General features: G+C 43.1%; 5 protein-coding genes and 2 non-coding genes across 16 annotated transcripts; 4 read left to right on the forward strand and 3 right to left on the reverse strand.

Moving 5' to 3' along the window:
- Positions 1 to 18,080: 18,080 nt before the first annotated feature.
- On the reverse strand, positions 18,081 to 72,507 carry HTR3B (5-hydroxytryptamine receptor 3B). Of its 6 annotated transcripts, XM_041773095.1 has the most exons (12): positions 72,233 to 72,507; positions 71,825 to 71,944; positions 67,253 to 67,355; positions 66,702 to 66,822; positions 49,873 to 50,033; positions 31,546 to 31,590; positions 31,116 to 31,225; positions 30,516 to 30,685; positions 29,840 to 29,997; positions 21,089 to 21,299; positions 20,772 to 20,954; positions 18,081 to 19,667 (listed from the first exon to the last, which is right to left on the reverse strand). In XM_041773095.1, the coding sequence occupies exons 4-12, from the start codon at positions 66,733 to 66,735 to the stop codon at positions 19,417 to 19,419; spliced, it is 1,323 nt and encodes a 440-aa protein (XP_041629029.1). In that variant the 5' UTR covers positions 66,736 to 66,822; positions 67,253 to 67,355; positions 71,825 to 71,944; positions 72,233 to 72,507; the 3' UTR covers positions 18,081 to 19,416. The 6 variants fall into 6 exon arrangements, with proteins under 6 accessions (XP_041629029.1, XP_041629028.1, XP_041629027.1 ...); XM_041773094.1 differs by lacking the exon at positions 71,825 to 71,944; XM_041773093.1 differs by having other exon boundaries at positions 71,825 to 72,507.
- LOC121501036 lies at positions 20,303 to 20,406 on the reverse strand. The gene has a single exon (XR_005990485.1). It is a non-coding gene; the product is annotated as a U6 spliceosomal RNA (small nuclear RNA).
- Positions 72,508 to 73,777: 1,270 nt separating the features above from the next.
- On the forward strand, positions 73,778 to 137,521 carry USP28 (ubiquitin specific peptidase 28). Of its 5 annotated transcripts, none has more exons than XM_041771932.1 (26): positions 73,778 to 73,934; positions 92,950 to 93,027; positions 94,279 to 94,411; positions 102,546 to 102,651; positions 103,600 to 103,759; positions 108,604 to 108,690; positions 109,401 to 109,538; positions 110,399 to 110,472; positions 111,361 to 111,440; positions 112,866 to 113,014; positions 114,821 to 114,948; positions 117,796 to 117,891; positions 121,272 to 121,451; positions 122,991 to 123,211; positions 124,362 to 124,432; positions 125,787 to 126,015; positions 128,229 to 128,423; positions 129,038 to 129,177; positions 129,337 to 129,522; positions 130,576 to 130,671; positions 131,377 to 131,555; positions 131,675 to 131,753; positions 132,742 to 132,821; positions 133,376 to 133,499; positions 134,989 to 135,184; positions 136,275 to 137,521. In XM_041771932.1, exons 1-26 carry the CDS (start codon positions 73,878 to 73,880, stop codon positions 136,448 to 136,450), a joined length of 3,438 nt encoding a protein of 1,145 aa, XP_041627866.1. In that variant the 5' UTR covers positions 73,778 to 73,877; the 3' UTR covers positions 136,451 to 137,521. The 5 variants fall into 5 exon arrangements, with proteins under 5 accessions (XP_041627866.1, XP_041627867.1, XP_041627870.1 ...); XM_041771933.1 differs by having other exon boundaries at positions 111,364 to 111,440; XM_041771936.1 differs by lacking the exon at positions 134,989 to 135,184 and having other exon boundaries at positions 136,275 to 136,439.
- Positions 137,522 to 140,081: 2,560 nt separating this feature from the next.
- LOC121501042 lies at positions 140,082 to 140,184 on the forward strand. The gene has a single exon (XR_005990491.1). It is a non-coding gene; the product is annotated as a U6 spliceosomal RNA (small nuclear RNA).
- An 8,650-nt stretch (positions 140,185 to 148,834) lies between these two features.
- Positions 148,835 to 149,521, reverse strand: CLDN25 (claudin 25). Its single transcript, XM_041770209.1, has one exon. It carries the CDS (start codon positions 149,519 to 149,521, stop codon positions 148,835 to 148,837), a length of 687 nt encoding a protein of 228 aa, XP_041626143.1.
- A 3,895-nt stretch (positions 149,522 to 153,416) lies between these two features.
- Positions 153,417 to 188,703, forward strand: ZW10 (zw10 kinetochore protein). Its single transcript, XM_041772814.1, has 16 exons — positions 153,417 to 153,599; positions 156,904 to 157,038; positions 162,343 to 162,444; positions 162,640 to 162,717; positions 162,876 to 163,035; positions 164,505 to 164,657; positions 165,109 to 165,300; positions 174,868 to 175,031; positions 175,604 to 175,786; positions 179,417 to 179,655; positions 181,890 to 181,961; positions 182,577 to 182,746; positions 183,591 to 183,721; positions 184,628 to 184,759; positions 185,565 to 185,767; positions 188,094 to 188,703. Exons 1-16 carry the CDS (start codon positions 153,495 to 153,497, stop codon positions 188,212 to 188,214), a joined length of 2,340 nt encoding a protein of 779 aa, XP_041628748.1. The 5' UTR covers positions 153,417 to 153,494; the 3' UTR covers positions 188,215 to 188,703.
- Positions 188,704 to 208,066: 19,363 nt separating this feature from the next.
- On the forward strand, positions 208,067 to 222,608 carry TMPRSS5 (transmembrane serine protease 5). Its single transcript, XM_041769947.1, is given in 14 exon segments — positions 208,067 to 208,122; positions 211,846 to 211,969; positions 212,287 to 212,385; positions 212,902 to 213,024; positions 214,113 to 214,245; positions 214,612 to 214,725; positions 215,486 to 215,529; positions 216,223 to 216,245; positions 216,248 to 216,393; positions 217,361 to 217,539; positions 219,554 to 219,652; positions 220,121 to 220,263; positions 220,513 to 220,665; positions 221,592 to 222,608. Coding segments are annotated over 13 exon segments (1,383 nt in total). The 5' UTR covers positions 208,067 to 208,122; positions 211,846 to 211,851; the 3' UTR covers positions 221,601 to 222,608.
- Positions 222,609 to 288,358: the final 65,750 nt, after the last annotated feature.

The following is a 288,358-nucleotide window of genomic DNA, read 5'->3' on the forward strand; positions in this document are numbered from 1 at the left end:
CCTTAGGAGGAATGGAGTTTTCTTATCATCTGTCACCTAGAGAAGAGGCCTTTTCCAGTCCTCACAGCAGACAGGATGGGACTCCTGAAGGAAAGGGTGCAGTGAGGCCCTTTGTCTCAATATTGACCCCAAAGGTCAAGATGGCTGGATTTGTTCTAAGGAGCTCATATTACTACCCTCCACCCCACCCCCCCTGCCGTCCCCCATGCAGACAGGCAAGGAGGAGAAATGAAGAAACCCAAGCAAGGGGCCTGTGAAGTTGTGCTGCTCCTCTGGGATCCTCTAAAATATTGTGGGGACACGAGGAGGAATTTGACTGGTCTAGGACACCTGAGCACCCTGAGCCATACAAGACCTAGTATTTCAGTTTGCAAGTACTCCTTTGCTTCCTTCCTCTGTCTCTTCGCTTAATATGTGTTTGTGCAGGGATTCCCAGCCTTCATCCACCACACTAAGGGGTGGAGAAGGAAGGGGGCTTGGTTCCTGAATAGGCCAGTATGGCAGCAGCAGCAATGGTCTGGGAGAGACACGCACCCAAGCAAAGTGAAACCTAAGGGACCGTGCTGGGCTGCTTGGCTCCCCGGCCCACCTGCCTAGAGAACCTCCTACTGTGAAACTCTGCAGATTCAGGGACCTATCTTCACAAGGGAGGTGGCAATCCTTCACACAGGCTATGTGGAATCATAGGTGTGAGACACAGCAGAGAGGCAGGCCTGTCTTGCCCCTCTCCTGCCCTCCCCTCCTCCCTGGCACAGGAGGCTGGAGGTCTCGTTCCACATCCGTTCAAGTATCCAAGACCTGGATGCTCCAGCTTCTGGAGAATATCTCCTTCTTATATGATGAAGCTTTCCCCTACCTCATTCCCCAAATCTCCATCAAATTCTGTTTGTTGGTCACAAACAACAGAGCCAACTCCAGGGTGGTCTCCAGGGTAGGAAGCCACCCTGGAAGGTGCATCTAGAATTAGCAAGCTGGTAGCAGAAGCCAGGCCTTAGTGTGGCTGGCGATGGGTCATTAGCCCAGTGATCACCCCACAGCTAGACCTGGAGGCAGAAGGTTCTTTGGCTTAAATTTCTCTTTTCTTTGAGCTCTAATTTCTAGAGATGAAGGGATGGGAGAGGTCTTTTTTCCATTCCCTTGCTTCTGGGAAGATTAGTGTCTTAATATATCGTTATTAGTATTTTCTGAAAAATTTTCAAAGAAAGAACCCTCACAACCCCCTTGGGATTCCAAAGCAAAGTCTCCTCTAATATTAAACTTTAATTGCACTTGGTACAATTTGAATCATTTCCTTTCATCCTGTAGAAATGAGTTCCATCTCCTCTCCATTCTCGTCTCTGAGAGGTGGTGAGAACATCGTGATCATTTCTGGGCTCATCCTAAGGCAGAGAATAAAAACATTTCACCAACCTTCATATGGCTCTGCATGTCTTACAGTGCATTTTCCTGCATGTTCTCTCTTTCATTTTGATGCTCCCAAGAGCTCCCCGAGGTAGGTGACAGTGTCCCCATCTTATAGCTGAAGAGCCCCCACTCTGAGACACGTAGTGGCCTGCCCAAGGTCACTAAGTCACTCAGTGTGGCTAAGCCTGGTTTAAAACCCTAAACCACAGACGTCTGGTGGCTCAGTGGTTGAGTGTCTGCCTTCGGCTCTTGCCATGATCCTGGGGTCCTGGGATCGAGTCCTGTATCGGGCTCCCTGCAAGGAGCCTGCTTCTCCCTCTGCCAATGTCTCTCCCCCTCTCTCTGTGTCTCTTATAAAGTAAAAATAAAAATCTTTAAAAAATAAAATCTTAAAAAAATAAGAAATTAATAATAAAACCCTAAGCCAAGCAAGGGTGCAGCACACGTGAAGATGTGATTCTCTCTTCTACCTTTTCCAACCGGGGGAAAGAGAGAAGAGAGAAGCACAGCAGCCTGCAGTGTTTATTGCTTCAGGGACTATGAGATGTGGGTCTGGGGACACGGTGGGGAGAGAGACATTTCTCTGTCTACCCTGTTACGCACTTAAATTTTGTATCTTGTAAATATATCATCTTAAAAAAAAAAACAACTAGTTGGGTTTTTAAAAGGAAGCAAGGGGAAGAATGGACTACAAGCTGGCTCTAGTCCTGCTTCCCTTGTAAACACCCTGTGTGGCTGCGGGCGAACCGAGCTGCCTGGGCCTCAGTTTTATCAGCTACAAAATGGGAATAAAGGAATAATTGCTCTGCCTACTAAATTCACCTGTCTACCAAATTCATGGACTCTTTCTGAGAGTAATCCAGGTCAGTAATTATGAATCTGGAATGGAATCAGCATCCCCTGGTTCAATCGTGCACGCCCCCTCCCAGATATTCCAAGAGCCGCTCCCTCTTCCCCATGACACAGTTATAAAAATCATTCATTCATGTGTCATGAAAAAAACACAGACACTGGAGTCAGACTTGACCTGAAAGCTCGGTGGCTCAGTTTACCAGTCATACGAGGACCCTGGTCAAGACACCTAATGCGGCCAACCTGAGTTTTCTGGAGCTGAGAGTGGGGATAACACACATACCCCCCCCGGGGGTTCGGGGGGCCTTAAGGAGCGAGGGAGCCAGGGCACGAGCACAGCACCCCGGCACATAGCAGAGACTCAGAGGCTATTAGTTTTCCTTCCCATTATAAACAAAAGGGATCAATAGAATGCATAAATAAATGAAGTAATGGCTTGCGAACTTTCTAGAAGAGTTAAATACAGCAACGGAACCTGGACTGGACGGGGTGGCTTCGGAGCAGCTGGCCTACAGCCCCAGCAGGGAGCTGGGAGATGGGGAGGGAACTGGGAGGCAATGGTGCGTCTGTGAGCCTGGCTGCCATCACCTGCCCCCAACGTCGATGCCCTGTGCCCCTTCTGCACGGGGTTGTCACCGTCTCACGCCCAACGCCGTCGGTGTGTAGATCTTGTTTATCATCTGTTTCCCCCACTAGAATGTGAGCTCCGTGGAGCTGTACTCAGGTGTAACTGAGAAATAAAATTGTGTACATTTGAAGTGTGCAAAGTGGTGATTGGATACACATATGCATTGTGAAATGATGACTACCATCCAGTTGAGGAGCATATCCCCCTTCACAACATTATCTTTTTGTGTGTGTGAGAAGGCTTAAGGTGTACTCTCTTAGCAAATGTCAGGTATACAATACAGTGTTGTTGCCTGTAACCACCAGGCTCTACACTAGATCCTCAGGACTTGTTCATCCTGTAAGTAAACGTTTGGACCCCTGAACAATGTCTCCCCCGCCCCCCAACCCCAGCCCCCGGCAGCCACCATCCAGTCTATTCTCTGCTTCATGAATTTAACTTTTTTTTTTTTTGATCCCACACAGAGTGATACCATACAGTATTTGTCTGTACTGTCTGGCTTATTTCACTTGACATAATCCCCTCCAGGTGCATCACATTGCAAATGGCAGGATTTCCTCTTTTAACGACAGAATAATAAATACTGCATTGTATGTATAGACCATATTTTCTTTGTCCATTCATCCATTGATGGACACTTAGGTTGTTTCCAATCTTAGTTACTGTGAATAGTCCTGCAAGGAACATGGGAGTGCAGATATCTCTTCAAGTAGTTATTATACCCAGAAGTGGGATTTCTGGATCATAGGGTAGCTCTATTTTAAATTTTTCTTTAAAGATTTTATTTATTTATTCATGAAACACACAGAGAGAGAGAGAGAGAGAGAGAGAGAGAGGCAGAGACACAGGCAGAGGGAGAAGCAGGCTCCATGCAGGGAGCCCGACGTGGGACTTGATCCCGGGTCTCCAGGATCATGGCCTGGGCCAAAGGCAGGTGCTAAACCGCTGAGCCACCCAGGGATCCCCATTTTAAATTTTTTGAGGAACCTCCAAACTGTTTTCCACAGTGACACAACTGATTTACATTCCCACCCGCAATGCACGAGGGCTCCCCTTTGCATTCTCACAAATATTAATTTTTTTCTTTTTTGATAACAGTCATTCTAGCAGGTCTGGAGTGATATGTCATTGTGGTTTAGATCTGCATTGCTCTGGTGATTAGTGAGGTTGAAAACTTTTTCATGTACCTGTTGGCCATTTGAATATCTTTTTTAGGAAAATGTCTATTCAGGTCCTTTGCCCATTTTAAAGTCAGATTATTATTATTATTATTATTATTATTACTATTATTTTGCTAGTGAGTTGTATGAGTCCTTTATGTATTTTGTACCTGGAAATTTCATCAGATAGATGGTTTATGGGTATTTTTTTCCCATTTTGTTGGTTGCCTTTCAATTTGTTGAGGGTTACCTTTTCCGTGCAGAAGACTTTTAGTTTGATGTACCCCTATTTGTTTAGTTTTGCCTTTGCTGATTGTGCTTTTGGTATTATATCCAGAAAATCATTGCCAAGGCCAATGCCAAGGAGCTTTTGCCCTATGTTTATTTCTAGGATTTTTATGGCTTCAAGTCTTACATTGAAGTCCTTAATGCATCTCAAGTTAATTTTTGTGAGTGATGTAGGGAAGGGGCCCAGTTTGGCATGTGGATAGCTAGTTTCCCTAACACCATTTATTGAAGAGATGGTCCTTTAGGAGCAGAGGTTTTTATTTGTTTTGTAGATTGTTGAATTTCTGGAACCTAGAGGAGTGCCCACCACATAGTAGATGCTCAATTAATATTTGTGTGTAAACAAATGAGTGGCATTAGTAGAAGGGAAGAAAAATGGGGCCAGTTAGCAAAAGTCATCTCTGCTCTGGAGCTCTCCTGACCTTCCTGGAGCGGGGGTTGGGGGGACAGGTAGCTGTCAACTGAGGTTATGAGGATGCTGCCAGCCTGGTGCTGGGATCCTTGGTCACCTCCTCTGGTTCTGGGGATATATTGAGCACACTGCCATGGTCCTACCGTGGGCACAGCTCTGGTCTGTTACTCTCTTGGGCAGTGACACAGGGCGGCTTGGCTGGCTACCAAGTGGCTTGGAAAGTAATGCATTTCTTGGAATGGGGACCACCTGGGTCCCTGAGGTGCCACTAACTGGAGAGAGGAAATGCTCTGTGACATAGAGCCTATGGTCCTGTGTGAATAGATGGAGAGATGGACAATGGGGAGAGGGCAGGCATGGGAGAAACTCCAGCATTGTTCCTAACAAGAGTGAGGCAGTGAGACCCCACAGGACTCAGGCTAAGGAGTGATCTTCCCACACCACCCAGTAGAGAGGCAGGACCCAACCAGGAGGTCACATGGCCCTCCTACTTCAGGGGCCACTGTCTCATTCCTCTCGACATTTATGAGAAAACAATCTGCCTAAAGCGAGGTCTTCAACACATCTCAGCAGACACAACCTGTCCTTGTGTCAACGTCCTCCAGAGTTAGAGACACCAGGCTCCCTTTGGCCTTAGAAACTATCTAGTCCAGCCTCCGTCTGGCACCCAAATCTCTATGACATCTCCCACCAATGGTCTCTCAGCTTTTGCTTGCACACCTCCAGTGATGAGGAGATCTTTCATGACAATCCATTTCATTTTTGCAGAGTTCTTTCTCATCCTGTTCCCCAAATGTTTTTCTCTAAAACTTCTGCCCACCCAGTGCTATCCTTTGGGATATTCAAAAGTCTAATTCTTCATCGATACCAGGCCTTCCACCATCATGCCTTCTCTTGTACAGGCCAAACCCTTCACGTCTGTCAGCAGAGTGGATCAGGAAGGATGTGGACAGGTAGAGAAGAGGCTGTGGATGACTCACCTTGGAATCTGCAGGTGTGTGCCATCTGCCGGGGGACTGAGCATGCTTGGTGGAGTCCCCTGAATGGATGGATGAGTGAGTGAATCAGTGCAAGCTTCTCAATCTGTAAGTGAGGAATGTGAATCTCAGAGAGGCTAAGTGACCTCAGCAAAAGCCCTGCAATCCCCAACCCTGGAACTAGCTCCTAGTTCAGAGGACTTTCCAGAGTTCTATACTGGAGTGTTCAGAGACGTTGTTTTACTGTATCTTCTCTCTTTTCAGGTTTGACCTGGTTAGCGCCACAGAAGTAGCCCACTTGGATCCTGTTCCCTCTCTGTGCTCACTTGCTGTGGCCCTCCCACCATTCTGTCCACTCCATCTAGAACCTTTGCTCTCGATCTTTCCTCTCCCCAGAGCTCCATTTTCCCAGGTGTCCACTTGGCTAATTCCTCCTCACCTCCTTCAGGGCGGACACAACCTGTCCTGTTCAATGAGACCTCACCTGTTCAATGAGACCAATGCTGACTAATCCACTTAGTACTCTCACCAGCCTGCTCCCACCTGGGCACACCTGACCCCTCTTACCTGGCCTTATTTTTCCTTTTGTTCTATAGTTCTATCACCTCCTAACATTCTATGTGATTGACTTATGATGATTCCTTATTGTCTGTCTCCATTGATAGAATGTCAGTGCCATGAAAGCAGGGAGCTTTGGGGGTTTTGTCCACTGTTATATTCCAAGTACCCAGAATAGTGCCTGACACCTAGTAGGGGATCAATAAATATTTATTGAATGAATCTCCTACTTGGGAGAACCTGGTAGGGCCCCAGGTTTGAATCAGCTCCCACAGGACACAGTAGGTGCTGAACGCGTATTTGTTTTTTTTTTTAAGATTTTATTTATTTATTCATGAGACACACACACACACACACAGAGAGAGAGAGAGAGAGAGAGAGAGAGGCAGAGACACAGGCAGAAGGAGAAGCAGGCTCCATGTGGGGAGCCTGACGTGGGACTGGATCCCGGGTCTCCAGGATCACGCCCTGGCCTGAAGGTGGTGCTAAACTGTTGAGCCACCCGGCTGCCCACATATTTGTTAATACATGGATTAATTGATTATATGACAAGTCTTTGCTGCTCTGTAGCACTGTGTATCATGTGCTGCCTACATGGTTGATGGGACAGATGTGTCACAGGCCCTTCTGGCGTTGCCCTACAGGTCCCACCATGGCCAGGGCTTAGAGGATGCCCCATGAGAGATCTGTGGAGTGCAGCTGGTTCATGGTTGCTCTTTGGCTTTCCAACCCAACAGATGCCACATGTGGTAGGCTGGGTCATGGCCCCAAAGAGCCTCAGGTCCTAACCCCTGGAACCTGTGAATGTTACCTTACACGGCAAAAGGGAGTTTGCAGAGGTGACTGTGTTAAGGATCTTGAAATGGAGGGATTATTCTGAATTATCCTGATTGCCCTACATGGAATCACAAGAGTCCTTTTAAGAGAGAGGCAGAGGAGGTTTAATGATAGAAGAGGAGAAAGCCATGTGGAGTCAGGAGGCAGAAACCAGAGATGAGCTTGGAAGGTGAAGGAAGGAGCCCTGACCCAACACACTCTGGTAGCCCCTAGAAGCTGAAAGAGGCAAGGAAACAATTCTCCCTTTAGAAACTCCCAGAAGAACCAGTCCTTCCAACATCTTGATTTTCACCCAGTGACCCTGATTTTGGACTTCTGACCTCCAGGACAAATTTGTCCTCCAGGACAAATCTCTGACCTCCAGAGAACAAATTTGTGTTGTTTTAAGCCAATAAGTTTGTGGTGATTTGTTATGGCAGCCCCAGAAATCTAATACACATCATTCTATAGGCAGCTCCCTGCTTCACTGCCACCAGCATAAACCTCAGGTATGCTTTTCACATCACCCACACCGCAGACCCTGGGAGACCAAGGTTGGGGTAGGGGGAATGCCACAACGTCCGGGTGATTTCACCCCGGTAGCCTTGTGTGGTTCCCAGTAGAGCCACCCATTTCCTCCTCTAGAGCTCTCCAAATGCTGTAAATAGGCCCTGAAGCGTCTTGCTGGCCTAGAGTAGCTTTTCAGAGCGGACCTTTCAATCTCCTGCTTCCAAGTATTTAATTAGTCCTAAATGAAGAGTCCTCCAAAAGCGTACAGCACTTTTGCACATTTGCTGACATAATCGCATTTGCTGTTGCCTCTGATCATCATCCTGGAAATGTTCCTTTCCTTCTGGCTCCCCCGGAGGTGGTTTTATGGGCACTGAGAGCCACAGTGTTTTTCAAAGCATGAACCCTTGTCTCCTGGGAACTTCTGAATTCTATAGCGAGATTTGTCATTCCACAGAGTAATGGCTGAGTTGATCAGTCCAGAGTATTTCTGAACCCCACACATGATCACCATGTTTCTATGTTTCCAGGCTTGGGATTCTTGTGGACTATGTCCTGTAGTCAGCATGACCATCCTGAAAGGTAGAATTGTTATTCCTTCCTTACAGATGAGGACACTGGGGTTCACTCTACTGTGGGAACCCATCAAGCATAAGGATTAGAAACTGGATATGGTTGTCATTAGTGTTATGCTACAAATATTCTGGCTATCTCCTTCTCTGGGTAGTTGGAAAGATTGCCATTACTGGCGACATGGTGGTTGAGTGGGTTGCATGATGAGGACAATGGAACAATGAGTTAGTTTGTGAGTAGAAGAGAGAGGTATGTCTTCCAGGCCTATTGTGACCCTTTGAGGTCCTTTCCCTCTGCCAAGGTGACTGACAGTGTCCCAGATAGAAACTGTTCCATCAAAAAAAAAAAAAAAAAAAAAAGAAGCTGTTCCATCGGTCTGGGTTTCAGAGAGAGGACATGGCCCAGAACTGGAGCTGACCTATGGTGGGCACCCAACATGCTGTAAGCCACTAAGATTTGGGGGTCCTGGGTCACCATAGCATACCTAGCCTCTCCCAACTAACCCAGTTCCAATGTCAGCTCTGTGACTTTCTAGCTCCATGGCCTTGTATGAGTCCATTAGCTTCTCCAGGGCTTGGCTGGATGGAATCTAGCACAGAGTTCTGGGGATGAATGAGATAAGATGAGTAAGATGCTTAGTATTAGGGCAGCTCCAGTGGTGCAGCGGTTTAGCGTTGCCTGCAGCCCGGGGTGTGATCCTGGAGACCTGGGATCGAGTCCCACGTCAGGCTCCCTGCATGGAGCCTGCTTCTCCCTCTGCCTGTGTCTCTGCCTCTCTTTCTTTCTCTCTCTCTCTCTCTCTCCCCTCTCTGTCTCTATGAATAAATAAATAAATAAATAAATAAATAAATAATCTTACAAAAAAGATGCTTAGTATTATGTCTGTCATGTAGTAAGTGCTCAGTAAATGAAAGTTGTAGTCACTATTGTTACTTCTGTTATTATTATAAATGAAATTAATTATCCTGAGTCCCTGAGTCAGGAATGGTTGGTAGGGTGTGAGAAGAGGAAGGCACCATACTTTTTTGAGCAACTATTATGTCTTTTATGCCTTCAGAGTCTTCATTCTGAATGTTGGACATCAAAATCCCTGTATTTCAGATGAGTAAACTGAGGTTCAGAGGATTATTTAAGTTGTCCAGCATCATTAAGTGGTGGAACCAGAATTTGAATTTATGTTTGGGTGACTTTCTCCCTATTATCTTCTTTATCTTCCTTGAAAGAGAACTCACCCGCCCTCTGGCTCTTTTGGTGGGAATGCAAACTGGTACAACCACTCCGGAAAATAGTATGGAGGTCCTCAAAAAGTTAAAAATAGAGCTACCTTACGACCCAGCAATTGTGCTACTAGGCATTTACCCACAGAATTCAAAAATACTAATTCAAACTGATACATGTATGCCAACGTTTATTGGAGCATTATCTCTAATAGCCCAATTATGGAAGCAGCCCAAGTGTCCATCGATTGATGAACGGATAAAGAAGATGTGAGATATATATATATATATATATATATATGTATATGAGAGTGAGTATAATACTAATCAGCCATAAAAAGAATGAAATCTTGCTATTTGCAGCAACATGGATGGAGCTAGAGAATATTATGCTAAGTGAAATAAGTAAGTCACCAGTCAGAGAAAGATAAATACCATGTGATTTCACTCATATGTGGAATTTAAGAAACAAAACAAACAAGCAAAGGAAAAAGAGAGAGAGAGAGCAAGACAAATCAAGAAACAGATTCTTAACTCTAGAGAGCAAACTGATGGTCACCAGAGGGGAGGTGGGGCATGGGGATGAGGGAAACAGGTGATGGGGATGAAGGAGCGTACTTGTCTTGATGAGTACCAGGTGATATATGCAAGTATTGAGTCACTATATTGTACACTAATATAACACTGTATGGTTACTCACTGGAATTAAAATAAAAACTTAAAGGAAGAATTCCCCCAGTGCCAGGCACATGTTACCCCCTTAAGCCCCACCTCCCCCACTCCACCCTCCAGCCAGCCCCGTCACTTTCCCACATCAGCTCGGCTTGTCAAGGGCTCCAAGATGCCAGCCTTCTGCAGCCTCCTCCTCGAATCTGGACTGTGCGCATCATGATTTGACCTGCAGAAGCCCAGTCTCATTTGGGATCCCTCCCCTGTCTTCACCTGCTTCTCTTTGCCTGGCCAGGGGAGCACATGGGGTTCTCAGGATTCTAGCCTAAGACAGCTTGCGTACCTTCTAACCCCAGGGCACTGGGGCTGGGGCCTCCTGCCCAGCAGGATAAGATCTCAAGGGAAGCACACTGCACTGGGAAATAGAAGAGCCTACATCTCCTCTGGGCTCTACATTGAGAATAATAGTCTCTTACCTTTGTAGCTTCAACCCCCAGGAGCTCATTTAGCTCTGCTATGCTCCTGTGACAGGGAGGCCAGCTGCTACTACCACCATCTCTCCAAACACAGAGATACTAAATCCACCTAGATACCGAATTTCTGGATGCTCTGTGAGGTAATCCTGAGTTCAAATCCTACTCTTTCATCTACTCATTGTGTGATATCAGGCAAGCCACTTAACCTGTGTGGCCTCAGTTCCTGTATTTATTTATCCTACTGTAAAAACTAAATTGGATACAATATGAGAAGTCCTCATTTGTAGAGTGACACACAGTAAGTGCCCCACAGCTAGTGGCTATCCGTAATCAGCATCATTACCATCATCTTTATCATTATCTAGGGTTTATTGTTATCCTGTCCCAGCCTCATCTGCAAAACAAGAGTTTGAAACAAGCTGGTCTAGTTCCCCTCCAACTTTGAGTGACCACCTCAAACACACACGCACATGTGCATGTACATAAAGGCACACACACATGCAAGCACATATGCTGCCCAACGAGGTAAAACAAGGGGCCCCAAGCCCACAAAGCCAAAATGACAGCCTGGGCTTCCTCCGTGTCAAGTTCAGGTGGCAGGGACAGTGCCATGGTGGCTGAAAGGCAAGAGGGTAGGGAGCAAGGGGAGGTGGCCAGAAGGAACAGCAGGCTGGAGAGACCTGGGGCCTTGAGGGGAGCCCCAGAGCCTTCCCCCACTCCCCGCAGGCCTGGAAGCAGTGCCCCATAAAACCTAATGGATATGTGAAGTATCAGCATAAGGGAAGGTCTGGGAGGCAGAGAGAGCTCTCATCCCTCCCAGGAACCAGGGCTGAGACACAGTGGCGGAGTGACAGGCCACTTGCAGCCTTGGGGACCTGGCTGAGCAGACAGTGTAGGCTCCACCGAGTGGAGGGGGGCAGGAGCTGTGACAGCAGCATGGCTTACCCTGTCACCTGGGTTCCTCCCCTCCCCACCCCCATACCTAGGGCTTTGCTGGGAGAAAGCGACAAAGCCTTCCCCCACTGTAGCCTGGCTTTCCGGGAAACGGGCGTGCCTGGCCCTTCACCTGTATTCTGTGTCCCCAGTGCTCTGTGCCGGGCTTATCTGGACCCAGGAAGGATGACCGTGCTGGGGTCCCTCCAGCCTCAGGGCCATCTCACTGGATGCAACAAGCTCTGGGGAGAGGCAAAGCTTTGGATCAAAGAGCTACATCTCTCTGGGAGGCTACTTTGTTAGAGGAGGCTCCTCCCTGAGAAGAGGGAGTCACACGACTGAAGTCCCTTGAGATACCATGGCCTGGACCCAGCAGGCAGGAGGGCTCGGCGGTTTGCCCTGTGCCCCGGGTGGGTTCCAGGGGAAAGGGGTCGCCAGAGCATTGCTGCCGGCAGCCTGGCCCTCCAGAAAAGAGGGTGTCTGCTGTCAGGGGAAGGAGGGCCCTTCACTCCCTTCTCCCCTTGGATGGCACACACACAGCCATCTCCGCCATCTGCCCACAGCCTATAATTCAGCCGCCCAGCTGCACCGAGTGCTTGACTGCTCTGATTGCGGGGAGGCCAGATTACTGAGTGAGCGGGTGATTGGCAGGTGCCCTGCGGGCCCAGCTGCCCAGGGAGCAGAGGCGGGCTCCACGTGACGCCGAGCTGCCCACGAACCCCAGCTCCCAGGCCTGCCGTGAGGCCCCCTCCAGGAACTCCCATGTGTCCCTGACCATCATTCTTAAGTCCGGGCTTCTGCAACTGCAGTGTGCAGACAGGTCCCCTGGGATCAGGTGAGAATTCAGGTTCCTGATTCAGTAGGTCTGAGAGGAACCAAGATTCTGCATTTCTAACAGCTCCCATGCTGCTGAGAATGCTGATGCAGAGACTATACACCGAGTAGGAGATCTTTAGAGTTTATGTAGCTTGTGTGTGTGTGTGTGTGTGTGTGTGTGTGTGTGTATAATCTCAATCTGTCTGGGCTCTGGTAACAGCCCTGCGGAAAGGTGGTGAATAATAATGATGACGATGATGTTGATAATTGCTATCACTCTTCATGCCTCCAGTGCAAGGTGCTGTGCTTAGCACTTTATAAATCTTACCTCATTCACTCCTTACAACACCTCGGTGATAGCGTTCTTTTTTCAGAATTTACAGATGAGAAGAAAAACCTGACATTCTGAGCTAACTCAGTTACTTGCCCCAGGTCGTGAACCTCATGAGTGGTAGCATTAGAATTCAAGCTCATCTCTTCTATGGCAGCCCCCTCCTCTAGCCACATACAAGGTTAGCAAAGATGAGCCTCTTTTAAGAAGCCAGGGTCAAGGGTGCAAGCTCTGGAGTTAGCGGGTGCCTGACTCTAGCGGGATCCCCAAAAGCATGGAGTCTGGAGCCAGGCTGCTTATACTTGAATCCTAGCATTGCCACTTGCTAGCTTAGAGATCTCAGACAACGTACTTAACCTCCCTGTGCTTTTAGCTTCTTCAGCTGTGAAGCAGCAATGATAATACTAGGGTTATTATGAGGATTATATACACCATGAGGTCTCATTACACATACATATCTTGTAATATATATAATCTTCACAATAACCCTGGTATCTATCTATCTATCTATCTATCTATCTATCATCTATCTATCATCTATCTAATGAGATTACCTAGAGAGAGCAGTTAGAGAGTGTCTGGTGCAGATATGAGTGATGTTGAGCACTAGGGAAATGGGAATATTGATACAATAGAAACTATTACTTTTTTTTTTTAATTTTTATTTATCTATGATAGTCACAGAGAGAGAGAGAGAGAGAGAGAGAGAGAGAGGCAGAGACACAGGCGGAGGGAGAAGCAGGCTCCATGCACCGGGAGCCTGATGTGGGATTCGATCCCGGGTCTCCAGGATCGTGCCCCGGGCCAAAGGCAGGCGCCAAACCGCTGCGCCACCCAGGGATCCCTAGAAACTATTACTTAACCAAGTTTTTTTTAGCATGTGCTGGACACTTTTCTAAGCATTTGACATATGGTCACTCATAATTCTCCTAGGAATGCTATAAACTAGGTGTAATATTAATCATATTTTATGGACAAGGAAACTGAAGGCACAGAGTTCAAATGACTTGCCCAAATCACACTGCTAAGTAGTGGTAGAGAGGAATTTGAACCTTGTGTGGTTCACCCAACATATGCTGCCACACTAACTGTTTACTATGTGTCAGGCCCTGTGGTAGGTACTGGAGCACAGCAGTGAGCACGATAGACTCCCTGCTCTCCTGGGGCTGACACTCTCCGGTCCTAGAATACTATCACCTCAGCACTCTGCACAGTGCTTGACACATGACAAAGCCTCAATAAACATTAGCTCTGCTTCTCCTCTTACCCTCCTCTCTCTCCTGGGGCAGCCATCACCAATGGATCACTGCCTTCTTTCCCACAGAACCCACTTAGGGCCCCCAAAGCTGTCTCAAGACAGCACTCCAGGCAGCCTCTACCAAACCTTTGGGTTTGCACGGAGGACAAAACCATGTCAGCTCTGAGCAACCATCCTCTAACAGAACAAATGAATGCTTCGGACTCCAAAGCCCATGCTGTCCGCCCCCTTGGGAGGAAGCCACAAGGTTCGGAGACAGGGGTGCCGAAGGCTTGTACAGGAAAGAGCTGAGAAGCTGAGATTAGTCAGGGAGGTGGGGAGAAAAAAAATGCCCACAGCACCTCAACTCTCTTGCTCTTGGCCTGGAGGTCTCCAGAGAGGAGGTCCTGAGCAGGGTGACCAGGAGCAGGGTCTGATCAGGGTCTGGCCAACCATGTGCAGACCTGGTCCCTAGGGACACTGAGTATCACTGATAATCCCATGAGGCCCAGGTCTTTGGAGGCTGGCACTAGGCTGGGGGAATGATAGAGGGGCCAAGGCAAAGGGGAAACAAGGGGCTCCCCCCCAATCTGGAATCTGTTGCCTGCCACAGAGCCCGCCCACTGCCCAGCAGTGCATTCCCACCCCTGCAGAAAGCCTCACTGCAATGCCTGCTTTATGGCCTCTGCCAAATGAAGCACAAACTTAACTACATCACCCCCCCGACAGGACAGGGGAGGGGGCTGGAGGTGGCACACTGGGCTGCCTCAGCCCCCTAATCTAATCACTGGCGTGGGTCATTTCAATTACGGACACCAGAGTGTGGTGGGGGACCTGGCTGCTCATAAAAGCCTCCATGCTGTTGCTCAGCTAATTATGAAGCTCTTACTGTCTCAGCAGGTAAATAACTCAGGACTGAAAGGTTCGGGCTGCTGAGATGGAGCATGAGCCAGGGAACAGGACAGGGAGATGCCTGGGATGGGAGCCCGGGCACAGATGGGGTCGCAGGGAGGGAGGCACAGCCGTCCTGGAGGGAACAGGAGAACTGGGGTCTCTGCCCTGGGACGATCACCCAACATCCAGGAATTGGGGGAGGAATTCCCTACCTTAAACACAAGATTGAAGTTTTCTAGAAACCTCAGCGCCACACCGTTGGATAAAAATTTCAGCTCCACCTCCTTTTGCTAACCTTGTCTTTTTTATTTTTTTTAAAAGATTTTATTTATTTATTCATAAGAGACACAGAAGTAGAGGCAGAGACAGAGGCAGAGGGAGAAGCAGGCTCCTCACAGGGAGCCTGATGTGGGACTCGATCCCAGGACCCCGGGATCATGCCCTGAGCCCAAGGCAGATGCTCAGCTCAACTGCTGAGCCGCCCATGCGTCCCTAACCCTGCCTTTATGTGTATATTTAGATCCTTGGGAAGGGAGAGGGCCCCGGGGAGCCAGGGGCAGTTCCGTGCTGGCTGTCCCTGGGGTTGGAGCTGTGATCTCTTTGGTTTGCCTCCTGGTCTGACCTGTCCAGGCTCAAAGCTGGAGCACAGAAGCTGGCCGGGTCATGGAGGTGTAAGGCGAGGGGCTCAGCTTCCTCCACCACAACAGCTCCTCCCCTGGAGGACACGCAGGGAGCCAGAGCCCCCGGCTATGGGCTGTGCACGGGGCGGCAGGCAGGCTGTGGGGGAGCACGGCAGCAGCTCTGGAAGCTATTCTGAGATCCAATGACATATAAAATAGAGGGCTGCCTGTCTAGCCTGGGTGCTTAGCTCAGCCTTTACTCTCGACGTCAGCGAAGTCCCCAAAATTGGAGCTGCGATTTCTTGGTGAGTTCTGAAACTACCTTAAATTCTGGGAAACGGCAGATGGTCGGAGCATTCACAGCTGGGAGAATCCCATTTTTGCTCTGTTCCTCAGTTTCCTTCCTCTGTGAAACAGGAATCGTGAAACTTCTAAGCATTTGGAGGAGCCGAGCTGAAGCTGCTCTGTAAATAACGGCTGCGGGCGCCTTGTCTTCCTCCCTCTGCACAGGGCCTCTGGGCCCTGGCTGCCAGGTCGAGGTCACGGCCACTCGGTGCTTGGACGGAGGTCCAAGGCTTCCCTCCTCAAGGGCTGACCCTTCCAAGCAGACATAAAGAACCTGAAGACGTTCTCCGGGGAGGAAGCGAAGGGGGGCTGCATGGAGAGTGGAAGCCCCACCACCCACGGCCCCTGCTAGAAGGCCTGCGATGGCTTCAGTCCTTGGCCTGTGGATCCTGGAATGAGGGCGCCTGCAGGGAGAACCAGAGCCCGTAACTGGACTCTGACTGAAGTACTGGAACAAGGACCTCACACCACAGACTTAGGACGAGAATCCATCTGTTGACAGCAGGCAGGTCTTGTTGTTATTTTGGGATGTATCATCTATTTTTCAAAGTACCACTAAATACATGGCTTCACTCTGATCCTCAGAGTTCTGTGATTTGGGTAGAGTGAGTCGGAGCAACCCCAATGCCAAATAGGGTAATTGAAGCTCTGAGAAGTTAGCTCCAGGTCCCCTGGCTAGATAGTGATAGAGCCAGGACCCAAACCAGGTGCCTTCTCCAGGGACAGCTGGAAAGGAAGGAGACTTGGTAGTGAGGAGCTCACGGCAGGCCTTTGCCCCTCTAATAACCGAGGAAGTGAAGAGCAATCTAGCAGGTGGTGGCAGCAGGTAGAGGCAGAGGAGGCCAGGAACAGAAAGGAGGAAGTGAGGAGGGAAACAGGTGGAGGTTTGCATGGACACTTCCTGTTCACAAACTTCTTATGTTCCTCATTTCATTAACAGCAGCAGTGGAATTTCATGGACAATTGGCGTTGAGCACTAACTGGGAGGTAATGAGAGAGGGAGGATGCAGGTAAAGGCTGTTTGAATTTAAATTCTTTTTCTTTAGGGGGAAGGGGGGGGGTAGGTTTTTTTTAAAGGCAATTTTAGCGCCGCAAAAAGTTCCTAGCAAACAGCTTTGGACTTTTGAGTCCTCCACTGACAGCATTAGGAGTGCTGATTCTCGCTCAGCCTACTGTGGTCTACCCAGCAAGCTCCCCATGGCTGCCCTGACAGCGGGCAGAGGGACACAGGAGGACAGGGAGTCTGATCTTGGGGCGACTCTCCCCTCAGACCTGGGAAGACACGCGAGAAATGTGTCCAACATCAGCAGTGAGCTAGGATGAATTGCTCTGCGATGGTTATTGCACAGCTGCCATGAGCAAAACTCTGTGTGGACTCCGGCAGAGATGGGACAGAAACTAGAATTAGAAAACAGGGTGACTCTTCCAGGAGTATGTGGTCTGTGTGACAGGTGATGCACATACACATGTACACACACCCCACAAATGTACACATACCCAACAACACACACCCCAACACACACATATCCACACATACACAGCACACATGTACACACATACCCCACATCACACACCTCTGTACACACACGCATATAAATGCACATGCACAGCACACATGTACACACAACACACTCATGTACACACAACCACAACACACACCTACATACACATGTGTATACACCACATGCAGACATGCATCCCACATCACACACACACCTGCGTACACACATGCATACACACGTACATACCCCACAACACATACACCTATGTACACACACTCCACACACGTAGGTACACATAAACATAGGAGGCCATAAAATATTCAAAGGAGGAAGGATATAGAAGAGGATAATACCAAAGATAGAGAGAAGGGGACAGAGTCATGAGATGATCAGAGGAAGAAGGTGGGGGAAGGCTGTTCTGAGCAGGGTCCTTAGACGGAGTGGCACACAGATTGGTGAAACAAAAGAATATGTCAACTAGCAGCAGAGGTTTGGGTGGAATGGCAAGCTGGTTAGGCTAGATGGAAGCCTCCATAAAAAGAAGCAATGCGAAATGAAGAAAGTCGAAATAAGAGGAAGGAAAATTTGTGGAAGACTTGAGCTCTAACCTTAGAATTCAAGCTGTGGGGCCACGGGAACTGTCATAAGATAAGCTAGTTGGTGCAGATTTGGCTACTAGAGAGTAAGAGCCAGAAGTTGATGAGTCACCCAAGTGCCCTGTCATTAGGGCTCTTCTGTCTTAACAAATAAATGCGGGCATAGAGGGAAGGTACAGGACCATTGGGACTGTCATGGTTAGTTTTGTGTGTGAATTTGGCTAGGCCACAGGACCTAGATATTTGGTTAAACATCATTCTAGGTGTTTCTGTGAAGGTATTTTTTTATATGAGATTAACATTTAAATCAGTAAACTTGGGTAAAACAGATTCCCTTCCAGAATGAGCCTCATCCGATTAGTTGAAAGCCTCAGTAGTAAAACACGGGCTACCTGGAATAAGCGGGAATCCTGCCAGCAGATCCTCCTGCCTCTGCTTTGGACTCAAACTGTAACTACTCCATGGGTCCCGGCCTGCCAGCCTACCTGCAGATTTTGGACTTGTCAAGCGTCCACAGCCATGAGAGTATTATGGACTGAATCGTGTTACCCACCCTCAAATTCATGTTGAGGTCTTAACCCCCAGTACCTCAGAATGCATATCTGGAGTAGGGCCTTTAGAGAGGTGATTCAGGTTAGGTGAGGTTATTAATGTGGGCCCTAATCCAATAGTTGGTATCTTCGTAAAAGGAGGAAATTCGGATACAGATATGAACATGCACAGAGGTAAGGCCGTGTGAGAACACAGGGACAAGGCAGCCATCTGTGGGTCAAGGACAGAGGCCTCAGAAGAAGCCAACCCTGCTGACACCTTGATCTCAGACTTCCAGCCTCCAGAGCTGTGAGAAAAGGCATTTCTGTTAAAGCCACAAAGTCTATGGTGTTTTGTTATGGCAGCCCTTGTAGACTAATAAAACGATAGTGGATTATAATCTCCTTGAACCCAAGGACCATGCATGAAGCCTATCACCCAGCTCAGGGCCTTACACATAGTGTGTGTTGGCTAAATGTTGTGCTAGATTGGGTCTGATGGGCTTGTTACCGGCTTCTCTCCAACAGTGATGTGGTGCAGGGGAAGAGATGCTCATCTGAGACACCGGGAACAAGAGCTTCAGGAAACAGATGTGCCTTGAATCTTGCACCCTGCTTTGTACAAGATTGTCCTTAGGAATCAAGTCAAGTGAAGAATGACATATTTTGTATTCTCTGGTCTGCCTAACATAACACCAGGACTTAACTGATACTCAGTAAACTGAGTCATTCAGTTTACTGAATGACCAAGATAGAACTGGGAGATGAAGTGATCTTACACTTAAAAAACAAAAAACAAAAAAACCTAAACTGTCAAAACATGTATGTATGTAATGTACCTAGACATTTTCTGAAAGAAATTGCTAATGGTGGTCAGTTTTGGGGAGTGGAATAGAATAAGAAGGCAAGCTTCCTTTTCACTGTATACCATGAGATTTCTGGACATTTTTGTCATGAATACATTCATCCTAGGTCATTCAGTACCTCAGCAGGTGTGAACACCTGCACTGCAACAAGAGGTGAGGAGCTTTTTAACCCATTATGCTCCATTCCCTCCTCTCCACAAAACCCATTAGCCTGCCCTGAGTCTCCACGAGCTGCCCCACAGGGCCCAGAGGGAGCACAGGGTGATGGCATAGAGCCCCAGCATGATGGTGTAGGCTTGAAAGAGCAGTCGGTCAAAACGTTCCAGGAGGGCCAGCCATTTAACCTCCTGTTGGTCTGACTGGTCCCAGGTTTGGAAGTAGGCGCTGATGGATTTAAGCTGGAACCAGACTTCTTCCAGGGTTCCTGTTGGGGCCAGATGCTCTCGACAGATGGGCTCTGTGTGAGAGAGGAAAACATCCTAGGTGAGCCAAGGGCTCCCAAAACCCCCTGGGCTTCCCACTGGAGCCAATGGAAGCCAGTGGAAGCCTTGGTAAGCTGCTTACCAAGGAAGGTTTGTGGGCAAAACAGGGTGGCAGATTGGGTTGGGGTTGGGGCCTCCCCCCTACCTGCTGACGGGAGGATAGGCTTTGCAGAAGGAAGCAGAGCTGTGTTGTGCAGAAAAGACATCTAGGCTAGATCCATCCAGGAGATTTTCCGAGCTGGGGGCCAGCCCCACTGACTCAGTTGGAGCTTTAGGGACTGGGATGATTATTTTTGTTTAATTGTGATATAATTTACATATGACATTATATTTCAGGTGTACAGCATAATAATTATATATATACCAAAATTATGTCTTGAACATAACCCTGGCACAGCAGGTGGGTGGTAGGTAGAAGGTCCCCAGGTCCATAAGCATTAGGAAAATGCTGGGAACCAGCAGACTCACGACATAGATGAATGTACATATATACCAATACATCAGAATAAGTCTGGTTAACCTCCACTACCACACAGTTACACACTTTTTTTTTTTCTCATGATGAGAACGTTTAGGATATACTCTCTTTAGCAACTTTCAAGTATACAGTAAAAATACAGAACGCTTCACAAGTTTGCCTATCATCCTTGCACAGGGGTCATGCTAACCTCTGTATTGTTTCGATTTTAGTATGTGTGCTGCCAAAGCGAGCAGTGGGGTAATTCCTACATTGGTTCCCATTAAGCAACAGGGATCCAAATGCATACAAGCATGTGTGCACACACACCAGTACTCTATGATTCTGGGGCCAGTCGCTCGGTCACTTTAGCTAACCGGTTAAAACTGGAAAATACAAACAAAAACAAGCAAAGTCAACTGAAGGTCTGACCTCTGAGCTAAAGTGTGGCTTTCTGGAAAGCCAGCAGGTCTCCAGAGAAGTAAGATAAATGCATCACAGAAGCAAGTGTTTCAAACTTTTTGCACAGCAGGACACATGGCCTGGTGCTCCACTAATGGGACCCGGTGCAGAGAGTGTGATAGAGCAAGCCTGGGTAGGGACCTTGAGGTTTCTCACTAACCTGGGACCCCAGCAAGCTGGGCTCTGGGATCTACTCTAGGCCCATCGACATCAGTGTCCCCTTGAAGGCAGAAGAGGGGCCGCTCCTGCCCGCTGTTCCGCTCATCATGGAGCAATTTGACCAACAGGATGGACTTAAATAAGCTGATCACCAGGAAAGCCATACTGACTGTGAAGAAGACCCCTGAGGGAAGGAACCAGAGGAGGTGGAATTAGCCAGAATGTCTGGGGCTCTCCTGCCCCTGATCTGAAATGCAACATCAGGTCTGTGACAGGAATGATGGAAGTTGGGTGTCTGGTGTCCCCGTGGGTGCTTACCAATCAGAGGGGTGCTCACTGCACTCCTTGGCATCTCATCAGACATGTTGACCCTGAAGACGGTGTAGCCTACCAGTACGCTGGTCTTGAACATAATCCTGGCCCGGCAGGTGGGTGGTAGGTAGAAGCTCCCCAGGTCCACAAGCATTAGGAAGATGCTGGGAATCAGCAGGCTCACGATGTAGACCAGCGGGCGCCTGCGTATCACCACCTGGCCAGGGACAAGGCATCTACTGAAGAGAAGGTCTGCACTGAGGGGCTAAAATCCAAAGCCAGGGACATCTGGGTGGCTTAGTGGTTGAGTGTCTGCCTTCAGGTCAGGGTGTGACCCTAGGGTCCTAAGATCGAGTCCTGCATCAGGCTCCCTGCAGAGAGTCTGTGTCTTCCTCTGCCTGTGTCTCTGCCTCTCTCTCTGTCACTCTCATGAATAAGTAAATAAAATCTTTTTAAAAACTAAATAAAAGTTAAAAAAATAGAATCCATAGACATCCCAACATTTTTGCATAATGTGAAAAGACTGTAGGTAGAAAAAGATTTTGTGGTTTAGAAAATAGAAAAAAAAAACCCTTTAAGCTTTTATGTGGAACTAACATTACTAATTATAAGAAGAAGCATCAGCATCTATTTGTTTGCCACCGGCCATGTGCCAGGCACTAGCCTAAGTGTCTCCTGTGTCCTGTCCTGTTCAATCCTCACACCCACTTGAAGGGCTGGGCATTAGTATCTCCATTCTACAGACAAGGAAACTGAGGTTCACAGAGATTAAACTGCTTGTTTAAACTCACACAGCCAGCGAGTAAACAGCCTGTTTTAAATCCAGGTCTTACACTAAGATCTTTCTCCTTATGCCACTTATGCAACATCTGGCACTGTTCTCGGCTTACCCTGACTTCCTCTGTGGAATGTGAGCACCTCAGCACTTGTGTGTCTGTCAGAGTTTGGGCAGGAACAAATGGCACCCCTGGGAGATCTGAGGAGAGCTTAGCAAAGAGACCGCTTACAAGGTGTGGGCAGGCAGAGGGCAACCACAAGAAGGAGGGTGGTGCCCTGGATGTTTGAGAGGACTGACTGAGTTATCCTTACCCTTAGCCCTGATGGGGCCCAGGGCTGGGAATGTGACTAGAACCTGAGGAGAGAGAGCCCACACAGGATCTGGGGCTCCCTCTTGGGGGCACAGCCAGCCTGGTGGTGATTCCACAGGGAGAAAGATGGAGAGATAACCATCTTACTCTCCCTCCCCCTCCTCCTGCCAATCCATTCCCTCTTCCTACTGGTCAATGAGGCTGCAGCTCATCTCCAGAAGCACAGGGCAGCAGAGGGGCCAAAGTGGATCTAAGCAGGGGGAACAATGAAGATGCCCAGCAGCATGGCCAGGTATACAGAGCTGCTGAGTGGGGTTTTCAGCTGGGGATATGAGACTCAAAGTTGCTCTGCTACTGCCATTTTTTGTATGCCTCACTTCTCTGGGATGGTGGTAGGAAATGTCTTTAATAAACACAAACTATTTTCATCAGGGAATGACAGGACTGCTTCCCGTAACACTTTGAGGGCAAGAGCAGCAATGATGAAAAAAATCCCTCATGGGGCCAAAAATAATCCCTATTTTATAGTGGGTATTCAGGACATGTCTACTGAACAAATGAAGGTTCTGAGCCCTTTTCTGTGGGATCTGGGAACAAAATAGTGTCTGCAGTCTCCCATTTCTCTGATTCACTACACAACTGAATGCTTTCTAGGTGTCCAATTAACATGTGAGATGCTTTGACACATGTGACGTGGTTTATTTAATTCTCACTGTGAGCTTCTTGGCAGGTCATGGAACACGGCCATTCTAGAGTCGAAAAAATAAAGCTCGGTTCCTGAAGTAAGTTGAGTAAATGGCAGAGCTGGGCTGTGCCCGGTTCTCTTCCACCACAGAGTCGCTACAACTCTTGATCTGACCAGACATCAGAGCTGAGTTCTTCTCCCTCATCTTTGCCTCCTGCTGTGTGAGGCAAGCAGATAGGGAGAAGCCCAGGCAGAGGCCAGGGCCAGAGGAGATGGTGGTGGGAAGAGCTTGGTTGAGACCAGATATCTAGCGCCTTGCAGAAGAGAACGGGGTGGGGGCTCCCCAGCCACTAAGTCTGGGAGCATATCCCGACTCTGTGGAGCTCGGCAGGTCAGAGCTGTTTGGAGGATTATAGTCTATTAGGCATAACTGGGCGCAAATATCTGAACAAAAGCAACACTCAGGCTTTGTAATAATTCAGTTAAAACACATTTCTACCAAAGCATGGTCAACAAGGAAAACAACAACAAAATGACCTGTCGTCCACTTCACCCTCTCAAGCTGTCTTCATCATGCCATGACAGAGATGGCAGTGGTTAGCTGGGGATGGTAGGACGGGAGTCAAGTGGTCAGAGTCCACCAGGGTCTTTGTGGTGTGCCCGGCGGGGTGGTGGGGGGTGACCAGGACTCCCCTAGACTTCCTGGCAGATATGACATGAAGAGGTTGGAAAGGGTAAGAACACCACCCTAAAGAATGTCCAAGTAGCCACGATGGTTAAGCAGAAACAGCCCAGACTTAGTCAAGAGAATCAAGCTCCAGAGGCCTTCAATTCCAAGTGCCCCGATATGTGCCAGTTTAAGTGATCCTGGGTATATGCCTTGATTTTTCACTTTTTAAAAGCACTTTATTGGGAAGGCCATAGGGTGTAGGTGGTTGAGCATCCAGCTCTTGGTTTTGACTTGGGTCTTGATTTCAGTGTCATGAGATTGGGCCCTGCACTGGGCTCCGCACTGGGCATGGGGTCTGCTTGGGATTCCTTCTCTCCCTGTGCCCTTCCTCTCTCCCTCTAAAATAAATAAATAAATCTTTTAAAAAGAACATTTAAAAAATTAAAAAGCACCTTGCTTTTGCTTGCTGAACATCTTGGCTACCATTGAGATGGGCTGTTGTACTGTGTCAATAACGCTCCTGTGTAATGAGCACATGGTTAGGTGGTTCCTCTCTACCCAGAGGCTCATGTAGAGAATGAACATTAACCTGGGCCAGAACCAAAGATGGCTCCCAGTTTTACCAGACCATGTGCCCCCCATGGTGCCAGGGAAGAAGTGTGGCAAGCGCCAAGGGACTGGGAGAGGCAGGCTGGCTCTGGGAGCATGCGGCTTGGGAAGGTACACAGGGCCCAGCACTTAGAAGGGCCTGGCGCTTGGTTGCATGCTCTGCTGGTGCCATTTTGAAACTCATAATTTTTTAACAGGGAGCCCCACATTTTCATTTTGTACTGGGCCCCACCAGCCAGGCAGCCAGTGCTATCAGGAGAATATGTGTCCCTGGAGATCAGCAGTGGCCAAAAGTGGAAGGGAGACATGTAGCTACAAGGATACACAGCTCCTCGACATAAAGTAGCAATCTCCCCCGCCTGTGTTTGGCTCATAAAATTATACAGCTAAATAGACCCCTCTTTGGTTTTTTTTTTTTTTTTCAAGAACAAAGGACCTTCCTTTTTACTTAGTTTGACTTAGGGGAAATATTACTTATGGACTAGACTAATTTTCTCTACAAGCCCAGTACAGCCTAAAGAAATTCTTATTTTATCATATAGCTTTCAGAAATGGCTTGTTTTCGCATCTCGTTTGATCCTCAAATCCCTTTATTGTCTTGTTCAAGAGACATTAATTGAGCATGAACAGAGGGTCAAGTACTTTTTTTAAGTATTGGAATTAGAATAGTTAATAGGATAGGTTTCTGCCCCTCCCCATCCCATGGAATCTGCAACCAGACTCTGGTGGTTGGATGTTTTAGTCTGCAGATGGAAGACTGTCCCAGAATGGACTATACCCAGAACCTGTACCTGATTTAGATGAAGGGATTTGGGACCTTCTGAGTTTATATTTAGATTATATTTTGGTCTCAGAGTGGTGCATGAAATAGGTTAAGACATTTAGGGATGCTAGGATAGGGTGAATGCATTTTGCACATGTGATGAACAAGAATTTTGGGGAGCCAGAGGGCAGTGGACTGTAATGGGTTGAATAATGGCCCCAAGAACTAATGTCCTTCCTGGAAGCTAAGAATGTGACCTTATTTGGAAATGGGATCACTGTAGATATAATTAATTGGTTCAGATGAGGTCTTATTACTCCAGGAGGTGGACCCTTATTCCAAAATAACTGGTGTCCTCATGAGAAGAAGAGAAGAGATACACAAAGGAGAATGCCACACGAGGATGGGGACAGAGACTGGAGTGATACATCTACAAGCCAAGGATTGCTGGCAGCCACCAAAAGCTAGGAGAGAGGCATGGAACAGGGTCTCCCTCAGGGTTCCCAGAAGAAACTAATGCTGACACCCCGATTTCTAGGCTCCAAAACTGTGAGAGAATGAATTAGTTTTAAGGTACCAGTTTGTGGTACTTTGTTATGGAAGCCCTAGGAAACTATTATAGGCAACTCGCTCAGTAACACACAGTGGACAAATGCCAAAGAATGGACTGGAATATGCTACATTATGTTGATTTGTGAGCTACATATAGGATTAGCATGTAGTTTCTGGAGTCAGACTGCCTGGGTTCAAGCCCAAGCTCCATAGTTACCCTATACACCTTGAGCAAGTGACCTAGACTTGGGCAAGTTAACTTCTCTGTACTCTAGTTCATCCATTTGTACGATTTGTACTCAGAGCATCAATCTCATAGGCACGTGAGGTTGACACGTACAAACTCTTAAAATGGTGCCTGGTGTCAAGTAAATGCTCAGTTTTGTGGTTATTGTTACAATGTCTCCCTAGGCAGCATTTTGAGGAGCCCTGTTTTACTTATGCTTGTGTCCTCGGTGGGTCCACTGAGACTAGTACATGATAAGAGCTCAAAAGATATTTGCTGAGTTATACTGGAGTCCATGAGTACTGCTACTTTTAGTTTCAGTAGGGTGAGAGTGTGGAGTTAGCACAAATGGGGGTTCCCCTCATGAGGTCAGTCCTCCAAGGGCTACCTCTTTGCAGGTCATGCCAGAGACAGTAACTGCCTGCGGATGCTGGGGAGGAAAGTACGTCACCAGATTGGTGAGACGCTGCTCTCTGCGGAACTGCCCCTACCTGGAGCCCATCACTTCTAATGGACTAAGGGAGCTGGTGCCTTTAAATTCCACAGAAAGGGAAGAAAAAGCACTTTAGTTTCAGTCCGTGTTCTCCATTAGACACCCTTCAGGTGTTAGCAATATTATGCCACAATTTCATTATCCATTAAAGCCAGGTAATAATAAGTACACAAAGGTATTTGGAGCCTATTGATGTTAATGAAAGAGATCAATCTAATTCAGAATGTGTGTGTGGAGAGCTCCTTGGAGATGGAATAGGCCCCAAGGTTAGCCTCTAATTGCCTCCTTGATGGTAGACCCCACCAGTACTCAATTTTGCATGACCGTCTTTATGACATAGCTGGAACTTTTGACGCCCAGACTCACGCTTCATACAGACGCCTATCTTCCTTCTCTCCCAAGCCCCTCCCAACATTCCCAACTCAGAAAGAATGGGAAAGTTACTGCCATCTAAGTAAGATCCTTGCACAGGAGGGAGAGTTTCTTGGGTCTGGACCATGGGTCAGGCTCAATTAGCAGAAAGTCCATGATTCCAGGGATACTTGAGTGACCCTAGAGAGATATCTAGAACCCTAAATTCTCTTTCTTTTCTGTCTCTCTCCCTCTCTCAATCTGGTGGAGCTCAGAAAGATCTTCTATCAAGTTTATGAGCTGCATTCAATAGATTGCTCAACAAAACCACTCTAGAAAGGACAACTATGTTAGAGAAAGAGGATAGACAAGGCACCTCTCTTTCTCCAGTGCCCTTCTGCATTTTTCTAGGACTCCCCTGCATGGCCCCCACCTCCCGCCTACATGAACACTTCACTCAGTGTGAGGATAGCTTAGTGTTGGGCTCACTTTACTTCCCACAGTTGTCCACCCTCTTACATCCAAAATGAATTCTCACATTTTTATTCCTACGTCCTCCCACTTCTACCCTCATTCTTAAAAAAAAAAAAAAAAATCAAACCTAAAACCCAAAACCCAAAAAACAAAAAGCTGCCATACAGAAATCAAATCCTCACCCTGCTGTTTCTGGGAACCAGCACCTCCGATAATGTATTGGAGGTAACCTCCCCTCCTATGGCTATTGGATTGGGAGCTGGGCTGCACACAGCCATGTCTGTAGGCAGAAGTGCCTGTGCTCTGGGCCCCCTGTGGAATGCAGCCGGACTCCAAAGTGTTAGCTGTGCCCTCTGATAAATAATATGTGTCCTGGAGCCAGCAGATATGATTGCACATTTGCTGGAACCAACAAGGCATTCTGAGCATTTGATTTCATATCAGGGGCAGCAGTATACATCAGGCCCAGAGTGACAAACATATTTGGAACAGATCATTCTTCCTCCTGCCTGCCCCCACTTGTCTTCAACCCCCCGCTGGGCAGCCTGGACTAGGAAACAGCACATGATTAGTTTAAGAGGGAGATGGCCCTTTGCTGTCAGGACCCTAGTAGACCAAATGTTGGCATGGAACCAGGCTCTGAATTTCACATCATTGTCCAAGGGCTACTGAAGGACACCAGGATACTTGAGTTGTTGACTTCAGAGTATGATGATTGGTATGGAGTAAAAGAACATAAGCCTAGCCATGGTACACATAGCAGGCATGGGGAGGCATGGAGGCTGAGAGAAGTCAAAGGAGACAGAGGACTGAGATAGTCACTGAATCTACTTTAAGTCTTTTCAAAGTTGTAGAGCTGCTGCTGAGCCTAGCTCCCTGCCCTGGGAAACATGATCTGTGACTATTCAGGCTTCTTTCCCTACCCTGTTCCAGAGGGCCAGGGTGGAAGCCAGCCCTGCTAGAGAATCCACATTAGCCCCAGGGCAAAGGGACCCAGGGGAAAGCTCCAAAAGCATGAAATCCTATCAATGCCCACCTCTAGCATGCCTCAGTATGACCCCGTACATGGAGATGAAGTATGACAGTGAATGGAACAGAAGAATGGGATCACCGTTCCTGACATGCAGAGAAGCTTCTCCTTTCCTTAAATAATCTGTTATGTCTCTGTTCATCATATTTAAAATGGAGCTACTACAGAGAAAACCTTTTGCCACTACTGAGAGGACAAATTAATATTCAGGGTAAGGGGTGACATGTAGCCACAAATAGTGGCTGCTTTATGGAGAGTGTGTGTGCATGCATGTGTGTGTGTGTGCGTGTGCGTGCGCATACTCCTTTATCTGTCCCATCTCTTGCCTGTGTTTGTCTCTGTCGTGCAGTGTAGGTAATGGTGTGTGCAGCGCTCTCTGGAGTGCTTGGTAGGTGACTATGTTCCACCTTGCACGTGCTACTCCCTCACATTTCCCTTTAATGCTCTCCATTATTCGGGCTGCATTAATAATGTTTGTGGGCTGATATCTTTAAAATTAATGAGGTGTTTACTCTTAGCCAAGAAACTCATTGAAATTAAAAAAGCTTTCTTTTCTTCCCCTCCTTTTCTCTTGCTTAAAAAAAAAAAAGAAGGTGGACAAACAAGCCACAATGCCAGCTTTGTTAAAATCCAAGCAGAACAGGGAAACACCCAAACCCCACCACCAAGAAGGTGTGAGTTGTGATTAGTTAGTTATCCATTGAGTCAGGTTCAAACCACAGCTATTTCTGGGAGGCCCTGATTTAACAAGAGCTTCACTAGAAAACTGCATGGGACACCTATTAACAATGGAGGGGCAATCTGTGGCCTCAATAATAGCTTATTTCAATACCACCCTCTCTTAGCATAGAATTATCCAGCATAACCATAGCACCTAGTCTAGTCTGAATTTTCCTTCTTATTCAAAGGGTTTGTTTCCAGAATTCATCCTGTGTATGACCCTGACTTGTCTATAGTCTCTGTTTTTCAATCAAACATCATCGGGCATGAAGGACTTTTCCCCACCCAACTACCACCACCACTAGCTGACTTGGTGCAGAAAAGCAGAAATTAATACTAATCATGGGTCTACCAGTTGCATGAACTTGCTGCAAACCACTTATCAGAACAGTTTGCCAGAAAGGCCAGGGAAGGAAGGGTGGCTGCCTCTGGAGTGTAAAACATTAGGCTTCACTGTCCTGCACCCCACCTCCTAAGCTCCTGCTGGAACAAATTTCTCCATGACAATGCAGCCAAGAATATCCCTGGTGGTGCAACTGAGAAGTCTGGCTTCTCAATGAGTCCTTTTTGAGCAGTTGTTCTCTCTGATTCAGAAACCACCACAGTCTCTGAGGACCCTGTAGGTTATCTGTTAACTAATTGCTCAAGATAGTCCAGTTAATAACAATAATCTTATAAATTTGTATCTGGGATTAATAATTTACTTAGTTAAAAACAGAACAATAATGTTGAAGAGACACTCTTCTCCCAATTTTTTGTTGTTGTTGTATGTGGGTTTTCTTTTTTCCCTCTCTGTAGCAATTAGGAATGAGGATGTTAGTATGTACTGAAGGCTTGAGGATGTCTGCTATGGTGGGTGGCTCAGGTGCCTGAAAATCATTCTTTCTATACCCACATACAGAAGTCCTGCATCTGTGACTAAATCTCTGGGCTGTGAAATGCCTTAACACAAGGGGATGTCCAGAGCCTCCAGAATCATCTGTTCTCCGAGGTAATGAGTGAGAATATGCAACAGAGCAGTGACTCCTCAGCCCAGCATGGCAAGCCTAAGCCTGCAGGGAAGTGGCCAGCGGGATCAGGGAGGAAAAGGACCTACATTAAACTGAATCTGCGCAAAATCTCCAGCGCTGCTCTGCAGGATGTTGTATGTTGAGGACACGGAAAGAAGTTCCCACTCACTGTCATTCAAAAATTCTTTCTTGTCTTGCTTAATGTCTTCTCTGCTCCTCAGGAAGGCCAGGTTGACATCTTCCACTGAAAACAACATAAACAAGTGACTTCCCCACAGAGAGAGGCACCGGTAATAGCCCCCTTTCCCAACTTCCAGTTTAAATTCTTCCCTTTGCTCCTGCCGCCACGTGCACAATCTCCCTGAGATGGGATTCCATACAACCATTATGAATGAGGGATAGATATGTGGAATAAAACCTTTCTAGCAGCGAAACAAACAAACAACCTAACCGTGAATTTACAGTTTGTACTCCATTATCCGTAGAATGATAGTGCTGGTCCTGACTTCTATAACCTTCTTGATGGCAGCAGAGGGTGAATATGGTATTCCCAAACCAACAGCAGCAATGAGCTATGTATCTGGGCACAGCACTGTACTTTGTCTGAATTACAACAGAAACCAAGTAACTATAAGAAGAGATTTAGGTTCTTGTCACTTCTGTGCAAGAATAAAATAAGCCTCATAGACAGAATCTCACCTATGTGTGCCAACCCAGCACGAGTGTGTCTCCCACCAGCAGACTAGGCCTGTCGTGGTTTACCTGTGTGCAGGATGCTACTGAAGGTCAGGCTGCAGTTCTGGATGTCAAACGGAAAAGCGTATGTCTCTAAACTGCATGTAGTAACGACCTGCATAGGCTTAGAGTTCTTAATGGTCCCAGAAGAGTTCACATAGACATATGGAAGGTCAGGTGACCCCTCAACGTCCACCCTATGAGAAACACAGGAGAGCTTGCTGTTACAGAGAGGGCCTTCGTCATTTCAATCCACAAACGGAACTGATTATGAGATGGTAGTGACCATGATATCAAGAACTAGCCTAGAAGTGCAAAGACAGATTCACATTTCCCATGATAGAATTCACCCTGGCAAAGATGGATTCAGGAATGCCTCAAAAGTTAATTTACTTGCTACTCTTGCAACACAGGCATAACCCATGGGTAACCTCAAGCATTTGTTGTAATCAAATCTCTATCTATCTTAAATGATGTCAACCCATGGTCCTTCTAACTTGAATATTCCCAACACTGTGATTCTCTTCAAGTTGAGAAACAAAAAATAGCAACAATGACCAAAACAGCAATGGGCCTGAATAGTCCAAGCAGCTTAAACCCCATGGAAATACACCCCGGAACACTTACAATTCATTAATGATGATGTCAGGGGCCCAGATGTCACTTAGAGGTAGAGAAATCTCTCTAATCTCATCAAACATGCTGGGGTTCCAGGATAAAAACTCATCATCCCAAACCTGTTAGCAGTAGCCAGAACAGAAATTTATTAAAAGGGGGAAATGTCAAGCTCACCAAAGAACCGAAGAGGGATTTGGATGAATAACCCAACTGATCTGCTTGTTGGCACTATTAGGGGAGAGGACTTTCCTTCCAGCTCCTAAAGATGGTGCCCCAACCAGAAAACATGGCTATGTATCTTACACAGATTCTAATAAATTAGGTCTGCTGCAGAAGCTAACTTGCAAACACAAAGAAAATATCTATTCCTTAGAATAATTATATTTTGCAACAGATTAAGATCAAGAGTCCAGCATGTATGGAAGGAAACATCATTTACCTCTTGGTACCATATACTTGTCTTTAATTTTTGGTTCTGTGCATCCTGCAAAGCAAAAAGAAAATGGGTACCAAATATTAGAATGTCAATAAATCAAAGTCCAATTCAACAGTATGATAACTCAGAGAAAGAAAATCAAATATAACTAAAAATGTTGATGTTAAAAGCACCTCCTTAACTGTTTAAATCTGAGTATTCTTGGCTCCTATTTATTACACACGTCTGTCATTACAAACTTTGCTATAGCATCTCTGACAAAATGGTGCTATGACTACACCTGACATCTTGAATGATTTGCTAATCCCTTTCCACCCCAATTAGTTATTCTGCCATTAATCAAATTAAAAAATGACATGTAGCCTTAGCCAACTCTGGGCTAAAAAGATGAGACCAAGCTTTTATTTGTAATCAAGATATTATTCATAATATTTTAATGAGTGTTATCTCAACTGCTCTTGGCAGCCATTCCTGTGAAGTTACCTTATGTTTAGATTTCTCTGCTTATCAAACAGACTGAATGAGCTTAATGTAAATGAAGTGCATTTTTGGTGATATAAATAGATGTGATTTCTCTATGTCTGCAATGAGTCAGTAAATTTTTTTAAAAGGCCCCAAAGAATAACAACCAAAAAAAGAACCCATTCCTTACTAACTTTTTTTCATATCTACTTTAGTAAAGCGCATTCTAAAACTACTATGTTCTTAGGAATTAAGAGGAATATCTCACACCATGTACAAACATTAACTCATTAACTCAAAATGGACTGTTTTGAACCTAAATGTAGGAGCTAAAACTATAAAACTCTTAGAAGAAAACATAGGAGGGGTGCCTGGGTGGCTCAGTTGGTTGGGCAGCTGACTCTTGGTTTCGGCTCAGGTCATGATCTTGGAGTCTGAGGATTGAGCCCCTCACTGGGAAGTCTGCTTGAAGGTTCTCTCTCCTTCTTCCTCTGCCCTTCCCCCCACTCAAGTGTGCCGGCTCTTTCTGTCTCAAATAAACAAATCTTTTTTTTTTTCTTTTTTTCTTTTTAAAAAAAGAAAACATAGAAGTAAATCTTTGTGACTTGAATTGGGCAGTCAACTCTTAGTTTGGACACCATAACCACATGAAACCAAAGAACACATAAATGGGATTTCATCAAAATGAAAAACTTTTGTGCTTTAAAGGACACATCAAGAAGTAAAAAGACAACCCACAGAATGGAGATAATATCTGCAGATCATATATCTGATACGGAGTTAGTATCCAGAATATACAAAGAATTTCTACAAATTAAAACAAAACAATGACCCTACTTCAAAATGGATCTTCCTTCAAAGTGGATATACAAATGGCGAATAAGCATATGAAAAGATGTTCAACATCACTGCTGTGGATCAAATTAGGTTATTATGTCCTTCCAAAATTCATATATGACTAAATTTGGAGATGGGACTTTGTTTTTTTTAAGATTTTATTTATTTATTCATGATAGACATAAAGACAGAGAGAGAGAGAGACAGACACAGGCAGAGGCAGAAGCAGGCTCTATGCCAGGAGCCCAATGCAGGACTTGGTCTGGGGACTCCCAGATCACTCCCTGGGCCAAAGGCAGGTGCCAAACCGCTGAGCCACCCAGGGATCCCTGGAGATGGGACTTTGAAGAGGTAGCTAAAATTAAATGAAAGCACCATCTATTAGGATTGATGGCCTTAGAAGAAGAGGAAGACAGAATGATCCCTTTCTCTCCCCCGTGTGGGTATACAGGAAGAAGGCAGCTATCTGTAAGCCAGGAAGAGAGCTCTCACCAGGAATATAATTGGCTAGAACTTTGATCTTGGACTTCCCAGCCTCTAGAACTGTGAAAAATAGAGTCTGTGGTATTTGTGACGGCAGTCCAAGCTGACTTATACAATCACTAATCATTAGGGAAATGCAAATTAAAGCCACAGTGAAATACCACTTTACTCTCATTAAGATGGCTGCTAAAACAAAACCAAAAAAAAAAAAAAATCAAACAAAAACAGAAAATAAGTGTTAGTGAAGATGTAAAGAAATTGAAATCCTTGTGCACTACTGGTGGGAATATAAAATGGTACAGCTGCTATGGAAAACAGTGGCAGTTCCTAAAAAATTAAAAATAGAATTACCATATGGTCTAGCAATTCCATTCTTTGGTATAAATCCAAAAGAACTGAAAGCAAAGGCTCAGTTATTTGTACACCCATGTTCACAGCACCATTATTCACAATAGCCAAGGGGTGGAAGCAACCCAAGTGTCCATCAAAGATGAATACATAAGCAAAATGTGGCATATACATACAACGTAATATTATTCAGCCTTAAAAGAGATGGAAATTCTGACCCATGCTACAGCATGAATGAACCTTGAGGCGACACCACTTCCTTCCAAGTTTTACCAGCTGAGAGATTCTGAAATAGATCATGTTTTTTACAATCAGCATTATTTAGTTAGATTTGATTTTCTTCCTCTAAGCTCTCATACTGTTGAACTAGGCTTTGATTTACTAACATTGTAAGATGTGATATCTCCCCCCACTAAAGCACAAAGGGCTCAGTTCTAGGCTTAGTGGCCATCAATGAGGGGTCCCCCCAAATAGGGGGGTAAATCAACTTCAAAATACAGTTTGTATTACTGGGAAATATAAGTTTTAACTATTCTTTCACAACAAATATATTTTTTAGAACTGTGAAACATCCTGACCATTTTTTAAAAATCTCTGTCATGCCAAGTCCTGAATGTATCACTGACTCAGTCATGTGGCTGGGGATACTATTATTTTATCCAGTTGATTGTTATTAACTGCCATGTTGATGCCTTAGCTCATTTTCCTCTTCCTGCCCATTGCTTTGTCATATTACATGTAACAAGTGTTAAGAATTTATCCCCAATATATTGCGGGGGGGGGGTGTCTGGGAGCATTTGTCATTCAGCCCTAAAGAACACAATGTCAAAAAGGAGTTTGAAACTAAAACTGAAATCTTTTTTTTTTTTTTTTTTGTCAAAGGAAACAAGTTTCTCAATGCCAGCTGGTGAACATAATTGGTTCTCTGGTGGCATTATTCACAGCTTTTCCCTCTGTGTATCTCTCTCTCTCTCTTTTTTTTCTTTAGATACCTTCCATCTTGCTTGTTAAAAGCAAAGGATATTTCAGAGAATTGGAATTCATTAGTCTTCCTAACAGAGGGAGTCTATTTAGATCTAAATTGGTGGTTAGCAAATATACAGATAATTCCCGCACATTCTTATTTATCTTTCCCAGTTCCAAAGACTATAGAAACAGATGCCTCAACGTCTGGCTGGGAGGCTCTAGTCAATGGACTGGAATACAAAGGTATCTGGGATTCGGAATTGACAAAACTCAATAGAAACAAATTGAAACTCTTCACTGTTGAGTAGACTATCTCTATAATCAGATTTCCCTAAGGTACTCATAATACTCAGAAATTCTAAGACGAGACTGTAGTCTTTCATATAAACAAAACAGGAGGCAAAACATTATAATGGGAGCGAGGTGCCATGGTGAAAGCAGGGCTGAAAGCTCTTCACTCCAAACAAAAGTTGCCAGAAGCTCAGCTGCTGGCAGATGTACCCAACAAGTTATCTATTCTTGTCCGATCCTGTGCAGGATTTCATCAAGTCTTTCAGAACTGGCCCCACCTCCACAATGAACTTTAGACTCAGCCCTGCTGAATGTAATGGAGACATTTGCGAAGCATATTAGACTATTTTAATCAATTAATTGCTTGATGGGTATCTATCCAGTATGTTTGAAGTAAGATATGCTGCACTGCATATTATGGGGAATATGAATATTAGTAAGCCCGTCCTTCCCGCAGGCAGCTTATTAGTAAATTAGTGCATGTGACATCTTAACAAATAGCTCTGTGTGTTACGAGATATGTAGACTTCAGTGGATTTAAAGGAAGGAGACATTGCTGTCAGCTTGCAGATATGAGGGAAATCTCTTTTGGGAGCTGAGATTTCAAGTACTGTTATATTTTGCAGATGGAGAATGAAGACAAAGACTTCCTGTGGAGGAAAGAGCATACAGGCAAGAGACAACAAGGGGTTGGTTTCTTTGCAGTATTGAGGAGATGAGGCTAAGGTAGTAGACAGGGATAAAACTACAGGGATGGGCTATGAGATTTTTCCAGATTTCTGAAGGAAAGTCAGCCATATCCAATAAGACACATTTACTGTCATAACGTATTCTAGTAAGAAATCAGGCTAGGGGCACCTGGGTGGCTCAGTGGTTGAGCATCTGCCTTTGGCTCAGGTCATGATCCTGGGGTCCTGAGATCGAGTTCTGCATCTTGCTTCTCCCTCTGCCTATGTCTCTGTCTCTCTGTGTGTCTCTCATAAATATATAAATAAATCCTTTTAAAAATTAGTATATTCCATGATAGTGGAGAAAAACATATCTTTGAAAAAATAATGGTGTTCTCCTTAATGACCAGAAAGAATCTGGTTTTATTTTCATTTATCAGGATAGAAAGAAACAGATTTTTAAAAATTCAATTTGACACAGTTGTCCTAAGGGAAAATATTAATATAGAAACTTTACTTCTTTTCTATATTTATCTCCAAATAATCCTCTGGAGGAAAGTGAAGTATGGGGTAGAAAGAGGGAGAATGAGGATTGACCTAGGGTGGCCTTATTCCTTTATCCAAAGTTGATCATCAGCATGTCCTGGGGCTTTGCATGACATGGCTCACATCATGTGTCTTTATTCAGACCATGCTATTCCCATTGTACTATGTCTGTAAGCACTGCAGGCATGAAAAACCACTGACAAGTAGCAAGGACTAATATCTCTTAAGTACATGAAGATACAGCTCCAGGAAATTTACTCTCAAAAATTTTAGTTCAATATCCAATTACAGAGGAAATTTAAGGAAGTTTTCTGTTGAAGCTTTATGTAATACCAGGCCTTTGGAGTCGGGTGGATATTTCCTGGCATTTAATTAAACAGTTTCCAGAATCTTAAATCTAGAACTTTTGCTAAAACTGAGATTTGTGTGTGTGTGTGTGTGTCTCTGTGTGTGTGTGTGTGTGTGTGTGCATATCATTTAAAGTTCCTGTTTACAAAGAAATAATGATTAGGGATTTATTTATCTAAGCTGGAGGAAAGTGATGTTAAAATAATTTGTGGGGCGCCTGGGTGGCTCAGTGGGTTAAGCCGTCAGCTCTTGATTTCAGCTCAGGTCATATCTCAGGGTTGCGGCCAATGTCGGGCTCTGTGCCCAGCAGGGAGTCTGCTTGAAGATTCTCTCTCCCTCCCTCTCCTTCTGCCTCTCCCCCTGCTCATGCACATGCTCACTTGCTCCCCCAAGTGAATAAATCTTAAAAAAACAAAACAAAAAAACTTGTTGTGTCAATTATACTTTTAGTTTCAACTTTTTTTATCAATTACAATGCCTAATTCTCAGTAAAAAAATCAGAGTCTATGATTCACAGCACAGCATTAGACAGTGACATAAGAAAATATCTCCATTTCAATAAAAATAAATTATTAACTTATTTTAACTAAATACATTAAAATAGTAACATACTATGTATGTAAATGTAAAATTGAAGACAAAAAATAATACAAAGGACAGAGGAGCAGGTAAATGGAATTTTACTGTTGTAAGATTTGTACAGTTTATGCGAAGGGTAATAACAATAATTCTAAGTACACTGTATGAAGTGAGTGATGGTTATAGAAATCCCTAAAATAACATCTAAAATATAATACAGAGGGATACTGAAAAGCCAACAGAAGAACTAAAGTCAAAAATTTTTTAAATGTTTAATTTACTTAAAATAAGGCAAGAGAAAAGGAAAAGAACAGCAACAACAAAAACAGATGGGACAATTAGAAAAGAAATAGCAAGATGGTATTGGTAAATGGACAAGATGGTTCAATTAAAATGTATAGATTGACAGGTTACAATTTTTTTTTAAAGTGCAATGCCCTGGAATCCTACTCAGCAATAAAACCAATGAACTCAAGAACTGCACAACATGGGGGAATCTGAAGGGAATTACACTGAATGAAAAAACCTATCCCAGAGGTTACTGTATTGCATGTTTGCATTTATAGAATCTTCTCAAAATAACACAATTACAAAGATGAAGGAAAGATTTGTTGGTTGCCAGTGGTTAGAGACAGGGGACAGGGACAGGGGTGAGGCTATAAAAGAGCAGAACCAGGCAGCTCTATGGTAATGACTGTGTAGCTCCATTTGTGGTAGTGGTGGTCACACAAAGCTACATATATGATAAAGTTAACACATACACACACACATGAATATATGTAAAATTGGAGAAATCTGAATAAGTTCTATGGATTGAACCAATGTTAATTTTCTAGTACAGGTACTATACGACACTTGCCTAAGATGTTAACATTGGGGGATATTGGGTGAAGGGTTCAGAACCTCCCTGTAAATTTATTTGCAACTTCCTGTACATTTATAATTATTGAAAAATTAAAGTTAAAAAAGGAAAGCAAGACCCGACTATATGCTGTCTCCAAGGAATGACTTTGAATATGTCACACAGAGACTGAAAAGTCTCTTCTTCTTCCATGTAAAAAGGAAGCATGAGAAAAACTTTAAGGAAAAGATTTTAGCAGACATGAAGAGGGGTATTTCATAATGATAGAAGGATCTGTTCATCCAGAGGACATGTAACTCTAAATGTATACTCACCTAATAACAGAGCAGAGAAATAGACAAAGCACAGTTATAATTGGGGATTTTAATACTCCTAACTATGAAATTAGTAGAATGACAAAAATTTAAAGAGTTAGGGAAGATTTTGATAATACTATTGAACACATTTGTCAAATTGACATTTATGGGATAGTACACCCTTCTATTCAACTGGAAGTCTGAGCCAGTGCAACAATGAAAGGAAATACAGGTATGAAGAATGGAGATAAAGAAGCAAAACTGTCATTATTCACAGACAACATGACCTTCTACATAGAAAATCTGCAAGAATCTACAGAAAGGCCTCTAAAACTGGATAAGAGATGGTAAGGTCCCAGGATCCAAGGCCAATACATGCAAATCAACTGTATTTTTGTATGCTAGCCATAAACAGCTTCATTTAAAAATACCATTTATAATAGTACCAAAAATGTGAAATGCTTAGGGATACATTTAACCAAATATGTGTAAAACACTGACAACTACAAAATATTAGTAGGAGGAATTAAAGAACTAAATAAACAGAGAGATAAAATGTGCTCATGGATGGCAAGACTAAGATTAAGATCACCTTAATCCAAATTCATCTATAGATTTAATGTAATCCCAATAAAAACTCCAGCACTTCTTAAAAATAGAAATTGATTCTAAAGTTTATATGAGAGGGGAGGGCAAGATGGTGGAAGAGTAGGTGCCTCAACTCGCCTGGCCCCACCAACTTACCTAGATTACTTTCAAATCATCCTGAAAACCTACCAATTTGACCTGAGATTTGAAGAGAGAACATCTGGAATGCTACAGAGAGAAGGATTTTCGCTTCTAACAAGAATCATCTAGGGTGAAATTTACTTAGGTCGTGGTTGATATTCTTGACGCAGCCCACTCATACAGCCACTCTGCACTGAGCAAAATGACTATAAAGAAGAACTCACCACAAAAGAAAGAATCAGAAACAGTACTCTGTGCCAGAGTTAAAAAATTTGGATTACAATTCGATGTCAGAATGCCAGTTCAGAAGCACAGTTATGAAGCTACTGGTGGCTCTGGAAAAAAGCATAAAGGAATCAAGAGACTTCATGACTGCATAATTTACATCTAATCAGGCCAAAATTAAAAATCAATTAAATGAGATGCAATCCAAACTGGAGGTCTTAACAATGAGGATTAATGAGGTAGAAGAAAGACTGAGTGACATAGAAGACAAGTTGATGGCAAGGAAAGAAGCTGAGGAAAAAAGAGAAAAACAATTAAAAGACCATGAGGAAAAAAAAAAGACCATGAGGAAAGGATAAGGGAAATAAATGACAGCCTCAGAAGGAAAAATCTACATATAATTGGGGTTCCAGAGGGTGCCAAGAGGGCCAGAGGGCCAGAAAGCATACTTGAACAAATTAGAGCTGAAAACTTCCCCAATTTGGGGAGGGAAACAGGTATTCAGATTCAGGAGATAGAGAGGTCCCCCCCCTAAAATCAATAAAAACCATTCAACACCTTGACATTTAATAGTGAAATTTGCAAATTCCAAAGATAAAGAGAAAATCCTTAAAGCAGCAAGAGACAACAGATCCCTAACTTATATGGGGAGAAATATTAAATTAATAGAAGACCTCTCCACAGAGATCTGGCAGGCCAGAAAGGGCTGGAAGGATATATTCAGGGTCCTAAATGAGAAGAACATGCACCCAAGAATACTTTATCCAGCAAGGCTCTCAATGAGAATAGAAAGAGAGATAAAGACCTTCCAAGATAGGCAGAAACTGAAAGAATATGTGACCACCAAACCAGCTCTGCAAGAAATATTAAGGGGGACTCTGTAAAAGAATGAGGAATCCCAAAGAAATAATCCACAAAAACAGGGACTGAATAGGTATTATGATGATACTAAATTAATATCTTTCAATACTAACTCTGAATATGAATGGGCTAAATGACCCCATCAAAAGGTGCAGGGTTTCAGACTGTATAGAAAAGCAAGACCCATCTTTTTGCTGTCTACAAGAGACTCATTTTAGACCTAAGGACACCTACAGCCTGAAAATGAAAGGTTGGAGAACCATTTACCATTCAAACGGTCCTCAAAAGAAAGCAGAGGTAGCAATCCTCATATCAGATAAATTAAAGTTTATCCCAAAGACTGTAGTAAGAGATGAAGAGGGACACTATATCATACTTAAAGGATCTATCCAACAAGAGTACCTAACAATCATGAATACTCATGCCCCTAATGTGGGAGCTACCAAGTATATCAATCAATTAATAACCAAAATAAAGACATACTTATATAATAATACACTAATACTGGGAGACTTCAACATGGCACTTTCTGCAAATGACAGATATTCTAAGCACATCATCACCAAAGAAACAAGAGCTTTAAATGATACACTGGACCAGATGGATTTCACAGATATTTACAGAACTTTACATCCAAATGCAACTGAATACATATTCTTCTCAAGTGCACATGGAACTTTCTCCAGAATAGACCACGTACTGGGTCACAAATCAGGTCTCAACCGATACCAAAAGATTGGGATCGTCCCCTGCATATTTTCAGACCATAGTGCTTTGAAACTTGAACTCAATCACAAGAAGAAATTTGGAAGAAACTCAAACATGTGGAGGTTAAAGACCATCCTGCTAAAAGATGAAAGTATCAATCAGGAAATTAGAGAAGAAGTAAAAAATTCATGGAAACTAAGGAAAATGAAGAGACAACCATTCAAAATCTTTGGGATACAGCAAAAGCAGTCCTAAGAGGGAAATTCATCACAATACAAGCATACCTCAAAAAATTGGAAAAAACTCAAATACACAAGCTAACCCCGCACCTAACGGAACTGCAGAAAGAACATGAAATAAAACTTACACCAAGCAGAAGAAGAGAGTTAATAAAGATTTGAGCAGAACTCAATGAAACAGAGACCAGAACAGATCTACAGATCTACAGAGCTGTAGAACAGATCAACAAAACCAGGAGTTGGTTCTTTGAAAGAATTAATAAGATAGATAAACCATTAGCCAGCCTTATTAAAAACAAAAGAGAAAAGACTAAAATTAATAAAATCATGAATGGAAAAGGGAGAGATCACAACTAATACCAAGGAAATACAAACATTTAAAAAACATTATGAGAAGCTATACACCAATAAATTAGGCAATCTAGAAGAATGGACACATTTCTAGAAAACCACAAACTACCAAAACTGGAACAGGAAGAAATAGAAAACCTGAACAGGCCAATAACCAGGGAGGAAATTGAAGCAGTCATCAAAAACCTCCCAAGACACAAAAGCCCAGGGCCAGATGGCTTCCCAGGGGAATTCTATTAAACATTTAAAGAAAAAACAATACCTATTCTACTAAAGCTGTTCTGAAAGATAGAAAGGGATGGAATACTTCCAAACTTGTTTTATGAGGCCAGCATCACCTTAATTCCAAAACCAGACAAAGACCCCATGAAAAAGGAGAATTATAGACCAATATCCCTGATGAACACAGATGCAAAAATTGGCTAGGATCCAACAGTACACTAAGAAGATTATTTACCATGACCAAGTGGGATTTATCCCTGGGATGCAAGGCTGGTTCAACACTCATAAAGCAATCAACGTGATATATCGTATCAACGAGAGAAAAAACAAGAACCATATGATCCTCTATATAGATGCAGAGAGAGCATTTGACAAAATACAGCATCCATTCCTGATCAAAACTCTTCAGAGTGTAGGGATAGAGGGAACATTCCTCGACATCTTAAAAGCCATCTACAAAAAGCCCACAGCAAATATCATTCTCAATGGGGAAGCACTGGGAGCCTTTCCCCTAAGATCAGGAACACAACAGGGATGTCCACTCTCACCACTGCTATTTAACATAGTACTAGAAGCCCTAGCCTCAGCAATCAGACAACAAAAAGAAATAAAAGGCATTCAAATTGGCAAAGAGGTCAAACTCTCCCTCTTTGCAGATGACATGATACTGCACATAGAAAACCCAAAGGACTCCACCCCAAGATTGCTAGAACTCATTTTTAAAAAAGATTTTATTTATTTATTCATGATAGTCACACACAGAGAGCGAGAGGCAGAGACACAGGCAGAGGGAGAAGCAGGCTCCATGCAGGGAGCCCAACGTGGGATTCGATTTCGGGTCTCCAGGATCACGCCCTGGGCCAAAGGCACGCACTAAACCGCTGTGCCACCCAGGGATCCCGATTGCTAGAACTCATACAGCAATTTGGCAGTGTGGCAGGATACAAAATCAACACCCAAAAATCAGTGGCATTTCTATACGCTAACAATGAAACTGAAGAAAGAGAAATGAAGGAGTCAATTCCACTTACAATTGCACCCAAAAGCATAAGATACGTAGGAATAAACCTAACCAAAGAGGTAAAGGATCTATACCCCCTAAAAACTACAGAACACTTCCGAAAGAAATTAAGGAAGACACAAAGAGATGGAAAAATATTCCATGCTCATGGATTGGAAGAATTAATATTGGGAAAATGTCAATGCTACCCAGGGCAATTTACATATTTAATGCAATCCCTATCAAAATACCATGGACTTTCTTCAGAGATTTGGAACAAATAATCTTAAGATTTGTGTGGAATCAGAAAAGACCCTGAATAGCCAGGGGAATATTGAAAAAGAAAACCAGAGCCGGGGGCATCACAATGCCGATTTCAAGTTGTACTACAAAGCTGTGATCATCAAGACAGTGTGGTACTGGCACAAAAACAGACACATAGATCAATGAAACAGAATAGAGAACTCAGAAATGGGCCCTCAACTCTATGATCCACTAATATTCGACAAAGCAGGAAAGACTATCTACTGGAAAATGGACAGTCTCTTCAATAAATGGTGCTGGGAAAATTGGGCATCCACATGCAGAAGAATGAAACTAGACCATTCTCTTACACCATACACAAAGATAAACTCAAAATGGATGAAAGATCTAAATGTAAAACAAGAATCCATCAAAATCCTAGAGGAGAACACAGGCAACACCCTTTTTGAACTTGGCCATAGCAACTTCTTGCAAGATACATCTATAAAGGCAAGAGAAACAAAAGCAAAAATGAACTATTGGGACTTAATCAAGATAAAAAGCATCTGCACAGCAAAAGAAACAGTCAACAAAACTGAAATACAACCTACAGAATGGGAGAAGATATTTGCAAATGACATGTCAGATAAAGGGCTAGTATTCAAGATCTATAAAGAACTTATTAAACTCAACAGCAAAGAAACAAACAATCCAAACATGAAATGGGCAAAAGACATGAAGAGAAATTTCACCAAAGAAGACACAGACATGGCCAACAAGCACATGAGAAAATGCTCCGCATCACTTGCCATCAGGGAAATACAAATCAAAACCACAGTGAGATACCACCTCACACCAATGAGAATGGGAAAAATTAACAAGACAGGAAACAACGAATGTTGGAAAGGGGAACCCTCTTGCACTGTTGGTGGGAAGGTGAACTGGTGCAGCCACTCTGGAAAACTGTGTGGAGGGTCCTCAAAGAGTTAAAAATAGAACTGCCCCACGACCCAGCAATTGCACTGCTGGGGATTTACCCCAAAGATACAGATGCAGTGAAACGCTGGGACACCTGCACCCCAATATTTGTAGCAGCAATGTCCACAATAGCCAAACTGTGGAAGGAGCCTCGGTGTCCATTGAAAGATGGATGGATAAAGAAGATGTGGTCTATATATACAATGGAATATTACTCAGCCATTAGAAATGACAAATACTCATCATTTGCTTCAACATGGATGAAACTGGAGGGTATTATGCTGAGTGAAGTAAGTCTATTGGAGAAGGACAAAGATTATATGGTTTCACTCATACAGGGAATATAAAAAATAGTGAAGGGGATTAAAGGGGGAGGAGAGAAAATGAATGGGAAATATCAGTGAGGGTGATAGGACATGAGAGACTCCTAACTCTGGCAAATAAACAAGGGGTAGTGGAAAGGGAGGTAGGCAGGGGGATGGGGTGACTTTGTGATGGGCACTGAGTGGGGCACTTCACAGGATGAGCACTGGGTGTTATGCTATATGTTGGCAAATCTAACTCCAATAAAAAATATACAAAAATTAAAATAAATGCATAAATACATAAATTACATAAATAAAGTTTATACGAAAAGGCAAAGGACCTAGAAGAGTCAAAATGATTTTAAAACAGAAGAAAAAGGTTAGAAGACATACTCTAATTTCAAGACCTCTGTAATGCTGCAGTATTTGAGACAGTGTACTGGTGTCAGAGACACATTGATTAGTTGGCTAGGATATCCTAGGAATGCAAGGTCTATTCAGAAATAGACCCAAAATAAATAAAGAACTCGTGCAACTCAGTAAGATAATAAGCAGCACTTTTTAAAAAATCGGGGAAAGATTTGAGCACTTACCAAAAAAAGGTATCAATTGGCAAATTAGCACACAAAAAGATAGGCAATGCCATTAGTCTTAGGTGAAATACAAGTTAAAAACCACAGTGAGCTATCACCACAAATCTATTAAAATGGTTAAAATTTAGAAAGACTAACAATAGCAAGTGTTGACAATCATATAGAGGAACTGAAACTCAAAATGATGCAACCACTTTGGGAAACAGTTTGGTGGTTTCTTATAAAGTTAAACACAGGTTTATCATACATATAACTCAGCAATCCTCCATCTAAGTATTTATCCAAGAGACGTGAAAACATATGCAGATGTGTATAGTGGTTTTGCTCATGATTTCCCCACATTGGAAATAACCCACATGTCCAACACCTGGTAAAAACATAAACCAATTGCAGTACACACACCTGCACAATGGAATGTTACTGACTCTATGGCAAAACATATGTAATTTCCAAGGCATTATGCCACATGAAAGAAGCCAAAACAAAGGGTAAAATACTATAGGATTCCATTTATGTGGCTTTCTGGAAAAGCAAAACTATAGTGAGAAAGATAAGATCACTGATTGCATTGGTATTGGGGGTAGGGGGAAGCAATCAGTCTTAGTAAGATGTTTCATTTTACTCATGTCTTGATTTTAAAATAATGCAAAATTTTATAGGATATAGTTAAATCAGTACTTAAAGGAAAGTTTACAGCTATAAATGCTAAAATTAGAAGAGAAAGGCATAAAATCAATGATCTTAGCTTCCACTTTAAGAAACTAGGTAAAGAAAGACAAATTAAAAGAAAGAAATTAAATAAAGAGCAGAATGTCAAGAACGCCTGGTGGCTCAGTGGTTGGGCCTTCAGCCCAGGGCGTGATCTGGAGACCTGGGATCAAGTCCCATATTGGGATCCCTGCATGGAGCCTGCTTCTCTCTCTGCCTATGTCTCTGCCTCTCTCTCTCTGTGTCTCCCATGAATAAATAAATAAAATCTTTTTAAAAAGAGCAGATATCAGTGAAATAAACAAATAAAATTCAACATGAATATTTGGTTCTTTGAAAAAATAAGTCAAATTGATAAAAGTTTCACAATATTGAACAAGAGAAAACACAATTTACCCACATGAGGAATGGAAAAGGCAATATTATAAACAAATAAATTTGAAAATTTGGATAAATAGATAAATTCCTTGAAAAATACAAATTACTAAAAGCAACACAAGAAGAAATAGAAAATTTAAACATTCTTATACATATTGATGAAATTGAATTGACATTTGAATATCTTCTCACTAAGAAAACTTTAATCCTATCTAGATGGTTGTACTAATGAATTCTATCAAACATTAAGAAAGAAAAATATCAATATTACACAACTCCGTCAGAAAATTGAAAAGGAAAGATGTTTTAGCAGTTTTTAAAGACCAACATAACCCTAACACCAAGAGAGACATGTACATTACAAGAAATAAAAGCTATTGCCCAATACTCTTCATTAACATAGATGCAATCTATATTAAGCAGGTATTTGAATCCAGAAATATATAAAAAGGATAATATGTCAAGATTAAACGGAGTTTATCCTAGGAATGCAAGGACACTTTAACATTTGAAAATCAATCAAAATAATTTACCCTATTAACTGCATAAAACAGAAAAATTATCTGATCGTTCCAATAGATGGAAAAAAAACATTAGAGGTAATTAAATATACATTCATGATTTAAAAAAACAAAATAAAACTCTTAGTTTACAAGAAATAGGAAGGAACTTCTTCAACCTGATAAAGAACATCAACAAAAAATAGCTATAGTTAACATTATACCTAACAGTGAAAATTTTTCCCAAGAATGGGAATAAACAAGGATGTCTGCTCTCACCATTTCTGTTAAATTGTAGGAGGCATCTTAGGTGATACAATATGACGATGAAAAAATAAAGAGTAAAAACAGATCAGAAAGGAAGAAGTAGGGCCCCTGGGTGGCTCAGTCCGTTAAGCATCTGCCTTTGGCTCAGGTCATGATCCCAGGGTTCTGGATCAAGTCCTGCATCAGTCTCTGTACAGGGAGCCTGCTTCTCCCTCTGCCTGCGTCTCTGCCCCTCTCTCTGCGTCTCTCATGAATAAATGAATAAATCTTAAAAAAAAAAAAAAGAAAGGAAGAAGTAGAAGTATCTTCAATTGACACGATTGTATATGAAGACAATATTCATCTATAAAAAACTACTAAAATTAATAAGTGAACTTAGCAAGGCCACAGTATATGAAGTCAATATGAAAAATTAATATTTCCCTATTATAATGACAAATAAGTACAAAATAAAAAATTTCAAGTAATATTTATAGCAGCATCAAAAGCACTTTGGGATTTATTTAATAGAAGTATATATAAAGCTTCTACATTGAAAATTATAAAACACTGCTGAAGACCGAAAAAAATAGAGAGACATGACATAATCAAGAACTAGAATATTTGATATTATTAAGATGTCAATTCTCCCCTAAATTAGTCTGTAGATTCCATACCATTCTAGGCAAACTCCCAGCAGTTTTTTTTTAAAGATAGAAACTACACCAATTAAAAAATAAATGTATTATTAAAAAATAAATAAATAAATAAATAAATAAATAAATAAATAAATAAAAAGATAGAAATTGACAAGCTGATTATAAAATTTGCGTAGAAATGCAGAGGACTTACACTGCCTGATTTCAAGAGAAATAGCCTGACACTTATCCGGCAGTTGAATTTTCAACCAAGGCACCAATCAATTCAATGGTGAATTGGTGCCTTTTCAAAAATACTGCTGAGATGACTCCTGTCTGAATGCAGACAAAAACAAAAACAAAATACAAAAACAACAACAAAAACTTTGACTCATACCTCACACCATCACAAAGATTAATTCTTACTAGAGCATGGAACTAAATCTAAGGAACTAAAAACTATAAATCTTTAGACAGAAAATATGGGAAAATAACTTCTGTGGACCTGGAGTCATGAAGATGTCTTAGTCAGTACCCAAAGAGCACTAAGCACAACTAAGGAATTGATTTTATTTTATTTTATTTTATTTTATTTTATTTTATTTTATTTTATTTTATTTTATTTTTTTAAGGAATTGATTTTAAATGGACTTCATTAAATTTTAAAATTTCTATTCATCATAAGACCCACTAAAATAATTAGTACACAAGCCAAAGGCTGGTGATAAATATTTGCAATGTATACATATGAAAACATAGAAACAATGCCCACGAGTCTATAGGGAAAGGACTTAAAAAGGTACTTCACAAAGAAAGATACGTAAGTAGCCAATAAGCACACAAAAAAGAATTCTTGGTCACTAGCCATCAGAGAAACTTGAAGTAAAACCTCAATGAAATACTATTGCATCCTCAACAGAATGGCTAAAATTTAAGAAGACGGATAACACCAAATATTGATGAGGATGTGGAGCAATGGGAACTCTCATAGCTGACTCATAGGAGTGTAAAATATACAACCACTTTGTAAATCAGTCTGGCAGTTTCTCAATAAGGGTACACCTGTCTCGGCCAGTTATTCCACTTCTAGGTTTTACCAAAGAAAAATAAAAACATGCGCATAAACAGACTTGTATAGTAATGTTCATAGTAGCTTTATTAATAACATCCCAATACTGGAAACCAAATGCCTAGCAACATGAGAATGGATCAACAGAGGTGCCTGGGTGGCTCAGTTGGTTAAGTGTCCAAATCTTGATTTTTGGCTCAGGTCATGATTTCAGGGTCGTGAGATCAAGCCCCATGTTCGGCTCTGTGCTGGGCATGGAGCCTGCTTAAGATTCTCTCTCCCTCTCCCTCTGCCCCTCTACTCCTCCCCCACCTGGCTCACCTTCCCTCCTTTCTCTAAAAACAAAGAAAAAGAATGGATAAACAAATCATGGTATAACCATAACCAAATACTATTCATCAATTAAAAAAATACTACTGATTAACACAACAACATGACTGAACCTCAAAACACGATGCTGAATGAAAAATCCAGACAAAATAGAGGACATACAATAAAATCTCATTCATATGAAATTCTAGAACCAGCAAAAATAATTTATGGTGAAAGCAATTGGAACAGTGGTTGTCCCTGTGGATGGAGGGATGGGGATTGGCTGAGAAGTCAACGAAGGACCTTCTTGGGGTGATGGAAATATTGGTTATATTGATAGAGGGGTGAATTTTCTGGGTGCACCCAGTGCACTATATACTTAAGATCTGTGCATTGCAACATATGTATATTATAACTCAATTAGAGGGATCCCTGGGTGGCGCAGCGGTTTGGCGCCTGCCTTTGGCCCGGGGCGCGATCCTGGAGACCCGGGATCGAATCCCACATCGGGCTCCCGGTGCATGGAGCCTGCTTCTCCCTCTGCCTGTGTCTCTGCCTCTCTCTCTCTCTGTGTGACTATCATAAATAAATAAAAATTTAAAAAAAATAACTCAATTAGAAAAAAAAAGTTTTGAGTAGTAAATTGAAAAAAATATTAAACCACATTAACAAACAAGTTCAGTAGAGTCAGTTTTTAAGAAAAATCTAAATAAATCTGGAACCTACTGATACTGAAGGCTTTACAATGAAGAAAAAAGAAGAGGAAGCAGGAATAAGCCATCATTTCCTGAAGGTGTCCTAAGACCTCTGCTAACTGCTTTCCATGGAGTCTCTCATCTAATTCCCACAACAACCCACTTTCTAGATATAGAAGGAAAGACAGCTTTATAAACAAATCTTCCCTTACCATCCTTAGCAAACACATCGGGTATACACTCTAGCACTAGGGCACTTTTTTCTCTTTTTCTCAATTTCAGGCAGTAAGTGGTAGATGTTTTTCTTAAATCTACAACTATCACTAAGAAATAGAAGCCACAGGAAAAATAATTACCTATTATCATTTTTGGTTTCAGCAAACTCATAAAATAGTACAGTGATCTATGACCACAAGTCTTAAAACTTCTGAATTCCATGGAACTCCTGTTTTGAGACAATCTGCCTCTCACATCGCAAGTCGAGGGCTAGGCAGCATGATTTACCTAATAAATATTTTACCTCCTGCTCACTGCTAACACGAGTCTAGCACAACTTCCCCACCAGCTCAATTGGGCTCCTGCGTTAACAGCAGGTGGTTTTACAAAGGGGAAACAGGAATTGGAAAGGGTAAGGTGGTCCTTACCACATCCAATACGGCATGGACAAGCACGTCCAGGTGTACCGTGGTGGCCACGGTCCAGTCGTGAACTGGCCTCACTTTCTTGTGATGTTTCTGTAATAGCTGCTTCGTGAGACGATACAGAGCAGAATTCCTGGAATGAGGCGTATCTATGGCTAGGATTTCTGAAAAACAAAACTGTCATTGTGAGAATGAAAATAAGAGGAGCTTAGCATCTTTAGGAGATCTCAGACTGTTCAGGACTTGGTGGCTCTTAGCAGAGCATAGTGTTCAGCTTATCCCCAATCTGCTAAAGTTCACAGCCAGCTGGTGGGCTTTTTGGCAGACACTTATTTAAAGTAAGCTGATGACCTAAGTGCCCAATAGAGACATCGCATTGTAAAGATAAATAAATCAACCCCGTCTCCAAGGATCCAAACTGCACCTACAATTCTGTTTTCACAGCAATCACGTGTCTTGGAGACAGAATCCTTTATTTCTGTATCACCCCCTCCTAAAACACAGGAAAAAAAAAACTACCCTGTACACTTAGCCAAAAATGATCTCCTCCTTGGATTTTTCCATTCATAACTCAACAGTTAAATAGGAAACCCAAGCAGAAATGGGGGCAAACCAGCGAGTCCAGAGATCTGTGAGGATTCCTAAATAATGGAATTAATGAAATTTCAATGCATACTCTTCTCCTCAAAAAAAATTTTTTTTCTTTTCTCACTCAACCATCTTTAAATAAAATGCACTTGTCAGAAAATGAGATCTTCGTTTTGGGAAAACTCTTTCTGGTTTCAGAGAACAACCATTGTTTTTTTGTGTGTGGGTTATTTTTTATTTTTTTATTTTTTTGTTATGACCTGGGAAACCTGATTTGTAGAAGAGCGGTGATTGGTGTTGAGGTAGGGGCGGCCAGGGGAAAAGAAGCAAGAGAAACGAGCACCAACAATTGGAAGTGACAAATTTGTGAGGGCTTCCTCTGAATTGCAAAAAGATATTTTGCTCACAAACCCTGCCAGCTCCTGGGGGATTCAAAGCTTCGCTAAGTCATTGGACTGAAGCAAATTGCACACCTCCTGCCACAGTGCGTGAGGGAAATCTATCTGTAGTGTCCTGTGCGTGAATTCACCTCACCTCTCAGTGGTTTTGATGGTTATTTTGATGAGCTGCTGAAGGTGTGCAGGATCCAGCAGGAAACTGTAAATGAGATATCTTCTCTCTCTGCGACAGGCCTGTTTATACCCATTTCTTTATGAACGATGTCATGTCACCTGCCGCCACAGGCAGCAATTTCTATGATTTATCAATGTCAGTGTGACCAAAATGCTAACAACGACGCTGGAGGTGCAATTGCAGACTCATCGTGGGCAGTGGAATATTCACTTTCATTACCACCAGAACTGTGAAGCTAATGAGCATTTTAACTCCCTAACTATTCACCCAAGAAGATGCCTAAAATGGCATCAGCTATTCAGGCGTGCAGGACTAAGGTAGGTGGCTTGCATCAGGCATCATTTTTAGTTTTTTTTGTGAACCACAATCGTCAAAAAATGTGCTGTGAAGCTCTCTACCTGAGACCATTTCTTACTGGTGTACCCCAGGGGAGAGAAGTCAGGAGGAGCACAAAGCAAAGCTTGTCTGGTGCTTTTCCTGTGAACTTTGCTTTGGGCAACTTTACTTTCACCTCGCTTGGAAGCTCCCAATTCAAGTCCCAGTTGGGGAAACACCGAAATGTGCGCGTTTCGATATAGGAAACTATCTGAGACAGAGTTAAAAAACATAATTCTGAGAAATGAATGTGTTTTCTCTATACCCTCTGCTCATAAAGACTCAAATTCCCTACCGCTATCTTTTCTAGGAAACAATCCATAGGTCCCCTTAGGGTGAACATTATTTTCCAGATCATGTCAAAGTCTTTGGGTAAAAAGAGAAAGTCCTAGAGTCTAGGACTAGGAACGACAGAGAAACAGGCAATGGTAAGAGGAAAAATAAGAAAGGAAATGCAAGTATGCTTAAATAAACTATAAGGGTAGAGAGTTCTTTGTTTCAAATGGGAAGAAATAATAAATTACATTTCTACTATGAATGCAAATTTGCCTGAGGAGAAAGATCAATTACAGGAGAGAGATTAAGGATTTAAGTGACCATTAATTAACAGTAAATTATGCCCCTTGAAAGCTAATGTGACATTCACACAAGCACTAAATGACTCACAGTTCAGTGATGTTTCAACAGACACTGATGGGAGCTATCCACAGACCCAGGAAAGATTCCTCGTTAGCACTGCCTCTATGGATGCGAATAATTGGCTCCAAATAATTCACTGGTAAGATTTCTGGAAAGTAGCATGTGTTAGGGACTGAGCTATGAAGTACTTTTAAGAGAAGAGAGACTAAAAAAAAGATCAGAATACAATAGAATTATTCTTTTGTTTGCCTTGTTTCAACAAATTCTATCCTAAAGTGTTCTGGCACTCTCATGAAAAGAGCTGTTCTCACTTTAGTATGTCATCTTTAGGATTATAAAAGAGTTATACATATACCTGATAAATTACAAGGAAATTGAGATTTAGGTGTGTGATCTATTGAATTTCCAAATCTGACTGAGTACATGCTGTATGCCACACACTGGGCTAAGAGCATTTTACGCGAATTATCTCATTTGGGTTTCACAACAATAGCCTTACGAGAGAGGTACTCTCCAGCCCTATGAAGAGTCACTTTACTACAGGTGAGGGACTATAGGTTTAGTGAGGCTAGTACCACCCAAACTCATACAGCCAGCAAATGAAGAAGCTGAAATTTAAACATAACTGCTCTGGATCCAAAGCCCATGACATTACACCGACCTGGCTCCCTGAGAATATTAGGGACAACAGTGAGTAGCCCTTCAAAAGAAAGATTGGCATGTTGCATGGTGTACATCACTGGGCAAAAACAGCCCATTGTTATTTTTTGTGTGTATGTGTGTTTTCAGGTCAAAAATATCTTCTGTTTGCATTGTACTTTATACTTTCACAATGCTATCTTATTTGATCTTCGTGATATACAAAATAAACATTTAACTTACAGGAAAACTGAATCTCTAGAAGATTAATTGACTTGCTCAGGGTCACATGGCTGGTGAGTGGTGCAGCAGAAACTAAACGGGTGTCCTAATCTGGGCCTCTTGCCCGGGACACTACCTTCAGGCAGTGGCCTTGAATTGGTGATTGGTTTAGTGCTCCTGTATTTACAAATCATCTGGATATTAACCCAGCAAAAATTCCAAAGGGCAGATTTTTCTGCAACACATGTTCCCAGTATGATTTATGGTCAAGTACTGATTACTAGACACCATTAATACACATTTTCTGTCACATTTAGAACAAAAACCAAGCATAATACAAAACATTAGAAAGAGACCTCATTAAGAAGAATTTCTTCCTTTTCCTTACCTTTATTTTTCTATTTTATCTTACTTAGCTTAATGTTCACAATTATTTTCTGCTAAGAAACCCATTTGGCATTTAATGAAATTTCCTGTTTTCATTTTTATAATTAAGATATGCTTTTATCCTTTCTGTTCAATATTCAGGATTTTTCTACTTTAACGATAAGTGGCTATTTTTCTTCTCCACCCAATAAAAAATCAATTCCAGCTGCTGGGTTACCAAATTCCTTACTCATCTCCATAATTGACTCATTCCACTTCCAGTTATATTTTAAAACACAGAAACTCCTAGATATGAGCTCTAGGAGGCCTCTCAAGAAAGTGGGGGTTTTAGGGGAACACCAGAATAAGCATATATTCTCGACCTATATATGTTTTTAAAGAATCAATTGGATCCTAATGCCAATGGCCCAATTCAGTAGAGTTAATGTTGGCACCACAAAAGCTTAGCTCTAGAAATTTGAAGTATTTTAAGGGGAATTGCACACTCAAAACATGCAAGTTTCTAGTACTTGTCTTTAGAGATATACTCATTATCTATATAGACTTTGTACAGCTGGGTGAAACCCCTGATACCAAAACGATATCTAGGTGTCTTAGCCATGCTGTATCCAAGAGACTCTTTCTCTGGGCTACTGAAAGCTTATAACAAAGCCAAGACTATTTTGGATAATAAAAATATATTGTTCACACATAAAAGCAAATATGAAAAAGAATGCCCCAAACTATCAGGGTAAATTGCCGCAAAGAGAGCTTGATTTCTAAAGGAGCAGAGATTTTATCAAACAATTATAATATTTCAGACCGTATTTTCAGCCGTGTGTAAAGAGTCCCACTGTGTGACTCTGTTTATATATATGTAACTGTAATTGTAGGAGCAAAGACATAACAAATCACTGGGCTCCACGTAGCCTCATAGGACTGGCATTTTACAGATGATAAATAAAAAAGAACACTTGTAAGGAGTTATACAGCACAATATAGAAAAATATTGTCTTTCACTTTTAAGAATTAATATTCAGTGCCTAATATAAATCATTAAAAGGACCCACCTGAGGCAGCCACCAGGATGAAGGGCCACAGAGGAGCCATGGCACCTGCCAGTGTTCCCGGGCACAGCCCAAAGAGAAGAAATGCAAACTTGCCTATCGGATGGACTGCCACTCAATTTTCCCTAAAGGGGCTCCTCTTCACTTCATTCTTCTGTTTGCCAGTATATGCTGTCCTTGCTGGTGCTATTTTGTAAATAATAACAGGACCAAAGGCAATGCCAGCACCACACAAACGTTCTGGAATCAATGCCATTGCGATACCCCTTAACTTCTCCATTTGGTTCTGCCCCAGGATCAGATCATGGCCAACATTTCAATTTCCCTGACAGGAGATAGCTAAGTGAATAATGTAATCTAAGAGGAGCCCCTAAGGAGAGGAAATTCCACACTAATATGATTTCCTTTACAGCCTTTACCTAAGGCAGTGCTCTTGCTGACATTCAGGACACTAATTTCATTAATAATTGAGATCTAAATAGCTGTTCTAAATCAGACTTATGCAGCTACATCTTCAGCATTTGACCGTGGTTATTGGACTCTGGAATTACACAAAGCTAATGGAAACCTGGTATTGTCTAATGAACAACTGCTAACAATACAGTGGGAAAAGTGCTTTTTGTTTTTCCTAAGCCCCTTTAATTAAAAGAAACATTGATTTTTGATAAATGAGAGTGCTTTCTTAAATTGTCAATGTGTATAATTCAGAAAGTAACTACGTATGAGAGGATGCTCCCAGGCTTACTGAAGATGAGAGGCACTGAAGTTTAACATCATTCGATAAATTTTTTTTTCACTTTTTGATTGAGTACCCATCCACTCTTCATTATTAAGGAATAAGAGGCATGATTCTATATAAGTCTATGCACCATGGGTAGACTTCCAGCTGCTCTAGAAACAAAAACTAAATTTCATACCATTTCCAGCATCTGTCTCTTTACTACAAGTGGGATTGAGATGAGTTTCACAGAGCAATGTGAGTGAAAAAGTGCATACCTAACCCCTGTTCTCTTGCCTATTCAGTCCTCTTGTTTAGAATCTATGATGCTCTCATCTTAATTTTCATCTACCAGTAAAATGTAGCCTGATCAGTTTCCTACTGTTGGTGACAGGAGTTACAAATATGGAAAGGGAGAAAACTAGGACAAACCCTGTGGTGCTGAGTTGGTTTTGGAAGTACTGGTGTGAACTCATGATTCTCAATACATGTAGCTAAATATAGAAATAAACACAGGGATCCCTGGGTGGCGCAGCGGTTTGGCGCCTGCCTTTGGCCCAGGGCGCGACCCTGGAGACCCGGGATCAAATCCCACATCAGGCTCCCAGCATGGAGCCTGCTTCTCCCTCTGCCTGTGTCTCTGCCTCTCTCTGCGTGACTATCGTAAAAACAAAAAAACAAACAAACAAAAAAAAAGAAATAAACACAGAGTGTAAATGTGTGTGTACACATTTCTTTACATGTATATATCTCTAGCTATGTCCACCAGTGGGTCTGGGGGCAGAGACACCCCAGTATCAATGAGTATATCCAACACCCAGCACTTAGTTTCTAAATAACATACAGACCTAAAAGTAAGAAATGGAGAAATAAATGATTTCAGGGATGGACAGGGGAAGTTCAAGAAGAGCCTAGAACATCTCCTTGCATTGCAAAGTAAAGAGGTGCTAGAAAGTATAATAGGGACATGATCAAAGGGCATGATCATCTTGAAGGGTCTTCCACTAGCCAAATCTGGGACAATTCAAACATCAGAATCAATATGATGGTGAAGAATTATAACTCACTAAATAAAGTACTAATCCACAAGCCCATGCTGATAAATGAATGGAAAGAAGAAATGGCTTTTTCTTATGTTAGAATGCCAACCAACAAATGTAGAAGGTATGCTAATATCCTTGCAGTAACAATTCACTCAAGAAACATCGATGTCTGATAAAAACTAGTTGGTGAAAGTTTGATGAGAAACAGGAGACTTACACAAGATACTTATTAATCACAATGATTTTTTAAAAACTTTCCATGGAGAAATCTGGCAGACAACACCTTAATCAAACAATGAAAATTAACATTACCAATCATGGGAGTTGTATGCAACGAGATAGGAGGAATTGAGAAGACAGCTGCACTTCTGTTATCATCCTGCCAAAAATTCAAAATTTGAATCCAACCAGGAGGAAATACTAGACAACCCCATATTGTGGGACACTACAAAACAGGCATATAGTCTTCAAAAATGTTGAGGTTATGAAAGTTAAGGAAAGACCGAGAGACTATATCACACAAAAGCAGATTAAAGACACATGATAACTCCGTGCAACGTGTGATTTCGGCTTGGATCCTGTTGTTACAAAAGAACATCTTGGGGAGAATTCGTAAAACTCTAACTGGGGCCTGTAGATTAGATGGTAATGAGGTGGTAATGCTAATTCCCTGACTTTGATGGAATTGAGATCATGTAATGTTCTTGTTTGTAAGAATCACACACTAAGTACTCACAGGTGACAGAGCATCCTGTTGGCAGTCTATTCTCAAATGGTAGGGGGCGGTTCATTCTGCTAGTCTTCCAGTCTTGCTGTGCGTTTAAAAATATTTCAGAAAAAAAATGAAAAGAAATCTAACCTGGCAGAGGAAATTTGATACAAAGTTATGGAAAGTTTATTTGAGAAATATCCTTTAAAGAGGATGGTCAGATAAATGGGGGTTTATCAAGAGAGAACGTCACCAAGGATTGATCTGGCCATCACCAGCACTGTCCAGGCAGCATATCTACGTACACAGCCCTTTTTATGGGAAGGCAACACAGAAGCTTGCCTTCATGCAAAGGTTTAATCGAGATGATGATCAACATTATATTCTTGCCACGCATTTTAGTAAGCCACTGCTCTAAGTCAAACCTTCTGGGACATGCTTCCCCTCCCTTTTCTTCTCACTTCCTCATATACCCATCTGTTACTGGAAGGCCATTACTAATGATGTGTAATACAGGTACATTACGACCTTCATTAGCTAATTTAACAACAGTCTGGTGATCCTGCCCATTACAGCTCTTTATTGGCTGATGAATTCTGCCAAGATGGGAAAGGTTATGTGTGAGTGACTTGTCTTCAAAATAGTTTATATACACACGCTTCCCGATCTTTCTTGATCGCCCTGCTCTGCACCACCAGATGGCTCAGATATTTCTTTTTTCTTTTTTCTTTTTGGCTCAGATATTTCTTTTTCCAACCTTACCGTCCTGTCCTGTCTAGATGTAGTTTGTTTACTCAGTGCCTTTAGATTTGATATCTCTTCCCCCATTAAACCTTTAATTTTTCATGAAAACTGTCTCTTCTCCTTAATGTAGTACTTTTTACTCACATTGTTTCTTTTTTTTAAAAAAGATTTTATTTATTTATGCATGAGAGAGAGAGAGAGAGAGAGAGGCAGAGACATAGGCAGAGGGAGAAGCAGGCTCCCTATGGGGACCCTGATTTGGGATTCAATCCCAGGACCCCAGGATCACGACCTGAGCCAAAGGTAGATGTTCAACCACTGAGGCACCCAGGTGCCCCGCTCCCATTCACATTGTTTCTTATAATCCATTACTCAAAGATCTCACCACCACCACCACCCTGCCCTTAGCTTCTTAGGAAGGATGAATGTGAGGTGAACCCCATTCAAGCTGTTTAAGGAGATCAGTGTATTCAAATAAAAAATTGGAATTGTCAGGAACTGGATGTCAGCATCCAGGCTTCTTAAATATCAGCTGGGAAAAGAAAGACTTATTAATCTGAGGTTTGAATGTGTTATTTCCCGAACATGGTCTAGACCAGACCTACCATTAAGAGAGTGCCTAGAGATGTATTTCTTTCAGAAGCCCCTTGCCACATTCCCATGAGCCCTTGCACTTTGTTTCTCCATTATTCCCAAGTAAGATATGACACTTTTAGCTGGACCAGTGTCTTTTGGAAGAAGGAGGGGGAAAGGGTTTATTATGCAAACATAATAAGGAAGTGTTTATTATGCAAACAGCAACTGAGTTATGTGTCCTTTAAGACTACTAAATAGTTTTTAATTACTGCTATATCAGTAAATCCCATAAATATGCAAATGCAATTAGTTCACAAAATAGACCTTAAATATCTTTATTCCTCTCCAACAAAGTTCTTTGAAGTTAATCGCTAACTCTCTTTGTTCACTCCCTTGGCAGTGGTGCTAAAATTGACAGGAATTTTGACAGATGTACATATTTGGGGGAAACCAAATTTTCTGAGCACATCTGGTCAGGCTGGAGGAGAAAAGTAGAAATGGACATACTAGCCAAAATCAAATATTTAATGAATACAGTCCCACATGAAATTTCTTTTCTCCATAGCATTATCCTCTGAAATAAATATTAAGGTAACCACTGGGGCACTACTTCAAGTCCAAAGCTATACTCTACATTTTCTTCTGGTGCAAAATTTCATTTTTTTATAATGATACACAATTTTTCCTGGTCCTTAAAAATGAATGAATGAATGAATGAATGAATGAATGAAAAAAAACCAGAGGAACAGTATCTCTCATGACTCTGACCCTTCACGGTTTTCCAAAGAACATGGGTGAAAGTTTCCAGGCTTTGGAGTCTGATACATCGCATTTTCCCTCCCAGCTCCACCATTTGCTAGATGCTCATGGCCTTGGTCAAGTTGCTTACTGTTTCTAAGCTTTAGTTTTCACATCTATATAAAGGGTAGAACAGGCTCTATTTAGCTTTCTATGGCAACATAACAAATTACCACACACTTGGCAGCTTAAACCAAAACTCATTTATGAGCTCATGGTTCTGTAGTTCAGAAACCCAGGCATAGCTTGAATGGATTCTCTGCTCAGGGTCTTAGAAGGTGGAATCATGGTGGTATACTGGAGCTGGCTCCTACTGCATCAAAAGAGCCAACTCTGTGTTTAGTGACATCAGGTTAGTAGCTTGAAATCAGCCATGATGGGAATGTCTGCCATGCTTGGAAATCAGCAAACACTACCGATCAGGGCTCCCCCCACCAGCTGGCCACTGGACATCTGCTAGTGCACCATGGCCCACTCCCTGAACCTCCAGGCCTCATAGAGACCTCCTATATTATAGCATTTATTTGAGTATATTTGACTATTTGTTTTTTTTTTAATTAAGACTATTTGTTTACTTTCCTATTTCTTCAGAATCCTGTGACTTCCCTGAAGATAGAGTACTGTGCCTTATTCATCTTTGTTATCTCCAGCACGGAGCTTGGAACCTAGTTTGTACTCACTAAACATGTGAGAAGGGGCAGCCCGAGTGGCTCAGTGGTTTAGCACCACCTTCAGCCCAGGGCCTGATCCTGGAAACCCGGGATCGAGCCCCACGTCAGGCTCCCTGCATGGAGCCTGCTTCTCCCTCTGCCTGTGTCTCTGCCTCTCTCTCTCTCTCTCTCTCTCTCTGTGTTTCTCATGAATAAATAAATAAAATATTTTTTAAAAAAATAAATAAACATGTGAGAAGGATGGAAGAAAGAGAAAGAGGGAAGAATTAACAAGTGGGCAGAAAAGAAGTTTGGTTTATGCAAGAAAGAGGACACCAAAAAGGACAAGCTTTTCACAACCACATCCAGATGCCACTTTCACACCATCTCACAAAGGACGGGTGGGATCTTCGGGGCAAGATTGCTTTTATTTGGTTTGCTCCAGAACCAGCTAACAAGCAGTGCAAAGGATAAATGTGGGACACAGACACAGATAGTTCATGCTTCTTTGGTGGTCTCAGACGATAAAGTTCAGGGTTCTTGTAATTACCTGGGGTAAGATGTCCCCACCAAAAAAACTGGAGGAACATGGAATCATGGGTTTGTTGCTCCTCTTCATACTTCTGGCCTACATCAGTTCCAGGACAATGTGTCACATGTAAGGCAAGTAGCCTTCCTCAGCGATCCATGCTGTCCAAGCCTTCTGTACAGATTATGGGCCTTGAAATCTTGCTATGCCAGCTCTGGGAATCTTTCCTGATGTGGCTCATGGCGGACCCAGGGCTTCTCCATTTAGGCCCATTTAGAACTTTCCTGTGGAGAGGCCATGGTCAACCACAGCAGCCAGTATGATTTTCTCACTCAGGCCTAAATTTTTGGATATTTCTAATTGTGCTGTGGACTTAAGATGGGGCAAGGGCTTCGATCCAGTAGAGCTTGTTCTATTTACTTACCCATTCACTTGCTCACTATGTGGGGAACTGTGGTTGACACTGGGGAATACAAAGTTAAGAAAGTTCAAGGAACTTGGAACAGAGGTGATAGATAAGAAACACTTAGAATGCAATGAGATGAACACTAGCAAGCCACTGAGTGAACTGGCGACAATGGAAGCAAAAACGTGAGCCAGACTTGGGGTGGGGTAAAGACAGGTTTTTCATAAATACCACTTGTGTTGGGGAAAGGCAGTCAAGTTGGTTAAGGGCATGGAGAGCGGAGCTTCTAAGCAGAAGGACTAGGGTATGAAAAGGCAGGATGGTATCTTTCCAGGGGCTGCAAACCTCACTCTATAAAACTGGGGGGCAGAAGGAACACAGGTTTCTACACGAATCTGTTGTCTTCTGAATTGCAATTCCAATTGCCCAAATAAGTGCCTGTTGCTTTAAAAATAAATAAATAAAAATAATATTAGGGAGAAGATAATTCTAGACTCACGAGATGCATGGATTAACAAACTCATGTTGCAGAGTGGTGAGGGGGGGGGATAAACAGGAAAGAGAAATACTGTATAAGTCCGCATAAGTGCCATTATTATAAAGCTGTCTCCAAATGGCCTGTAGCAATTATTCTAAAATGCACAACAGCTGTATTTGTCCCCTTTCTGCCATTGCTGAAATTTACACTGTCATTGGTCCAGGAGGAAGGCTTGGCACTAATAATAGGCTGGCTGACGATGGCTGGAGTGTGACAGACCTTTAGTTAGAACCCTTAAAGACGGAGAGGAGCAGGGAAATGAAAAGCACAGTGGAAACCAAAGCAGATGTAGTCAGAGCACCGCCTCGTGGCAGCCACCGCACCTGCAGCCTCAGAGAACTAGGACCTATCGGGTGTTTTATTGCACCGCGAGCTTTTCCAGGATTCCTCCAAAGTCTTGTCACACCTCTACTCACTAGTCTTCTTTCTTTGCTCTAAAGGTTCCTCTTCAGGTTCCCCAACACCAACCCACCTGATCTACTGTCAGCAAATGCCTAACTTTCTAACTACTCTTGCTTCTCCAAACTCTTGGTCCCTAGGAGTACCCAAATTTTCCAGTGACTCAGTAGTTACTGTAGGTAACTTCCCTACTTTCCCTACTTTCTTCCTAAGAGTGCAAATAAATAAAGCCTTGGTTCTCCACTCCTGGGAAGTTATAAACAGTATTACTCAAAACCATATAGGATTTTGATGTGCGAAAGTTTTGCCTTTTCTAGAATGTCATTTGGTGAGAACCATACAGTATGTAGCCTTCTCAGAATCAGACCTATAAATACAGAGAACAAATGGATGGTTGCCAGAGGAGTGGGGGGTGGAGGGCTGGGCAAAACAAGTGACAGGGAGTGGGAGATACAGGCTTCTAGTTACGGAATGAACAGGTCACAGTATAAGGAATATAGTTAATGATGTAATAGTGACATATCAGGACACATGATAGCCTCACTTGTGGTGAATGTAGCATAATGTGTAAACTTCTTGCATCACTATGTTGTACATGTGAACCTAATGTACCATTGTGTGTCAACTGCACTCAAATTTAAAAAATAAAATAAAACCATACTTAGTTTCCTCTAAGCACTGGGTTAGTGGCATTGCACAAATTTTGATGTCTTGTATATTCATTACTTTTCTAATTTCTCTTGTGATTTTTCTTGCCTTATAGGTTATTTAGAAGTTGTTTATTTTAAACATTTGGGATGTTTTTCAAGATATTGTATAGATCTTCCTTGACTTATGATGGGGTTATATTTCCATAAACCATATAGTTGGAAATACCATTAACTGGAAAATGCACTTAATACACCCAACCTCTCAAACATCATAGCTTAGTCTAGCTGACCTGAGGCAGGCTTAGAACACGTACATTAGCCTGCAGTAGGAGAAAATCATCTAACACAAAACCTAGTTTATAATAAAGTGTTTAGTACTTCACGTAATTTCACTATCCTGAAAGTGAAAACCAGAATGATTTTTGTATGGGTACAACCCATTATAAAATGATTATAAGTGGATCAGTTGTTGACTCTTGTGATCTGACTGGAGACATTGCTGAAATTTACAGCTCACTGGGGCTGCCCAGCATCATGAGAGAGAATCAGACTGCAAAGCAGTAGCCCAGGAAAAGACAAAATTTCAAAGTATAGTTTCTAATGAATGTGTATCACTTTCACACCATCAGAGGGCTGAAAAAATCGTAAGTGGAATCATCACAAGTTGGGGACTATATATATTGTTCTTGATTTTTTATTTTTTAAAAATTTTTATTTATTTATGATAGAGAGAGAGAGAGAGAGAGGCAGAGACATAGGCAGAGGGAGAAGCAGGCTCCATGCACCGGGAGCCTGACGTGGGATTCAATCCCGGGTCTCCAGGATTGCGCCCTGGGCCAAAGGCAGGTGTTAAACTGCTGCACCACCCAGGGATCCCCTGTTCTTGATTTTTTAATTTTGTTGTGGTTGAAGAACATATTCTATGATTTCAATAATTTTATTTTGATTGAGAGGTGTCTTATGGGTTGGGATATGATTTGTTGTAAAAGCACCATGTATACTTGAAGGGAATGTGTATTTCACTATTGTTGGATGCAACATTCTGCAAATATCACTTAGATCAAGGTGATGTATAGCATTGCTGAGATTATATTTTCTTTCTTTCTCTGGCTCCCCACTTCCTGTGGGGTGCTACAGTCTTCTATTGTGGAATTGTCTGTTTCTTCTTTTATTCTTCCAATTTTTGCTTCATGTGTTTTTGAAGCTGTGTTATTAGGCACATACACATTTATGGTTATTATATCTTCCTGACGAATCAATGCTTTTGTCATTACAAAATGAACCTCCTTGTTTCTGATAATACTCTTTGCATTGGTCTATTTTGTCTGATACTAATAACCACTCTAGCTTTTTTATACTAACTGTTTACACAGTGTCTTAGTTCGTTTGGACTGCTGTAACAGGATACAGACTGGGTGGCTTATAAAGAACAGAAACTTATTTCTCACAGCTCTGGAGGCTGGAAGTCTGAAGATCAGGATGTGAGCAGGATCAAGTTCTGGTGAGGATCTCCTCTGGGTTGCAGAATGCTGACTTCTTGTGTCCTCAGATAATGGAAAGAGGACTAAGGAGCTCTCTGGGGTGTCTTAGAAGGGCACTAATCCCATCACAAGGGCTCCATCCTCAGGACCTAATCACCCCCAGGACTCATCTCCTACTAAAATCACATTGGGGGGCAGCCCCGGTGGCGCAGTGGTTTAGTGCTGCCTGCAGCCCAGGGCGTGATCCTGGGGACCCTGGATCGAGTCCCACGTTAGGCTCTCTGCATGGAGCCTGCTTCTCCCTCTGCCTGTGTCTCTGCCTCTCTCTCTCTCTCTCTCTCTCTCTCTGTCTCTGTCTCAATGAATAAATAAATAAAATCTTTAAAAAAATAAAATAAAATCACATTGGGGGGTAAAATTTCAATATATGGGGATGCCTGGATGGTTCAGTGGTTGAGGGTCTGCCTCCAGCTCAGGTTGTGGCTCCAGGGTCCTGGGATTGAGTTCTGCATCAGGCTCCCCACAGGGAACCTGCTTCTCCCTCTGCCTATGTCTCTGCCTCTCTCTCTGCGTCTCTCATAAATAAATAAATAAAATATTTACATAATATTAAAAATAAAATAAATAAAATTTCAATATATGGATTTGGGGGAACAGAAACTTTCAGTCCATGGCACATGGTATGTCCTCTATTTCAGCCTACATGTGCCTTTATATTTTGAGTGCGTTTCTTGCATATAGCATACCTGGGTTTTCCTTTTAGTTTTGTGTTGTCAATTTTTGCCTTTAAATTGCAATATTTGATCCACTAATATTTATTTATTTATTTTTTCTTTTTTTTTTTTCGCCGCCCGCCGCCCACCACCCGCCGCCGCCCGCCCGCGATCCACTAATATTTAAAGTAGCTATTGATATAGCTGGATTTAAACATCCCATTTTATAGTTTGTTCTCTATATTCTTCTGTTTTTTTATTCCTCCTTTTCTGTCTCCTTTTGGATTTTTTGATTTTTAATATCCATGAAAGATTACCTATTAGCTTTTTAGCTATGCTTTTTGCACAGTTTGCTTAGTGGGTACACTAGGAATTAAAATAAACATTCTTAACTTCTCATAGTCTACTTTTAGAGTGACTACTGTATGTTCCCATAAAATGTAGTAATCCTGCAATTATTTGGTTCCATTTACTAGCCCTGCCATCATTTATGCTCTAGTTGTCATCTGCATTACACCTAAATACACACCACAAGATAACGTTATCGTTTTTCTATTACACAATGTGTACCTTACTACAAAGCCAATTCAATGACTTTCTAATTTCAGAGACTGAGTGTTTAAGTTTGAAATTTTTTTCATTTTGTTCTTGTTGATATTTTATAATTATCCAGTGAGGTTTTTCTCTTTTTTCATTTGTTATGAGTATGTTTTCCTTTACTCCACAGAGGGTAGTTATCATAGATCCTTTAATGTTCTTGTCTGATTAATCCTAACATCCTGGTCTGGCTTCTCTGTCTTTTCTCCTGATAATGGGTCATATTTTCCTGGTTCTTTATACATCATGTAATTTTGGATTATAACCTGCATATTATGTTTTACTGAGACTCTGAATTCTGTTATGTCTAAAGGGTATAGGAGGTGTATGTATGTGCGTGTGTGTGTGTAAAATCTTCCTACGATGAATGTCGATGCTTTTGTGGTTTAGAAGTGAATTTGGTGAGACTCAAGCTGCAAGCTGTCTCATGTAGGCAACAGCTCAGAGCTCATCTGATTTCTTTTGTCCTTTTTGCAGTGCTCTGTGTCTATGGAAGAATGTCAGCCAGAGACTTGGAGAGGGTCTGCAGAAAAACCTAGGGATCCTTTTCTCTACCTCTCTCCTTTTCACAATCCCCCTTCTCACTTTGGGGTGACTGTATTTGTCTTAACTTCTAGTTTTTGGTTCTTCAGGCTGTGAGCCTGGTTGGTCTTCTAGGACACTTCAACTACCTCATGTCATGCTGTGACTATGGCATGTTCATGTTCCCTGAACGATGCTGCAAAACCAGGGCACACAACCCTTGTCAGACCTTTTGTGTTCTGACTCTGTTTTGTTTTTCTTTTTTAAGATTTATTTACTTACTTTAGAGAGTGAGCGAGCATGTGCAAGCAGGGGGAGGAGCAGAGGAAGAGGGAGAGAGAAAATCTTCAGCAGACTCCCACCGATGTGGAGTCCAATGCGGAGCTTGATCTCAAGACACTGAGATCATGGCCTGAGCCAAAATCAAGAGTTGGACACTCAACAGACTGAGCCACCCAGGCGCCCTCAGTGGGTTTTTTCTTTTTTTGAGGTAGACTCCACCCTCAGCATGGAGCCCAACGTGGGCCTGAGCCCTCAACCCCAAAATCAAGACCTGACCTGAACTGATATCAGGAGTCAGACACTTAATCACCTGAGCCACCCAGGTGGCCCCAGATTTTTAGTTTTTATGATAACCAACTCAGAGATTCCCAATTAATGTATGTATGTGGGTGGGAAAGCCAAAAGATGTATCATAGCTTTCCAAGTATGGTTAAATACTGAGAATGAATTCCTAGCCAAGAAAAGAAACAAAAATGTCACTTCTGTTAAACTTTTGTTTCAAGAAGCCTCCCCCCAGGAATCTCAAGAATCTATTCTGAACCTAAATGTAGGTTTACTTGGTAATGTCACAGAGTGATAGAAAAGGAGCTCTTTATCCTACCCAGTTTTTTAGTTTTTGTAGAAATCAAAACTTATTTGTCACTTCTAATGTTGAAAATATTTTCATCAGGTTCTCCCAACTAGCTTATAACCAGATCGTGTACTATTCACCATAATCAAATCAGTGTTGTCATTGTCCGATTTTCTTTGTCTTTGTCTTGCCAATTAAATGATGAGATTTAGCATACAACTATAATTGTTGGGATCACTGCTTATCTTTTTTTTTTTTTTTTGCTTATCTTTTCATAAAGTGGGAATAAAAGCTGAGAATCCTCTGCCTCAAATAACATGACTAATACTTTTAAGCTAAGTACTTTTCTAAATCTTGTGTACTCCCTGGTAGGTAGAGCACTTTGATTTGCACAGACCAACTCTGTGAACTGCCTGCTCAGAGAATACAATACTTGCCTGCACTCTGTAAAGCAATGGACATTCCCTCCATAGGGTTGCAGCTCCTCACAAAAATGGCTGAAGAGTCCAGAAGGTCTATTCAGCACACCGTTCCTTTAGTTTCAAGTTTCTTCTTACTCTGGAGAAGTAGAGGAGACAATAAATACTGCAACAAAGAACTGCTTCAGAATGTTAAAGTTCTTACTGTCAACATCCCCACATCTAAAATTCTAAACTCTCTTCTCCCATGGGGACAAGAAAACCCTATTCGACTTCTGCCCCTTTGACAGAGACCATCAAAGATTTTCCTTCCTTTTAACTCTACATTGTCTCCAACTCTCCAGGGATGGCTCTCAGGCCCCTCTAAGTCTTAAATGCCATAGAAGTTGGCTTACAAAACTGAAAAAGCTAGAGTCCCTTAAGGCCATGGAACTGCAGGCAGTGATCCCACCCACTTTCAATGCAGTACTCTCTACTCCCTTTGGCTATGCTCTTTATAAACAGATTAGCCAATTCTTGTTATTGAGGAATACTTATCAGACTTGACTAGATTTGCATTTTAGCTATACCTCAAGACTTTGGGATGTACTATGGTGAGATTCTCCAGGCATTCCTTATGTTCAAGATAAACTGTTCCATAAGTAGGATGACCATACAATTTATTATCCAAACCTAGAGATTTGAGAAAGGAGAAGTTACTAATAATCATGCTGAGAAAACAGGGGTAAACCATAATTGCCCCAAGCAAACTGGGGCCAGTGTTACTCTACGAATAACTCCTTTTTGATGGAGTGCCAAGACTCCTATTGTCTTACTCAACTTTCTCTGTCTTTGTCAACTCCATTCAAGTGGCACTTCCTCAGAAAAACCTTTAGAGGCTGTTTCTTCTACTTATCTTATTTTTGACCTCAGCCTATAGAAAGAAAGCTAGAGTACTTAGCTTAGAATCATAATTCTGTCTTTATTAGTAGAAAAATCTTGGGCAAAGTATTTAACCTTTCTGAAGTGGTTTCCTCATTTGTAAACAAGATATTAATAATAATAGCACTTACTTCATAGGGTATTATGAGGATGAGTTCATGAATGCAAAGCACTCAGAACACCACCTAGTCTATAAATGCTCTGGATAGTTATTACTTCCTCTTAAAATGTTCTCTTTTCTTCCAGAGTTAAGTATCAGATCAGTAAAAACATTTGCATTTCTGAAGGCAAGTTTGTATTAGTTACTTTTGCCTCATCTATTTTTTTCAAATTCCGATATTTTGAGGAGAAAGATTTTTCGCTTCAGTGGCGTTCTGGGTGAAAAATTAAGTCATCTTGAGTTCCAATTTATGCTCTAGTGCTTGCTGCATTATACAAGTTTCTATTTGCTTTTCCCGGGTAGCTTTCTGGCTTTTATCTTAAAGCTTATTTCTGGTTTCTGTAGGAAGCCATGACTTTGACACAGAAGTCTTTCCCCAAATCTAGAAGCTAAAAGGGAAAATGTTTTATAAAATGACTTTCTAACTCATTGGACATCACCTAAAATCTAGATTTTTGGCACACTTTGCATAAAATGGAATGGTAATATTTTTCATTTGTTTTATCTTGAAGATAGTCAATTTATAATTTCTACTTATTAAGACAAAATGTTAAATCTCTGCCTAATGCATCAGTCAGCATAAAAAAGTAATCTTTGTAAAACTACAGAGACTTGTGTTTTTCAGTATTTCCTGTGGGCAGAGAAATGTTATTAGAATGAAGATGATATATGCTTTTGATCTTTAGAATGGTCTTTTTTTTAACAAAGATTTTTAATTTATTTATTAGAGAGAGAGAGAGAGAGAGAGAGAGAGAGAGAATCAGGCAGAGGGAGAAGCAGGCTCCATGCAGGGAGCCTGACATGGGACTTGATCCAGGGTCTCCAGGATCACACCCTGGGCGGAAGGCGGTGCTAAACCGCTAAGCCACCAGGGTTGCCCTAGAATGGTCTTTCAATGTTTAGTTAATAAAATGTATGTAAAATGACATGACAAACCCTCATATATCTACCACTTGATTTATGAAAATAGGGCATTGCTAATATCCATAAGTTCCCCTACACGCCCCTTCTTCATACCATCCCTTCATTTCCCTTTCCTCAGTGCTTCTATCCCAAATTTTGTGTTTATAACATTCAGGCTTTTATTAGTAGTTTAACCATGTGTTATGTCCCTCGACAATATATTGACAGTTTTAATAACATGTACAAATGAAATATTGTATGCCATTCTTCTGTGATTTGCTTTTTATTCTACAACACTATGTTCCTGAGATTCATCCATGATATTGCATAGCTGTAATTCATTTTAACTGTTGTATAAAGTTCCATTTAACGGCTACAAAAAAAAAATTGATTTATCAGTATTTCAATATATAATGATTCCTATTTCATCTGCTATTAGAAGCGTTATGACATTTCTGTACGTATATCCTGGTAACGATGTTCAAGAATTTTTTTTTAAGGTTTTATTTATGAGAGACACAAAGAGAAGGCAGAGACATAGGCTGAGGGAGAAGCAGGCTCCCTGCAGGGAGCCTGATGTGGGACTTGACCCCAAGGCCCCGAGATCATGACCTAAGCCAAAGGCAGAGGCTCAACCACTGAGCCACCCGAGCACCCCTATTCAAGAATTTTTCTAGGATATTACTTAGGATGTGCTGGCTGTGTGGCATGCACAACTTCAGATTTTAGTAGTTGATGTCTAACTTGTTTTCCAAAGTGGTTGTGCTAGTTTACACTACCAAAGAGTATTCTCTCGTGGCTCCGTATTGTCAACACTTGTGATTGTGGTATTTTAAGATTTTTGTCAATTGTATGCATGGCGTGGTATCTTTGTGGTTTTAATTCCTGTGTTCCTGATTATCAGTGAGTTTAGCATCTTTTCATACACTTGGCTTTCCTTTTCTGTGAAGTACCTATGTAAGCCTTTGGCTCTTTCTTCAATTGCATCGCCTGTCTCTTTTGTAAGGGTTTTTCACCTAGTTTAGTTCAGTGGTTCTCAACTGGAGGAGAATTTGCTATTTAAGAAACATTTAGCAATGTCTATAGATGTTTTGATGGTCACAAGCGGGTAGTGCAGAGCCACTGGCATCTAGTAGGGAGAGGCCAGAGATAATTCTAAAACATCCTACAAGGCACAGGACAGCCCCCAAAACAAAGAAGTCTCTGCCCCAATATGGTACCAGTACCAAGGTTTAAAAATTTTATTCTAGATACTAAAATGCTATCAGTTACATGTGTTGCAAATATTTTCTCCCAATTTGTGGATATTTTATTCTTTTTCATGGTACCTTTTGATGAAATTCTTAATTTTAACATAATTGAAGTTATTGATCTTTTATGGACTCTATGTCTGATTTAAGAAAGTCCCCCATCCTCAAAATATATCTTCCAATTGAGAGTTTTAAAATTTAATTTCGCTTTTTTACCTTCAAGTCTTTAATCCACCTAAAACTGATTTCTATTTATGATGTAAGAGTCCAAATTAATTTTTATATGGATAACTGGCTGTCTAAGCACCATTTGTTAAAAGTCTTACACCCACTGGTCTGCAATGCTGTAAAAAATCAAGTTTGCAGGAATGGGTTTATTTCTTGTTCTTTTATTATCACCTTTCAATCTGGAGGCTAAAGTTATTTTCACCTTCCTATAAAAGAAAAACCGAATCCCACGAGTTAAAGGTTTTCACGAATTCTGAAGAAAACAGATCTTAAAAGGTTTTTTGGGGGGTTGTTTTGTTTTCATTTTTGTAGTGTTTGTTTTTATTTTCTAGAGAAATGAAAAGAAGGGGACCTGAATTATTTTGAGTAGCAAGGCCAAATACCTCAAAACTGGAAATGAACTCACTTCACTGAAAGCTTTTTTTTAAAGATTTTATTTATTTATTCATGAGACACAGAGAGAGAGAGAGAGGCAGAGACACAGGCAGAGGGAGAAGCAGGCTCCATGCAGGGAGTCTGATGTGGGACTCGATCCTGGAACCCCAGGATCAGGCCCTAGGCCAAAGGTGGCACTAAACCGCTGAGCCACCCCAGGATCCCTGAAAGTTTTGATCCTAGAAACTACATTTGCCTACAGTACATTTCAGGAAGGCTAGAAATGCATTTACTTTTCAAGTAGCCAAAGGGAGGCATTTCTGGAACACTTTCTTAACGCCTGTAATTTAACCTTGCATATCATCTAATTGTTTAATTCAGGGGCTATAACAAATATTCATACTCTTTGCAAAATTAGTGAGAAAGGCCATTTTCCCAACTGATAAGAAACTTGCCAGTAAGGCTATTTCTGACTCAGTCTTTCCTGGAAAGGAATCCATAGCGCAAAGAAGAGTCGTACCTGACTGTCAGCCCCAGCCTTCAGATCCAGTTCCTTCAAAGCCAGTGGCAAGCACCAGTTACACAGAGAGGCAGAGAAGAAACAGAAGTAGACATATCCTTCTGCCCCTTTATTCTCTTCCTCACTTACTCTTCATTCTCATTTATCCCACACAAGCTCCACACAAGTATTCAGTAACATCGAAATGGGATCATTTTATTATAATACAAACTACATTCTGGCTTTGAGGTAAGTCAGAAGCAGAACTATAAATTCACTGACTCAGAAAAAGTAACTTGGCATGGGGACCGAAGATTTCCAGAAAAAGAAAAAAAATTCAGTTTCTCCTTTAGGGAAATACCTGGAAAACGATTCTCTTTTTAAAATATGTCAATTACTTGCTATTGCTCCTTATTTTTTCCCCAAACACTCTTGAAATGATTATCAACTAATGATGTAATTATTCTGGAGCCTTCACATGTGCGTTGTAAGGAGTGAGCCGGGATTTTCTGTGGTGAGGGCACATGTTCCATGATGTCTACTTTTGACATTTGATCACCATGAAACTCACCGATTGATGGCCAAGCACTGACTTAGACTGTTCATCAAATACTCTGGTAGAACGGGATGTCTCTAGCTGATTACCCTGTCCAACATCAGGGGGTAGTTAAACCCCAGGAGGCTGAGAGGGTTTATCAGATCTAGAGACCTCAAAGTGATTATATAAAATTTATTAGATCTGGACTTCTGTTTAGAACCACACAGCAGAGAGACGCTTAACCAAAATTCAGAGACCTTTATTTACCAAATGGCCTGTATATAGCTCTTTCAGGAATACAGGAGGTCTCTGGTGGGTCTTTTAAGGAAATTTTCATGAATAAGTTATGTTTCCACTCCCATTTGCTCACATTAAATCGGCGACTTCCTACGATGAATGTGCAAAGACAAACAGGAGTTGCCCCGGAGACATGGCAAAGACATACAGAAATAGAGCTTCCCAGTCATTTAGAGGTATGCAGTGCTGTGAATACACCAGGCTGAGAAATCAACTTGTTTTGCAATGACCCCTGAGTTGAGGCCAAGCACAGCTTTTGATTATTCATGGGGGGGCGGGGGGGAAGGCCAAGACATAAACATAAAAGTTCTGCAACCATCCACGCACGCACAGTCAGCCCGGTGACTGCGTTAGATTCTGATCCCTCTGCCGGTTTACCTGCCAGGGGAAGGGGCACCTGTGCGCGTCCAGGTAGGACGAGCTGGCGGGTCTGCTCCCGGGGGCTGCAGCTGCGCCGTACCGCGTGCTCGCGCCTTAGCCGTGCTCACCTGCAGACTCGGAAGCCCAGCGGGCGGGCCGGTGCTCACCTGCAGACTCGGAAGCCCCGGCGGGGGCAGCCGGTGCTCCCCTGCAGACTCGGAAGCCCCAGCGGGCGGCCGGTGCTCCCCTGCAGACTCGGAAGCCCCGGCGGGGGGGGGGGGGGGCCGGTGCTCACCTGCAGACTCGGAAGCCCCGGTGCTCACCTGCAGACTCGGAAGCCCCGGCGGGGGGGGGGGGCCGGTGCTCACCCTGGACTCGGGGGAGCCGGTGCTCACCTGCAGACTCGGAAGCCCCGGCGGGGGGGGGGGGGCCGGTGTCCCTGCAGACTCGGAAGCCCCGCGGTGGGGGGCCGGTGTCCCTGCAGACTCGGAAGCCCCGGGGGGGGGGCCGGTGCTCACCTGCAGACTCGGAAGCCCGGGGGGGGGGGGCCCGTGCTCCCCTGCAGACTCGGAAGCCCCGGCGGGGGGGGGGGGCCGTGCTCCCTGCAGACTCGGAAGCCCCGGTGCTCACCTGCAGACTCGGAAGCCCCGGCGGGGGGGCCGGTGCTCCCCTGCAGACTCGGAAGCCCCGGCGGGGGGGGGGGCCGGTGCTCACCTGCAGACTCGGAAGCCCCCGCGGGGGGGGGCCGGTGCTCCCCTGCAGACTCGGAAGCCCCGGTGCTCCCCTGCAGACTCGGAAGCCCCGGCGGGGGGGGGGGCCGGTGCTCACCTGCAGACTCGGAAGCCCCGGCGGGGGGGGGGCCGGTGCTCCCCTGCAGACTCGGAAGCCCCGGCGGGGGGGCCGCCACGACCGCAGCGCCCGCCACGCCAGGAGCACGGGAACGGCCGCCCCCATCTCTAATGCCCGCCCAGGACGCCGCCAGGGGCCCGCGCCAGGACAGGGTCTCACCCGCCGCACACGTTTGGGGCAGCCGAGGCGGAGGTGCCACCGCACTGTGGCCGTGATACACGGCAATAAACGAGGTTCACGGCCAGTAGCCGCATTTCCACCCAGTTGTTGGCAACACGGTCTCAGGTGTGGCGGCTGCGGGGGGCGGGGCGCCCCCGAGCTCTGAATCCGCGTTACGGCGCTGGCCTCCACGGCCGCGAGCCGCGGGGCAGAACTCCCAGCTCGAGCCCCGCGCACGGGTGGGCCCTGGGGGCAGGGGGGAGAGGCAGGCTCGGGAGCAAGGCGCCCCCGCACCCTCCGGCCACCCGCGCCGGCCGCCAGCGCCCCGGGGCGGCGCCGCTGCCCGTCGGGCGCGGGCGGGGCCGGGTCACGTGGCCCGCGCGGGGTCAGAGCCCGGCGTGCGCGGGAGCACGCTCAGCCGCTCGGGCCCGGGCCTCGGGTGCGCGCGCAGGCCGGGGGCGGGGCTTGTGGGCCGGGCGTCGGGCGCGCCGGGGGGCGGGGCCCGGGCGGGGCGGGGCGGAGGGCGGAGGGCGGGGCGGGGCTTCCTCCTCCTCCTTTTCCTCCTCCTCCGCCTCCGCCTCCGCCTCCTCCTGCGAGGCTGGGCTGGCGGCGGCGGCGGCGGGAGCCGGATGACCCGCGGAGGGGCGCCTCGGCCATGACTGCGGAGCTGCAGCAGGACGACGCGGCTGGAGCCGCCGACCGACACGGCTCGGTGGGCCCGGCGGCGGCGGCGGGGGGGGCCGGGGTCCCGGGAGGGGCGGGGGCCGCGGGGCAGGCGGGGGCGGCGGAGGGCGCCGGGGCGGCCGGCGGGGCGGGGCGGGGCGGGGGCTGCGGAGGGCGCCGGGCGGGGGTCTGAGGTCCTCGCGGGGCTCCGGGGCCGGGGCGAGCTCCAGTTCGGGAACCGTAGGGGCTTCGCAGAGCCGGCTCCGCGGGGCGGGACGTGGGGCTGTGTGCGTCGGCGATGCTCGGGGGCGCTCCTGGGCCCCGACCTGGGTGGGGGCTTCCGAAGGGGGCGGCTGGCTGGGGGGGCGGCGTGCAGCCTGGACTCCCCTTTGTGGCCGCCGGAAAAGTGTCGGGAGCCGACCGAGGCGAGCCGACGCACGGCCGGGATGGGCCGACACCTTGCGAAAGAGCGGGGGTCCCGCTGGCCACTCCCCACCTTCCCTTGCCCCCCCACCCCGGCCTCTTCTTTCTTCTTCTTTTTTTAAGTGAACTTGAGAGCCGCCCCCCCGCCCCCCCGCGCACTCATCAGTGGAGTCTTAGGGAGGGAGGAGGGACAGAGCGATGAATAGAAGGTATTCTCATAAATGCCTTCTTGTTCCTGTTATCTAGGAAGATCGAAATCAATACAAGGATTTCTGGGCTCAGTCGGTGAGAGTGGAACTCTGGTTTGGGGAGAGAAATCAAAAGGCTGATAATGCCGCGTGTAGGAGCTTGGTGAACTGAGCCATTTGAGAACGTCTTCTAACGTTACTTTGGAAAAGTTACAACCTAACACCACCTCCTCACCCCCCCCCCCCAACTGCTGTGCTTTTTCGAGACCGAATGGGAGACCTGTGCCAAGTATTCCAGCCAGAGTCTGGAAAGGAGGAAATTCCGTAAAAAAATATTTACAAGGCAAAACTGTCAGACATCTCCACGTGGGGAACCTTTTGTGCCTGTTTATTCTTCTCCTGCACACGGGAGACCCCCGGGGGTGGAGGAGCGCACACATTTCCTTTTATCATCTCCTCCAGGTCCTGGGCTCCAAAATGAAAGTAACATGGATGGTACTTCACGTGCTTCTGATTTCTAATGGAGATGCTATTGTTAGGAGTCCCCAGATACCTATTGGGATCTGAGGCAGGGTTTTCCCCTGGTTTCACAGATCATTTCTGTTTGTTTTTTAGGACAGTGACTTCGAAACAGGTGGGGAAAATCTTTTGAGTTTTGAGACAGTTGTGTTGATTTAGAGAAGAGGCTATTTTAAGGGAGGGTAGGTCATATTTAAATTTGTCCGCAGCCATGTGCCTGTTCATCAACGGGCATCTTCGTTTACCTCTGCCACAGTTTAAGTAGTGACCCCTCTCTCAGCACTCTGAGAGTCTGTATGTGAGGTGTTTGATGAGCACTTGTATGTAAGTCATAGCTATTTTGGGAAAACTTGGAACCCGGTTGGCTGTGGCTGGCTGGAGCACCCCTGACTCCTGGCCACCTGCAGAGTGATGACATTCACTGTTCTTTCCAGCGATTCGCCCCATAGAGACAGATGATAAGCTTGGAATGCTTGATAATGTTTGCCCCTTTTGTTTTTGCTAATGAAAATGCTTGAAATCAGCAGGCTAGGTTGAAGGAATCTCATTTAGGGAACGTACCTTTCACATCTTAGAGGAAAGGTTTTAATAACTTCCTCATCTTGAGGAGTTTCTTGTTAGAATGGACTCTGTTTGGGATTCTCTGAAAAGCACTCTGCGTTTCCCTTAAAGCATCTTTAATTGTTCTAGTTGAGAGGAGCTATCCTCCCCTGACACTCACAAGCTATTTAAAACCTAGAATGCTTCTCCTCCCTTACTGGTCAGTTGTCCACGGGACAGGCAACCCTTTATAGCCTCCCAAGAATTTTAGTGAGAAAAATGCAGCACCTTTGGAATATGTTCTCAGTATGTACTAGAGTCTGAAAGAGAATACTTTGTGATATTGCTAAATACCGCATACTGCAGACTGATACTCCAATATCTACAGAGATTTCTTCCAGACAGGTTTCTGTGTTGTTGTTGTTGTTTTAAAATTTATTTATTTATTCATGAGAGACACACAGAGAGGGGTTAGGGGCAGAGACACAGGCAGAGGGAGAAGCAGGCTCCATGCAGGGAGCCCGATGTGGGACTCAATCCCCGGTCTCCAGGATCAAGCCCCGGGCTGAAAGCGGTGCTAAACCGCTGAGCCACCCAGGTATTCCCAGATTTCTGTGTTTTAATCAGTTCTTGACTTAGATAAAAACCAGCAGCACCATTTACTGTTTTTGTAGGATAAACAACTTGAAGTCAGGTTGGTTCTTATAAACCTGTCATCCCTGGCAGCTGTACTAGGATTCATCACATGCTCCTTACCACTAACTGGAGCCCTGTGAAAACCTGCCAGTTTCAGTAAAAATTTAAAGTCCTTTTTGCTTTCTCTTGACTTATTGGCTTTTCATTCACGTTTACCTTGTCTCATTAGTTGTGATTTTTGGAACATCAGTCAGTCTTGGTTGGCTTTCACAATTTTAAGGCCTCTTCAGCTACAGTCTCTGCTCACACAATGAGTACAATATTTATGAAAAGCGTTGACAAGTACCGCCTCACCAGGCAAGATATTTCCATGTGTTATATTTCATTGAAGAAATTTAAGCAGTAGCCAAGTGAAGCAGATGTTTTTTTAAGGAAAATAATGATGCTGGTAATAGTAGGAGCTAATGCTAATTGAGCATGTACTGTGTGTCAGACCCTGTGCTCAGCGCTTAACATATACTATCTCAGTACTTAAAACAACTCCATGAAGTTTTCTTTTTTTTTTTTTTTAATATTTTATTTATTTATTCATGAGAGACACACACAGAGAGGCAGAGAAAGAAGCAGGCTCCATGCAGGGAGCCCAATGTGGGACTCGATCCCCGGTCTCCAGGATCAGGCCCTGGGCTGAAGGCAGGCGCTAAACCGCTAAGCCACCCGGGCTGCCCTTCATGAAGTTTTCATACAGGAAGGCTTATATTTGCTAAATAATTTGCCCAAGATCACTCACCTAATAAATCAAGGAATTCTGAGAGACCAATGTAGCCTTGATCCTAGTCAATGAGCCTGTTGTCATAGGTCAGAACCTTTTACTGTCCAGAACTCTCCTGATGTTTTAAACTTTGAATCTTCTCTGCATTCTTCCTAAACATATAGCTGCTTTTCTACTTGGCTGAGCCTGCTACTGTCCAAAGAGATGAGTGGAGGGTTTTGTTTTTATAAGGAGGTATCTTATATATTTTTTGCTTTTTGTTTTTCCTCTTCAGCATCTCTTTTTCTCATGGTGTAAGAGGTAAACCCTCCCCTTCCTCATTTCTTAGAGATGAATCTAGATCTGTGGTGTCTGGAGAGCTTTTTATTTGTGACTGCTGGAGGAGGATGCTACTGACCTCAATGGGTGGAAGCCAGGAATGCTGCCAAACATTCTATGATGTGCAGGGTAGCCCCCCAAAACAAAGAGTTATCTGGCCCAAAATGTCAGTAATGCTGAGCTTGAGAAACCCTGATCTAGGTGATGTCTCTCCCTGCTCTTCTAAATTATCTCACATTTCCTTTATTCTAGCTTAAGCGCCAGACACCTTCATTGTCTTCTATTCTCTTGTTGCTCAAAATACCGTCTGTGGACCAGCAGCACCTGCATCACCCAGGAGTTTGGAAATGGTAGAGATTTGTGTGTGCGAGAGCCAGCTTGCACTGTCTTTCCAGCTGAATGGGTTCATCTCTTCCCAACTCTGTGTCCAGCGACCTCATGTTGGTAGCTTGAAATCATCACGGTGGAAGTATTTATACCAAGGAAATCAAGAGGCTCCACAAATCAGCACACCACTGTTGGGGCCTCCACTCTAGACCGCTTGCATCGAGGCTTACCTTTTGGTAGCATCCCTGGGTGATAACTTGGAGAAGCTCTGTCCTGCTGTGCAGAATTCCCATTTTCCATTCATCTATGGCCCTGTGTCCCAGAGTTTCTCAGTCCACCTGTTTCTTTTTTTAAATGTTTTCTCAGTCACATTTTGATTTCAGGTCATTGTGGAAAACTCAGAAAACACAGACCCTTGCAAGATTAGCTCTTGGCTAAGAGAGGAGGCACAGCCCCCAGACCGAGGCAAATTGGTTCCCAGATTGCACCGCAAAGCTTGTGATGGCAGCAGCCGTGGTGGCAGGAACCCAGTTAGGAGGTGCCTGTGGGGACCTGTCCAAGCTCCAGGGAGAAAAGGGCTGATTGCCCAGAGGCCTGCAGAGAGGCTGACCAGGCAGCAGAAGGTTAGATTGTAGGGCAATGACTGTTTTTATGGGATCAGCATTCCCCAGGCCACCCAAGGAGAGCCTTGCCAGTAGTAGGCTTTTAGTATTTGTCTCTTGGGAACGAAAGGGATCTCTCGGAGGTGACCAGTGACTAACCACCCTCTGGTGAAATCTGTGGCATTACAGAAGTAGTTCTTTTGCCCATTCCACCTTGGTTATTCAAGTATCGATTGAAGCCTCAATTTCCTGCTTTTGTATGTGATGATTCCTCACTTCCACTGTTTGGCTGATGGTTATTTTGGCGTTTGACTTTACTCCTACTTACTATCAGTTGTTCTGCTTTTTTCCTAAAAACTTCTGGTGTGTATTTTTTTAATCATTTGCCACAGTCTTATCACAGAAATACTGTCATTTGCCCTCACTTCCAAACGGCTACATCATTTTTACAACTTTCTTAGGAAAATTAGCCCTGGAAAAGATGTGTGAGTTTATCGTCTTCATCTTACAAACACAGTAATGGGTTTAGGGAGTTGATTTAGTGTTGATCTCATAACCTAAGGCAAAATTCTGGCCTAAGGCTTCAGTTCCAGAACCTCTTCTACCTTGCTTCTCATTTAAGGGCTAACCTGTTAGCTTTCTTTTTATTAACTTCTTCCCAATCTGCATGGGTAATCCCAGCTTGCAAGTGACTTCTCCCCCTCTCTTGCAAATGCTTATTAAATAGTTCTGCTTGTGTATCTGCATCCTTGGTAATAACCATGTGCGGTATAGTGACTTTTGTCACAGAGCATGGAAATATATACCTGTCATAATAGTATCTGCCGTATGCCAGTTATGGCCCTAAGCACTTCTTGGTGTGTTTTGTGTATTTACAAAAACTGCAAGTTATGAATTATTATGTCTTATTACCAATGAGGATACTCAGACTCGGCTCCTAATATAGCTTGTAAAGGCCTAATGTGAGATTTGAAACCAAAGTCTGTTAGCCTTCGTATTGCAGATGGGAAATGTGGCTTACTTACTCAAGGTTAAATGGTAAGTAGCCGGACTGGGACTTCAAACCACTCTACTACATCCTACCTGGAAGCACATGCCTTTCTAAAACCAAACTTTTCAACTGTCACTGGACAGAGGGATGATATGCTTTAGGGTATGTTCTCATCGAACCCACAGAGCAACCTTGTAAAGTAAGATTTAGTAGGAGGAAGTAGAAGTTGCTACGTTGTACAGCTAGTAAGTGATCTCACCAAAACCAAAGCGCAGGTAGTCCCCTCCCAATCTCTAGGCGGGTTCTGTGGGACAGGCAGGTCACAATATTTGACATTTCTATATTTTTTTCATTTTACTAACAAATCCTGTACGCATTACTTCGTTTGATGGTGGTACCAGGGTCGTCACAGCTTATAGTGTACTTTATTTTCCAGATGTGGACATTGATACCCTGGAAAGCTGAGATGTCCACAGAGGCTAATGTGTGTTGGGATCTGGTGTATGTAGTGCTATCCCCACTATCTGGGCTTTCTACATAATAATGGAGGTCAAAATACCAGACAGATAAAGCCAAATCAAAGATCTGCGGGAGTAGGGGCACCTGGGTGGCTCAGTGAAGCATCCAACTGGGTTTCCGCTCAGATCATAATATCAGGGTCCTGGGTTTGAGCCTTGCTTCAGGCTCTGTGCTCCTTGGGGAGTCTGCTTGAGGATTCTCTCTCTCCCTTCCCCTCTGCCTCTCCCTCTGTTCTCACGCTGTCTCTCTCAAGTAAATGAATAAACTTAAAATCTGTATGAATAAGTGCTGGCAGCATGCTATATAATGGTTGGTGGTCAGTTTAAACTGGAGGTATCCCAAACAAATGTTTTCTCTGTAATATTCTTGTCCAAGTTAGTACTTCCCTGCCATCCTCTTTCATTTTTGGTGTGTGTGTGCCTGTGCAAGGACAGATCTCTCTTGATTTCATTCAATTGAAGTGAAATTCACGTAATCTAAAGTGTTTAATTAAAAAAAAATTTTTTTTTAAGAGAATAGAAGCTGGTGGGAGGTGCAGGGAGAGGGAAAGAGACAATCTTTTTTTTTTTTCTATTTAAGATTTATGTATTTGTTTTAGAGACTGTGAGACTGAACGAGCATGCACATGGGTGGGAGGAGGGAGAGAGAATCTCAAGCGGACTCCACACTGAGCACAGAGCCTGCCACAGGACTTGATCTCACAACCCTGAGATTGTGCCCTGAGCCAAAACCAAGAATTGGTCACTTAGCCAACAGAATCACCCAGACATCCTGGGAAAAAGAGAATTTTTTAAAAAAATTTTATTTATTTATTCATGACACACAGAGAGAGAGAGAGAGAGAGAGAGAGGCAGAGACACAGGCAGAGGGAGAAGCAGGCCCCATGCAGGGAGCCCGATGTGGGACTCGATCCCGGGTCTCCAGGATCACACCCTGGACTGAAGACGGTGCCAAACTGCTGGGCCACCGGGGCTGCCCCCAAAAAGAGAATCTTAAGCAGGTTCCACGTTCAGCGCAAAGCCCGGCAGGGTTCAGTCTCACAACCCTGAGATCATGACCTGAGCAGAAATCAAGAGTCAGATGCTTAAACTTACTGAGCCATCAAGGCACCCCCAAATTATTTTATTTTATTTTTTATTTATTTTTTTTAAAGATTTTATTTATTTATTCATAGACATACACAGAGGGAGAGAGGCAGAGACACAGGCAGAGGGAGAAGCAGGCTCCATGCAGGGAACCCCATGTGGGACTCGATCCCCGGTCTCCAGGATCACATCCCAGGCTGCAGGCGGCACCAAACCACTGCGCCACTGGGGCTGCCCCCCAAATTAACTATTTTAAAGTGTACTGTCCAGTGACATTTAATATACATATTCACAATATTGTGACCTCTCTGTAATTCTAAAAACATTTTCAAAACCCATATCCACAAAGCAGTTACACCTTTCTTCACCCAGCCCCTGGCAACACTGATCCTGCGCTGTCTGTTCATTTACTTATTCTCATATCCCACATAAACGGAGTCATATGATATGTAACCTTTTGTGTCTGGCTTCTTTTACTTAGTATAATGTTTTCAAGTTTCACCCATGTTGTAGCATCTATCAGTACTTCATTCCTTATAATGTCTGAATAATACTACAATCTGTGTATTTACTACATTTTATCCATTTTTCCTTTGGTGGACGTTTGAGTTGTATCCAACTTTTGGCTCTTATGATTAGTGCTGCTGTGAACATGTGTGTACAAACATTTGAGTACCTGTTTCCAGCTCTTTTGGGTGTATTCCTAGAAGTAGAATTGCTGGGTCATATGGTAATTCTGTCTTTAACTTTTTGGGGAACTGCCAAATTGTTTTCCACAGCAGGTGTACCATTTTACATTCCCACCAGCAATGCACAAGGGTTTTGATGTCTCCACCTCCATCCTCTCCAAACACTTATTATTTTCCATTTTTGTTTTGTTTTGTAACAGCTATCCTCGTATGTGAAGGGGCATCTCATTGTAATTTTGATGTGCATTTTCCAAATGGCTCATGTTGAGCATCTTTTCATATGATTATTGGCATCTTCTTTGGAGAAATGTCTGTTCAGGTCCTTTGCCCATTTTTGAATTGCATGTGTTTGTCTTTGGTTGTTTGAATTGTTGAGTTGTAATATAATCTGGATATTAGACCTTTATCAGATTTATGATCTGGAAATATTTTCTCCCATCCTGTGGGTTGTCTTTCATTTTCTTGATAATGTTGTTTGATGCACAAAACTTTTTAATTGTGGTGAAGTCCTGCTTACCTATTTTTTTCTGTTCATGCTTTTGGTGCCATATCTAAGAATCCATTGCCAAATCCAAGATCATGAAGATTTGCCTCTATGTTTTCTTTTAAGAGGCTTGTTGTTTTAGCTCGCATACTTAGGTTGCTGATCCATTTTGAGTTAGGTTCTGTGTATTGTGGAGGTAGGCGTCCAACCTGATTCTTTTTTTTTTTTTAAGATTTTATTTATTTATTCGTGAGAGACACAGAGAGAGAGAGAGAGAAAAAGGTAGAGACACAGGCAAAGGGAGAGAAGCAGGCTCCATGAAGGGAGCCTGACATGGGATTTGATTCCTGGTCTCCAGGATGATGCCCTGGGCCAATGGTGGCTCTAAACCAGTGAGCCACCCAGGCTGCCCCAACTTGATTCTTTTGCATGTGAATGTCTACTTGCCCTATCATTTTTTGATGAGACCATTTTTTCCCCATCAAATGATCTTGGCACCCTTACCAGACCATAGATGTAGATTTTTCTAAATTCTCAATTCTAATTCATTGATGTCTATGTCTTGTGCAGTGTTAAATTGGCAAGATTACTGTAGCTTTTTTTTTTTTTTTTTTTAAGGATTTTATTGAGAGAGTGAGAGAGAGCATTGGTGGGAAGGCAGAGGGGAAAAAGCAGGCCCCCTGCTGAGCAGGGAGCCTGATGTGGGGCTCCATCCCAGGACCCTTGGATCTTGACCTGAGCTAAAGGTAGGTGCTCAACCAACTGAGCCACCAGGCACCAATTACTGTAGCTTTTAAATAACTTTTGAAATCTAAACATGTGAGTGCTCTGACTTTGTTCTTCATCAATATTGTTTTGGCTAGTCAGGGCCCATTGAAATTCCTTGTGAATTTGAGCTTTTCCATTTCTCCAGAAATGGCTGTTAGAATTTTGACAGAGATTGCATTGAATTTGTAGATTATAATATCACTATCCTAATAATATTAAGTCTTCTGCGATCATTAATTTTGGGTATCAACCTGACTGGGAACCAAGGTACCCAGATATTTGGTCAAATGTTATTCGAGGTGTGTCTGTGAGGGTGCTTTTAAATAAGATAACATTTGAACTGTAGACTGAGTAAAGCAGGTTGCCCTCCCTAATGTTTGTAGGCCTCATCCAATCACTTAAAAACCAGAATAGAACAAAAAAGGCTGAGTAAGAGGGAATGTCACCTACCTGACTGTTCAACTGGGCCATTGGCCTTCTGCCTTTAGACTGGAACTACATCTCCAGCTCTCTTGGGTTTACAGCTTGCCAACTGAAGATCCTCGGACTTAATCAGCCTCCATAATTGCAAGAGCCAGTTCCTTATAATAAATGACTTCTTGGGGCACCTGGATGGCTCAGTGGTTGAGCTTCTGCCTTTGGCTCAGGTCATTATCCTGGGGTCCTGGGATTGAGTCCCTCATCAGGTCCCCACAGGGAACCTGCTTCTCCCTCTGCTTGTGTGTGTGTGTGTGTGTGTGTGTGTGTGTGTGTGTCTTGAGAAAATAAATAAAGTCTTTAAATTAAATAAATAACTCCCCACCCCACCCCAACAGAAACTAGGAATACAGGGTTTCTTTACACACACACACACACACACACACACACACACACACCCTCTTCTTTTTTCTGTAGAACCTTGACTAATCCTGGGTCCTGGGATTGAGTCCCTCATCAGGTCCCCACAGGGAACCTGCTTCTCCCTCTGCTTGTGTGTGTGTGTGTGTGTGTGTGTGTGTCTTAAGAAAATAAAGTCTTTAAATTAAATAAATAACTCCCCACCCCCACCCCAACAGAAACTAGGAATACAGGGTTTCTTTACACACACACACACACACACACACACACATACATACACACACACACACACCCTCCCTCTTCTTTTTTCTATAGAACCTTGACTAATCCAGTCTTCTGGTGCATCAGCCTGAATATCTTTCCATTTATTTAGGTTTCCTTTAACTTTTTTTTACAGTGCTTCACACTTTTCAGAGTACAAGTCTTTCACCTGTTTGGTAAAATTTATTACTAGGTATTTTATATTTTTCCAAATACTATTATAAATGGAATTGTTTTTCTAATTTCCTTTTCAGATTGCTCATTGCTGCTGTATGGAAACCATTGATTTTCACCTATTGATCTTTTATCAACTTTACTGAATGTGTTTATCAGCTCTAGTAACTCCTGTGGATTCTTTGGGGTTTTATATATCCTGTCATCTATGAATAGAGATAATTTTACTTTTTCTTTTCCAATTCTGACACCTTTTACTTGCCTAATTGCTCTGGCCAGGATTTCCAGTATGCTGTTGAATAGCATTGCTAACAGTGGGCATCCTTGTCTTGTTCCTGATTTCAGGGGACTGGCATTTGGTCTTTCACTGTTGAGTATGATGTTATCTGAGTTTTAATTTTTTGTTTTTGTTTTAATAAAGATCCTTTGTCATATTAAGGAAATTCTCTTCTGTCCTTAGTTTTCTGATGGTCTTTATCATGAGAACATGTTGAATTTTGTCAAATGCTTTTCCTACATCTGTCAAGGTGATCAGGTGTTTTGACCCTTCATCTTGGTAGTGTGGTGTATTATACTGGTTGGTTTTCCCACCAGCGGCTTTTTATGTCATTGCCAGCAGCTTTCTCTCAGGCATCCAGTTTCAAATATTTGACTAAAACTTTATTTCTCCATTCTCTGAGATGTTCCCGAAGGTGTCCTACCTTTTCATTTCTCCTCCCAGCCATCCTCCTTATCTCACACCTGTTTATTCGTTGTCTTCTCATGCTTGAACTTTCTTTCCCTAGTCCTTATCTCTCTTTGAACTAGATGTTCAGGCGCACGAGATCAGTCCTCTTAAAGCACCATCATTTTCCCTCATATTTCTGCGCTATCCAGGGTCATGTGATGATTTTCCATTGTTCATCAGATCAAGGCCAAACTCCTGCTTTTAGAGCCTTTCCTAACCCGTTCTCACATCACCCTCTCACGTCCCTCCTGTTTATCACAAATAGAAACTGCACTCCGAGTCCTACCTAATAATAACTTTTAATCTTGGTGTTAGATTTGTGACACTATAAGCATGTAAATTTGATTCCTATATCTTTACCCTTATTTTGCTAGTTTCTTAACCTTTGCGATATATTGCTAAAAGTGGTATTTTCTTTGATTTGTGAAGATGCATTCCATATGTCCTTACTGTAAAAACTTCCCAGCTTCATTTCTTATAGTTGGCTGGAGCATGTATTCAAAGAAATGAAAAAGTATTGCTTTAATGTGTTCAACAGCATGAAAAAAGCAAGTTGCAGGACATGATGTCCAGTATGAAAAGATATATTCATGTGCAGGGGGGCCACTTCTAGAAAGATATATCAGAAACTATTGATAGTGGTTACTCCTGGGAAGTGGAGCTAGGATAGAGAGGAGACAGAAGTTCCTTTTCGCTGTATATCCTTTTGTGCTATTGGATTTGTTTAGTGCATTCGAAAAAGAGATGAGAAACAATTAGTTCCTTTTTTTTCCTGGCATTTAATTCTAGTGTCAGCCCCTTCTTTGCCATATAAGAGCGGCAACATCTTAAAAGCTGTTTTAAAATTTGTAATTTTTAAAATTTTTAAATTTTATTTTAATTTTTTAAAGATTTTATTTAATTATTCATGAGAGACACAGAGGCAGAGACATAGGCAGAGGGAGAAGCAGGCTCCCTCCAGGAAGCGTGATGTGGGACTTGATCCTGGGACCCTGGGATCACAACCTGAGCCAAAGGCAGACACTCAACCACTGAACCACCCAGGTTCCCCACATTTTTTATTTTTAATTTATTTATTTTAGAGAGAGAGAGAGAGAGACCACAAGCAGGGGAAAAGCAGAAGGACAGAGAAAGAATCTTATGCAGGCTTCACGCTGGTCGCAGGGCTGGATCTCAACAACCCTGAGATCACAACCTGAGCCGAAATCAAGAGCTCCACCGACTGAGCCAGCCAGGGGCCCCCTTCTTAAAAGCTTTTAATGCTTTTTGAAAACTTTAGGTCAGTTGATGAACTGAAACAGTCCTTTTCACCGTGTACCTACTTTTCACATCATTGAAGTAAGTTATCAAGTAGCCTTATTTCTGGGGGTTTAGTTTTTACCCACCAAAAACTGCTGTCATTTTTAGAGAGTCCTAGCCTTCTGGCGTGTTGTGAGTAAATTGGAGTTGTTGGAATAAACATGGATTTGTTGCTAAAAGGAAAACAACATGAGGGCTTCCATGGCTGGTCCTTATTTTGTGGGAGGTGGAAGAATCATTAGGGCAGTCTCTGAATGCATTTCAGACCCTGATATCCAGACTAGATTTCTGGAGTTGCTGCTATATAGTGTCTTTGATTCCTAAAGCTGTTCTTTTTGCTTTCCTTGGCTACTTAAGTTTCGTTTTAAAATTGGAAGAACAGATCTTTAATTTTGGAGGGAATTCTATTGGGCAGACTCACAAGGAACTTAGGTACTCTTTGGAGTAAAAGAACATTTTTCAGTTCTCTAAGTTTCAAATTTAGAAATGTCTTTGGGAGAATAGACAATTAAAGTCAGGAAATGTGATGTCAGAATGATAATAGTATCTCCATTTGAAGGTATGGAATAGTCTATAAAGCTCCTCATCATGATGCTAAACTTGGTGTTTTAGAGATAAAACTCTTAATTAGTAATCTCACAAATTTGCCTCATCTGATCAAAGAATTTGATTTTAGTTGTAGTTAGTGTTTGTTATAAAACTCGATGCTGTAATGTTTTTGTTATGTGATTAGTCCTGCTCACTGCTTTTGTGAGATGGATTATTCTCTTTGCTCTAAGAAAACTTCAGTTCTGGGGTGCCTGGGGAAGTCGGTTGAGTGTCTACCTTCAGCTCGGGTCATGATCTTGGGGTCCTGGAGTTGAGCCCTGTGTCTCCTTCTGCTCCCGTGCCTGCCCCTCCCCCTCCTTGTACTCTTTCTCTCTCTCTCTCTGTCAAATAAATAAATACAATCTTTTATAAAAAAGAAAAAAGAAGGAAAAGAAAACTTCCGTCCTGAGAAGTGGACTGGATTGAACCAAAATCACTGAGTAGCTGAGATCAGGAAGCTTGAGTTTCTTCTTTCTAGAGATTTGTGTATACCTGTCTTTTTTCACTGCCTCTGGGCAAGAAAAGAGAGTCCTTTTTGTTTTAGTGAAAACAATGTGAATTTAGCCAAGGAAATAAAAACCTGTCGGCTCTTGCCAGTTATTTGACTTCATTATGCCTGGAGCACAGGCTTTGTCTTGTCTCCTGTTGGGTGTGTACTATGTATATAATGCCGTAGTTATGGTGAAGTTAATATTTAAATCAGCTTCTTGTGAAGTACCCGGAAAAACTGAGTTTGATACAGTAGGACTCTAATAAGCTTAATATGTCTGTTACTGTAAAAGGAATACTTAACATATAGCACTTTTTAGGATTTGGATTGAGGGTCCTACATAGAACATAGGTTTGGCTAAACATTCTTGAGACTTGAGTCATACCATAGCTGTTATTTGTGTGTATCAGTAGTGTGGCTTAATCCTTGGGGAATTTATTCCAGCTTGTAATAGTCATCTGTGATTTGTCTTTTTGAAAAATCTTATTTATTTTTTTGAGAGACGGGGAGAGAGAAAGAGCGCGCGTACACGCACGCTAGCAGGGGGAGGAGCAAAGGGAAAGAGAACCCTCAGCTGACTCCAGGCTGAGTGGGGAGCACAACATGGGGCTCGATCTCATGACCCTGAGCCAAAATTAAGAGTCTATGCTTGGGCAGCCTGGGTCGCTCAGTGGTTTAGCGCTGCCTTCAGCCCAGGACCTGATCCTGGAGACCCAGGATCGAGTCCCACGTCAGGCTCCTTGCATGGAGCCTGCTTCTCCCTCTGCCTGTGTTTCTACTTCTCTCTGTTTCTGTGTCTCTCATGAATAAATAAACTCTTTGGGGAAAAAAAAGCGTCTATGCTTAACTGACTGAGCCACTCAGGTGTCCCTGATTTGTCTTTTAAGACATTTGATGACAAAATAAGTTTTGTAAACTTTGGTTTCCTGGTCTGCACAATGAAGAGGATGATTCCTACCGTTTTGGGTTCGTACAAGGATTACAGGTATGCAGGGCACCTAAGGTTCCTGACACAGAGAAGGTGTTTGTATGTTCGTCCCAACTGTTAACCATCACTGTCCTTCAAATTAAGTAGGATGTTGTATGATTCTTGCCTTTTACACGGGCAAGAATTTCCCGTTTGAAACATTAAGAGGACCACACGATAAGAAATATCAGGTAGAGATGGTGAAGTCCCCTCCTTCATGGGAGATTAGAAAGAGAGAGAATAGTGGGAACCAGAGTTCTTGGGGATGACTTTAAAGGGGAGGTAGGATGAATAAAGCCTTTGACTGGGTTGCCAGAATGTAGGAGGCATTTTTGGAGGTAATAGAAGGAACGCCTGACAGCATGAGAGCGGGTGCATTCGTGAGGTAAGGAAATGAGTAGGAGAAAAGGTTCAGCGGGCTAAGGGTAGAATCAGATAATGGTTTTCCAATAGCAGGATCAGAGATTTGGATCTGAATTAACATGTAGAGTATTATTCTTAGAGTCGTGCAAAATGATTTTACATAGTTGTCATCTGTGCCTAGTAGCTTTTAAAAAAGGGAAACCAAAAGTTTATTTTCCTTCCGTGTGTATTATTCTAGATGTATTAATGTTCCACTGTTTATCTATTACAAAGTGGAGAAAGGGGAGTGGAGCTTTAATCCACAGCCAAATATAAGGATTGGTGAATTGTTTAACAGTTGAATACTGTATTTCATTGATTTACTTTTATTCGGCATTCTGAGATCTCTGAAATGGAGACATTCCTTCCATTTACTACCTGCCAGCAGCAGATATGATATACTTAATCGTCTGCATGTGTATGGGCTTGGTCATAGCTGTTCCTACTGTCATGACAGGTGAGTTACAGGTACCGTTGGTACCACATGGTTAGTTTACTTTTCAATTTAAAAGTTCATACTGTGATTTAACATTTAGGTGGGAAAAAAAAACTGGGTGAAGAAAGGCATAGAAGCAGAACAGCAAGGTATAAATTTGATTTTACCTGAGGCAAAATATCTGTCACTGGAGGAATGAGCACAGTGTCAGATTTTCCTGCAAAGCTACAATCAAGCGTTTTATGTGACCTAAGAATGGAAAATAGCCTAGGTATATTAGTTTCGTTACTGAGAAACATGCAAAAGAATTGCCTGTCACGTGCTGGGCAGTGTCCCTGGGAGCAGAGGAAACTGCTATATTTCTCAACATAAATGAATTGTAGAACTGCAGGAAGCTGGTGTGACCACTTCATGTGTCTCCTAGGACCATCGTGAAGGCCTCGTGTCCTAGTTTTAAGTGGCCACAGTTTTTCTCCTTAGTGGCACAATAGATAAGTGTGCTCCTTATAACTGATGGCCCCTTAGATTCATTCAGAAATAGCATTTACTTCAGAGGCAGTACTTTCCTGGTGGTAGCTGCTTTAGAACTGATTGTACTATTGTGTTATCAAAGCCGTGATTGTTGAAGGCAGGCTTGTGATCATAGGGAGCTTGGGAAGATGCAGAGACCAAGGTCAAAATACAGGAATAAAATCATTACCTGGCTTTGCATTAAATAGATGCTCTTGCCTATTTTCCTGTCTTCTCAGATACAGCTGGGCATAGAGTAGCATGTAGACTCTGGAGCCCAGGGGCCTAGAGTCAGATCCCAGTTCCAGCCCTTAACTAGTGATAATCTTGTGTACGGGACCTCCCCATGCCTGTTCTGTGTTACACGGGCTTAACACCTATCCCAGTCTTGTTACAAAGGGGAAATTAGTTAACTTAGTTAATACAGACGAAGCATTTTTAACAGCACCTGGCTGAAAGTAAGCAGTATATGTTAGCTGCCATTTTGGACTGGAATTATTTTCTATGAACCCTAGGTGTCATTTGGTACCCAGAGTAGTTTGAGATGTGAAGGTATGGTTATCAATCCCATTGCTACCTCACTGGTTCCATTTAGGTTAATAATACTACTCACTTGCTTCTCCCAAGTATTGACAGTCCCTGACTTATGATAGATCTACTCTACAATGGTACAGAAGTAGAAACCCTACTTTGCATTTAGAATTTTGATCTTTTCTCAGGCTAGCAGCGCTGTGTGATATGCTCCTCTCTGGAGATGCTGGGCAGGGCACACAGCCATGCTGTCTTGGGGGTCAGTGACCAGTAATACACTGCCAACGCTTCTGCACCCCTACAACCATTCTGGTTTTCACTTTTAGGACAGTATTCGATATATCACATGACAAACTCGATGCTTTATTATAAAATAGGCTTTGTGTTAGATAATTTTTCTTTCACTGCAGGCTGATGTTCAGTGTTCTGAGTCATCTAAGGTCAGCTAGGTAGGCTGGGTTAGGTGTATTAAGTGGATTTTCCACTTAATGATATTTTCAACTTACAATGGGTTTACTGGCATGTGACCCATCATAAGTTGAGGAAGGTCTATATCATTCCACCCTTTTTGGGGCATGTTAGTTTTGATTTTTTAAAAAGATTTTATTTATTCATGAGAGACACAAAGAGAGAGGCAGAGATGTAGGCAGAAGCAGGCTCCCTGCAGAGAGTCCAATGCGGGACTCCATCCTAGGACCCCGGGATCACGACCGGAGCCAAAAGCAGACACTCAACTGCTGAGCCACCCAGGTGCCCCTTGATTATGATTTTTTGGACAATTGTGTATGATTGAGATTAATATAGATTCACACACTTTTACACAATAAAATAAAATGGAATTAGAATTCGTTTGGAAGAAAAATCGTATTTATTTTTTTTAAGTTTTATTTTTATTATTTTTAGAGAGAGTACATGCACATGCAGGAGGAGAGCCAGAGGGAGGGGGAGAATCTCAAGCAGACTCTATGCTGAGCAGGGAGCCTGACTTGGAGTTCGATCTCAGGACCCTGAGATCATGAACTGAGCTGAAATCAGGAGTTGGATGTTTAACTGTCTGAGCCAACCGGGTGCCCCCCAAAAAACTTTTTAATACATTATTTTTCTAAAAATGCCCTGCTTAGTTTCCAGCATTTGCCCAGGGTAAATCTGGACACTTTTTAGTGTGAGAGCTCTCCCAGTGTGTAGGCAATGACTCCCTTTGACAAGACTTTACCCTCCAAGACTGCTGGTCTCAGCAGAGTCGGCTTCCATTTCTAGCCTGTGACCATGGCCCATGACTAGAGCAGAAAGGCTGTTGATGCTTTTCTGAGCACTGTGCAGGGCTGTTTCAGTTATTTATTTCTTGTTGTGTGATATTTAAGTGTTGCATTGGGCCCTCAGCTGTTGAAAAACATAGGATCCTATTTCTGTTACAGCTGACAGTGAACATGGACTGTGTATCACTCACTGAAAGGTAGTTGATGAGAAGCATCAAGGATTGAATTGGAGCTTAATTCTAGAATAACCTTAGGCATGTTTATAAATTTGATTTCCTCTCAAACTTGAACTATTTTTCTTTTTAAAAAAATAATTATTTGAGAGAGAGAGAGAGCATAAGCAGGGGTTGCAGCAGAGGGAGAGGGAGAAGCAGGCTCCCTACAAAGCAGGGAGCCCAACTCCAGGCTCGACCCCAGGACCCTAAGATCATGACCTGAGCCGAAGGCAGATGTGTAACCCACTGAGCCACCAGGCGCCCCCTGAACTATTTTGTTTTCAATAATCATCTAAAAGAATTGGGCCAGCCAATTTTTTATATTTACATTGAGCTTGCTTGTTAAAAAAAACCAGGTGTTCTGTGCAAAACACGATGGAAATGTTCCATTAAAGACTTGAGAGCTGCAAAGGGGTTATACACTGATCTTGTGGTAGCTGAAAGTTAACAAGATAGGTTTTTCCATGATTCAGATTAACGAAGAGAAAGTATTCCATTTTTTATTCCTTCTGGAATTTTTAGTATAATTCAGAAAATCTTAGTTTTGTCCATGCTTCTTTTTAAGCAATCAAACCTGTAGTTTTAAATATGATGTCGGTGGTATCATTTGTTAATTATATGATTAGAAATTTATTGTCAGTGAAAAATGACACACAAAAATGGCATGTGCAGTGAAGCTTAAAATAGCACATCTTCACATCCATGCAAATTCCCTGGACTCCTTATATGACCTAGATATATGTTACTCAGAAAGAAAAAAACCTCAGGCACTTTCAGCTACTACAAGGGCTAAATATTACATTTAAATATTTTATATACTTACTAGTTTTATTGTTTATTCATATTTTTTCCACAGGTGCCAAAAGCATTTTTTTATGATTAAGCTTTTATTTGTTTTTTAAAGTTATTTATTTATTTATTCATAAGAGGCAGAGACATAGGCAGAGGGAGAAGCAGACTCCTTGCCGGGAGCCTGATGCAGGACTCCAATCCAGGGAACTGGGATCACGACCTGAGCCAAAGGCAGATGCTCAACCACTGAGCCACCCAGGTGTCCCTCATGATTAAGCTATTAAAAGAGTAATAGATTTGGCATTTTATTTATTTATTTTTTAAAAATTTTATTTATTTTTTGTTTGAGAGAGCACACAACCAGGGATAGGGGGTGGGGGATGAGAGAAGGAGAGAGAATCTCAAGCAGACTCTGTACCGAATGCGAATCCTAATGTGGGGCTCGTTCCCACAACCCTGAGATTGTGACCCAAGCTGAAATCAAGAGCCAGATCCTCTACGGACTGAACCACTCAGGCACTCCAAGATTTGGCATTTTAGAATGTGTCTGACAGTACCTTCTTGTTTGGAGCTCGTCAGTTCCTTAAAATAAAATACTCAAGTCTTAGGCCTGATTAGCCAGGTGGCTTGTACTAAAATTCTTTAAATGTATCCAGGTTCGCTTTCTGACTGACCTGTGTGTGTGTGTGTTTTTTTTTTTGTTGTTTCTCAAATACAGAGCTGCCAAATGCTGTTAAACCAACTAAGAGAAATCACAGGCATTCAGGACCCCTCCTTTCTTCATGAAGCTCTGAAGGTTAGTTTCAAGGTCGCTGTTAGCCAACAGGCTTTAAAACAGTTGTCCAATATCATAGTTCTGTCAGGGCAAGCTATTTTTATGCCAAAATGAAAGTGCATATAGAAACAGAAGCTCTACAGGACAGATGACCCAGTATCTTCAATGTGTCAATTATAAGGTTTGGGGGAAGTTGGGGGTGGGAGACTTAACTTGGGGGGACCCCACAGGTCAGAAGAGATTTAAGAAATATATCAGCCAATTACATTGTAGCCTTTATGTGGATCTTGACTCAAACACGCTAAAAAAAATCTTTGAGTTAGGCAAATTTGAGCTGGTGATTTGATATTAAAACACTGATGAAGTGTGGTAATAGCTTTGTGGGTTATGTTTTTGAAAAGGTACATTCTGATGTACTGATGAGATGCTTAGGATTTGCTTCAAAATGTCTGAGAGAGAGAAAAAAAATGTCTGAGAGAGGTTAAACAGAATAGAATAGTTAAAACCAGACTAACCATAACTTGATAATTGTTGAAGCCAAGTGATGGGTGCCTGGAGTTCAGTTAGACATTCCCTCTGCCTCTACCATTGTATATGTTAGAAGGTTGTCCTAACACAAAGTTTTGTTTGTTTTTTTTTTTTAAGATTTTATTTATTTTTTCATGAGAGACACACAGAGGCAGAGACACAGGCAGAGGGAGAAGCTGGCTCCCTGCAGGGAGCCCAATGTGGGACATGATCCCAGGACTCTGGGATCATGACCTGAGCCGAAGGCAGATGCTCAACCACTGAACCACCCAGGCATCCCTGTCCTATTAAAAATTAAAAACAAATAGAAATACAGTCACCACCCTGGAATATGGTAACTGCTTGGCATGTTTATTGAAGAGGCTGACTTCATTTAGAATCTCTGTTTTCATTGCCGACCTGCTTTCGACACATCATGCCTTAGCTAGTCTGTGAAATTGGCAGTAGTAGCATCCAGAGCGGTGAGAACAAATCTCCAGCAAGATTTCATTCTTGTTTGCTTGTTGTGGGAAATCAGGGCGCAGCAACAACCCTCTTGTAACCAGGAGTTTGGTATATGCTTTGAGCATGGTATACTCACTATCCAACACCAAACTGTCTTTCTTCGACTTTCTACCCTAGAATTACGCCCTGACATACTCAGTCACTCGGGTAGTAAGGAGTTGAACCAAAAAACAAACTCACCATTTATTTTAAATGCTGAGGTGCTTTACTTTTGAAATTTCTGTTTTTCCCTTTCTTTAGGCCAGTAATGGTGACATCACCCAAGCCGTCAGCCTTCTCACTGAGGAAAGAGTTAAAGAGCCCAGTCAGGACACGGTTGCTACAGAACCATCTGAAGTAGAGGGGAGTGCTGCCAACAAAGAAGTATTAGCAAGTAGGTATATGCTGTCTTAGTCCTGCTGTGAACTAGCAGAAAATATGTGTATTTCCTATCAATGCATCAACTCTTTCAGAATAATGCTAATAATAGCTAATTATTGGACCATCGTTATCTGTTAGGCACAATGCTAAGCAATTACATGGATTCATTCATTCATTCATTCATTCTGCATTTATTTAATGAGTACCTACTATGTGCTAAGCACTCTGTATGGCACTGGAAATAAACAGAAGCATAAGAACCCCAGTTTTCGTGTAGCTTATTTTCTCACGGAAGGGATCAACAAGTCGGTGAGTTATATAGCTTATAAAAATGACGAATACCATAGAGAAAAGTAGAGGATGGAATGGAAGAAATGAAAAAAGGAGCACCAGTAATTGGATTTTTACCAGGTGGGGCCTTCTGAGAAGATACAAGGGAGATGAGAGAGTGAATCAGCGAGGTCCTAAGACTGATACATACACCATCTGCTCAAGGACAGCAAGGAGGCCAGAGCTTAGGCTTTAGTGAGTAAGAGGTGAGGCTGTGGAGGGACCAGGAGGCATGGCCTGCAGAGCCTTCATGCACACTTGGCTTTCCCTTTAGCTAGAGGCTAGCCAGTGGAGATCTTGGAGCAGAGGAACAATGTCCACTGGTTTCCATTTCCTAAAGGTCATTCTGACAGCTCTGTTCAGAACAGAACTGCAGGGGTGAGGTCGTGAACATGGGTCAGAGCGGGGAGCCCCAGACAGTCAGGAGGTTTTGCGGGTTCTGGCGCCATGGGCCAGGGAGTAGTGGTGGGGAGGGTGAGGGGCACCTGCTGAAGGGGCTGTGCTTACCATGGAATAAGTGGCATGAGAAAGAGAGGACTTAAAGATAGCTGCAGGGTTTTTTTTCCTAAGCAATGAAAATGCTGGAGTTATACTAAGCACCCTGGGAATGACTGCCGCTAGAGCAGATGGGTGGCAGATGAAAAGAATGCTGAGTTTGAGGCACCTGCCAGACATCAGGTGGAGTGTCGGAAAGGCAGTGGGGATCCAAGTATGCAGCTCAGGGGAGAGATCCGGCTGCAGAGAGATAAGACTTGGAATCATAAACCTGTGACTGGGATGTGAAGGAGACTGGGTGAGCTTTTGGAGGGTGCATGGGAGGGAATGGGTTCAGTGACTAATCATTGGACACTCCCAGTGATCAGAGGCCGGGGCAGGTGGACAGTGTCCAGGGAGGTCAGAGAAAGACCAGGAGAGCTGGAAGAGCTGGGAGAATGGGACTCTGAAAGCCAAGGAGACTTCCAGGAGGAGGGAGCCATCAGGGCAGATGGAGTTGATGGATAATTGGACTTTTTGCAGTTTTGAGCTACTCTGAATAATGCTGCTAAGAGTATCCTTGTATATATATTTCAGTGCAAATAGTGATTCTTTTCAATCAACATTTTTCGTTTTTAAAGAGTTTTAAAGTTTAATTTAGAGAGGGGGGAGGGGCAGAGGGAGAGGGAGACAGGGAATCCCAAGCAAGCTCTTGGGTGAGTGTGGAGTGCGACATTGGGCTCCATCTCACAGCCCTGAGATGGTGACCAAGCCAAAACCAAAAGTCAGACACTTAACCCACTGAAGCACCCAGGCATCCCAACATTTTTCTTTTTTTTTTTTAAAGGCAATTTTTAAAAAAATTTTATTTATTTGACATGACAGACACACAGAGAAAGAGGCAGAGACACAGGCAGAGGGAGAAGCAGGCTCCATGCAGGAAGCCTGACGTGGGACTCGATCCAGGATCTCCAGGATCACACCCCAGGCTGAAGGTGGTGCTAAACCACTGGGCCACCGGGGCAGTCCCTTTTTTCTTTTTAAATTTTATTTATACATTTTTCTTTTTGAAACTCATTTCTGTTGAAATTTATAACTAGTTCCTCTACTTTCACTGCTGTGTAGTATTTTATGGGTGAATATGCTACAATTTTATGTATTTGTTTATTGACTTGGGGTAGTTTCCTTTTTTTAAAAAAATATATTTATTGCTATTATAAAAAAAGGCTGCTGTGAGCCATTTGATTCATGTTTCTATTACATGTATGCAAGGGCTTCTTTAATGTATGTACCTAGGAGTGTAATTGATGGGTAGTAAAATATGCTTGTCTTCAATTTTATGGGCAATATTTCCCAAAATGATTCTTTTAACTATTTATTACAATTCCACTAACAGGATTTGGCAATAACTATTGCTCTCAGACTTGTTACTCTATAAAATCATTGCCCATATTTTTGATATAAAATGTCTTGTGAATTTTCAATGAATTTTTTTTTTACATTGGTAATGAGATTGAGCATCTTTTTCCTTCTGACCATTCATGTTTCCTTGTGAGATTTCTTTGTGTCTTCTGCCTCAATTTTTCTATTTGCTTGCTTTTTTCTAATTGATTCCTGATATTATCTTACTGATAATAAGATACATCTCTTGATACTGACCTTATACATAAGTGATATTAACCCATTCTTTTGGATTTATGTGTTGCATACATCTTTTCCCTATCGGTGACTTGTGTTTTCACACTATGGTGATGTACTAAATTATAACTAAATAGCTAAATTTTATTGTAGATACATTTATGTCTTTTTCTGTGATTTGTGGTTTTTAAGAACTCCTTCTATACCCTGAAGTCATAGGATATTAAAATTGTGATGGTTTGATTTTCACATTCTTTAACTTATTTAAAGTGGGGGAGGGGGCAAGGCATACAGTAAGGATAGGGTTTGATTCCTCATTCCCCTTACCCTCCCATACAGCTACTCAGTTATCCTGGTGCTTTTTATTAAGAAGGCTTTATTTGACCACGATCTGTAGTATCAGCTATGTGTTACATTGGATTTTCATGTTTCCCATTCTATTTCTTTTTCTTTTTTTTTTAAACAGATTCTTTGTTTTTTTTTAAATTTTTATTTATTTATGATAGTCACACAGAGAGAGAGAGAGAGAGAGAGAGAGAGAGAGGCAGAGACATAGGCAGAGGGAGAAGCAGGCTCCATGCACCGGGAGCCAGATGTGGGATTCGATCCCGGGTCTCCAGGATCGCGCCCTGGGCCAAAGGCAGGCGCCAAACCGCTGCGCCACCCAGGGATCCCTTCCCATTCTGTTTCATTGAGTATCAGAGAGACCACAAGCAAGGGAGAGTCAAAGGCAGAGGGAAAGAGAGGGAGAGGCAGCCTTCTTGCTGAGCAGGGAACCAGACTCTATCCCAGGACACTGGGACCGTGACCTGAGCCGAAGGCAGATGCTTAACCATCTGAGCCACCCAGGCACCACGAGTATCTGTTTTTAATTCTTTGGGTTATGTACCCATGAATGGGATTACTGGGTCATATAACGGTCCTGTGTTTAACTTTCTTGTTTTAATATTTCTAAAAGGGGACTACTTTCATAGCTGCAACATTGTCACCCTTTAAAAATGAGTAATTCTTTAATCTGGCTCAAATACCAATGTAGAAATCTCCCTGATTGTCTCAGTAACAATATGTTTGCAGTTGGCTTGTGAAAATAATGATTCAGATGACATTAAAGCATTAAATATGTTTGAATGTCTTTTAAGAGACTCTTTATCAATAATCCCCCCTTTTTTCTTACAGTTTAAGGTCCAAAGAAATTAAATCCTTTGTTCTGTCATATTTTACATGTTCTGAAATTTGGTGATTTCATTCCTATTTTATTTTTCAATGGATTTTCCTGTCCCTTGTCTTTCCTATAGACTTAGATGCTTAATTGGCATGACTGTGTTACAGATAGTGTTGCGTGTATAGTCTATCTTCTGTTTTGTCATATCGAAGAAGCAAGTTCCGTCCCATTGCCCTCTTTTTATGTCTTTAAAATTGTTAGTGTGTTCAGAATATTATCAGCTATATTTGTTTATAAAATCCCCCACCTACTATTTTTTGCAGCCATTGGTGTTTATTGCTGAGATTCTTTATTTTATTGGAGATTTCAAAATGGTAATATTCTATCATCACTTCATAATTTATTAGTTGGGATTCTCTTTCTTAGTTGTAAAAAACAAATGATATAAAATTTACCATCTTAGCCATTCTTAAATGTGCAGTTCAGTAGTGTTAAATATATTCATATTGTTGTGAAATCTATCTCCAGAACTTTTTCATTGCAAAACTAAATTCTGTATCCATTCAACAGTAATTTCTCATTCCCTTCTCCCTTCAGCTCCTGGCAGCCACCATTTCACTTTGTATGATTTCGACTACTCTGAATGAATACCTCCTTTAAGTGGAATCTTTTGTGACTAGTTACTTCACGCAGCATGATGTCCTCGAGGTTCATATTGTAGCACGTCAGAATTTCCTTCCTATTTAAGGCTGAATTGTACTCTGTTGTATCTATGTACTACTTTTTTTTGACCCATTTATTCATCGGTGGATATTTGGGCTGTTTTCACTAGTTGGCTGTTTGAAATAGTGCTTCTGTGAACATGGGTGTGTAAATACCTCTTTGAGACCCCGCTTTCATTTCTTTTGGATGCATACGCAGAAGTGACATTGCTGGCTCATGTGGTGGCTCTATTTTTATTTCTTTGACAAACCTCAGTACTGTTTTCCAGAGCAGTTGCCGCACCATTTTACAATCTCACTAGTGGTGCACAAGCATTCCAGAGTTTTACCACATCTTCACCAACACTAGTTATTTTGTATGGTGTTTTTTGTTTTTTGTTTTAATAGTCATCCTGATGAGTTTGCGGTAATACCTCATTGTGGCTTCAATTTGCAGTTTCTTTGATGATTAGTGATATTGAACATCTTTTCATCTGCTTGGTGGCCATTTGCATGTTATCTTTGGAGAAACATCTATTCAAGTCCTTTACCTATTTTTTAATTGGGTTATTTTATTATTTTGTTGTTGTTACTGAGTTGTAGGAATTCTTTATATATTCTAGATATTAATCCTTTCATCAGCTATTTGATGGGCAAATATTTTCTCCCATTCTGTAGGTTGCTTTTTTATTCTATTGGCTGTAAACTTTCATGCATAAAAAATTTTTAAGTTTGATTTAGTCCCATTTGTCCGTTTTTGTTTTTGTTCTGGGGCTTTTGGTTTCATATCCAAGAAATCATTGCTAAGTCCAGTGTCCTGAAGCTTTGTATGTTTATCATTTTGAAGGACTGCCAAACTCAGTTCTTCAAACTTCCATAGCAGTTGTACCATTTTGTAGTCAACAACACATAAGGGTTCTAGTTTCTCCAAATCCTTATCAACACTTGTTACTTTTCCTGTTTTGTTTTTTGTTTTTGATAGTAGCCATCGTAATGGGTGCAGACTGATACCTGATTGTGGCTTTGATTTGCATTTCCTTAATGGCTAATGACGTTGAGCATCTTTACATGTATTTATTGGCCATTTGTATATCTTTGGAGAAATATCTATTCAGATTCTTTGCCCATTTTTAATATTGGGCTATTTGTTTTTTTATTGTGTTGCAGGAGTTTTTATTTTATTTTTTTAAAGGTTTGGCTGAGCATGAACCTCAATCTTTTTTTTTTTTTAATTTTTATTTATTTATGATAGTCACACACACACACACACAGAGAGAGAGAGAGAGAGAGAGAGAGGCAGAGACACAGGCAGAGGGAGAAGCAGGCTCCATGCACCGGGAGCCCGACATGGGACTCGATCCCGGGTCTCCAGGATCGCGCCCTGGGCCAAAGGCAGGCGCCAAACCGCTGCGCCACCCAGGGATCCCGTTGCAGGAGTTTTTAAACCATATTCCATATGTAGGTGTCTTAGCAGATACATGATTTATAAAAATTCTGTGAGTTATCTTTTCATTTTTTTGATGGTGTCCTTTGAAGCCTAAATGTTTTTCATATTGATGATGTCAAATTTATCTATTTTTCTGTGGTTGTTTATCCATTGCCAATGTAAAGTGTTTTCCTGTTTTATTTTTCAATGGATTTTCCTGTCCCTTGTCTTTCCTATAGATTTAGATGCTTAATTGGCATGACTGTGTTACAGATAGTGTTGCATGTATAGTCTATTTTGTCATATCGAAGAAGCAAGTTCCATCCCATTGCCCTCTTCTTATGTCTTTAAAATTGTTAGTGTGTTCAGAATATTATCAGCTGTATTATAATTATAATTATATAATATAAGGTATTATATATGTGTATATATTATAATATTAATATTAATATTAATATTAGTGACAGCCTTTGGCTGTCGTCATCATTTCTAAGACACCATTGTGTAATCCAAGATCACGAAAATTTGCACCTCTGTTTTAAGAGTTGATCTTGAGGGCCTGTTTCACTTTGAGTTCATCTTTGTAAAGGGTGGGAGGTAGGAGTTAAAAGTCACTATTTTGCATGTGACTATCCAGTTGTCCCAGTGCCATTTGTTGAAGAGATATTTTTTCCCTGTGGAATTGTCTTGGCACCTGTGTCAAAAAATAAATCCGCCATTGGGGCACCTGTGTGGCTCAGTCAATTGAGCATCTGATCTCAGCTCAGGTCTTGATCTCAGGATGGTGAGTTCAAGCTCTGCATTGGACTCCGTGGTGGGCAGATTGTGTACATTTAAAAAAAAAATCAACTGACCATAAATAGGAGGGCTTATTTCTGGACTCTTAGTTCTTTTTTTCCATTGATCTATATGCCTGTTCTAATGCCAGAAGCATACACTCTTGATTACTGCAGGTTTATGTTCTTTGTGAGTTTTTTCCTTTTTAAATTAAATATTCTTCATTGCTCATATGTAAAAGTTCACTTAACTTTTGTACATTGATCTTTTAGCTCATCACCTCTTATTATTTATAGCTATTTTCTGTAGATTATTTTGGATTTCCTTCATTGGTGATTATTATCTGTGAGTTATGACAGCTATGTTTCTTATTTTCTGATCCTTCTCTATATTTTTTTAAGTTTTATTTATTTATTTGAGAGAGAGACGATGGAGGGGTAGAGGCAGAGGGAGAAGAGCACAGAGCTTGATGCAGGGCCTGATACCATGACCTTAAGATCATGACCTGAGCAAAACCAAGAGTTGGACGCTTAAGTGACTAAGCCACCTAGGCGCCCCGTTTCTTTTATTTTCTTATTGAACTAGCCAGAACATTCAGAACCCTGCTGAGTAAAAGTCATGATGGTAGACATTTTTGTCTCAGTCTTGGTTTTATTTTATTTTTTATTTTGAAAAGATTTTATTTATTTATTCATGGGTGGGGGGGCAGAGGGAGAAGCAGACTCCATGCAGAGAGCCCGATGGGGGACTAGATCCTGGGACTCCAGGATTAGGCCCTGGGCCGAAGGCAGGCGGTTAGCCGCTGAACCACCCAGGGATCCCCACAGTCTTGGATTTAAGTGGTTTTACCTTTGGTTTTACCTTTCACAGTTAAGTATAAAGTTTGCTGTGAGATTTTCATGGCTACTTTTTCTAAGCCTAAGAATATTCTCTTTTCTTTTCAGTTGGCTTGGGTTTTTATTCCTGAATAGTGGGTGAATGTTGTTATTAAATACATTTTCTGTATCTGGTAAGGATGATGATTCCTCTAAGCATATCCTGCTGGTCTGTTTTCTCATGTTAACTCAGTATTGCATTCTGCAGTGAACTCAACTTGGTCTTAATATCTGATTTTTGAGGTACATTATTGGATTTTATTTGCTAATACCATGTTTCTCTTTTTACATCTGTCATTGTGTGTGAGTTTGTTGTTTCTCCTTTCTCTTATTATTCTTGGCTGGTTTGGGATAGGTGTTATGCAGGCTACATAAAATGAATTGGGGAGTATGTCCTCTATCCTCTAAAATAGTTTGTGTGAGATTGAAAATATCTGTACCTTGAATGTTCAATACTTAGCTGACATTTTATGATGACAGGTAAAGAGACAACTTAACCTGCAAGATACAGGAATAAGACTGCAGAAGCGGGTATTCATTGCATTTTCACAGCTTATTGGCTCGTCTTAAGTTTGCCATATAACTGTGAGTTACACATGTGACTTTGACATAGAGTGATAAAGTTGTTCCACAGATGAGCCACTGTAGTGAGAGCTAGGGAGCATATCAGGTTCTGTGAATGCTTTTGTCTTTTTTCATACCATGCAGCCAGAAGGGCATTGGTGCCTACATGTAGACTAATTAAATTTCTATTTATCTTACAGAAGTGATAGACCTTACTCATGATAACAAAGATGATCTTCAGGCTGCCATTGCTTTAAGTCTACTGGAATCCCCCAAAATTCAAGCTGATGGAAGAGATCTGAACAGGTTATTGTTATAATTTGTCATTAGCTCCCCACATTAGCATGTAGGTGGAAGGGTTAAGAGCTGTGGATGCCACTGAGGGACCATTCTGCCGACCTCTTTTATTTGCATCCAAATGAAATTTCTTTTAGAGGATAATTTAAGTTCACATTAGGCTACTTACTCTTGGGTTTACTTTTTGGCAAAGCCAGATATGATAAGGGTCTTACAATAGCTGGGAGTCTTTGAATAGAAGTCTGTAAGCTTTTGTAGTTTACAATTGCTAGAGGTAGAAACCCCATCCTGGTGCAAGCATCTAACATTATATATTCCCTTTATAAATCCAGAGCCTTTGTAAACATCAAGGGTCGTGTTGTCAGCTCTTTGAAAATGAAAGTTATCACTCAACTACCCTGTCTCAGGAGTGACCAAGGATATCTTTTTTGAATTGGTGCCAATTTGGTGATCGTCTGGTATTGCTCGTAAACATCCAGTTCCAGTGGTGGCCTGTCAGTTTCTGGACATGTTTGTTTATTCCCTCACACCACTGAGTTGTTCTTTCAGGGAAACATAAGGCCAGGTTTTGTGTGCTAGGCAGTTTAAAGGCTCTTATCTTTAGTTGAGTGTCTCTCTTGCCTCTCTCAGTGGCAAGGTCTGAGATCAGGCACTTGCTGAAATCTAAAACTTTCAATACAGTAGCTGTAAATAGTCTTGAGCATCAGCTCGCTTCCATCATGGGCCTTATAAGTAGTAATCTCTGATGGAAGGATTAACATCTAGGTCTAAACCTTACTTTTCACTTGCATTATAATTTTATAGTTACTGTATAGCCAGCAATGACCCAGCCCAGTCAGTAAATAGTTTATCTGGCATTTTGAATTATCTATGAAAGATTACCAGCATTCTCCATATATAATACATTGTTCCTTAACTTTTTCCTTTTTGGATACGTGGTGTAACGGTATCATACAGGATGCATGAGGCAGCCTCTGCAGAAACTAAACGCTCCAAGAGAAAACGCTGTGAAGTCTGGGGAGAAAATCCCAATCCTAATGACTGGAGGAGAGTTGATGGGTGGCCAGTCGGGCTGAAGAATATTGGCAATACGTGTTGGTTTAGTGCTGTTATACAGGTATGATTTTTTTTCTTTAAAAATTTTATTTATTTGAAAGAGAGAGCACAAATGGGAGGAAGGGGTAGAAGGAGAGGGAGAAGCAGACTCCCTGCTGAGCAGAGTCCAACTCGGGACTCCATCCCAGGACTCTGAGATCATGACTTGAGCCAAAGGCAGATGCTTAACTGACTGAGCCATCAGGTGCCCCTTAGGTATGATATTTTTAAGAGACAACTGTGTCTTCCAGAAACAATTTTGTAATTTATTAAACTGAAATGTGAGAAACATATCTTAAAAAAATGAAAATAGATATGTAAGACTGGGGTGTTTTATTTTCTTCATGGTATTATTGTGTTTTGGTTGATTTCCTGTGTTTGGATTTAGATGCTCTGGTGTCCAAATTGGGCAATACTAAAAACAGAATATCCTGTAGTTGTAAAGATGGTGAATAGGTGTTTTGGATCAGCATTTACTGAATCACATGTTGCAGCAGAGCAAGCAAGAGTTTGTAAGGAAAAAGCATTGGCTGGGAAGCAGTCAGAAATATCCAGGCAGGAAATGATGGTGGCTTGCAACAGAGAAGTGTGTAGCCATGGAAGGAGAGAAATACAAGCATTCTAGAGTTAGGTAGGAGATCAGATCTACAGGATTTGGTGAGGCAGTTGGATATAGGGTTGAGAGTTGAGAAAGACTCCAGGGTTTCTAGTTTGAGGAACCAGGTGGGTGATAGTACTGTTTGAGGCCAGAAGAGGAATGTTTGGGTGTGCGTGAAGAGTGGGATCTCATTTCAGTTTTACCTGTGCTGCTTTCAGAGTGTCACGTGAAGAAACATGTAGGCAGTTAACTACATGAATCTGTAGTTTGGTAATAAGAACTGGACTATAGATGCAGCTCTGGGAATCAATAGTATATAGATGGTGATAAAGCCAAGAGAGTGGACGAAATGCCCTAGAGAGAGTTTCTAGAAATAACTCCCAGGTGCCTTTAAACTTAACATGGCCACAGAGCAGCAGATAATCCTGCCCCTCCAGTCTTGTCCTTCACGGCACTTGACATCTACCCAGCTGCTCAGCCAGAAACAGAGACCTCCCCTTCCACACGTCAGATCTGGACGCATTCACCTGACTGTGCCTGGCACTGTGTTTGCACTGAGGGAACAGCATGAATAAATCAGAGCCATTGCTCTATTAGAGTTTCCTTTGAAAAGAATGGGACAGAGAGTAAAATATGTATCAGGTGGTGAGAAGTGCCATAAACATGAGTGAGGGTAGAGAAGCTGGACGGAGAAGGAGGCCTTTCTGATCAGATGGGTGTTTGCACAGAGGCCTGAGGAGGTGAGGGAATGCGTCCTCTAATTACAGAAAGGACCCTGCAGACAGAGGGAAGAGCAAGTACAAAGACCCAGGTTCAAGAACTTGCTTAACGTATTGAGAAATAGGAAGAAGACAGAACTGAGTGCTCAAGGGTGGGGAACAGACAGTGACGATATCAGAAAGGTAGTGGAGGTGAGGGAGTGCTGGGGGTCATGATGGGGACTTAAGATTTGTACATGAGGTGGGAAAGCATTGGAAGGTTTAGAGCAGGGAAGCGAGATGATGCCATTTCTATTTAAAGATGACTGGTGTTTGTGTTGTGAATAGCACGTCAGAAGGAATGTGGAATTAGAGACATTGGTCATTCCTTTTGTGGGGTGAGTAGAGAGGTTGAGCATCTTACCTGCATTCACAGCCTCCTCAACCTTCACACTTGTGGGCATGTTGAAAGGAGCAGAGGTCATCACTGAGCAAGATTCTTGAGTGAGCCTGGGCAGAGGGCATGTAAAGCCCCCCAACGAGGGCTTGGTCCTAAGTAGGAAAGGGGCAGGAGAGTGGTGGGGGTGGGAGGAAGGAAGATGAGGGCTGCAGACTACAGTTGAGGTACTTTAAAGTCATCATCTTTGTGACCTGAGCAGCCACTTTCTGAAGCCATGGAGAAAGGATGGACTCAGAAGTTAAATGAGGCTTGCCCGTGGTCAGGGGGAAACCCGTTGGCACCAGGATACAATTGTGGGATTTCTAGAATCTGCATGTCTACTTGAGTGTGTTGACCTTAGATGCATAGCGATGTCAGTAGGGCATGTTTTCCTCAGGACTACTTCTTAGCAGCACTCTGAGACTCTTCAGTGGAAAATGAAACTTAATTTAGGTTTTCCTAAATTTCCTGGGTTTGATGAAAGTCTGAGGAGTTAATGAAGTATGGTTAAAGACCATGGAATCAAAGCTAGAGAGAGAGAGAGAGAGAGAGAGAGAGAGAGAAATGAAAACAGGAAGGACTAGTGATTTGGGAGAACAGGAAGCATCCTTTTGCTTGGGTCCTTGATGAAGTTAGAGAACGGATGTCCTGGGGGTGCTTGGGTCAGTAATGCCAGAGGATAGGTTATGGTTCAAGAGCAGAGTTTTTGAATTTGAGGTCTGAGAATTGGCCAAGTCTCAGGAATTGACATATCCTGGGTGTGACCTTAGATACCGGTGTAGAGATGGAATAGAGGACTGCCTCACTAGAGAGAAGATGCTTGCGTAGCCAAGGGGTCCCTGGGCTGGAAGTATTTGTGTTCCTTCACCAAATATCAGTTGCACACTCACTGTATGTCCAGCTCTATTCTAGGCCCTTAAGATAAAGGAATGAATAGAACCAAGACAGGGCCTTGCCCTTATGGAACTTAAATTTTTGTGAAGCAAGACTGACAAGGAGCAGTAAACTGCAGAAGTAATTAGTTAATTAAGCAGCTAAATGTATATAACATGTTAGGTTGCAATTGGTGTGATAGAAGTAGGAGCAGGTTAAGGCAAAGCAGAATTGCTGCAGGAGAGATTGGAGCAGGGCGCAGCAAGGTAGGTTAGGCCTCCTTGCCCAGGAGGATGAGGTTGGAGCAGGTGCCAGATATCTAAGAGGTGAGGGAGTGAGGCCGGCAGCTTCTGGGGGAGAACATTCCAGGTGAGGGAAACCCCAGAGCACGGGCCCCAAGGTCGGAGCAGGCTTGGTGTGCTCCTGGGGCATCCAGGAGGCTCGAGCGGCTGGGATGCTAGGAGCAGAGGGAAGAGTCACTGGAGGTGAGGCTGGGGAGTCACTGCAGGCTCTGAGCAGAGGAGTGACTCTGACTTGTGTCTTAAAAGGCTCGCCGTGGCTGCTGTGAGGAGTGCAGAACGGGGGCAGGGGGTGAGGGACAGGTGGAGTGAATGTTGCAGGGGGCTGCCACACTTGTCCATGGGGCAGGTGACGCTGGCCTGGACCTGGCTAGTAGCCATGGAAGTGCATTCTTTATTTATTCAGAGGGCAGAGCTAACAGGGTGTCCTGTTGGGTTGGATACAGACAGGACTTGGGGAAGGAAGAAGAGCTGTTAACCTATGGCAGGTGTCAGTGAATCAGGAGCTTTATTTCAGTCCTGTTAGGAAGACAGAGGAACCTGTGTGGCAGGTGAAGTGGTACAGGGGAGGTCCTGGAGGCAGAGAGACCCTGTGCAGTGAGCCAGGTGAGCAGTGAGGGGAGACCCATGAGGGCACTTGATAGGGACAGTAGGAGGAGGTGGTTCTAAGGAGCACCTCAGAGTCCAGGTGACTTCTTCATCCTTGGATGTGCATGGTTAAGAAAGAGAGGGGATTCGAAGATTCTTCTGAAGTTCTGAACTTTGATGAGTGGAGGAGGGGGGTGGAATTAAGTGACACAGGAGAAGAAGCAGATGCCAGAGTGTCATGTGGATACTGGATTGGGAAATGTAATCAGCTCACACTTGGAGGGTTTTTAAGAATGGCGATGTCTTTGGGGAAATCCAGATTTGGGCGAGGAGAGGAGGTAGAGAGGAGTGACTTGGAAATGTGAAGCCAGTTTTCCCATGGCAGAGCAGAAGTTCTGGGAAGAGTCAGGGCCACGTCAGCAGAGTGAGAGTGGCCCCACATGGGAGGGCACAGGTGAGGTGGGAAGAGGAGAGAGCAGGTTCAAGTCGAGAGCAGAGCAGTCTCGCCCTGGCTCCAGGTAGCACGTTGATGGAACAGTGTGACCTGATCCTAAAGGCACCACCCAGTTGTGTGCTCACCCTGCTGGTGGAATCCCCGCCTCGTTGGGGGAGTGGGAGGGAAGCCAGAGGCTGTTGTCTCCCCAGGACGTTCATTCCAGAGTGGTTCATCTGGGTCTTTCCTGAGGGGTTTTCGTCTGAGGAGTGTGTTGGGATGTGGATTTCTATTCATACAAGGGATTTTTACAAACATTAATCTTCAGAAGATATTCATAGTAGGATTACGTATGCTTTATAAATAAGCCAGAGATTACTGCTACTGAATTTTTTTTTAATGCAGTTCTTGTGACAGAGTGGAGAGTAGCCCACATTGCTGCACTCAGCGCCCAGCTTTAGAAATAAATGGTGGGTTCCCTGTGCTCTCCAGGCCTTGCTGTCCCCATTCCAGTCACAGCCTCCCTTCCCCACAGATAAGACCACAGCTGTACGCATCCCTCAACACACAGGATATAGCTCTGAGATTTCTCCATGTTGATCCTATAGATCTCCGGCATTCACTTTCACAGCCGTGTACTAGTTCATTTTAGGAAAATATTTTTTTCTGGAATGTTATTTTAATGACTACATAACGATCTATTGTATACATGAACTTTACCTTGTTTAATCCATCCCTCCTGTTACCTGTGATGTTTCTGGTTTTTTTCCTTAAAGAATTACTATTCCGTTGGCTCAGTTTGTACACATAGCCATCATTCCCTCAGATGTCACAGCGGTAGAAATAGCAGGTGACAGTCACGTGCACTTTCAAGGTAAAAGATCTTTCTGCTGCAGTTATCTTGAAAGCAAGGCTATGAATATCTTTCTTTATTTCAGTCTCTCTTTCAACTGCCTGAATTTCGAAGACTTGTTCTCAGCTACAGTCTGCCGCAGAATGTTCTCGAAAACTGTCCAAGTCACACAGTAAGTTGGTGTGGAGAAGTCCTCACTCGTGTTTGGTCCCTCTCATCCCAAAGGCTTTTAAGTTCTGGCCCACACTGATAGCTGTGATGTCCTCTGGCTTGTGCTAGTATTTGTTTTCATTTCCAGATGGCTTTTTTCCTTCTTTGTGACATGAAATGAAAATGAAGTAGGAATAAAATGAGAACAGTTCCCAGAAAGTGGCAAGTCATCTGACAGCCTCAGCTCTTCTGCCTCTGGGCAGGAGATTCAGAAATTCTAAGTCACAGAATGTTAGTGTAGTGTCCTTTCCTTTCCCTCCCGCTCAGGCATGGATTGCAAAGTGGGTGACCCAATGCTGGAGGCCTGGACCCTTCTAGAAGAGCCTATGGTCGGTCAGCTCTCGCCACAGGACATGGCTTCCTGCCAGCGATCCAACCCTCTCCAGGATCTCACTTTGGGGATGCATTTTCCTAATGCGAGGGAGGGCAGCTTCAGAAAATAAGCATTTTGCCTTTCCAACAGCACTCCCCTCCTGGCTTCCACATGGATATTTCAGTTTAAGGTAATCCCCTCCATAGACCGGATCAGAGGGCCTGTGGGGTAGTCTGTGTCCTGACTGACCTAGAGCTAGGTAAATGTCAGGGAGGGTTCTCTTACAACTTTTCTCTTTCATGCGTTCTGATTTCCTACATGGGTGGTTGTGAGAGCACACATTGCCGTCTTCTCCACAGGAAAAGAGAAATATCGTGTTTATGCAAGAGCTGCAGTACTTGTTTGCTCTGATGATGGGATCAAATCGCAAATTTGTAGACCCTTCAGCAGCCCTGGATCTCTTAAAGGGAGCATTCCGATCACCTGAGGAACAGCAGGTACGAAAAGCCTGTTATCCCCATGTTTCCCTCAGTCTGTGAAGTTTGAAGTCACACCTTGTTGCTATCCAGGTGATGTGGGTCCGGGTCAGCTCTGAACGTGACTACACAGGACGGGAAGCAGACTGGGGCTGTTGGAGTAGAGAGGAGGAGGTCAGAAGATACCTCGGTGAATCAGAGCAAAGGGTTGCTGACAAAAGTAAAGCCCTGTGACTCCCCCTGGGCCTCAGAATGGCCCAGATAAAAATCCCATTTGCAGCATCATCTAGACCCTAAGTTGAGCAGCTGTTCTGAGCTATTTCTCTCTCCTAGACATTAGTACTTGCCTTTCTCTATCTTCTGTTAGAAAACACAGCCACTATTGTTAGCCACTTCTGTTAGAAAACACTATCACTATTGGAGGAGCACCTTCTTCATAAAATTTAATTTTCCCTTTGATTATTCAAAGGTCCTACAGTTCTATCGAACACTCAAAATGTTTCATCAGTGTCCTTTCTCCATTCTGACCTCCTCCTGTTCTACAGCACTAGAATCTGTTCTCCCAACCTTTTTAAAAAATTTTTTTATTTTTATTTTTTATTTTTTTTAAGGCCTACCTAGAATATTTTGTGTGTTGTTACAAATAGACGTGGCTGGAATTGGTGGCGTTCCAATCTCCTTGTAGCCACATGCTGGTCAGTGGCTGCTCATCTCTGCAGTTAGCTGGCTTCCAGTGTTCCTTTGTCTCTTCATGCTGCTTGTCCTTAATAAATCCTTCCATAGTAATAGAATCTTAATCATTGGTAGGATTAGGGCAGATTTTTGTGTCCCTAAGTATGGTACTGGGTCTAACTCTTATGCAATTTGTGCCTCTCTTGTAGCAAGATGTGAGTGAATTCACACACAAGCTCCTGGATTGGCTAGAGGACGCATTCCAGCTAGCTGTTAATGTTCAGTGAGTGTTGAGGATTTTTTTTTTTTTGTATAGCCTTTCTACTCACAGTGGTCCAATGAGAATTATGACATTGAAGGAGGGAGGGCAACTACTCTTCTCAAGTAGGAGTTGCTGGTTTTTGCCAAACTTCGAGGGGGTAACCATTCAGATACTTGTCATTTTTTTTATCCTCCTTGCCTTTGGTTTTTCTCCCTAAAGATGCAGATAATCATCTTAACCTGCCCCCTTTTACTGAAAGGGCCATAACCCTGAACTTTGTAAAATCATAGCCTGTGCTACCCAATGTGTTAAAAGGTCGAACCAATCCTAGATGTGAACGTGGCGGTATAAAACGGGTAAATCAACTTTAATCGTTGCAGTCACTGAAATGAACTTCAGAAGTGAAATTCAGGGCAAAGAATATTCAAAGAATCCCCTTTTGAATGTAGATGGCGAGAAATTTTCTAAATTCTTTTAACTCTAAATAAAAGAAATATACATGTTAAGATGTTAAGGTGGGCTTGTCCATTTCTGTTGTACTACTGGGAAAACTTCTGTTTATTTGCAGAACTGCGCAAAGAGGGTGGATTCTTGTTGCTTCTGTCCTATTCTAGAATTTATATACATCTGTCACTGGGCGTAGATGCGTTTGTTGAATGTATACAGATACAAGTATTTCTCTGCATGTAGGACTCTCCCGTTAGACTTTCAGCTCCTCACAGCCAGCTCTCATGCCTATATATTTGCTCAATGAGTATTTAAACTGAGCTAACCTGTTACTTTTTGGACCATACTTGGTTCTTCGGAGGTTGATGAAAATGTACTATTTTTGCTTTTGAATGGTGGTTAGGTTTCGTGTAGTGCTTATCTGATCCAAATGATAGAGAACTGTTTTCCTTTTCTTAAAAGCAGCAATCCCAGGAACAAATCTGAAAATCCAATGGTGCAGCTATTCTACGGTACTTTCCTCACTGAAGGGGTTCGTGAAGGTAAATTCTCTGCTGTAAATGTTAGTTCTAGACTTGTGTGACTATCTGTATTCGTCGAAAAGGCTTTTGAGTCAGGCATTTACGGGTATGGTTCTACCTCTTAGTATGTGTGTAACATGGACAAACTGTGTGAATGCTTGGATCCTCAGTCTGTTCATCTATAAAATGGGCATAGTGTTTATCTCAGAGTTGTTAATTAAATTGTATACTTTGCACAGCCCAAACCTAGTATTAATGTCAGACCTGGTGATGCTACTCAATTTTCTGTGTTGTTTTTTCCAATGTAGTATTTATTTAATTAATTTATTTTTTTAAACTTTTTTTTTTTTTAAGATTTTATTTATTCATGAGAGACACAAAGAGAGAGAGGCAGAGACATAGGCAGAGGAAGAAGCAGGCTCCATGCAGGAAGCCTGATGTGGGACTTGATCCTGGGACTCTGGGATCATGCCTTGAGCTAAAGGCAGACGCTCAACCGCTGAGCCACCCAGTTGTCCCCCAATGTAATATTTAATCTCAAAAGGTTTTGATGAGTTAGACTGTCAGAGATCTTTCTCTATTTTAGAGACTTATCAAAGCTGCATGTGTAATTGTAAATTTTTTTTCACAATGGAGAATTTTTATCATCTAGATAGAGCATTCTAAAAACCCCCATGAACTCAGCAACCATTAGTCCATGACCAAACATCCCCAAACTCCTTTTTCCTCTTACGCTTCTGATATTCTCTGTATAACAACCCAATACCACTATTCACTCCAAAAAAAATAGCACTTAATATCAAATATCTAGTCAGTGTTCAGGTATCCAAGTTGTTTTATAATTTTATATACGGGGCTGGGGGGTGTGATGTGTTATTTTTACAATTTATTTTATTCAGGATCCAAATGTGGATCATTTATATTTAGTTGATTTTTAAGTCTCATCAAAATCTTGGTCTTTTAAGTCTCTTATCAAAATCTCTGCACTATGCCCCCAGTATCTTTCTCCCTTGAAATGGATTTCTTAAGAAACCAGATTGTTCTCTGAGATTCCCCACAGTCTGAAATTTCGCCACTTGCACATCTATGATACAGTTTAACACGTTCCTCTCTACCTCTCTTTTTATAAATTGGTAGTTGGATCTAGAGTTTGACCAGATTCAGGTAAGGCTTTTATTGGCAAGACTAGTTCGCAAGAGGTGGGGTAGTCTTTGATCAGGAGGCACGTAATGTCTGCTGGTCTTTCCTTTATGACAGTAGCAGTTATTTATGGTCAATGCCTGGACCCACCGGTTCATTGGAAGTTGCCATACAGGCTGAAGGACGCTTCTAAAGCTTCTCAGCGAGTTGCTAAATTAGGAAGATACTGTCTGTGTGGTGCCAGAAAAAAAGTCTTTAGATAATACTAGTGAGGTCTTTAAAAAAGCAATCTGTTTCTTTGCCTAGGAAAGCCCTTTTGTAACAATGAGACCTTCGGCCAGTATCCCCTTCAGGTAAATGGTTATCGCAACTTAGACGAATGTTTGGAAGGGGCCATGGTGGAGGGTGACATTGAGCTGCTTCCTTCCGATCATTCGGTGACGTATGGACAAGAGGTAAGCCGGATATTTTTTTTTATTTGCTGTGCCAGTGACAGAGCCAGTTAAGTAGGGCTGAGGCTTTTTGGCAAACTGTCTTCCCATCAGATGTTAAATAACTGTACACTTACCAGATGTCGAACTAGCCTGAAGTCTCTCGTGAGTTGATATGCATTAGTCAGCCTGAGTGTTTAGTAAATAAATTCTTTACTGAAAGTATGAATTTGAGTTAATCATATAAAGGTTGTATGCTGCTTCTGATGATGTTTTAAGTATGATCAAGTTTCTCTTTTTCTGTTGAAGCCTACCTGTACCAGTAGGGAGAACCCACTGCCTCCATATTTTCGGAGGGTAAAAGTACAGTGATTAACTCCTATGGTATGCCATTTAGAATATTTTCCCTATTATAATATTTACTGTTCTTCATAGTAAATTCTGCCTTTGCTTTAAAAATTTTTCAAATTTAATATTCATTTATTTTTGTGGGTTGGAAAGAAAAGGGGAAAGTTAGAGGGGGAGAGCAAGAGAAACTAATGCCTGAGAATTCCAGTTGGGTTAGGGATGAGTGAATTTGGAGCATAACTGTGGATAATAGCATACAGCTTGGCTTGATCTCCTTTCATATATTTTGAAATAAAACTCTGGGCTTATGGGAGTCTAACTCAGTCATTACTATAGGAGAAAGCAGAGCTTTTCCTGATTGATGTGAGCGTTGTCGAGGGCATGAGTTCAGGGCAGCATGAGCACTAGGAGAGAGCTACTGCTTCCCCTAACACCTGCTTGGGGGGCACAACGTCAGTCCTGCCTGGACACAGCTGAGGCATGCTCTTACAAAAGAGAAGGGATGTTCACCAGCTCCTTAGACCTGGAGACCTTTATTCAAGAAAGGGAATGTTATTTTAAAAAAAGAAAGAAAGAAAGAAAGAAAATCATTATGCTTATGTAGATTTACCCCGAGGTAGTCAGACAGGCTGTCTGGATTCACCTCATGCCAACAAGAGAAGGGAACTTAGCTGTTTATACCTAGAGTGAGTGTCTCAAAGCTGTTCTTGCAGACTGCTGGCATACAGGTGAATTGAACAGAAATGCCTCTCCTGGTTTAGCTCTTCCATATCTGTGGTCAGGAGCAGTTGAGATATTTTTCTATAAGTCAGTGCTTTCTTTTCTTGAAGCTCAAAATCACACCCTGGGTTGATTTGACCAGGTCCCTCCTGAGATACTTAAAGTCTTAAAAATCAAAGATTTTCTCAGAAACTTGAGCACTCATAATCATGAGGCTATATCAAGTTTCTTGTTTTAGAAATAAAGGGGATTCAAATTATGGTTAATAGACTGTAAATAGTATATATGTTCACACATATATACTCAATATATTCTCTGAGCTGATTTCGTGGAGATAATTGACTCCTTAGGTATATATATGCTGCTAAGGTCCTACTTTCTGATTCTTCGGTTAGGCTAGCTGATATCTTCTAGGCTTTGACCCTCTTTTGAATACTGATGACTTAGTGAGTAAGTGGTATAGATTCTTGGTGCAATTTCACCTATTTAAGGGCAGTTATTTCCAAGGATGATAGTTGAGTAAAATGTTGTTGACTGGCTCATAAATTTGAAGTCTTGAGGAATGTTTAACCACATTTTCTAAGAGGGCATGATTCTAAGTGGTCATTTTAATATTTGGGATAAATAAACCTGTAAGGTGAATTTGATTTGAATATAAATTCTATATGAGAAGAAGAAAGTTTGATGAGGGATGTTTTAAATGTGGCTTTTGCTATTTCCTAAAATTAACTTCTGTCTTTCATATTTCTGCTTCTGACACAGCGTTGGTTTACAAAGCTACCTCCAGTGTTGACCTTTGAACTCTCAAGATTTGAGTTCAATCAGTCCCTTGGTCAGCCAGAGAAAATTCACAATAAGCTGGAGTTTCCTCAGATCATTTATATGGACAGGTGAGTTCTGTGATTGTCTTCTTAATGTATTACAGAAGAAGAATGGGGAGCATTTACTAGTATATTGTGCATAGGAATCATCTAGAGGTCTTGATAATTGCAAATATAGAGTCACTGGATTCATTGGATCTAGGTTGGGGCCCAAGAGTTGTTGGTATTTCTGAGAAGCTCTTGAGGTGATGTGCAAATGCTACATTTGATCTCGGGACCACAACTTGAGTAGGTAGGCTTCAGATGAAAGCCCTGTTCCTTCTAGGGCGAAGAACAGTATGTGGAGTAGCCACAGTGTATTTCTTTCTAATCTCAATGCTATTTGTATTCCTGGAAAAAAAAAAAAAACTACTACTTAGACTTATATTGTACATTTTTATTCTTTTTAAAGTCCGGTTTATTGACGTATAGTTTATACACAAAGCAATATTATCATTGTTTAGGTGTAGAGCCAATGAGTTTTGACAAATGTATATAGTCAAATAACCACCAAGGCAGTTGGATATAGCACATTTCCATCCCCCAGAAAGTTTCCTCATGCTCCTTGCAGTCAATCTCTTTTCACCCCTAGGCTCTAGCAACCACTTGTTTTCTGGCTCTATAGTTTTGCCATTTCTAGAATGTCACAATAGTGACGTTATTATTCAGAATACACCCTATTGTGGCTATATCTTCTTACACAGCAGTGTATCTTCTTACATTGAGAATAATGTTTTTGGGATTCATCCATATTGAGTAGTATCCCACTGTAGTAGTATTCCAATATTTTTTCCATTCACCAGTTGTTGATAGACATTTTGGATGTATCCAGTTTTAGGTTATGAAGAAAGCTACTATGAACATTCACCCCCAAAGTGTTGGTGTGGTTTTTAGTACTTCTGGGTAAAACACCTAGGAGTGAGATTGCTAGGTTGTATGAAAAGTGTATGTTTAATTGTATAAGAAATTTCAAAGCTGTTTTCTAAAACTGTATGATTTTGCATTCCCACTGACAGTGTGTGAGAGTTCTGTTTGCTCCAGATCTGCCCATAATTGGAATTGTCAGGCTTTTAAATTTTAGCCATTGTAGTGGGTTTGTAGGAATATCTTATTTTTCTCTTGACATATATTTCCCTGATAACTAACAATGCTGAGTTTCTTTTTGCATGCTTAATTAACAGTTGTTTGTATATTTTCTTTGGTGAAGCATCTTTTCAGATCTTTTGTCCATTCTTTAATTGAGTGGGTTGTGTTCATACTGAGTTGTAAGAGTGGGTTCTTTTACAGATTTTGGAGACAGATCCACATAGTCCCTGCCTATGCTGTCTCTTCCATTTTTTTACCACTGTCTTTAGGAGACCAGGAGTTTTTAGTTTTTATGAAGTCTAATTTATCAGTTTCTCTTTTACAGTTTGTGTTTTTGTGTTCTAAGAGATCTTTGCCAACCCAAGGTCACGAAGATTTTCTTCTTTTTTTCCCCCTAGAAGTGACTTAGTTTTAACTATTATATTCATGTCTATGACCCATTTAGAGTTTATTTTTATATATAATATGAGAGAAGGGCTTTTGTTTTTTGGAAGGCAGGGAAAGGAGGCATGTGGATGTCCAATTATCCTTTCCCCCGTTGAATTACCTTGGTACTTTTGTCAGAAATGAATTGAGCATGTAGTTGTGGGTCTATTTCCAGAGTCTGTTTTATCTGTTGTGTCTAATCTTAAACCAGTGACACATTGTCTTGATTACTGTGACTTTACTGTAAATTTTGGCATCAGATCATGTAAATCCTCCAACTTTGCCCCCCCCTTTTTTTTCTTTCAAAATTGTTTTGGCTACTTTAGTCCTTTGCATTTCTAGGTAAGTATTAGAGTTAGCTTGTCAGTTACTCCCTAGTAACTAGTGGGATTTTTTTTTTTTTTAAGATTTTATTTATTTATTGATGAGAGACACAGAAAGAGAGGCAGAGACATAGGCAGGGGGAAAAGGAGGCTCCCAGTGGGGAGCCCAGTGACGGGACCCTGGGATCACAACCTGAGCCAAAGGCAGATGCTCAACCACTGAGCCACTCAGGTGCCCACTAGTGGGATTTTTTTTTTTCACCAGTGGGATTTTGATTGGCATTATGTTGAATGTATAGATGAATTTGAGGAAACTGATGTCTTAACTATTTTGAGTTCTTTAATCCATGAACATGGTATAGCTTATTTAAAATGTTAATTTCTCTCAACAGTGTTTCTTAATTTTAAGTGTACAGGTCTTACATATATCTAAGTAAGTTTATACTAAAATAATTAATGCTTTTGATGTTACAATGGTTTCTAAAAAAAATCCAGCTTTAGATTTCCACCCCCCTTCTTTTTTAATTGACTTTATATCTTTTGACTTTACTAAACTCCCTTACTAGTTCTGATGCATTTTTGTAAATTCTTTGGTACTTTCTGTGTAAATGATTATGTCATCTGCAATGAAAGGCAGTTTTACTTTTTCCTTTGCTATTTGTATGCCTTCCCTTTTCCTCCTTCCCTCCCTGTCTCATCCTCTCTCTCTCTCTCTCTCTCTCTCTCCCTCTCCTTTCTTTTCTTCCTTCCTTCCTCACACTGGCCATGCCTCCAGTAAAACAGTAGAAGAGATAAGAGTGGACATCCTTGCATTGTTCCTGGTCTTAGGGGGAAAGCTTTCAATCTTTTACCATTAAGTATGATCTTAGCTATACGTTTTCTTTCTTTTTTTTTTTTTTTTTTTTTTTTTTTTTAGCTATACGTTTTCATAGATGCTCTTTGTCTGTTTGAGGAAGTTCCCTTGTATCTCTGGTTTGCTGGCACCGTGTGCCATTAATGCTTTTAAATATAAATTGTGTTTGTGGTGTTATCATTTGCTTAGGTACATGTACAAGAGCAAAGAGCTTATTCGAAGTAAGAGAGAGTGTATTCGAAAGTTGAAGGAGGAAATAAAAGTTCTGCAGCAAAAACTGGAAAGGTAAGTCATGACATCTTTGTGCTTAGAAATGTGAAGGAGAGAGTAGAGCGTTACAATTGGATAATTTGCTTAAATTTAAAAATTGGTTTAGAGTTTTTTTAAGTATTAATGAGTGTGTTTTTATACACACATTACACATATATACACATTTTTATATACACAAAATAGCTAAGAAAACTTATTCTCTAAGCATGAAGCCACTTATAAGATGAGCTGTAGTATCCATGGGTGAATAGTAGTCCCAAGGACTGGTGGGATGCAGAGGCACGGAGTCAGTCCCTGGCATACACGATGGGAGCTCAGCTTCTGAGTTCATAGCCCTTTACTTTTTCTATTTCCCTTGTCATCTTTCTCACAAACACAAGAGAGGTAACTGTCACCATACTTCAGGCCCTCTGTCTTGGGAAAATGTTTTCTTAAGGATCTGGAAGAGATAAAAACACAAACAGAAAGTGCTGTTCTACCTGGAGCAGGTGCTAAGTGATTCCAAGGGCTAACAGTTCTGGCACAAAGTCTTCTCTCTCATGGAGGGAAATCTTCCCCTTTTTTGTTGATTTGTTTCCCACTGATTATTTCTTTGGAATCACCCCATGACTTCCTAAGGAAGAGGAGTCAATGTAATTTCTTTCTATCGATCTATCCCATTGATTTGGCATTTAGAAGGAAATCCCATATAATGTCAATGGTGTTTTTTTCCTCCTTTAGCTACCCCACAGTTTTGCTGTCACCACCACCCTAGTTCTACTCACTCCATTGCTAGGTCACTTACTTCCCTAAGAGGTAACACTTTCCATACCAGCCCAAGGTAGACTCTGCACCCATAAGTCCCCATCTCCAGCATCCTCTCTTAGGGAGAACTTATCCAAGGTGTTCGGTGATGAGTTCTCTCATTGTCTTATATAGACTTAAGCTGAGGATTGATTCCTCAAATACCATCCTCTAAGTGTTTTACAGGACTTGATTTGCAGCTATATTTTACTTTTAAGGTTTTAGTGATGCTTTATAAGATTATAATTATTTTTATAGCACCAAATATACCTGATGCATTATAACATACAAAAACTCAACTTACCAGTAACCAGCAGGGCATTCTGACTTACTTCGATTTTAAAGTAAGTATAGGAGCATTTTCTGTAGTACGATGTTACTTCAGGAAGAAAAATGACTTTTAAGGACACCTGACCGGCTCTTTCAGTAGAGCATGTGACTCTTGATCTCAGGGTTGTAGTTTCAATTCCCATGTTGAGGGTAGAGATTGCTAAAAAAAATAAAATAGAATCTTTAAAATAAATAAATAAAATGACTTTTAAAATCTCAGATACTTTTAAGGGCAGCCCTGGTGGCCCAGTAGTTTAGTGCCGCCTTCAGCCCGGGGTGTGATCCTGGAGACTCAGGATCGAATCCCACGTCGGGCTCCCTGTATGAAGCCTGCTTCTCCCTCTGCCTGTGTCTCTGCCTCTCTCTCTCTGTGTGTCTGTCATGAATAAATAAATCTTAAAAAAATAATAAATAAAATAAAATGTCAGATAATTTTATTTGGGTAATTAAAAAAAAAATCGCTTGTCTCTAAGAGTGACTGACTTGCTCCTGGGAAAATATACAGAAACTGTTAGTGGATGCCAGTAGGAAGTAGAATCGAGATGGGAGTGGGTGACTTTTATGATTTATTTTACACTCTTTTGTATTTGAGTTTTCATACCAGGTGTGTTGCATTACTTTCATCATTAAGCAAAAAGTTCACCATTTCTTCTGTAAGATACCTTGATGTAATGTGAAAAATAAGATGTCATGCATATAGTGTAAACACCTTTTTTGAAACTTTTGCTCTGATTCTACTAACCGAATACAGATGCTGCATTGTATGAAGTAGTGGGTTTAAAGGAATTCATTCAGTAGAACAGAACAATGATTATGTCAGAAAATTGAAGATTAGTTTCTTAGAGAAATATTTTTCCTGAAGTTTTATATAAGTATCATATTAAAATACAGCAAACCTGGGAAGAGTTACAGTGTAAAATGATGGCTTAAAATCCTATCACCTATGACATCTGTGCTGCATTTCTAGTAAGAAAATGTTTTCCTTTGGTCCAAGCCAGTCATGTGAAAAGTAATTGCTTTCCCCATCACTGTGTTTCTGAAGACCTATTAACCATTCCTGAGGTATAGATACACAAGGTTCAGGTCCTATCTTTAGAAGTTCAGAGCTGGGAGATGGAGAAACTAGATCTTGAAGGGCAAGTAGAGTTCAATAAGCTGGTAGTAGCTGAAATAAAGACAAGAAAATACATCTAAGGAGTAGTACAGTTTTCTTAGTTACATATTTGATGTCCTTTTCAGTAAAAGCCGCAACGCTCCACAGCAGGCAGCTGCTTACTTTTACTTCCCCTTCAAATTAGTGAGGATGAAATGTCTTCTTTGCTCCCTACCCTCTAACCATGTGGTTGACTTTGAATAATATTCTTTTATTTCCCACTGGTATTTTCATTTCATAATGTCCTTTTTGATATGGACACAACTTTCTTTCTTCCCAGTCCTATACCTGTTTCTTTCACTTAAATGGGGAAGAAAAATATGCAGTGCCTCCCTCTCCCTCTCCCTCTCTAATGGAACCCTATAATGATAGGGTTTACCTCTACCAGCCAGTCACCCAGTACTATTTAATTGCTGTCATTACAGAGTTCATCAAAGTACATATTTTGTTTGAGTCTCACTCATCCTGGTAATGCCAGAATATTGGATAGCATTAAAATAATTTGTTAATTATTTTGGTTACATGTTAAAAATATTTATTTATTATTTATTTAATCCCAAAGAAATAGTCAATAATTTATGGTTGGCCTATGCTGTTGAATGCATGAATAAGAGGGTACCGAGGACCCTGCAGAAGAAAGATTTGCCAGTTTTCTTAAACTCTGATCTTTATTAACACCTTTACATTTCCAGCTTTCTTTCATTGTTCCTAATTTCTAATTTCCAAGTAGGAGCCTTAAGGGGAGCCTTGGTTATAAAGCCTTGGGTACCAGTTCACCAACATTATTTTCAGATATGAGTACTGCTAATATATCTGTTTTCCTTTAAGACAAAGAATTTACTTTTATTATGCCCAGAGCCTGGATGTGATGCAACATCAAGAGAAAGCGTAGCAGACACGGCTTCAAGCAGGAGCCCGTTTGAAATGTTTTCTCCCAGATGTAAACATGTAGATCATTACCAGTTTTAACATTTGTACTTAGAGAATTCTCACTTTGCAGACTGATGCATCAAATACTGCACAGCCTTTAGGAATAAGTCTTTTCTACACAGTAAGAGATCTTTTGTCAGCAAGCCACAAAGTACTAGATGCACTTGGCCAATAGAGCACCATTGTCTTTGCCTCTTAGGTATGTGAAGTACGGCTCAGGCCCAGCTCGGTTTCCACTCCCAGACATGCTGAAATACGTTATTGAATTTGCTAGCACAAAACCTGCCTCAGAAAGCCCCACGTGTCAAAGTGATGCACACATGACGTTACCACTTTCTTCCGTGCACTGCCCAGTTTCTGACCTGGCATCCAAGGAAAGGTAATGAAAACAAGTGTTTAAAATAGTACACATTTGGGGGGTGGAGGGGCACCTGGCTGGCTCATTTGGTGGAGCATGTGACTCTTGATCTCAGGGTTGTAAATTCAAGCCCCATGTTAGGTATGGAGATTACGGGACGCCTGGGTGGCTCAGCAGTTGAGCATCTGCCTTTGGCTCAGATCATGATCCCAGGGTTCAGGGATCAAGTGATCGAGTGCCACATCAGGCTCTCTGCAGGGAGCCTGCTTCTCCCTCTGCTTGTGTCTCTGCCTCTCTGTGTTCTCATGAATGAATGAATAAAATTTTTAACAACAACAAAAAAAGGTATGGAGATTACTTAAAAATAAAATCTTTTTTTAAAAAAAGATAGTGGGCAGCCCGGGTGGCTCAGCGGTTTGGCGCTGCCTTCGGCCCAGGGCCTGATCCTGGAGACCCGAGATTGAGTCCTGCGTCAGGCTCCCTATGTGGAGCCTGCTTCTCTGCCTGTGTCTCTGCCTCTTTCTGTGTCTCTCATGAATAAATAAAATAAAATTTTAAAAAGATAGTACACATTAGGCCTTTTTGTTTTATTTGAACTGTGTACCATCTTTCCACCTGATAAGCACTCACCCCATGAAGAGGGCAAAAGCCATGAGTTACTTGTCTTAAAGGGAAGGGTTTGTTCCTGTTTAGTTGGGAATGTTTCTGATTCCCACCAGGGTGCTCACTTGTCTTGCCCACAGGATAGTTAGGATTATTTCAGAGGCTTCTTGAACTGCCTGCAATGGTGTCCATGCCCCACCAAGGTCACCTTGTTTTGAACCAGCAGTACGCTCGCTGCCTCTCAATCCCTGATCTTCCAAAACCTCTCATTCTCACATCTGCTGAGAAGGATGCTCAACCAAGTCAACCTCAGGGAAAGACTTACTCATGAGTAGACAATTAAAACAGTTAAAGAACTGGCTAGAAATTGAAGAGAACAGCCAAGAGAGGCTTACTTGTGTAAGAACCAAGAGACCAAGTCACATGAGCCCAGATCAGATATGATGTGTGTGTCCTGGTTAATACCATCACTAGAACCCATGGTGAAAAAAGCCCATACTTCATATTTATTGCTTCTGTGTGTTTTATTCAGTTATCTGCATCGTGGAAACTCTGTTGTGATTCCTTGATTCTTCCAGTCCAGTCTTCTTTGTATTCTTCCTTCATGTTCCTTCTTAGAAGAAGTGGTTAGAGAGCATGAACCATAGACTCAGATCTGGGTTTAAATCCCATAATTTACTAGTTGAGTGAGCTTAAGTAAGTTGCTTAACTTCTCTAAACCTTGGGTTTGTCATTGGTGAACTAGGGATGGCAACAATATCTGCCTCATAAGCAAGTTGTATTAAATGAGGTGATGCATATAAAGAAATGGTTTGGTTCAGTGCCTTTATAGAGCAAATATTCATTAAATTATAGCAGTACTTTTCCATGTAGCAGTTAGTTTTACAAAGCACACTAATTGAGGCCAAGGCATATTTTGGAAATTATCATGCAAATACAATTTTTCTCTTTTTTCAGTACAAGTAAGGAAAGCTCTTCTCAGGATGTTGAAGGTACCTTTTCTTCTCCTGAAGATTCTCTACCCGAGTCTATTGCAATAAATAAGCCACTTACATCTTCCCGGTCTTCCATGGAAATGCCTGCACAGCCAGCTCCTCGAACTGTCACGGATGAGGAGATAAACTTTGTTAAAACCTGTCTTCAGAGGTGGAGGAGTGAGATTGAACAAGATATACAAGGTTGGCTCTCTAAAAACTTGTTGGACAACTAACCTTTCCCTTTCTGCTGGAAGTTAGGCATAAATGATGGAAAGGCACAATTCAGGCACACGGTGATTGGGACTGCTTTTGTACTTTCAGTTCCTTCCAGCATACAACTGCGGAAAGATCCCTCCTAGAAACCCTCCCCCAGATTTCTGGGAACTCCTGGGACTCTTCGATATTTGTGATCACTGTCAGGATTTTTCTGCATATGCTGATTTCTGTTCCTATGGTTTATGTGAACCCAGGCTTTACTTGACCCAGACTTAGAATTTAGCACTCCTAGGGGTGCCTGAGTGGCTCAGTGGTTGAGCATCTACCTTCTGCTCAGGTCGTGATCCTGGGGTCCTGGGATCGAGTCCTGCATTGGGCTCCCTGCATGGAGCCTGCTTCTCCTTCTGCCTGTGTCTCTGCCTTTCTCCGTGTGCCTCTCATGAATAAATAAATCTTAAAAAAAAAAAAAAAAGAATGTAGCGCTCCTAGATTTCCCTTTTTTATGAGTCTTGTGTATATGAAGCATGTTTTTACTGAAAGCGAATGAGGCAGAGAATGTTTGAGCAATGTATACAATGTAAAATGGAATTATTCAGTGTTCTGTTTTTAAAAATCCTTTGGCCTCGTCATGTTGCTCAGACTTCCCTCCTGTTCCTTTCTCCTTTTATCTAGGGAGCTAAATAAATAAATTAAAATAATCAGATCAATCAAATCACATAATCACATCAGTCAGATCAAATTAAATCATCAAACCCAGATTCCTCCCAAGTTCTTACCACATATATTTTGCCTTGCCTTTTGCCTTGCCTTCTCCTCTCTCGTCCTATCTTAGGGACATGTATTTTATACCCAGAGTGACCCATTAAAGTCTTTTTCTAAATAGAGGTGGTTTCTTTTGGGAGAAATTCTGGTGCCAAGTAGAAGAGATAATTTTTTTAACCTTTGATGGAATTATGTTAAGCTAAAAGCACTAGGTGCCTTGAAAGCCTGTACTCCTTCGTGATTCATAGAGTAGAGCTGAAATTGTCAGAACCCAGGCACAGAGAATCCGTGCTCTTTGCTTAGCTGAAGCACCCTGTGTGGCATAGAATGACATCATTTTAACTATGTTTCTTGTTTTTTGTTTCTTTAACAGATTTAAAGAATTGTATTGCGAGCACCACCCAGACTATTGAGCAGATGTATTGTGACCCTCTCCTTCGTCAGGTAGAATGAAAATTGATGGGAAAGTAGTTAAGGCATGTCCCCCTGTACTGATGGTAGATCCAAAAGAAAATTTGATAGTTTTCTTTTAGACTGACTGGGAACCTCCCTGAGTTAGAAGAATAAACTTAGGACAGAAATAGGTATTTTTCTATTTCTTTTCAGGCCAAAACAAGGACTGTATCTTCTACTAACAGTAACATTTAAAACAGATTTGTTTTGATTCTGCCACATGTTATTTTTTTCATATAGTAGAAAGGTTTGCTGTCAAGTGTTAAGAAATTTCTCATAAAGTGATAATTGAAATCGTGTGGTGGGGAAAACCCCAGGCAGGGATTGGTTCCACACCCTTTTCCCAAAGTATCATCATCCTTGGTGATGCTTGGCTTAGCAGCGTGCTTTCAAGCTTTGTTTCCCTGAAAATCCCAGAAGGGAATGTGGTCAGGGCAGAAATTTTTATTGTCCACATAAATTTTTGTTTGGGATAACATCGTGAGCACAAAGAGGATAAGATGCTGCAGTCAGGGCCCGAGTGCTCAGTGTAGCTTCTTTGTGCGTGGCTGGAGGAGGAGAACCCTGTCAGCTGCCAGGTCTCATGGAGGCACAGCAGGAATGCGCTGTGTAAATCTTGGGTTTTCTTCACTGACCCTTCTGTGTTTCAAAAATTTCCCCACCAGGAAAACCTGTGAAGGTACTGACTGAATGATTCTCTGGCTGATTTTTCTTTTTTTTCATCAGTACCTATAGCATTGCTGTTTTTCTCCATCTCAAAACAAATGCTTTTCAAACACAAACAAACAAGTATGGAATTGAAAGGGTCCTCACCCCAGATAGATGGATGAGTCACTCGGCAGGTGAAATGTAGGGATCATATGACTGATTCATGATGAAACGTGCTAACGTGAAATTCGGTACCAAATAAAATCAGTGTAGAACAAGAGAGCCGCTAAACGTGCTGTAGGTCCTAAATGCAGTGCATGTTTCTCAACATGAGTGGTGAAGGTGATTTCTATTTTTAAATAAACTGAATTTGGGATTAGAGGGATGCATAGATCTGTGTTATCTTTGACTTGAGATCTGCAATTGAAGACTTTAAAGAGTCACCAAAGAGGTCGTCTCGTTCAGACGTGTGGTTTTAAAGATTCAGGAATGGAAACACAATTGGTAGATTCCAAGACTGTATTTTTGTTCATACTGTATCGTCAAGGTACTTACCATTAACCCTATCTCAAACATGTGTATAAAATAGTCAATTTTCTTATGTCTGCTAGCTGGCCATAAGTTTGAATTTTAATTACCTAAAATTTCTTATTTACTTTGCTTAATCTGACTCAGGAAAGTATCTTCTCCTTGGCAGGTGCCTTACCGCTTACATGCTGTTCTCGTCCATGAAGGGCAAGCAAATGCTGGACATTACTGGGCCTATATTTATAATCAGCCCCGACAAGTCTGGCTCAAGTACAATGACATCTCTGTTACTGAATCTTCCTGGGAAGAACTTGAAAGAGATTCTTATGGGGGCCTGAGAAATGTTAGTGCTTACTGTCTGATGTACATTAACGACAAGCTACCACACTTCAACGCAGGTAAACATAGTGTAGTGGAAGCCAGAGATGGGGAAAATCTCTACTGCTCACAGAAGGGAACAGTCTTGTGGTTTAAAAAAAAAAAAATGTTTTTTAACTACAATTTATTATAAAATAATAATGTATTTTACAAATAACAGTATAAAAGAGAATTAAGAAAAAATAAGTTTGCTTTCCTGTTTCTATCCTGGAGCCTGGCATGTATTTGTTCTTAGGTTTCTTATGGAGTATTCAGGAAGTGAGATTTTATCAATATATATCCCCACCCGATTTTCCCCCAAATGGGACATTTTCGTTCGAGCATCTTTTTCATCACTCATATGTATTAGGTAATCTCTATATTTTTTTAACCTCTGTATTTTTATAAATAGAACCAACTCACTCTTTTTAACAACTGCATCATAATTCCATCCATAATTCCATATATAATTTTTTAAGCCAGCCTCCATTGACAGACCATTATATTGTCTCTAGTTCGTTTTTGTTTTTTAATTTTTCAGGGACATCCTTGTGCACATGTTTTTGGACCCTTTGAGAATAGCTAAATTTTAGTGGCTTTGCCTGAACAATTTCATACTTCTCATGATACTATAATTGTGAGAGCAATCATTATCATTTATATTGGAACTTTACTACTTACTATGTGCTTTCAAACTTTATTTCTCTCATAACTGAAAGCTCTAAAAGACAGGCTAGGAATTCTTCTTGCCAGTGCCAATGTGTTCCAGCTGAGGTACTCTGCTCCTCCAGACTCACGGCCAGTGAACAAATGGCAGGCCCAAGATTCAGATCCAGTTCTGACTAAATTCTGTGGTGTGAGGGGTGCCTAGGGAGCTCAGTTGGTTAAATGTCTGCCTTTGGCTCAGGTCGTGATCCCAGGGTCCTGGGATCCAACCCTGAGTCTGGTTTCCTGCTCAGTGGGGAGTCTGCTTCTCCCTCTTGCCCCTCCCCTTATGCTCTCTCTAGCTATCTCTCTTTCTCTTTCAAATAAACAAGTAAAATCTTAAAATAAATTCTGTGCTTTCTTCCATTTACATTATTCTCTCTTCCTTTTACATTTTCTGGGAGAAGTCTTCTGAGCAGCATTTTGCATCTAAGATCATGGAAGACTTTTCCGTTTCATATTCAGACTGTACTGGGTTGAGTAAGTAAGAAAACAGAAGGCATTTTGTTCAGGCGGTGCACTGTCTTTCTGATCTGCTGGTGTGGCCAGGGACAGGGGAGAGAAAGAATGATCACTTAGCAGTAACTGCTCTTCATAATTGCATCTCTGTAGCACCAGAGCAGGGACAGCTGCTTGTGGGAGTTGTACAAATGACTGGACTATTGTTGGTAGTGTATAGGAGCCTTGTTATTACATATATGGTTCATTTTTATACTATAGAAACTGATAAATGGAAACTGTCATTTACTTAATGAAAAGACGAATTAAAGGCAACCCGGGAGTGGATGTGTTGTTCTACTGTAAGCTTCTTGTTTTTGATTTGGTCACAGGATTAGAAATGAAATTTCGAGGTTCCTGGCTGGCTCAGTCGGAAGAATGTGCGACTCTTGATCTCCAGGTCATGAGTTCGAGCCCCATGTAGAGCTAACAAAAGTAAAATCTTAAAAAAAAAAATGAGATTTCATATGTTCTTGATATCCTTGCCATTTTTCTTCCAAACCTTAAATTATCCCCCAGGTATTATTTACCATCTAACCGTTGTATCACATTGCTTTCTGATAGCACCCACTTATGTGGACCTGAAGCAGTATAGATGTCTTGGAATTCATCTCTAACCATCTTGAGAAGGGTATTTTTATCCGTAATAGTTGTGGTTACACTGATAAAACTGTTCAACTTGAAATTTCCACTGGATCTAATGTTCTGGATTTCTAAATGTTGGGTCTGTTCTTGCTATTTTGCCAGTGATTTGGCCTCTATTCCAAATCCCTGCTTTCTATCACTCATCCATTCATTCATTCATTCATTCAACAGATACCCCTGCATGTCTACCTACTAATCTGCCAGGCCCTGTTACTAGTGTGCTATGACAGTTGGCTTTATACTGTCATTACTTCTGCTGGATTATGTATGTATGTATTTTTTGTGTGGAGTAAGAAAAAGGACAAAGTGTCTTCTTTTGTTTTCTTTCTAGAAAGGACCTTCTAATTCCTTGTGACCTTCGGCTGGATGGCGCTGCATTTTAACTCTGTTTTCATTCTCGTCTCAGAGACAGCCCCAAGTGAACCAGATCAGATGTTAGGAGAAGTGGATGCCCTGTCTGTTGAGCTGAAGCATTACATTCAGGAAGATAACTGGAGGTTTGAGCAGGAAGTCGAGGAGTGGGAAGAAGAGCAGTCTTGCAAAATCCCACAAATGGACTCCTCCACCAGCTCAGCATCACAGGATTTCTCTCCGTCCCCAGGTAACTGGGGAGGGCCCTTGTTTCCATGATCTGGCGGTGTTCACCATGCCCCCCGTCAGCCAGCTCTGGCGCTTCCGCTGACTGAGGGCTTCCACGGTCTGCACTGTGTATAGTCCAAGTGTAGCTGATGTTGCACGAAGCGTTGCTGGTGTTGCACAACTTGACAGAATAGCTTGTGGCTTGAGGGTGTCCTTTGCAATGAGCAGAAGTAAGAGCAGAAAGACCAGCTCCCTGTACTTCTCATCTGTTCAGTTTTCATGGTTTCCCAGGTTGCCAGAGAAGCTATGGTAGGATTACTAAGCAGACTCTATGAAACCTGTTCCCCAGAGGCAGTCTTCCTAACGGAAGGCCATTTGTCGGAAGCCTTCATTAACGTAAAGCAATATGACAAAGTTGGGAGCACATTCAATTTTCCGAAACCATCAGTGGGTTCTTTCTGAGGTAGACATTTCTTTGAGTCACTAGGTTCTAGGGGAGATTTGCAGATTCTACTTTAAATGTTTGCTAAAAGGGTTGTAGATGAACCTCTGTGTCTGTCTTGCTTGCCCTTTTACAGAGTGTTTTAGACGTCACTCACCATCAGATGCTAATCCCTTTGTACCATTCATTACCAGAGCCTTCAGCAGCATCTTCTCACGGGGTCCGCTGCTTGGCATCTGAGCACGCAGTGATCGTGAAGGAGCAGACGGCGCAGGCCATTGCCAATACCGCGCGTGCCTACGAGAGGAGCGGCGTGGAAGCGGCGCTGAGCGAGGTGACAGTGATGCAGAAGCCCACACTTAGGAGGGGGGGGCTCGCAACCATGACCGCCACTTTCTCACATTTCTATTACTGTGTCTCTGCTGCATTTAACCAGTCCCTCTCTCTTTCTCCTGTTTTGTCCTTACTCTTTTTCTCCATCCTGCTGCCACAGCTTCAGGAAGCTGAACCCGAGAAGCCCCCGCCCCCGGAAACAAACCTTGCAGAGCAGTCAGAGCAGCCCCCAAAGGCGAAGGACGCAGAGTCTGCCGCCCAGCCTAATTCTGAGGCCTCTGAAGTCGAGATTCCCAGTGTGGGAAGGATTCTGGTTAGATCTGATGCAGATGGATATGATGAGGAGGTACACAGATGAGTGCAGGATTCAGCTGTCTGTCTCCAGTCTTCTGTTCCTTCCCCTGTGACTGATATACTTGTCTAAGATGTTTGGCAATAGTTAATATTGGAACAAATAGTTATAATTGAAACATGTAATGAAAAGAGGGCCCATCTGGTTTTGACCTTATATGCTGTTTTGTAAAAGATAGCCTCATTCCCACTGAATGCTGCGCCTGGTATATATCTCCCCAGGCATATACTGATGGAGGCACCTCAGAGTCTAGATGTCTCGGAAGAGTAGCACTCAGTTACTTTTTTGGTATTTTGAGCAAAAAAAAAAGCCTTTTAAATTAGGAGCCTTTGTCTTTGGAAATATTAGTTTATTGTTTTCCCTCCAAATATAAAATTTTCAGTTGTCTAGTGAGCAAAACAAATGTGAATTGAAGTTGTTTTTGATTCCAAAGCTTTTGGAAGAAGCTGTGGGATCCCAAGCTCCTTGCGGTTGGTCCCTTTCAGTTGGCACTGCATGTAACAGTTATGAATCCTAGCCCTTGGGGTTCTTTTTATTCCTGTGGGATATTTTTTTTTCCCAAATCATTGAAAAGTTTTGGTTTTATAAAGTCATGTTTGTATATCACCTAATTTCCAGACTGTTTTAAGCGTACTGATTATTTTAGTAGAACTCTAATAAAATATTTGTGTACTGGGATACACAGCCAAATTACAGAACTCCACTGGAATTCTCACTGTGGACACTTCCCCTGGGAGAGCTATCATTTAGCTTTATTTTTTCGCAGTGCTGTCTGTAGATGCTCTCAGATGTCCCTCTTTATTTATCTGCTAAATTAGAGTATATAGGAACAGCTCTTCCTGGGCCAGCTTTCACCACAGGGTACAGGGACGGGGCCGTGGGTGTGCATGGGGGCAGGTGCACAAATCTGGACCGCTAGCAGTTGCTGCCCGTGGGCACACTGCCACTCTTCCCTTCAGCAGCCTACTTGCCTTTCTTCCATTCAGTCTTCTTTTGAACTTCTCTTCTCTTCTTTTTCTCTCTGTGTTTTGTGCCCTCTTGTGGTAGGTGATGCTGAGCCCCGCCATGCAAGGGGTCATCCTGGCCATAGCTAAAGCCCGTCAGACCTTTGACCGAGATGGGTCTGAAGCAGGGCTTATTAAGGTATCTCTTTTTAAAAATCTAATCTTTATACCACCGGTATCATAGTAACAAGACCATAATTCTATTAAGTGGTAAAAAATGGGATGAAGAATGTTTTTCCTTCAAGTAACACCTAAAACTCCATTTCCAGTCACACTAATGGACAGGACAGCTCCTCCCATGATACCGACAGTGCCTCCCCTCAGTGCTAGCATAGCATTCGTGAGCTATACCCAACTATGTTAGGCCTGGCCTGGGGGGCTTGCTGTTGTCCTTAGGAGATAGATATCTGTTAATAAAGCTGGGAGTGAGGCATTGCTTTTATGGTTTGGGAGCCATAAAACAAGAAAGGCCATTTTTTTAAGGTACCTGAATAAAATTTAAGGTACTTGACTAAATTGCATTTATGTGCATTTTTAAAAGTTCAGGTCCTTGGAACCCAAGGTTAGCCTGAGCTAGTTAGTACTAAATACTTGATTTTCTTAAAACCTTATGAGAAAAATGAATTTCTGATGAATGCAGTACATCTTTGGTGCCACAGGAGTTCTCGCCCTTATGAAATGCAAACAACTTACAGATTCCGTGGTTGCCTCTGTAATTCCCCAATATGAATTTCTCAAAAGTCTCCTTGGAGTTACGAGAATCTCTCTAGCCCATAGGCATCAGGTTCTGTGAGCAGAACCCCACAGCGCACCCTGTTCTGACTACCAGTTTTGTCCCTAATAGGCATTCCATGAAGAATACTCCAGACTCTACCAGCTTGCCAAAGAGACGCCCACTTCTCACAGCGACCCTCGGCTCCAGCATGTGCTGGTCTACTTTTTCCAAAATGAGGCACCCAAGAGAGTTGTAGAACGGACCCTCTTGGAACAGTTTGCAGATAAAAATCTTAGCTATGATGAAAGGTGAGATGCAGCGCTCAGGTGCATTGCCCAATGCTTCTGGGTTGGGCCCCGTGACCTCCTCTGACTTTGGGAAAGCTGTGCCCTGCACCTCACAGTTTTTTGACCCTTGTCCCACACAGATCGATCAGCATCATGAAGGTGGCTCAAGCTAAACTGAAGGAGATTGGTCCAGATGACATGAATATGGAAGAGTACAAGGTGAAATCTTTTAAGTCTATAAAACAAAATATTACTTCTTAAGGCCAAGCTAACAATTTTGTGTTATCACAAACTGACTTGCCCCCACCCAACCCCGCAAAAATCACAAGTGGGTGAGAATAGATAAATGATCTTTTCTGACCCTCAGAATAACCTGTTTCTTTGTCCATTTTTCTGTTAGAATAAATTAACATTTTGTTTCCTTTTAATACCTACTTTAGTCTTGATTCCTGGTTTTGGTTTGTTTTAAAATCATTGTGTGGCTTTTTATATTTCTATATTTTAAATGAAATTTCTGTTCATTAAAATGCATATATAAATACAAATTTCCCCAAAAGCATTGTGTTAGAAGTGAAACAGTGCTTTGTGACACCCAGTGTGCCTCTGACACCTGCTGAGCTGAGTGTCATTCTGTGTAATTGGAACGGCCTTGTCCTTCGGTGGTTCCTAAAGGCGCACAATTTTGTCACAACTCAACAGGCATCTGTGTTTTTTTTTTTTTTTTAAGATTTTGTTTATTTATTCATAGACAGAGAGAGAGAGGCAGAGACACAGGCAGAGGGAGAAGCAGGCTCCATGCAGGGAGCCCGATGTGGGACTCGATCCCGGGTCACCAGGATCACACCCCAGGCTGCAGGCAGCGCCAAACCGCTGCGCCACCGGGGCTGCCCGACAGGCATTTGTTTAAACCAGAGCTGCAGGACCTTGATGGGGGTGTTGGAAATTAAGATAATACATTCTAAAGCTCACATGAAATAAATATTTCTGTCCTTCAGAAGAAGTAACAGGTCACTGAAAATTAAGGTCAACAGTGGACTTCATTGTAAATGGTGACTGTGTCATGATCAGAAGCTCTTGTGTTTGTGATTTTTGTGCCTGGCCATATGTGCTGGATAAGCACTTGTACGCAGTGTCAGACTTACCATGGTGGGAAGGGTAGTGATGTTTATGGTGACCGTAATCACTAATGGCATTCATTCCTTTTCAGAAGTGGCATGAAGATTATAGTTTGTTTCGGAAAGTGTCTGTGTATCTCCTAACAGGCCTGGAGCTCTACCAGAAAGGAAAGTATGTGGGCCTTTTATGTCTTTTGGATTATTGGTCACGGCCCTCTTAACTACCCACACAGATGCCCACCTGGGAATACCAAGAACTGTGGCCGTGCATCCCCTCCCCTGTCCCACGCACCAGGGTGCCCCTGCCTTGCCCACTGTTTCACTGAACACACATGCTAGGCCATCCTTCAGGCAGCGGTAGATATGTTGGTGAGGATACGTAATGGCCAGATTTTCTTTGTGATAAATGAAGATGAATTCAGAAAATGAATTTTAGAGTTGGAATGGACCTTAGTAATCACACAGTCCCCTCCTTTGGTTTAGAATCCAGGAAGCCCAGGGAAGTTTCATGGTTCACTTTGGGTTTCTTGACCAGTTTGCAGAAGAGCTGAGAGTGACTGCAGTCTCTGGGCCTCTGGCTTTTCCCAGGGCACCGCACTGCTTCTGTCCTGAGGACTTGGCTGTAACTGCAGCCATGTAAATGTTTGCACTGAGGGACAGAGGGGTCGAAGCCCTGGGTTTTGGAGAAAGGAGCACTCAGCTATTGATGATCTATCATTCTTTAAGGTACCAAGAGGCACTGTCCTACCTGGTCTATGCCTACCAGAGCAATGCTGCTCTGCTGACGAAGGGGCCCCGCCGTGGGGTGAAGGAATCGGTCATCGCTCTGTACCGAAGAAAATGCCTTCTGGTATGTACTGCTCATTAAGCCTTAACGATCTTTATTATTTTGTCCTCATCTCTGTTCCTTGAAGCCACAAAGAATTACAACTTAAAAACTAATCTTCGATAGGTTTTAGATTTCTCTAGACTCTTGAGAGCAGCTGTAAATTGAAACAGATTCTTTTAAGTTACTTAAAATAATCTCTTAATGAATATCCTTAAATGAATACTTAAATGAATATTCTTCTTCTTCAGCCCCTTCTTAGGACAAGAATCAGTTACCCCTTTCTTTGTGCCCTCTATGTACAACTGCATTATGGTGTTTATCATTACATTGCTTCTCTACTGGATTGTGAATTCAAGCACAGACCCTTTTCTTATTTTGCTGTTTTCTCTGTGCCTGGCATATCGTAAGCATGCAACAGATACATGTTGAAGGAATGCAGTGTTTTTTCTACGTTCTGTGCAATGCTACCTGCTAAGCTAGTAGATGGGAATTTTAGCAACCCCTAAGAGACTCCAGTTTTTTTTAAAAAAAGGTATAAACCATAAGACTTGGTCCTGCTGTTCTGTTAATCTCACAGTCCTACAGCACTGAATGTCTAGCCTGGCCTCTTTGGCATTTGGCCTCTTGGACAATGGCAGACCTGTATGCCCTCTGCCTCTCCAAGGGTTTGGACAGGTACTTGTCCTTCAGAGAACCACAAAAGGCAAGCTTCTCCCCACATTGGGAGCCTGGATTTGTCCTCCCTGACATCCCTCACGATTGCTCTTCCTGAGAAGAGTCCAGCCAACATTGCTGTTGCTGCCTTGTTAACACCAGATGGAAGAGATTAAGTCATGACACATATTCATCTCAAGAGCTTCATTTTCTGATTTATACCTTGATTTCTGCTTCAGTTAGAGGATGTGGCAGGGCGTTTTGGAGCTGAAAAAGAGGACTTGTAGCTGTGATGTCTGAATTTTATTATACTTTAAATCACCAAGTACAGATTACATTTTGAAGGTCCTGCTCATCTTCCTTTGGTCGGTGGTAATAGTGATTGAGGTTCTTTGCATCACGGGCTCACAACCCCCAGTGTGTGTTAGGGTCACTTAGGGAGCTTTCACCCTGTGGTGACTCCTCCCCAGACTGTCAAACCAGAGGCTCTGGAGAGAGGCCTAGGCATCAGCGTTTCTTCTGCAGATGATTCTGATGCTCAGTGGAGATTGAGAGCCATTGAATGAGCAGTTTAGTAGAACAATGATAGGCAAGACCTTGACTTGCAAGTTTAGGTAAATGGATCACAGTCCTTGCTGTATTAGAATCACCTTGGGAGCTTTTAAATAAAACCCTAGTGCCCTAGTCACCTGCATACCAATCAAATCTGCATGCTCGGGGGTGGGGCACCAGTAGTTTGTAAAGATTCCCAGGCAACATGCAGTAAATTTTGGGAACGACTTGTTTAGGCTCTTCTGAAATAGGTTCTTATCTGTTTCAGACTGTTTTTCCCCCCCAATCTGCCTTTTACCCGTAGGAGCTGAATGCCAAAGCAGCTTCTCTCTTTGAAACAAACGATGACCACTCTGTAACAGAGGGCATTAACGTGATGAATGAGTTGATCATTCCCTGCATTCACCTTATCATTAATAATGACATCTCCAAGGATGACCTACATGCCATTGAGATCATGAGAAACCATTGGTGCTCTTACCTTGGGCAAGATATTGCTGGTATGTTGCTGTTGGCACTTGCAATAACTTCTGAGGCTCTTCACAGTTTTAGAAATGACAGTGTTTTCACTCTACAGCCCTGGTTATCAAACCTTTTTAAAGGATTATTGAAGCCTATAAGTGAGTTAAAAGTGAATCTGCTCTAGTGAAACAAGGGATAGGATCCTAGACCTTTGTCCCTGTTAGCTTCCCTTACCTCCTCTGTGGCCACTAAAGCACCTCTGCAAACAGCCTGGCCACAAGCCCTGTTCAGAAAAATTACCCTTCTCTGGGAATGTCAGACTTACATTACTCTTTGATCTGTCAGACTCTTTATGTAGCCTGATTGCCTGGTGGTGCCATAACTAAACTTTCCCATGACTTGAAATTGTAAGACAGAACACCTCTTAATAGCTACGATGCCCTCAGAATTAATAAAATGGTAAGTGGAATAGCCTTGCTTGTCCACAGCATTTTGGAGAGGGTGCCAAAGAGTTTGGGTGAGTTTTGATGGACATAGAAAGTTGGTATATGTTCTAACATGAAGCTTCTTTGTTAGTTTCTCACTGATGTAAAGATTCTATTCTATTCTATTGACTTGTTAAAGTATTCATGTTTATAATATTTACTGGAAAATTCTATAATTAGTAGTTACAAATTTCCTTTTAAGGTCTTCAGTTTTTCTTTAGACTGTATGGTAGAGCTTTACTTAAGGTCATGTGTACACGCTAGTATGTTTTAATCATTGAAAGGAAATAGCACTATTGTGTCAATGGCATAGAGTATCAAATCCACTTTCTCAAGTTTTAAAAGGATGATACATTAGAAGGCCTGACAACGAAATGAATATTTAGTGTTATCCTGTCACACATCACATGGCTTAAAGCAGTGACCTAGTGCTTTGGTTTATTTGACCAAGTATTCTTTGTTCCTGGTTTGGACTTAAGGAATCATCATTTGTTGTTAGCTGGCCAGCACCATGCTCTGACCTCTGAGGTTGGAGAATGAGTGGGCTCTATGGAAGGTTTTCCCATTATAGTTGCAGACTTAACTAGTTTGTACTCAGAGAACTGTTTAGTTGTATATGTAACCATTCATTTTCCTTCCACAGAAAATCTACAACTGTGCTTAGGGGAGTTTCTACCGAGGCTACTAGATCCTTCTGCAGAAATCATTGTCTTGAAGGAGCCTCCAACTATTCGACCTAATTCTCCCTATGACCTTTGTAGCCGATTTGCAGCTGTCATGGAGTCAATTCAGGGGGTTTCAGCTGTGACAGTGAAATAAGCCCCCACATGGTCAAGGTCCAGTTTGGTCTCCGGCTGCCTGCCTGTTGCACAGAAGTCTGTTGTCACAGTGTTTACCCTGGGGAAGGGATTAGGTGGGAAAGTAAGATTCAGATCCAGACCCAACCATGCTCTGTGTGTAAAGAAGGATTGAAAATAAAATTGCACTTTTTAGGTACAGAATCATAAAAGCAATTTCACTAAAAAAAGACAAGAACCATTGTATTAAGGTATTGAATTATGTCAGAAGACCTTAAATGACTCTTGTACCTTCAAAAGTGCCTGGGCTTTTGTAAGCCTCTTGCCACTTTTAAAATTATCCTTCAGGCATAAATATTTTTGACAGTGAATAGAAGGGTGATCCATCAGAACCTGAATCAGATGAACAGCTACTAGTTATTTTATCAAATACAGGTGACATTTAAAAGTTCTTAACTGCAAGAGATGAGAAATCTAAACCTCGCCTGTCTCTTGACAGGAGATGACAGTGAGTTGCTGATGAACTGCTGCCCTTTTACATGTGGGTAGAAATATAAGGGCATGTGGCAGCAAGATGCTGCAAAATCAAAAGAAAGCTGCCTTTCCTCTCTTCTCTCTCTCCCTTATTTTTATATTTTTAAATAAACCAGAAAACCTCACACTCAGTCCTGAGTATAGAAAGGAAAGCACTAAGGACCGTAGACAGAACGGCGTCATGAAGCATGATTGAGTCACGATAGCATTGTGAGAGTTGTTCACTGTTTCAGTAAAATCTTGTAGCATCCAAAAATTGTCAACAATAGATGTCAAAGGCTGCTGCTGGCCCAAAAAAAGAAAAAAACATTTGAATACCCCTCCTCTTTTTTTGCTTCTAAAAGATAAGGGATATGGGTTTGTAAAAAGAAAAGAAAAATCTATATATATATATGTATATGTAGAGAGAGAAATATCCCCTGTTGACCATTTTTAAAAGGTTCCAGATTGGATACGTGTTTCTACCAAATTTTAACATGAATGAGAGCATAGTAGGCAGGAAGAACACTTGATACAACTATGCAGATTTTATAAATGTGCAATAAAAGTATTTGTTGTACCTTTGGCGTGCGGAATGGCTTTCATTTAAACACACATTTTTCTGGAAATAGACTCAGTAAGCATTTGTCAAGTTTGTCGTTTTCGAGAAAAAAAACAAAACAGGTGACAGGGTTGAGAGTCTTGGGGGGGGGGCGGGGGGAGCACAGGCTACAGTCGATTCTTGAGCAGCACCTAATGGTGACTGCCGCTTTCCATTGCATCCGCCCGTAGGCCCATCTACTTTATAATTTGTCGAATTTAGAAGGGGGAAAAAGTATTCTCTAACTTAAAACAGACTTTGTTCCATTTTGACTAAATTAGGGGTAGGCCATCTTTTACAGGATTTCAGAGGTGCTTTTGTGTTTCAAAGCTCACTGCCAAGATAATTGTCTCATGGGAAATTGACCAATTTTCTTACCATTGATTTGCTTTGCTGCTTGAGATTCCAAGGACCACCATTTGCTGTTCCCTTTTTAATTTCCGCCATTATTTGAGAACTGCACAGCTATAGTCTTAACGTAACAGCCCTGGGATGATGGGACTGGCTTGTCCAAGGGCCTAGATGTCTTAAGTAGTGAAGCCAGGAAGCTAACCTGTGTCTCCGCAGCCTATTAACAACTGCTCACCTGCCCTTGGTAGTCTTGTAAAATCTTTTGCTTTGTACCTTTCCACATTCATCACTTCCTGGTAGGCTGTTGGGAATCTGTAGTTGACCAAGAAAGGAACAGAGGGACATATGTATGTGTGGTGTTGGGTACTTTCTGTCATTTGGATCCACTCACCACCAAGTGCAGTGCTGGGAATCCTTTCTTTTTCCTTACATTTGCTGGCTGCTTTAGGTACAGCCTAGTTTCTTAAGAAGTCCACAAACTGAGTGGACTAAAGGATTAAGAGCGCTTAAAGGATTGTGGAAAAGCAGCATGAGGGCCACAGATGTAGGGGGGTGGGGCCTAGATGGGGTGGGGAGAAACCTACGTGGTTCTTAACCTGAAGTGTTTCAGGGCTTGGCCAGGGCACTTGACCTCAGCATAAATTCCCTTGACACTGGGCTTAGACTTTCTGGGGTTCACCAGAATTGCAACCTGCTTCTGTGTGGATTTCTTAGCTCTTTTAAGAACTCTTAAGGCATTACAAACTCATTTTTACCCTACTTCAAGAGAGAAGTATGAAGTAGACACAACAGTTTAAATAATGAAGGAACAAGAGGCAAGGGCTGGTGCAGCAGAGCTGGGATAGAAGGGGCGATTCATTGTGTAGTTTATCCACTTTCATTGCTTGGTTTACTGTGCTCTGTATGACTATCTTACAGTTTATTCTGCTAATTGTCATTTGAATTGTTTGCAATTTTTGGCTATTACCCATAATGCTGCTAGGAGCAGTCCTTTGCATGTGTTTTTCAATGCCCACACGAATGCATTTCTGTTGGCATGAACTGAGCAGAATTGCTTTTTTTTTTTTTTTTTTTGCAGAATTGCTTTATCGTAGGGTACGTGGGTCACAGGTAGAGGGCTGTCTTTACTAGGCACTGCCTGACAATTTCCCAAAGTGGTTATACCGACTGAAACTCCCACCAGCAGTTTATGAGCTCCAGTTGCCCTGTATCCTTTTCAAGATTTGGTTTTGAGTTTTTTTAATGTTAACCATTATGGCAGGTGCATGATATTGTTTTAATTTGGACTTGCTCACTAATGACGACAAGCATCTCTGTATATGCTTATTGGCCTTGGGCTATTCTCTTCTGTGAAATACCTAATTAAGTATAAGTGCCTATTGTTGGATTTACTGACTTGCTATGTGTTGATTTATAGGAGTTTTTAAAAAATAGCCACTTACAGTTTTTTGGACATAGGCATTGCATAGATCCTCTGGCTCTAGCTTTTCACCCCTGATGGCTGGATGAAAACAACTTTTTAATGTTAATGTAGTACAGTTGACCCAATCTTTTCCTTCAGGGTTAATGTTTATTTTACCCTGTTGAAATCACTATCCAAGGTCATGAAGACAGTGTGTTGTTACCTCCCAGAAGTGTCTGCTTTTTGACTCTTCCCATTCAGGTGATGGACCCAGCACCATTTACTGTATTTTTCCCAGTGCTGCGCCTTTGTCATAAATCAAGTGTCTGATGTAGAGGCCTGTTTCTGGACCCTTCTGTTTGCACCAATGTCATACTGTCTTAGTTCGTGTAGCTCTATCAGTCTTGATTTCCAGTATAGTCAGTCGTCCAGTTCTGAATATCCTCAAGATTATCCTGTCCTTAATTTTTTGTATTGCCATATAAATTTTGGAATCAGTTTGTCAGTTACACATGGACACAGATTTCAAGAGATTATTATTAGGTTTACAGTGACTATAGATAATTTGGAGAGAATTGACATCTTCTAATCTATGAACACAATATATCCTGTTTATGTAGATTTTCTTTTAATTTCTGTATAAAGTTCTTCCATATATTCCTAGATCTTCAGTGTTTTTCAAGCTCTTTTTTTAATTTCTTTTCAAGCTATTTTAAATGTCATTTTTGTAATTATATCTTTAATTGTTTTTTGCTGGTATCTAGAAACAAAGGGATATTTTTCTGCTTGCTTCAGCAGCACATATACTAGAATTAGAACAACATGGAGAAGGTGATCATGGCCCCTGTGCAAGGATGAGACACAAATCTGGAAAGAAAATTATGTTTTCAACTCTGTATCCAATGACATAAGTTCACTTTCTAACAGTTGATCAGTAGTTTTTAAAGATTTTCTCTATGCATAATTATGTTACCTGTGAAAGATGACTTTCATTCGTTTCAATATTTATTTTTCTTGCCTGATAACACTTACTTGAGGGCCTCAGTACAATGCTGAATAGAAGTTGTGGTAGTAGGCATCTTTGTCCTCCAATATCAGAGAGAAAAGTTTTCAGTATTCCACCGTTAAGCATGCTGTAGGCTTTTAGTAAATTCCATTTATTATATAAATAAAGATTCCTTCTTTTCCTATTTTGCAAAGAGTTTTTAAAATATTACAAATAGGGATCCCTGGGTGGCGCAGCGGTTTGGCGCCTGCCTTTGGCCCAGGGCGCGATCCTGGAGACCCGGGATCGAGTCCCACGTCAGGCTCCCTGCATGGAGCCTGCTTCTCCCTCTGCCTGTGTCTCTGCCTCTCTCTCTCTCTGTGACTATCATAAATAAGTAAAAAATTAAAAAAATAAAATAATAAAATAAAATATTACAAATAGATGTTGAAATTTATCAAATGCTTTTTCTATACCTGTTAGAATGATTACATGGATCTTTCCTTTATTCTGCTCATGTGTGAATTACATTTATTAATTTTATTTATTTATTTTTTTAAAGATTTTACTCATTTTATTTATTCATGAGAGAGAGAGAGAGGCAGAGACACAGGCAGAGGGAGAAGCAGGCTCCATGCAGGGAGCCTGATGTGGGACTTGAGCCTGATGTGGGACTTGATCCCAGGTCTCCAGGATCAGGCCCCGGGCTGAAGGCGGCGCTAAACCACTGAGCCACCCAGGCTGCCCACATTTATTAATTTTAAATGCTACGCCAACCATGTGTTCCCAGAATACACTGATTGTGGTATTTTTATATGTACACAGAGTTTTTCATATTTCGTTTAGGATTTTTTGCATATATATTTATGAGAGAGATTGGCCTTTTCTTATACGTCCTTTTCTGGTATCAAGGTTATTCTGGCCTTATTGAATGAACTGGGAAATATTCTCTTATTTTCTGCGTTCTGGAAGAGTTTGGATAAGATAGGATTATTTCTTCTTTAATGTCTGGAAGAATTCATTTTTTAAAATCATCCAAGCTTAGGGGATCCCTGGGTGGCGCAGCGGTTTGGCGCCTGCCTTTGGCCCAGGGCGCGATCCTGGAGACCCGGGATCGAATCCCACATCGGGCTCCCTGCATGGAGCCTGCTTCTCCCTCTGCCTGTGTCTCTGCCTCTCTCTCTCTGTGTGACTATCATAAATAAATAAAAATTAAAAAAAAAATAGGGATCCCTGGGTGGCGCAGCGGTTTAGCGCCTGCCTTTGGCCCAGGGCGTGATCCTGGAGACCCGGGATTGAGTCCCATGTCGGGCTCCTGGTGCATGGAGCCTGCTTCTCCCTCTGCCTGTGTCTCTGCCTCTCTCTCTCTGTGTGACTATCATAAATAAAGAAAAATAAATAAATAAATAAATAAATAAAAATAAATAAATAAAATAAAATCATCCAAGCTTAGAATTGTGTGTTTTTTTTACTAGAAGAAAGTTCATAATACCTCATGATTTTTCTTTTTTTTTTTTCAATGACCATAGGATCTATGATGTTTTAGTGATGTCTCTTCATTACTGATATTGGGTGACATGTACTTCTTTTTTTTTGGTTAGTATTATCAGGGGTTTATTAAGTCTTTTCAGAGAACTATATTTTGCTTTTGTTTAGGTCTCCCTTTTGTAAGGGCTTGTGGGTTTCTTTTCCTGCTTTTTTTTTTAATCCAGAGCTCTTCAGCAGTGGTTCTTAACCTTGGCTGCCAATCCAGAGTCAGCTGTGTCACTTAAAACAAAACAGCAGCTGAGCCTCAACCCTGCAGATACCGACTTGTTACATTCGGTCTGGGCCCCTGTTGCTCATGCTTAGAAGGCATCACAGGTGATTTTGATGTACAGTCACAGCTGACAGCTAGTCCTTTAAGAGCTCCTATGCCTGCTACGAAAGTCGCTTTTACATGGTCAACACACCCAAATTCTGTGGGTTCATAAAAAGGCTATAGAACCTCCTTCAATGAGACTTTACAGGCTTTCATGCTTTTTGAATATATTTTAACTTTCCTCTTGTTGCACTTGACTTTGATAGAGATACAGAAAAATGTATTTCTGTATAATTCACCTTTAATTCCTATAAATATATCAGTTCCTTAAAATTTGCTCAGAAGCTCAACTTCTCAGCTACTTGTCATTGTTACTTTTTTCTGAACCTTGAAAAAAATTCACATTCTTTCTAAATCGTTGAACAATAAACTGACCTATTAACCTGCAAGTCAGAGTAGAGCTCACTTAAGAGGGATTTTCAGGACATTTCCATATCTTCCCTCTTTCAACTCTCTTGCTTGTTGTGTTGCCTATTAGGTTGTTGGCTAGTTATGAGGACCCTCGACCACCTATTGACCATTTATAGACAGGTGAATGGGTCCTACATGACAGAGACCTGGTCTTTTCCCTTCTCAAAATAAGATCAGCCTGATTGCCCCTATGATACCAGGAGGAGGAGAAGTTGTGATAATGAGCAATGAGCAAGAATATTAACTTTGAGAAGTAGAGGATAAACCTTCTGTAAAATATAGGGGACTTGGAATTGATAAACTGGCACAAAAGTGGTGCCCAGGAACTATGAGTAGTTAGCTTTGAAAATTAGATGAGTCTTAGTCCTAGTGTTAATCATATTCATAGAAGGATGGTCAGTTTTTCTCTCTATAGTCTTGATGGTGGGCTAGAGGTATTGTTGCATGTGGGAGATGGTCTTCCCAAATTAGCATTCAGATTTTAACAATAAGGACAGATTTCCTAGTGATGACCTAAAAGTGGCACTGTCACTCACTGAGTCATCATGACTGTCCCTGCTTAAGGAATAGCCAGATCTCCTCCCTGAGTCAACCAGGTCCCCAGCTTTTCTGATTTATAAATCACTGCTATACCAATGTCTCTTATAAAAAGATGTTATGAAAAGAATATTGAAATCGGAATCTGACCTGAGTACAGATGCTGGCTGAACCTGTTTTCCTGGCCTATAAAACAGGAAAATACCTCGTAGTTATGTTTTAAGAGTCAAGGAGAAAAGAGAAGTAGCAATGACTCAGTGTGAGTAGAGCCCTAGATGCAGTTCTTGTGGGGAAATCTGTCTGGGTTGAGAATTTTAAGGGTTGGCATACCCTGTACAGGGCCCGCAGGTGAGTCCTAAGGATTGAGGCATATGTAGATGCCTAAGGGCCTCTGGCAAAAAGAAGTGTTGGTATTGGCCAATCTGACGGGGAGAGAGGTGTTGAAAGGATATGTTGGATAGATAGAAAAATCACAGCATCCTCTATCTAATTCTTCTGTTTCAGATACATTTTTTTTTCTTTAGTCATGTTATTTAAAGGCTTGAACTCGATAAGGTAGAGCAAGTCAATAGCTTTCATTTTTTTCCACTGCCACTTTCCAATATAGTCCTATGGATCTCCTTCTTCCCTGCCCCTGATAGCATCCCAGGAAGATGGTATGGCTTTCTTGTCACGTAGGAGTATTAAAACAATGATTTTCATGTATTGCAGAGCCCAGACCCACCTAGATTGAAAATGTACTCATTCATTTTTAAGTGCTTCTCTTGGCTGAGTTCAGGCCGAGGCCTGAGGGTCAGAGCCTAAGAGGAGGGAAGGAGCCGCAGAATGTTCCTCCACTCTCTCTGTTCCATGCCCCTACTCCTCCCAACGTCTGGCTCCCCTAGAGTCTGGGGGAGGAGACTTTTTAAGAGAAGGCAAAGTGTCTACTTTTTATATAAAAACAGTAAATATTCTCTTGGTTCTCAAACATCCTTTGTTATGTCAGGAATGCGATTATTAATTAGCTCTTGTGTCAGGTATTTTATGGGTTCTCCAAAGAACCCTGTAGGAAACCTCCACTCTGTCCTTTGATGTGGCTTTTGGACCTCCTGGCTGACCTCTTACAGACCTTCTAAGTTCCTAGTTAAGTCATTTACCCCTCCCAACAGTGCTCTGGGACTGTGTCACCCAGGCTGCCTGCCCCGCATCCACTGGGGCTGTGGAAAGCTCACCCGCCCCCCCAAAAAGGCCAAGTGCAGCTGCTGCCTCTGTGCCCCTCTGGCCAGCCTCCTATTGCATACGGCCCTAGTAGGCATCAGGTACCCTTCTCTGCCTCCACAACACAGCAGGTTCTCTCAAGAACTTTCTTGGGCATCATCCTGAGGGCAGCAAGTGTGGAATGAGTGTGTTTCAGACACTGTCTTCCCTCTTAGAAAGAACCCCCATCTCTGTGTGGTTCTCTTGAGATCCATCTCCACCCTGTTCCTCACATGGATGGGTAGGGAACATCACAATACCCACCAGTTGCTATGAATTCCCTTCCAAGAATCCTCCCTAATGAATCTGTGTGCTTCTCTTATGTAGTCTGTTGGGTGTGGGGCTGGCCAGGTTAGCTCCTTGTTAGAAGCAGTGTGTTGAGCCTCTCTCTTTAGAATATGGGACACATAGCACCCATGGGACTTGACTTTGAGGCTTTACTAAAAATTCTGGACAACAGAGAAGTCCATTCTACATTTTATAAACATGGATGGAATAGCAAAAAGAATGGCTTAAAAAATTAATCCATCAATTAGTAGAGTGGAAAGTGACTTCCAGGTTCTTTGTTTCCATGTTCGAGGCCAGTGACTACAAACATTTTCCTAACTGTCATAATTGTCTTAGTCCTGCCTGCTAAGACATATTTACCGTCCAGAAACTCATGAAACTATTTCTGACTTCTCTCCCATCCCAAAATGTGTCTAATCCACATTGGCTTCCCTTAGGATGCTTTCTCTAGATCTAGTCTCAGAGGCTGACAAGAGTAACAGATGAGTATTTTATTTTATTTTATTTTTTTAAAGATTTAATTATTCATTCATTATAGAGAGAGGCAGAGACACAGGCAGAGGGAGAAGCAGGCTCCATGCTGGGAGCCCGATGTGGGACGTGATCCCAGGTCTCCAGGATTGCCAAAGGCAGGTGCTAAACTGCTGAGCCACCCAGGGATCCCCAACAGATGAGTATTTTACTAGAGGCCTTCTGGAATGCCTTATCTGCTAATGGTGAAATTTTCAGACCCGAAGGCAGGCTATTGGAGAAGACAGCACTGAGACACATCCAATTCTAACAACATCAAATTTGGGGAGCCCCTGAATTATTTTCGTACAATGCTTTGCGTATAATAAAAGCTTTTGATTCGGAATTCTGATTGACTGGTGTCCTTTGCTGTTTCTAATACACATGACAACACAGCTCTCCATGGGTAATCACAAAAAAGAAATGTTCCTAATGTTAGAATAATATGCCACACGTCTTTACGAAAAAAGGCTGAGTCGAAGATTTAATTACTTCTATTTTTATTTCTCATTATTTCCCCTACAAAACAGGTAGATGAAAACAGTGGCAGTTGTAAGTGAAACACATCTTCCTCCTCAGACTCTTTCTCTAAAAGTGGATTTACATTTCCTTCTGGGAGTGACATGCTGTTGATTATTTGGGAATCAATCAGCAATTTCCAACCCATCCCCATTTTAAAAAAATGCCTTGTGTCCTCTCTGAGAAGAATTAGGAAGACAAAATATTTTCCTAACAAATCTTTAGTTTGTAGTTTGTGAGGTTTTTTGTTTGTTTGTTTTGTTTTGTTTTGTTTTGGCAGTGGAAGCCATAATCACATGCTGATGATAAGTATACCATTAGCATCTGCAAACATGGGATTAGGATAAGCGCTGTGAGCCACCAGCAGGAACAGGTGAGCCACCTGGCAACAAAAATCCTGTTTAGGTCTCAACAGAGCACAAAGGACAAGATTTTTCTTTGTAGGTCTTTGATTTTTTTCTTCTGCTCCAGTGCTAGTTTTTTCCTTTGGTTTGGCGGATTGTCTCAGCAACCCATCTTCATGAAGCAATAGGATGGGGTGAAGAAAGACTGCCCTGGCATCAAAGCCTTGGATTCAAGTCGTGATCAGCTAATGACTCACTGTGGGAATGTTGCCCAAATGCTCTGAATCTCAATTTCCTCTTTAGCAAAACAGATAATATCTGCTCTCCCAACCTCAAAACAACTCTCATGATGTGTTAAATAAAGCTACCAAGATACATGAAGATGTTTTATAAACTCTGAAACCCTACACAACTGTGTAATCGGGAAACTGGGGATGAGGTATGAGAGGAGAGGGAGTGGGTAGAGCTGTGGTCACCTGGGAGCTGAGTTCCTACTCCTGGGCACCTGCTCGGCCTCCTGTGGTCCCAAAAATAGAGACAGTGCTCCATAATGTGATCTACAGGTTCTGCAAGATCTGGCTCCTTCCTATCTCACTAACCTTGCCTTCTACACTCCTCTCTTCATCCAGAACTGCTCTCCATCCTTCAGCTTTTAGCCAGTTATCACTTCCTTAGGGTATCCGGCCATGACTCCCTGACTAGGTTACAATTTCTCCAATTGCATGATCTTATAGAAGCATGTACCCTTCCAAATTCGTAAAGTTTGTCATGGTTACAATCTCCCTTTAGCAAATGATCTCATATTAATGTTTGTCTCCCCTATTTGCCTGTATTGGGGGTGGGGGATAAATTTTGTCTTTAACCATTTTATTCCTGGTTCCTATCACAATGCTGGGTATATGGTAGGTGCTTAGTGCATTTGTTAAGTGAATGAATAAATGACCAGATGGATGAATGATGAGTCCATCCTGTAGATCCCATGCGATTCAAGTGTAACTCTTGGGTATTTGAGCCTCATTCCTGAGAGGGAGTAGTTGACAAAATGGGCATTGGAACTGTAGAAAGCCAGAATATGACTTTGGTGCAAACTGCCCTTTTATGCTCAGAAATTTATTTATCTAAGGTCATGGACTTAGATACATTTGGGCTTGTGTACATCAAGTGGACATAGACCTATGGACATGCATCTGGAGAAAGTATGACTCCTAGAGAGAACCCCACTCCGTGTAAGAAGGTAAATGTTGCTGGAGATAAAATTGCACCTGAAAAGATTCATTTTCTCAGGAAAACAACAAAAAACTCATGTTATTTCTCTAAGGAGGGAATTGGCTTGGCCTATGCTGGCAAACTTATGTATACTTGTGTTGGTGTGTGCATTCTTGCTTGAGCAGCAGCCATCTGAAGATGCCAGGGCTACTTGATGGAGAACAAGCAGTGCTGCCTCAGAGCTCAGCCCCTGAGGCTGGAGGGAAAGCACTGGCTTGGAGGGAAAGGCGTTTCCCCAGCCCTGCAAGTAATCCGGCATGCCTTTGAACTTGGTGAAGTGACCTGCTTGGGGACATTGGGAGCCAGCACCTTTTTTCTCCTACAGGAATTGTCAACTCTATTGACTGGTTAAGGGAGTGGGGGACAGATGGCAGTGAGAGGAACAGGGTGGGTAATGCATGGTGATTTCAGCTGACACACAGGTTTATGAGTAAGCATGAGGCTTCTCCTTGAGGACTTGCACAAATGCCTGAGAAAGACCTGGAGGTGAGGTAGTCAGTCTGAGGGCCTGCCAGAGCAGGTGGGACAAGCAAAGGAACTTGGATCATGGTCATGAAGGGGACTTTATTTGTAGCCACTGCCTGGGTAGATCTGCTGACGGAGTTCCATTTTGCATAGGTAAAAGACATTTCTGAGAAACTGCTAATTTTCTCCACACACCCACCCACCCACATTGGGCACTTCTTGGGCACAGCCATTTGGTGGTCATCGATTTGCCCGGGTTTGCCTGGGACTTTCCTAGCTTTAGCACAGAAAGTGCCCAGTTCTGGGCAAACCAGGACAGTTGCTCACCCTACTTCTCATTCACACTGTTTCTTAACTTCATGCTGGGAAGACAGAGCTGACCACTCACAGCCTCATAATATAGCAGAAAGGGGAATATATCTCCCTTCTGAGATAGTAAGAATCTACAAAACCACACAGATATATTGTGAAACCCCCCTTCAAATTGTGTACCTGAGGAGGAAAATAAACACAAGGAAGCTTCCTCTCAAGGTATTATCCTGGACCAATAGTTCGTTTTCATTTGCCAAGACTATTCTCCAGAATTTTTTTGAAGATTTTATTTATTTATTTGAGAAAGAGCACGAATAGGGGGGAGGGGCAGAGGGAGAAGGAGAAGCAGACTTCCCGCTAAGCAGAGAGCCCAACTCGGGGCTCGATCCCAGGACCCCGAGGTCATGACCTGAGCCACAAGCAGATGCTTAACCTACTGAACCACCCAGGTGCCCCACAGCATTATATCTACAGTGGCTGGTCACACTAGGTTTTTCCTATGATAGAAGCAATTTTGCAATATATTTAGTAATGAATCAGGTATACAATTAATGTTATGAGTTTAAAAACATTTTATACAAGTAAAATCTAAATGAGAAAAACACATTTGCCAGAAATTCTGCCTTGATTTTTCATTCTGAAGTTATGAATTACCGTATCACCAAGATAGCCAAATCCTTAACAAAAGGGAGAGTGACTACCACCCCCAAAGGAGGCAAATAAATGTAGAGTGGTGAAGGATAAGGAGGAGAAACGATTCTTCTGACATTCCTTTATTCCAGAGATTCCGTGGAGGAGGCCGGTCCTAGATGAACAGGTTCCTAGGTCTTGGTGTTAGATAGAAGGAGTCACTGGACCTGTCTGCTGGGGCATAGAATGGTGGGGCTGTAGGACCAGCCATCTGGAGAGAGGACTCCTCTTCTTTTCCCAGACAAGCTGAGAAGATGAGGAACAACCCGCCGAGGGCCAGGAAAATCCCAGCAGCCCAGCCCAGGTAGAGGGCATCTCCAAACTCCCAGCGAGGCACAATCTCAGGGATGCTGTCATCCCAGAAGTCTTGGATTGTGGCGTAGGCCACCCAAGAGACTGGAAAGAGGGTGGTGGCTGAAGCGGATGCTTCCAAAGTCCCTCCCAGGAGGCAAAGCCACCTCTTAAATACCCATCTGTTCCTGTACAACTGGAAGCATTCAGACCCAAAGCCAGAGAGCAGAAGCCCCAGGAGCCCCAGCCCATGGGAGGCTACCATGAGGATGCGGGATACCTGGAGGTCCTGGGGCAGAGATAAAAAGGACTCAAAGGCCTTGCACACGACAACTTCCTCCTGATTCACGCAGACCTCCCAAAGCCCCATAATCCAGGTCTCCATTTCGTTCAGTTCCAGATTAAGAGTCTTCCACTGGGGCAGGATGGTGGTGACACAGGAGCAGACCCAGCCGAGGAGAGAGAGGAGCAGCCCTCCAAGCTGGGCTTTCTCGCGGAAACTCCAGGCCATGGCTGCTCCCACTACAGTGGCAGAAAGCAAAGGACAGGTGGCTCGGTGACTGGTTAGCGGGCAGTACTTTTGGGGAGGCCCAGTGGAAGGTCATTCACATTTGGAGAGGGCTCTTGTTTCAGTTTTTAGGCAGCAGCTGAGGCAGGTGCCAGGAACTTGGCAATGTTGGGTTTGGGGGTGTGCCCGAGATGGGATGTGGGCGTGGGTTGTGGAGGAGGGCCCCGGGAGAGGCAAAAAAGGCCAGACAGTAAGCCATCAATATCTATTTGATGAGTAAATTCATAAACTTGAAGGTAAAATCACTCCCCAATTCTAAGATGAGAATGATGTCCTGGGAATACACACTGATGTAACCTTTCTGGAGGGAAACATGATTTCATAATTCATATTTTAATTTTTTTTAAGATTTATGTACTTATTTGAGAGAGAGAGAGAGAGAGAGAGAGAGAGAGGAGGGGCAGATGGAGAGGGAGAGAAATCCTCAAGCAGCCTCCCTGATGAGCACGGAGCCCCATGTGGGGCTCAACCCGGGGACCCTGATGAGATCACGACCCAAGCCAAAATCAAGAGTGAAACACTTAACCAACTGAGCTACCCAGGCAGCTCTCATGTTTCATACTTTCATTTTTATTTTTTTAAAGATTTTATTTATTTATGCATGAGAGACACACAGAGAGAGGCAGAGGGAGAAGCAGCCTCCTTGCAGGGAACCCCAGGATCACGACCTGAGCTGAAAGCAGAAGCTCAACCACTGAGCCACCCAGGTGTACCATCATATTCCATACTTTTAAATATACTTTGACCCACTACCTTACCTCTAGAAAGTTAACTAATTTATTGTGAATATATACAAAGATCATGAAAATGTCTGTGGAGATAATTATTGATGATTATACATTTTGGTTAACACTAGGTAGCTATTTTGAAGTGACGTAGAAGAAATTTCAACGACATGAAAAATATTCTTGGCGCGTTGTTAAGTGAGACAGGCAAGTGACCAGTGTTTAGAGTATGTAGGGTACAATTTCACTTTCAAAAAAGAGCGTATATTTATATCTATGTAAATACATATCATCTACCACAAACTGTGAACCATGGTTATCTTAGTGGAAGGATTATGGATAATTTTTATTTCCTTGTGATTGCATATGTATTTGACACATTTTACAAGTTAATATTTTTGTAAGCAGGAAAAAAAAAATGGAAAATGCCCCATCCAAGGAACCTGTCCAGACACAGGATCTACCAGGAGGGTAGTGCTCCCTCCCCAACCTCCTGCGGCTGAAGGGCAGTAGTAGCTAGAGTATCTGGTACTCAGGCCTGCTTTCATTCCTATTTGCTGTTGCCAAGAAGCGCGTTCTGACAGGAAAGGAAATAATTTGCATTTACTGAGCATGGCTAAGTGCCAGACTTTGACTAGATACTTTGTCCTTATTTAATTTTCACACCACCACTGCGAGATACATGTTAGGTCATGTGCCAAGGTCCCCCAGCTGGTAAGCAATGGATCCAGCTCCTGAGCCGGGCTTTCAGATTGTCACTTCGTGTTGTGGTCTCCAGCCTGCCACAGAGATTTCTTCTGCACTGTGCCTGCACCCTGGTGACACAGCATGTGGGGAGGGTTCATCTTTATAGCAAAACACAGAGGAAAGTTGAGATCTCTTATAACGAAGACGTAAATGTTGACCAGTGTAGTCCCCTATTCATATTTTAACCTCCTAATTATCCTGTGGTGCCCTATGAAGTGGAAGCAGGGGGTGGGGAGGGGAAGCAGGGAGGAAGGATCTAAGACAACATGACCTTGACTTTACCTGCATGATGTCTCAATACAGTCTGATCAGATTATCAGTGGTGTGGGGGTGCAGGGAGGTGACCAGAATCATCTTGAAGGCCCTTTTTTTCCTTTTTAAAAGATTTTATTTATTTATTAATGAGAGACACAGAGGGAGTAGCAGGCTCCCTGCAGAGAGCCCAATGCCGCCTCGATCCCAGAACCCTGGGATCACGACCTGAGCCAAAGGCAGACGCTCAACTACTGAGCCATCCAGATGTCCCCCCTTGTTTTCCGTTTATGTTTTATTATAGAAAATTTCAAATATGTACAAAAGTAGAGCAAATGGAAAAAGAAATTTCATGTCCTACCACCGAGCTGCAGAAATTATCCACACATACCAATCTTATTTCATCCATGCCCACAACCACTATCTGCATCCCTCCTTCCACACTGTTTTGAAGCAAAATGGGGGGCTCTTTCAAATTGTAGGCTCCTTCTGCTGCTTTTGTAACAACCACATGTTCTAATCAACACAGGGGCAAAATATTATGCATCCCTGGAAATGCTGTCTGGTTGTACTATATTCATCCAGGTTTGCATTTTTTATTTTGGTTCTTGAATGTACAGGCATGCCACATGTGTATGAGCTCTGATAGGTCAGGAGAAATTCCTTCAGGTGCTGCTCTTTATTCCCCTGCCTTTTCTCCAGAGCTCTTCCTTTCTTCTTTTCTTTCTTTCTTTCTTTCTTTCTTTCTTTCTTTCTTTCTTTCTTTCTTTCTTTCTTTCTTTCTTCTTCTCTTTCTTTTCTTCCTTTCTCTCTCTTTCAAAAAGATTTGAGAAAGAGAGAGAGAGTGCATGGTAGGAGGAGGGGCAGAGGGAGGGAGGGAGAGAGAAAGAAAGAGAGCAAACCTCAAGCAGACTCCCTTTTAAGAGCAGAAGCAGAGCCTGACTCAGGGCTCAATCCCACGGCCCTGGGATCATGACCTGAGCTGAAATCAAGAGTTGAACACTTAACCAACTGAGCCACACAGGTGGCCTTTTCAGAGCTCTTTCTTGACAATTTGTGAAAATCTGTGAGTTGAGAGACATAAAAACCTGTGAACTGTGTAGGAGATCAAGTTAGTGAGGGAAAACAGAAGCCATTCATTTTATTATTTTTTTATTTATTCAAATATTCCTTCATTCATGTTGGCATGGACTGTGTGTGTGTACCAGTACCACTCCATTCCTGGGACACCTGGGTGGCTCAGTGGTTGGGCGCCTGCCTTCAGCCCAGGGCCTGATCCTGGAGTCCTGGGATCGAGTCCCACGTGGGGCTCCCTGCATGGAGCCTGCTTCTCTCTCTCTCTTTCTCTCTCTCTCTGGGTCTCTCATGAATAAATAAATAAAATCTTAAAAAAAAGAATCATCATGTACATAGTATATTGTGAATATCTTTCAGTATGTAATACATGTAAATAAGAAACAATTTCTAAAAACTTTTGATAAAGTCGATTTGTAATGTCAGAAGGTGTCAAGTATCTTGTTCTAGTCTACACAGTTCTAATGATATTCATGCTTAGGTAATAGAAATAATATTAATATAAATATGTATTACATAGAAAAAATACATGTGTATCTGCACATAGATTACGTAATCTATGTACTTAGATGGCATTGTAAACTGCAACACGAAAGGAGTGCAATTTACACTTTCATTTGCGGGGTGATGCCGCTTGCTTTGCACACCTCCAGAGGGCACTGCTCATACGGACTCTGATGGATGCTGCAGCCCTCGAGGGTGAATATTTCACAAAAAAAAAGATCAAAGTGCGTTCCTCGGGTAGTCTGGCTGGATACATTTCACAGGTAAACGCTCTAAAGTTGAAAGAGGTTCATTTACGGCCGGTTTTTAAGTTAAAAGATTTCACTTCTTTTAGGGGAGAAACTGGCGGGAAACGACAGACTATTTGAAAACCACCAGGGAGGAAACGCGTCTTCCCCAGTTTGCCAACTACGGGACACCGTGGAAATTCCACGCTAGGACAGTCGCGGTGCCTGCCGGGAGTTGTAGTGCGGCCGCACCTTCCGAGCGGCGGTCTAGGCAGCTCGAGACTCAGTTTCCCGGCAGTCCGCGCGCCCACGCCGCCGGCGGGCCCGGGCTGCTGCTGCGCTGGCGGCAGGAGAGTGACCCGGTCGCTGTCGGTTCCGGGCGCGGCGATGGCCTCCTTCGTGACGGAGGTCCTGGCGCACTCGGGGAGGCTGGAGAAGGAGGACCTGGGCACTCGGATCAGCCGCCTGACCCGGCGGGTGGAGGAGATCAAGGTGAAGGCCCGGCAGCCAGGGGCGGCGGGGAAGGGACGCCGGGTGGGTCTGCGGAGGGCCGGGGAGAGGCGTGGGCGCTGAGCGCGGGCGGGGTGTGGGCCGAGTCGGGGGCAGGCTCAGCCGCGAGGAGTGCGAGGTGGGAGGGCTGCGGGCTGTGTGGACCGGGGAGCGGCTCGGAGGGGGGCCCCGGCTCCGGTCGGGGGGAAAGGAGGCGCGGACGCCCCGCACCGAGGAGAGGGGAGGCGGTGCCTGGGGGTGCTGGGAGTGCTCGGGGTGCTGGGGGTGCTCGGGGTGCTCGGGGTCCTGGGAGTGCTAGGGATGCTGGGGGTGCTGGGGGTCCTGGGGGTGCTGGGAGTGCTCGGGGTGCTGGGGGGTGCTCGGGGTGCTGGGGGTGCTCGGGGTGCTCGGGGTGCTCGGGGTCCTGGGAGTGCTAGGGATGCTGGGGGTACTGGGGGTCCTGGGGGTGCTGGGAGTGCTCGGGGTGCTGGGGGGTGCTCGAGGTGCTGGGGGTGCTGGGAGTGCTAGGGATGCTGGGGGGTGCTGGGAGTGCTGGGAGTGCTAGGGATGCTGGGGGTCCTGGGGTGCTCGGGGTGCTGGGAGTGCTAGGGATGCTGGGGGGTGCTTGGGGTGCTGGGAGGTCCTAGGGGTGGTTGGGGTGCTGGGGGTGCTGAGGGGTGCTGCGGAGTGATGGGGTCCTGGGCGGTGCTGGGGGAGCTGAGGGGTGCTGGGGAGTCCTGGGGGTGCTGGGGTGCTGGGAGGTGCTAGGGATGCTGGGGGAGCTGAAGGGTCCTGGAGGAGCTGAGGGGTCCTGGGAGTCCTGCGGGCTCCTGGGGGAACTGCAGGGTCCTGGGGGTTGCTGAGGGAGCTGAGGTGTCCTGGGGGGTTCTGGGGGTTGGGGCTAGGATGCAGATCGGCAGGCTGGGCTCCGGGGATTGGGAGGAAGACAGGAGACCTGCAGGGCAGGTGGGACCCGAGGTGTCCAGGGAGGGAGCATGTAGAAGGCTAGAAAGGTGGACAGGACCACTCCCTGATCTGTGTTCTCCTCCGCCCACTCCTTTTTATACCTTTTGCTGAGGAATAAAATAGCTTTGGGGAGAATCGTTACTATTCTTTCCTCTGAAATTTATGTAGTTCCAGTCTATCCACATGTTGATGAAACTCTGGGCTTCATCGCCCAGTCGCTTGAGGCTGCTCTGAGTGTTGTAAAACATTTGCAAAGAGCACTTCAGTGGACCCTGCTGTCTGGAGATTGATACAGACACAAAAAGCACATTGCTAGTCACAGTTTCGCTCTCTCTTGGTATCGTTACCTTGCAAGTGTTTGCCCACATCTTTGTTGCTTTCGTTTAAAATTGTGTGCACTCCTCTTAAGTCTGGATTTAAGGGAGCAAGTCTGCCACCCTATAATAAAGGCACAGGAAGTAGGTCTTACAGACAACGAAATTTTACAAAAATGATTTCCTCACCTGTACGTACTCATGTTGTGAGCATCTTTTCTTTAATGGGCTTTAGGATTTTTCACCACTTTTTATTATTATTATTATTATTATTATTATTATTTTAAAGATTTTATTTATTTATTCATGAGAGACACAGAGAGAGAGAGGCAGAGACACAGGCAGAGGGAGAAGCAGGCTCCACATAGGGAGCCTGATGTGGGACTCGATCCCGGGTCTCCAGGTTTAGGCCCTGGGCCGAAGGCAGCGCTAAACACCGAGCCACCCGGGCTGCCCTTCACCACTTTTTAAATGGTGGAAAGACTATTAAGCTACCTTAGCATGGCACTGAAGGCTCCTACTGTTCTGGACCTTTCACTCAGTTTCCTTCACCAACTTGGATTTTCACCCAACTGGCAATTTATTTCTTCTCTTTTCTTTCTTTCTCTCTCTCTTTCTTTCTTGATTTTATTTATTTATTCATGAGAGACACAGAGAGAGGCAAAGACATAGGCAGAAGGAGAAGCAGGCTTCCCACAGGGATCATGACCTGAGTTGAAGACAGACGCTCATCCGCTCATCCACTGAGCTACCTAGGTGCCCTTGGCAATTACTTTCTATGCTCCAGACTCAGTATTTTTCCTGGTTCCCAGATTTTGCTTATGTTGCTACTTCTCCACCATTACCTGTAGTATTTCTACCCATTTTTCTTTTTTTTTTAAATTTTTATTTATTTATGATAGTCACACACACACACACACACAGAGAGAGAGAGAGAGGCAGAGACACAGGCAGAGGGAGAAGCAGGCTCCATGCACCGGGAGCCTGACGTGGGACTCGATCCCGGGTCTCCAGGATCGCACCCTGGGCCAAAGGCAGGCGCCAAACTGCTGCGCCACCCAGGGATCCCTCTACCCATTTTTCATGTCCCATCTCAAATCTAGTTTCCTGCACGAAAAATATCTCCATTTTTTCCTCAAACAGAGGTGATCTCTTTCTCATTTGTGTTTCTGGAGGACATGAATGCTTTTTCTATATTACATTTTTATATTCCGGTTACTTAAAGTATTTGTCCTACTTTATATTCTGGTTACTGAAAGTATTTTTCCTACTTAAAAGTAACTTATTTGGGATCCCTGGGTGGCGCAGCGGTTTGGCGCCTGCCTTTGGCCCAGGGCGCGATCCTGGAGACCCGGGATCGAATCCCACGTCAGGCTCCCGGTGCATGGAGCCTGCTTCTCCCTCTGCCTGTGTCTCTGCCTTTCTCTATCTCTCTGTGACTATCATAAATAAATAAAAATTAAAAAAAAAATTAAAAAAAAATAACTTATTTGTGGGAAGGCATAATTTTTTTCTGGTATCTTCCAAAGCATTCAGTGCAAAGTATTCAATAATTTGTTTATTGATGAAGCTCAGATTAAATTAGAGTTTTAAGATTAGGCCTTAAAATTTTATAAGCAAGAAGATAGAAATTCATAAATTGAAGTATACAGATTGTAGATTTAATATATCTATTTGCTTTTCTCGTTGCTATATGATTAAATTGGTGGCTATAGTCTGAGCTAGTCTAGTTCAATATGGGAACTTCTGGCTTCCCCCTTTCTTTTCCAGAGTTTGTACAACTTTTGGGCACTGGTGGAATTTGGTGATCACTGTCTTCTTGCATCCTAATAATGCTATAGAATCCTTAAGGGTGAGAGAAATGTGTTTTTCAAGAAAACCAACCATTGGCTTGGAGGAAAAGGGAAGGGGTGTGGGTAACTGGCAAGAAGACTCCCACATGGAGGATTCCTTATGGAAGACAAACAGTGTATTTTTAATAGAGTTCTCCACTCATCTTACTGTAATTCTTCTGTGTTATATTATAGGGTGAGGTGTGCACTATGATCAGCAAGAAGTATAGTGAATTCCTGCCTAGCATGCAGAGTGCCCAAGACCTGGTTACCCAAGTGGATAAGCTGTCTGAGGACATTGACCTGCTGAAATCCAGGATAGAGAGTGAGGTAAAAATGGTTCATTATATTGGTTAGGTTTGTAGGGTGGTGGTTCAGCTTCCTGATTCTTAAGACAATTCAATTCTGTGTGTAAGTTTTCAAGACCTCACTGTCATTGGTAAATGGAAGTTGCATTAGATAATTTTAGAGTAACTTCCAATTTTAAAATAGAAATATTTTCCAAAACTATAGTTTAAATGATTTTCATAGTAAAATTTTATTTTATTTATTTATTTAAAAAATTTTTTTTTAAATTTATGATAGTCACAGAGAGAGAGAGAGAGAGAGAGAGGCAGAGACACAGGCAGAGGGAGAAGCAGGCTCCATGCACTGGGAGCCCGACGTGGGATTCGATCCTGGGTCTCCAGGATCGCGCCCTGGGCCAAAGGCAGGCGCTAAACCGCTTCGCCACCCAGGGATCCCTAAAATTTTAAAGGTATAATACTAATGTCATGCATTTGACTTTTTTTTTTTTTTTTTTTTTAATTTATGATAGTCATACAGAGAGAGAGAGAGAGGCAGAGACACAGGCAGAGGGAGAAGCAGGCTCCATGCGCCGGGAGCCTGACGTGGGATTCGATCCCGGGTCTCCAGGATCACGCCCTGGGCCAAAGGCAGGCGCCAAACCGCTGCGCCACCCAGGGATCCCCAATGTCATGCATTTGAATAGCACTTTGTAAATCAGAAAAAAAAAATCTCAGAATTTTATTGTCTTCAAAATAAAGCTGGATCATTTGGCCTTTCTCTTGTCTCTTAGTTTAAAATACTTTCATCTCTTAATGATCAACATTCTTTTATATCTGTAGCTGGCCTCCACACATTCCCACTTCAGCATAATCTTGGTTATTTGGCCTTCTTCTGGAAGATTGGCTTGATTTGCCAGTTACAGCCACTCTGCTTCCTGTCATAAAGCCACTTTATCTGGATGCCTAGAGAATTCTTGCCCTCTTGTACCATATCACTGTGTAGGGCCAGTGCTTGCTATTCTTATGGAGGGTCTGGTGGGGTTTAGAAATGCTTATCATGTTTGCCAGAGTGCGGTTGTCACAAAAAGAAGTAAACCAGTCTGGAAACAAAAATAGCCACTTTAATTTCAAAAACATTTTTCACATTATTTCACCAGGATTTTTTTTCCTGTACTTTACTTTAAGGAAACATAGTCATTTGAAGGAAGTAGAGCTGATATTAAACAGGTATAATCTTAGAAGCCTTCTACATCTACTGCTATATTATTGGACAGAGCTCATTGATACCCCAGATCAAGATGGTGAAGTGTTTTCACAGTCGTCAAGGAAAGACATCCAAGTCTTTTCTCTATGTGATAGTTACTAAATAAGGAAAGTGACCAGATATGTTTTTCAAAAGTTCTATATGAAACTTTAATCACAAATGGGGATTTCTAGTTACCTAGAAAATCTGTTTAATAGGCAGTTCATCAATAATTCTGATTAAAGATTTTATTTATTTTTATTTTTATTTTTTTAAAGATTTATTTATTTATTTATTCATTCAGAGAGAGCGAGGGAGAGGCAGAGACACAGGCAGAGGGAGAAGCAGGCTCCATGCAGGAAGCTCAATGTGGGACTCGATCCCGGGTCTCCAGGATCACACCCCGGGCTGCAGGCGGCACTAAACCACTGCACCACCAGGGCTACCCTGATTAAAGATTTTAATAAAAATAAATTTATTACTCTACAACTCTGGCACAGTTCAAATAATACTTTGAAGGTATATTTGTAATGAGTTGATTGATCAGTGAATCAAAAGTGTAATCTTAGACTGTACTATTAGAAATGTACTATTAGAAATGTATTAGAAATGAGAGTCAGGTATTATCTGTACCTTTCCCTAACCAGATTATGATTGTTGAAATTTATTCAGTTCTTGTTATTTTGAAAGGTGCCTTGTCTAAATGAGGAGGTTCACGCCTAACCATTTTGTTGTTGGAAGAACAGTGAAAGAAACAGAGGGTTTTTAGCCTTAGTAAGATTCAAGCTAATGGCTGGAGAAAGAGAATGAGATTTATTAGGTAAATATTATAAAGTGATTTATTCAGTCATTTCATATACTTACTGAGCATCTACAAGGTGCCAAATACTGTGGTAGTTACTGAACAGGAGAGCTTTGTGTTTGTTTGTTTGTTTTTTTTTAAAGATTATATTTATCTGAGAGAGAGTGCATGCATGAGCAGTGGGGAGAGGGGCAGAGGGAGAGGGACAAGCAGAATCCTGAGCCAGAGACCGATGTGGGACTCGATCCCAGGACCCTGAGATCACGACCCATGCTGAAGGCAGATGCTTAACCAACTGAGCGACCCAGGTGCTCCAGCGAGAGTTTTTATTTCAAAATGTGACTCTCATGACTAAAATAGTATGATACACATTAACTAGAAATAATTCAGTTACAGGGGGAGAATACAGCTAATTTGGCCTCCTGTAGGAAGTACCATCAGACCAAAACCTGAAGTGATAGGTAGTTAGACCAAGAGGAGGGAAGAGTATTTTAGGTGGACGTAGGGGACAGCATTGCAGAGACATAGATGTAATGGAGAGATGTTGCTTTTGGAGAGCTGTGGGGATTCCCCATGACTCGTGTTCAGAGAGGAGTGTGGTGGGAAGGGACACAAGAGAATAGAAAGGTAAGCAAAGACCTTGTATGTGGTTTAGCAGTGTGGACATTATCTTGATGTCTCTGTGGAAGCCATCGAGGATTTTAAGCAGAGTGATGACATCAGGTTTGGATATTAGGAATCCCATTCTGCTTGCAGTTTGAAGAAAGGATGGGGGCCTACTCTCAAGTCAAAGGCAGTGAGAATGGAGAGGAGGATGAGGATGAATTCTAGTGACATTTAAGAGATGGGATCTTTGGGACTTGATGTGGGGAGTGAAAGACGGATCTCCAAGGATCCAAGGATCATGGAGAACAAGGTCATTGATATGCCATTCCCTGAAACAATCTAGAGAAGGAGTAGTACGTTTTTGTGGGGGTACCTGTGGGATATTCAAACGGAGCTGCACGGTTGGAGTGTATTAAGAAGAAGGCTAGACTTAATGAAAAGAGAGGAGAACCTGGGTGGCTGTGTCGGTTAAGCATCTGCCTTGGGCTCAGGTCATGATCCCAGGGTCCTGGGTTCCTGAGATGGAGCCTTATGTCTGGCTCCCTGCTCAGAGGGGAGTCTGCTTCTCCCTCTGCCCCTCCCCATGCCAATACTCACCCTTGCTCTCTCCTCTGTCTCAAGTAAATAAATAAAATCTTTAAAAAAGAGAGACAGACAGACCTTGAAATGCAGCAGCTCAAATAGCTTTTGAATTGTAGTCGTCTAGGCTTCCAGGCTGATTCTCCACAGTTCTCAAGAACTGTGAAGGGATGTGAGGTGTTTGTTTGTTTGTTTGTTTTTTTAAGATTTTATTTATTTATTTATGAGAGACACAGAGAGAGGGGCAGAGACACAGGCAGAGGGAAATAGTAGGCTCCATGCAGGGAGCCCAATGTGGGACTTGATCCCAGGACCCCAGTATCACGCCCTGGACCGAAGGCAGGTGTTAAACCGCTGAGCCACCCAGGGATCCCTGGGATGTGAGATTTTAATCTACTTGCAGGTTAGCCTGCCACAATTTCATGGATGCTACTAGAAGACATGAGACTCCTTGAGTAAGAGATGGACAATTGATTACTCACAGCAGTGGGCAGACTGAACATTTTGTACAGAGGTTAAGAACAAAGAGGGCACGGAGGACACACATCTGTTTTCTTGACTCAGACTTGGAAAGGGTGCACATCTCTGCTGCTGTATTTCATTGGTGCTGCTGTATTTCATTCCCATGGTCACATTCCACTGGGAGAGGCTACAGCATATAGTCTCATTGAGTAGCCCTGTTACTGTGGGAGAATGGAGAAATGGATTTTAGTCAACAGTTTGCATGTGCACGTCACCCATCCATACATGTGTTTGGAGCTTAGGAGAGTAATGGGACTTGAGATAGGAGTCCTTAAAAGCAGAAGCCATGAGCCACTGATTGTCCAGAGAGAATTTATAGAGCAGAGTTTCTCAACCTCGGTACTGTTGATATTTGGGGCTGTTGATATTTGGGGCTTTCTCAACCTCGGTACTGTTGATATTTGGGGCTGGATAGTTCTTTGTGGACTATCCTCTGCATTGTGGGGTATAGAACAGTATCTCTGGCCTCTACTCACTAGATGCCAGTAAACTTCAGTTGTGACAACCTGAAATATCTCCAGACACTACCAGATGTCTCTGGGTCCCTGGATGGGAGGGAGGCAAAAAAACAAAAAAAAAGAAGAAGAAGAAGAAGAAGAAAGATTGTTTTTTGAGAACCACTGGTTCAGAATAGGAAGAGGGTCAGAGAAGAGCACTGTCAATATGTATGAAGTGGTCAGAGGGGAAAATGAAGTTCCCCAAAGAAAATGGCCAGAGAACTAGGAGGAAAATCAATGGAGAATAATTTCAGAGAAGTAAGGGAAGGAAGTAACTGTACTGATATATAGTTAAACACTGATGTTGTATGCTTTGGACTTCACAAGGAGTTGATTGGTGTTTGGGGCACTGTTTTGGAATAGTTTTGATGGAATGATCCGGGTAGAAACAAGATCTTGGTGAATTGTAGAATGAATGAGGTGAGAAAGACAGTATGGATCATTCCTGCAAGAAGCATTTTGTGAGAGAGAGGAGAGAAATAAGGTAGCCACTGAGAAATAGGGGGTTGCTGAGATGGAGGAAGTTTTTCTCAACGATGGGGGAAATTTTAGCATGTTGAAGCCTGAATGAAGAAGCCTTGCTGTAGTGGGTATTCAGTCAGTGTATATTTCATGAATGAAGAATGAATAGGAAGAGGTAAGGATATAGAAAATAGGAATCAATAGTGTACAGTTCCTGAAAAAGGGAAGACAGAATGGGAGGTGGCTTCTGATTCAACATAAAATCTGTTAGAGCTATCAGCTGTAGAATGAGTTGTCACTTGGCAGTGAGGATACCCCTCTAGTCGTCCAGGTGGATGGATGAGCTCTCTAATGAAAAATACTGCTTAAATTAAGGTTAGGGGTAACACGAGCCTATTATGTTCATGGCAGTGGGTATTGCTGCATAGGATAATGGTTTGGACTAAGTGAACTGGACCGTTTAAGATCTCTTCCTAATTCATTCTGTGATTTTTTTGTTGTTATTCCTATCTTAACCAGCATTTAAATTTCAGCATGAATTATGTTCACATAATAAAGCTTATTGATTAGCCATAAATGTTTTATTTCTTAGATATAGTGTAGCTTAAAAGCACTTATCTTTGATATGTGGATTAGGTTCGCCGGGATCTTCATGTATCAACTGCTGAATTTACAGACTTGAAGCAACAGCTGGAAAGAGACTCAGTAGTCCTAAGTTTGCTTAAGCAGCTGCAGCAGGTCAGTAAACTCAACTCAAACTTCAGTGTTTTGCTGGTGAGAAAGTCATTTTTTTCCAATTGGTCTCATTATTAAATGTGTATCCCCCTGATTCTAAGGTATTTTTTTTTCAAATTTTAAAAACAAATAAGCAACAGACTTGAAATTATAGGATGTATAAAATGAAATACCTAATGACTATGCTTATCGTTTTAGTTTTCTGCTGCTATTGAAGAATATAATTGTGCATTAACGGAGAAGAAGTATGTCACTGCTGCTCAGTGTCTGGAAGAGGTACTAAATGCTTTCTCCACAGTATAAGCAATTAGCACTGTTCTGTTCTTGTTTTTAGTAAATTTTGTGTTCCATGTATCCCTTATCATTATACAAATATATTCTCATTGCCCTGGGTCCAGATGGAATGTCTAACGATGATTCCATTTCATTGCCAGGCACAGAAATGCTTGAAGTTACTGAAATCCAGAAAATGCTTTGATTTAAAAGTGTTGAAATCTCTCAGCATGGAGCTGACAATACAAAAACAGAACATACTTTATCACCTTGGAGAAGAGTGGCAGAAGCTGATTGTATGGAAGTTCCCACCATCAAAAGGTGCTGCTGACCTCAGGTGGACTGCTTTGCTTAATCTGCCTGAACCAGTGTGGCCTCTGAATATGTTCTAAATATTTTATATTGGTGGATAAGATTGTTTCATTTATCAGCCTGCATGGACTGCTCTGTTCTGCAGAATGCTTGTTAGGATCAACTCACCTGGAAACCTAATGTGTCCTCACTTTACTTTCCTTACATCTCTTTCTCTATCCCCGTCACGAGGAAGGAGCACAGGAGGGGAAGATGATTGGGTGGATGGGATTCACGTGATGAGAGTGTAGTGGAGGAGGTGGTAGCAGTTTAAGACCACACAGTTTCCACTGCTTTGTAGATACACCCATTCCCAATAGCCCTAATCCCAGCAGTTTACCTTGGTTAGAAAGCTTTGAAAAGCTCTTCAACCATTTTTTCTCTTGGTGAGGAAAGAAGACTGGGGGGGTCGGTGGGGGGGGGGTGTCAGTAGGATAGGGGTTTGGTGCAGATTTTTTCAGTCCTTGCAGAAAAAAATGGCAAAATCATGACATAGGGGGTGCTTTGCAAGATGAAGAAATAGGATTATTTTGGTCCTGGCTTTTGCTTTATGCTGCTTGGCTCTCAGCCTCTCTGCTCACTTGTAGGTATGAGACTTCTTTGATCTGCTCTGAGAGTATATATAAAGGACATGCCATTATACCTGTTATATTTTCTAGCATTGAATCTTGAAATTTAGTTTGTTTCAGTCTACCTACCCCCTTTTTCATATCCACTTGGGCCTCCAGATTCATTGAATATGTGTGCACATATATAGACACACACACGTATGTATTTTGGACATTTTGAAGGAAGTAATCTAGAAAATTTTGGGTATATTTCCAAGTGGACTTTAAAATTAAGAGAAGATAGCAGTCATATAATTCTTTGTTAAAATACACCCTTGTAATTATTATTATTATTATTATTTTTTATGATAGTCACAGAGAGAGAGAGAGAGGCAGAGACACAGGCAGAGGGAGAAGCAGGCTCCATGCACCGGGAGCCTGACGTGGGATTCGATCCTGGGTCTCCAGGATCGCGCCCTGGGCCAAAGGCAGGCGCTAAACCACTGCGCCACCCAGGGATCCCCACCCTTGTAATTAGGCAGGGTATTTTCTTTCTTTACTTGGTAAAAAGAACATTAAAGAGATCCTAAGTGAGATTAGGACCCCACTCGTCATTCCTTTTACCTCCATTCAGTACATGTATAATAAACAATTTAGGCACATCATTTTGCTTTTTCACTTAGTTTGATTCTTTGAATATACCAGAAAGTCATTTCCTGTTTTAAAGTGATGCCAAGGACATGTATGTCATAATTAAAATTTGGTTGCATTAGAAGTGTATTGTAACAAAACCACATATTTAGGAATCTCAATAGAGAATGACCCCTGCGGAATAGAAGTGAGAATATCTTGTATTGCTGAGACAGCTGATGTTTTCCCCCTTTTTCTTAGATACCAGCAACTTGGAATCTTTCCTACAAACAGAACTCCATTTATGCATTGAACAGTCTCAGAAAGAAGAGAAGACCCCTGTGCCACCAATCAGTTCTGTCCTGTTGGCATTTTCTATTCTTGAGGAGCTACAAATGAAGCTTAAATCATTTGGTAAGGCATACTATGTTGTTTCATTTTCATGAGATCTCAGAAGGTTCAGTGTTAAAGGAATGACAGAGAGGTTTGTAAAATTATTCTCTAGATAATATTGATGATGAAACCTAAGGTTTGGCTTTCTGATTCATCAAATGGAATTCTTATAAATACTACCCATTTTATTAAGGGCTTGGATCCTTTCTTGTCTTTCCTTTTTTCCTTTCTTCAAACCAGCTACTGCTGTTTATTTAATTTGACTTTTTGAATGATTTAAATAAAAATCTTTAGACAGCCTGGGAAACGTCAGTGGGAAAACCTGTAGTGCATAATGAGTGGTGTGTGATGTCACAGTATAGGTATTTTTATTATTAGGTTCAAAGATCTTTTTTGATATGGTGGGGGGGGGGGCATGCTTGCTTTTTAAAAGTTCCAGTGATTTCTGATGAGTGTTCACACAATTTTTCAGGTCAGCTGCTGCTGAAGTATATCCTTAAGCCTCTGGCATCTTGCCCATCCCTTTGTGCTATTACAGAAAGGCAGCCTAACATCATTATTATTCGTTTTGAATCTGTAATGACTGACTTGGAACATCCGTCACCATCTGAAGTTTTTGCAAAGATCAAACTGGTACTGGAAGTGCTCCAGAAACACCTTCTAGGTATGTAGCCCCATGGTAGTGCTTTTATATTTTTATATTTAGGAAAAGTCAGTATTGTTTTTAAAAGTAAGTAATATTTTAAAGTAGATAAAAATGCCCCCAATCTGAATATATAGAGGATTGGAGGGGAGTAAATTATGCCACAGGAGTAAAGTTATCACCTGCTTACTTCATGCCCTGTTTTACATTCATTCTCCTCCCTGTATTGAAAATAGGGTCACCAGTGCTACCCCGGATTCTGCATTTGTAATATTTAGTTGAATTCTAGGATATATTTGTCTCACTGGACTTCTAGTAATGTCACATTTTGGGACTTTTGCTTTAATTATGGGAGAAGCAGAGGTGAATTAAGTACTGTTTTTTTATTTTTTAGAGAGGGAGAGAAAGAGAGGTGGGGAAGAGGCAGAGAGAGAGAGAGAGAGAACTTAAGCAGCTTCACTCCTACTCAGTCTTTTAACCCTGCCATCTCATGACCTGAGCAGAAATCAAGAGTCAGACACTTAACCAACTAGCCACCCAGGCGCCCTGGACCAAGTATTGTTTTACATATTTCAATAGGAAAATTCCCATTAATCTGATAGAAACAAACTAGATTTAACATAAGAGATTACATTCCATCTTAGCCTATTTGTTAGATCTTTGTATATTCACAATTGAAATAGCCAGTTTCTGTATTGCTTTGAATAATTTTTTTGGTTGTTATACTATTAAAAATAAAGTATTTCTGGTATTTTAATACTTTTTAGTTATTTGACTTACCTTCTTTTTTTTTAAAGAATTATTTATTTATTTAGACTTATTATGCTTTTCTCAGTTGTCTTACTGAATAGTCAAACTTTCTTGCTGTAGAAAAGAATTTTAAAATGCTCTTGGTGTTTTTATGCCTTCCTGGTGGTCATTTAACTTACTTATTTATAAAATAACTTCTGTGTAAAGAAAGAAATTGGTTCTAGTTTTAACAGTAGTAGAGAAGGAAAAAAAAGTCTTCAGACTTGTATAAACTGCAGAAATCCAAGGTATTTTTCTTGTGCCTTCAGTTAGGGACATAGTGCATAGGTATAAACAAAGTTGTAAACAAAATATCCAAGGACTGGAAAGAACCAGAGCTCTCCAATGCTTGAATATCCTCTCTGACACTCTGGTCAGGTCCGTGGTCACAGAGCCAACCTGAGCACTGTTAATGAGGGCGAGGTCCCTTCTTCTTGTTGCATTCTCTCCTGCCTCTGGCAAGCTCTCAGTTTTATGGAGTTTTTGTTTGTTTTTTAAAAATCATGTCTCCTGTATCTATAGTAAATACTATCAGCAAAACCTCCATTTTGCAAATTAAATCAAGGTAGTTGTTTAAAACATTTGTTCAAAATACGTTGCTCTGTAATGCCTGCTTTACTGATGCTGTTTCTGTTGTGTGGAGTTGTATAGACCACATCTAATTCCTATTACACGTGATGGACTTTTAAACTCTTTACAGTAGCTGTTACTTTCTCTGTATCTTATTACCAATAGAAACACCCTTAGGTGTTTTTGAATGATGTAGTTTTAAGTTCTTCTTTTCTTTTCTTTTCTTTTTTTTTAAGTTCTTATTTTCATTGCTCTTCTGTAAATATATTCCTTTTCTTCTATGGTCTTATTAAAGTGTGGTATTCAAAACAGAACAAAGTGTTCTGGTGTGAACCAATTCAGAGTAGTTTGGGAGCATTCCTGCCCTCCTTCTCAGTTCCATGCCTGTGTGAGTCTAGCCAGAGGCTTTTTTTTTTTTTTGCCAGAGGCTTTTAATTTATTACATAGTTAACTCACCGAGCTTAACCTAAGTGAAAATCCTGTGTCATACTTGATGTAGTGCAAACTGCTTATCTCCCATCATATGTGTGACTTTTGGGAATTAACATTAATCTTTGTTAAATTTTACTTGATAGAAGTTTGCAATGTGTGTAACTGTCCTTTCCCCATTATGTTGCATGCATAATTGATACCCATGCTTTCATATAGTTTAAGTCAGCAATGATATTGTTGCCTGGGATAGGGTTACATTCAGAGGGTGCTCTGGGGAGTCTGGTACAGTCTTCTATACAGTTTTACTCTGTTCCACTAAGTCAACCCATGCTATACCTGTTGACTTACATATTAGTTTTCTTACACCTAGGATTCTCAGAGCAGAAGACAACTCATGTAGTGTTGCTAGATGCTTTTCTAATCTTTTTATACATATTAGGCTCTAGTTTCTCTTTTACCATTTATTCTTTCTCTTCTGGCTTAGAGACCACTACCTTTGATAAAGAAGAGGGTAATAGAAGGAGTTTAGGGATTTTGTGTTGTCTCTGATATCGGTCAGCCAGCATTCATTCCCTTCCTTCATCTTCTTGATTTAAATATAACCTGAGAATCATATTTTGAATTCCTTAATCATATCCTTAATTCTTTTTGGAATCCTCTATTTTCTTTGAATTTTAGTTTTTCTGAGACTTTGTAAGGACTTCTGCCCTTCCTTTTATATTTGCCTTTGGTTATATGCTCTTCTTTTTACCTTTTAAATCTGTATTTTTTTCTTCACAGCTTTCTTTATTAGAAAGCATTGTCATAAAAAAAAAAGAAAGAAAGAAAGCGTTGTTATACCAACAATAAATGTTAGCTTTTATTTTTTTAAATTTTATTTATTTAGGTTCATTTTAATTCCAGTATAGTCAACTTACAATCTAGATTAGTTTCAGGGGTACACAAAGAAGAAAAGAAAATTTATTTGGAAAGAATTTGGCAAAATATATAAAAAGCCTTAAAAATGTCTAAATCCTTTGAACCAAGATTTCAACTTATAGGAGTCTGCCCTATAGAAATAATCTTAAATTCATAAAACTATTTATGTATAAGGATGTGCATCATAATGTTACTTCTAATACTAAAATACTGGAAAATAATGAAATTTTGAAAAATAGAGAAATGATTGAGTAAATTACATAGCTATGTAATAGATTACTTTGCATAATAATGTTATACTTTATTGGATTTTTTAAAAAAGATTTTATTTATTTATTCATGAGAGCACAGAGAGAGAGAGAGGCAGAGATACAGGCAGAGGGAGAAGCAGGCTCCCTGTGGGAAGCCCAGGATTATGACCTGAGCTGAAGGCAGATGCTCAACGTTTGAGCCACCCAGGCATCCCTTATATTGAATTTTTTTAAAGTAATGATTGGTTTTAAAACTAATTGCTTCTAAAAAGCCAACAATGAGCATTCCATTAAAGGATTAAAAACTTTATTTCCATTAAAATCAGTAATAAGTTGGGAATGCATGCTATCATTAATATTCTTTGGTATTATTTTAGGGGTTGTGCTAATGCAAAGAAGAGAAAATAAGTATGAATATTAAAGAGAAGAAATTATCTTTACATATAAATGATATGATTGCATACTTAGGGAACCAAAAGGCTCTATTAAAACATTTATAATTGGTATGAAATTTAATAATTGTTTAGGTGCAGTATGGAGACATAAAATCAATAACATCTTTGTGCACTAGTAATGATTGGTTATAAATTAAAATATAGAGATATTAGGCTAATAAAATCATAAAATTCTTAAAGATAAGTTTATTTTTTATTTTTTAAAATATTTATTTATTTATTTTTGATAGACATGGGGGGGGGCAGAGGGAGAAGCAGGCTCCATGCCGGAAGCCCGACGCGGGACTCGATCCCGGGACTCCAGGATCGCGCCCTGGGCCAAAGGCAGGCGCCAAACCGCTGAGCCACCCAGGGATCCCCTTAAAGATAAGTTTAATAAGAAAGGAGGACATGTGAAGAAAACCATAAACTTTGAAGGACATAAAACCTGAATAAAAGGCTTTTGTGGATTAGAAGACCATCTCAATAAAATTGTTAGTTCATTCCAAAACAGTATATAAATCTAATATATTGTCAATCAAATACCCATTATATATTTTCAAACTCCATAAAAGCTTCAGCGAAAATATATTTGGAGAATTGCTAATAAAGATTTAAGAAACATTAGTAGGACAATTTTAAAATTAAAACTGTGTTTTTGGTACAAGGAAATCAGTGGAATGAAAAAGAGTCTAGAAGTAGAGCCAGAATAAATGAAAACTTGAAGGATGCCTGGTTTGCTCAGTAGCTGAGCATCTGCCCTCAGCTCAGGGCATGATCCCAGAGTTCTGGGATCGAGTCCCACATCGGGCTCTGCATGGAGCCTGCTTCTCCCTCTGCCTGTGTCTCTGCCTTCTCTCTGTGTCTCTCATGAATAAATAAGTAAAATATTTAAAAAAAGAAAAAGAAAACTTGATGTGTGACCAAAGTCACATTTCAGTTTAGTGGCACAGATCATTTAGTAATGGTGTTAGCAAAATTGGCCATCTCTGCAATAAAACAAAGTTAGATTCCTGCTTCATAGTTCATACCAAAGTAAATTCAAGATGAATTAAAGCCCTCCATGAAAAAACAACAATAAAAAAGTTAGAAGAAAATTTAGGACATGTAAATACTCTGAGGAAGCTCAGACTGCATAAAAGGAAGGATTGACAAATTTGACTACGTAAATGTTAAATTCTGTGTGGTTAACAATACTATAAAGAAAGTCAAAAGACAATAGTGATCTGGGAGAAAATTCTTACAAAATGTTTGACAGGAAGGCGTTAGTATAAGGACTTTTTCCAAAGAAAAAGAATAATAGGCCAAAAATATGAATAGTCAATTCACAGAAGAGAAGGTGCAATTTGTTCACAAATAAAAATAAAAATGTATTGCTTAACCTCCCTAGTAGGGGAATGGAAATCACAGTATCAAGGTGAACTTTCATCCTTAGGTAGGGCTGACATTAAAAGATCTGTATGAGACACTTCTGGTAAGAAAGTAGAAAGGGGGATCCCTGGGTGGCTCAGCAGTTTAGCACCTGCCTTTGGCCCAGGGCGTGATCCTGGAGACTTGGGATTGAGCCCCACGTCAGGCTCCCTGCATGGAGCCTGCTTCTCCCTCTGCCTCTCTCTCACACATGAATAAATAAATAAAATCTTAAAAAAAAAAAAAAAAGAAAAAGTAAAAAGGTAGTTTCTTTCAGTGCTTTTTATGAGTGCCTTGTAAAAAATCATATGAAGCTCTATTATAGTATATATATATATATATGTATGTATATATATATATACACACACCCCTTTGACCTAGTGTTCCACTTTTTAGTTCTTTACAGAAGTGATATCAATAGGTTATATGTTTGAGTAGTGTTGTATACTTGCATACTGGACTGTGCATCATTTGGGCAATAGTTACATAACATGTGTCTGAGCCATACTTGGTACATTCTTTTCTAGGGAAAAGAAATGAAGCAGACATGGAGATGTTGGCTTAAGAGATGGCTATGATTTGTTTGTTTGTTTTAAAGATTTTATTTATTTATTAGAGACACACACAGAGAGAGAGAGAGGCAGAGACACAGGCAGAGGGAGAAACAGGCTCCATCGGAGTCTGATGTGGGACTAGATCCCGGGTCTCCAGGATCATGCTCTGGGCTGAAGGCTGCACTAAACCGCTAAACCACTGGGGCTGCCCTATGATCTGTTTTTAAGTGACAAAAAAGTTAAGTGTAAAATCTATGGCATGAACCCATTTTTTTAAAGATTTATTTATATTTATTTATGATAGACATAGAGAGAGGCAGAGACACAGGCAGAGGGAGAAGCAGGCTCCATGCAGGGAGCCCAACATGGGACTCGATCCTGGGACTCCAGGACCGCGCCCTGGGCCAAAAGCAGGCACTTAACCGCTGAGCCACCCAGGGATCCCCGCACGAACCCATTTTTATAAAAAAGAGAGCAGTCCCTTATATGAGTATTTTATTGGTTTGCTGTGGCCGCCATAACAAAATGCCATAGGCTGTGTGGCTTAAAGAACAGAAATTTATTTTCTCATAGTTTTGTAGGCTGGGAGTCCAAGATCTTGGTATTAGCAGATTTGGTTTCTCCTGAGCCCTCTCCTTACCTTGCAGACAGCCTTCTCACTAGTCTGTCCTCTGTAAGAGTGCATCACTGGTGTTTCTTTGTCTTCTTATAAGGAGACCAGTCCTATTGGAATATGACCTCTCCCTTATGACCACATTTAATCTTAATTATCTCTTTAAAGGCCAGGCCCTATCTCCAAATCCAGTCACATTGGGGGTTAAGGCTTCAACATACAGATTGTGGAGGAGAGTGTACAATTCAGTCCATATCAAGTACGTGTGTGTGTGTGTGTGTGTGTGTGTGTGTGTATACACATTTTTTAAAAACTATAATAGAAGAAGAATACAAACCAAAATGATAGCATTGGTCACTTGGGCATGGAGAAAGAAGCTTGTGGATATAGAGAAAGAAAATTTGGCTTTTTCTTTATAAATCTTAGTGGTTTGGGACTTGTCATAACAAGCAAATTTTGTTCTTGCCATGAATGATTTTCTAGAAAGTATCGATTACACATTTTTACCAAGGAGCAGAAATTCTGAACATACAAATACTTGTAGAAGAAATTTGAAAGGTTATCATAGACTTGCCACTAAAAAGGTCACTAGTCAGGCACAGAGAGTTTATACTCATTTCTGTGTATACTTCAAATTATAGATAATCCCTGTGTTAATCAAACCCTTTCGGTCAATAGAAAAATATGTCTATGTCCTACGTAAGTTTTTAAAAAATAGCATGGGGCTCCTGGATGGCTCGGTCAGTTAAGAAAGTGTCTGCTTCCAGGTCCGGTCAGGACCTCAGGTCCTGGGATCGAGCCCCATGTCAGGCTCCCTGCTCAGTGGGAAACCTGGTTCTCCCTCTCCCTCTGCCTGTCTGCCCCCTGCTCATGCTCTCACACTCCTTCCCTCAAATAAATACATAAATAAAATCTTAAAAAAATAGAAATAAAAAAACAGAAGCCGGCATAAACAATACCAAAATGTAATAATGATAGTTTACACCCAGAGAAAACACTGTAGAACAATTTTACCTTTGGGTTTTAAATGCAAACATTTACAAAATGTAGTAAATTAAAAATCCAATATCTTTAAAAAAGAGACCTTAGGGATCACTGGGTGGCTCAGCAGTTTGGTGCCTGCCTTTGGCCCAGGGTGCGATCCTGGAGTCCCAGGATCGAGTCCCATGTCAGGCTCCCGGCATGGAGCCTGCTTCTCCCTCCTCCTGTGTCTCTGCCTCTCTCTCTCTTTCTCTCTCTATGTCTATCATAAATAAATAAATAAATCTTAAAAAAATAAAAAAGGGAGACCTTGCTGGGGTGTGGGGCGCCTGGATAGCTCAAGTGTTTGATTTTCTGCCTTGCTCACATCGTGATCCTGGGGTCCTGGGATCGAATCCCACATCAGGGTCCCTGCAGGGAACCTGCTTCTCCCTCTGCCTATGTCTCTGCCTCTCTCTGTGTCTCTCATGAATAAATAAGTAAAATCTTTAAAAAAAAAAAAAAAAAGAGCCATTGCTTATTCTAGGAGTGCAAAGGTATTTAACATAAGAAAGCTATCATCCAGTTTATTATGTCAGCATATTAAATTGTATTTAGTAATAGATTTCATATTAAATTCCATGTCATTAGATATGGAAAATATGACAAAATTCAGTTACGTTTTTTTAATAAAAAGCTAAAATAAGAATAGAGTACTTTTGAACAGTATAGTGAAATATATATATTTGCTAAAAATGTCTCAATATTGTTTACTTTATTCTCTTTTTAAAAAATCAGATTTGTTTTGCTCTGTGTTAGTAAATTGCATCTGCCATTTATTGTGAAATGTGTGATGTTCTCTTTCAGTTTTTTTTTTCCTTTACTGTTCCCATGATACTATTCACTTTTACATCTTCACTTAATTCTTCATTGGTAGTATACCTTGTCCATGGTTATTTTTCTTAAATTTAGAAAAATAATTATAATTACAATTAGCATTTCAATTTAATTGCCTTTTACAGTTTATCTAGGTACCAGTGTAGCTTGTGCTGTATGCATAAGTATTCAAATAAATGCATTACAGTGTTATACTGGTGCATAGAAAAAAATAATTAGAATGGAATGGATCTGTTTATGCTGACTGGCTTGGTGAGGTATTCATGTGACGTACTAGAAATGATGTGTGCCTCTGACATGAGCACTACAGACAGTGTAATAGCTTACATGGTACAGTAGTTAAAGTGATGTTGCAGTCTTACTGAAACAGCAATGTTGTGCTTAACAAAACTACTTTACACTACTTCCTTTTTTTCTTTTACTTCAAACTTTTTATTCAAAAGATATACAGGTCCCATGTACCCTTCAGCCATTTCCTTCAGCATTAATATCTCGTCTACCTTTAGTATAATACCAAACCCAGCAAATGGACGATGGTCCAATTCAACAGAACTTATTCAGATTTCACCAGTGTTATCTGCTCTCATTTGTGTGTGTAGCTCTGTGTAGTTTTATCATACGTAGGTCCACATAGCCACCACCATAATCAAGATATGGAACTATTCTATTGCCACAAGCTGCTTTGTGTTCTCTCTTTATAATCACATACCCTGACTTCCATTTTTTTAAAAAGATTTCATTCATTCATTCATTCATTCATTCATTTATTCATTCATTTAGCAAGCACACAAGCAGGGTAAGGGGCAGAGGGAGAGAGATGCAGGGCTTGATCTCATGACCCTGAGGTCATGCATGACCTGAGCTGAAATCAGGAGTCAGGTGCTTAACCAACGAGCCACCCAGGTGCCACTCCTCTTTGCATTCATTTTTAAACTGAAATAGATTTAAAAATCTTAAAAATTCGGTTCCTCAATCACACCAACCACATTTCAAGTACTCAGCAGCAAAATGTGGTTGGTGGCTGTACAAATCTAGACTTTAGACATCGTTAAGACTCTCAAGGCTCTGAGATAATATGGTTACTTTCTTTTAAGTTTCTTATCCTCTAAGGTCGGTGAATTGGGACTAGGTTAAAAATAGCTTATGTCTTTTATGGTTCCTCTTCCCTCTATGTTGGCCACTGTTTCTTAATTATTTAATTAATTAATAATATATTTTCAATAATTCCATCCAAATATGTTGGGGAAAATAACCACCATACAATATACTATAGAGGTATTGAAGTATTCTGTTTGCTAGGTTAGTTATCATCCTGTAATGTAAGGTGTTTTTTGATATTTCACTTAGGATAAACATGCAGCTCCTAGGCAAAGATGACAGAGGATGTTCATTCATTATTAAAGAACTGGGATTTTATTGAAGTGAGTTTCAATTTGGTATGCAGAACTTCGGAGTGCTTGTCATGTAACTTGATCGGTAGATTTGCAGTAGATGATTACTGTATGATGTGGATAGCTTAATACTTTATTGTTGTAGAGTACAGGCAGTAATACAGTGCAGATTGCTCAGTTCAGCAATGAGACTAAAGTAATAATTGTGTGCCATGCTTTGTCCCACGTAGGCAGTTGAGATAGCTGTAGAATGATCTGTGCTGTTTTCTTCCCCATGCTAAAATTTCTAGAATTCTAGAAAACTAGGAAACTTGAGAATAATCTTAACTGTGAATGGCGTCTTGTTTAAAATATTTTTGTTTGTTTCAGATTTATCTCTTGATACTGACCTAGAAAATGAAAAAACATCTAAGATCATATTGGCTGAGATGCTTGGTGACATGATCTGGGAGGACTTGTCTGAGTGCCTCATTAAAAACTGCTTGGTTTATTCTATCCCAACTAATAGCAGCAAGTTGCAGCAGTATGAAGAGGTGAGTGCAGAGATATTACAGAAGGTTGGAAGAGACTGTAGGTACCTATTGGTATCTTTTGTTTTTCCCTGGGGACCTTTTGCACTTTAGTGAGATTTTTAAGGAAATTATTAATAGGGAGTGAAAGCAAATTCTCTATTACTTCATTTCTCTCCCTGCTTTCTACCTTTTGATTGGGAAGTATGTTTTCTTTTTAAGTATATTTTCATTAGTAAGATACCTTTGGAAAACAATTGTTCTTTTATACTTGTATCAACTATTGTAGCTACTGTGTGACACTTTACTTTTTTGCTTTTTAGCATTTCCTTGAACACTAAAATAAGTGTATTTATTTTAGAGATCTTTGCACTTTTATTAAGTAGAATCAGAAGTTCATATTGAAGATAGTATTCCTAATGGATTTTGGGCCAGAAGAATACCTAATATATGTATACCTGCTAACTGCTGGTCTGTTGTAAAACTTAAATGCCTACCTGGTCCCTGTTAGTTTTTGTGTGTTGGGTTTGAAATTCCAATACTGAAATGGAATATGTGTATATAATTCTTTCTTTTTTCCCCCTTGTCTCTCTCAGATCATACAGTCCACTGAAGAATTTGAAAATGCCCTAAAAGAGATGAGGTTTTTAAAAGGAGATACTACGGATTTGCTGAAATATGCCCGCAACATCAATTCTCATTTTGCTAACAAGAAATGTCAGGATGTGATCGTGGCAGCTAGAAACCTAATGACCTCTGAAATTCACAACACTGTGAAGGTACTGGGGCTTATCACGTATTATGTTGTGTTTAGGAGCCGCGTGCATTTTTGAGACAAATTTGGTAGAGTGGAAGAGAGTATGACAGTTGCTGAGCTCAGTGAGAGAAGTTACTCATCTTGCAACGGGTAGTTCTCTCATCTTTCAAGGGGTCCTGATAGCTGCCTCTTCCCTAGGTTACTGTGAGGCCCAGATAAGATAGTGTACACGAAAGCGTAGTATACACTGAAAAACCCAAGTAAATATCATAGATTCCTGTTGTTGAAATTAACTTTATTACTTGAGTTTTTAATCCACAATTTTGTGATAGATGTAATTTGGCTTTCTGAGTCCAGAGATTATACATTGCTGTAAAAATGTTGACTTCATCTCTTAGGCTAGCGGAGGCACTAGTTTTTGTTGTTGTTGTTGTTGTCGTTTTAAGATCTTATATATTTATTCATGAGAGACAGAGAGAGTAGAGACATAGGCAGAGGGAGAAGCTGCAGGACTCCATCTGCGGACCTCGGGATCACAACCTGAGCTGAAGGGAGATGCTCAACTGCTTGCTGAGCCACCCAGGTGCCCAGAGGCACTAGTTTTGAAGTCAGAGTAATAAAACAAACAAAAAAGATACAATTTTTGTACAGTACCAACAGTTACCTGCAAAGTCAGTGGGCTCTTTAATTTGCATGAAGGGTAATTTACTCCTTTGACCTTAGATAAGTCGATGTATTTTCTTTTTATTTTTTTAAATTTATTCATGAGAGACACACACACAGAGAGAAAGAGAGAGAGAGATCCAGGCAGAGACACAGGCAGAGGGAGAAGCAGGCTCCATGCAGGGAGCCTGATGTGGGACTCGATCCTGGGTCTCCAGGATCACGCCCTTGGCTGAAGGTGGCGCTAAACCGCTGAGCCACCCAGGCTGCCCTCGATGTATTCTATTTTTTTTTTCAAGTTTTACATATATCAAATAATATTTGGTAAGTGTAAGGTATTACTTAAAGTAAAATGTAAACTAAGGTAGTCCCTTAATAGAACATTTCTCAGCTCTTTTTCTCGTGTCACAGTCATAGGGATGAGGCTCTTCCCTTCGTCCCTTCTTTTTTTTTTTTTTTTTTTTTTTTTTTACCCTTTGTCCCTTCTTTTGCGATATTCCCTTGGAGGTGCCCTGTTACTGTGTCCACCTAACAAAATAGTTCATCAGCCATTTGAGAGGCACAGGTTTGAACACATTTTGAGGTATTTTGGATAATTAAGGAGCTGTAATCCACTCAGTACCAGCAACTGTGCTGTGGGGTTTTATTTATTTTTACATAAATATCATTTGATTATGTAATTATCCTGCACAAAATCCAGGGGTTTCCCATCTCATTTAGAAAAAGAGTAGCCTGACTATAGCCTCCAAGGCTTTGTAGGGTTTGTCCCACCATTCCGCTCTACCCCATCTCCCATTGCATTCTTCTTCAGTTACTCTGCTGCACACACTTGGGACTCATTGCTGTTCCCTGAATTGGCTCAGCCCACTCGGTTGCAGAACCTTTGAATCTCTTGTTCCCTCTTGTTGGAACATGTTTACCTGTATGACTAGGGGTATGACTGTTCCCCTTCCTGGCAATTCTTTTTAAAATTGTGACCTCCTCCTATTCTTATGCCCTTTTTTCCTTGCTTTTATGTTTCTTTGAATCTCTTATTATTTATTGTTTCTTTCTCTCTGGAAAATAAGCTCCAACGTGGGCTTTTTTTTTTCTTCCCCACTGTTTTGTCTACTGTCGTATCTCCGGTACCAAGAGAATACTGCTACATAGTGCTATGTACTTAGTGCTCAGTAAATATCTGGTAAATGAGTTCATATATGACCCACTTTCCTGTCTCGTGACTTCTTGATGTAAATAGGATTGTTACTGGATTGCTCTGTGGCCCTGGGCCAAATCTTCTAACCTTTTGGACCTCATTTTCCTCTTCTGTAATGTGACAGAATTGAACAAGACAATCTCTGAGCTCCCTATACTCAACTAGCTCTGACACTGTGACTGCATTTTCCTCAAGAACTCAAATCCTAATAGTAGCTTTCTCTAGGTCAGGGTTTCTCAGTAGTGGCACTGTTGACATTTGGGACTAGGTAATTCTTTGCTGTTGGTTGGGGTGGGGGTGGGGGGCTCTTTTGTAGGATGCTTAGTAGTATACCTAACCTTTACCCACTAGATGCCAGTAGCACCTCTCCCAGTGGTGACAATGAAAAATATCTCCAGACGTTGCCAGATGTCCTCCAGAGGGCAAAATTGTTCCTGTTTGAGAACCACTGCTCTGGATTTGATCCTGGTTCTTTCTGTTGGCATTTAGGCCCTGGGATTAGATCTTCTCCATTGCCCAACTTTGAAAAGATCCTCTTTCTTTTTCTAAAAACCATTTTCAGCTAAATGGCCTTTCATGGTTTTCATCTAAATTCCCTCTAAACCATTCCTTGTGTATAGCCACTATTTTCCCCTAAGATCTAAAGCTACGTTTTGTTGTGGGTCTTGTTTTGACATTTTAACCTGACAGGCAGCAGATTAGATCTTACATGCTTCCATCACGGGTTCCCTCACCTTCCTTAAGAAGTCACTTAATTGGGTCACGTGAATTTTGGGCCCACTCTTTTTCAGACAAACATTAGCATTTTTTAAATCACCTCTATAATGTTTTCCTTCTACTCTCTTAGCCATAAATTTGACTGCCGACCCTGAGACATTTGTATTGTCACTTAAACTTCTTAATAGCCCTTTGAAGTAGGTTTTATTATATCATTTTATAGATCAGGAAGGCAAATTTGGTGACATAACCATTTTTTTTAGAACTTGGAGCTTTTTCTGTTAGAAACGTGGTGGGGGTCCAGCAAGTGCAGAACAGGACTGCTGCTCTTGCAGTGGAGCCTGCTGTTCCCACCTGCTTAATCTCTTTTTTTTTTTCCTTGGCCCTTCTGGTATGTTTGGAAAATGAGGTTTGAAGACCATTATTGTAGGACAATTTCTTCACTTTACTATGAGAAGATTGAGGACTAGAGAGATTAAGTGACTTTGTTAAAAGTCAGATTTAAAAATATCACTGATGTTTGCAGCCTAGCAGCCTGGTGTTCTTTCAGGGTCTTGATACATCTAGGAATTTCCATTCTGTATAAATGTAAGGGAAGCTTTTTCGGTTTTGATTTGAAGTTTTGTTTTGTTTAGTGGATGATATGCTAGCCTGAATGGGTTATTTTTTAGACTGAACCAACACACGTTCCTGGTAGGAAATAATGTGTTTAATGACAACAGGACACACAGTTATACTTGTCTGCAATAATTTCATAGTCTGGCCTGAGAAAGATGATTTCTGGAGGTCCTTTTATTTACCTGAAATCTTGGGCCAGTTTCCACCATTATGAAGAATACACAGAAGAAATGGAAGAATGCCATAGTAAAGGGGATTCTTTATTTTCTTATGACATGCTCTCACCCAAGATTGAGCAGTCATTAAAATCATTTCCGCATTTATTCAAATCTTTTGATTGTTCTGTAGAGCCACAGCTGGGTCATCATGCAGGCCACCAGCATCTTATCCTTTCTGTATGTTTGCCTTTGCATTATTCTCAGGACAATACATTTTCTGTGTTTTGTGTTTGAATCTTAGATTACTCCTGATTATAAGATAAGTGTGCCAGCCTTACCCTGTCCTGAGAAGGATGAGAAGCCACAAGTACAGAATATGCCCAAAACTCACTTTAATGAGGTGGTGAATTTAGAGCCTGAAAATACATTGGACCAACATTCCTTTTCTTTGCCCACGTGCCGCATCAGTGAATCTGTGAAGCAGTTAATGGAACTTGCCTATCAGACTTTAGTAGAGGCAACAACCAGCAGTGATCAGTGGTAAGCGTTCTGAAAATGGCAGTGACTGGGTTAAATGCATACCGAACCTAGACATTTATTAAGAAAATTAGTTGAAATTCTTTGGGTTTTCTTATCCTAACATTAGTTAGTATTTTTTTTCCTAGAAAAACAGTGCAGCACACAGATACATACTGATAATTAACTTTTATTTACAGTAGCATGTACTTCTCACAGCATATGTTTAAAGTGGAAACGTGTATGGATGATGAGTGGAGTTTCTTTAACATTAAAGTTAATCACTTTTTTTTACAAAAAGCTCTTTTAATTTTTGTTTGACTTTTACTTTTTATATGAGTTGAATGATGTTATATGAGAAGGCACACATAAAGAAGTTAGAATACCACCTCGAAAATGATCAGTACTCAAATGTTTATTTTATTATTACCGGTGGCGGTGGTAATAATGGTTATTACACCATCTACTCCAGTCTGCCCCGGCCGTTTAGCTTAGAATTCATTTTACCTTTTGAAAAACAGACCCTAATTATACTTAATTTACATTTTTAAAAAAGATTATATTTATTTATTCATGAGAGATACAGAGAAAGGCAGAGAGACACAGGCAGCGGGAGAAGCAGGCTCTTCAAGGGGGGCCCTATGTGGGATTTGATCCCAGGACCTCAGGATCACAACCTGAGCTGAAGGCAGATGCTCAACTGCTGAGCCATCCAGGTGCCCCTACGTTTTTGTTTTTAATGCAATAATAGTTTGTTGGAAGGCCAAAGGTAGAAGAAAAAGCATGGAATGTTCTGGAGATCTGATTTTACCCTTGGAGGATGATTTCTCTTAATCTACACTATATTCAGGTACTTCCAACTCTAGTCCACATCTCGTTCTGAATCTCTTTTTGCTTTGTGAGCACCTCTCCTACTCTTAGAATTGAGAAGATGTAGAGCAGACTGACAAAAGTCTCTCTAGTTTGAATCTATGGGTAGCAGTTCTTTACTTTTCATCCTCACAGGAGAGAACAGTCCCACCTGGACCTGACTTAGCCACATTGCATCTCAGGTGGGCTTCCAGAGCTTTCATTTCGATCTCTACCTGCAAACAAACTCCTTTATTTTATTCTGCACTAGAAAGAATATATTTACCAAGATATTTCCATGACTTCAGTGAATTGTGTTCACAAGTCAATCCAGTTTTAAATATAAGTAGGAAGAAAAATACATGTAAAAAGTATATACTCCTTTGGCAAAATAAATTTAAGAGTAACTGTTATTTCACCTGATATATGTTAGACCAGAAGTTAGAGATACAAGGCAGTATTTCCTCCATTTTTTGATAACACAGAACACCAAACAGTCATTTTGTGTACTGTGTATCTATATGCATTCTTTCCTCCAAAACAAATAGTTTTTACCAGGACAAACACAGGCATGTTATAACTTACTTCCCTATTACCAAACCTTATATAGCAACACGTGCAGCAAAAATAAAATGAAATAATTTCATCAGGTATCTTAGTAATCAGGTAGTAACAGTGTTTTGGGATCTAGTAACCATGAGTTGCTTTTCTAAATATTTGTGGAATTCCTGTGACTTATTCAAGGTACATACATAGTTTAAGATATTCCTATGTGAAAAAAGAAAAAAAAAAGATATGCCTTTGTGGAAGTAAGCTGTACAAACCGTATATTTGCTCTGAGTGCATTTTAATAATAATATTCAGGTGTTCTAAGGCCAGATTTAAAGGGCAAAAAATTTTGAGGTTAGATCCTATCCTAGAAATGTTGATTCATCTCCTTGCATTGGGGGAAGAAGGAGAAAAGGTGAAAGCTGAAAGTCAGACTGATTCTAAAAGAACCAAGTGAATGCCTTTATTGATACCTTGCCCTTTGCAGAGTGCGTCAGTGAGCAGGTGACATTTGCTTGAGGCTTAGCTCCATTTGTTACTGAAGGGATACTCTGGGTATTGGCAGAACACAAATTGATAATGGGAAAGAAGCTTTGGGCTAATGCTGCTGTGCTTAAATTATTAGTAGATCCAGGTTTTTAGAACTGCAGTCTAGTTAGCAAATACTGGTGGAGAATATTTTTCTACCTAGATTAAGGGTGTTTTCAGCACTGACCAAGGCAGTGTTCTCTTAAACCGTAGTTTAGTTAGTGCACATTAGTTGATAACTAGATTAGTTATCAACTAATGTGCACCGAGTTTGACCTTTTTTCTCATTGTCAGTATCCTTATGCATTTCTGTTGAAACTTTTTTTCTTCAGTGCTGTTCAACTTTTCTACTCCGTGAGGAACATCTTCCATTTGTTCCATGATGTTGTGCCAACATATCACAAGTAAGTGATATGTGTCTGATTTCTGTATGATATGATGTGTCTAAAATGGAAGTTGGGTTAAAACCACCAATTTTATATTCCCACCAAAAATATTTGGGTTACTGAAATTCACAATGAACTGGAATAAACCACTAAAAAACCACGTTTAAAGAATATTGGTTATTAAAGTCTAAACATCAATATAGTTTAAAATTTCCCAGGTGACTCTGATCTGCAGCCAATTTGGAAACTAGTGAATTAGAAGAGTTGGTTGTGTAAGTGAAAAAGGGAATTTGGAGGAAGAGGAAGTGAGTCCCCACTTCCACAGACTTGTCAGCCTTAGATTTGAAGGGAATTACTGTGTACCACTCTGCTAGGTTTGCATACATAGAGTCAGACACGTGAACATCTGGGTTCCCTTGCTCTTTCTTTTTTGTTAATCTGGAATAGTATTTCAGGACCTAGTTGCACTCAGAACAGCCTCACACTGCCTGGGATGTGAGTGATGAGACTATATCTCGTCATGTATTTGTACAGGAGACAGTTGTGAAAGCCTATAAGTATATTAAAAGAGAAGTAACTTTTCATCCATCTCAGCTTCAACAATTTGTGATTTCTTTCTTCCTTTTCACCTAGGGAAAACCTTCAAACACTGCCCCAGTTGGCTGCCATTCACCACAACAACTGTATGTATATTGCTCACCACTTGCTGACCCTGGGGCATCAGTTCAGATCACGTCTGGCCCCCATTCTTTGTGATGGCACTGCTACTTTTGTGGATCTTGTACCCAGCTTCAGGAGACTTGGTAACGCATACCTTAAATTGGGGAAAACATACTGATTATGCAGCTTTTCAGCCTAGTATCTTTGTAATTTGTGAGTTAGGCAGGTAGATGTTAGGTGGTGGTCCTGAGGTATATTGGAAAGTGGGAGAGCATTTAGTTTGCAGCTGTTCCCTTTTATTTAATTTTATAAAGTGAATGTAGTCTTTGTGGAAGTATTACTTTTTCATGACATGGTTTCATGGTACGTTAGAGATCCAAGCTGCATTGCTGGTGCACAGTGAATTCACCAAATCAGAGTCTTGTCAACAGAATAACACGTAATGAGATTTGTATTGTGATAATTCTGTTAGCATTATTGGTAAGAGCTTACTAATGTCAGGGCTTGTTTTTTTGCAAAACCTTAGGGTAGCTCTCCATTCTACTACCTAGCTTTACTTGGGATTATTAAAAATCAAAAGAAATGAAGTGTGGGATGAATCAATATGTTTACTGTAATGATAGCCTAAGAAAAGCAGAGAACGTATATGATTCACTTAGCTTTTTATTTCATGACTTTTCCCTTAGGTGGCTTAGATATATCAGAAAAATAAGTAGCTGCTTCTGAATAAGTAATGTTACTTATCTGACCCTGTACAGACTATTGGGAAAGACTTATCATCCTGAGAGTGGGCTTGGAGGGACTGGCTAATGTATTAGAAGTGATTATTTCTAGCAACCTTAAAACAGCTTTATGATGTCATCTGGCAAGCAGTTTCAAATAAGCACAATAATGTATGATTCATGCTTGTCTCCCATCTTCCACCCTGGATTTGTAGTGTGTAATTGAACAACTTTTAGAATTCTTTATTCTACTTCCCCACCATAGGGACAGAGTGTTTTTTGGCTCAAATGAGGGCACAGAAGGGAGAACTCCTGGAAAGATTATCAAGTGCTAGAAACTTTTCCAACATGGATGATGAAGAGAATTATTCTGCAGCAAGTAAAGCAGTCCGGCAGGTGGGCAGCTGCTTTCAGCTCTGAAATTTGTGCTCTTTCTCTAGATAATCTCCCCCTTGTGTTTTAAGCAGCAAAGAAAATAGCTCACTTGATTCACCACAACCCCCATCAGAAAATACAGATACCTTTTACAGTCACGTTTACAGTCTTCCCTTTCCTTGTCCCACCAAGCCAACAGGAAGCTATCTTTCTACCCACCCAATAACGTGACTAGTTATTAATAAGTCTGTCATAGCAAGGTTTTGATCCATAAACTTGAGTTTGAGAAATTTGAAATACTAGCTTTTATTTCAGTGTCCCTCTCTCCTATATGATTTGTCGTGGTTCTTTCTGTTTTGTGTTTTTTTTTTTTAATGAGCACATGGTTTTTATTTATTGATTGATATTTTTTATTGAAGTGAAAACTACATACAGTATTATATCGATTTCAGGTCTACAGTATAGTAAGTTCACAATTCTGTACATTTTTCAATGCTTGTGATTTATCTTTTTTTAAAAAAGATTTTATTTATTTATTCATGACAGACAGAGAGAGAGAGAGAGAGAGAGAGAGAGGCAGAGACATAGACAGAGGGAGAAGGAGGCTCCATGCAAGCCTGATGTGGGACTTGATCCTGGGTCTCCAGGATCACGACCTGGGCTGAAGGCAGACGCTTAACTGCTGAGCCACCCAGGCGTCCAAATGATTTATCTTCTTATAGTGGTTTCCCGTTCTCAGGATAAATGTACATTTCATCCAGCAGGGATATCACCAGAGTCATATATTCAAGAAGCTCATACTTTTGATGACTTTTACCTCACCTTCATATAATGCCTCTTTTCCCATACACGCGTGATAAATGTGAATGTAAAAAATAGAGTTGCAACAGTCTCTCTTTCACATCAACAGCTATATTCTCCTGACAGGTACTACACCAGCTGAAGAGACTTGGAATCGTGTGGCAGGATGTCCTGCCAGTGAATATATATTGCAAGGCTATGGGGACTTTACTCAATACGGCAATTTCTGAGATCATTGGCAGAATCACTGCTCTAGAGGTAAAGGCCATTAGGTGTTTCACCAGACTTGGGATGGCAGTTCTTGCCTCCGATTGTTGCTTTACTAAGAAAATGATGTTGAAATCTCATTTCTAGTCAACACAGATGGTAGAAGAAATTGCTCATGTTTTATGTCTAACTCATTATACTGTTATTTTTTTTTCAGTTTCGTCTTAATTCTGTTTTGCTAGAGACTTGCTAATTTCTATCTTTTATACTTAAATAAGAAAGTAGGATTATACTGCTTTTCCCTTTAGCATCTATGTGAATTATGAAGGAGGAGTCTGGAAACTGGGTAGTCCCTAGATGTATTGTAAGGTAGGAAGTCCTATATTTATTTAATTTGCAAGTGCATGAAATTTTGTGGTAAAGTGAAGTGCAGCCTGGTGCAGGTACTTTTGTAACACACTGTTGCAGTTGGGATTTTAAATGTGAGCCAATGTGCAGGTTGCCTGGACTCTGCCAGCTGATGTCTCTAAAGCATAGATTGGTTAAGTCCTTGTTTATAAAAATATCCCTTGCTTTGCAGCAAGTGGTGCAGCATTCTGCTGGAGAAATGGGCTCTTTCATGCAGGCAAACTAAATTATTGACAATCTGTTGAAACATATTTTGTGTCATTCTAGCTTTAGAAGTATTGTCAGAAAGCTGCTGATACCTCCTTATGTCTGTTAAGGTGTACTAAATTGGTTGGAAAACATGTTGCTGTAGCTGACCCCTTGGATAGCATGCACCAGAGATTTGCCCTTTCCTTACTGGTGAGCTGGCCCAATTCTTTTATTTTGTGTTCCCTCTCTGCAAAACCAGGACATCTCTACTGAAGATGGTGATAGATTGTATTCCTTATGCAAAACAGTGATGGATGAGGGACCCCACGTATTCGCACCTCTGTCTGAAGAAAGCAAGAACACAAAATACCAAGAAGAAGTTCCAGTCTATGTGCCAAAATGGATGCCATTCAAAGAATTGATGATGATGTTACAAGCCAGCCTGCAAGAAATTGGGGATCGGTGGGTATAACCCTTTTTATAGGGGATTATCACTCACATGCTCTCTCTTTCTCTCTCTCTGTGTCTCTCCAAAGATAGCTACAAAGTATTAGTGCCATTGATAGCAGTACTTTTCTCTGTTTCTTAATTTTGCTTAGGAAAGAGTTTCATATTGAGTAGCAGTAGTCGAGGCGAGGCCTTTGCATGGCCTGTAATAGTGTAGATTTCATTACCACTTTCCCATATTTGATAACATAAAGGCTTCTTTTTCATGTTATTTTGGTCTTGAGCATATTGTTCTGACACACTGCACCAATTATCTTACATTTGTAAGAAGTACAACCTTCTGACACCTGGATGGAAATTGTTGCCTTGTTTTAACCCAACAGTGGATCCATTTTAATATTGGCTTTGATTTGTTAACACAAAAGTGACTTTTATTTGTACGGAATAGTCAGCATCAAACCACTGTTTGATCGACCAGCAGTACTTCTGTAGGGAGTACAGTGGCTTTAGAGATTAAGCATCATACACATAGAGAAAATTCATCTTTTCTTAATTCACCTTTTCTTAAAGGTGCCTGATATTTTTCCCCGACACCAGAGACCATCAGTTAATGTTGCCATGTGCAGTAGTTGTATGCTTTATTGCATCATACTTAGTGTGCAGAGCTCATTGATGCTGCACAGAAAAGATAAGATATGGATTAGTTACACATTTATGGATGCTCCCATTATTGTCTGGTAAATTGTTGATGAGTATGCATACTTTGCAGAGGAAACTCCCTGAGTAGGCCTTAAGGTCCTTCTCCGTCCTTACAGCTACTTGTCTGCCTGCTTTGGCTTGCTTTATTACTTTATTAAAGATGCTCCAGTGCATTAGAGCAGTCTTCACAGATGTGTCTTGAGTTGTTCTCAGCATATGTTGTCCATCTTAAAAAATGAAAATGAGATTTCTGCCTGAAAAAAAAATCAAATCAAAATACTTGCAATTACATTAGTACAAAATTTGATTTATTTATTCTTATTTACAAGTCCTTAGTGGGTAATAAGATGTCTTTAGGTAAGACTCCAGAGGCAGCAGATAAGACATTTTCTTTCTGCAGTTATAAAGGACATTGCTGCAGCCTCGTAATCATTAATTCTTTTTTGTGAGAACAGTTATAGTACTAGTGTATCTTAGCTTCTTGTTTTCTGCCTATAAGGAATTCAGTAAACACAGAGATCTCAGTAAACATAGGGATGGTAACTAATGGGGAAAATTTTTTACTGAAGAAGCTACCTCCAGTTGTGTAGTTTAAGTGTTTTAACATTATAAAAATATACATATGAAGAAATATAGTATATATACATAATCTACTTACAGTTTAAAGAAAACCAGTAGTGTTTGTGTACCTATTACCTAATGTAAGAAAGATATTACCTGTCCTGTGGAGACTCCCGTATTCCCCTCTCCAGATGTTTCTCACCAAACAGCCACAAACAGTCTTGAATTTTGTGGTACTTCTCTCCTTTCCTTTATAGTTTCACCACACTTTCACATATCCGTGAACAATATAGTTTAGACTTGCTCATGTTTGAACTTTCTATAAGTGGAATTTTCTATCACCTGCTTCTTTTGTTCAATATTTTGTTTTTGAAGATCACTCATGCTAGTACGCAGAGCTGTAGTTTGTTTTCACTGTTGTATCATATTCTATTTTACAGATATTTCATTATTTATCCTGTTGCTTGACAGTTTCACTAATTTTTTGGTATTATCAGATGCTAAAATTTTTGCTAGTTAGTGTGAAATGGTAGTTCCTTGTCATTGTAATTTATATTTCCTTAAATTCTAATGATATTGAACATCTTTTTACTGATCATTTGTTTTTCTTCTATTGTAAAATGCCTGTTCGTGGTTTTTGCCCTTTATCCTATGGGGTTGTTTGTGATTTCATTATTAATTCATGGGAATTTACTGTGTATTTTTTATACCAGTCCTTGGTTAAAGTTTGTTGCCTGTGGCTCATTTTTAAAAATAGTTACTGATCCCAAGATTCCATGTAACCATATGAGGATGTGGCCATAATTCTCAAGTTCAAACAGGACTTAGTATAGAATAAGAGGAAATAGTCTTATCTTCCCAACCTGATCTCTTCATCTAACTGTGCTGATACCAGGATGCCTCCAAGAAGCAGAAGAAGTTAAAGAGATAGAGTAGTAGAGCCGTCAAGAGGGAGAAGGATGCCAGGATTTGTTTTAGTTTTATTTAAGACAAATAAGCATTTGGGAACAGATAAGCAGTTTTAAAATCTTGCTTATACAGAGACATAAGAGGAAATAGAATTTTATCTTTTATTTTGCAGGTGGGCAGATGGAAAGGGGCCCTTGGCAGCTGCATTCTCTTCCAGTGAAGTAAAAGCTTTAATTCGTGCCTTGTTCCAGAACACAGAAAGAAGAGCAGCTGCCCTTGCTAAGATTAAATAGCTGTATCTTCCTAAGAAAGCCATGTCTTGACTGTGTGGATTCCTCTCTTGGCCTAATTATCTCTTAAAGACTTCTTGGAATCATCTGCTAGTTTCGGTGAACCGGTTTATCATGGAAGTTTGATTTCACCTAAGAACGCCTTACCTTCTGGCTTGTATGAGGCTTTGTTGAAGAACTGGATGTTAAGATGAGCTGTCAAGCAAAACACCCCAATTTGTTGTTTTTCTGGCCATCATCCCTTGATAAGAAAGTATAGGGTAGCACTATTTCATGTTGCTCTGGGCCTTCTGGGAACTGACTCCATTGCAGATGGAGGCCCTGGCCTCAGATCGACAAATTCAGGGAATCCCAAGAGATTGGGGCAGGGGGAGAACTTGTGAGCAGATGGGAGATATATTTTGGGGGATAGGGGAACTGTATTTGTCCTTGCTGGATTAAGGAGACTTCCTTTAATATTTCTTTCCAATAAATAATGCTTTTCAGAGTTAAGGGTGAGCGTCTTTAATAACCTGGGAGCTTTGACAAAAAAGAGACCAATGAGTTTTCTTGACTTCTCTGCCATTCTTTTTATTGACATTTATGATCCTCACAGAGAACTCACTCATTGTTGTCTTCTTCATAACTCTCTGGTAATTTCTCAGAAGTCTTAGGACTCTTAGGACTTCTCTTCAGTATACATTTTTGGCACTTTGCTCTTTCAACTAAATTCTGTTTTCTTGGTTGGAATTTTTTTTTTCACCTTCTTTTCTTAAGCTCCACTCTTTCTGTACCTTATCAAATGGCAAAAGTTTTAAATTGATGATGTTCCTTTGGCACATATATATGCCCTGAGATGCTAACTCTGGGCTCTGTATCCTAACCCTTCATTTGCTGGACACAGGTAACTCTTCAGCTCAGCTGAGTCTGTTTTTAACTCATTTTGGCCATCGGAGGTATGCATTATGTCTAGGTTATCCTGAACCTTGGTAGGACTCTTAGTACTGAAATACGGTTTCCTGTCCCCAGAAAGAGGGCAAAGGGTGTGATTTTTAGGTGCTGTCCAGGCAGATGTGGCCTGGAAGAAGTTTTAGGACCGTGGGCATGCTTCCTTAGGCTTAACGCCTTGATTCCTGGCACACAAGAACAATGTTTTTTCCTCCTGTCCTCACATGTTCTGTCTTTCATGTTTGGCCCATACTCATAGCAGTTGCTTCATTTTTCCTTTTCTTGCTCAAAGGGTCGCAGAATAATGAATAAGAAAGAAGGTGGTTTTTGTTTTTAATAACAGAACTCCGCTGTGGTTAATGATAAGCTGTTTGTCTATACTGAGCACGTCCTACAATGGGAACTCACAGAACAAAGAATTGCCTGAACCAACTTTAGTTTTTTTGAGAACAAAGGAGTTGTCTCTCTCCTGAGAGAGAAAGGAGCCATTTTCACAGGTGAAGAAAATATCTGTTTTTGAAAATGCGCACAATTTCAGGTAGCATTCTTCTTTCAGCAATTGAGAGAATGGGGAACTAAGGACAGAACTGAAATAAATGCATCACAGGACTATTACACCGACTAGCAGATTTCTTTTGTTCATAGAAGCTATTCCTGTTGCTTGACAGGTACAGCAATTTGGGGGTGGGATCTCTTGTAACTGAAAAGCACACTTTGCATTCTTTCCCTCCCCTCAGCAAGAAAATTGCATTGCAGTTCTTCTGAGGCTGTGTCGACTCTGGTCTCTCAGGACTGTTTTCCCCTAGTGAATAGTTTGAATACCATGGCACACAGAGCAGGTGCACTGCATCTTTCTCCCTGGCCAGTGCCATGGAGAGCCGATGATCCAGTGGGTGTTCATTTCAGTTAGAGATGAGCCATCTGAGCATGTGGGAGTGGGTCTGCCTAGAAGCTTTTACAGGGACCTTGAAGGTACCTGTTCTGACCGGGAACCTGAGTTGAAAGGGGAGTGGAACCTGCTTTTAGAGAGAGCTTGCAAATTATGGGAGGAGGCGGACTTGACCAAGAACTCTAGTGGCTCTGTGCGCCGACTAGAAGAAACCTCTTTCCAAATAACAACCAGAACTAGACGAATGTCTGCAAGAATGAAATTCAAGAAAGGTTCCCCAAGCTTTCAGAGGAAAGAAAAATTTTTGTTAAAAAGGCGGGACTGGGGCAGCCTGAGTGGCTCAGCAGTTTAGCGCCGCCTTCACAGGGTGTGATCCTGGACACCCCGGATCAGGTCTCACATCGGACTCCCTGCCTGGAGCCTGCTTCTCCTTCTGCCTGTCTCTCTCTCTCTCTCTCTCTCTCTCTCTCTCTCTCTCTCTCTCTCGTGTCTCTCATGAATAAATAAAATCTTTTAAAAAAATAAAGGCGAGATTGTAAATAACTTGAATCTACTTGCTAATGACTTCTGGCCCTGTGTGGATACTGAATTGTTGGTGATTTTCCTCTTGGTTTTTTCAATGGTCAGTTTTGCACAAGGATTTCTCTCAAAAATGGGGATCCTCCAGATGGCACTCTTACCTCAAGCCTGGGAGCATCACAAGGCATGTAGGGCTGGTCTGTGGAAATTTTGCCCTGGATGTATATGTTGGCCTGGATCAGCCCAGGAGGGTCATTCAGACTCTGAACAGCATCCTTAGTAACTATAACCTGTGAAATCTCATCGAACAATCACCTGTGAATAGATCATGGTATTAGAATGAATAGATTCTGAATAGAATGGTATTTTCTTTGGATGATCTGCTTCCCGCACTTGCAAATACTGATGCTATCCTTTAAGGCAATGATTCCCCCGGTTTCGTTCTATTGTTAATTTAATTTGTCAAGATTTTGTCTATCTTCTGAAAGTCCTGAGTGGTATGTGTAAACACACACACACACACACACACACACACACACACACCAAGGATAGTTTTGACATAAAACTAGCCCAAAGTAGTGTGCCCAGGTTCCCCAGCTAGTTAGTACCATGGATCAGAGAGGCTGTGTATAGGAGTAACTTCTTCACGAAGGGAGATAGTTATAAATGCAGGAAGAGATAAAGCTATTGGAAATTGCCTCACATAAAAAAGTTTTGGCACAAAGTAGTCTTTTCTTTTTTTTTAATTTTTTTTTACAAAGTAGTCTTTTCAAATTGGGTTTTGGTGCGCTCATTCTTCCTTATAGACTTGATTTTGAACATTTGTGATGACTTCCTCCTGAGTATATGCATTGTACTGAAGCCTAAAATTTCTTGAAAGCAACAAAGCTCTAATTTTGAGTTTTTCAATTATCATATGGTTTAGACAGAATTTCTCACTGTGTCATGAGGAGTGTGGTTTAAGAATTTTGTGATGTCACATGACATGACTGGGGACAGCCTTCGAGGTCTCAAAACCAAGTTATGAAATCCCTGCCTAGAGGTTGGGAGGAAAGCAGTAATTCTGATGAGCTATGTATAAGTTCTGCACTCCTCCTCAGGAACCAGGTGCCCTAGATTTCTTGTTTAGTGTGAAAGAGTGGGGTGGGAAAAAACTGGTACCAAGACCAAAGACACCTACCCCCTACCTTGTCTCAGCAGTTCTAAAACTTCCTACATTCATTCCACTTATATTTATTGGGTGCCGAGCCTTGCCCTAGTCACTGAAGGATGCCACTACCCCACCCCAGAACCCAAATTTCCTGTCCTTTTAATGATTTAAATTCTAGTGACAAAGACAGGTAATAAACATAAAGTAAGCAAATTAGGATGTTGGAAGATTTTAAATGCTATAGGAAACATCAATGTAGAGGGATAAATGTGAACTCCACCAGAGTTGCAGAGAAAGAGGGAAGAGGGAGTGAGCTGTCATTCTAAATTGGATGGTCAGAGTACATCTTGAGAAGGCCAGCAAGCTTTGTGGCTACCTGGGTGTGGATAATTCTGAGCAGAGAGACCAGCCCTTGCAAAGCCCTAGGGTGGAAGGAGTGTGCCAGGTGAACTCCAGGAATAGCAGAGAGTGAGGGAGAGAGTGGGAGGAAGGGAGGTTAGAGAAGTAACAGAAGGTATGCTCATGTAGCCCATTAGAAGGATTTTGTTTTGTTGTTTTTCTTTTTTTTTAAGTTTTTATTTATTTTTAATTTATTTTTAAAGATTTTATTTATTTATTCATAGAGACACAGAGAGAGAGACAGAGGCAGAGGGAGAAGCAGGCTCCATGCAGGGAGCCCAACGTGGGACTCCATCCAGGGTCTCCAGGATCACGCCCTGAGCTGCAGGCAGCACTAAACCACTGCGCCACCGGGGCTGCCCTGTTATTGTTTTTCTTTTTAACTCTAAGTAAATGGAAGAGCTTTAGTAGCTGCAAAAAAAAAAAAAAAAAAAAAAAGGTAGGGAGAAGCATATATAAAAGTACAGAAAACATGGGATGCCTGGGTGGCTCAGTGGTTGAACACCTGCCTTCAGCCCAGGGTGTGATCCTGGAGTCCTGGGATCAAGTCCCACATTGAGCTCCTTGCATGGAGCCTGCTTCTCTCTCTGGCTATGGCTCTACCTCTCTCTGTGTGTCTCTCATGAATAAATAAAATCTTAAAAAAAAAAAAAAAAAAAAAAGAGGAAACAGTATGGTGAACCCCTAGGGACCCATCACCCATCTGCAACAGTTATGATCATACAAGCAATACAACTATGACCGTCTGATCTGTATGCCCCCATCCTCCTTGCTCCCACAAACACACCGGGTGTTGGAGCAAATGCCAGACAGCATATCTATTCAAACCCAGGGCTCATTCCTGTGTAAAGTCTGAATTTTGTTTCCTTTCTCAGCTCTTGTCATTCCCCGGTCTCCACCAGCAGGAGTGTCCTCTGGTTGCCTGCCTCCCTGCCTGTGTCCCCATCCTTACCTCTCCACTCAGGCTCAAACTGTTCCCCTCAACTCTCATTCCCTGAACACTGGGTGTGAGTTCTGTGTATGCACCGAACTATGCTTGACAGCCAACTCACACCACCACTTCCCCACGTCGAGTCCTCTCTGCCCCAAGCTGCTCACTCCAGCTAACCCAACCCCATAGTTTCTGAGTGTTGTGAAGGTGACCAGTAAAGACTTCATCTTGTTGATTATTTCATCAGAAGATATCCTCTGCCCTCTTAGAACAAGATTTTCCTGGGTTTCTTTCCCAAGAGACTCCAGCAGATATGGTGACCCAGCTCCAGCTAGTGGATCCAGGGACTGATTATGGGCTAGAGTCTGGGGCTGGCTCAGTTTAAAGCAGGGCAGCCCCCTCTCCTTAAGGACCCTCTGGAGGGAGTGATGTGGGGTGTGGAGCAGCCACTTCCTGGCTTCTGTCTCCCATTCCCATTTCTCTGACTTTAGAAATGCTGCTTTAAGAGAATAGTAATTGTTTTCATTTGCATGAAGGGCTCCATTTATGCTTGATTAACGTGTAGTATGACAAAAATTATGCGTAACGTGATGTCAGATTAACCCAGGTTATAAATTTCATTTCATTTCAATACCAAGCTCTGTTCCTAAATGCAAAGTCGAGGTCATTTGGCATATCTCTATCTACATTTTCATTATTATTTAAAACTAAAAAAATAGGACTTCTTGCTCACCAACTGTCTATTTAGTAATGTGTCCTAGGATCTTTTTTAAACTAGGGCATTAGCCCATCACATTGGTCCGAAGTACCAGTAGATCATTTGCCTCCTTCAAAGTCAGGGCACTTGCTCATGCTCACGAATAGCCTGGGTGTGCAACTACACATGCAGTTTCTTTTATTAAGTTCCATGGGATAGAATTCATCTGAGGCTAGAATTGTGAGCTCATCTAAAACCCAGTTTTCCTTTTTCTGTCTTTCCACCCACCCCGGGCTTTATTTTTCCTCCAACTATGTTCATTCTATCCTTTCCAGGCTGAATTCCGAGAAATTCTCCTTGGTAGGAAATACAGAAGCACAACAGTGTCGGAATCGCTCAGCCTGCTCTCTGTTGGATTTTAACACCACCCTGTCATCTCCCAGCAGAGCTGAGCTCTTTCTGTTCCTTTCCTTTCACTGACTACACTCCCTCCCTGCCGCCCCCCCCCACCCGCAAATTTCTTGAAATAATGTTTTTCATAAACTTCAGCACATCCTGGGCTTTGATCTTCCTGACCTCTGTCCAGGCCATTCGGATACTTTTGCGTATGAAGGGCCCGTTTGTTTTTTTGTTGTTTGTGGTGGTGTTTTGGAGAACACAATCGTTGGTTTCCATTTGCAGCCATACTGCTGTTTTTGTATGATAGCAGCATATTTTTTTAATATCATCATATTTTATTGTCAGATTTTCGGTTTTGAACTCCCTACCCCCCTCCCTTCATTCATAGAATGATGTCTGTCTTTTAAAGTCTGTGGCAGCAGCCATGAAACCGGTTCTGGCACCTTGCTGTGGTCTTTGAAATACGCTTTCCTAGAGCTAGGGCCTGCGCCAGGCCACATCATGTCTTCCCAGCCTGTTGTGAAATTTGCAGTTGTTCTCCGGCGGATGTCTTGGATAAAATGTTCCCCTGTTTGCTTCCTTGACTTTCTGAAAGCAATCATTAGCAAGGCTACTGGTTAAAAAACACATCGGGCATTCTGGTTTTTAGCAGATTGGGACTTCTAGCAGGCATACAGAGAGCTTCTGAAATCGCCCACAGCCCTGTATCACCTTCTTGTTCATTTTAGGAAAACACCAGCTACCTCGTCCATCTAGCTGGGTGGCGCTGTAGTACACGCACGAGGCAATGTTACTTCTGATTCTCTTTCTGTATCCCTTTACCTCATGTGCCTGGTTGGTTCACATTCACTTTATCAACCTACGATCATTTAACTTGGGGCCCCTGAGAGAACTCCATAGAGTCTTAACTTTCTGCATTTTGTTTGTCTTAGTAATTTTTGCCAGCAAAGCAGTAAGATGGAAAGAGAGATTCAGTTAGAGGAGAAGCAGACCTGATGAGGGAACAGGGCTAGCTGAGGACAAAGGACAAAGCACAGCTGATAACCCACAGAGGACTGCCCAGGGTGGGATGTGTGTCACATTCCTCAGGAAACTTGTTGTTCTAATGTTAATACCTTGCTAGAGGGAAAGGCAATCTTTAACTTGACGATGGCAAGGCCTCCAGTATCGTGTGGGCCGTCGTTAGCATATGAAAATCCTTTTGTTTAAATCTTTTTTATTTTTTTTTAATTTATTTTATTTTATTTATGATAGTCACAGAGAGAGAGAGAGAGGCAGAGACACAGGCAGAGGGAGAAGCAGGCTCCATGCACCCGGAGCCCGACATGGGATTCGATCACGGGTCTCCAGGATCGCGCCCTGGGCCAAAGGCAGGCGCCAAACCGCTGCGCCACCCAGGGATCCCTGAAAATCCTTTTGAAATCTCCCTTTTGCTTACCTTCCCAGCCTCTGGGTGTAAAATCAACCACCCCCCACAGGCCTTAGGCAGCAGCTTTATCTGCCCATGGGTCCTGTCTCCATACTTTAATAAAACAGTCATTTTGCACCATAGACGTCTCAAGAATTCTTTCTTGGTCGTCAGCTCTGGACCTCACCCCACCAAATTTCACCTATATTCCAAAACCATCAGACCCATAAGACAGTTTTCTTTTCCTAAAGACAAAGTCACAGTCTCATTAAGAAAGCAATATTAGGGGCACCTGGGTGGCTCAGTGGTTGTGCATCTGCTTTTGACTCAGGTCATGATCCGGGGATCCTGGGATCAAATCCTGTATCAGGCTCCCCCTGGGAAGCCAGTTTCTCACTCTGCCTATATCTCTGCCTCTCTCTCTCTGTCTCTTATGAATAATTAAAATCTTTTTTTTTTTTTTAAAGAAAGTAATATTACTCTTCCATGAAGTGAAGACAATAAACACCTTTTTAAATTTGCACTGAAGTATATTTTGCCTTGGACTTTGCTGTGGAGTAGGAGAAAGGAGCTCCCAAGAGAACCTCTAGTTTTAGTTTTCTGGTTTTTTGTTTCATCTTATCTTGGGAAAGACTAGTGGGAACTGTTGGTGAGAGCATGGGGATAAGAGGGAAGGGAAGAAAGACGGACAGGGATTTCAATCTGGCCCTGTGATGGGTTTTCTTGGTAGCTGGTCTGGCTGGGCTCGTGAGGGAGGAAGGGCAGAAGAGGGTGGCTGTGGGGTCACACTGTCCCGGGTAACCGAGTCTGCATTTCCTTAGTTCTGTGACCTTGCACAAGCTGTTGATTCTCTCTGACTCAGAATCTTCCTTTGTAAAGCGGAGATAATAATGTGACAGAGCTCATGGGCCTGCTAAGAAGATTGAATGAGATAATCTATGTAAAACACACAGCCCAGAGCCTGACTTAGCGGAGCGATCACAGACCTGCTAATGCCAGTGTTCAGAGCTTTGAGCTCAGTGTATACAGTTTAGAGGTTATTTATGTAGGTGGTTCCCCAATGAAACTGGAACTCCTCTGAGGGCAGAAATGGTGTCTAATGCCTCTCTTGATATGGAGCTGGACAGAGTAACCTTAGTGATAACCTTGAAGTGGTTTCACGTCAGCCCCAAGCAATATGGGACATTGCAGCCCACATGCAGAGAGAACGGACATCTTTGCCGTGTGGGCTGGACTGTCCTTCTAAGTAACCCGTGAGACCTCTAACGTGGGAAAGGGTTGATTTTGGGTCCCAGGGGGACTTCTTCTCTAGGCTGTGAGTGGATATTAGTGTATATATATATTTATATTCATATTCATATTTATATATATATATTTAAGATTTTGCTTATTTATTCATGAGAGACACAGAGAGAATGGCAGAGACACAGGCAGAGGGAGAAGCAGGCTCCCTGCAGGGAGCCCGATGTGGGACTTGATTCCAGGACCCCAGGATCATGACCTGAGCCAAAGGTAGGGTGCTCAACCACTGAGCCACCCAGGTGCCCTGCATATATGTTTAAAAGCCTGTTTGTTTAGGATTTATACCACCCAGAAACACAAAATACCTTCAGTTCTTGTTATCCAGGAGTCCTCGGCACTAACTGAAGCCCTGAAACACTGCCAAATTCTGCAACGCTTCTGGACTGGTGAAGATGAAACCATCCAAGTGTACTTGGAGTTTAGCATATGTGATTTATATTCTAGTTCTTTGAAAATGGGTCTTCAACTTTGATTGAGCAACTTTGATTATTGATTGATTGATTATTTTTTATTTATTTATTTTGGGGGGGGCAACTTTTAAATAGAACAGGCAGGCAGTTAACCAAAACAGCCAGTTTGCCAGCTACTCTGAACAAACAGGGTAGTTGGGGTTATTATTATTATTACTATTATTATTATTACTACTACTACTACTACTACTGGAAGTGGTTTTCCATTTGTTTTTTTTTAAATTTTTTTTCCATTTGGTTTTATTACAATGATTATTATTTATGGGTGGAAGTGGGAGGATTTAAGTAACAAGCTTTTTTTTTTTTTTCTTAAAGCAGGGAGCAAAAACATTTTTTTGCAAAGTCTGCATGGCTGTCTCCAGAAATGAGCATGAGAGGGAAGTGATGAGGGAGAGAGGCCTTGGGGGCTGCTGAGCATACTCCCCTTCTGTTCCAAGTCTGGCAGGAGAAATGAAGGAGGTGGATCAAGGAGCAGGAAGCTGAAGTCTTTAGTCAGAGAGACAGGAGGAAGAGCAAGTGTGCAATAAATTCAGTGGGGCAGAAGGAATCAAGATGGGAAGCATTCATCATAATGTTCATAGAATCCCGTAGACGGCATGGTAATAATCAAGGTAATGTGCACTTTGTAGTTATTTTACAAAAGGGACTCATGATCAGTATCATCAGTCTTTGCTGGGTGGTCAGAATTTACAGGGGCAACTGTGCTTAATTGCTGAGGGGCCGTGTGCAACCTGAGTCTGTATAAGCCAAAGACTGTGTTTTCACATTTAATTCTAAAACCACTCCTTTGAGGAAGATTATTATTATTATTATTTTAAGATTTTATTTATTTATTCATGAGAGAGACAGAGACATAGAGGGAGAAGCAGGCTCCCTGTGGGGAGCCCAATTCAGGACTTGATCCCAGGACCCTAGGATCACATCCTGAGCCCTGAGCCGAGGGCAGATGGTCAACCACTGAGCCACCCAGGTGCCCCAAAGAAGATACTATTGTCCCTGTTTTACAGATGAGGAATCAAGGCACAGAGAGGTTACGTGTCTTGCCTGAGGGCACACAGCTGGTAATAGGAAGTCAGGGTCCCAGCCCAGGTTTGTTTGAGTTCAGAGCTGGTGCTCTTTTTATTGTTCTTATGAAAAGTCCTCACCCAGGCGTCTTTCTGCCTTTTATTGTTCTTATGAAAAGGCCTCACCCAGGCGTCTCTTATATGTCTTCAGATGTATTAGTTGGCAAGAGCTGCTATAACAGAATGCCAGAAACTGGGTGGCTTAAACAGCAGAAATGTCTTATTTCAGTTCTGAAGGCTAGAAATCCAAACTCAAGGTGTTGGCAGGACTGTGAGGGCAGGATCTGTTCCAGTCATCTCTCTTTGGCTTATAGATGGCCATCTTCTGCCTTTGTCTCTTTGTACATCTTCCCTTGATGTGTCTCTATCCAAATTTCCCCTAATTTTCAGGATACCCGTCATATTGGATTAGGGCCCATCTTAATGGCCTTTTAAAAACTTGATTGCCTGTATAAAGTCTCTCTCTCTAAATAAGGTCACATTCAACATAGGTATTTGAATGGGGGGGGCAACCCACAATTTACCCCAACTCATGCCCAAGACACATCTACATGTCACACACCCTGGCAGCTGTGCTTCACACACTTTGTTTACAGTAACAAGACGTTTCCTCTTGCCCATCATTATCTTTGTCTGTTTTATTTAATCTGTTAACTCATAGCCATGAACATAGTCACCTTTTAACTGGGCCTGCTCACTGGAGTGAGTTTCAGGTCAATAAAGCATTCAGTGGGCTCTAATTTAATTAGTCAAGTTACTGTGACAGCTGCTTTGTAACCCCAGTTCACAGGCTGGCAGAGGACAGAGGCGAGACTGACAGAGCTCACTGCTGATTCCAGGCATCTTTATGCAGCCCCAGGCCCCAAGAACTTTGCTCCTGTTCTGGCAGGAAAAAGAAAGGAGAGCTGAAGGGGCATTTGGGGTTCTCCACCCAGGATGTATCTTTTATTTTATTTTTTATTCTTATTTTTATTTTTTTTAAGATTTTATTTATTCATGAGAGACACACAGAGAGAGGCAGAGACACAGGCAGAGGGAAAAGTAGGCTCCATGCAGGGAGCCTGATGTGGGACTTGATCCCAGCACTCCAGGATCACGCCCTGGCCAAAATCAGGTGCTCAACCACTGAGCTACCCAGGCATCCCTTATTTTATTTTTAAAAGATTTTATTTATTCATGAAAGACACAGAGAGTAAGGCAGAGACACAGGCAGAGGGAGAAGCAGGCTCCATGCAGGGAGCCTGATGTGGGACTCGATTCCAGGACCCCAGGATCACTACCAGAGCCGAAGGCAGATGCTCAACCACTGAACCACACTGGTGCCCCTGGATGTATCTTTTAAAATTAAATGAGAACCAGAATAAAAAAGCAAGACCCTGCAGTTTCATTCCCCTCTTTCCTCACCTTACCACACATCAAGTCAGTTCTCCCATAATGTAAAAGGTTTCTGAAAATCTCCTTCCCTGCAGAACCTTCCTGGGCTGATGATGCTGGATTTGTCGACCACTTCCACCCTTCCCTCCCACCTTCCCATCCAAGCTGATATGGTTCCCCAAACCTCTCCCCGTCTCCCCCACCTCAACCCAGTCTTAGGCTTGCCTCTCCCTTCAAGGGGTCCTCATCTTGTCAGTCTCTCACTGGCCTTCCCAGATCTGTGGGGGGCGGGGCAGCCCTCTAGACGGGGTGGAAGGAGCTGTGGGGGGCGGCTCTGGAAGCAGGATCAGAACACATGATTTTCTTCCTGCTCCAGTCACTTGGCCCAGCAGCATGAACGTGGGCAAACCACTGAGCTCCTCTGCCCTCTGAGTGTGGTCACTTGCCAAATGCAGATAGAAGTCCTTGACTTTTCAGGATGGTCACCAAGACAGAATAAACATCAAAGGAGCTGCCCCTACACAAGCCCATGTGAAAAAGAAGAAAACTCTCATTTTGCGTATGTTGGATTTACCTCTGGGCGTATTTCTGAGGTCATGACTGGTCTCTGTGTTCTGCACGTGGAGCGCCGAGCTGGACCAGATGCCAAGAAGGCAGAGAACTGAGTGTGGTGCCCCCAACTGCATGATGCACAGTCAGGCCTGAATGGGCTTCAGATGATGGATGACAGCCAGTCTTAGGAGAAGAAAGGAAAGACCAGTGGGTAACAATGTGGATTTCCAAGAAGGTGGCACTTGGAGAGAGGGACCTATTTTCTTTAAGTCACAAAGGTTTACAGTCCTATCGGTCATTAAACATTGACTTAAAGTGTCAGATGGCTATTGCTGAACTACTTCAGACATTGCAGTTATTTTTAGTGAACCCTATGACTGATATTTTTTGTTACTCCTTTTTGTCTTAATTAAAGCAGGATGAATAATGTCCTTTTGTCCCGTGGTGACACCACCAACTTACCATGTGGGAAAATCTTCTCACAGTCCAGACCTGGCTGTGTATTCTACAAGCTTAAATCCTCAGGTAGAAATGTGAATGGCTCCCAAAGTAAAAATGGCTTTCAACGAAATTAAACAAACAAACAAAAAAAGTGGTTGCTTAACAAAATTTGGGAGACGGGGGTACTTTTATTTATAGCATGTGAATTACAAACTTCGTATTTTATCTCTGAGCTTGAGAAATCAGCCAGAAACGATGGACAGATCTTTGTAGGCTTAGAAATCATTTCCTAGAATACAACTTGGGTAATATTTTGTCTGAATATTTGAACAACGGAGGCCTTGTTTGCTATCCTCTGGGGAATGCATGCTCCTGCGTGGGGAGGAGAGAGCTGCTTTTTCTGTCCTTCCCACTTTTTATGGCTGCCACAGTGGCTGATGCAGGGACAGTACAGTGCAGAGGAGATGATGGGCTGTTTCCTGGGTAAAGTACTAGGAATAACTCCATCTCTGCAGGCATACCTTGTTTATTTGTTTGTTTTTAAAGATTGTATTTATTTATTCATGAGAGACACATACAGAGAGGCCGAGACACAGGCAGAGAGAGAAGCAAGCTCCCTGTGGGGAGCCCGATGTGGGACTTCATCCCAGGACCCTAGGATTATGCCCTGAGCCAAAGGCAGACGCTCAACCGCTGAGCCACCCAGGTGCCCTGACATACTGTATCACACTTCACTTTATTGTAATTTGCAGATACTGTATTTTTTTGTTTAATTAAAGGTTTGTGGCAACCCCACATCAAACAAATCTATGACACCATTTTTCCAACAACATTTGCTCACGTAGAGTTTTAGTGTTACATTTTGGTAATTCTTGCAATACTTCAAATTTTTTCATTATTATTTTATTTGTTAGGGTGATCTGTGATCAGTGATTATAGCTTGCTGAAAGCTTAGCTGATAGCATTTTTTAAGCAATATATTTTTAACTAAGGTATGTGCATTGTTTTTTAGACATAATGCTATCATTGCACACTTAATGAACTACAGTATAGTGTGAGCATATCTTTTATATGCACTGGGAAACCAAAAAACTCATTTGGCTCATTTTATTGTGATATTTGCTTTATTGCTGTGGCCTAGACCTGAACCAGCAATATCTCCAAGGTACGCCTGTACAAAAAGAAGCCACTAATTCTGGATTTGGGGAATTAGGCGAGACGTTTGGTGATGGGCTGGCAGTTGAGCTGTATCTTGAGCAGTTTTCTCCTTATGAAAACTGAGTGAAGGACATTCTAGGCTGAGAGCACAGGCTAAGCGAAGAGTTGAAGTGGGGGTGGTGGTCTACTTGAGGAATATTCTAGGACTTTGACTATACTTGGAATATAAGGTACAGAAGGAGAAAGGATGCAATGCAACATGAGGCCAAAAAGATTAGTTTGAGATTAGATCATGATGTGCATTGAATAATTAGACTAAAGAATTTGTATTTGACCCTGAGAGGAATGAGGTGTCAGTGAAGGTTTATATAAGGAGCAGAGTGGCCTGGTTTGATCTTTGCTTAGAGAGGAACCCTGGTAGCCACATGGAAGATGGGTTGTGTGTGGTTGAGAAGAAAGGCAGGGAGGTTGTTTGGAAAGCAAGAGATGACAGGAGTCTGAACTCAGGTGGGGTGGGTGGGGTGTGGTGAGTAGAACTTTCTTGACTGAAAGGATGGTGGAAGAGAGGCAATAAAACAGACTGGCAACTGCACACGTTGATTGATTGCTTCAACAAACCTCTACTGAGCACTTAACACGTGCCTGACACTGTGTGCAGCAGAAAAGACAAAGATGAAGATAGAGTGTCCCTGATCTTGAGGGCTTAGCACCAATTAGCCCTCAGCCATGTCCCACATGCATGTGATTCATGAGCTACTAGTGCAAGGGCTATTGGGGGAGGTAGAGGGACATTCAACTTGGTCTTAAAGGATGGTGGCAATCTGATTATGTCCCTGGGCTGCTTTTTAAAAATGGTAGTCATGGGGTGCCTGGAGGCTCAGTCAGTTACACATCTGCCTTGGGCTCAAGTCATGATCCCAGGGTCCTAGGATGGAGCCCCTTGTTGGGCTCCCTGCTCAGTGGGGAGCCTGCTTCTCCCTCTATCCTTCCCTACTCCTCTGCCCATGCTCTCTCTCAAACAAATAAATAAAATCTTTAAAAATGATTATCATGGTTCTGGGAATAATGACTGGTCTACCAGTCTGGTCTGGTCTACCCACTGCTCCTGCCTCTGCGCACATCATCTCTTTTATGCTCTCGGCTTCCTCTTTTTTTAGTCCCTTGGTATCAGCAGACACTCTCATGCCACGGGAAATTTGCCTGTTATCTTTGCCTGGAGCAGTCTCCCCCCCTTCCCAGATCCCATCTGAATCATCTCTTCCTTGGAGACATCCTTCACAAGTCTTCAGACTCAATCACGTCTCTGTTACATGCTTCCATTAGTACCTTGGAACTCTCTCTCATAGCACTTTTTCAGAGCTATAAGTACCTTTTGTGGTCCTTTGATTCATGTGTGTCTCCTCCCATGAAATAGTAAGCTCTTTAGGGCAGGAATTGTGTCTGGTTTTGCTCAGCATTGCTACCTTCAGTATATGCACAGTGCCTTACACATAGTACATTCTCAATGAATGCATTTTGGCTGATTGATGGACTACAATAATTAATTAGTTAAAGGAGGAAGGGCATTTCAGGAATGGGGAAACAGCATGAACAAAGGTGCAATGGTTTATTCTAGGGATATTCTGGAAACAGCTAGTGACTGGCTTATGGGAGGGAGGTTAAAGGGGAGGAAAAACAATGAGACTAGAAAAGTATGTTAGGTAAACTTGGGAAAAACCCTCTGCCATGATAAGGATACCCTGGGTGCAAGTTAGATGTACCCTTTATACCCTGTTCTTCCTCCATCAGGGAGTGCATTCTTATTGTTGGCTTGACAGTAAAAGCCTATAAGCTCCTCGAGGGCAAGGGCTATGCCTGACTTATTCATTGATCTACTTTCAGAATCTAGAAAAGTGCCTAGCACTTGATAGGAACCTGCAAAAACACTTGTTGAATGAATGAATGAGCACATGAATCAATGCTTTTATCGTGGGAGCTATGGTGATCTATGAAGGTTTTTTTTTAATATTTTTAGGTTTGCTCTAGAAAATGTAACTTTGGAAGCACAGTAGAAAAGAAGAGGCAGTCCATTTCACTAATTTTATCCTTCCATATTGATAGTTGAACATCTAGATTTGCTCAAAAGGAGTGAAGGGACACAGACTGATTAGAATGGAATAGACAAGAGGCAGGAGATCCTTTGGGCAGCTGTTGCAGTAATTCTGGGGAAGATGCTGGTGGATGCTTAGGGTGGTAGCTGTGGAGCTGGAAGAAAAAGGGGTAGATCTGAGAGATGTCCAATTTGAATGACTGGATGGAAGGCCAGGAATTGGGAGCAGGCAAAGGTGACCCCTAGATATTCAAGATTTCTATTTGCCAAGGAAGAGTCAAACTTCTTGCCAGTGGGGTCTTGCTGGATAGAAGGGGGAGTGAGGGGAGAAGGGAAAGTAGGAGCCATCTCTAGGCTCTTCAGGACCCTTCTGAAGAGGCTGCCCTCCACACTCACTTAGGCATCCTCTATTTTAGATTTTGGTTAGAATAAGACAGAAGAGAGTACTCAGAAAGCAGTATGCTAATGATTAAGCAACTGATTACCATATGAGACCACATAGCTATTCTTTTCATTCTAAATACACTTTTATCTATTTCTTTGTATTCAAAGCAAGCAAAATGACAACAGACAGGGTTTCTTCACTGCCTACTAAGACACAGTAATGGCCTGGAATAAGTTAACTGGATCTCGCTTTTTCCCAATTTTCACATGTTAAAGCTTCTCTTATATTAGACTTAGGAATCATTAATTTCTTCATTGAGAAAACCACTCTCCAGAGGGCTGGAGGGAACGAGATACATAGTTGGGCCTCATTAGGCTGTGGGATGGCATTAGAGAGTCTGGTGGCTTGAATTAACCCCAGTGGGATGATCTAAACCCAACTGGGAGGCAGTGGGACTTGTTTGAGGGGACCTGGGGATGTTGTACATACAGATGGACTGTGCAGCAGATGGAGGCTAGATGAGAGTGAGAGATGTGTTCTTGGTAGAGATGAAGCTTTTAAAGAGAGGAATGGGATTGTACTGAAAGGATGTACAGAGCTGTTCAGAATCTTGATCCTGCATCTCATCCCACGCATGCTTTCACAACCTCCACAGAGAGCACCAAACTTTCTTTCTCTGGGAAAAAAAGAGAGAGTGATTATCAGGGCTATCTAAGCAAGTCTGAAATCTGTGGGGTAGGCAGTCAGGAAGAGAAGATTATGAGCAGGATGGAACTCCACCGGCACTGGCTAGAGCAGTAGTCCATAGGTGGAACTTCTCTCTGAGCCTGCCTGTTCTATGAACATATGACTTTTGGGGTGTGTATGTGTGATAGGAATGGGAGAAAATCCGGGCCAGATGTCAGGAGACCTGGTTTTGGATGGCCTCCAACCTCTTGCAGCATAAATGGTAGATTCTTTTAACAAACTTTCTGAGAATTCTGTATAACTTGAACTCAGGTATTTCCATTTGGACAAAGGAGAAATACAACAGTGTGATCTGTCCAAAGGACAAGTGAGAAAGGCCCTTGTTGTTTTTGAGAATGGTGACTGAATTAGGAGAGAAAGCAAACTTTCAAGGTTCATGATTCATAGCTTATCTGTAGACATGATTCTGGGAGTCGAGTTGTCAGGGGGAAGAAAGTAGGGGAGTAGGGTCAGGATACATATGAGTCACCATGGTAAAAATAGAGATCCCAGGACCTTCATGCAGAGGGGTCATGCTTCATTTGGTTTCAGATAGTGCACCCTAGGGCACAAAATTTAAGGAGACATTACTCTTAGGATATTCAAATACTGACACTCCATTTACTAGTGAGTGCCTTCTTAAAGTTTGTACTGTAGGCCTCTGCTACCTTACCTTAGAGGTGGGTATCCTCTTCAAACCAAGGAAACAGCCAGGGTACTTAGCTCACCTGGGAAGGAAGGAGTAGAGAGAGAAAGAGAAGAGAGCTTTCTTAGGTAGCAAAGCAGAGAAGGATGGCTAAAAAAAAGGCCAGTCCTAGCTTAATCTAAAACACATTCTTTTTTTCTTTTTAATGACTGACAAAATTATGGTTGTAAAATTAGGATGTACATCTTAATGATTTGATATTTATATGCATTGTAAAAGGGTTCCTCTCATCTAGTTCATTATCATATCTGTATCCCACATATTTATTTACTTACTTTTTGGTGAGAATATTTAAGTTGTATAGTCTTAGCAAATTTTAATTATATATTGCACTGTTACAGACTATAGTCACTGTGTTATAACTTATATGAGTTATAAGGTGAATAAGGTGCTCATACCTGATAGTGGATACTATGGATGCAAGTTTCTTTCACTTTCAGAACAAGGTGTTTGGGAGCCTGTCCTTCAGATGGAAGTCTTAAAAGTTGGAGTGCAAGATGTGGGGTCCAAATGCTTAGGGAGAACTTGAGAATTCTAAGTTCCCTCCTGATTATATGTTGCTGTGCCATGAGTAGAGTTTATGGCAAGAGTGTGTCTCAAACTTCGCTGCCAGTTATGATGTGGATATTTCCTTGTTAACCCTATTGTAAGAGTCACTTAGCTAGTCACTCTTTCAGAGAGAATTGCTCTCTGTGTAGCCATAGATTTGGTGTGTCTTGAAAGAAGTGAATTCAGGAGCCTTGTATTCACTATCTTGAACCAGAACCTTTTACTGATTCCATTTTCTCCCCCTGTATATGGGCCATACTTTCTTATTTTTTGTGTGTGCCTCACAATTTCTTGTTGAAAACTGGGTTTTAAATAATATAATACATCAACTCTGGAAATCAGATTCTCCCTATTCCCTAGTGTTTATTGTTTAGCTGTTTGTTTAGTGACTTTTCTGAATGAATTCTGTAATGTCTGTATTCTTTGTCATGTGTGGCCACTGATGGCTCTGCTCAGTTAGCTTAGTGGTCAGCTAAAGATTGGACAGAGGTTTGCCTTTGATGCCTAGAAACAAGAAGTCTCTCACTCTTTGCAGAAGGACTCTATGGGCATGTTGGGGGCATGCCTTCAACACTCAGCCAGAAAGCTTACAACTCTGCCTTAGCCTTCACTTCCTTCTTTTTCAGAATATCAAGATTAGCCAGAGATGAGAGCCTAGGACCTTTTCGAAGTCTTTCCTAAATATGTACACAGCCCTGAGTATGTGCCATTCCTGTGCATGAGCCTGCTTTCTAGATTCTCTGGAATATTTCAGAGCCTTTCAAAGCCTCTGTGGACACCTTTTCCCCTGGTTTTAAAGGTTTTTTGATTAGCTTATTGTTTGCCCCAACCGTTATCCATTGTCTTAGGCAGCCATAAAATTCAACAACTGTCTTTGATTGTCTTCAACAAATCTTAGGGAAAAAGCTGTTCATACTGGGTAAGCTCAAAGTCCAGTCAAAGTAAGATGGTCTCCATAAAGGGATCTTCCAGACAGTTCAAATAATGCCAATTCTCTGGAAATGAGACTTTGAAGGAACTTCCATCCTATTCTACCTATGGTGCCAGGCTGCTGGTTTTCCTTTTTTTTTTTTTTTTTAGGATTTTATTTATTCATTCATGAGAGACACAGAGAGAGAAAGGCAGAGACACAGGCAGAGGGAGAAGCAGACTCCATGCAGGGAGCCCAACATGGGACTCGATCCTGGGTCTCCAGGATCAGGCTCTGGGCTGAAGGCAGTGCTAAACCACTGAGTTACTGGGGCTGCCCTTAGTTTTCCATGTGACTATGGGATGTTTGTTTCTAAGACTACTTCAGAGCTGGAGAGAGGGTGATGGAATACAACAAATTAAAATGCCACAAAGCTCACTGTTCTTACCAAGATTTCCACATTGCTGTAAGCCTTTGGTTAATTTCCAGACTTTTAAAAAGTTGATTCTGATCATTATTTTGTCAGTTTTCTCCTTGCTTTTATGGAGAAGAGAATTTTCAGAGGTCTTTGGCATTTTCACTGATATCACCTGTAGTGTATTTGAAATGCCCTTCTATATGATTGCCTTCTCATTTCTCAAAACACCGCTCAAATGCCTCCTCTACTATGAAGTTTTTTTCCATGTCCTCTGGGCAAAGGAGTCAGCTATTTTTTAATCTTCCTACACCTCTGTGTTCATTCCTCTGTTATTTCACTTTTCACTAATAACAGTTATTTATATCTGCTCCCATGTCTTCTCTCAGCTTACAGTTTCCTCGCTTGTGACTTATTCATTCGCCATGCCCAAATTCGTTCTGGACACAAGGTAAGCATGCATATTTGTAGGCTGAGGGGTCTTTGTTTTAAGAGATCTCAGAGCCTAACCAGGGGTTTCTCTCAGCACCAGCCACCAGTTCTCTCCTCCTGCTTCTATGATTCATAGCTGACCTCTGTCTCTTCATTGTCTTAGAAGTGTGGGAGCTCTGTGTGATTACCGTAAGCTCAGAATTGACTGACTATGTGAGGGAAATAGACAGCAAAAATAAAACCTGTGTGGATGGGGTTCAGTGGTAATAGTAATGATAGCAGACAAGATTTACTGAGTAGATACTATGCTAGATGCCAGACTGGGAGCTTTATATTCAGTTATCTCATTCATTTCCAACATCAATCCTATGAGGTAAGTACTATTATCCTCATTTTATAGGTGAGGCTAAGGAAGGGAAGAAGAAGAATGGGACTTAGATGAAGGCCTGACTTCTAAAGCCTATATTCTTAACTGGTCCAGCTGAGGGATCTCTGAGAAGCATTTGAAGGAGGGGAACCACACAAGCCTTTTTCATCCCTGGGACCTGTTCTGACTCCCTGAAGAGATGTGGTTCCCAGGTGTGTTCAGCCTACCCTGGGCTCAGCTGGGCCACTTGTGCTTTGAAGCAAGATGGCGCTGAGGGTTCCTGTAGTAACTGCCCCCAGGAAAGCTGGGTGGAGAGGCCCCATCTCCCCAGCATGGGGGTGACAGGTGTAGCCCTGAGGACAGAAATGGCAGAGATTCCTCATTATCATCCCGATTCCAACATGATGACAACCCCAGACTGCTGGGAAAGCCAACCCACACAGAGATGAGATGTGATCCAGAGGGCTCAGAAACATTTCCAAAAATCCTCTATCAGTCCCTCTGATACAGTCCTGTCAGCAGGAAGGGGGAATTGTGCTAGCATGCATAGGGCACACTGTTTGGCACAAGGGACCTGGTTGCTAAGCAACAGTAGCTGGCCTCCCCTCCTCCCTGTAACCTTTCTCTCTGTTTCTAAGCTTCTAGTTAGTAAATGGGAGGGGCTGAGGCTGCCCAGCCCAGCCCGTGGCCCCCTCTCCTGCAACAAGGGGTCTATTCATGGTTTCTGAGCAGATTGATTGTCTCTCTGGCGTGTGTGTGTGTGTGTGTGTGTGTGTGTGTGTGTGTGTGTGTGTAGAGGGGAGGATACAGGGAGGGGCCCATATTTGAACTAGGGAAACCTCACCCTCCAACCAAGCTGGCTGGGCTATTTAATCAGTGCTGATCCAAGAACAGGAGCAGAACTCTGGCTAGCAGACCCTGAGGGCTTACCTTGGTGCCACTGACCCAGATGGTAAGGCCGTGCATGCATCTGGGGCATCCCTGACCTGGCCTCTCTCTCTCTTTCTCTCTCCCTGCCCCCACCCTGGGGACTTTAGGCAAGTGGAAAGAGCCTCCTCTGGCAGCTCTGGTGCAAGTGCTAGATCCTGGAGGGGGCCCTGTGTGGCCAACTTTCTCTTTATTTCTCCAGGGACAGACTTTTCTTTTCTCTTATCTCCTGTAGGCCTATCCAAGTGTTTTGCACATAGACAGTGCTTCGCAAATCATAATTACATTGAACTGCTACTCAAAAGGAGGACCAGGAGATCCTGCAGCATTACTGACCATTGTTCCAGGCTACTGCATAAGCTCAAACATGTGGGTTTTGAGGTAGAGCAATTCCTGGGGTGAGGCTAGTTAGTCCAGAAGCTGAACTGAAAGCCAAGCTCCCTTGATACTGAGACAGGAGGAAATCCTGGGCATGCCCTAGAATTCTCTCTAGACCAAGCATTGCCACTTTGCTCAGAAGGATGTCAGTTCAAGAGAAACTATATTCTCAGAGAAGAAACCCAAATCCCAAATGCTGTTGCCACTTCTCTGCTTTCTTATGGGTACTTGAGTCATTCTCCCCCACTTGTGTTTCTTCAGTTTCATTGCTTGTACCCCTGAGGCTCATCTTTAGACACAAGGAGTATCTATGGTAAGGGGCAAGCCAAGACTGCATGTTTCCTGTGGAGAAGCAAGCCCTTTTGTTGGGGGGAGGTCCAGCCCTACAGGTCCTGGGCTGTAGCTGGTATAGGTGATGGGAGGTAGGAAGTGGGGTCTTGCTTCATATGAAAGTTGGGGCTGCTGCCCTACTTGTGAGCTGTACTGGCGAGGGTGTTCACAGTCCCAGTAGAGCAGTTCCAGGGTGATTTAGAAGTGACTGACCTGGATGAGTCTTCAAAGTCCTTTTCTTCTCCCAGCCTGAGGGGCAGGAGCATGAAGTTCAATTGAACAGGACTGAGGAATGTGACAAGAACATTCCACGTGACACATGGAAATCCCATGTAAGCCAACATTGTCTTGGAGTCAGTGTTTCAGGTTTTTATGATCACTGGGTATAACTCTAGGTGTTGACAGGGTAAGTTGTGGTCTTCAGGGGAGATGGGAGTCATTTTAACTTTTTTTTTAGAGAGAGAGAAAAAGTATATGCACACACATGGGTGGGTGGAGGTGGAGACAGGGGTCGAGGGAGAGAGAAAGAATCTTAAGAGAAAGAGTCTGAAGTGATGTGGTCAGTCTCATGACCCTGAGATCATGACCTGAGACAAAATCAAGAGTTGGATGCTTAACTGAAAGAGCCACCCAGGTGCCCCTGGAATTATTTTAACTTTTAAGAGGTTTTATCTATTTTACTGTGTCCTAAGTTCCTCAAAGAAAGGATCCATAGCTTTTACATATTTCTTATTAATATTATTATTATACTTAGCATTTGCATTGTACTTTGTAATTTATAAAACCCTTTTGATTATATAATCTTTTGTGGTCTCCCCACCTGCCTGCCTTCCTTCTTTTCATTCAGTGGACACACTGAATTCCCACTTTGTGGTGGGCCCTGAGCTAGGCTCTGGGAGCCTAGTCCAGTGAGGAAGGACAGAGAGAAAGAGAAGTAAATGAGCACAATATAGGGACCCAACAGGTGCCTTCTAGATTGAAGAAAGCTTCTTGGAGAAGTGACATCTAAGCTGGTCTTAAAGGGTCATGGGAGTCAGCCCCGTGGGCAAAAGGCCAGTGCAAAGTCTCTAGCGTGAGAACTCGTGAAGGCCCTGAGGACTGGCATGTGTATTAGTATGACCTTGGGTTCTATGCTGGCAGGTGGTGATGGAGAGGCGAGGAAGGGTGAGATCACAGAGGATTTTGTGGGCCAGGCCACAGGACTTTGGATTTTTCATAAAAAGTATGAAGATTCACTGGGTACTTTAAGGATGGGATTAGCTTGCTTATGTTTGGATTATAGGAGGATTGCTCTGACTTGGAAAGTGAATGGAGATAAGATACTAGAGGAGGGAGATTGCTTGTTGGGTAGTAGTGGTTATCACTCTTATTTTAGAAATGAGAAGATTGAAGTTTGGAGAGCTGTTAAGTGCACATAGATCTAGCTTTGAACTGCTGGTCTGGTATTTCTTCCAAGATCTTATTTTCCATTACTCTTCCCTTCATGGCACATGAACGACAGGCAAACATATAACTTACTCTGCTTTATGCTTTCCTACCCATATGCTTTTGCCTCTTCAACTGCCTGGAATACCCAAAGCTCATGTATGTCCAGTCCAGCCCATTTCACCTATGAGGGACTGTTTCAGGCTGCTTTTTCCAGGAAGCCTTTTTTGATTTCCTGATGAGAAGTAAGCTCTCTTTCTTTCTCCTCCCCTTGGTGTGGAGATCCTGCTGAGTGACCAACGGTTATTTCCCTAGAGCCTGATGCCGGATGGCCAAGCTGACATGGAGGCTCAGTATGCAGAAGAGACCCCAGGACCTGGGATCTTCAAAGCAAAGCCAGGAGACCCACTGCAGAGTCCCGAGGCCCAGCAGCAACCCTGTAGGCCAGACTGGGCTATAGGGGAATGACAGGGTGGGGACAGTGAATGGGTAATCTTCGTACATTCCCCTAATATTCCTACATTTGGGACAGCTCCAAATCACTGATGGTGAGAGGCTGCCTCATTGTTTATCCCAGACCTGCTTGTGTTCTGTTCCTAGCTTGGGGATTGACTGGGCTCGGTGGGCTTCAGGGGTGATGGGGTAGGCGGTAATGGGCAGGGGCAGTGGGGCAAACTGGCCCCATGGTGGTGCCTCAGGGCAGAGGGGGACTGGCAGACAGGGGTGGGACACAGACTCCTCTGGCCTCTCCCACAGGCTCTCCGCTGGGGTGCTGGTGCTCAGGGCGGCGCTGCTATGTGGGGCTGGGGGCCCTGGCACTGCTGGCTGGTGCGAGTGTCGGTGTGTGGCTTCTTGGTCAGTGCTGGGACCCATCAGTGCTCTGGGAAGGGCTGAGGAACCGAGTCTGGGGGATGCCTGTTGGAAGATACAACCCGATATAAGAGGCAGACAGGACAAGAGCATCTTTCTCACCTACTCTGAGCTGACAGCAGGGGAGAAGGGATAGAGACTGCAGGAGGGATTTAGGCTTAGTGTAAAGAATGCTTTAGTCCTACAGTGGGAAGTGGAAGGTACTTGAATGGATAACCCAGGGAGGCCCAAGCCAGACTTTCTCTAGAAATCTTTCCCAGTCAGAGAGAGAGAGAGAGAGAGAGAGAGAGCAAGAGGGAGCAAGTGAGCTATGCCCCCTCCTCAGTGTGGTAGGTGGGGACCTGTCTAAGGCTGGGTGGCTCATGAGGAGTCCCCAGGCAGCTGCTTTTGTCTCCCTCTGTTACAGGGGTTCTGTTCTGTCCCTTGGCCCTTGCATGTGGGAGTCCCTCCCTTCTCCTAGTGTCTTCTCTGTGACCCTCTTCCTACCCTTGTCCTTTGAAGTGCTGTATCTGTGGCCAGCAACCTCTCCGCCTACTCCCGGGAACTTGCAGGATGAGGAGATGCCTTTGGGTTGCTCTGAGGCCAGCGGTCAGGAAGCCCTGCTCCCCTCGCTCCCCAGAACAGGTAGGCCACACCCCGAAGCCTGCAGACTGCCCCCCAACCCCAGCCCCACACCCCTTCACAGCTCTGGGATCCTCACTTCCAGCCAGGGGCAAGAGTATCAGAATGAAGGGCCATGACATCACTGCCAGCATCTGTGGCTTTTCCTCTGGTGGGAAGGGAGTGATGTGGTCCAGCCTTGAAAAGTCCATCTCTGGTGTGGAGTTTTCAGCACTACCTGAGGAATGGGGCAGGGCCAGGACCCCAGGCCAGGAACCCAGGTGGGGAGTAGGGATGGCAACTTGTCATTTGGGCCAGACTGAGCCAGCAGGATGGGAAGGGGGAACAGGTGCATGTGGGGAGCAAGTGTGTAGGCAGCAGGGGCCTCACCTACTGCACATTGCCCACCCCCCTACCTTCCTTTCATCTTGTTCTCTCCCCACCAAACATGAGCCACTGAGGATCAGAAGATCATCGTCCCAGACAGGGGCTGGAATCAGTTATAGAAGTTAGAATAAGCGTGGAGTCTGTCTTTCGCTAGCTGTGTGACTTTGGGCACACTGCTTCTTGGGACCTCCGTTTCCTTCCTGTAAAATGGAGACAGGACTATTTACTACTTAAAGTTGTAAGAATAATATGAATTAATGTGGAAAGGAGCCTTGCACAGAACCTGGAGAAAGCATATGCTCAGTGGTAACCATCATTGGTATTACCGCAAGATTTGATACCAGAGGACCAGACCAAAGTCCTGGATCCATCACGTGCAGATCTGTGATCTGGGGCAGGTTTCTTAACCCTCCACACCTTAGTTTTCCCTCTGCAGATTGGGAAGACGGTCACACTCACCCCACAGGGTTGCTGTGACAATGAGCGATAGAGCAGTTTAAAAGCACTTGGTGAAAACACAAAACTGGAATGCAGCACAAATAGGGGTTATTTTGTTCTTAGAACCAACCTGATGCCATGGGGGACAGGGAGCCTGACACTGGGTGACCTAGAAGCTTTGTCTTGAGGCCTCTTCAGTCTCAGCATGGCCAGGTCCAGCTCCCCCTGCCCACCCTGCCCCTCCATTCTGCGGCAGGCAGGATGTGACTTTCATGTTGCGCCTTCAGTATCTTTCAGGATAAACACGGAGGACTTGCTGGAAGTGCAGGTGAGGGCACGGCCAGACTGGCTCCTGGTCTGCTACGAGGGCTGGAGCTCTGCCCTGGGTTTGAGGATCTGTCAGAACCTGGGGCATCTCAGGTAATTGGGGCCAGGGCTCCCACTTGGGGTCCCTGGGGGAGGGCGGAGGGCTGGTGGGGAGGTGGGGAAGGAGAGTTGGAGACCTCTACCTGCCTGTCCCCATCAAAGTGATCAGGAAGTGGCAAGAGGTCATTCTGGCCATCTCCTGGCCTCTGGGCACGATCGTGCCCCAGCTTGTTTCTCTTCTTTGAACATCCCTGCTTTGTAACAAATAGAAATCCCAGAAGAGGTCATTGTCAAAGTCTTGTTCAGTGACTGTACTGCTGCATGGATTGTATCTTATGCACATCTTGGTCATGACTCTAGCATCTCCCGTGCTGCAGTGTAAACCAGTTTCTTCCTGTTCTGTTCTTCTCTTCTGCCAAGACTCACTCACCACAAGGGAGTGAACCTGTCTGACATCAAGCTCAACAGCTCCCAGGGGTTTGCGTGGCTCTCTCCCAGATTGGAAGGCCTCCTGGAGGAGGTGTGGCAGCCCAGGTAGGGCTTCTGAGGAGGTTGAGTGAGGTCCCTTACTCCCTGGCGGACAGTTCAGCAAAAATCTTCCCGTCATGGGAGCCTGGTGGTGAGGACACTGGCTGTGTGAAGTAGGACATAGAGGACCATTTCCCAGTCAGAAATCACAAACTCTGTTCACATGAGTAGGGACTCTCATGAGGGACGGACTCTTCCAGGAAAGCCAGAGCACTGTGGGTTTGGGCCACTAGAAGGATCAAGGCATTGGGCTGCTGGAACCAGAGATGAGTAGGAGAGGGAAGAGGGCTTTGGTCCAGCAGGGATTAAGATTTGCTAGGAAGGAGGAGGAAGAGGAGGGCAAGGACGTGTCGGCCAGGCAAAGGGCTGGAGATAGAGAACAGAGTAAGCCCAGGAAGGGCATAGGGCGAAGCATGCTATTCTTCATTCCTCCTTTATCCATCCCCTGAACACATGTTTATTTAGGGGCCCTCAGTGAGCACAGCTGGATTTCCTATCTACAAATACTCAATTTGTCACCTAGGGCCCTGCCCAAGACAGCCCTCAAGTGCCACAAGCTCCTGCTGGTGCCCTGGGCTGATGGAGCAGAGTAGCAATGCTGACCTGGAGACCTGTTGTGGGGAGGGGACTACGGGTGTGGATGGGGCAGGAAGCAGATGGGGGGCTGCCCCAGAGGCCTCTTCTGGCTCCATCTGGCAGCTACCCATGGCCTCCATGCCCTCAGGTGGGTCTTGCCCAGCCTCCTGCTGCCACCTCTGTTTTGTAGGGACAGCTGTGCTTCCGGTCTAATCGTTTCCCTCAGATGCTCTGGTGAGTCACATCTTGGGTCCAGGAAGGTGGTGGTGGGAGGAAGGAGTCTCCCTGCTGTCCTAAGCATGGAGAGCCCCACAGACAGGCTCAACTGGGTCTGAGGTGGAACTCCTTGGCCACCTGCCCCTCTGCCTGCAGGTCCCCTTCTTACAGACACAGGTCTGCCCCAACAGAGCCCTGTCCAAGCTTCTGTCCTGTCCCCCACCAGCCACTGATCTGGGCAGATTTCCTGGCTTCACTTCCTGGCACTACCTGCTGTGACTTTGGAAGCTCCCACCCCCTTTCATCTGGAGGGCCCCAAAGGAATTACTATTGGCTGCTAACTGGTTAACACCTCCAAGAGACAAAGGAAGTTGGCAAACTTAGAGCCACGCGGGAGAGTCTGGAGCTCCTGTTGTCTGACCCCCAGTCGTATATGCATCTCTTCACCTCTCCTCTTCCAGCCACCTGTCCATTTTGGCCCCTCCTGTGGGATAGGCTTTTTGTTAGGTGTTGGGGCTCCATGGACAATGCAGGCACGGTCACCCCTGATGGGGCAGACAGATGTGTCATGAGCACTTTTACCATCCCATCCCCCAAACTTAGGGGCAGGAGTGATAAATGAGAGCTGTTCACACTCCCGGAGAGTTAGGACCATGCTGACACCCACCTCCCTCCTCGCTCACCATCTCCTTCCTGCTTCTCGGTTTGCAGAGTGTGGGGCGAGGCCCCTGGCCTCCCGGATAGTCGGATAGTCGGCGGGCAGGCCGTGGCTCCTGGGCGCTGGCCCTGGCAGGCCAGTGTGGCCCTGGGCTCCCGGCACACGTGCGGGGGCTCTGTGCTGGCCCCGCGCTGGGTGGTGACCGCCGCACACTGCATACACAGGCAAGTCTCAGGGGCCGCTGGGGAGCAGAGGCCTTGGGGGGCCTTTTCTGTTTGGTCGTCGGTATGTCCTGTATAACGTCCACGTCGAATTGTCTGCTGCCCCGTGCCCGTTCTGAGAGGCTCAGACTGTGAAGTTCTCCCCATTCCATGCCAAGAACAGCTCTGCGTGAATTGCATTAATACAAAGATTGGTTCTTTATATTTGCTCAGTTTTGAAGTTTTTCAAACGCTCTCACATTCACAGCACTCTGTGCTTCTTAATGTTTATCACAGCTGTAATTAAATCACCTTCCGTGTAATTATTTGTTTAATGCCTTTCTTCCCCTTTAGACTGGAAGCTCCATGGGAACAGAGACTCTCTATCTTGTTTACCACTGAGTCTCTTTGTTGATTTTTCCCACTACTATGTCCCCATGGCCTAGAACAGTCCTGGAATATAATAAGTGCCTCATAAATACTGGTTGGAGCAGCGTAGGAATGAATGATGAGTGAACGATCTCTTTGGGCCTCTTTTGGCAGCAGGCAGGGCAGATAAGGCACTATAATGAGGAGACCGAGGCTGGGAGAGGAGGGGTGACGTCCCCATGATCATAGGTAGTAAGTGGAGAGACAGGACTCCTAGAAGTTTTCCTGCCTCACAGTTAGGCTATCACAGAAGCCTCTTTGATGTTATAAAACATGGAGGATAGTTATTCAGGACAGAGAGGGTGGGAGTTGAGATCACCACAGTATCTGACTTCTCTGGCAGTTCTAGAACACTTATTAAGCACATGCTGCGTGCCCAGTGTCTTGCCAGCTGCTGCAGGGACACTGGGAGTCACGGTCCCCGGGTTTTGGGAGCTCCCAGCTTGGTGATGGGGGCATCCGCTAATGGCTTCTCTGGCCAGCTTCCCCCACCTGCCACCTCACTTAGGCCAACCTCTTCTTGCCCCGTCCTTCCCGGGCTCAGCATGGCTCCTGTGTGCAGTTTTAGGCTATTCCGCTTGTCCAGCTGGCGGGTGCATGCTGGGCTGGTCAGCCACAGTGCCGTCAGGCCCCATCAGGGGGCTGTGGTGGAGAGGATCATCCCTCACCCTCTCTACAGCACCCAGAATCATGACTACGACATCGCTCTGCTGCGGCTCCGGACACCACTCAACTTCTCAGGTGAGGCGCTGGCCCTGGGGCGAGCAAGCTAGCAAACTGCAAGCTGTGGCGAGGGGGGCAGGCCCTGGGGGAGGGCAGGGTGAGCGGGGATGCTAGCTCATTTCTGAGGTTCCCTCCCAGGGGTATAAACCTTAACACATTCAGTTCATTTGGGAACCACAGTGAGCTTTGTCATCACCTGGACAAAGGCTTGCACCAGCTCTTGTGTGGCCCTTTACAGAGCTGGGCTGCAAGTGGGACCTGCCTCAAAGTCCCCAGCAGAGCTTCTTTGTCGCTCTACCAACAGGCTGCTCGGCCCCTGTCCCCAGGCAGGCCCCAGGTCCCAGCCACCGTGTGGTGCATTACAGTTAATAGGCTTTATTTCCCCCTGGTCCTCATAAGAGCCCTGCCAGGTAGATGAGGCAGGTATAAACAGAGAAGGGCAGTGACATTTAGCAAGGAAGGTGACTCTTTGTAAGATCACGCAGCCAATAGTTTCTGAGCCTGGTGTCCTGACTCTGGGTCTGGCTTCTCCACAGCTGCTGCCCTGGAAGAGCACCGCCTCCCCTCCCGCCGACACACCCGTGTGCATGCACCCTCACCAACAAACACACACGTGCACTCACACGTGTGCACACTCATGTGGTCATCACCCAAGTACACATGCGCACACTCACTCACATGTACACACTCATGCACATAGGCACACACTCGCGTGCACTCTATGCTCCTCCCTCCCACCACCGCCTATAGCCTCAGGCTTCCCAGATCACGGTGCTTGCTGCCTGCCTTTCACAGATTCCACCACTTACCTGTACTCTCTGAGCTGTTGCTCAGCAGTTAATATTTCTTTTTTTTTTTTTTTTAAGATTTTATTTATTTATCCATGAGATGAGAGAGAGGCAGAGACACAGGCAGAGGGAGAAGCAGGCTCCATGCAGGGAGCCCGATGTAAGATGTAATCCCGGGTCTCCAGGATCAGGCCCTGGGCTGAAGGCAGATGCTCAACCATGGAGCCACCCAGGCATCCCAGCAGTTAATATTTCTAAATTGACTTAAGTACATTTGAAAGGGGAACTAGGTTACAACCTACCTAGGAGAACCCATCTTACTCGTAGCAAAGTAACAGCCGGAAAAATACAATGTGCAAAGTAGGGGCATTTGGGTGGCTCAGTGGTTGAGCATCTGCCTTTGACTCAGGGTGTGATCCGAGGATCCTGGGATTGAATCCTGCATTGGGCTCCCTGTGGGGAGCCTGCTTCTTCCTCTGCCTATGTCTCTTCCTCTCTCTGTGTCTCTCATGAATAATTAAATAAGAAATCTAAAAACAAAACAAAACAAAACACAGTATGCAAACTAGACAGCCTTCCAGTTCCAGCGAGGTGCCCTGTGCAGACTCGCAGTGCCTGGGCGAGTCTGTGAGGCCGGCCCCCTTTGTGTTAGGTGGAGGTTGACAGGCCTTGGGTGAGCCACAGAGGGGCACTTGATGGAATCTTTCTCCTTGGTACAGTTTGAGGGACAGAAAGCATTGAGAAGGACATCCTTTCTTCCCATGTGAATTAATGTTTATTGAATGGCACGTCTCTGTGCTATTAAGAACAACAAGTCTGGGCCCGACCTGTGGGACTTGCCACACGCTTTTGGAAACAATGCCCCAAGAGGGATCAGACACCCTAAGGAAAATCCAAAATGAATCCTCATTAGGAGAAGCTGGGCATGAGCACCCAGAAGGAATTCCCACTCTTTCTCAGTCCCCAGGTTGGGGGTGCAGTGCGTACCTTGCCCAGCCTAGAAGGTACCATGCACATGGCAGTTTATGCATTGTCCTCTGTGTGAATGGTGACCTCCCTGCCAACATGGTGCAGTGCGCAACCTGCCCCCCCTCTCCCCGGGCCCCGTGGGGGCCTGGTTGGTGGAGGCCAGGAGCCAGGGTGGTTTGAGAGGGAGTAAGGAGCACCCGCCAGCCCTGTTTCTTCCCCCAGGCTGAGGGTGAGGTGGTAGGGAAGGGAAGCTGAGCCTGAGTGCCTCTCCACAGACACAGTGGGTGCTGTGTGCCTGCCAGCTGAGAAGCAAGATTTTCCAAGGGGCTCTCATTGCTGGGTGTCTGGCTGGGGCCACACGGACCCCAGCCACAGTGAGTCAGCTCCCAGGGCCCCAGGGAACCTAGAGGTGGGAGGGTGGGGGGACATTCGCCCCAAGGTGAGGCACCTCTACTACCCACCTCCATTCCCCAGCCATTCGGCAGTACCAGCCCCCTTCATCTCTGGGGACCTCGTCTCCCCTGCCTGGGTCTTTCTGGGAGAACATTCCTTAAGTTTCCCCAGAAGCCAGGTGTTTCACACAGCTGCCTTCCATCCTGGGAGTGCTGTGGCCTCAGCATTGCAGGGGGAGGGGGGGGTGCATGTGAGTTCCACCCCCTCTTCACTCTTGTTCTGACAGCCCCGTGCCTCCTTCCCAACTCCCACCTTGGGCTCCCCTCTTTGGGTCTTGTGTCTCCGGGGCCTCTAACCACCTTCCCTCTTGCCGTTGTGTCTTCTTGGCCTTGCCCTGTGCTCCGCGGCCTGGCTCTGTGTTCCTCCATCTCCACGTCTACCTCCCACAGCCCACAACTCAGATACGCTCCAGGACACCATGGTGCCTCTGCTCAGCGCCCAGCTCTGCAACAGCTCTTGCATGTATAGCGGGGCGCTCACCCCCCGCATGCTGTGTGCCGGCTACATGGACGGGAGGGCTGATGCATGCCAGGTACTGCAGTGAGGGGGACCAAAGTGGAGGGCGGGAATGGGGGGGATCTGCTGTGGCTTGGCCCCTGCTCTGAGCAGCCTCTCTAGGAGGAGGGGTGCCTGGGCAAGTCAAACTGTGTGCTAAGGATTTAAGGGGGGGCTAGGCAAGTGGAGATCCCAAGCTGGAAGTAGGAGGGGTTGGGAATGGAGGGTCTGCTCCCTCTACCAGGGAGGACTAATGGCCTATTTCTCTGTGTCTCTATGGCCTCAGGGGGATAGCGGGGGACCCCTGGTGTGCCCAGATGGGGACACATGGCACCTGGTGGGGGTGGTCAGCTGGGGCCGTGGCTGTGCGGAGCCCAATCACCCGGGTGTTTACGCCAAGGTTGCTGAGTTCCTGGATTGGATCCATGACACGGCGAGGGTGAGTGTGGAGGTGGGGGTGAAGTGGGCGAGTTTGTAAAGGTCCCAACCCTTAGAAACTGTGACCTTCACCTCTTAGACCTGGACTCTGCTCAGGGCTGGAGAATGTTCCCTAGAGTGGGAGGAGGAAATGATGCTTATAACACCGAATCCATTGGATTTCTATCAATTTAAGTATTAACTGAGTAAGAATAGACCTGGGTTCGTAGCCCAGATCTGCCATTTACTGTGATAGCTTTGGCAAATCCCTAACCCTGGCAAGCTTCAGGTTCCTGGTAATAGCACCACAGCTGCCCGGAATGCTCCTGCGATGAGTGAGTGAGGTAAGACCAGGAGCAGCTAGTTGCATGGTGCCACGCTGGTTAGCGAGTGGTTAGCAAGTGGTCCGCGTGGTTTTCGTGTGCGTGTTTTCTCCTGGTTTCTAAGGCGGTGATGAGTGCCCGCATTTCCTGCACTATGGAGAGAGCCCGGCATTTCACAGTTTGGGCTCAGCAAGGGATTAATTCTTGTGGGACGCTGGGCAGGGCACTCAGCTTCCTCTGTTTAGCGGGAGGGCTAAGATCGTGTGTTATTTATATATATACAGAACTTTACAAATGCAGGGCGTGATGACAAAGAGCATCTTTTTGCAGGGTTAGGCACAGGCACTGTTAGTTGGTAATACAGTTTAGAATTTACGGGGGACTATGCACCCACTTTCTCATTCAAGCACATATTTTTAGCTGCATTTGATACAAGTAGCAATCAAGGTTCCGAATGGTGAAGTGACTTATTAGACTTACTAGAATGAATGTTACTGGGCTGGGAGGTGATGGGGCTGTGCCATGGGTCTGGCTCCTTCCACCGTCAGCCCAGGACTCCCTCCCCTAGTCCTACTGCTCCTCCATCTGACTGCATGCAGCCTTATGTTTCCTGGGTCTCCGGCAGGTTCACTAGATGGAGGAGAAGCAGCACCCTCAGATGCAGAAGGCACGGACCTCCTATCACACCTGACAGTCACCAGCTGCGGGCCAGTCCCTGGAGCTGGGCCTGATTTCAAGTCCCTGTTCCTCACCAGAGAGCCTCAGTAACAGGAGAGTGGGTGGGGCTGGGCTGGGCAGGTCGGGGAGCTGGGGGGTGTGGGAATGGAGTCGGAGAGGAAGAAGCTGCTGGCAGCAGCTGGGTGCCTGCCCTTCTGCCCTCTTCCCTCCCCAGCTTTTGTGCACATCTTTTGGGAGGATGCTCAGGGATGCCCCAAGACCACCTCTTTATGTTCTCTCAGGCAGGGGCAGGTGCCTCCCTAGAGGAGCCACTAGCCCTGTGGCTTCTGGGCAGATGGGGTCAAGGCAGGGCCGAGCCCATGGAGACAGGATCTTCCCCATTCTTCAGTCCTCTCACCCACTGTCTCTTCTCACCTGGCTCTGGCTGGCCCTGCTGAGGCGGGGGGCGGGGGGGGGGCACTGCAAGAGCACTCTGGTTGGCACTGGGTAAGGGTGTTGGCTTTAAAATGACAGTTCTGTGAACTGGTCTAAGGAGCACTGTTATTAAAGTGAAGTGATGTACGGTCTCGGTCCACCTCTCATTCTCTGTCTATCTCTGTCTCCCATACACCCACACACCCTCCCTCTCTCATTCTCTCTCAATCTCTCTCACATGCACATACACACACACACTAAGGGATACAATTATAATTTTCCTCCCATACGTGTTTCTTAAAGCTCTGCAACTGACTCCTGCTCATCTCTCTAGAATTTTGGCATTCCTTAATTTAATTCTTTACATTTCTTAAATCTACATGTCACAATCTGCAGCTAAAAGCCCCATCTGTCCGGGTGGGCTGATGTCACAGGCCTGAGAACCATTAAGTCAGTGTTCTCTTAAGAGGTTCTGGTTTCCCAAGACCTATGTCTCCTTAGGTCCTACCTCAGCACTGGGCCTTCTTTCTTGGGGAGATTTCTTTCTGAGTTTATGCCCAGTTAGCATTTTCCTGGTTCAGCTTCTCCCCAACTCTCTCCTCTCTAGCAATTAAAACGCGGCCGGCATCTTGTTTCTAAAAACTGCAATGAATTTTTTATGGTGCTTACCCAAGGAAATGCAATTAGCATTTAGCAATAACACAACTTTTTTGTGAGTTTATCAGCACTTTTTTTTTTTTTTTTGAGTACAAATGAATATTCTGTCCTGGAGGATCTGCTCCCTTTGCGTGAAGTACACTAAAACATAAGGGCCTCGATTTACTGTCACTCTATTACCTGGGAGGTGATAGCTGGGCGTTGGCTCTCAAACTGCAGAAGCAGCATGGGAGAGGCTTTGGCGGGTGGCAGGTAGCCTCACCCTGTGTTCTTAGACTCCAGCCCCTGCCCTGAACTCAAGCATTTACTCCTTGACTCTGGAAAGCCCCCATCCCAAGAGGCCGGTTCAGGGCAGCTGATCCCCCTGAGCAGGGAAGAGTTACCAGGAAATCCATCAACTAGGATCGTTTTGGTGTTTCTCATGTCACCGAGAAGCATTGGCTTATTTAAAGGGAGGTTTTTATTTATCACAGTCCTTATAGCCAATTGATAATCAGTAATGTTTGGGTTTTACAGTTTATCGACGCTGCTCATGTGTATCTCACTTCAATCTCATAATACCTACGTGATGAAGATATTATTATTCTTGTGCCCATTTTACAGGCAAGAAGATTAGTTCAGAAAGATTAAGTATCTCCCCAAGACCCGCCACTAGTGCCAGTGAACCGTGGGTCTTTTTACTCTACAGCCACATCACTGTTTTGCATGTGGGTGAACGGGATGGTCCAGTGTTATGCAGAAGTGGACACTGGAAGGTGCTTTACCACCTAGTTGAGTCACCTGTCTACACGAAGCATTGCCATCCTTGTTTTTTATAGGTGAGGTAAGCAAAACCTGGGAAGTTAAGTGGCTCCTGCCAGAAATCCTTCTTAGGCAATATTCTTACAGATTTCTAGTTCTCCGTGAGATTCATGGTGTGACTTAAATGTTACAAATGAGTATCTTCCACAGGAGGACGATAAAGAGAACCCTAATTAGAGAATTTGCTAATAGCGGGTTCCTGTTTACCTACAGAAGCTCCTAGTATCTTTTGCCAGGCTACCAGTCTGATCTGCAGACTCAGAGGCTCCCACCTGCCTTTCCTTTGTTAGCACCTGCCAATTCGGCTCTTAGGAAAGTGAGGAAGTGTGCTAGGGAGTGGAGGGGGCAGCCCTGTTCCCCTGGGCCAGCTGCCAGAGTGCAGCATTGGAGATGGAAGCAAGAAAGGGTGGGGAGATTCGGGTCCAGAAGGATTTTAATGGAGACCAGCTGGGTGCCCAGCTGTGTTAAGCTCTGTAGGGGATTCAGAGGTAGAGAAGCCGACTGCCTTATTGGAGCTATGAGACTTATTTGCAATAAATTATTGTGGCCAGCCAGGAACAAAGCAGTAATTGCTAAGGGAGCTCCAAGGGCCTATCGTGGAATAAGTCAGGGCATTTCTGTGCAGGAAACCTGTCTCTCCTGTCCAAGGATTCAGTGTCCCACCTGCCTAGGCAGAGCTGGCGAGCTCCCTGAGACCTCCCAAGTAGGTTGTTCCTGGCTGCCATGCCCACGGTCTACTCCTTCTCCGTGCTTGCAAGGTCTGTAGGGTACAGTGGGCACAGGCTCTCTGTCCTTATTAGACCTTCTGTGGGGTCCTGCTTTTCCTAGAAGCATTGCTGTGAACAAGGGGGCAAACTTGTCATTCCTCGGAAACATTTCTCAGGCTCTTTCCTACATTTTACTTTTGGAAGTGCTGGGCTCACCCATAATAGGACAAAACTGGAAATGCTATGAATGCTAAAAGCGGGAACGGGAGCTGTTGGGAGATGGTTTTCCCCAGTCTCCATTGTTTTCCGTGCCCTGCCTTCTCCTGGCCATGCACTTAGGGCCCTTTTGGCTACTCAAGAGAGAGCCCAGCTACACCTGCTTGCACTATTCAGCCTCTCTCAGCATCCCTGCTTTGGATACCACCCCCACCCTCCCCACACACAACACCTTTCTACTCAGACACATCAGAATGCGCTCTGGGGGTATGCCTTGCCCTTGGGACTCTGCTTCCTGCTAACTGATTGGAGCCTAGGGTTCGTTCGTTCTTTCTTTTTTTTTAATTTTAAAAATGTATTTATTTATTTAAATTCAATTTGCCAACATATAAGACCCAGTGCTCATCCCATTAAGTGCCCTCCTCAGTGCCCATCACCCAGTTGCCCATCCCCCCACCCACTTCCCCTTCTGCAGCCCAGGGTTCTTTTTTTTTTTTTTTTTTTTATTAAAGATTTTATTTATTTATTCATGAGAGACATGGAGAGAGAGAGAGGCAGAGACACAGGGAGAGACTCCATCCCAGGACCCCGGGATCACACCCTGGGCAAAGGCAGATGCTCAACCACTGAACCACCCGGACATCCCGTCCAGGGTTCTTAACAGCTATTTAAACTGTCTTAAATGCCACCACCCCCAGGGGGGTTTCTAGTAGCAGATGGGGCGTAGCTTCCTACTGCTGAGGGCAGGCTGATCTTTCTTACATATTCCAGCACCTGGCAAGTGAGAGGTGGAGCAGGCTGGCACCTCTGCAGACTCACCACTCTGCTCCAGAGGCCCCGGGAGCAGAGTAGTCCCAGGGCATCTACTGGAGGGTTTCCATTGGGAGCCAGTGCCAGAGCTGGTGCTGGAGCCGGTGCTGGAGCAGACCAGGCTGTGGACTCTGACAGAATGGAGAGAGCAGCCTTGCTCCAGAAGCCGTGGATCTCCCACTCATGTGCCTCTCGTAGAGCAGTGTGTGGACTCCAGGAAGGCAGGGGCTTTCTCGGGCTGGGCTCATCTTCTGAGCCTCCTCCCTTCTGAGGGATTTTTGGCTGTGGCATCCGATGGGGTACAGGCCCAGTCTGGGGCTCCAACCACGCAAGAGTGTGTGTCCCTGTGCGAGTGACTCAGCCTCCTTGAACTTGGTCTCCCACCTGTCAAATAGGAGTCTGGGCCCAGTGGTCTCCTTGGGATTTGTCTCCTTGGTATTTGCCTCCTCAGCTTTAAGTCAAACCTCTGTTCCCTCTGGAGGCGTCTGCCCCAGCGTGGGGGGCACCATAGGTTCCGTAGGTTCCGTGCTGGGACAGATGAAGGATCAAGCTGGCTCCCCAGGCTCACACCAGGACCCCACTCACAGCTGATCTCCCTGAAGGCCTGCCCTCTGGCAGCAGTGGGCACAACACCAGGCAAACAAATTTATTTTTTAAGATTTTTATTGATTTATTTATGAGAGACACACAGAGAGAGGCAGAGACTTAGGTAGATGGAGAAGCAGGATCTCTGAGGGGAGCCTGTTGCAGGATTCGATTCCAGGACCCTGGGATCACACCCTGAACTGAAGGCAGATGCTCAACTACTGAGCCACCCAGGTGCCCCAGGCAAACTGTTTTAAAGCTGTTTTTCCCCATGTCCATCTGTCCAGCGTTTGTGTTGGGGTGAAGGGCTCCAGGATGGGTAGTGCCCCTTGACCGGCAGTATTACACGTGCTCTCCGAGCTCCCTCCTGACACCCTAGGCTCTGTGTAGGGCCTCACAGGCCCCAGCTTCCCAAAGACAGTGAGGTGATTTCCTCCCTCCCACAAAGACCACAGATGCTCTCCTTCTGCCTGTTTTCTCTTGGCAGCTCCTAAGCCAGCCTCAGGATGCCCTCCGCTCCCCTGCCTACCCCTGCAGACAAGGAGGAGGAGCAGCGAGGAAAGGTTTGGTTAGAACCATTAACAGGCATGTTAAAAAGCTGGTCCAAGCTGTCCTCTGGCCCTGGCCATGTGACAGGCGAATCCTTTCCCATGGCCCCTCAGATTGACCCTTCCTTCCCATTTGCCTAGGATCGTCCTGGTTTTAACACTGAAAGCCCCATGTCCCCAGAAACCACCGTCTGGGCAAACCAGGACAGTGGGTCACACTAAGTCCGCTGCCTGACTTCCATATAAAAGGCGTTCTGTAAAATCTAGTGCCCCTCGGCCTCTTCTAGTCCTCTTTAATTCTGACCGAGCTTAGAAGAAGCCTGCCCTGGTGACCCGGCATTGGAGGCAGAGAAGTTTCCCGGGAATTCTCGAGGTCTGGCTGTTCTGCAAAGGCTACAGCATGAGCAGATGCTGCCTTGGCCCTGGGATCCTTGGAACAAGAGTGCCCTGGTGTCCTGGCTGCCCCTCCTTTCTGACGGTGGTTCCTCAGCAGGCAGCCAGCACAGCTGTACCTCCCCTTGCCAGCCTGGCCCCCGCTCAGGCCCAGAAGCTCTCCTGCACATTGAAGGAGGCTAGGAAGGTGAGGTGGATGTAGTGCCGTTCCTGGAGGCCACAAATGGTGATTTCCCAGTTTCCCCAGGTCTCGCTGATTTCTGCTCCCCAGAACTGGTATGGGACTCAGCATGGGGTGCCCACTGAGCTCACTGGGGCGGAGGAGGGTGTGCGTTGTCTGGGTGGGCCTCTCCTCCGGCCTCCACCATCCAGAGAAGAGCAAAGAAGAGGCTGCCAGACTGCTGGAGCCCACAGGGATTTTGTGGGGTTTGTTTTTCCTCAGCACCGTCTGCAGAGGTAAGGCCATGAATAAAAGAGTGAGGGAAGATTTACTGTTCCTTCAGTTGGCAGTGGCCCTGTATTTGCACAGCGGATCTGGGCGAGGAGGGGCTGGAGCAGGTGGGGGCGATGCTGGCACAGGGAGAAAGTCTGACTCCTGGCAGTCTTTTCATGAGGACCCTGGCTAGAGCTGCAGGCAAGGCTGCAATGGGGCTTTCTGGCCATGTCTCCAACCCCCGAGGCTGGGGCGTCTTCTCCCCTCTCCCACCTTCTTGCCACCATGAACCCATAGCAAGCAGCTCAGGTCCCAGGACCTGTAAACCCAGGGGCATGTGGTGGGCCTTACAGGGTGCTGCCCATGAGGACCCCAAGGAGAGGGCTCCAGCTGGGCGCATTCATCATCCATGGCCCTGGTAATGACACAATCGAGAAATAACTTTCATCATGGCCTAGCCTCATCTGGGGCTGGGTGGGCCTGGGGCTGGGGCTGGGCCTAGGAACCCTTCAGCTGTGAGCAACCTTGGACAGGGTCCAGTATTACCTCCCCATACACGTCTAAGACCATACAACCATATATTGGTGACATTGTCCTGTTTCTGGGGCCAACAAAAGATGGACAACTTTTTAATTAATTAATTAATTAATTAATTAATTAAAGATTTCATTTATTTATTCATGAGAGACACAGAGAGAGGCAGAGACACAGGCAGAGGGAGAAGCAGGCTCGCTGTGGGGAACCCGACGTGGAACTCGATCCCAGACCACAGGATCATGACCTGAGTCAAAAGCAGACACTCAACCACTGAGCCACCCAGGCATCCCAACTTTTAATACAGTCAATCCCAACAGGTCAGAACTGGTGGTGGGAGGGAGTGGAAGAGATGGAAGTCTTAGAGACTGGGGATGGCCCCTGGGAAGTGATATCCATATGGTGTGTGTCTGTATCTGTGTGGTCTGTGTGTGGTTTTGTGTGTATACCTATGTGTGAGGCTCTACAGAATTTCTACCCTCACCCTGAAGAGGTGGATCTAATTCTGGCCAGTTTCCATGTACAGGGCCCCCACCACCTTTAGCTTTTCTCTCCCCATTGTGCTCACACTTTGTGCACACATACACACACACACACCACCTCAACATTTTACCCTGCCAGGCATGATCATAAATTACTAGGAAGTAATTATTCATGGCCCTGGTAATGAACACAATGGCCATCACAATGGTCATATGTAGGAAACAAAGACCTGTAGTCACTTGTTTGTACATGTGTGTGCATGTGTGTGTGTGTGTGTGTGTGTGTGTGTGTGTGGTTGTTTCCCCACAGGGGCTGCTGAATCTTAAGTCAGCCTCTCAAGACTGCTCCCCCCAGGTCCACTTTAACATTTGTGGGGCTTAGGTCAGGAGTGTGGGTGGAAGGCCATATACCATCTTGTCTAAAGCGTTAAAAGTAACATATCAAACTAGCAAATAATTAAGTCAGGAATGTCTTGCCATGACAAATAAACCTTCTTAAAGATGTGGAAGGCCAGATTCAAATTTAGAATCCTAGAATCCCTGGATTCTTCCCCGGAATGTGGCTGGATGGGAAGAGTCGGCATGTGGCCACCTTTTCTTCCCACATCCTGACCCACCCCCTCCTACGCAGAGCCTTGTGGACAGCCCTGTGGGCATTCCTCCTGCCTAGGGCTGTGTCCACCTGTGGGGTCTGCCCTCCTGGAGAGACCTGTGCAGCCTCAGGGCCACTTGAATTCTAGGATCTAGAAGGGGACACATGGGCTGTGGGTGGGCACATTGCCTCAGCCCTGTGAGCTTCTCCCTTGAGGGAGGGTATGGTCAGAAAGAGCAAGGACAGCAGGATCAGGCCTAGGGTGAGGCAAGTGAGGCAGGGCTCTCGGGATCACACAGGATGGGCCGGCTCCTCCCTCATGCTGGTACTGGCCCTACAGGACAGGATCTTACAGAGTGAGCAGCCCAAAGCAGGGTGGGCTTCTCTCTCTGGTCTCTATGGGAGCTGAAATTTATTGCAGCCCATTGAGTGAGACAGAGGTTAAGATTGCAGAGGTAGATCCCCTCTTCCGTGTGCCTCCACTCCTCTAAAGTACTAGAAAGCACCTTTGGCCACAGTTCAGGGAACTCTCCTTCACATCAGCTCAGCCCTATGGCAGCCCCTGCCCTCATGCTCAATGGAAAAATAGAGACATTCATTGTGATTCTCACTCATGTGGCCACTCAGAAATTAACTGAGATAAGCACAGGGGGAAACTCTAGTGGACAAATGGATTGTATTCCAGAACTCTGTCACAGAACCGAATTAATTTAAATGAAGATGAGTTGGGATGCCTGGGTGGCTTAGCAGTTGAGCATCTGCCTTTGGCTCAGAGCGCGATCCTGGTCCCGGGATCAAATCCTGCATTGGGCTCCCTGCGAGGAGCCTGCCTCTCCCTCTGTCTATGTCTCTGCCTCTCTTTGTGTCTCTCATGAATAAATAAATAAAATCTTAAAAAAAAAAAATGAAGATGAGTCAAGGCTGATTAGAAAAATGGCTGAGTAGGGTCAGGGAAGGTCTGTAGGAGAGGAGCCAGGATACAGTCTGTAGGCATTCTGGAGAGATCTGGATTAACCTTGTATGGACAGATTGTCTTCCCCAAATGCTTGTGTTGAAGTCCTAACCCCCAGTGTGATCGTATACTGAGACAGGGTCTTTGGGAGGTAATTAAGGTTAGATGAGGTCTTCACTGGTGGCCTTATAAGAAAAGGAAGAGACACCGGCACAGAGAAGAGGCCATGTGAGGACACCGTGAGAAGGTGATCACCTGCAAGGCAGTAGGAGAGTCCTCACCAGGGACTGACCTTGATGGCATCTTGGTCTTAGACTTCAGGCTTCAGAAATGGATTTCTGTTCTTAAAGCCATGTGCTCTGTGGTATTCTGTTAGGGCAGCCCTTGCCGATTAATATCAAACTAAATCACCATAGAAGATGCTCATAAAACAGGAGAATAAATACAAGAGCAAGCATGGGGTGTCGCAGTCTGATGTGGAGACTGTGGCTCAGGTATCTGTTGCACCATGTGTGGGAGGCAGTTAGGGGAGGCCCGGTCAGTGGGGAGAGAAGAGTGCTGGTCCCAGGAACCCCAGAGTCTGGGCTCTTTTTCTTTTTCTCCCTTTTTAACGATATTTTTTTATTCGTGAGAGACACACAGAGAGAGAAGCAGAGGGAGAAACAGGCTCCCCACGGGGAGCCTGATATGGAACTCGATCCTGGGACCCCAGGATCACGCCCTAAGCCAAAGCAGATGCTCAGCACTGAGCCACCCAGGCATCCCCAGAGTCTGGGTTCTGATCTAGCTTTCATTGCCTGTTATTGAGCACAGCTGTCTCTGGATTTTGTTACGTTCCTATTTTCTCCTCTAGGTAATGGGACTAATAACATATGTCCTGTGTAACTCACAGAGTCAAGGCAAATTAAATGACAAGAAAGCTTTAGAGATCATGTAGAGCTAGGCAAATGTAAAAGGTTATTGATTCGAATCTGTACTGGCACATCTGCCAGTTGTCATGTTTATCCAGTCAAACCCCATTTGCTGGATGTCTCCTTGGTGTCATGACCCATCTCAAGCCTGGAGCACCCAGAACTGAATAAAATAATGCTGCCTTCAAGGGGTTCATGATCTGGTTGCAGACAAGCACCAAAAACTGGTCTGAGAGCAGTTTATTTGCTGAGAGAGCACAGATATGAAATATTTTGAAAGAGTTTGCTGCAATTACTGTACAGCTATTTACAGACAGATGCTCGTTGCCAAGAAAGGACTGAAGTGATAAATGTAGAAATTTCCCACCTACTATCAGCATGTAGGGTTTTAAGAAAACCAGTGGAGGCAAATGATGTTTCGATCGTAATCTCCAAAGTGTGGTTTCCATACCAACATATTTGTGCAGACTAGAAAGCCCAAAACAGAACAGCTGCCTCTGATTCACAAGAAGGCGAGCCTTGGTCAAATCAAGTTTTTAGTAGAAAAGACTAAGCCCCCAGCCCCTTCAGCGCCCTGCCATGTTGTCTGTGCTCCCGTACACAGACACATAAGCATACAACGGTAGGTGAGCTGGGGCCTTTCCAGGGATTAGATCAGGCTCTCAGTGGCATCTGGGCTCTAACCCTGGACCATCACCGTATGTGTCTGGGGCTCAGCTTCCTCATCTGTATAGTAGGAGTGATCCTGCCTCATCGGTTTTATTATCATGAAACTGAAATCACATTAAAGTTTTTATTATCTTGAAAGAGTAAGTAACAGAGTAGTCACTCAGTCCAGAACATAGCTTAATCACACTCCTAGGAGGCAGGCAGCGTGGCATGAGAGGCCGTGTTCAGTTTTGTGTCCACCTTGTGAGGACGTCACCATGGAGGATCCAATCCTCCCTGATTTGTCCTGCTGGCCTCTGCCCACCCACCCTCCCTCCCTTCCTCCCTTTGTCCTCCCTTCTCCCGACTCCCCATTTGCCTTTCCTTTGTTTTTATCACGTGCCTCATGTGTACCAGAATGTAGAGATAAATATCTCACTATTTCAGCAGAAACTCCTAGTCATGTGTGGATCCCTTATACCAATCATTTCAGTACTGGGCCAAGGGTCAGGTGCTGCAGGAGCATGAATAAGGCATGAGGCTGGGTAAGGAGATTCTGTGAATGTCAGAACTGAGCTGAGGCAGGGGCAGGGATACAGCTGGGGGTGGAAAGAGAGAACAGAGCCTTTGGGACCAATGGAACAATGTGAAATACCTGGTATTTCCTGAGAAACAGCAAGTGGTTCTTTGCAAGTAGTTCTATGATTGTGGACCCAGAACAGGGTCTGATTCCAGTGAGTATGTGGCAGCCAGACCAAGAGGTCCTCACTTTATCTAATGGGAAGTGGAGAGGGAGCCTCTGAGACTGTTAAATCAGGAGAGAGTCATAGTCATATATAATAAGAGTATAAATGTATAATGGAGAGAGTATTCTGGAAGAAACGGGCAGGTGAGCTTTGAGGGGCACCGGCATGCCATCATAACCATTAGTGTAGGGTTTCAAACTGCTTTTGAAGATAAGATCTTTATTTGGAGCCCTTAAATATATGATACAAAGCAGTGTTTTATTAGCATGCCTTTATTTTATCATTGCAAATTGGCAACATGTACTTAGTATAAAATCAATCAGTGAGAACAGTAGTGTCATTTTGATGAATATAAGAAGTATAAGGGGATCCCTGGGTGGCGCAGCGGTTTGGCACCTGCCTTTGGCCCAGGGCGTGATCCTGGAGACCCGGGATCGAATCCCACGTCGGGCTCCCGGTGCATGGAGCCTGCTTCTCCCTCTGCCTGTGTCTCTGCCATTCTCTCTCTCTGTGACTATCATAAATAATAATAATAAAAAGTATAAGAAGTCACAGGCTATGCCTCAAATTACAGAGTTATATTCACTTCCAGATCCACTTTACTTGCAGATTTTGGTTTTGGTTGCATAGCACCAAGGAATCCTGACTTACCCGGCTAAAGTCATTGCTAATAGCAATGAGTTCTGCGCAGCTTGACTTTCAGTCTCAGGACATGCGTTAATTAAAAGAGGAAAATTTCATTCAGAGGCTTGTATAAAAATGAGTTAATTTTGTAACCTAGGTTAATGGGCTGGTGGTCTCCAAATACCAAAATTGGGTATATAGCACATTTTCTTTCTTTCTTTTTTTTTTTATATATAGCACATTTTCATTGTGCTATATATTTCATTTCATTTTTTTAATATATAGCACATTTTTTAAAATATATAGCACATTTTTTAATATATAGCACATTTTTTAAAATATATAGCACATTATGGTTTAGATGGCTAAAATATGTTTAAAATGAGATTTAAATAAACTGTTCGAGAAACCCCAAGCCACAGATGGAAATTGAAGACATGATTTTATTCCTAGCCTGAGTTAAGGGTATTAAGTGGCTTATTTGTGTTGGGCATTCACCAGGTGACAGCAGCTGGTCCTACCATGGCTGAAGTTGAACAATTAGGTTACATTAATACTTTTTGGGGTGTGGGTTATATTAATACTTAATATACTTCTTCAGTTGGATGTTGACAGGCACTTCTCTCAAAACTGGCAGGAGTGGGAAGGTGGGGTGGGTGCATTAGGTTTGTCTTTCCTTTGGACAGCATATGGTATCTGTATAATCTTGGTACTTAGCTGTGATTTGTGGCATTGGGAGAATCCAAGCAAAATGTCAGAATATTGGGAGACCTCACATCCATTTGGAAACTTCTACCCATGTACACTTGTGGAGCTTCCATGAAGCACAAAAGCCCCCCAAGAGGAAACTGGTAACAGCTCCTTTTACTAAACACCTGCTATGTAGTGGGCACTGTTTCACGCATTTTATATTACCGACACTCTTCATCTTTGCAACAATCCTAGAAGATGATTGCTATCATTATCCTCATTTTGAAGATGAAGGAATTGAAGTACAAGGAGGTTAAGTGTCTTGCTCAAGGTCAGACAGCTAGTAAGTGGCAGAGCTGGGCTTCAAATCCATAGTCTGGCCCTAGAGCCTGCATACCCAACCCTGTCCTGTCTTGTTCTCTTCAAGGTGAGAGTTTACATTAGATGCCTGAGCTCCAATACCTTTTAATTAGAATGAACATTGCATTTGTCCCTTAATTTTTCCCAGGAATATCCTCAGTACAAGTCATAGAACATGTTTTTCTTCTTTTTTTTAAAGATTTACTTATTTGAGAGAGAGCGCACAAGCGTGAGTATGCACAAGTGGGGGAGAGGTGGAGGGAGAAGGAGAAAGAAAATATCAATCAGACTCCTCCTGAGTGCAGAGCCAGATGCAGGGCTTGACATAGGGCTCAATCTCACAACCCTGAGATCATGACCTGAGTCAAAGCCAAGAGTTGGATGCTTAACCGACTGAGCCACCCAGGCACCTGAATATAGGTTCTTCTGATGATGTTCAGAATGGGGCTTTTAGTGGAAATTATGCAGTGTGCAGTGTAGATGGGGAAATGGATTAACATATATGTGAACTTTGTTGAAATGTATTTTTTGAAGATGGGCTTGAACCCTCCATGGTCTGGATTCATGATACTATCATGAAGCATCAGGTGTCATGGAGTCAATAAACTGTCCCGGGGTCTGTGAGCCAGGCAGCCTTTCTTTCTCTGTTAATTGCAAGATCTAAGATACCAAGGGAGTAGGACAGACCCGGTACAGAGAACGTGGTGGGATGCTGAGGCTCTGGGTGAAGTGTGGTCCTGGTTCTCAGGCCCCCTCACATCCACAGTTTCCTGGCATTGGTCCTTCCAAGTAAAGAAAAACAGCCCATTAAGCCTCCACTGAAGGTAGGGGGCTGAGAAGCTTAAGAGGAGATTATAATGAAAGTGAATTGGCAAAGCAGCTAAATTGATAGGAAACAGCAGGGTGGGGGCAGCCATTGCAAAACCAGTCTATTAAGACAAGGTCCCGAGAGGCCAGGCTGGATTTTTCTCAAGAACAATGCTGAGCTGAGCAGACTGAATAAATGAAGACATGTAAGTCTTCGTTGCACGGATTGGCATGAGCAGCACACTCTAGAAGCAGGTCATGGTCAGAATAGCTGCTGACCTGTTGGCTGGGTCTCAAAGCTGAATTTGGAAAGAGTTTATTTCAGGATGAACAAAAGGAATCTCCTATTGGGAGAGCTTGTTATCTCTGGTGCTCACACCAGAGCATGAAAATCACATCAAGGAAGGATTTAATGAGTTCTTGGAGCTTAGAGAGCAAAAGGACTAGTGAGGGGAATAGAGAGGTTTGGGGAAGCTTCTTGACCCTGTGGGATCACCATTGGGAAGTTCAGCAGCTTCCCTGGACTCCTGGTGGCACTGTGACCCTAGTGAACTGAAGCCATGATTGCCACGTGACCCTCGAGGGCCTCTGCTCAGGTTCCAGTGTGCTGTACATATCCCTGGGGGTTAGTCTGAGCATCATGTTCAGAGATCTCATACCTCTACTCACAGCCCACACACTTCTAGGTGTCAACTCCCAGAGAGTGTGCCGAGCTCAGGTCTCTCTATAAGCAAGGAGCTGGTTCCAGCCCAACTACAGCTCTGAGAATGAGTGTGTGGTCTCTTTTCATGTGGCCAGACCACTGCTCCTGGTTGAAAGGAGCAGGGTGGGAACCAGTGCTCTTGGGGCACCTCCTTTGTATCAGGCACTGAACCAGACATATCAACTACACTGGTTCAATACAGCTACCTCCACTTGGTCCTCACCCTACACCACCACCACCTCATGATTTTTCTAGATACACACTTCCCCATCTCAGGTCTGTCTACAGCTCCTCAGTGTCCTCAGGATACTGTTGAGCTCCTGAGTTGGGTACACATACTCATAGAAATTCCAGGTCCTTCCACTTCCCTAGGCCAATTTCCCTCACTTCATCTTTTGAACCTTTTGTGATATCCAGCCACCTGCAGATTTGGTGTGTCTGTCACAGCTGCCAGGCCCCTGCCATAGGGTTCTCTTCCTTCACAGCAGGAGGATGGGATTCACAAAGGAACCAGAGTCATCAGTGGTTCTCAACCCTGGTGTGTTAGGTTGCCAGAGTGTGTTAGAATCACCCTGGCAATCACCCTAAAAATACCAATGATAGGCCCATTTCAGAAATGTTGATTTAATCGCTCTGGGCTGGGGCTCAGACTTAAAATTTTTTTTGAAAGCTCCTCTATTGGATCTAATGTTGAGGATCGATAAATTGTGTGATCAAAGCTGCTGAGGGCTGAGGAGTGAGCTGGTTTTGCACCCAGGTCTACCATTGAGGTAAGAGTAGAGGTGGAATTGTCTCTAATTGACCAAGGCAATCCTGAACATTCTAGTCCCAGATTAAGGGGGATAAGAGACAGAACCTGGGGGAGGACGACTCATTCTCTTGCTTCTACAATCTTGAGTTTATGTTGAAATCAGCACAGTGCAATTTTGATCAGCTAGAAAACTAAGGTGGGAACCTATAATAATGCTAAGATAAATCTGGATCTAGGATGTTCTGGATCCCTCCACTCACTGAGGGGCTCAAGTTCATTGCCCTTACCACATGCAATGCTCCCCTCTCTATCTCCTTCCTCCACACGTCCTCCCTAAGCCAGTGATGGAGAGGCACAGACTCCTGTGACCAGGAGTGAGACTTCCTCAGTCTTAGCCACATGCAGGTGGGCTCATGGAGGGTGAATGTCTCACCTTGCCAAGTTCTGTGCATGTGTCTCTCTAATCTACCTGGGCTTTTCCTAACTAGGTTCAAGCAGAGACCTCTCTCAGCTGGTGGACCTGAGGTTCTTTAGCATGCATCAGAATCAACCGGAGTGATTGTTAAACACAGAGATTCTGTAGGACTAGGGTGGGGCTTGATAATTTGCATGTCTAGCAAATTCCCAGATGGTGCTGATGCTGCTGGTCTTGGCAGCACATTTTGAGAATTTCTGCTTTGAAGAACAGACCCGGCACCCCTGGGTGGCTCAGAGGTTGAGCCTCTGCCTTTGGCTCAGGTTGTGATCCCAGGTCCAGGCATCAAGTCCTGCATCAGGCTCCTTGAGATCCTTGAGAAGAGCCTGCTTCTCCATTTGCCTTTGTCTCTGCATCTCTCTCTGTGTCTCTCATGAATAAATAAATACAATCTTAAAAAAAAAAAAGAAAGAAAGAAAGAAAAAGAACAGATCCTTTCAGTCTGGATTCTCCAGGTATTAACCCAATTTAGGGAGAATCAAACCCTGGCCTACTGGAAATCTAGGATATAATGCTGTGCATGGCCCTCTCCTCACAGAAACCACCAGATCAAACGTTTTCCAGATTCCTCCAGCATCTCCTTTAACGACTACGAAATACAATCCTTGTCTTTCTGACGATTTTTCTCCTGCCACTCAGTCTTTTCTTCTTTTCTGGCTCCCATTTTCTATCTTTTCAAACACTCCAGTCTGTTTTATGGCTTGGCTATGCCATTGCACATGATGAATTCTGTGGCCGGGATTTCCTTCCCTTTTCTCCATCTGGATGTTTTATTTGCCTCTTTTGGTTAGAAGGAACAGCTCCTCACTCAAATTACTTCATTGTATAGGGACTTTATTTTAAAGATCCCAAGGGAGGCTGAGCAGATCTCAGGGAGAGCAGGAAGAGGTGGGTGGTTGTGATTTCAAGGTATCTGGAGGGACATTCGCAGCAGAAATTTGCGTGCATTTCCTCAAATGTTTGGCCACTGAGTGACTCAGCAACTCTGTGTGTCTACTCCTTATTCTGCCTTCTACTAACTAACATGCTTCCCCAGTACTCTGTTTTTCATCCACTTTATAGCTTTTGCCAGCTCCTCCTCATCTTACTCCATTTGTATTTCCTTATAACTTTAGCTTGAGCCATGGCTTATGTTCTACCTCACTGATGATCTTTCAGATAGGGCTACAACCAGGGTGTTCAGTTTAAAGCACTTCTAGAATGGGGGAGGAAAGACTTCCAAAAATCTTCTTCATAAAAGCAATGAGAGGGGCATCTGGGTGGCTCAGTTGGTTAAGTGTCTGCCTTCAGCTCAGGTCATGATCCCAGGGTCCTGGGATTGAGCCCCAAATTGGGCTCCTTGCTCAGGGAGGGTCTGCTACTCCCCTTGCTGTGCTCTCTCATTCTCTCTCTCTCTGTCAAATAAATAAATAAAATCATAAAAAAATAAAGGTAATGAGAACACTGGCAAAAATAGTCAAAATCAACTTCAAGAATTCTGGAATTTAACCAAGTTATACAACAATTTGTGGATCATTTACTCAAGAAATGGCCTAATGTCAGCAAGAACACTGTGTTTCTTTAGTATTTTTATCTTGCCCTATTTCCATTCCCCTTTCCCCAGCTCCACAGTAACCGTGGAAGCCAACAGCCTCACAACTATGGTTTCTGTGAAAACCAGCAGCATAGTAGCCACAGAAGAGGGCAGAATGGGTTCGGACTCTCCAAAAAGAGAAATGTTCTTATTTGAGTCATATGGAAGTTCCCTGAAAGACAGCCATTCTCAAGGTGTGTCTTTAGTTGACTCAACTCAGAGCTCAGACCTGTGGGACACCATCAAGTCACCAAAATGCACATTAATGGGAGTCCCAGAAGGCGAGGAATGAGAGGAAAAGAGAGAAAACTTATAATGGCTAAAAACTTAACATACTTGATTTAAAACATTAATCTATACATACATACAAAAGCCTGACAAACTCCAGGAAATTCATGCCTATACTCATTATAATCAAATGATCAGAAGCCAAAGACAGAGAAACTTGAAAATGGCAAGAGAGAAATGACTCATTTAAAGGGATCCTTCGGGGATCCCTGGGTGGCTCAGCAGTTTAGCGCCTGCCTTTGGCCCAGGGCGTGATCCTGGAGTCCCAGGATTGAGTCCCGTGTTGGGCTCCCGGCATGGAGCCTGCTTCTCCCTCCTCCTGTGTCTCTGCCTCTCTCTCTCTCTCTGTCTATCATAAATAAATAAATCTTTAAAAAAAAAAATAAAGGGATCCTCCATGGAGTTGACAGCTAACTTCTCATGAGAACCCAAGGAAGCCAGAAGCAGTGGGATTACATATTCAGAGTTCTGAAAGGAAGATTGTCAGCCAAGAAGTTTATATTCAGCACAAAAATCCTTTAAAAATGAAAGTGAATTTAAGAATTTCCCAATCATGTCTTCATTTGACCTCTTTGGGCGCTTTAGAATATGATCTCTTTCAGTGTTGATTCCACTCCAGTACTGTACACTGCCACCTGCAGGGAGGACAGATGAAGGACACCAGGTGGAGGAAGTTGCTAAGTCCCTTGTCTTGGATGGTTGAAGACTAACCTGAAAGAATATGATGTCATCATATCCATCAGAATCAAGAGAAGACATTATTAATAAGAAAGGCCTGTTGGCATGGTGGAACTGTTATCTCTAAAGCTGTAGGAGGAGATGGCCCAGCCATCCCCAGAGGATGGTCTGATATGTGATATGGGGTTTGCAGAAGGCAAAGGTGCTAATTATGGGAGAGCATGGGTGCCTCCCTGTCCTTGGATGCTGTAGACTGAAGGGAGGACCATGGATGAACACGGATGAGAGCTGATACATGAGCTCAAGGATTGGTGGTAGACCTTTGGCTGCCTAACATCCTGGATTCATCTTATGTCGACACAAGTGAGTGTCAACAAAAGAAATGTGACAATACCATCCTGGTCACCTAAACTTCTGTAATTCCATGAAGGAATTACTGCATTGGCCAGCAGATCATCTCACCAGGCTGCCCTCCTGGAGCCAGGACCCACCTATGAGAGCCTGTGACAATCACATTGCTCTGAGCCTAGAGCTTTCTGGGAATCTGGTTAATCCCACATATGAGGTAGAGCATCTGTGAGCTTCCCAAAGGAAAGAAATAGAGAACAGACCTTTGCAAGTCCTAGTTCAGGCTGGTGGTGTCCCATCTAGATGATACTGCTAGCCCTTCTCACCACAGGTCTTAGGCTTATGAAAGAAAGCACTGGCCCCCCTGAGGTGTGAGGCCCACCCAGGACAGGGGCCTATTGGCTCTGATCTAAGGGTTCTATTGTTCTCAAGTTTACCTCTTCCTATTAGTTACCCTGTTGGTTAAGTGTTTCTCACTTTAAACAATTTAAGACAGGGAACCTGGTTGTCCTAGCTATTATTTTTGGTCTAGCCCAGTAGTACTCAGAGTATGGTCCAAGGACCCAGGAATCTGAGACTCCTTCAAGGGATTTGTATGTTTAAAACTTTTTTCATGATAATACTAATATTTTGTTTGCCCTTTTTATAATATTGGCACTTCAAGAACAGTGGTGGATAAAACCACTGGCACCCTGGCATAGATCAAGGCAATGCCACCAACCTGTTCTAGCAGGTTTTCACCACCACATACTCACATTAAAATAAAAAAAAAATCCAGTTTCACTAAAGAGTATTTTTTTTTGAGATTTTATTTATTTATTCATGAGAGACACAGAGGGAGAGAGGCAGAGACACAGGCAGAGGGAAAAGCAGGCTCCATGCAGGGAGCCTGATGTGGGACTCGATTCTGGGACTCCAGGATCAGGCCCTGAGCCAAAGGCAGATGCTCAACCACTGAGCCACCCAGGAGTCCCTAAAGAGTATCTTAGATGAAGCAACTGAGCACTAATTGTATTAAATTTTGACTTTTGAGACAAGACATTTACATCTTTTTTGAGCTTGTGTGGCGCACCTGCAGAGCCCTTCTGCTGTGCACTGAAATATGGTGGGTGTGTCTAGGAAAAGCACTGGTATGACCGAGTTGCAAGCTGAACTAGCCACTTTTTTCACAGAATGTCATTTAACTTATAGATGGAAAAACTATGGTTATTCAGATTTGATATTTTGCAGGGATTTAAAAAAATGAACAGAGTGAGTCTACTAGTTGAGGGGAACAACTGATGAGTTGATAATGATGGCATGTGAAATTTCAAGTGAACATTAGGGTTGTTGCATGCTTGTACCCACCGGGAACTGGAGAGCTTCCTGGTGCGTAGAGATGTTCTGGTTGGTGGTGATATTAAGGAGTGTGAGCAGATAGAGGGGAAGGTCAAATGTTCTGATTTGGACTTGCTAGGTGTGAGGTGCTTTCGTTACAGAAGGCAATCTTAGGGAAGGGGCTGGAAGTCACACTCTGAGAGCCTGAATATGTAGGGCTGAAGTGTTCCTGGGACAGGCACTGCCTGAGGTGACACAGGTGGTCTGTAGCTGTGGGACCATGTGAGCTGCTTCCCCTTGTGGACGAGAGTTTCTCTAGAAGTTTACAAGTATCATCAAGCTACTCTGGAGCTCCTATGGGGAAGGCTTGGGAGAGGTTAGCAATTGAGGCTGGTCTCAGCCCTCTCCCTTTACCCTGATTCCATTTGTCTGGGAGGCTCTGGGCATCCTGGAAAGTGACCTCTGAGACCTAAAGGGGAGAAGGGGACATAGATGGGCTCACTTACCCTGACCATGACGATGCTAAAAATAAATGGCTCAGCATCTCAAGCTCTGCTCAGAAGTGAGCTAGACACCCCCAACCTTCTGCAGCATATCAGATACTGTGTTTTTTAGAAATCCCAACTGAATCCTGAGCATTGCTTGCACAAACATTGCGGGCCAAAATGCAAGGGAAGACAAACAAGTCCGAAGCCCTGGCAGAGTGACTGAAGCCAATAGAGCAAGAGAGAGAGTGAGCTGGCAAAGCATCAAAGTAAAGTCAATTTTCTTCCGAGACTCCAGGCTAGTTACAAATGCAGTAATCAAATATCTGGAGGAGCAGAGAACGTTTCCTGGGCTAGGGCTGTAGCAAACGGTCCCCTCTGATAGAGGTGCTCTTACTTAACACTTTTCTGCAGATTTCTACCCCTGAGTGAGGTGGTGCCTAGCTTAGGCCTGTGGTCACAACCCCCATACCCACACCAGCCCCAAACTGATGACAGTGGTTTAGAGGTGTGGGGAGGTGTGGGGTGGAGTTTGACACGAAGGGATTTTAACTAAAACAGAGATACTGGTCCTGAGTACTGTGAAGTCCTTAACAGAAATCTTTCAGATGTAAATGGGTCTTATTTGTCTCTATCTACTCAGTCTGGTGCTGGCTGGCACAGGCAGCCGGTGCTGAGTAAATATTTGTGGCATTGTCCTGGGAACTGCTTTACAAGAGTAATGTAGAAGGGATAAAACATCCTAGGCTGGGAGGGAGGAAAGTCATCATGGGGCCAGCAGCAGAGTATTTTCCCTCCCCTGATGGAGGAATAGAAGAGGGGGCTGCAGAATTGTGGCAGAGGGGCTGACCTAGGACAGCAGGGAGAGGGATGAAAGATCCCTGATGGGGATAGAAATGCAAGGGTGGATGGATGTCCTGGCAGGTCTCCTGCATGCTGGAAGGAGAATGAGAGAGACCAGGCCCCAGGCCGAGTCTCCCTGGCTGCCCCGTTCTTGGACAGAGGCATTGGAAACTGGAGAGGACACTGTGCCCTAAGCGGGCAATTTTGCCAGCAGGGCCTCTCCTCAAACCACAGTTCTACAGACCTTTCTCAGCACTTATCCTCAGATACTTCTGATGTCCTAACATTCACCAACTCCGTGGCTCCCCAGTACGTGCAGCTGTAAGTCACCCACCTGCATCCATGCAGTCATCCACTCACTTACTCATTAATTCATTTGAAAACCCTTTATTGAGTGCACCCTGTATGCCAGGCACATGCTAGGGACCATGAGTCAAGTAGTGCAGTCATTCTGGGCCAGCTGCGTCAGCACCATCTGATGTGTTAGTTACCTAGCCTGCCTAACACATGGCCCCCAGACTTCATGGCCTAAGTCAACAGTGACCATCTATCATCCCTCATAGTTCCTGGAGTTTCTGGCTTAGGGCCTATCAGGAAGCTGCTCAGGTTGCAGTCAGGGGGCTTGGGTGGGGTTGAAGGACCCGCCTCGAAGGTGGCCCATTCACACAGCTGGCACGGCGGTGTTGGGTGCTGCTGGGAGGCCTCACTTCCCACCCCTGTGCACGTCTCCTCAATGTTGCTTGAGTGTCCTTACAGGATGGTGGCTGGAACAGCCCCAGATAAGCGTGGCAAGCTGCAACTTCTTTTGTGACCTCGCCTGGAAGTCCCACACCATCACTTCCACAATATCTTGTTGGTCACACAAGCCAGCTCTCTGTTCAATGTAGGAGGAAACCCCCTCATGAAGCAAAGATCACAAGGGCCTTTTGTGAACCTGGAAGCAAGGATCATGAGGGTCTTTTGTGAACCTGGCTGCTTGTGAGAAATGCAGATTCTCAGGCCTGACCCAAGACCTACTGAATCTGTGCAAGTGGACCTTATAATCGGTGTTTGAGTAAGCCCTCCAGGTGCCTCTGATGCACATGCTAAAGTCTGGGAACCACTGCAGGGATGTAGGAATCGGTTCCCACTCTCACGTTGCTCCTGGCTTAGCTTCCGTTACTGAGCAATCAGGAAACAGCGCTGTGGCAAGCATGTGGGAGGTTAGGGATGCTTTCCCAGCCCAGCATGAGAGCTGGGAGGCTCATGCCTTAGCCTGAACTCCTCTGCCTCTGCCTCTCATTCCTTTCCTCTCCTACCTGGGCCCCCTGCTGTAGTCTGATGTCTCCCCTGTCGCCATGCCCTCCCATTATGCTTGTTCTCTCTTCTTTGGAATGAGCTCTTTTTTTTTTTTAATATTTTTTTCTTTATTTATTTATGATAGTCACAGAGAGAGAGAGAGAAGCAGAGACACAGCCAGAGGTAGAAGCAGGCTCCATGCACCGGGAGCCCGACGTGGGATTCGATCCCGGGTCTCCAGGATCGTGCCCTGGGCCAAAGGCAGGCGCCAAACCACTGCACCACCCAGGGATCCCCTGGAATGAGCTCTTATAGATGGGACAGCATCTGTCACGGTGCCGGGCACGTAATAGTTGCTCAATAAACCCATCCTGCTTCCATTTCCCTTGTTCTGGATTTCATGTGGGGAAGACGCAGCTCCTGCGCCCTTCACTCAGCCAGATTCTAACCTTTCTTCAAGCCCAACACAGGGCTCCACGTCCATGAAGTGTCTCAGACCTCATCTGCCCTAGTTTCTCCTTCCGCAAGTTTCTGAGCACGTAGCGTCTGACTCACACAAGAGTCCTTGATTCCACTGATGCATTCTGTCCTGTGTATTTCCCCTAAAATTTCCCATGTGTGACAATCTTTGCAGCTCTTTATTATTATCTGAACTTGCCTTATTATTCTGTTTTCTTTTTTTCCTTTTTAAATTTTTTTTAAAATTTTATTTATTTATGATAGGCACACAGTGAGAGAGAGAGAAGCAGAGACATAGGCAGAGGGAGAAGCAGGCTCCATGCACCGGGAGCCCGACGTGGGATTCGATCCCGGGTCTCCAGGATCGTGCCCCGGGCCAAAGGCAGGCGCCAAACCGCTGCGCCACCCAGGGATCCCCTTTTTTTCCTTTTTAAAAAAGATTTTATTTATTTATTTGAGAGAGAGAGCAGGAGTGGGAGTGAGAGGCAGAGGGAGAGAGAGAAACAGGCTGCACACTGACCAGGAAGCCTGTTAGGTGGCTGGATCACAGGATCCTGAGATCATGACCTGAGCAGAAGGCAGATACTTAACCGGCTGTGCCACCTAGGCACCCCTTATTCTGTTTTCTTGCTGCTTCCTCTCACCACTGCCTATGTAGCAGCCCCTACCTCTACCATTAGGCTTAGATCACCTCCCCCACTCATCCCCTGGCCCCTGTGAGAGAATAGCCTCCAAAGTCAAATACCTCTAAACTGGTTTATCTTAGCTAATGAGCTCCTACAATGTGCGTGCATGGCCCCAAGGTAGGTCCTGGACTGTGGGAAGAAGTTCCATTTTATTTTATTTTATTTTATTTTATTTTATTTTATTTTATTTTATTTTATTTTATTATTTTATTTTATTTTTCTTTAATTTTTCTTTGAGAGAAAGAGAGTTAGAGAGAGAGCATGCACAAACAAGCTGTGGGGAGGTGCAGAGGGAGAGAGAGAATCTTAAGCAGACTCCACTCCCAGTGAAGAGTCCGATGTGGGGCTCCATCTCAGGACCCTGAGTTCATGACCTGAGCCGAAATCAAGAGTTGAAACTTAACTGACTCAGTCACCCAGGTGCCCCAGGGGAGTTCCCTTTTAAATGCTATTCTGTGGAACATCTCAGGGCAGGGAGGCACATGATGGGGGCAGAGAGCGTACAGGCCAAAAGAGCTACTGGATTCCTGGCTTTTCTGGCTCCCTGGTGATCCAGGGCCAGTCCTCCTCACTGATTCAAACTTCAGTGTTCCATCCGTGAAATGGTGCTCAGGGCCACCCACATCTGAAAGGTCATAAAATATCCAAGTAAGGAGTAGGTACGATAGAATTAAGCTATAAAGTTGCCAGGGAAATGAATGCTAATACTTGACAGCAATTATTTAACACTTCTTTATTAAATGCTCACTACACACTCAACCTGTATCAGGCTCTGGATATCATAGGATGAGAGAGGTCCCTCAATTCTCACTTGAGACTGCAACAGCTCTCAGGAAGAATGAGATGGTGTGGAGAATGAGTGGACTGGGTATGAGGGCAGGGAGAGGGCAAGGGACCCTGCGCAGGTGGTCAGGCTGGGGCTGGGTCCACTCGTAGCTTCCAGACCTTCAGTGTCCCCACGCCCCCTGGGGCCCCAGCGTGTTCACTTCTGCTGCACGTTGCTGTCCTGTGTCTTTTTGGTGTGCTGGGTCTGGGAAGAGAGGGCAGATGGGGCTCTGTGTGCTTTCCTGAGTTTGGAGAGCCTGGCCCCAACGGCCACTATCCCTCCAGGAGGGTCATCTCTCAGGCCCCATGTTCCTTTTTTTTTTTTTTTCTTTTAATGTGGCAACTGCACTGTGACTCACTTAAATATCCCTCAGCTTGTTTTTGTTATTCAAAGGTGTCAGTTCTAATTGTGTCCAGGATTATGTCTCCTGAATAGCTGGCTTTGTTGCAGATGCAAAATTGCTTAACAACACCAATCCCTTCAAAAGCCAGGGTAGAGAGTGGTGGCTGGGGAGTCAAGAAGAACAGGGATCTGTTGGAGCGCGGCCATGGCCCGCTGCATTGCCTTCTTTCTCACAAGGAGCTGTGCTTGGCTCTCTCTTGCTAAGTGATGTTCTTGGGGTCCCTCCGGCCTGCTCGGGAGGGAAAGCAGTCATCTGCTTCTCTCTGATGAATTCATGTTCAAGGAACAGGACAGCCAGGTGTAGTGGATCATCCAAGTGGACTCAGGAGACTACACGTTGTCCCAGCTCTGTCACTAGGCAGCCAGTGGCCTTGGCCAAGTCACGGAGCCTCCTTGGACCTTGTGTGCTCATTTGTCAGATGAGCAGGAAGCCTGAGGGTGACCTCCTAAGCCCCTTCTGCCCTCGTGGTCTCATATTATGCGCGGAGCCTCCAGATTCGTGTCATGCCCTATGATTTTATGAATTCTCCCTGCGTCCCCCTCAATACCTCTCCCTTCCTCTTCACAACTTGGAATTGCTTTGCACGTCAGCATTGCTCCAGGAAGGAATAAACAGTGCACAAAAGATAAGAGATGAATGTTGTAGCGCTAATACCTGACCTCCTATGTGCAATGTTTGATCTCTTATGTCTTTAAGAAAAATTCAAATGAAACATCATAAAGGCAAACTTCTGGAGACTGTCCAGGTATAGACTTCCTGGCTGGTCTAGATTTGGGTCTGTGTCAGTGCCCAAACTTAAGTGGCCACCTCTCCAGCCCAATGTCCCTGTATAAGGTCACGTTCTCTATCAACTGTCACCCGAAATGGTTCATCCTTGGTCGTTAAGGAATTTAACTCCATTTATCAAATAGCTGCTGAATTCCTATTGTGTGTAAAACCTTATCATGCATGCCATAGGCAATAAAAAGAACAGAGCACTCTTCTCCTTGGGGACACAATCTTATATAGTGTATCTCATGCGCTGATTTTCCAAGGAGATAATCATGTTTTGAGCACCTCAAAGTCTTAGCACATTGGCTTCATAGTAACAGCAATGACTAATCTTAGAGTTCACACAGAATCGTGTGCCCTCCGTCAGTAAGTGCTTTGTAGGCGTTTCCTTCTTTCCTCTGCACGACTATCCTATCCTATTCCAGAGAAGTGTGAACTGAGGTCCAGCGACCTCAAGTAACTTAACCAAAGTCATAAAACTGTAAAGGACAGAAAAGGGACTCAGCCCGGGCCTTCCTGCCTCTAAAAGCCATGACGTTTATCATAGGAAGAGTCTGCTTTGAGTAACGTTGACAGTCTAGAAAGATTAGCTGAGTAAGTGAAGTAAGTAAAGAGTAAGGCCGGGGAGAGTGAGTGAGTGGAAGAAGACACTCAGGGGCAGGTCCTGAGAGGCCTGAGGCGGATACAGGCCGCCCCCTTCACCTCACTGAATGGGGCCCAGGCCCTGGAGCTGGGTAACTGTCTTCTGGGTCCCTTTCAATTCTGGTCTCTGCTCTCACCTCAGAAAGGACTCCACACCCCCTCCCAGCACCTTCACCCGTATCTCCTTTTTCATTTGAGTGGAGCCTCTGCTTTGAGTCAATCAGGTTTTTTTTTTTTTTTTCCTGTTTCGTCTTCACTCTACCTCTACCCCAAGTCTATTTCCAGCTAGGCCATTATGCAGCCTATCTCCTGGACTGAAACCTGGAGACAGCCTGGCTTGTGTCCTCGGTTATTTACTCAATCTCCTTTCCAGACGCCCAGAGTGCAGACCAGTCAGAGGAGCAGGGAGGCAGCCTGAGTTACGGCCCTCAGCCCCATCCCAGCATGCTTGTCCTGGCTCCCTGGCTCTACCAAGCCAAGGGGAGACCCAGTCAGGCACAGCCCTGGTGTTGGGCCCTCCAAGCTCAGGACAGCCTGGCTCCATGCCTCCAGCCATCAGCTTCTGCAGGTTCACTGAGGGAGGAATGCCTCTGGGGGCTGGCCAGGAAGTCACCACAGACCATGCTAGAATATCGAGGGCTTGCTCTTGGCCTTTTCAGCTTGGCCTCATGCCTTGTGCTATCTTTGTGTTCCTATCAGGAGCCCATTTCTGTCAGGCCTCTTCAGCCTGTCTGTGACTTCAGGCCGGCCCTGAGATAGACTGAAAGTTCCATTTCCTCTGAAATGCTGTCCTGGAGATGGGACCAAGAGAAGGGCAGGAGTGGGACCAGTACAAGCCAGTCCGAGGAGTGATGCTGTGGAGCAGGGAGGAATCAGGGCACCTCTCGGAGGTTGAGTGTCTCTGGGGGCCCTGGAACTAAAAGTTGACCCAGGCAAGCCTGCCTTCTTGGCCAGCTGAGGGGGGATGAGGGTAGAAGGAAGGAGGGAATGTGATTTATCGAGACCTTGCTACCATGGGACTTTATCCATGGTTTATCCTTTGATTATCACAATCATCTTCTCAGTTGGGTTTGACTACTCTCATTTGCAGATGAGGAATCTGGGTCTCAGGGAGGTGAAGTAATCCAACTGCCTTCTCACAGCAAGTGGGGGAGCTTGAATTTGAACCCAGATGTATCTGACTTCAAAGCCCATGCTGCTTCCCTAGGAGGGGGCATTACACACCTGGCTCTTTTCATTCCCATTGCTTCCCCCTTGCTGCTTGGCTGCCTCCCTGCAGCTGGCTCAGACTGGAGCTTCTAGGGCTAGGAAGCCAATCCCGTGCTGGGGGTCCTCACAGGCGTGTGTGTGCTCACCTACAGCACACGTGTACGGTGTGTGAAGTATGGAGAGATGGAGGAGGGTGTGAGGTATGCAGAGATGCTCCCTCCCCGCCATACCCTAGCTGCTGTTGCTGCTCTATACCTCCCCCCTTCAGGCTGTCCCCAGGCTCCCCTGGGCTTTGGGGTGGGGGCTTGTTATTGTCCTGTAGGCTCTCCTCTCTTTCCCCAATAGGGCTAATTGCAGATGACTCACAGGTGGAATAGGATCAAAATTAAGTTTATTTTACTGAATTCTCCCTTCTTCTACGTGCAAAAAGCTTTAGGGTTGGGGGGAGGCTTTTCCAGAAAATTACACCCTGCATCTCCCTTTCTGTTGCTCCTAGGAAGTTATTTAAGATGGAAATTAGAGCCCATTATTGCACGTTTAATTACCCACCAAGTGAATGGCATATTTAATGGAAATGGCAAAAATCCTCCAACATGTGTAAGATTTTGAGTTCATGCATCTCCAGACGTGTTGCAAAATAATTCATTAACTAGAGATGTGAACTGCTGGAGCTGCCTCAGGGGAAAAGCAGGGCTAAGGAATGGGGCCAAGGATGTGTGAGCCAATTAGTTGACATCCCTGCCCCTGAGGTGCGGAGGTAATCTAGAATTCACTTCAGTGCTCAGAGGTACAGCCCACCCCACCCAGGGGTGGGGCAGGGAGGATAGCCTGGGGGCCTCTGGAGCCTGTACAGGCTGGTCCTTGGCTGAGTAGGAAGAAGAGGGTTGGGGTGGCCCATCTCCAGTCCTCTCCCCACCCCCAGGTCCTATTGCAGCCCCAGGCAACGTGCATACGCAGCTGTGGGGTGAGGGGGAGAGCTTCAGAAGTGGCAGGCAGAAGGGAGCCTCCTCCGAGGCAGTTAATGGGGGGCAGGCTCTATCAGCCCTCTCCTCCAACCCTCTAGCTGTGGCCTCTCTGGCTTTGGCTCCAGGCTGTTGTTATATTTTAGGGATGTTTGTTCATTCACTCAACCAAGCCAACATTTATGGAACATCTGCTATTTGTGGAAAATCTGTTTGTTAATTCAACCATGAAAACAACCAACCTTCTTATTAAATACCTATTATTCATTCATTTCCTTGTTCATTCATTTGTTTCAAGCGATGAACTAACCAGCCAACATATATTGAATAAATACTGATTTACTTATCCATGCCATCAATAAGCAACAACGTACCTACTATTGGACCACCTATCCCTCTATACATCCAACCAATCAGCCAACCAACCAACCAACAATCAACCAACAATCAATAAATTAACTCAGCATTTATTGAATATTAAATGCACATTCATTCGTGCAGCCCACAGACATATACTGACTATCTACTATATACCAGGCATTGGGTAGACAGCAGGGAAACAAAGATCAAGATGTAGGTCCTGTCTTCAGGGAGCTTAGAGTGAAGTTTTAATATTAAGCTAACACTTATTCAACATTGAATATATATGCCCAGCACTGTGCTAAATGCTTTACATATATTCACCCATTTGCTGTGAAAGGTGCCAGGAAGAACAGGCTTAGAGAGGTTAAATAAATTTCTCAGTGTTACACAGTTTTTGAGTTGAGAGAGTTTTAGGGTTTGAACTCAGATTTGAATGTGTGTGCTCCCAACCACAGCACTGCCTCCCTAGGTGGAGTAGGGAGCCAGGTATACACTGTCCAGCTCTCTGGATAGAAGGATTAGCAGTTGATTGGATCTTAAAGAGGGTATAGAAATCCGTGAGCTAGCAGAAGAAAGGAGAGACAACTTGAGCAGGACAGTGTTGAGAACCAGGGAATACAAGATAGAGTTTCTACCCTCCAGGGTCTTTTAATCGAACAGTGGAAGTAATAGACATGGATGGCGGTATGGCATGTGATGAATCATATAAGACCCAGCTATGAAATTTGTAGTAGCAGAAGGAAAGAATCCTTCCAGCTGGAGGTGATCAAAGATGTGATGGAGGAGACAGAGCTCAAGACAGACCTTAAATTAAGGCTGAGTAGGATCTCCTAAAACAGAGCTGGGGCTGGGGAGCACATTCCAGCAGGTGGAATGACACCAGAAGGCTAAATGTGTTAGAAAAGAAGTGGTGCCAACTGACTCCCATTTCAGACTTAAGTATGTGAGCAGTGATTGGAGGAAGACTCTAGAAAAGACCAGAGCATTCAGCTAGGGAGTTGAGGCTTAGTTTAGTAGGCAATAGGCAGCCACTGAAGGTTTTGAGAAGGGGAGAGTGCAAATTATTGTGTTTATCCCTTTGTTTGTATATGCCAGGAGAAACACTCCCAGAAGCTGCCTCACCTACCTTCCATGGTGGCCAGCTTCTGGCTAGGTTCAGTCCAAGGGAGCCCTGGCAGGACCTCCAATTGGTCAGTAAACATGTTCCCGCTCTGCCCTGGCTAGTCAGAGCTGTGTCAACTCTAGAAATCTATATTTTTAGTCCCACTCTAGGTAATATTAGTATTTGGGTATGCCTGGGAATCACTGATCTGTATACCGTTTACCACTTTCTTCTTTAATCGTGGAACCCAAACCAATATTCTTTTTTTTTTTTTAAAGATTTTATTTATTTATTTATTTGAGAGAAGGAGTATGAACAGGAAGAGGGGCAGAGAGAGAGGGAGAAGCAGGTTGCCCACTGAGCAGGAAGCCAGGACTATGGGATCATGACCTGAGCTGAAGGCAGGTGCCTAACTGACTGAGCCACCCAGGTACCCCAGCCAAACCAATATTCTTATTCATATTTTACAGTTGAGAAAACTAAGGATCAGGAGGGTTGTGATGTATCCAATGTTACTAACTTTTAAACAGAAGAGCTAGGGGGCATGTGGGTGGTTCAGCCAGTTAAGTGTCTGACTCTTTTTTTTTTTTTTTTTTAAGTGTCTGACTCTTGATTTTGGCTCAGGTTATGATCTCAGCGTTGTGAGATGGAGCCTGGTGTCAGCTCCATGCTGGGTATAGAGTCTGCTTGAGATTCTCTCTCCTACTCCCCTTACCCCCGCTCATGCTCTCTCTCTCTCTAAATAAAACAACAACAACAACAACAACAACAACAACAACAACAACAACAGAATAGCTGGGATTAAAATCCACATTTCTGATTCTATATTCAGCTTCTTGGGAGAACCAGAACCAATAAAGGAGAGCTTCGCAATAATTGAGTCCTCATGCTATTTTCTCAAACTTGTCTCCTCTAGTCTTTGCATTGCCAAATATTGGCCATCTGAACTAGCATTGGCTGCACAGAGTGCTCTATGGTCCCCCAACTAACCATAACCTCATAATCTTGTGGCTGTACCTGGTTTGTATTTGCATGTCTTCTCTTCTCTTTCCGATTATCTAAACTTTTTTTTTTAAGATTTTATTTATTTATTAATGAGACACACACACACACACACACACACACACACACACACACACAGAGAGAAGCAGAGACACAGAGGGAGAAGCAGGCTCCATGCAGGGAGCCCGATGTGGGACTCGATCCTGGGACTCCAGGATCACGCCCTGGGCCAAAGGCAGACGCTAAACTGCTGAGCTACCCAGGGATCCCTGTGTAAACTTTTTAAAAAAATATTTTATTTATTTATTCATGAGAGACACAGAGCGAGAGAGAGAGGCAGAGACACAGGCAGAGGAAGAAGCAGGCTCCATGCAAGGAGCCCGATGCAAGACTCGATCCCGGGTCCCCAGGATCACAACCTGGGCCAAAGGTGGGGCTAAACTGTTGAGCCACCCAGACTGTCCAACTGTCTAAACTTTTAAAGATAGGCAGTATGGAGTAGTGGTTGGCACATGGCCTCTGGAATCTTCCATCCCTTGTACTCCATTACAAGGAGTCTCACTTACCCCCTCACTCAACCCTTGTATCTTATCATCTACTGGATGATGAATGGCTTTAATTATGAGACTCTAGGACATCATTTTTTTTTTTCTCTAGGACATCATTTGCTGACCACTCTCCCCATCCCTCCAGATGTATTACTCACCATTTATGGTTTCCTTGTTAGTGACTGCTCAGTAAATACTCACCATTTTCTTATTAGGGTGGATAGGAAGGAGATGAGCCAGCCAACTAGACAGAGATAATTTCTGGGGCAAGGAAAGAGCCCTGAGGGTAGGACATATTTTATGTCAAGTGGAGGCAAGAAAAGACCATTGTTGCATACCTATTATGTGCCAAGTACTCAATGAAATTAATTTAATCCTCACAACAGTCTTGTGATGTATGTGTCTATTTTTATTTTACTGAAATAAAATGAAGTTCAGAGATGTAAAGTAAAATTCTCTACATCCCTCAACTTGTGGTGGCAAAGCCAGGACTTGAACTCACATGTGTGTGATTTGAAAGTTCATCATGCCCCATCTGTCACAGCATGGCCTCTGACATAAGGGTGCTGAAATGAACAACCCAAGACAGAGGACCACAACTAGACGACAGGGTGTCAGGCCACAAGTTATGTCCAAGAATCTCAGCTGCATTTTCTGGTTGCTGGTGACTCCCTCATCCCATCTGCTCCTGCCCTTCCACCTGCTGATTTCGCCAGAGAGGCCCTGGGTAATGACTCAGCTGGGAACTATCCAGCCTCATCTTCCAGACCTATTGGGAAAGACTTCTGAGGTAGATAATGGCTTTTGAAATGTAATTTAACTTAATACACTGCTGTATTGTTACCATGTAAGCCCCATTGTGTGTCTCTGAGGCAGCCAATTATAGAAACTTTCATAAAGAATATGTCTAAGCCACAGCAACTGTTACTTTTCTGAACAAATGGGATGGGGTTTAAGCCATCTGGCCAAAATTGGCATCTGAGGCCTCAGTGACTGTAGTTGAGATTCCAGGCTTCCAAGAAAATATCAGGAAGAAGGTCCCCGTTATCTTCTAAAGAGTAGCACAGGGACAGGTACTGAGGATCCCTCTGCTCTCATGTCTTATCCCCAGCCTTCCAGCTCATCATGGTAGAACAAGGCCGCCAACATCGGCATGGGGATTTCTGTGTGCACAGGGGCTGAATTCTTCATGTTCCTCAAACGACATCTCAGAAGAAAGAAAAAAGGACTTGTAATAGGAATTATTCAGTGTAAGTGATTAGAGGGGGTCTTGTAACAGATTGCTGGCATCTGGGGACACTGAGTCAAGTCACAGTTCAACCCTCATCTGACTGGTATACAGAGAAAATGCTTAAATACACACAGGTGGGGGACTCTACCTCCCTTCTTTCCAATTTCTGACTTTAATCTCCCCTCCTCTTCCCTCCCACACCAAAGTGGTCACCAAGGAGTCCCACTAGGTTCCTGCAGAGAGCCATCCTCCCTCTTCCTCTCTGGCACTCAAGCCATACTTCAACAGGTCCTGCACTTGAAAGGCAAGGGTGTGACCCAGTTCCCAGAAAAGTGTCTGCCCTGTCACATCTGGGCTGTAGGCCCATTTACTCTGAGATTTCTGAATGTCCCACCCTGAATCTCCTAGCAGCTTGCTTGAAATACTCATTTTTTAATATGATGATGGGAACAAATATCAATCTATGTGTTTGGTGTAAAATTCTCTTTAAGTGTGTTAGCTTGGAGAGGTTTTTCCTTTGGGACTTGGGGGGTCAAGGGCCTTTAGTGCTGCCATGCATGTCTTGGAGTGTATGTGTCTATATGAAGTGACTAGAGCCAGTAAGAAATATTGGATGGACAAAGGAAGCCTCTCTATGTTCTCAGGATGAGCTCACATACTGGAGAGAGCACTGGGTCTAGGGGATTAGGCTCTTCTTTGCTGCTGGCCTTGTGGGACGAGGCAATCAGAAGGAGAACAAAACACCACAGCCTCCAGGGAGCCCAGCTTGTAGGTCTGCTTCAGGCCTGGCTGTGATATCCAAGACCTTCCCATCTGCCATCACTTCATCAGTCCTCCAATTTGTTCATCTTTCCATCCTTCCAGCCTTCTACTTTTTCCAAATTAGGCAATGACATTATCTTCAGAGGGCCCAAACTTTAATGAAGGTTACAAGGCTCTTCAGTCCTGCCTTGTCTCCTCTCTTGCCTTTTTCTCCTGACCCTCTGCTTCATGCTCTACACCCTATTGAATTGTCCACATTCTCACCTCCTTGCTGTGGTACATGTTGTCACCCCTACCTAACATCCTCTTTACTTTGACTTCTCTACTGGGTTCATCTTTCACTCACCCTTCAGGCTTGAGTTGAGGTATCATTTCCTCCAAGAAGCTTGTCCTCACACCCTCCCCTTTGCCCATGTCTGAGTGAATTCCCCTCCTCTACTGTGCTTCCTTAGCTCTTGAATTACTCCATGAGGACGTTTGTCACCCTATAGAGGAAGGCATGAGTGTGTCATCTCACATCGACCAGATTGTTCATGGTCTGTGTCCGTGGTTCTCTGCCTTGCCCTTGGGACTGTCAAGCTGGCTGAAACCTCTCACAGAGTGATCCTGATTAGTGGGATGCCCTAAAGGGGCAGATTCTACCCATGAAGGAAATCTTGGATATTGATCTGCGATTGGTTTGGGACATAACAGGGGTTAGGGGGTTAGGGAAACAGGGATGTGTGATGATTAATTTTATATGTCAACTTGAATGGGCCAAGGGATGCCCAGACAGCTGGTAAAATGTTTTTTTCTGGATGCGTTTAGGAGGGTGCCTACAGAAGAGATTAGCATTGAATTGGTAGACCGAGTAAGGGAAAGTACCCTAACCAATATGGGCATGCATCATCCCACCTGTTGAGGGCTCAAATAGAACAAAAAGGCGGAGGAAGGAATTACTCTGTTTATTTGAGCTAAGACATGCATCTTCTCCGGCCCTTGGACATCAGTGCTCCAGGTTCTCAGGCTTTCAGACTCAGACCAGAACTTTCTGTTTCAGCTTTTGATGCACAAGCCTTCAGATTTGTACTGAATTATACCACTAGCTTTCCTACTTCTCCAGGTTGCCTACAGCAGGTCATGGGACTTCTCAGTCTCCATAACCACATAAGGCAATTCCTAGAATAAATCTCCTCTTGAATATGTCTGTGTAGATCCTACTGGTTCTGTTTCCATGGAGAACCCTAATACAGAGGGGATATAGATTCTTCCTTTTGTGCATCACTTGGGTCTGGTATCATGGCCAATCTAGCCCTCTTTGAGCTCTGTATTCAGGTGGGGTAGTTATCAGAGGGCCCACATTTAGCTGTTTTGAAAGTCCAGGGTTCCTTCCTGCTGGGGAAAAGTGTGAAAGTGGGAAATCTTGGAGAGGAATTTTGGGAATTTAGGATCGCGTAGAGGGAGGCAGGCAATCTCACTGCCTGTTCGCCTGTCTTTGTTGGTAAATGCATTGTCTCATTCCATGTTTCCTGGGTCCTGGAGCTTATCTCTCCCATCCAGGTGGAATTTCAAAGCCTATTGGAGCAGAGAATCCTGGGACAGAAGCAGGAACATGTTACAGGTTTTTATGGCAGTCATCCCTGGAATTTTAATTACCTATCTTCACACTATTATGTATTTACATATCCTAATGACGAGATTACACATTTCAATTAGCATGTAATTATGAGTTCTATTACTTAAAGAAAAATACTTGGGGATAATTACACAATTATGAAGTACAATTAGAAAATGACATATAATTAAATTTAGAAAAGCTTTTGAAACACTCCTCCTACCCTCCCATCTCACCGCCTGTACAAGAGATTTCTTGTATTTATTCTCTCTCTCTTTTCTCTTCTTCCAGTATAAGTGTAGTCCTGTCCAGTCCAGTGTGAGCAAGGGGTCTTGGGACATTGTAACTTGGGGATGCCAGCCCTCATGACCTCTTGTGGGTTGAGGGGCATCTCTTCACCTTGGAAGCTCTACCTGGCATTGTGGAATCATGGGGCATTTTTTTCAGGTTGTGGGAGTAGTTGTCCAATCTTCCTGGCTGGAGAACTGCTGGGAGTGCAGAAAGTGAGGGAGTAGGGTGGGACTGGCAATTCCAGGGGCTGGGAATGTTGCCGGCAGGCTGGGTTTTTGACGGTGGCAGGAAACTGATAGGGTATCAGAAGTCATGTCTTCCATGGCTACAGCATTTTACCACTTTGGAAATGCTTCCACTTTCCTAGCTCATTCAATCCTCTGAACCATCTGATGAGGCAGGAAGACAGATTAAGTCTTCTTTCTCTTTTGGGATTCCTTTCTATGAATGAACTCTATGCATCCACATTCATGGTTTTTGTCTTTAGTTCTTGGATTTCCTCTCTCCACCATCTTCATTGCTTCTTTTCCTACTTGGGTCACAGATTACATGTTATATTTCTCCAGGATTCCATCCTCTCTCCTGTTTCATTTTCTCTCTTTGGCAACTGAAATGGGGAAGGGGTGGGGAACCTGGGTGGCTTAGTCGGTTAAGCAACTTGCCTTCGGTTCAGGTCATGATCTCAGGGTCTTGGGATGAAGTGCCACATCCGGCTTCCTGCTCATTGAGGGGTATACTTCTCCCTCTCCCTCTTCCTTTCCCTCTCCCTCTCCCTCTCCCTCTGTGCACTCTCTCTCTGTCTCTCAAATAAATACAATCTTAAAACAAAAAAGAAATGGGTGGAGGGAGCAGATAGGGTAAGGTTGGGTGGTAGCAGGGAAGGTAGCCAGGGAATGTTAAGAAGCCTCTGTGGCACAGACTGGATGCTGCTTACATACCCCTCCCTCTAGGGCACATGGTTGGAGCACCTTCTCCAGACTTCCCTGCAGTTATATGTGACATGTAACCGTGGACGGAGGTAAAGTCCCCTATTTCCAGGTGTGGCCCATAGAACCTCCCTCTCAATCCTCCACTTTCTCTTCCATCATCTTCTGGCTGAATGCTGATGTCCAGGATGACTTTCAGAGTCACTTTGAAGAAGGCAGGAGGGACCCTGACATCTTTAGAGCAGACATTCTTATCATTCTGAATGCTATTTAGAGTTTGGGCAAGAAAAACTTTTAGTTTATTAAACCGTTGAAATTTCTGGGTTTATCTATTATAGCTGCTGCTTGAAAATGAAAACAACCTTACTAATATGAAATAAAACTTGGGCCCTGATATTTGTATGAGCAGTGTTTTTATTTTCTCCTCAGGTAGGTCTAACTAGGAAGCCAGCTTGTATTCAAAGTTGGTAAAGTTGGTTTGTCTAGTGGAAGTCTTTATTGCCTCCCTGACATCTGCTTCCCTGTCATTTAGGAATTATCCTGTTTTTTTTTTTTTTTTTTTTCTGGGTCCCCAACCCTTGTCTACTCCCATGTGCTGGAGAGGAAGCCAACCCTGCCCTTAGCTCCAAAGTCGGGCCTATTGGGCCTAAGAATAGGCATTCTCTTGACTTTAGGAATCCAGGCCAATGTGGATTAGCCCAGGATTTGTTCAGGAGGGGCTGTGACCCACTTGGTCCAATGAGACCCAGGGGCAAGTTTATTGCAGTCTTCTTGGAAAGATGCTGCTTCACTCTTTTTTTTTAATTTTTCTTTTAAAATTTTATTTATTTATTCATGAGAGATACAGAGAGAGAAGCAGAGACATAGGCAGAGGGAGAAGCAGGCTCCATGCAGGGAGCCCGATGTGGGACTCAATCCGAGGACTCCAGGATCACACCCTGAGCCAAAGGCAGATGCTTAACCGCTGAGCCACCTAGGCATACTGCTTCTTCACTCTTAAGACAGAGCCACAGAAACTGTATCCTTGATGAGTCCAGAGTTCTGAAAATGGGAAGCCAAAGATCTCAACCCTATGTAAGTAATGAGCCTAGAAAGCATGGTCTGTCCCTTAAACTTGAGTCCCCTGGTCCCCAGCCATATCCCTATTGGGACCCATTCATTACTCCTCTTGCTATGCTTATAAGCTGACTAAGGATGTTAGTTTCAGATTTTTTGGCTGAAGTATCAGGAAACCCAACTCAAACTTTTTTTTAATAAAGATTTTATTTATTTATTCATAAGAGGCAGAGAGAGAGAGAGAGAGAGAGGCAGAGACATAGGCAGAGGGAGAAGCAGGCTCCCTGGGGGGGCCCGATGTGGGACTCGATCCCACAACCCCGGGATCAGGAACTAAGCCAAAGGCAGATGCTCAACCGCTGAGCCACCCAGGTGCCTGAGGAAACCCAACTCAAATAAACTAAAAACAGTAAAAGAAATTTATTTGATTAGGTTTACTGAAAAAGGCTAGGGGTGGAACATGATGCAAACACGGCTCTTGCTTGGTTTCTTTGAGATGCTCTTGGGACACTGACATGTCTTCAGGCTGGTATCCTGCAGCAAGCCCAGGCCTCATAGCTATAGACAAGGTTCAAAGGAAGAGGGTCACACCAGGTTGTTCTGATCAGTGTTTAGGCCTTCTCAGTTCTTGGGGTGCTTGACTACAGACGTCTTGGTTAACTCCCACAGTTAGCTCCTCATACCCCCTGTCTGTTTATTACTATTTCATTCTTAGAAGACTGTATTTCTCTCATCTCCAAGTTCTTGGGCAGAATGAGCATCTGGCCATGGCTCCCATGAATGGCAAATCCAGGTCACCTTCTCTCCCTGACTGATGGCACCCTTTGCTGTGGCTCAAGCCTGTCATTGACAACCCCAAACCTACAGCTCCAGGATTGGCTCTCCTACAGGCTCTTCACAAATTCTTCTAGTTTCAGCCAGTAGCTGCACAGCTCGCTGTACACACTGGACAAGTGTCTCCAGCATGTCTAGATGGGAAACCTTCATGTGCTTTCAGGCCAGTGTTTTTTAAACTCAGTTAGTGGTGCCTTTATTTACCTGGGCACTCAAGTCTGAAACCTCAACACCATCTTTGCCTCCTTCTTCTTCTCCCCTGACACATCCAAGGGATTCAACCTTATGTTAGGATCCAACCTTAGTTGAAACTTTTCTTGTATTTTACTTGGACTATGAAGGTAGTTTCCTGACTGGCCTCTCTGCTTCTGGTCTTACTCCTTTCAAGTCCATTCTTCCTACTAAATATCCATTTATTGGATTCAAAGAGAAGCCTTCACTGGGTCTCTATTACTGCTAGAGAATTAGATCCAAATTCCTTAGCCTGACACTCAAACCTATTCATGTCTGGCCCTGGCCACTGGCTCCAACCTTTTCTACCATGATTCCCCCCCACCATGATTCCCCATCATGATTCTACCTTCCAGTCAGACTGAATTATTTGCTGTCTTTTTTTTTTTTTTTAAGATTTTATTTATTTATTCATGAGAGACACAGAAAGGCAGAGACACAGGTAGAGGGAGAAGCCAGCTTTTCACAGGGAACTTGATGCAGGACTTGATCCCAGGACCCCAAGATCATGCCCCAAGCTGAAGGCAGATGCTCAACCATTGAGCCACCCGGGTGCCCCTGTTTGCTCTTCTCTGAGTTGCTATATCCTAACTACAGACTTTCCTACATACTTACCTCCCTGCTAAGATGTCCAAGCTCTACACTCTCCCTCTTTCGGCCCCACGTAATGGATCACCTCTTCAGTGCATCTTCCCTCACCCTTCCTCCCATGACCAGCAGCTTCCCCTCACACTCCCCACTGCCACACACTTATCATACCTTCCACAGCACTCATCTCATTGCCATTATATGTATGTATGTCTCTCTTCTGCACTGGACGTTGAAGGCCTTCTGATCAATCTTGCCCTCAGCATTATTGAGTGCTCGGCATGTGCCAGACACGGTGCTAGGTGTCGGGAACAGAGAGATAAGCAATAGCAGCTAACATTCATATACTGCTTACCGCAGGCCAGGCTCTGCTTAAAGCACTTTGTATACTGGAACTGAAAGAGCCACAAGCTGTTGGGAGCCATGGAGAGAATGTGATTTGTGTTGCTTGTGTTACCCCCATGCCTGGGGGTAGCAGTGAGGGGCCCATTCCCACCCCAGGAACTTGGAAATAAGGGAAATAGAGCCATTTTTGCCAGAATTAATACACAATTATTACTACAGATTTGGTTGGTGAAGAGTCAGGGCTTGATTCTCGATTTTTCAGACCGAAATCTCACATCCTTTGTGCCACACCTATTTTGCTTCACCTCCTCCCAGTTCCCTCATCTGCCAAGTGGTAATACCTTCCATTTTTACTTCATCTGGTTTGTGAAAACCCAATGTGGTGGTGATAAAGTTTTGCAAACTCTAAGGCTCTATACAAACATGAGTTATCAATGCATGTATGCTTGTGTCTCTAGAGCCTTATTGAGCATCCATTTTCACCTAAATCAAGGGGTCAACCTCTAGGAGCTCTGAATTGCACAGGAAATGTATAAACCCCTGATAGGGTCACAGGTCTTTGGTTGCTTCAGGATTCCTGTTGGTACCTGGCAACAGATTGTTTCTAAGTAAGTGGCCCATTTGTCTTGGTTAGAAGAGTTTTAATTCATTCTTTACTCTTCTCTCACTGCTCCATGCACCTCCATACTTTTCCATGTCTCCTTCAGGCCACATGATCCCAAACCCCCACTTCCAGGTTCTTGTCATGGGTGTGGGGAAACCTGTCCAGGCAGAGACCTGGGGAGGTTGCCCAGAAGAGCCCACGTGGGGCCTGGCCCAGAGTGGCTTCCTCACAGTGTCCACTAGCAGTGTCCCCATCTGCAGAATAGGCAGCAGGCAGGTCCGTTAGGAAAGGTGTCAAATGCACCTACCAACAGTAGCTCAATGTTCAGGCCACGTGCTCCCCAAGGATGTTCTGGAGCACCCCAACAGCCACCCTCTGGAAATATGCTGACTCTGGGCAGGAGAGAGGGGCTGGTCTCTAGGATTGCACTGACGGTGGTAGAGCATGTGGAGGGAGTCTCTGGGCATCTTCTATGAACACAGACTCGACCTAATGTGATGGGGAGCCCCTGGCCAGAAAACAGTGGAATGCTTACCCAAGGCCCAACTGGTGGGCAGGCTGTATGAGGGAGCCTGTCTGTGTGCAGGAAGGGTGGTGGCCTGGCCTCTCCTGGGCATCGGAGGTAGTGAGGGCTCTCCCTTCATATGTGGATTCTAGAGAGCTTTGGACCTTGGAGGCCTTCTGCTGGCTCCCACAATGACACTCAGACAATATTAAAGGACTCCTTCCATCTTCTGCCTCCTATCTCCTGCCTTTTATTATTTTTTTTAACTTTAATTTTTTTATCAATTGCCGTGACCCCGTGCTGAGCATGTCAAAGATAATGAAGAGCTCAAGGCCAACGTGCTGCTTCTAAGAGAAGTGATTCTAAATTGCAGATCTCATTGTAGAATTTGCTCCCCATCTCCAGTTTGTCCCCCACCTCCCCCTTACTTAAGACTATCCAGATATCCTTGGGAGCATGTCCAGATTCCTTAAAGCACTGATAATCCACCACCCAGTCTCCTCTTCCACCGATGTGCCTCCCCTTTCCTTTCTGCTCCAGGTGTAGACCTTCTTTCAGTGTCACAGAATATGGCCACAGTCACCATCACTTCTGCCACACTCTGCCTCTCCTTCCTCCTTGTAAGGTCCTTCTCTGTGTCCAGTTCTCAGGTTGGACATGACTTCCTCTAGGACACCCTCCTGCCTTGGGCATTAGACCTTCCTCCTTCTCTGTGTACCTCAATACCTCAACTTGCATGTCTCCGAGAAAACAGGTATTTTATGATCACAAATCTTATTTTGTCTTCCTGTGAAAGTTCTGCTAGGACAAGGACTGCTGTAACCCCTGACACACATTAGGTGCTGAATGGATAGATGGATGGATGGATGGATGGATGGATGGATGGATGGAAACCAGTCCAGTGTGGAGCTATCTGAGTGGGCGGTTCTTGGATTTCATGTCCCTTGCCTCTGCCACTGGCCTCTGATCTCTCCTCATACACACAACTGTTGTGCCGCTGGGGGCCATCCCTAGCCTCATCAGGGGTTCCTGGAAGCTCTGAGATTGAGTGTTTTTGTTTGGCTTCTCAGTATTTGTGAGAACAAGGCAGCCCTGGGGAAGACATTGCTTCTAGGCTTCCGAATAATGACTTGCAGAAACTCCTCAGGGCAAGCTTATCACAGCACAACTCACTGGATTCCTCCCCCCTCCCCATTTGATATTTTTTCTACTTCCTATGGTTGATGAAAACTTTTGAATTCTGCTGCCAGCTCTTGGGGGAGAGTGACCCTGTGGCCTCCCTAGAGTTGCCCTGCTGGCTGGGCTTTGAGCAGGGAGGATGACTTGGGGCTGGCTCGGCTGCTCACAGACCTGCTGGAGTAGGCGGTGAAGCACCCGCTGCCCTGTGCACAGTTGGAAAAGAGAACACGGTTGCTGTTCTGGTGAAGACTAAGGTGATCAGCCACTGCAGAAGTTTCCAAGCCAGCCCACAAGGGAGGTAGGGAAGGCAGTCACAGGATGACAATTATTTGAAGCAATTGATCCCTGGAATCCACAGGGCTGGCCTTGCCCCTGGACTTGTTCTTGAGGGTATCACACAGGCCATGTTTGGGCCCCAGGCCCCTGCAGGCAGCAGGGTTATTATGTGCTTGGTTTTGAACTGAAAATCTAGTGTTTGAGCTTGATGTCTGCTGGAAAAAAAACCACACACAGGTTTGTCTTTTTTTAGTTTTCTTCAAATTCCATATAGATTCTATTATAGTGATTTGATGTGATTTGAGTGCACACAAACCAGTGCCTTTGAATGCAAAAATAAAGCTGTAGTAGTAATAGTTGTTGATTTGCTTTCCATTTCTGTCCTTTTGGTCTGGTGTACGCATTGTGTGTTGTGGTTTTTTTTATTTTTTTATTTTTTTATATCAAGCATGACCAAGTCTATTTTTGGTTGAGAACCATCTGCCGCCTCTAACAGAGAAGGCACAGAGACCTATAGAAAGTTCTTTCTCATCTTTCTCACTTTCTGGCTGGTAACGTGATGAGTAAATAATAGCATTTGGAATCAGGCTTTTGTGGTGCTTTACTAAGAATGCTGGAGTCCTCTGTGTGTCTTCATTAAATAATTATAAGGTTAATTATTGGCAAGGGAACAGGAGCTGAATAGAGGAGTTAAGAATTCTGCTCTGACTCCTTCAGAGGGGAGGTGAGAACCAAGTGGGTGGGAGTAAGAAGTGAGGAGTCCTGCCTGGAGGCACAGATCTCCAAGAGCCAGGAAGGAAGGGAGCCCAGCCCCACAGACGGCCCTGGAAGGGCAGGAGAAGAGGATGAGCTGGCTCGCATTGCGGGGAGAAGATGACATATCCCTGAGCAGGAGAGTGAGGCCAAGTGGAGGTCTTGCAAGAGGGACGTGGTTTCCCAGCTCAATAGCTTCAACTCTGGCTAGAATTTAGGGACCTTCAAGGTCAACTGTCTGCTTCCCCATCCTCCCATCCCTCATACCAAGCAGGGAGGTGGGGGTGGGGGGGAGATGGAGATGAAGTTAGCATCAGGAAGTCACACACTACATAGTGAAGGCAACAGAAGACTGGCCAAATCTCTGCGGGATTATGAATAGGGTGGATGAGGGGCGGCTTCCAGGAAGCCTCAAGGAGTAGCATGGGGTTTGGTGAACAGCCAGGCAGGCGGAGGGGAGCAGAGCTTTCAGGATGAGGAAATGCGTTTGCTTCCTGTCAACATCTATGCTTCTCAGGGTCCCGGCTTTTCTAGAAAAGGTTAAGGACATCTTTTTGCTGGTGGTAACTTGGAAAGTCTTCTCAAGTAGGTAAAACTAAGGAACATTGCATGGAAGAATAAAATGACATTCTTAAGATGGGCTCCAAGGGATACCTTTAGAGCCAGGTTTGTACAGATGGCAGGCATCTCTTACTTTCACAGCGTCAAGGAGGGATAGGGAATTGAAAGGTGGCCCCAAAATATAGGTCTGTGTTCTGACTCCTGGATCCAGTGAATTTGACCTTTGTCAGAAAAATGGCCTCTGCAGATCTAACTAAGTCACCCCTGCTTTTCCACTGGCCTTTTTTTTTCAAGAGATGCTCAGAGGGCTCTGTGTGTGGGAAGGTTAGTGTCCTGTTGATGGTTCCTCCAGGCCCCAGATCTCTCTTCATAATGAGGACGAAGAGATTCAAATAAATTTAACTTTGAGGGTTTATTCCAACATTCCAGAGACTTGCTTTGGGCAGGGAGTTGGTAACTTGTTGAATTCTTCAAAGTATTTGATTCCCCAATGAGACATTTCCCACATTCAGTGGGTCCACATGGTGTTTTAAGAAAAGGAGCTGACATTCTAAGAGCAAAGCCTTAGAGGCAAAAGCCTGCCTTCCCTGTTGAAGCCCCCTTATAAAAGCCCCTGGGAAATGCGGTGATTTCTACAACATGGGGAGCATCATGTTGATAGAGTCTCAATAGTGGCTGAAAAGTGGGAAGTTAGTGGGCTCTTGTGATAGGGTGGCTTTAGGGAAGAAGTTAGTAAGTGAGATCTGGGCAAGGATGGGTCAGAATTTGCAAATAAGTGAATTGTCGGTGGTCTAGTCTCTGGAACTTGAGTTCATATGGAATTACTGTTAAATCATTTTCATGATCTTATGGAGTCCACTGGGTCCACTGGGTCTGTAGGAACCAGTGTGAAAATATTTTGATCTTAGTTTGGATTGTAGGATACGGTTTCACACAATTGATCTCTTTTGAGTCAGTACAGTTTTGTAGTCTGTGGCTTCATTTTTACTTCCTATCCCTCAAGACAGGAGAACATGATTTCCAAAGAGCTGCTGCTTCTTAGATACAGTCCACAAAGAAATCCCTGATGAGGGACGCCTGGGTGGCTCAGCAGTTGAGCGTCTGCCTTTGGCCCAGGGCGTGATCCTGGAGTCCCAGGATCGAGTCCCATGTCAGGTTCCTTGCATGGAGCCTGCTTCTCCCTCTGCCTGTGTCTCTGCCTCTCTCTCTATCTCTCATGAAAAATAAATAAAATCTTAACAAGAAAAAAAAAAAAAAGAAATCCCTGATGAAGGTCAGAGGGAATGCTTGTTCCCAATGGAAACTTCCCATCTTCTGTCTCCTCATGCTCTACCAGAGGTAGTCTGAATCTTCTTGCTGAGTTAGCAATCTCCAAGGAGCTGACTTCTACCACCTGCCAGTCACCTCCATCACTCCCCACTTCCACTGGTGTGCCCCACCCTCCATCACCATTTCCCACCACCATCCTAGCCCAACCCACTCCCATCCACATCACCATCTCACCATTGCAACCAGAGCCACGTGGTAAGCAAACACTGGATGCCAGGAACTGTGCTCTGTGGGTTGCAAACCATTGTTTTGTTGAATCTCCACCGCATTTTTTAACATGGGTTAGTGGTTCTTGACTAGACAGATGCTGATGGATCCTCACCCAGAAGTGCTGAATCAGAAGTTCTTGGATGAGAACTTGGGAATCTGTATTTTAAAAATATTCTATCGATGATTTTGATGCATAAATAATATTCAAGAACCACAGACCTAAACGATATTATTCTTGTTTTACAGATGGGCCAAAGGATGGGGGATTAAGAAATGATTTCCCCTGTGACCCCAGGAATGGCTGTATCTGAGATGAGTTTGGGAAATAGTCTTACAGGTCAAGGAAAAGCAATAGCTTCTGTTTGGTGACCTATCGTTTATCTCATTTATGGAGAGGGAAACTGAAGTTCAGGAAGGTTAAGTAAATTGCCTAAGCTCACACAGCTCACTGAGGGCTGAGCCAGGATTCAGAGGCAGAGCTGCCTGATGCCAGGTGCAGGCTCTTTCCTGAATACTTTCCAGGTGTCTCCAGGAAGCTTCTCTCAGGCTGGCCTAGGCGTTTGTTTGACAGACACACTGCTCATGTTCCTGCTTCTCTGCCAGGGGAAACATAGCTTTCTGACCAAATATGACCTCCCTGCTCTCCCAAAGCGTCTCATCAACACCTTCCTTTCTATTCTGCAACCCCTTCCAACACCCCTGTTAGGCTTGTTCTTCTCCCTGGCACCCAGGTTTAAGATTTTAATTATTTTGTCTCCTTTACCTCTATCCAGCTGTCACTTCTGGTCTGTCTTCTTTCCAATGTATTTCTTTCCTCTTTCCAATGTATTTCTTTCTCCAATTCCACTGCTATTGTTCTAGTCCTCATGCTTTCTGAATCCTTGTAAATCTCTGAAACTGGCCTTAGTGACACCTCTAGTTTCTTTTTTATGCCATCTACTGTGAGATAATAGAAAATATACAAGTTGATCTCTGTTCCTGGTTCCTGACACAGAGCCCCCTAAATCCTTCTACATTCCTAAGTGATAAGAGCAGTAGGGGCATCTTTTGTTTTGATGAGGTGACTCTGGGTGGGATCCTGGATGGCTTCTGGATGGGGGCTGGTCTCCAGAAAGACGGAGCCATGATTAGAAGCTTGGAACGTTCAGCTCTGTTCCTCATTCTCTAGGGAAAGGAGAGGGACTGGGAGAGGAGGTAATGGTTGATTGTGCCTACATGGGGAAGTCTTAGTAAAAATCCCTATGGTGTGGGGCACCAAGCTTCCAGGTTGGTAAACATATCCATGTGCTGGGAGGTGAAGCGCTTCTACTCCACAGGGACAGACGCTTCTACTCTCAGGACCTTCCAGTTCCCTATGTATTTCTTCGTCTGGCCGTTCATCTGTATCCTTTGTCATATCCTTTAACAAAGCCATAAAATGCAAGGAAGTGTTTCTCTGAGGTCTGTGAGCTGCTCTACAAATTAATTGAATCTGAGGAGGGGGGTCCTGGGAGCCTCTGACTTACAGCTAATCCATTGGAAGGACAAATGAGAGCCTAAACTTTTGATTGGCCTCTGATGTGGGGCAAGGCACAGTGTTGTAGAACTGAAACATATCCTGTGGGACCTGAAGCTGTCTCCAGGTAGAGAGTGTCAGACTTGAGTGAAATTGTAGGACACACAGCTTGTGTACAGAGAATTGCTTGGTGGGAACCCCCCCACGCTCTCACCCCACATATCTGGTGTCAGAAGAATTGTGATTGTGGTAGTTGTGTGGGTGCAGAGGAGACCTACAGGAGAGAGAATTGGTTTTGTAACTACTCAGGAAGAAAGGGCTGAATTTTTTTCCCAATATATCTACCCTGCACTCAATGAAAGATTTATCCTCCAAAAATACTTCTGCTGTCTATCGTTTCTGGCCCTAAAAACCCTGTCAAACCCAAACTGCTCATCCCAAGTCCTCCTGAAGGGGGCTCCACTGAGTCCGCAGGTTCCTTACAAAATACAAATTATAACAAACCTGTGTTTGTTTAAAAATTATGGTACAAGCAAACAGCTAAACAGTCTTGACAACCACTTAATATTTTGACTCTTACTGAAACATTAACAGATTGCCTTCAACATAATGTCCGTGTTGATAAAAATCAGAGTGAATTTGGACAGAGTGAATTTGGACACTTGCTCTAACTTCATAGAATACACACACTTCTAATATTTAGTTTCCTTTCTTGGAAGTAAATTTCTTTCTACACATTTATGACTTTTTGTAATTTTCAATATCCAACTCTCAAAAGTGTCTCTTATATGCACTCTTTGCTATTGCAAGAAATGGCTGCTTTTTATTTTACATTTCACTTGAGATAAGATTTCTAACTTAGCACAATTGTATCCAGTTAAATATATAAAATAGGGCTATTAATTCTAACAACAAATATATAGTCAACGTTTATGAAAAAAAAAAGACTCTGGCTGTTTCTGGAAGCGTCTAAATACTGAATATTTTGCCAACCTCTCCCAACCCTTGCAAATAATCACTTGTTGTATTACATTGGTAATTCTCTAACTTTAGATATGATTTTCATCTCTATTGTAATGCAGAACCTTCATTTACCAGTTGTGAAACTCATCTAAACACGTAGTATAAAAACCAATGAGACTTTAAACATTATTTTCTGGCAAAGTTTCATTCTGTGCATTAGAGGAACCCTGACTAATATACAAGCGATTACTTTCACTTACTCTTGTCTCATATGTTCAGAAAATCTTACTTTTTTGGCTTTTTGGGCTGGATTCCAGCTGGCATGATTGTTAGTAAAGCTATCTAGCCTTTGTAAGTAATGGTGGCCACTATAACAATCCTTGAATCTCAGTGGCCCATCAATGTAAAACTTTATGTTGATGGGGTTGGGTTATGCTCTTGGGCATCTCTCCTTCAAGTAGTGACTCAGGGGGAGCCAGGCTCCTATTTTGTTGTTCTGCCAGCGTGTCAGATGGAATTTGGTGTGGGATTTGCTGGGGGCCAGGTCTGGAAGGGGCACACATCACTGTCTCCTCTACCCTACTGACCAGAACTCTGTCACTTGGCCAATCGATGACAAGGGGACTGGGAAATGGTGAGGAGCACCCAGATTTGGATAAGGTCTACCACCTTCTACAATGAGGCCAACACATTCACCATTAGAGAATCTGGAAGCTTTGGGAACTAGGGTAGGAAGGTTTCACTTTCTGAGTCTTTGTCATAAGACTGGAGATTCAGGGGCACTTGGGTGGCTCAGCGGTTGAGCGTCTCTGCCTTTGGCTCAGGGGGTGATCCTAGGGTCCTGGGATTGAGTCCCATGTCAGGCTCCCTGCATGGAGCTTGCTTCTCCCTCTGCCTGTGTCTCTGCCTCTCTCTCTCTCTCTCTCCCTCGTCTCTTATGAATAAATAAATAAAATCTTTTTTAAAAAATAAAAGACTAGAGATTCAAATAGGAGGCCAGCAACTTGCCACTCTGATCTATAGCCTAAGGCACCCGATGAGGTCTACCTTTAGGGTCTCACCAAACTTTTAAAACATTTGATTAGCTAACACAAAACTCATGCACAGGAAGAATAGGAAGAATAGTTGGGCAGAGCATTTATGTGAAGACGCTTGGATCAATTAATAAGCTAACATTTAGTTATTTACAGAGTGAATCGGTTGTGTCATTTTGAACTCTTCAGGTTTCAATGCACCGAAGTTGCCCTGACTTAGGCCCAAGATCCTGCATTTTTAGTGAGCCTCCATGCCCGTGGTGCTGGTCCGAGGAGAACACTGAGCAGCAAGGGGCCCAAGTAGAACATAAAACAGGGCATTATAAAAGATCACTGACATAGAAAGAATAATTGTGAACGTTCTTGACTCTTTTTTTCTTTAGAGAGAGAAAAAGAGCATGCGTGTCATGCACATGCAGTTGGGGAGGGGCAGAGGGAAAGGGAGAGAGAATCTCAAGCAGGATCCATACCCAGTGCGGAGCCTGACACGGGGCTTGATCCCATGACCCTGAGATCATGACCTGAGCCAAAATCAAGAGTCTGACACTTAACCAAATGAGCCACCCAGGCACCTCTCTTGACTCACTCTTGAGTCATGTTCCACGTTAGTACTAGTGTGCATGCTCACAGAGATACAACATAACCTAAAGTATAAAAATAAGTGCTCTGGAATTAGTAAGACTTGGGTATGAGTCCCCGCACTGTCATTTGTTGGCTTTGTGAGCCTGAGTGAGTAATTGAACGCTCCAAGTCTCTGATTCCTCCTCTGTGAAGACCCGTGAACAATACCCACATCCAGTGATCTGAGATTTAAATGAAAGTCTTGGTTTAGTCTCTGACACTGAGCTGGCAGCGAACAAGAGGAGGTTATTACTCTCCCCTTGTATTTGCTGGCAGTGAAGCAATCATGTGGCTGGTATGCAGAAGAATTTCTGATCCTGGGGCACCTGAGTGGCTCAGTGGTTGAGCATCTGCGTTTGGCTCAGGTCGTGATCTTGGGCCTGGGATTGAGTCCCACATCTGCCTATGTCTCTGCCTCTCTCTGTTTTTTTTTTTTTTTTTTTTTTTGTGTGTGTGTGTGTGTGTGTGTTTTAATGAATAAATAGATAAAATCTTAAAAAAAAAAGAATTTCTTATCTTGCCTTAGATTAAAAAAATAAAATCTATCACGTGCCAAGCAGGGTGTTGGCTGGTCCTTACAGACGTAGGCAACTGAGTCAACTTCTTCCATCACTAGAACCCAGGATTCTGTCTTGAGTTCTGGGATATATTTTGACAGAAGCATCCAGAACCTTTGGGTTTTGTCTCTTTCAGCTTGGGAGCCACATTAATCTTTCATGCACTGTATTTACTGACTGCTGTGTTTCTGGGCACAGTCACAGGAGCCCCCTTTCTGGGACCACATGAAATAAGCTTATTGCTTTGTTTGTAAGACACCACATGCTAACCCTGTGGGTTTTGTAATCCACTTGTCCAATTTAAAAAAATTCATTTTTGATTTTGAAAATAATACAAAAATATATTTTCCTCAAACACATACACAGAGACAAGAGCATTACTAAGAAGGCTAGTTTCTTTCTATTCCAATTCCTTGTCCCCCTAAAGGAACATGGTTATGAATCTGATCTCTCTTTCTCACTCCCTCTTCAATTTTTTAAAAAGATTTTATTTATTTATTTATTTATTTATTTATTTATTTATTTATTTATTTGACAGAGAGAGAGAGTGAGAGAGAGAGAGAGAGAGAGAGCATAAGCAGGGAGAGTGGCAGGCAGAGGAGAACCAGGCTCTGGCTCCCCATTGAGCAGGGAGCCTGATGTAGGGCTTGATCCCAGGACCCCGGGATTATGACCTGAGCCCAAAGCAGATGCTTAACTGACTGAGCCACCCAGGAGCCCCTCCCTCTTCAGTTTTTAAGATATCTGTTTGCAGTCTGAAATTCTGCAAATGCTTAAAAGTGTTCGTTATGAATTAAGGTTTGTTCTATCGCTTGCTTCTTTTCAATCTAAATGTATTTCCTAGGCAATCTCATCTAGATACACGCTTTCCACTGCTACCAGTGATACCTTCAGAATTTATGTCTGGAACCCAGATTTCTCCTTTGAGCTCTAGAACTGTCATTCCAAGTGTCTCTTGGACATTTCCATCTAGAAATCCCACAGGTGCCTCAAACCCAACCTGTCTAAATCTGAATTATTAGCTTCTGAGCAGCTTTGGGTGGCTCAGAGGTTTAATGCTGCCTTCAGCCTAGGGTGTGGTCCTGGACACCTGGGATCAAGTCCCACGTCAGGCTCCCTGCATGGAATGGAGCCTGCTTCTGCTTGTGCCTGTGCTTCTCTCTCTCTCTCTCTCTCTCTCTCTCTCTGTGTGTCTCTCATGAATAAATAAATAAAATCTTAAAAAAAAAAAAGCTTCCTCCTAAGCCTGTTCCTTCTTCTTTTTTTTTTTCTCACAGCTGGATCACCCAATCACCCATGCCAAAAGGAAATAGAAGCAAAACCCTAAAATACAGTGATATTAATTGTATGCAAATTAACTGCAATTCATAAGAGTTGGACAGTGTTCAAAAAGCAAAAGTCCTAAAATATAGATGACTTCTATTAAATTAACATTAAAATAATGATACCTAGTGTTGGCAAGGATGGTGAGACACATGGTATTGAAAATTGGTACAAGCCTTTGGGAAGGCAATTTGGCAAGTGTGACAAGCGCCATGCAAGTGCACATTTATTTTGTTTGATCTAGTCATTTCTTTTCCAGAATTCTAGCCTAAGGAAAGAATCCAGAACTTAGAGGAAATTATATTCATGTAGATATTTACCTTGGTGTTATCAATAAGAGAGATAAAGGAAACAGTTTCTATCAATAATAACATTGATTGAGTGCTTACTATCTATTAGGGTCCAGGCCAAGTGCTTTACACATATTAGCTCATTTTCTCCTTATAGCAAACTCTTGAGTTAGATACTATTATTATGCTGGTTTTAGAAAGTGGAAAAGTAATGTTTAATGAGTTTAAGTATCTTGCACAAGGTCACATAGCTATTAAGTTACATGTTGAGATCTGAACCCAGGTCAGGCTTCATGGACTGAGTTCTTAACTGCTGTAGTCCACTGGAGTAAATGATGTAATCTGCTTAATGAAGCATCGTGCAGCTATTAACAAAGATAGATGCACAGACCACGTAGGAGCATAAAAATATAATTAATTCATTGACTCAATAATATTTACTGCCAGATACAGTCATTTGCTGAATGAATAAAATACTAAGCAAACAGAATGAAAAAAGGCATATATGTAAAATATGTAGGAAAAAACCCAGGAGGAAGTACAATAAATCATTAACCCTGTTCATATTAAATTATGGTAATGGTAAAAGTATTGATATTTTTCTCTGATTTTCTACTTTTAATAATGAATACTATGACATTTAGCATTTGAAAAATCTTTTTGTGATGGAAAATTTCAAACATATACAAAAGTAGAATAGTATAACAAGCAGCCATGGACTGATCATCCTGCTTTATCAATAATTAACTTGCAGCCAATCTCATTTCATACTATCACCACTCCTATTGCTCTATCCCTAGACTGTTTCCAAGCAAATCCTAGAGATCCTACCATTTTATTCATAAATATTCTGTTTGTAGCTTTAAATGATGAGCAATCTGTAAAAATAACTGTAATACCATTACCTAAATTATGAATAATTCCTTCATATAACCAGATACCCAGTTAGTGTTCAGATCAATCCTATTGTATTCTAATTTATAAAACATTCTTTTTTTTTTTAATTTATGATAGTCACAGAGAGAGAGAGAGAGGCAGAGACACAGGTGGAGGGAGAAGCAGGCTCCATGCACCGGGAGCCTGATGTGGGATTCGATCCCGGGTCTCCAGGATCGCGCCCTGGGCCAAAGGCAGGCGCCAAACCGCTGCGCCACCCAGGGATCCCTGTATTCTAATTTATTTACTTATTGTTATGGTTCTTTCAAGACAAGATCCAAATAAGGTCCACACCTTGCAATTAATTGATACTTTTTTTTTTAAGTTTTTATTTATTTACTCAGGAGAGACACAGAGAGAAAAGCAGAGACACAGGCAGAGAGAGAAGCAGCCTTCCTGTGGGGAGCCCGATGTGGCACTTGATCCTAGGACCCCAGGATCATGACCTGAGCTGAAGGCAGATGCTCAACCGCTGAGCCACCCAGGTATCCCAGTTGATATGTTTTTAAATCTCTTTTCACTGCTAGGTTTCCTCTTCCTCTTTTTCCCTCCCTTGCAATTTCTCTGTTTTACAAACAGGACAATTTGTTTGTAGAGTTAGTTTCTTATTTTCAGGATTTCGCTGATTACATGCTCATGGTGTCATTTACCTTGTCTTTCTGTCACCTGTATCTACTGAATTTAGCAGCTAAATATAAAATCTTTATCAGAGCCAGGGTCAACTTTTTTTTTTTTTTAAGTAGGCTCCACACCCAATTGGGGACTTGAACTCATGACTCTGAGGTCAAGAGTCTTATGCTCTACCAACTGAACCAGCCAGGAGCCCCCAGGGTCAATATTTTTAAGTAAGAATGCATCCTTGGTAACGTTGTATACTTTTATCAGAAGGCATATAACATCTGGTTAGCTGTTGTTTTGTATTGTTAGTATTTACTGTATTGCTGGGTAGAGCTTTAATCTGTGCTACCAATATAATATATATTATATGTGAAATATAATTATATATGAAATAGAATTCAAGCCACATAAGTAATTTAAAATTTTCTAGTAGCTATATTTAAAAAGATGAAAAGAAATCGGTAAAAATCTTAATATATTTTATTTAATCTATTTCAAATATCATTTCAACATGAAATCAATATAAACATTACTAATGAATTATTTTAATTCTTTTTTATATGTCTGTGGAATTCAGTGTGGATTTTAGCTTAAAGCATGTCTCTCTCTCTTTTTTTTAAAGATTTTTATTTATTTATTCATGAGAGACACAGAGAGAGAGAGAGAGGCAGAGACACAGGCAGAGGGAGAAGCAGGCTCCCTGCAGGGACCCTGATGTGGGACTCGAACCCAGGACTCCAGGATCACGCCCTGAACCAAAGGCAGATGCTCAACCGCTGAGCCACCCAGACATCCCTAAAGCACATCTCAAATTGAACTTGCCACATTTCAAGTGCTAAATAGCCACTACCATATAGTGGATGGAACTACATTCTCTCCCCCAAATTCTTACATGCCTTCTTCATTTATTAGCTGCCATATACCTGAAAAAGAAATGTACCCTCATCAATTATTTGCTTTTCTTGAGATAGTACATTTAAAAAGACAACATAGATCTTGATTTTTTTTTTTTTTTGGATTATTTGCCAGCTTCCAGATAATGCATTGGTTTCTTGGCATTCTCCAAAGATAACTAGCTGATGAGGTTTTCAAAAATGTAGCATTATGAACTCATGGCTTTAAACATATTTAGTGTGTTTAAATAATTGTAGTTACTCTTAATAAGGCTTACATTATTCCATCTCTGGCCCATAGGAGCCTTTCAGGTTGGCTTCTGAGTGTTCTAGACATGGCCCCAGGTGTCTTTGTTAGATTTCTGGTATGATAAGATATTCTAAACTCATCTTGTAAATTATCTAAGACTGAGTATCAACCATTTCTTCCTGGAGTCCTGGTTCATTTTAGTTGGGAATGACTTTAAAGATCATAATCTAGTTCTAAGGGTGCTCATTACTATAGGCTTAGCCATTGTTTTTAGGTCTTTTCAGGGGCAAAGCTAGAAAATATTAAAAAAAAAACCAATATCATTAGTTAATACTGATACTTCTTCCAATTCAAATTCAGGACTACAAGGGCTTTCATTTTTTTAAGACTTCTTTTTTTTTGGAGCCGTTTTATGTTGCTCCAAAATTGAGGGGAAGGTGAGGAGATTTTCTTTATGTCCCCTACCCCAACTCACACAGAGCATCTCCCATTATCACATCCCTCATCAGAGAGTGCCTTTGTTACAATTGATAAACCTACACTGACATATCACAATTGGTATCGTACATTCTGTGGGTTTGGACAAATGTGTAATGACATATATCCATCATTACAGTATTATGCAGAGCATTTTCACTGCCCTAAAAAGTACTCTGTGCTTTGCCTATTCATGCTTCCCCATCCCAACTACTGGCAACCACTGATTTTTTTTTTTTGAGCTTTGTCCAGAGCTTTGTCTTTTCCAGAATGCCTTATAGTTGGCATCATTTAGTGTGTAGTCTTGAGAATGGAGACTCCATCTGATTTCTGAACTTCTCTTCCAAACTTCTCCTTTCCCTTCCCTACACTGCTTCCCTTCACTTATCTTGACTAAGAAGCCAAAGTCAGCTTTCTGGCTACAGAGCTAACATCCCTGCTTATTCCTGGTTCTCTAGTTTACCAGGAGGGTCCTGGTTTTGCAAGCATCTTTGCTTTGGCTCCTGGCCATTATCTGCTGAGGTCACCTGAGAGGCCAATGCTGTCATCACGGCCACCAGACTGTGAGGGCCTATCCTGGGGCTCATCCAAGCCCTAGCTCTAGGAGGCAAACTGCAGATGGTTCTTCTATTTTTAGATCCTGGGATGTTGCCCATGAATGAGCCAGTGACCTGGAAGAGCCAATTCTCCCTCCAGTCTATGTTTCTGACTCCCTTATTTCCCTTATTGTTCTACCAGAATTTCCCTCTGCTTGTGGGACTGGGATGAAATGACCCAGAGTTAATGGAACTGCGCCTTATTCTGGAGACACAAACTGTAACGTCCCAGGCACCTGCCAATACTATGCCTACCAAGGCTGGTTTTAGGTATAACAAACTAGATTGCTTGTTACATCAGGGATCTACAATTTTTGATCATGCTTCCTGATGAGTAATACATTTTTGAGTACACACTCCAGTTTTTGCTTATGTATTTATTCTTAAATTCTATACATGTACATTTGTACTAATATGTATGTTACAGAGCTTATACAGAAGATAGGAAATTTGTAGGTTGTGATAGCTCTAAAGGATTAGAAGTTCTCATGATCTTTTCTTGTACTTCATAGATCTCCTGACACATCCCATGGTGGAAATCACTGCTGCATAGTGAATCTTACTACAGAGTGAAATGAAGAATGGCCTTGGGAGACATTGTTTTGAGCTGCAATGTTAGCTATTGTTGATTTGAGGAATAATGGAAAGGTTTTTGTTGGCCAAAGTATTTTCTCTTTCCCAATAGATAGCAATATCTTAAAATCCTTACTAGGGAAGTGATAACCTTTGGGTTAAGCATTGGCTTCTCTCGTGAAAGAAGCTGGCAGAGGACACAGTTTACGTGTCCAGTGCTTTGGGTTGGTGTCTAAATCCTTGCTTTCCCCACTGCCCTGATGCCTGACATAGTGCCTGACACCCAGGAAGAGCTTGATAAGTATCTTCTGAGTGGGCAGGTGAGTGAGGAAAGGACACAGCATGGAAAGACAGAGGAGACCAAGGAGAAAGCATGCCGGGAGATAGAGTGCAGTTGAGTTTCCTCCTTTTCCTAATTTTGCTCAGGCTGGAGCAGTCACTCAGCACAGAGCGTTTCCTCTCAGTACAGGGCTTCTCTTGCCCTGAAATTCTGTTTACCAGGACTGCAGGGGAGTCTGGATCCCTCCAGGTGTGAGAATGGGCCCTCTACCATATAGACACCTAGAAAGAGGTCCCTTCTGCCTTTCCAATAAGCTTAGCAGGGTCTCTGTTCCATTTCTCCCCACTTCACTCTGTTCTTAAAGCATTGTAAGATGAAGGAGCAGAGGTCTGTCCATTTCAGACCTCAGAGACTCAGAGGGAATCTGTGGGACCATAGAGGAATCTGCTTACTTTGGTATCTTTAAAAAAAATTTTTTTAAAAAAGATTTTATTAATGTATTCAACAAAGAGAGAGAGAGAGAGAGAGAGCACACAAGCAGAGGAAGAGGGAGAAGCAGGCTCCCCACTGAGCAGGGGGCCCCATGCAGGCTCTATCCCAGGATCCTGAGATCATGACCTGAGCTGCAGGCAGATGCTTAACCGACTGAGCCACTCAGCATCCCCCCCATCCCCCGCCCCCTGCCACTTCGGTATCTTGAGGACATTTCTTTGGGGCAATAGAAGGAGACTTCTTTTTCCAGAAAAGAGATGATGGTGAAATGGATTTGGCTCATCTAGTCAGCCTGGAGCAGGTTTTTGTTTGTTTCTGTTTTGATTACCTTCCCCCAAAGTAGAAAACGATTTTGGCAGATTGGGTTAAGATGACAGGTTGAGCAAGAGTATCATTTTCCCCTTTGTTCTCTAGAGTTTCTGTACATACCTAGATACAAAGGTGTCTATGTGTAAGTACATGTATATGCGTGTCTCCAGAGACAGCACAATTTAATCTGAATTGCAACAAATTTATAGATTTACTTGACAAAAATGGGCATTTTTGCGATATGGAACTCCCACATTCAGGAAAACGGTGTGTTCTGCATCTCAAAAGATTCAGGTCTTTAATATCTTCCAGCCATATTGTACACGTATCATCATGTACATCAGCTGAGTTTTTGTCTAATCCTAGGGGTTTTATGTTTTCTTCTACTGTTGTGTGTTGGTTATTTTTTCTACTGTATTTTCTATTGTAGTAAAATATGCATAACATAAAATTTACCATTTTAACAATTTTTAAGGGTATGAAGTCCATTCATAATGTTGTGTAACTATCACCACTATTTCCAAACTTTTTCATCACGCCAGATGAAACTCTGCACCCATGAAACAGTAACTCCTCATTCCTTCCTCCCCTTCAGGCTCTGGTAATCTCTAATCTCTGTCTCTATGAATTTGCTGATTTTAGGGACCTCCTCTCAGTGGAATCACACAGTATTTGTCATTAGTGACAGACTTATTTCTCTTCTCAAATTCTATTGTAGCAGAATTTCATCCCATTTTATGGCTGAGTAATAGTTTATTGTATGCACATATCACATTATATTTAGCTGTTTGTGATAAACATTTGGGTTGTTTCTTCCTTTTGACTGTTGTAAATCATGTTGCAGTAAACATAGGTGTACGAATATCTGTTCTTTCGGTTCCCTTGGGTACATACCTAGGTAATTTTCTATTTCATTTTTTGAAGAACTGCCAAAATATTTTCCAGGGCAGCTGCACCATTTTACATTTCCACCAGTAATTTTGTTTGCTTTTCCCTAATGACCAGTAATTTGGAGTATATATATTTTTAAAAGATTTTATTTATTTATTCATGAGAGACACACAGAAAGAGGCAGAGACACAGGCAGAGGGAGAAGCAGGTACCCTGTGGGGAGCCTGATGTGGGACTTGATCCCAGGACTCCAGGACTCCAGGACTTCAGAATCATGCCCTGAGCTGAAGGCAGACGCTTAACCCTTGAGCCATCCACGCATCCCTGGAATATGTATTTTATTTTAAGATTTTATTTATTTATTCATAGAGACACACACACACAGAGAGGCAGAGACACAGGCAGAGGGAGAAGCAGGCTCCATGCAGGGAGCCCGACGCGGGACTGGATCCTGGGTCTCCAGGATCAGGCCCTGGACTGAAGGCGGCACTAAACAGCTCAGCCACCCGGGCTGCCCTGGAGTATGTTTTTTTTTTTTTTTTTGAGTATGTATTTTAAGTTGATTTTTGCTAGCTGACAAATAAAGTGTAAAATTATTTGTCAGGTTTTCCAAATAAAGTGTAGAATTACTTGTCAAGTTTCTCCAAAAATTCAGTTTTCATTTTAATTGGATTACATTGATTTTATAGATTAATCTGGGAAAAAATAGAGCTCTCCATTTAGTCGTCTTCTTTGTATCTTTTAAACAAGCTTTAAAAAATTTAATAGTGTTTTAAACTTATGCCTTAGAAGGATGTACATTCTTTAGTAGCTTATTTCCTAGCTATGTTATAGATTTTGTTACTGTTGTGAATCATGTCTCTTTTCCCCCCCTATTTCTAGACAGTTATTATAGGTCTGCAGAAACGCTACTGATTTTTGTAGATTGATTTAGTATCCAGCCTCCTTGCTGAACTCTTATTAGATTTTACAGTTTGGCATTCCTCATACATAAGCATATAATTTGCAAATAATAGTTTTATCACTTCCTACTCAATTCTTGCAACTTCTCGTTGTTGTGCTGTTGTTATTATTATGACAAGTCATACGCAGCATTAGCCAGGATACCCAGAAATGGAGATAATGAACACCACGTCTAATCTAATCTTCTCCATTAAGTGTAACATTTGCTGTATATTTTGGGTATAAATCCTTTATTAAGGTAAAGGAGTTCTTTTTCATTTTTTTTCCTGAGGGTTTCTATCTTAAATATATGTAGAATTCTAGTCAGATTTTTAAAATCTATTGAGAAATCATTTGATTTTTCTCCTTCAGTCTAGTGTGTGGATTATATCTAATGATTTCTGGTGCCAAATGATCTTTACATTACTGGGATAAACCTTATTTAATTGTGATCTATTACCTTTTTAATATTTTGTTTAATTTGGTTGGCTTATATTTTATTTAAGACTTTGGGATCAATAACTACAAAAGAATTGTTCTGTAATTGCTTCTATTTTTTTTAGGGTTTGGAATTAATCTAATACTAATCTAAAAAATAAGTTGGATAGCTTTTACTCTTTCTCTACTCTCTGAGACAAATTGTTCCAGAAGGGAGTACTTTGTTTTTTTAACTATCATCTATAAAACAAAATGGCCTAAGGTCTTTCTTTATTTGCTGCTGATTTGTTCAAAGTTCCTAATTTTTCTTGGGCCAGTTTTATATTTTTTCTAAAATTTTAAATATTTCAATGTTTCTAACGTATTTTATCTTTTATTTTCTAGTGTATATATCCACAGTGCTCTTTTATGGTTATTTTAATCTCTTTGGTGTCTGCAAGTATTTTTCTTTTTTTATCCTGAATTTTGGAGAGCTGTATCTTTTTCCACCTTTATCAACTTGTGATGGAGGTTAGTATACTTAGCAATCTTTTCAAAGGCCCAGCCTCTGGGTTGGTTCTTAATTTTGCAGTTGTTATTGCTTTGGTCTACTTGTTTATTGAATTTTACCCTGACCTTTTTTTTCTTTCTTCTTATTTTTTTTGCATTTGTTCTATTGTTCATTCTCTAAAGTCTTGAGTTAAAACCTTAGCTCATTTGTTTTTAATTGTCATGTGTGTCTGATAAATGTGTTCAGAGCTATAAATTTTATCCTTAAGGCTGTTTTAGATGTCTCAAATTCTCTCATGCACTTTTCTTCTTTTAATTCATTTCCAAGTGTTTTATAATTTGCTCTATATTTTCTCATTAACCCAAGGGTTATTGAGTATTATGTCATTTACTTTCCAGATGTACAAGGCTTTAAATGTACTTTGGTGATAATTTATCACTTTAATCCAATGTGTTAAGATAATATTGTGTATAATAATGTTGATATTTGGTGCTGTGTTGAGGTTCTCTTTCTGATCTGGTAAATGGTGAATTGTCTAAATGTTCAACGTGTGCTTAAAAAAATGTGGTTTTTCCACTTGTTTGTCAGTTTTGTAAAGTTCTTCTCCCTTCCTGTGTAATTATTATTTTAAGTGTTTGAATCCTGTCATTTGAATATCCTCTGTCATTGCTTATTGTTTGTCTGCTCATTCTCTCAGTTTCTTAGATGGTTGCACAAGTCTCTATAATTTTTATGTGTTTCTATAGTTATATTGTTGCATTTTATATCTTGAAGCTGTATCTTTAAGGACATGTATGTTCAAAACTGTTAGGATTTCTGATTTTTTTCCCCTTTATGAAGTTTTTTTTTTTCTTTGAATTCGGTTTTATTTGATATTAAATTCACTCCCCAGTTTTATTTGGTTCAAAAAGACCTCATTTCCCTTTACCATCCTTTTATTTGTACCTTTCCTGTCGCCTTTTGTTTTACAAATATCCTTTGTAGAAAACATTGCTGAATATTACTTTAAAAAAAAAAAACCAACCCCACCCAATCCATGAGTCTCTGTCCTTTGATTGGTGAGTTTAATCCATTATAAACTGTATTACTTTCCTAGGGCAGCTGTTAACAAAATACCATGAACTGGCGCTTAAAACAACAGAAAGGTATCATCTTGCAGTTCTGGTGGCTAAAGGCCTGAAATCAAGGTATCAGCCCCTAGGGCCACACTCCCTCTGAAGACTGTAGGAGAATCCTTCCTTGTCTCTTCCTAGCTTCTGGTAGTTTGCTGGCAATCTGTGGCATTTCTTGGCTTGCTGCTGGGTAATTCCAATCTCTGCCTTTGTTGTCATATGGCCTTCTCCCTGTGTTTCTGTCTTCTTATAAGGACACCAGTTATATTGAATTAGGGTCCACCCTACTCCAGTATGATCTCATCTTCATTTAGCTGATTACATCTGACACAACCCTATTTCCAAATAAGGTTACAATTTGAGATGCTGGGGTTTAAAACTTCATTGTGTCTCTTTGGGGAGGGGGAACAGAATTCAATCCATAATATAAATTGTGTAACTAATTGTTATAGTAAGTATAAATTAGAAATAAGGAGTGATATTAGTATTTATTTCACTCCTTATTTCTAATTTATACTTACTATATTTTACCTTTCTCTCTTTGCTTCTTTTCCTTTCTTGTCTTTCATTGGATACGATTTTCTTCTGCTGGTTTGAAAATCCTGAGTTTTACTTTTATCAATGGTGGTTATATGAAACTTATTCAAAGTCATATTTACATTTTTCTCATCAGTTCTCTATTAGTATTTATACATTTCTCTATGACAAAATGAGTATGTGTTCACTTTGCACTGGACTCCTTTACAACAACTATTTTTCATCCACAGCTCACTAGTAGTGCTGGTGTTGCTCAGAGCTTATTTCCACGTGGTAATGAATATTCTTGGTATTCTTTTCTCTCTCTCTCTCTCTCTCTCTCAGTCTATCTCTATCTTTCCTCCCTCTACCTTTTAATACTAGAATTAACTTTTCTAAGCTATTTATCATTTCATTTTTATCTTACAGCAGTCTCATGGATTTATTTATCTTCCAACTAGAGTACCTTCTGTAAGAGAAAGTTTTGTTTCAAAGAGAGTTTCATGTGTTAACTTCTTTGGCCCTTTTATGCCTGAGATTATTTTTATGGCATATTTTTTTAAATCTTTGTTTTTGTTGAATGTAGATCCTTGATTTGAAGTTCATTAACACTTTGAAAATGTTATGTGCTGTCTTTTGACCTCTTTGTAACTGTTGAATAGAAATGGAATGTCTATCAGATTCTCATTCTTTCATGAAAGGATCATCCTTTTTTCTTTGGCAGCCTTTAGAGTTTTGCCTTTGTCTTTGCGTTTTTAAATGTTCTTCTAGTATGTCTAGGCATGAGCTTTCTCTTGTCTTTCTCATTAGATACTCCATGAGCTCATGTGTAGTCTAATATTTTTCATCTTTTTTTAATCCTGGAAAACTCCTTGGTATTTTTTCTTCTACATAACTGTTTTTAAGATTTCTTTCTTTGCTTCAAGACTTCCTATTATACAGATGATGACATCTGTTTTTTTAATTAGCTTATTTTTCTGTTTATTAGCTTCTAATTCTGTTAAATCTTTCTTCCTTCCCAGTGTCATCCTGGGGAATCCATCAACCTGATCGCCTCTCTCACTTGTCTATGTTCAATGGAATCCGTTTTTTATTTTTGTGACATTTATTGAAAGCTTTGTTTCAATGATTAAACTTTTTGCATCTAGTGGTTCTATTTGATTTTTTTGATAACTGCTTTTTCTTGCTTCATCTTACCATTGCCTTCTCTTCTTTATTTATTATACTTATTTTACATTATTAATTAATTTGTACCAATAGTTCTAATTTATCCTGTATTGGTTGTACAGTTTGTTGTCTTTCTTTTACAGTGATGCTTCTCAGATGGCTGGCGGATTTTGTCTGTGAGTTCTTTTCCCCTGGGGGTATCAGAATTTTGGCTTGAATTGTGAAGGGGGAAGAGACCAAGACCCAGGCCTCAGTGTGAGCTGCTCCAGTTGGGTTAAGAAGGGAGCTGGACAAAGGGAGGCGCACAGGACCTGAGCTTGCGCTCCCCATTTTTGCCTCAAGATGGTGACCTAGAGGTCCTTCCTGAGTTTCTAGCTGGCCTGCCTTATGGATTTGGGTCTTGAGACTGTAACATCAACTCTCACCTGATTTTCCAAACCTCCCAGCCTGCTGCTGCTCTACAGATTTAGGACTTGCCAACCCCTACAATTGCTTTAGCCAATTTTTAAAAATAAATCAATCTCTCCTTTCTTTTTTCTATTTCATTATAGAAAATATAGTGTTGTGCATGGATATATTTGGTTCTATTTCTCTGGAGAACTTTGACTGATATAGTGATCATATTTGGAAATAGGGTGTTTGCAGATATAACTAAAGTAAGATGAAGTCATTAAGGTGGACCCTAATCCAATATGCCTGATGTCCTTATATAAAGAGGGAAACTGCACAGCCTGTGAAGACAAAGTCACACAGGGCCAAGGCCATGTGACAATGGAGGCAGAGGCTGGAGAGAGGCAGCTGCAGGCCAAGGACACCCAGGGTGGCTGGCCACTACCAAAAGCTGGAACAGGCAAGGAAGGATTCCACTCAGAGTTTTAGAGGGAGCCTGGCCCTGCTGACACCTTGATTTTGGACTTCTACACAGAACTATGAAAGAATAAACTTTTTATTTTTTTAAGACACTCCTCAATTTGTAGTACTTGTCATAGCAGCCTAAGGAAACTACCACAACCCCTTATCTAATGCCACACGTAGAAATTCATTCCCAAGGAATTAAACAGAGAAATATTTAAAAAATCTAATACAATTATTTTAATAACAAAGAATAATATCTAAAATGTAGATGGCTTGCCAGATGCAAGTATGGTGCTAAGTGCTTCACTGGGCAGGTCTTCTCACTGTCTCTGTTTTGCATGGAGCCAGCCAGAGACAGAGTCAAGATTTGGCAGTTTGGGTGTGTTAATGCTTGCCAGCTTCTGAGCAGGCAGGAGTTTCGGAAGGGCCCCTTCCTAAGGGATTATCTTGAAAGCACCCAGAAAGGGCAGGGCAGAGCTCGGGGAGGGTGAATGCTGGAGACAGCCCTGTGTGGGGTGCTGGAGGGCCTTTTATCTGGCCATGTTCTGGTTTTTAAACATGTATCAAGCATCATGCACCAGCCATGGAATCTCACAGAAACACACTTATTAAATGTGGGGATGTTCTGGGGATGGTTACTATTACAGCTTCCATTTTATATTACAAAGGAACTAATGCACAGTAGGTTTTAAAATTTTATTTATCTGTTCATGAGAGATACAAAGAGAGAGGCAGGCTCCCCGCAGGGGAGCCCAATGCAGGACTTGATCCCAGGACCAGGGATCATGACCTGAGCCAAAGGCAGACACTCAACCACTGAACCAACTGGTGCCCCTGAGGCTCAGAAGTTTTACAATCCCATAAGAACTAAAGAGGAACTAGGACAGTGTGACTTTGGATCTCAAGCTTTTCCCATTAAAAGCCTCACTTTAGAATAAGGTTAATGAGCTTGTGAGGCTCATGTGGGATCACACCTGAAGCACAAAGCTGCTCCCTTCCTTCATCCTTGCTCACCTTGATGGTCCAGTCCATGTTTAAGCTTCTGTAAGGGAAGTCTGAGCTTCCTCAGTTAGCCTGGAATAGCTCTGCCTTAGCTCTTAACTCCTGCCCATCAGCTCATCTCATCCTGCCGCTCTTCTCCTCGGGTCAAAATAAGGCTTTTAAAAGCAGGCCAGAAGATGCCCCTTCCAGGTAGTCTTTCCAGACTGAGCCTGCCAAACTCCCCTATGCCCCAGCTGCTGTCATTTGTACCGTTCCCGTGGCAGGGCTGTAACACAGACGTTATGGTCTCTAGACACTCCAAAACTTGAATGTTCATAGTGATGTTATGCACAGTTGGCAAAAAGTGGGAACAAGCCAAATATCCATTAATTGGTGAACGGATAAACAAAATGTAGCATATCTACACAACGGAATGTGTTCTCAGCCAAAAGAAAAAAAAAAAAAGGAATGAAGTAATGATTCACTGTGGGAGTCTTGTGTTCTATCCCTCCTGCGGGTGCCCCAAGAACAGGGTTTGAGACTTCATCTGGCTTTCCCTTCTGCTCTCAGCTCTGCTACCTAGGAGTCTAGAGGACAAGAGCCAGCCACCAGGGAGGTCTTTCCTGACTTGGCCACCTGCAAGGTCCACCACAATATGGTGGAAAAAGCGAGAGAAGGATTCCCCCTAAAACAAAATTTAGTTTAGCAGTTGTGTCCACGAAATAAGTCAGGAAGGGGAAGCCCTGGGCCAGCTTGTGTAGGGAACCTCCTCCCTGTTGCCTCCTCACAGATAGAAGTCTGGTCAAAGGTCAAGGCAACATGGATGCAACTTGATCCTCTTCCCTCTCTCCCTTTCTCTTGCCTCCTGGTCAACATCCAGTTCAGATGTGGCTCCTGAAAACAGGGGACCTAATGAAGCAGATGTGCGTGCAGCGAACACTGGACTGGGCTCTACTTCCCACTCTCACTTCTCATCCATGTGTCCTTGGGTGAGAGCATGTGTTTCTTCATCTACAAAATACCAGAGCATAAGATCTTCCAGGGTCCATCTCATATATGTCCCGAACCCCATGACACTTAACACAGTGGCTGAACATAGCTGGTGGTCAGCATGCTGTTATGCATTTGAGGGGTGCCTACCACTACCTCACTTACGGTACAGGGATGTTTTGAATATCTAATGAGCTCACACAGGTGAAAGACCTTGAGGAATTTAAAGCCTTAGAGAACATGCAGTTGTCATGGGTAAAGAGACCGTCCCTGCCCTGGTCAAACAGTAGTCAAAGACTGGCTTGCTTTTGCATACTCTGTTGGGTGTTCACAGCAGCTTTATGTGCCTTTTAGATGTCAATAATGGATAAGCAAATTGTGGTGTATCCATACAATCGAATGCTTCTCAGTGATTATAGGAACACAGTACCGATGCGGGGATATATACTGTGTAATTCCATTCACATCAAATTCTAGGAAAAGCAAACCAATTGATAGTGACAGAAAGCACGTGAGTGGTTGCCTGAAGGTGGGGGTGGAGGGAAGGATGGATCACACGGGCGCACAAGGAAACCTTTGGGTGTGATGGAAGTGTTTGCTGTCTGGATTACGGTGATGGTTTCCCCTGGTGCACACATATGTCAAAATGTATCCATTGTGCACTTCAAGTCTATGCAAGGGTTATATTTCTATGCAACCTCATAGAAACAGAAAGCTGTTACAAAGAAAGATTAGCCTAGGATGGTTGTCCTCTTAGACTCTCTTTCCCCCTCCCTCTGTCCCCTTCTAGAGAAAAGGTTCTGAGAGGTAGGCATATGGTTTCTCTTTGTGGTGAAAGGGGTTGATGAAAACTCTTTGTCAAATTTCACTGTTTCTTCCTGAAGTGTTCCCCTTGACTGACTGTAGGGAAACTATCTTCTTCCAAATTTACAGCTCTCTCTGTGCCTTCTCTCTTCCAAAGCTTTTTGGCTGATGGCCTCAGTAGATTTTTGGTTGGAGAGCAGAATTGCATGGTGTCTGCATCCTGAGCTGGTCTTGGATTCAGGCTTTAGGACCATGAATCATCCATCACCTGATCCTCCAGTCCTCCTGTACACCAGCCTGCCTTTACTCCATCACCTGTATGCCACCCAAGACAGATATCACTGAGAACATGGCATCTTCATGATAATTTTCCCTAAAAACATTGAGTCATAATGATTATTTTCATCAGAGACTAGTCCAGATAAAAGCTTCTCCAAAAACTCTGGGCTCCTTGGGGATGGGAGCTGGGGAGGAGCAGATGGCTATTAAATCTCTTGGCTCCACAGACCCCTCTGCCCACCTGGAGTCAATCCCTGGGTCCTGACAACCAACTTCAACTTCATTGAATGCCTGCCAAGTCTCCTGAGGCCACAAGTCCCTGAGTCCTTTCTCTGCCTGCTGTTTGGTTTTGCTAGCACTCTTCTGGTTTCCAACCACGTATTCCTGCAGAGTGATAACTCAAGTTTGAACAATCTTCAGCAACAAGGAGACCTTGCAAGCTCGCTGAATGCAATTGCAGAGATAAGATCATGCTTACCCTCACACCAAGCTAAGAAGGCAGGGATGGGTATCTTATTTAGTAGATAAAGACAGAGGGCCAAGGGACTCAGTCAGGATTATATGGAAGGGACCAGATGTGCATCATTTGTCTCCCTGATTGGAGCTTTCTGTTCTTCTCTCCCCACTTTTGTGAAACATGGGGGCCTGAGAGAGGAGGGAGCAGTCTGAGGCCTCTGCTCCCAGACTCTAGTTGGTCTGAGCATTAAGATAAGACAGGCTGGAGGCCACCTTTCCATGACCAGTCTAGGCCAATTCAGGATGGATAATCTGTCTGTTGTAAATACCACTTCAGCTCCCAGGAGCTGACCTTACATGTCCCTTACATATAGGATGCAGATCTTCTCTGTTCTTTTTTCCACAGACTTCTCTTCACCCCACCCACCTGTCTCAGGAGCCCTGGAGCTTTCTGCATAAAGGGCAGGGCAAGATAAATAAAGGGGTGGGGGACTCACAGCAGCAAACGGTATATGGAAGTCCTGGCTGGTGTCTCAGCCATCCCAGGCCTTCAGCAAGCCATTCTCTTCAGTAGGGCGCTGTATTTGTCTACTGAGGCTGCCATAACACAGTGCCACAGGCTGGGGGGCAGCGGGGTTGTGGGAAGGGTGAGGCTTAGACCACAGAAATGTATTTTCTCACCCTTCTGGTGGCTAGAAGTCCAAGATCAGGTTTTTCAGCGGTGTTGGTTTCTCCTGGAGCCTCCGTCCTGGGTTAGGAGGCACCCACCTTCTCAGTATGCTTTCACGTGCACCTGTTTGTGCAGGCACCACTGCACCATGGCTGGTGTGTCTCTCTGTGTCCTAATCTCTTCTTATAAGGACACAAGCCATGTTGAGTTAAGGTCCACCTGATGATCTTAATGATTCAATTTTACCCTATTGGTCACTTTAAAGGCTCTCTCTCCAAGTATAGTCACATTCTGAGGTACCAGAGGTCAGGGCTTCAACATATGAATTTTGGAGGGACACAATCCAGCCCATAACAGGCACAAAGTCCCGGTAGAGTGGATGGGGCCTGGCTTCCTGCACTGGACATCCTGCTGCCTGTAATGAGATTGCAGCCTCCAGACTGTGGCCCTGGACTCAGTGACTATGAAAGGGGGCTGGTGGGTGTGGGCCATCTGTCCTGGGCTGCCCTTGCGCTGGGA

Source organism: Vulpes lagopus, chromosome 10, assembly GCF_018345385.1.
Source record: "Vulpes lagopus strain Blue_001 chromosome 10, ASM1834538v1, whole genome shotgun sequence".
Taxonomy (NCBI): domain Eukaryota; kingdom Metazoa; phylum Chordata; class Mammalia; order Carnivora; family Canidae; genus Vulpes; species Vulpes lagopus.

Excerpts from the sequence above, each read along its gene's own strand:
- HTR3B (XM_041773090.1), bottom strand. The coding sequence starts at position 60,195 with ATGAAGAGGAGCAACAAACCCATGATTCCATGTTCCTCCAGTTTTTTT. Across the intron at positions 31,591-49,872 it reads TCCATGCCGTATTGGATGTG|GATGCACAGAACCAAAAATT; the intron begins GTAAGGACCACC and ends TTTGCTTTGCAG. Across the intron at positions 20,955-21,088 it reads AGTGAGCACCCCTCTGATTG|GGGTCTTCTTCACAGTCAGT; the intron begins GTAAGCACCCAC and ends TCCTTCCCTCAG.
- USP28 (XM_041771932.1), top strand. The coding sequence starts at position 73,878 with ATGACTGCGGAGCTGCAGCAGGACGACGCGGCTGGAGCCGCCGACCGA. Across the intron at positions 111,441-112,865 it reads CACTGAAGGGGTTCGTGAAG|GAAAGCCCTTTTGTAACAAT; the intron begins GTAAATTCTCTG and ends TTCTTTGCCTAG. Across the intron at positions 124,433-125,786 it reads GTGACCCTCTCCTTCGTCAG|GTGCCTTACCGCTTACATGC; the intron begins GTAGAATGAAAA and ends TCTCCTTGGCAG.
- CLDN25 (XM_041770209.1), bottom strand. The coding sequence starts at position 149,521 with ATGGCCTGGAGTTTCCGCGAGAAAGCCCAGCTTGGAGGGCTGCTCCTC.
- ZW10 (XM_041772814.1), top strand. The coding sequence starts at position 153,495 with ATGGCCTCCTTCGTGACGGAGGTCCTGGCGCACTCGGGGAGGCTGGAG. Across the intron at positions 175,787-179,416 it reads AAATTCACAACACTGTGAAG|ATTACTCCTGATTATAAGAT; the intron begins GTACTGGGGCTT and ends TTTGAATCTTAG. Across the intron at positions 182,747-183,590 it reads ACCCAGCTTCAGGAGACTTG|GGACAGAGTGTTTTTTGGCT; the intron begins GTAACGCATACC and ends TCCCCACCATAG.